The following is a 254,432-nucleotide window of genomic DNA, read 5'->3' as shown; positions in this document are numbered from 1 at the left end:
CCCCAAGCAAGCCTCGTTGTGTCTCTTTTCAAAACACATGATCAGTCTATCTCCACTCTTCTTACCTGAGTTTCTACAATGACCAAACATGCTTCATAACGTTCTATTTATGTACCTCATCTATTGTGTCTCTCCAGCCTTATGAGCTTCACGGGTGAAGGGAATTTGGTCTGCTTTGCTCTGTGTGTGCCCTCCTGGCCTAGAGCAGGACTTGATGCACCATAAATATTTGTTGAATGAACGGAAGAAAAGTCTAGTGGGAGTCAAAAATGTAATTATAAAACTTTCCAAAAAAGGAGAATATGTACACAATGTAGAAAAGATATTATTTCCAGACCTTAGAATTAGGTACAGCTTAATCTTTCTCTTTGTATGAAAGAAAAATAAGTACCCGAATAAAGAACACTGGGAAAATGTTTGTCTTAATTTTCCCTTTAAAATGTATGTCGGAACAAAATACACAAGTAATTGTATCAAATATTATTACTTTTCTAATGATTTTTAAAAAGAGAAATAATGATAGGGAAAATGATGGAAGGAATTAAAGGATTCAAGAGCTGATTTCTCCAGCAAGGAAGAAAAGATAAAGATCTATGGAGACATTTAAGTGTGTGGTATGAAGAAAGGTACAGAAAAAGGTAAAGAACTTTTTTCTAGAGGAAAGAAAACAGAAGTTGGTCCCAATTTTACAGGATAGCTTTGTGGGATTTTACAAAGTCAAAGAGGCAGCAGGGACAACCTGTGGACTGGCTTGACTTGTGACTACTGATGAATACTTAACAGGTGGAAATCCTAAGACTCATAAACTCCATTTCTAACAATCCATCCTACAAAGATAGTAACAGAAGTATATACAGGGGAATGCACAAGGATATTGTTGCAGCAGTGTTTAAAATAGCGGGGGGGTGGGGGAAGAGTCTAACTGTACTTTTCAAGAGAATACAGTACTGCATATTCATACTATGAAATTCCATGCAGCCACTAAAAACACTTGAGTCAGCTTGAAATTCACTAGCCTAGAAAGAGATCTGTGATAGACTGGATCTATAAAAAAAAGCAAGTTGCCTCTAAAATTTAAAGCATGATTCCATTATCATATTTACCTATCTAGAGATACGTGCAGGGAAGACACAGGTGTGACTGAGAGGTCTGAGCAGAGACAGGAACACAGGAATTCCATTTTTATTTTCTATAATTTTTATTTGATGGTTTTAGTAATTTAACATTCCTCATTTTGCTGCCCTCCCACTCTCAACAAAATATTTTTTAAATGTTATGATTGGCTAAGGTTAAAATTAAGAGGACTAAATAGAGACTAAGAACAAATTGAGACTTTCAAAATGGTCTGTATTTGATAATCATCCAATCACCTTTCTTAAAGGACAGGAACTCTGATTTGATTTTTTGAAGCCATTATTAGGAGGATGAAACTACATCAAGGTCACTGAACAAGGGCTATGTTTACCATTCTGTAACTATTGCATTAAAAAGGAAAAATAAAAGCAAAGAGAGAAAAGGAGACTATGAGAAGAAAAGGGAGGGAGAAAGAAAAGTATAATGTTAATAGAACTTAAGGGAAAAGGGCAAAGAGAAAGAAGGGATTTAGACTTGACTGTGTTGTCATTTGCTAAAATTAGCAAGAATTAAGAAGGAAATTAAAAGACACTTACTCCTTGGAAGGAAAGTTATGACCAACCTAGACAGCATATTAAAAAGCAGAGACATTACTTTGTCAACAAAGGTCCGTCTAGTCAAGGTTATGGTTTTTCCAGTGGTCATGTATGGATGTGAGAGTTGGACTGTAAAGAAAGCTGAGAGCTGAAGAATTGATGCTTTTGAACTGTGGTGTTGGAGAAGACTCTTGAGAGTCCCTTGGAATGCAAGGAAATCCAACCAGTGCACCCTAAAGGAGGTCACTCCTGGGTGTTCATTGGAAGGGCTGATGTTGAAGCTGAGACTCCAATACTTTGGCCACCTCATGCGAAGAGCTGACTCATTGGAAAAGACCCTGATGCTGGGAAAGATTGAGGGCATGAGGAGAAGGGGACAACAGAGGATGAGATGGTTGGATGGCATCACTGACTCGATGCACATGAGCTTGGGTGAACTCTGGGAGCTGGTGACCAACAGGGAGGCCTGGCATGCTGCAGTTCATGGGGTTGCAGAGTCGGACATGACTGAGCAACTGAACTGAACTGAAGAAGGAAATATGTGATGATTTCTATCTTCTGAAAATAAAACCATAGTTAGTGATAAATGTCACTAAGCAGACAACAAAATATATGAAAAGGAAATGAAATACTACCCTAGGGACTGTGGTTTCCTAGTCTTGTATTCTATCCAGGCTCAGGTGTATTTTGCCATCCTGTGGCCAAATAACAGTATTGATTTTTATCACATACTACAATATATCTGAAATTAAAATTTCATGAAATTTTATGGAAATTGATATTTTGAAATTTCATGAAAATTTTATGAAAATTTCATGAAATTTCAAAATATCATGAAATTAAAAGACGCTTACTCCTTGGAAGGAAAGTTATGACCAACCTAGATAGCATATTGAAAAGCAGAGACATTACTTTGCCAACAAAGGTTCGTCTAGTCAAGGCTATGGTTTTTCCTGTGGTCATGTATGGATGTGAGAGTTGGACTGTGAAGAAGGCTGAGCACTGAAGGACTGATGCTTTTGAACTGTGGTGTTGGAGAAGACTCTTGAGAGTCCCTTGGACTGCAAGGAGATCCAACCAGTCCATTCTGAAGGAGATCAGCCCTGGGATTGCTTTGGAAGGAATGATGCTAAAGCTGAAACTCCAGTACTTTGGCCACCTCATGCGAAGAGTTGATTCATTGGAAAAGACTCTGATGCTGGGAGGGATTGGGGGCAGGAAGAAAAGGGGACGACAGAAGATGAGATGGCTGGATGGCGTCACTGACTCGATGGACGTGAGTCTGGGTGAACTCCGGGAGTTGGTGATGGACAGGGAGGCCTGGCGTGCTGCGATTCATGGGGTCGCAAAGAGTCGGACACAACTGAGCGACTGATCTGATCTGTGATCTGACAATATGTCTGAAGCCTGAAAACTTATCATTTGAGATTTACTGAGGAATGATGCTAAAGCTGAAACTCCAATACTTTGGCCACCTCATGCGAAGAGTTGACTCATTAGAAAAGACTCTAATGCTGGGAGGGATTGGGGGCAGGAGGAGAAGGGGACGACAGAGGATGAGATGGCTGGATGGCATCACCGACTCAATGGACATGAGTTTGAGTGAACTCCGGGAGTTAGTGATGAACGGGGAGGCCTGGCGTGCTGTGATTCATGGGGTCGCAAAGAGTCGGAGATGACTGACTGAACTGAACTGATAATGGATTCTACACTTCACAAATGAGCAATTATAACTCTTGACTAGAGATTTATATAATGTCTCAGTTTTAAATAATCTGAGTCATTTTAGGAAACGTGATGATCTTCAACTGAAGTGAAAACAGAGAAATCAGTTATTCAAATGATCTATCCTCAAGAACTGGTATCTAGAGTGTAGTATGTGTTTTATCTCAAACCTGGAATTACTTTCTTTTTTGATTCTAATTTTACAGATGGAAAAAACTCACATGTTCAAAGATAGATATGTATTGGCAAACTCAGTTCAGAAGTATGTTCTGATTCCTAATTTTTATTCCACTCCACTGCTTAACATGATCTAGGCAAGGACAAAATAGAATCCATTTAATTTTCAGTGCTATCAATATTATCCTCATCTCTAATCATGGAGGACCTACTTTGTGCCAATCACTTAGATAGAGGGCTTGACATGTACTATCTCTTAGTCCTCCCACAGTTCTCTAAAGTAGAGAATTATTAATTTCACTGCCTGCCATTTTACAGATGAGGTAACTTGTCTATGCCTGGAACAAGGACAAGCATCTTAGTCTATGTAATTACAAAGTTCACGCTCTTGAGTACTGCTATTCCATTATTCCAGTCAATATACATGGCCTCTTCTAATTTATTGTGCAATGACATTGGCACAGACCCAATTTAATTATATTTTCCTGTCTACACAATGGGAGCTATACTATTGGTTCATCAGGTAAAATATAATAGAAAGCCTTCTCCTTCCCAATGTTCTACCACTAAAAAGTCACCCTCCATTCTCTTGTTTTATGAAAGCATTTAAAATATAATTGTAAAGTTAAGACAGAAAGGTTTTGATTAGAAATACTTGCTAGAAAATGACCACTCTTGTCAAATTCTGTAAATGAGTAAATGCTATTTTGAATGGGAAATGGATGATTTTCAACTAATGTAGAAACAGAGAAATCAGTTATTTAAATGATTTAATAAATGCTTTTGATGATGCTTTTTACAGATGCAATTACATTTAATTGGAACAAAGTCTCCAACTTTGAATATGTTACAGTTTCTTCTCCCAGGTGAAGTTTAACACATTATATAATTAACATGTATCTGACAAGCTTAAGGACCAGCACAGGGCTTCCCTGGTAGCTCAGCAGTAACAAATCTGCCTGCTAACACAGGAGACACAGGTTAGATTCCTGGGTCTGGAAGACCCCCTGGAGAGGGAAATTACGACCCACTCCAGTATTCTTGCTGGGAAATCCTATGGACAGAGGAGCCTGGCAGGCTATAGTCCATGGAGCTGCAAAAGAATCAGACACAACTAAACAACGACGACAACAGGGACCAACATTTAATTCAAATCCTTCACATCTTCCTTGATTGATAACTTGTTATTTCTAAGACAGGTGGAAAGAGCTTTGAACTTGGACCTCTAACACTTCATGAGAAAACAGCAATATGTTGGCAAGACACTGCTTAACCCGAGTCTGTTTCCTATCCATAACAAAGCGATAATATTACCTGTCTCATTGGACTATTACAAGTTTTAAAGGAGGTTGCATGTTTTTTAGAGTAAATTCACTATTGCTTCTCAGCTTGGCAGGGAACACAAGATGGCAAATTCCTCATCTTTTTTAAAACCTCCATTTTTTCCGGTTTAAACGTCCTTTCTTTGTGCCTCCTGGCTATCTCCTTACTTTGAGGAACCATCCTAATTTAATGCAGACCCTTGTTCTCAAGAAGGTATTAGAACTATGCCTCTTGATTTCCTCCAAGAAACCCTTGTTAAATCAAATACCAGCCCTCAGTATTTACACATTCCTTGCTTCCATTATGGTCTGAAATCTATAATAATCTTTCTGCCACCTCCCCTCTTATAATCTCTCCTACCTTTACTATCAGAGGAAGGTAGGTTTTGCAGAACTGAAATTGGCCCATCTAGTTTCAGTAATAATTCTCTAAGATATAGTTTGTAGATTAAGATTTAATTTACCTGCTATGATGTATTTTATTAGAAAATTGTTTGTGTAGTTATCCTTCAAACCTCTTTCAAGTTGAAGATACAGGAACAACGAAGTTCGTAGGTAAATCAAAGAAAACCTGGATATTAGAAAGATAAGCAAGCACCTTACTCTTCAGCATTTCTAACTGTCCCAAATCACAGCTGCTCAACTTGCAGCTGAGATCCAAGAATCAGAGAAACAGGAAACCTGTGTAATTAAACAAAATGTTTAATATTATTTACAATACCAGGCCTTGCTGTATGGATAAAGAACCATTTGATTGTAAATGATTCACTGGTCTTATTTTGAATTCTTTAGTGGAAAATTTCATTTAATAATTCCTTTAATTTCATCACATATCCAGTAAGTGTTCAAATTTCCAGTTGTCTTACAAATTGTCATCTTTTATAGTTTATAGTTCTGTGTATTGTGATTGACTGTTAAGTCTCTTAAATGTCTTAAGCCTGAAAGTTCCACTCTCTTTCTGAAATTGTTTGTTGAAGAAGAGACATCATTTATCCCATACCTTCTCAGGGTCTGGATTTTAATGACTGCATTTTTGACACAAATAGTTTTAAATGTCCCTGCATCCTCTGTATTTTTTGTAAATTTTAGTTGGATATAGACGCTTGATCACATTCAGGGTTTATATTTTGGGGCGGTAGGAGTGTGAGTAAGACTACTTTACAGGTGGTAGTATTTTCTTCAAGAAGCACATAATATCTGGGATAAAAAGTTTTTAAAAACTTTTTAAAAAGGACAGGGATGTCCCTGGTGGCCTATTGCTAAGACTCTGCACTCCCAGTGCAGGGGCCTGGGTTTGATCCCTGGTCAGGGAACTAGATCCCACATGCCACAATTAAGAGCCTGAGCCATCAAATAAATAAATACTTAATTTTTTAAAAAAAGAAGGACACAATGTCAGGGTATTTTCCTTTTTATGATGCTGGCAGATGTCAGTGTCTATCTCTTAATTTATTAGAGTTTGGGAAATGGTGATATTTTATGATTCTTTATTCGCTTATTAGCTACTTCTTTAAAGAGAAACATCCTCTTATTTACTGTACTGGTTTCCTGAGGCTTTTGCAATAATCACAAACTTGGTAGCTTAAAAACAACAGAAATTTATTCTCGTAGTTCTGGAGGCCAGAAGTCCAAAACAAAAATGCTGGCAGTGACATACTTCCTCCAGAGGCTCTAAAGGAGAAATCTGTTGTCTCTTCCAACTTCTGTTAGCCGTTGGCATTCCTTGTTGCTGTACTGCTCCAATTTCTTCCACTGTAGTTACATTTCCTCTTCCTCTCCTGTTTGTTCATTTCTCTGTCCCTTATAAAGACATTTGCCAATGAATTTAGGGTGTACCATGGTAATGATCTCATCACAAAATCCTTAATTTAATTATATGTGCAAAGACCCTTTTTCCAAATAAATAAATAAGGATTAGAACGTGAACATATCTTTTGGGAGGCTACCAGTCAAACCAGGACATCTACTATTTGATACTTGGTGTACAGTTCATAGGAAAAGCTGGAAATGCTTGACTATTTTTATTTACCAATCTTCAAGATGATGAATTGTTTCTCTACCATTCTCCAATGGTGACCAATCAGAATTTTCATTTTTTTTAGCAGCATTATAAATTAACAAATATAAATATTCGATGGAGTTCAACTTGCTGCAAGAACAATCTTATTGATACAAGAATTCCAGGGGTTGCTAGCCACAACCAGAAGCTGGGAGGAGTCAGGGAAAGATTCTAACCAGAGTGTCAAATAGGGCACGGCCCTGTTGACAGCTAGATTTTAGACTTAAAGCTTCCAGAACTATGAGGCAATATATTTCTGTTGCTTTAAGTCACTCAGTTTGCGCTATTTTGTTACAACACCTCTAGAGAACTAATATACTTCAGTGCTAGCTGTATGAAAAGATATCCCAGGTTCATTCTGTATTAAGTAGGGCAATACTAAAAGAACTTTCCAGGTGGCTCAGTGGTAAAGTATCTGCCTGCCAATGCAGGAGACACAAGAGACATAGGTTTGATCCCTGGGTCAGGAAGATCCCCTTGGGGAGGAAAAGGCAACCCACTCCAGTATTCTTGCCTGGAAAATCCCATGGACAGAGGAGTCTGGTGGGTTACAGGTCCATGGGGTTGCAGAGTCCAGCAAAACTGAGTACCCACACACTCACATTGCAATAAGGCAATTTGGTTAAAATTAGTATTTTTCTTGCCCCAGTCCTGGAGTCAGAACTATTTTCAAGCAGTTCTGATTCCTCTCAGTGGAAAATGGTACTGTAAGATTATAACTTGGAGCTAGAAGTTATCATGTATACTGGGGTGATCACCAGTGAAGCGTCTAGGCTTTTTCAGAACTATGTATATAAGTTAAAATATACCAAATTTGGATTTTAGTTGCTTAAAAAAAAAAAAAAGACGTTTCCTGCTCTTGACCTAGAATCAGAGTAAGATATTTCTCCAAGGAAAACTCGTCTTGAAGTATCATAATCTAGGTACTAGGTGTACTCATTGCTACTGGCTTGGTTCTTGTTTCTAGGCTTTTTCAGAGCCAGGGAGAAAAATTTAAGACAAAATACCTCATGATATCTCTATTTCAAATTCAGGACTATAGAATTTTCACTCAGCCTCTTCTATCTTAAATCTAAATCTCTCCTATGTTGGGACTCCAGATTCTCAAGAATGATTGGAAGGGCATAATTCAATTCAGTTCAGTTTAGTCACTCAGTCATGTCCAACTCTTTGCGACCCCATGGGCTGCAGCACTCCAAGCTTCCATGTCCGTCATCAACTCCCGGAGCATGCTCAAACTCATGTCTGTCGAGTCAGTGATGCCATCCAACCATCTCACCCTCATTCATCCCCTTCTCCTACCTTCAATCTTTCCCAGCATCAAGGTCTTTTCCAATGAGTCCATTCTTTGCATCAGGTGGCCAAAGTATTGGAGTTTTAGCTTCAGCATCAGTCCTTCCAATGAATATTCAATGATTTCCTTTAGGATGGACTGGTTGGATCTCCTTGCAGTCCAAGGGACTCTCAAGAGTCTTCTCCAGTATCACAGTTCAAAAGCATCAATTCTTTGGCGCTCAGCTTTCTTTATAGTCCAACTCTCACATCCACACGACTACTGGAAAAACCATAGCTTTGACTAGACTGACCTTTGTTGGCAAAGTGACTCTGCTTTTTAATATGCTGTCTAGGTTGGTTATAGCTTTTTTTCCAAGGACCTAGTGTCTTTTAATTTCATGGCTGCAGTCACCATCTGCAGTGATTTTGGAGCCCCCAAAATAGTCTCTCACTGTTTCCCCATCTATTTGCTATGAAGTGATGAGACTAGATGCCATGTTCTTAGTTTTCTGAATGTTGAGTTTTAAGCCAACTTTTTCACTCTTTTTAATTAGAACATCATATAAAGTACTCATTTTCTTTATCTTACACATCACATTAAAAAAAGAATACATATACAACATTACTACCACCAATAAAACTACTAAAAAAAGTGAAAATAATCTTTTGATATGTTTGTCCTTAGAGAATATTCCACTGCAGATATACAATCTAACTACTGTGTTTTTCAAGTCACTTGAAAAAGTTCTTCTCTGTGTGTTAGGGAACATTCTGTTAATAATCTGCTTCATTTTGTTTTCAATTTTGGGATTTTTCTCAAAAGTTAATTTTGTTTTATAAGTAAAGTATTTGTTTCCAGAGTCAAATCTAAATAATTCAGTATATTTGTATAAGCCAGCTTCTATTCCTGTCCTCTATACACTATTTTCTCATTGTTCTTATAGGTAACTTTATTTTTAAAAAATTATGGTTTATCTTTCCCTTTCTAATTTTTAATGTAAGCAAACATATATGTGCATATTTTATGGTTATTTCTTAAAAGGTAGCATACAAAGAATACTTTCCTATTTTCACTCAACACTATATCCCAAAGATCATTCCACAGTGGTACATAGAGATATTCCTCATTTCTTGTCATAGTGCACAGTAATCTACTGCTCATCCAACCAATCTCCTTTTATGCACATGTCGGGTATTTCCATTCTCTCAGTTTACAATTAGTCTCACAATGAATAGTCCTGCATATACATCTTTCCATATTTTTGCCATATAGCTGTGGGTCAGAGTCCTAAAACTAGGACTGTAAATGGGCAAGTTCACAAGTAACTTTGCTATATATAATTGGATATGTGAGTAAGCAACTCGATGAATTCAACCAATAAATTATCATTCACCTTAACTTTTAACTCATGATAGCACATAATTATATTTTGTATTCACCACTTGAAATACTAAAGCTTTGCCAAAGTTTTTGTAGAAAAGTAATCACTGACCATTGGCATCATTATTAAAATCTAATAGTAGTGTTCTACAACTGAGTTAGAGACATTCCACCTATTTGGACATCATTGATACAGCTGTTGTATACTTACCATAATTAATAAATTACTTATTAATAATTAACTAGTAATAATATAATACTAATAATTAGTAATAATAAATTACTTGCCACCAAATACTTATTAAAGCACTTTCTAGTACCTTTGATCTTCCCAACATTCATATGCGGTGGTCTTAGCAATACAGAGAGGCTTAGTTACTGCAGAAGGTCATACAATAATTACAGTCAAGCCTGATTCCACAAAGCCTCTGCTAAACTAATTTAATTCATTTTTGCTAAGTCACCACAGACTACTTTATATTTTGGTATATAGAAACTGCAGTTTAGTTTGCTGTTTTAAGGAACAGAATAACAATATCAAACTATAAGTGAGAAGGGAGGAAGAGAACATGAATAGAAATGATTTCTGTGGTCAGCCAATTTCATATTATACACTGGATCAAAAATTATGTGAAAATCAATATATATATATATATATATTTTTTTTTTTTTTTTTTTGTAAAAGCCTAAAAATTGGGTGAAACCTTCTCTGAAGAAACTCTGCAGGCCAGGAGGGGCATGATATAGCTGAAGTCCTGAAAGGGAAAAATCTGCAACCTAGACTACTCTATGACTCAAAATATTTAAAACAGAAGAATTTAGAATAGAGAGATAAAGAGTTTCTCAGACAAGCAAAAACAAAAAGAATTCAGCAATACTAAATCAACCCTGGGCTTCCCCAGTGGCACTAGTGAGTGGTGAAGAATCCATCTGTCAATGCCAATGCTAGACACATGGGTTTGATCCCTCGGTCAGAAAGATCCCCTGGAGGAGGAAATGGCAACCTACTCCAGCGTTCTTCCCTGGAAAACTCCATGGACAGAGGAACCTGGCAAGCTACAGTCTTGCTACAGGGTTGCAGAGCTGGACACGACTGAGCACACTCACACACACAAACCAACCCTAAGAGAAATAGTGAAAGGTCTTCTTTAAATAGAGACGAAACAAGAATCTATTGGAAAGGGAACAGTCCAATAAAAAAAGGCAAAAATATAAAAACTTTGGTAAAAGTGATTATAACCACAGCCAACAGAAAAGGGTTGTGTTAATCATTCAGCACAAGGCTAAGCATAAACATGTAAAATTAGACATCAAAATCACAAAGTGTGGGGAAGGGGAGCATAAAAATCCAGGTCTTTTAGAATGTGTTTGAACTTATATGATCATCAAGCAAGCAGATATAGTTATGGGTCAACAGACTTGAACATCATGGTAACCACAAATCAAAAACATGCAACAGATTCACACACACACACATTAAACAGAACCCAAGCATACTACTACTACTACTACATCGCTTCAGTCGTGTCCGACTCTGTGCGACCCAATGGACGGCAGCCCACCAGGCTCCCCTCTCCCTGGGATTCTCCAGGCAAGAACACTGGAGTGGGTTGCCATTTCCTTCTCCAATGCATCAAAGTGAAAAGTGAAAGTAAAGTCGCTCAGTTGTGTCCGACCCTCAGCGACCCCGTGGACTGCAGCCTTCCAGGGTCCTCAGTCCATGGGATTTTCCAGGCAAGAGTACTGGAGTGGGGTGCCACTGCCTTCTCCAGAACTCAGGCATACTATACAAGAAAATCACCAGGCTATCAAAAAAGAACAAAAAGAAGAAATGAACAAAGAAGAACATAAACAACTGGTTTATGTTGTTTATGTTGTTATGTTTAACAACTGGTTAAAATGGTTGTAAGCACATACTATCAATAATTACTTTAAATGTCAATAGACTAAATGCTCTGATCAAGAGACAGAGAACGGCATATTGGATTAAACAAGAACCTACAATGTGCTGCCTACAAGAGACTCATTTCAGGGAAAAAACACAAAGACTGAAAATATTGAGATGTAAAAAGATATTTCAAGCACATGGAAACAGAAAGTGGGGGTGGAATCGGTAGCAATACTCATATCAGCAAAAACAGACTTTAAAACAAAGGACATAAAAGAAAGCAGAGAAGGACATTCAGTTCAGTTCAGTTCAGTCGCTCAATCATGTCTGACTCTTTGCAACCCCCATGGACTGCAGCACTTAACCAACAAGGTGGCTATGTGTAAAAACTATAAGACACTGATAAAAGAAACTTAAGATGACTCAGAGAAATGAAAAGATATCCCATGTTATTACATTGAAAGAATTAACACTGTTAAAATGACCATACTACCCAAAGCAATCTACAGATTTAATGCAATCACTATCAAAATACCCAAGATATTTTTCACAGAACTAGAATAAATAATCCTAAAATTTACATGGAATGACAAAAGACCAAAAGAATCCTGACAATACTACAAAGCTAGAGTATCAAAGCAGTATGGTACTGGTACAAAAAACAGACAATGGAACAGAATAGACAGCCCAGAAATAAACCCACACAACTACAGTCAATTAATCTACAAAAAAGAATATGAAAGAACATAACATGGAGAAAAGATAATCTCTTCAACAAGTGGTGCTGGGCAAGCAGAACAGTGATATGTAAATCAATGAAACCGTAACACTCCCTCACACCTTACACAAAAATAAGCTCAAAATGGCTTAAAGGCCTAAATATAAGACATACTGCATAAAACTCATAGAAGAGAACACAGACAAAACATCCTCAAACATAAATAGTAACAATATCTTCTTAGATCAGTCTCCCAAGGCCAAACAAATAACAGCTAAAATAAATAAGACCTAATGAAACTGAAAAGCTTTTACACAGCAATGGAAATCAGAGACAACGTGAAAAGACAACCTACAGAACGGGAGAAAATATTTGCAAACAACGCACTCAACAAGGAGCTAATATTCAAAATATACACACAACTCATATAACCTAATATTGAAAAAAATCCAGTCAAAAAATGGGCAGAAGGCCTAGACATTTGTTCAAAGACATACAGATAGCCAATAGGTACATGAAAAGATGTTCAACATTGCTAATTATTAGACAGTCAGTTCAATCGCTCAGTCATGTCCGACTCTTTGCGACCCCATGGACTGCAGCATGCCAGGCTTCCCTGTCCATCAGCAACTCCTGGAGCTTGCTCAAATTCATGTCCATTGAGTCAGTGATGCCATCCAACCATCTCCTCCTCTGTCATCCCCTTCTCTTCCTGCCTTCAATCTTTCCCAGCATCAGGGTCTTTTCCAATGAATTAGTTCTTCACATTAGATGACCAAAGAAAATACAAAATTATTAGAGAAATGCAAACCAAAACCACTGTGAGGTATCATCTCACACAGGTCAAAATGTCTATCATCAAAGATCTACAAATAAGTGCTGGAGAGGGTGTGGAGAAAGGGAACCCTCTTACACTGTTGGTAGGAATGTAAATTGGTGCAGTGACTATAAAAAACAGTATGGAGGATCCTGACAAAACTAAAAATAGGCTACCATATGACCCAGCAATCCAACTCCTGGATATATACCTAGAAAAGACGAAAACTCTAATTTGAAAAGATACATGCACCCTAATATTCATAGCAGTACTATTTATAAAGCCAAGACATGGAAACAATCCAAGTGCCCACCAACCAATGACTGCCTTCAGAAGATGTGGTATATATTTCTGGTGTGTTCACGTGTGTGTATATTTATCACTGAATATTAGTCAGTCTTAAAAAAGAATGAAATATCACCATTTGCAGCAACATAGATGGATCTAGAGAATATTATACTTAGTAAAGTAAGTGAGACAAAGAAAAGGAAGTATTATATGATATCACTTACATGTGGGATCTCAAAAAAAATCCAAATGAACCTAACAAAACAAAAACGGATTCACAAATATAGAAATCAAACTAGGGCTACCAAGAGAAAAAGGGAGGGTGGAGGGATAAATTAGCAGTATGGAATTAACAGATACAAACTACTACACATACAATTGATAAGCAACAAGGATTTACTGTATAGCACAGGGAACTATATTCAATATCTTATAATAACCTATAATAGAAAAAAATCTGAAAAAAATACACATATATAACTGAATCACTTTGATGTATACCTGAAACTAACACAATATCATAAGTCAACTATACCTCAAATAAAAATTAGGTGAAACCAGAATATTTTAGTAGGACTGAAATATATCAGTGCTTTTCACACCTTGAATGAATGCAGTATATACCTTGAATGAATGCAATAACTATGCAGTATACTTTACAATAAGACTTTCATTAGGATTAGCAAGTTTGAGACACAAGATCTTTCCTCTCAACTTCTGTATCCCACAAAAGAAACCAACACTACTGAACATATATGAGCTGCATGATGCCTATATACATCATTTGCTTTATTTATTCATTTATCATTATTTAAGATATAGGATAAAGGGAAATTACAAAACGATATTTTACTTTAAGCCAGTGAGTAGTCTTCTTAGATTTTCTTCTTCCTTGGTATTGTTGCTTAATAGTCATTTGGACAATAAAACATTTAAATGCTTGGACACACTCAAGTTTGGTGTCACTCTGTTCATGGTATATTAAAATTCAGGTATTGAGTTTTTCCTTTTCTTTCTTGACAGTTACTCAGTGTTAGGCAGATATTAATATTAAAAGAAAGAAATAAGTTTTTATTCTCAAACATAAAATGTTTTGAAGTTAAAAAAAGATTCATTTAGAGGCAAGAGAGCACTACTAGGTTACTATCTAAGTATGTGACTGCTATAAAGTATGAATTCACAAACTGAAAATCCAATATAAGTGTTTCATATATGGTATAAGGAGATGATAAAATTAGAAAAGTTATTTAAACTTTCATATATAAAAAAAAAGTTTCAGTTCAGTTCAGTTCAGTCACTCAGTTGTGTCCAACTCTTTGCGACCCCATAAACTGCAGCACGCCAGGCCTCCCTGTCCATCACCAACTCCTGAGTTCACTCAAACTCACGTCCATCGAGTTGGTGATGCCATCCAACCATCTCATCCTCTGTCCTCCCCTTCTCCTCCTGCCCCCAATCCCTCCCAGCATCAGAGTCTTTTCCAATGAGTCAGCTCTTCGCATGAGGTGGCCAAAATACTGGAGTTTCAGCTTTAGCATCAGTCCTTCCAAAGAACACCCAGGACTGATCTCCTTTAGAATGGACTGGTTGGATCTCCTTGTAATCCAAGGGACTTTCAAGAGTCTTCTCCAACATCACAGTTCAAAAGCATCAGTTTTTCGGCGCTCAGCTTTCTTCATAGTCCAACTCTCACATCCATACATGACCACAGGAAAAACCATAGCCTTGACTAGACGGACCTTTGTTGGCAAAGTAATGTCTCTGCTTCTGAATATGCTATCTAGGTTGGTCATAACTTTCAAAGAAAAAGTTTAGATAAAAGCAACTGAAATATGATGGTAACCCCAGTCTTACATGGGAGGTTTTCTGTTCACAAATTTTCAGTTTTGTGAAGTCGAGAGCTATGACCTCCAAATTACTCAGACTACCATTTTGGTGCAAGATCAGAAAACGTCTTTTTCAGAATTAAACTAGCTGACATATACATATTGTGATTGAAGGCACATTATAGTTAAATGAATATTGTAAACAATTAATTGGAATGGAATCCATGATGGTTTCTTAGATGCTAGTCATGGGAGAGGAGCAGTGGTGAAGGTAAATGTGCCGTGCTCAGTTGCCTTCCACTCTGTGCAGTCACGGACTATAGCCCGCCAGGCTCCTCCGTCTGAGGAACTTTTCAGGCAAGAATGTTAGAGTGGGTTGCCATGTCCTTCTCCAGGGGATCTTCCCAAACAGGGACCAAACGCATCTCCTGCATTGGCAGCAGGATTCTTTACCACTGAGACACTTGGCTAAGTATGAATCAAGGTATTATTGTAATGTAGAGTATGTAAAAGGAGGTTGATGCAGAGCCTCCAGGGAGTCTGAAGGTCCTAAATGGAGGCCTGGACTCAGTTTTCTGCCTTTTTAATCCAGTCACTGTATTCTATTATTTTACAGGTCAGATCCAGTCAGAGAATAACTGTCATCAATTCCTTTAAGGAATAATTCTGTGGCAAATAAATCTCATAAATTCTTCCCCATGCCCCATCTGCAATGATCTTAATTTTAACCGCAGAACACTTATCATTCAAGAACATGAAGCGATAAAGAAAATGAGGTTAAAAGTGAGGGATTCCACAGGCAAACAGCAGTATTATATAAGGCACCAGCAAGTCTTCTTAAAATAGAAAAGGAAAGTGTTGGTTAGTATTAACTTTTCCGACTAAAGGTCACCTGACATTTAAATGAACTACAAATGTAGACAGAATCATAATTTTATATAATGTATAAAGAACACTAAAGGAAATCAACCCTGAATATTCATTGGAAGGACTGACGCTGAAGCTGAAGCTCCAATGCTTTGGCCACCTGATGCGAAGAGCCAATTCATTGCAAAAGACCCTGATGCTGGGAAAGATGGAAGGCAGTAGAAGGGGACATCACCGACTCAATGGACGAGTTTCAGCAAGCTCCGGTAGATGAAGGGTGTGCTGCAATCCATGGGGTTGCAAAGAGTCAGACAACAACTGAGCGGCTGAACAGCATAAAGAACACTATCATTTTCCGTGATTTTTTTTTTTCCTTTTGATGCTCCCAAACAAGCAACTCTGCAGGGAACTGAGAAGCAAGTGATGTTCCTCCAATATGGCTTTAGAGACTATATAACTTTGACATTTTGTTTTGCTTTGCCTTTTGAGGATAAACTCCCTCATTTGTCCAGACTACATTCCGTGTCTCTGGAAATTCCCTATGGACAAAAAAATTAGGTACTGTTAAGTTCCACCTTTTAAAACATAGAACATTCTCTGTTGTGTGAAATGCTGCTATAAAGGCGGGTGATTAGCTTCCGCAGAGTAGGTCAAATGTCTATTGAGCTGCACCCCAAGACAAGAACATTTTCTGCCCGCTCTTTAGCAGCAGCAGGCCCTACCAGTTAGTGGGGGTCAGAGGCCCAATATTTCAGATGTTAATATACCTTTGCCACGTGGAGTCACTGAACTGGGGCAACGTTTTTAAAAACCGGTGGGACTTGTGCAGTCATAATCCCGGTGATCCGTTTCGGGTTGGAGAGGGAGGGGGTGGCTTTTTCCACTGCCTTGAAAAGTCATTTAAAGTACGTGGAGGCCGGACCTTTGGGAAACTTGAAACCCAGAGGCTTCGTGGATGTACCCGCGGAGACAACGCATCTGGCTTCAGGTGTCATTGATTCTGGAATGTGTTAAAGTGGGGAGGGGGGTGGTGTGGCAAGTCAGCTTTCATCCCTTTTAGGAACTCGGTACAATTCTGCAAGCTAAAGACCCAGGCCAGGCGAGAGGTGCCCACGCCTCCGAATGTGGTATCTGAGCTGAGCTCCTCTTCAGAGATGACTCCGCATTTGAACCTCTGCCCACGGTCCGAGCGCGCGCGGGCGACGGGGTGGGGCACGTGACCGACTCTCCTCCGCGGCCAGGCCTAGTAGGGTGACCGCCACAGGCCCTTCCACATCTTCGAGCCCCTCCGGCACCGGACGGCGTATAGACACCCCTCAGGAGGCGGTCCCCCAGCTAGCTCTGGACTCCAGGGTTACCAGCACTCACGCCTTTTCTCCAGCAATGGTTAGCGAGCCCCTATATCCCGAAGCCGGAGAAGGAAATGGCAACCCACTCCAGTATTCTTGCCCGGAAAATCCCACGGACTGAGGCCCCTGGTGGGCTTACAGGCCACAGGGTCGCAAAGATGCGGACACGACTGAACCACCTCACTTTACTTCACTATCCCGAAGCAGCTGCCCGAGACTTCCGCCTGGGTGCCGACCACGTGATCACGCGAGACTTGGGGAGGCGGCGGGTCTTCTTCACAACTTTAAGTCGGCCCCGCCCCTCACGATGCCTTCCACAGGGCTCGACAACGCGGCCTGCGGCGGCCTCCGCCCCGGCGCGCCTGCGCACGCGGCTCTCGCGGTGTTCTCGCGCTCGGCCCCGCCCACCGCTGCCCCCGCCCTTTCCGCCCCTCCCTCCCCCCCTCCGCCCTGTCTCTCGGCGGCGGCGGCGGCGGCGGCGGCTCGCGCAGCTCGTTGGCTCACTATATAAAGGGGAGAAGCGGGCGGACCGGACGGCTGGAGCTGCAGCCGGTGGCGGCGGCGGCGCGGGGAGCGGCGACTGGTGGTGGTTTCCCTCCTTGCCGCGGGGGTGGGGAGCGGGCAACGCCCCCGGGACCCCTGAAGGGTCGTGGCCTTTTTTTTTTTTTTTTTTAAAAGGGCGATTCTCGAGTTTTTTTAGCTCCGGGAGGACTCCCCCTCCCGCCGTCCTCCCCTTCCTCCTCTCGCCGCTCCCCTCTCCTCCGTCAGGATCCGATTTTGTTTGAAAGATTTTCCCCTCAGTTTTGCGGTGGCTTGGGTCACCCTCGAGTGTTCTTTTTTTTTTTCCCCCTTTCTTTTTCGTTTTGTTTTCATCTTGTTTCCTCGGGGTGGCCCCCCCCACTCTTGTTTGTGTTGTGTGTGGAAATGGCGAACTCGGCAAATACAAACACCGTGGTAAGGACGTGGTTCGGTGGCCGGCGGGGGCTTCGTTCAGGCGGCGAGCAACGGCCGGACCGGGCGGGGGCGGGGACGGCGGCGACTCCCCGGCCTCGACTCTCCTCAGCCGCCCGCGCGCGGCCGCCGCTTCCCGCCTCGGGCGGCGCGGGCCGGGGCGGCGGGGCGCGGGGGGTGGTGGGGGGCGGGCGCCGGGGCTCGCGGCGGGGGCGCCGGCGGCGGGGAGGGCGGGGGCGCCGGCCGGGCCTGGGGCCGCCGCGGGGCGGTTGGGCCGGGGCGAGCGCGCGGTCCCGGCCTGGACCCCCCCCCGGCCGCCAGGAGGGGAGGGCAGGAGGGGAGCCGCCGCTTCCCTACCCCCACCTCGCCCGCCCGCCCCCGAACCGGCAGGAGAAGGGGCTCCCCGCGAGCCGCCTCAAAGAAAAACCGGCGTCTGGGGGAGCCGGGCGAGTCCCCCCTCGAGACCCACCGCGATCCACTGTTAACGCGGTGGAAGGCGAATGGCTACTCTGGGGGTTACTCTGAGGTGTTCTGGCGGTTGTGCTTAGGGAGCCTTCACTGGGGCCATTTTATGTATTATTTAAAAAAAAAAAAAAAGACGAAGGTTGAAAAGCACTTATCTCGGTTCCTTCCGAATCGGTAAAATGGCGAAGGGGAAGCAACCCCCACCCCCCCGCACGTCGTATATACCTCCGACTAGCAAAAGCACCAAACAAAACAAAGCCTCCAGTGTCCAAAGTGCCCCGCTTTCGCCTTGAAATCTGCCAACTTGCCACCGTTGGTCCCTTTTTTTTTCCCTTTTTTCCTTGCGATCACGTAGGTTTGCAAAAAGCAGTCACATAAATAACCTTGTCTGTCAGTCACCAACGCAGTGTGATCACGAGTCCACCCCCACTCTTTTTTATTTTTATTTTGACAATAAAACACGTTTCTGCCCGGTCCCAAACGCAGACCAGCCCCGCGGCAGCCCGGCCCCGTACCGTTGACGACTCGGGTCGATCCATCATGGCTGCGGCCGCTTACCCTGCTTTTCAGTCCCTGAGCCTTGTGGTCCTCCTCCCTTTGGCTGCCCTGTTTATATAGAGCCATTGCCGCTCTCTAATATAGACTCTGCCAGGATGGGAAGGTGCTTTTCAGGCCTACGTCACCGCCTCTCCATTTAAACACCAGATCCGGCTTTAAATAGTGAGAGCTGCTGAGAGCGGGGCTGGGAGGTGCGTGCTCCCGAGGCGAGAAGCAGGCGCGTGCAGAGCTCACTTTTATTTCTAGGTCCTTTTCTCTCTACTGTAATTTTGTGCCCAGTCGGGGCGGCCTTCGGAGCCGCAAGTTTTTGTTTGGACGCAGCAGCTGGGATTTGCCGGTCTTTGTTAGGGGAGAATAGACTTGCCGTCTCTTCTTTTTATTTTTGTTTTTAAAAACAATTTTAAGCTCAGATGTCTAGTCGTTTCTGTATTTAAGAAGGTACATGCATTATTGTCAGTTATTTTTTTAAAAAGCTTTATAACCCTAACTGCTAGCTGTAGAGGGTTTGATTTGGTAGTATTTTTTCACCGAGCATTCAGGACATGTTAGAAATACAGCTTCTAATATTTCATCATGTTTTCCTATAATAAATGTTTGAGACACACAGCTTTGCAAAGAAATAGAGAAGTGCCTAAACCTTCGACGTAGGGTCTTGTGTCTACAGTATATTAATTGTTAGGGGAATTGTGAGTAATGTGAAGAGGCTTAGTGCAAACTGGGTATTAAAAAAGTTCTAAGTAGACTTTTTGCTGCATTGGATGTTCATATGGTATCCAGTGTAGAAATTACTCCAGTTTATTTTCCAGTATTGTACTAGGAACTAACACTTTTGAAAGAAATTCTTTGTTACTTAATGACACTAATGGCCCTTTAATTTACGAGTTTGGAATATCTGGTGTTTGAAAACCAGGACAAACCTCAATTACTGTGTATTCCATAAAAAGCAAAAACTGGTTCAAGTAAAGTTTAGCATTTTAAATAATTTGGAAATTGCTTTTTTCAAATATTGCCTATGTACTCGCATACTCTGAAAGATCACAGTAATTTGGGTGCTTTTTAACTCTTGAACAATTTAAAATTCTGGACTTAATGATGAATACACATTTCCCTTTAACTATAGTGCATACGAACACATTAAGTGGTCAGGTTGTGGGTTAATTAAAGCAGAAAAACAAAATATTAAAACAGGATTGTTTCATTAACTAGGGAGTGCCAGAAGAAAGCACATTGTACCAATAAATGTGCAGATATCCAAGCAGAATATTTTTAGGGATGACTAACTTCAGAAACATTACAATTATTTTGCTGAAAAATAAATTTATATTGTCAATATGAGATTTACACTGCCAATTGAAAATTACACTGCATCTTTATAATGCCTTGAATCATTGGTTAAAAAAACTTTATAAATGTATTTTTGTAATTCAGTAGTTGAATCACTATAGATAAAGTAATATCCATAGTCAGGCTTTCCTTGTTTATAGAATCAGAGAGACATTTTAAGGAGATATTGTAGAGATGGCAGAAGTCACTTGAATAATTTTAGTTCACAGAGACAGATGTGGCAAAATAAAAAGAAGTGGAACAGCAAAGGTGAGAACTCAGATACATTGTTATTCTGTTGCGTTGAAAGGGAACAAATGGATTTTAATGGTTGAGGTAAGTTATATAGAGGAACATAACTTGTATTTTTGGCTGGACAAGGACACATAAAGAGGTTTCCCCTGTGATAACAGTATTGCTGATGGAGATGCTAATAAAACTTTTCTATTTGAGGTTTGCTTATAAGAGCAAACCTTTGGTTTTATTGGGTAGCAGTAACTTTTACCTTAAGCAACATATAAAGTGCAAATAATGACAAAGCATTAAAACAAAAAGGCTGTTAATAGCTTTGTGTGATAATGGATAGAATTTATAACAAGGTGGTTCTGGTTTTACACTCTGACAGCAAACTTCCTTTTGTCCAACATGTTAAAAATAGGATATGGGTTGGGCAAATTGTTCTCTTACTTTTTGGTTTTTTAAAAATACTTTATATACTTTTGAAGTGCTTTCACATCTATTCTCATTTTACTTTTTGGCAACCTTCTAAAAGCCCCCCCCCACCCCCGGCCAGTAATGCCAATAATAACAGTTATGATAATAATAGTTTAAAAAATAAGTATCAAGGCTGCTCAGTATTCTGTTCCATAGCGTCATCTGGGGCAGCTCCTTGGTTTTAGTCTCTCAGTCATGTCCGACTCTTTGCGACCCCATAAACCCACCAGGCTCCTCTGTCCATGGGATTTCCCAGACAAGAATGCTGGAGTTGGTTGCCATTTCCTTCTCTGGGCAGTAGTAGGAGAGAAATCCTGGAAAAGAGATCATTGTGCCTTGTTCCTCTGAGACCGAGACCTGTTATTGTGGTTATAGGAAAGGCTTTATGGTATAATTTAAAGGTACAGACTGGGTAACAAAAGCCAAAATCAGGTGATTTTAAATTTGAATACTCATTAACTTGCAAATTACTGCCAGGCAAATAATCACAGAACATAAGACTCTCCGAAGTCTTAAGAGAGAGATGAGATTAGGAGATACAATGGGTTAAACTAAGCAAGGAATAATAAGAACCAGACATAGCAACCAGTAATACTATATTGTTGGGTCCCATTGACTGTTTTGACTATAACAACATAGAAATTATAACTGAAAATAGTGTGGGCTCTTTATGTGTAATGATCTTCTCTGTTAAATATGAATTGTATTAGTCATAAAACTTTTGTTACAATATGCAGTCATCAAGTCATTCAATTTAACTAAGGCAAATGATCTTTTTACAATGACCATTCCTTTAAAGTTACATCTTCTAAAATAAGTTTTAGAGAGTTAGAAAAATGACTATTGTGTTAATTTGTTTTGAATTTGTGAAACATGTTACCTATTTTAATATGTGAAAAACAGTCTTTTTCAACAGTCTTAAATTTTTATTTTCCCTTTAAAGCCTAAATTATATAGATCTGTGATTGAAGATGTTATTAATGATGTGAGAGACATCTTTTTGGATGATGGAGTCGATGAACAAGTTCTGATGGAACTAAAAACTGTGAGTTTGCCTTTTTTTTTTGCCTTTTTAACACTCTTCATTCAAAAACGATACTCCCATTATTTTTTCATATGATGACCATTTGACTTTGTTGCAGGAGGCGGTGTAGTTATGTGAAGGATGCTCGTTTTGAATTCCATTTCTACCATACATTCTTCCTCTGACCTTAGGCAAACCACTTATATTTCAGTTTCTGTATATATCAGATGGGAGTTCATAGTACTGACCTTTTAGGTTTGTTTTGAGGATTTAATGTAATAACTATCTGAAGTGTTTAGCACAGTGCCTGGCAGTAGTATTAGCTATTATTAGTGGGCAGTTTCATTTATGATCTAATAACTTCATATTTATATTCCTGTAAGTTTTTTTTTCTCTCCTTTTTTTTTGTTGTCTCAATGTATGGATATTCTAAAATGTGTATGCTGTAGAGATTGAGCAAGTGCTTGATAAATTTCACATTCTGGAGTCAGATTTTCCGTGTGGGCCAAGTATTTGGTTTATCATATATCCTAGTTTGGGAGCGCCTTTTCTGTCTCTTAGATGTATGTGGATTTAAGCAGAAAAATAGATATTTTTATTTTATGTTTGTGTTTTCTTATTGATCTAATGAGTCATGAAATCAAGGAGTATTTTTACCTTACTGCTCAGAACCGAGGTTCTCAAAATATGGTCCATGGACTTTCCCACAGGCTCTTCCAAGGGGTCAGTGAGGTAGAGCAATGCCCAAGTCTGAATAATCATAGTATGTCTCTCACATTTCCAGTAAAAGTTGTATTACATGAAAAAAGTGACCAGTTAAACTTGAAACTCAAATGAACAAGTGCTATTGCTTGAGATAACTGCTCCATATGCAGCAGAAGTGCATTATGCATGCTTCATATTTTGGTGCACTGACTGTTAAAAATATGCTTACTTTTACAGTTGAGATAAGATCATTGTTGATATTAAGATATTCAGTTGTTTGATATTCTGTAGTGAGATGCGTTAACATCAGCCTATCTGCATACTACACTGAACTCGCATTTTCCAAATGACCAATGCATGATGTTGCAAAATCCTTTCAAAGTTAAAGATAAATGAATGGATTTTAATCTAAGAATATGAAAAGTTAATTAGTATGTGGTTTCACATAGTACATTGCAGCTAACCTTTAAGAAACCATTACTTAAAATACTTCTTCCTTTCCCAGCTACTTAGCTGTGGAAAGACAGATTTTCTTAATATACGTCGATGAAAACAAAGTGAATGCAGAAGCAGATGAGAGAACCCAACTATTTTCCTTTAAGCCATTTCTCACTAAATTTTATTTGGAAGACATGGTTATTTTCATTGAAAGTATTTATGTTAACATATAATGGATACATGTTACTTTTAAATAAGTAAAAGTTTTTTTTTCAATCTTATTTAAAATTTTGTAAAAGCTCATTGAGGGACTTGCTTGGTGGTCCAGTGGCTAAGACTCCATGCTTTCAATGCAAGGGGCCGGGGTTTGATCCCTGGTCAGGGAATTAGGTCCCACATTGGGCAGCAGAGTGTTCACGTGCAGCAACTAAAGAGTGCACATTGCACAACAAGGATGGAATATCTCATGTGCAGCAACTAAGACCCAGTGCAGCTGAGTAAATAAATAATTTTTTATTTTTAAAGCTCATTGAGGTCCTCATTAATTTGTGAAAATGATAAAGGAGCCTGAGACCAAAAAGTTTTAAAACTGCTGGTTTAGAGGCTGGAAATTGAGCTCCTTTAGAGCTCTGTATAAATAAGAAATCACAGTTAGTGAATGCTATGTAGCACTTGTTGTGGTCTTATTTATCCGTTCAACAGAGGTGTGGAGGCTGCAATTTAGCAACTTATAAATTTAAATAAAGCAAATCTCACTTGTATTGTGGTGATGAAATATATCTTAGAATATTGCAGCATCTGTAGGCAGCTTCTGTAGGGTTTTCATTAAGAGTCTGCCCATGTGAGGAAGGGAGAATACAGGTTTGAATGAGACGAGGAAACATTTATTTACCTTAGGAGAAATATGGTGGTTACTGCAAGTGAAGAGTAGGTATCTAAAAATAAAATGAAGGAATGCCAACTCTGAGATATGAGTTGGAAAAATAGCAATGGAAATTGCTCAAACACATAATGTATCTCAGGGATATGAATAAGAGTATAAACTTATTTTGATTCCTTAGTGTTTTTTGGAATGAATATTTTACAAATTATGTTATAACCCTTAAGATGATTGTTGTAGTTCTGTGGCCTTATGTAAAAGATACAGCATTTTTAGGTGTAGAAAATTAGTCCCAAAGCTTTAATTTACCCTTGGTCAAACTACTGGTCAATCCAAGTTATTATCTGCTCTAGCTTTTCAGTCTGAGATTGATATTTTGCTACTGGTCCCAGTTAGAATCAAGGTGTTGTCTTCAAACAGAATGAACTGTCTTTGAGACCAAATAGTTCCACCTACATTTTTAGTACATAGGATTTTACGTATATATGCACACATACTTGCAGATATATGTACGTATATTATAAAAGTAATATATATATCTATGCTCTATAGGTTATGCACTGATTTTTTGTTTAATGCTTAGCTTTATATGACAAAAATTGCCTTATTTAATTTTGAATTCCCAGCCTCTACCACAATGCTTGGTGTATGTGATTGGCATTCAGTAAATATTTAATTAAACAACTTAATAACAAATGTTGCTTCAGAATCTAACTGAAAAAAGTATTTTAATGTTTTTGTTGCTTTTTAAATGGGACATACTCTTCTATTCTGGGTTGTAGCTGAACTTAAATATAAAACTGTTAGACTGAAATGAGTTTGCATTATTTTAATTCTCTGCACTAGATTTCTTCCAGATCTCATTAGAATTTACAGAATGTGCCCTAGTTTTTACAGTTTTGACAGCCAGCATTACCCAGTAGAACTTTCTGTGATGATGCAAATGTTCTATAATTTTTGCTCTCCAGTATAGTAATCACTGGCCACATGTGACTATTAAAGCACTTGAAATATGGTTAGTGGAACTGAAGAACTGAAGTTTATTTAATTACAATTAATTTCACTTTAAATCATCACATGTAGCTACTGTATTGGACCTTATAGGTTTGAATATTCTTGCTAATGAAAACTAACAGTGTTTCATATTCTGTGGTTTATAAAGGACTTTGTCATTAGCTCTGTCCTCTTTCTCACCCTTTTATGGTATTTGACAGACTTTTATCAAAAACTTCCATGCGGCTGTGAAGGATACAGTGGTGTATTAGATTGTAAATTAAGATGAGTAATGAGAGTGCCTGTAATTTGAAGTTTAGCTAGATAATACAGGAAGGGACCTCTTGCGTTAAAAAATTCAACCTGATTCTTGAGGTTATTAACAGTATGGGTCTCCTTTAATGTACAAATTATAGGAGATAGAAAAGACACGTGAAATGTAGTGTTTTTCTTTCTTTTCTAGTTGAAGTGTAGTTGACCTACAACACTATTAGTTCTAGGTCTACAACATAGTGACTCAGGATTTCTATACATTTCAAAATGATCACCACTTGATTTTCATTAAATCTATATTTGAATGTAAATTGTGTTTTAGATTGGTGAATGACTACAGGTGGGAGTCTTCTTCAAAGAAAGTGAAAGAATTATCCTGATTTCTAAACTGTCAGACCCACCCCTGTCCAAGTACTGTGGGAGAGAGAACTTGGACCCTCTTTTTAGCAGAACAAAGTGAGAAGAATTCCTCAGTTGGAAACAAATCTGAAGTAGTTAATCTTCCCCTACATCTGTTTTCTCATCCTTGGCACTGCTGACATTTTGGACGTGTTAATTATTTGCTATAGAAGGCTATTTATTGTTGGAATTTAGCAGCATAACTGATCTCTGCCCACTAGATGACAGTAGCACCCCTTAGTTCTAACAACCAAAAGTACTTCCAGGCATTGCCAGGTGTCCCCCAGGCAGAAGGGGCACAACCACCCCGACTGAGAACCACTATTCTAAATATTCTCTAGTTCTATATAAACACTTGTTGAACAGGGATCTACTGTTCTACGTCTTTTGGCCTTGGGGAAAGCTCTGTTTCCCAACGTCATTTCTACAGAGCCCTAAAATACATTTGTTTTATGTTTTGTCCGGAAGCTAGATGTTTTTGTGAGAGTAGGAGAATCCCTCAGAATTTCTAGCCCAGCGTACTTCCAGGAAGCAGTAGCTCTGATCACAGTTTATAGATCAAAAATAAGACTCAGAGGGAATAAATATCTGATTGTTCAGTTTAGCTAGTGGTAGAGACTTGAACATAAGCCTTTTGTGTCCAGATAAGGAAGGCACCAAAGATGTGACTAGACCTGCTCTGATAGCAGCAGCACAGTTTAAAGATTAGAAATTTGGACCAGAGCTGGACTTGTATGAAGCAAGCAAGGTCCCAGAGTCCAAAACTTAAACTTTATATTTAAAGGACATTTATTCTCAGGTTCCAGTGTTCCTGACTCCATGTCTGGGAAGATTGGAGTCAGATTGCCTGGATTGTACTGTGGTTTTGCTTACTATTAGCTGGTGATCTTGGAAAAGATACCTAACTTCTTGTTCCTCAGTTTCTTTTTCTGTGAAAAGAAGATGATGACAATGTCTGTTGTAAAGAATTTTTGTGAAAAATGAGTTGGTACACATAAAGTACTTATCAGGTGCACATTAAGCTCAGTATTAGTCTAGTAAACGTGATCCTCAAATGCATAACCAAATCATTTTGGGAACAGAAAATGAATTTTCTCCATGTCTAATTTCAGAGACCTGGTGAAGATTGCTAAAGAAGGACTGCCAGAAATAATAGCCTGTTGGGGGAAAAAAGTACTATGAAAATGAGTAGAGAGTTCTTTATATTTTCTAAGCTAGCTGAATAAATAGCAAACAATTCAGTATTCTTGGTAGTCTTCAGGAGTATTAATATGATTATTGTTGCCACAAGAGTATTACATTATTTATAAAATATTTTGACTGATAAAATTATTTAAAAATGAAATTGGAGAGAAACAAACATTCAAGTAATTTTAATTTTTTGTGATATTAGAAGCTTAATGCTAAATATTTGTATGGTATTATTTTTCACAGTACCTAGAACAGTATCTGATACTTAGTAAATACGTATTCTCAGTGACCTGCTACTCCCAACATCCTCTTCCTTTGCTCCCCCCAAAAGCAGCTGGAAGTGCGTGCTTCCGTGTTTGCTTGTCATGACTAGAGGGCATCTTTGACATATAGTAAGCTAGAGGAATGTTGTATTTCCCGTACACTTCCTGTGGTAATATCCTGTAAATAAAGAGTTATTCTGCCTAAAATGTCACATCTTTATCGAGAAACTACCTTAAAAAACAATAGTTTATTTTCCATTATCTTCTTTGAAATTAATATTAAATTTCTGTTAAGTTCTTAGTCGTTTTGTTAGGTCCTGAATAAGACATAAGTCTTTGCCCTGAGGGAGTTCATAGTTTAATAGAGAAGGAAGACTTAGTGCAAAAAGTGTATCAATAGAGATATCTCTAAGATATAGAAGTAGTTAGTGATTTTTTTTTTCCCCCAACTATGACTTTGCCTTTGCATTCTTCAGGGAATTGTGTGCCAGTCATAAAGCAGTAGTTTACAAAGGTTTAGACATGAGATATGTATGCTATATTCAGGGAACTGCAGGTAGTTTGAAAAATAGAGTGCAAGTTATAGTAGTTGGAGAAGTTAGCATAATAACTGCTTGAAGGAGCTGCATCTTTAGAATGAGAAGGATTCTCTGGGGTGCTAGTTAAAAGGCAGAGTTTTGGACTTCTGCCTCAGAAAATCTCACTTGATAGTGGTACATTCTAACATTTAAAAAGAAAAATTTGCATTTACCAAAAAAACCCACCCTAAATTAACAATTGAAAATGCATTAATGGGTTGTAGTCTGCAGTTTTTAAAGTATTGGTTTATACTTTAAAGCGGCAGCTCTTCATTTAGTGTACATAATAACCTGGACAGGTTGTTTGAACAGATTCCTGGCTCTACCTTCAGAGTTGCTGATTTGATGGCGGGGGCGGGCGGGAGGGGGCTTAGAATTGGTCTGTCTTAACAAGTTCCCAGGTGATATTGATGCTGTTAGTCTAGAACCACTGATTTATAGAGGATAAGTTGGAAGGACAAGTTTGCACTAAAATGTTGAGTCTCTAAGGACAAGGATTTTTGTCATATTTGTTCACTCTGTTCTCAATGCCACTAACAGTGTAGCATATGAGAGATACCCAGTAATTATGTGTAGAATGTATGATTTGAAGCAGGGAGCTCAGTTAGCTTATCATTAACACTTTGCAGTAATATTGATGGGAGGAAAGGACTTGAACCTGGGACCATAATAGTAGGGATAGATTGGAATAATGCTTTGGAAGGGAAATCAACAGTGATAATAGGGTGTCAGGGTAGATTCTGACTCAGATCATTGACTTGAGAGGCTAGATGAGAAGTGGTAAATAGCACTTAGCACGTAATGTGTATTCATTAATATTTGCCTTTATCATGGAAACTTCATTGAAGTAAGGGGTCAGGATTACAGTGGGGAGACCAACTGGAGGTGATAAAACTGAAGCTTTAAATTTAGAAAATTATGGTAAAGACTTGTATCTTAAAACATTAATTAATAGTACTTTTTTTCAACCTTGATTTTGGCCTACAAGAAGCAAGGTTTTGTGTTAGAGCAGAGCAAAGTGTCGACAGTTTGGGTGATAGACTTGTTTGGGAGGCTTACTATATAGCCTTACTGCATAATACATTTAGAGTGTATCTTACACTGTATAGTATATTTTATTAAATGTCTAAGCCTATTTTTTATTTTGAAGCCTCACATGAGTTAGACAGTATCGGAAGAACAGATCCTAGGGGAGAAAACAAAGTTTCCATAGAGTCTTGTATACAAAATGATGGGATTAAATTTGATGTGTATGTTTAAGGAAGGTTTGCAACTTTCTTGGGCAATTTTTTATAAGTGCTCTATAGATTGAACATTGAACCTTGTAGAGAGAAAATGTATTTGGGAGACGGATGAAATAGTTGTAAATATTTTCTTACTTTTTTGCCCACTTTTTTTTTTCTCCTTCATCACAGAAATGGGTTAGATGAGAAAATAGAAGTGGTTAAGCAAAAAAGGATTGTCAATCCTTGTCATAATGAAATGAGGGAAGGGAATTTCAAGAAGTGTGGAGGTTTGAGAATACCTTTGAAAGTGCATTAAGAATTCTTTTCCCTTATATAGGATTGGACAGATAGAAAAGTGGATTTTTGTAACTTGAGAACTGCCTTTAATAGTGTTTCTCATAGTTCGAGGAAAGATGGATTTGTGTTTTACATGTTATTTAAAAGGAAAGAAAGATTTCCATAAAGTAGATAATGATTTGATATTAAAAAGGATGATTTTTGATTGCCGAAAAATTACTTATATGAAACTGGTAAATAAGGAATTACTATACAAAGTTTGTTGAAGATAATAGAAAAAATTCTTCAGTAGCAAAATAAGTAGCAAAAATGAGGTTTGATGCTTTAGAAATTGGTTTTCATATTTGTATACACTTGGGTCAGAATTAGAGATTTGCAGGTTTTATGGTTTTATCAGTTTTGAAAATGGAAGAATTTTATAAACAGACAAATAAAGTATGTTTTATCCACATGTCCAGATCGTCCCTCTTACTTAGAAATCTTTAATGTTCTTTGCTTCAGTTATGGGAGAATAAACTAATGCAGTCTAGAGCGGTAGATGGATTTCATTCAGAAGAGCAGCAGCTTTTATTGCAGGTTCAACAGCAACATCAACCCCAGCAGCAGCAGCATCATCACCATCACCACCATCAGCAAGCTCAGCCTCAGCAGACAGTGCCTCAGCAAGCGCAGGCCCAGCAGGTCCTTATTCCTGCTTCACAGCAAGGTGAGACTGGGTAATCCTACTACAGCTTGGAGGTGAAAGCTGTCATTTTCAAAGAAGAGAAATACTCTGCATGTCTCCTTTCTGTTGGCTGAGGGGTTGGATCTGTGTGTGTCTGTATATACGATGTGGGTCCTATTTGTGTAATAATGAAGAGTAATTCACTAACAGAAGCCTAAAATGATATTTAGGTAAGTATATTAATACTTTGAGAAGGCTACGCAATGGTGAATTTCCTAAAATAAGTCAGATCTATAAGTTTGTTTATTAAGAGTTTCATTATTATAGTAGGATCATTATCTTTATGAAACTGATTTGTTCCTTCAAAGATATTTCACCTTAGTTTTTATTAATAAACACTGGAGGATTTTTGTTACTATACTTTGGCAGTCTGAAATTCAAATTCCCATTTATGAGAATTTACTAGATTAGATTTCCTTTAAGTAAAGAGTGGATATATGATATCTTACATGATTTTACATAGGAGAAGGCAATGGCACCCCACTCCAGTACTCTTGCCTGGAAAATCCCATGGACGGAGGAGCCTGGTAGGCTGCAGTCCATGGGGTTGCGAAGAGTCGGACACGACTGAGCGACTTCCCTTTCACTTTTCACTTTCATGCATTGGAGAAGGAAATGGCAGCCCACTCCGGTGTTCTTGCCTGGAGAATCCCAGGGATGGGGGAGCCTGGTGGGCTTCTGTCTATGGGGTAGCACAGAGTCAGACATGACTGAAGCGACTTAGCAGCATAGACTGTGTCCATAGTGTTTTTGTACTGTGCAAATCATTTTAAAGATTTTGTTTCATTGAAGCCTCTTAAAGGCTTTGTGAAATAGCTCTTAAAAATCACAAGTGAGGAAAACCTGGGCCGTGAAAAGTCTTAGAAGCTTTATCCTCTACATGGAGTATTTTCTGTCTTGACAAACAGTTCAGTTGTAAAACTTCTGGGCATTCAATTATGTAAATCAGAGAGGAGAATGAAGGTAAGATGAAAGCTTCAATTTAAGGTAACTGTTTACTCACTTGCCTCACCTGAGAGTTTATATGAGACTGAAAATTGATATTGATGCATATTAGAAATGTTTGTTTTACTGTTTGTATCAAATATGACAATATTTGATTTTATTCTATACCTTATACTAAGTAACTTTGTCCTTTTAATTTTTTTTGATGACTGTTCCTCCTATTGCCTTCAGATCTGGCACTAGGATTTTAGGTCATCATAAATTAAAATTTGATTTTCTTCACTCAGAGGATATTAGGATAATGGAATTATCTGTTTATTCTCTGAAATTCGCGGAATCAAACACCTAATTCCTTTTATATCAGCATAAGTATTGCCATTATTTATGGGTTGTGTTTTTTTTTAAGCTGAAGAAAATAAGATTCTGGAAACTGTCAGATTGGGAGAAAAAGATTTTTAAATGCTAAATTATAACTTTTTGAGTTCACTCTGAATGAGTTAATAACACATTCAGCAGTAATATATTAATAATATGGTCAGTGCTGAGTTGGCAAGACAGTATTAAATTTTCCAATTTAAGAATATACAGAGGGCTTCCTTGGTGGCTCAGTGGTAAAGAATCCACCTGCCAATGCGGGAGCCACGGGTTCAATCCCTGATCTGGAAAGATCCACCACGTGTGGCAGAGCACTGAAGCCCACGCGCCATGACTGTTGAGCCTCTGCTCTAGAGCCTGGGAGCCGCAGCTACTTAGGCCCACACCCCCTAGAGCCCATGCTCCCCAACAGGAAAAGCCACCACAATGAGAGCCTGTGTACTGCAGTTAGAGAGCAACCTCTGCTTACCACAACTGGAGAAAAGTCGGCATAGCAATGAAGACCCAGCATAGCCAAAAATAAACAAATAATATATTTCTGTGCATTTTTTTTAAAAAGTTTTAGGTGTTAGGTATCTCATTGCTTTGTGTTTCCAAGGTCCCTTGTATTTGTAGGTAGTTGTTAACTCAAATATTTTAAACTGTGGTTTACAGTAGAAGGAGGGTATATCATGGCTGTTATTTACCATAGAAGTTTATAACATTCTGAGATAGCAAATATTTGGACAGCATGAAAAAAAATTTCAGTATGGTATAGCCTTCTTATGAAATAGCCTCATCGTCCATTGTCTTTATGTGTGCTTATGTTTTTTATAGCTGCAGCACCACAAGTTATTGTTCCTGATTCTAAGCTGATACAACATATGAATGCATCAAACATGGTAAGACTCAGAACACAGTTCTTTGCTTGGCTCTATTTATTCTAGTCCAGGTTGTGATTATGCTTGAGTATGTTGTGTATTAACATCTTAAAGTTTTATTCAAGACTTGAGAAAAATACCTGTTTTGCTTGGTTTCCTAAGTATTAGATTTAACAGCAAATCTAAAGTTTAGCTTGATACTTAAGACAATTAAGGTTCATAAAATTACATAATTTTCTGTTGAAAATACCAAAAGGATGATGCTTCATGGGAACTATTTTTTGAAAATAGGTTTAGGGGACCTACCAAACATTATGCCAAGTATAGTTATGTTTCAGAAGATCTATTAACTGAAACAGGTTAGGAATGCTAAGAATTATAAATTTTTTTAAATGAAAATAAACTGTTTGAATAAAGATACCTAGTATCTTTAAGATCAGACATTTACAAATTCTGCTCTGATTTAACCATAGCATCGCCTAGTAAGTTTTATTACAGTATATAAATTGCTATACAATATATAAAATGCATTTTAACCGATTGAGTTTATTATATGTAGACTTGATATTTCTAAGGGATAGCCACTGAACTTCATAAGTCCTCAAATTTTCACATTTCACTCAGCACATAAAGTGTATCCCGTCAGATATAATACAGTATAACTATAAAACCGAAACATTAAAATAAAGTTGAATTACCATAATTGTTCCAGTACTTTCTTATAGATGACTTTTCTTTTGTTTAAAATACACAGACTGTTAGTGGTATCTCAGCTCTGGCACTCCATTCTTAAATTCAACCAAATCTTTTTATTAGGTAAGAATTGTTATTTTAAATAACATCTCTTAGTTTAGTGCTATCTATGATATTTTCTTTTCTCATCCAAGTTTTTTTTTTTTTTTTTAATGAAGAAGCAATTAAAAAAAAGTCAGTTTCTATGATTTTGTGAATGATGAGCAGTGAACCTGAAAACTCAATTGTGTTTTATAAGACATATAGGGAGCAGCGCTTAACATACCAGACAAATAACTTCTATCTGTTGCTATATACCAGCCTTAACATATGTATAATTTTACAGAATTTTCCACTTCTGTATGACAGAAATTGGAATTTTTAATTCACAAAAAATTGAGAATCTCTATTTGTACTTCTAGTTCAGGTTGCCAGAGTCAGTTATTTTGGGTAAAAATCACAAAAGTCCACTGCTGTTGATTCTAACACATAGTTTTGTTATTTTTTAAAAAATTTCCTTTCAAGTTCCAGGCACCAAAATTTTCTTTTTAACCTCCACCCTTAAAAATAAACCTCAGATTTTCCTGGTGGTCCGATGGTTGGGAATTTGCCTGCCAGTACAGGGCACACAGGTTTGATCCCTGGTCCAGGATTTCCACACGCCGCTGGGCAGTTAGTTAGCCTTGTGCTCTAGAGCCCGTGAGCCACAACTACTGAAGCCCACACACCCTAGAGCCTGTGTTTTGCAGCAGGAGAAGCCACTGCAGTGAGAAGCCTGCACACTGCAACTAGAGAATAGTCCCCACTCAGCAACTAGAGAAAGCCTGCATGCAGCAGTGAAGAGCCAGTGCAGCCAAAAATAAAATTAAAAAGTTCTCAACAAAAAAGTTTTACAGTACGATCCATATTATAGTTGGTACTATTGAGGCTGTTTCCTAGGGAATAACTTGTATAACTATAAAACAGAAAGTTTGGCAGAATCACTTGTAGTAGGCCCATCTAATTTTGAAGAATTTTTAGTGTTGTGGGAAAGAATTTTGAATTAAAATTGTCTTTAAAAGGACTGGCAAAATTAATGACCCATCTCTGATTAGTTGTGTCTCCTTGATTCTAAAGAACATATGTATTTAAACAGATCATAGGTCAGACTTCAATCAATAAAATGTGTTAGCATTTATATATATTTCAGCATTTTACTTGTTTTCAGTTAGTGTTTGTTCCATGTGTTTCTCATGTTCTAAAATGCAATCAGTATAGGCTCTTGCAAATAAAAGTTTTTTGGATTTTTATATGTTTGCATTACTATTCCTGATTCAGAGATAGCCATTAAAAAGTTTGATTAAAAAAAAAATCTAACAGCTCTTTGTGCATTGGAAATGAACATATTGAAGAGTTACATAATTTCATAAGATATGAAATACTGATAATGTATTTGGTAGAAGGCTGTTTCAGGGAACTTCTAAAACAGGACCTTATATCAAACTAGTTTTGCAGGTTCTCTTTATGAAATTATTGCTGAAATGCATTATTCATGTTATGGCCTTTTCACAAGATCCAGGAACGAACTTTCAGCAGACATTAAAAAGATGGTTTGTGTATGATGTATGTGTGTATACTCAGTTGCTCAGTCGTGTCTGACTCTTTGTGACCCCATGGGCTATATAGCCTACCAGGCTCCTCTGTCCATGGAATGAATTCTCCAGGCATAAAAACGCTGGAGTGGGTAGCCATTTTCCTACTCCTGGGGATCTTCTCAACCCAGAAATTGAACCCACATCTCTTGTGTCTCCTGCACTGGCAGGCAGATTCTTTAGCGCTGAGCCACCTAAGAAGCCCATGTGTATGATACATCACAAGAGATATTTATAGCAACTTGAATGTGCAGAGGTATGCAGGTGGTATTGTGTCATGTGTGCTATAAGGAAAATGGTAGGTCAGTTTGCTAGTAGAGTGAGATCTATTAATCTTAAGTTGTGAATTACAGGCACTTAACATTCCTAAATAATATTTCTCAATACTGAGTGGTTTTTAGTATATTCCTTAAATTTAGATTACCTTTCATTTGCTTATATGGACAAGATTTATTTAAATCTTTCATTTATTTAATAAAATGAAATGCAGAATGCGGCATTTTATAAAGAGAACCTGGCAAGCTGTAGCTGAATTAGGAGGATATAATGGGAATTTCAGGCTTGAGATATAAAGATTACTTAGGGCTGTCAAATGGCAACAAGCATGTTTTCTTGGAGGGCTGTTTCTAGAGCCTAACTTGATAGTTACATCATTAAACTACTTCAGTATAATTTTCCAAGATTTGTTGGCTTCTCGAAGATTAGCATCTCCAGAGCAGTTAATGTTTATTTCTTGAAGTGTTTTCAAATTAAAGTGTTAGTCACTCAGTCCTGTCTGACTCTTTGCAACCCCATGGACTGTAGCCCACCAGGCTTTGTCTGTCCATGGGATTCTCCAGGCAAGAGTACTGGAGTGGGTGGTGAATCCCTTCCCCAGGGGATCTTCCCAAACTCTAGTCTCCTGCAATGCAGGCAGATTCGTGGGCTGTGAAAATTCTAAAGGAATTCTCCCTTGATTCCCTAACCTGTATTGTCCCTGCACTGGCCCCTGGAGGGAGTGGAGGGTGGTGAGTACTCACATAAAAGTGTTTATAAAAATGTGTTCGTTAGATTGTATATACGAGCCTGGTACCTTAAAGAAGGTTGAAGCGTGCTTCATGCTAAGTTGCTTTGGTCATGTCCAACTCTTTGTGACCTCATGGACTGTATGTAGCCCACTGGGCTCCTTTATCCGTGGGATTCTCCAGGCAAAAATACTGGAGTGGATTTCCATGCCCGCCAGCAGGGGATCTTCCCAACTCAGTGATCGAACCCCTGTCTCCTGTGGCTCATGCATTGCAGGCGGATTCTTTACTGCTGAGCCACCAGAAGCCCCAAAAAAGGTTGAAGGAGAGGAGGGGGGGAAACAACTCTTCTGTAGTTTTATAGTTACAGTATAGTGAGATACATGGAAATGGGCTTCCCAGGTTTCACTAGTGGTAAAGGACCTGCCGACTAGTGCAGGAGAATTAAACGAGGGTTTGATCTTTGGGTCTGGAAGATCCCCTGGAAGAGGGCATGGCAACCCCTCCCAATATTCTTGCCTAGAGAATCCCCATGGACAGAGGAGCCTGGCGGGTTACAGAGTTGCAAAGAGTTGGACATGACTGTAGTGACAGCATGCATGTGTTTACGTGGAAATACTTACAGCTCAGGATTTTTCTTTTTTTTTTTAACAAAGAGGAAAAACAGTAAAAACGTGTAATTCTTTTGGAGGAAAGGGGAGAAATCTGTTGAAGTAGTAAATCAAGAATTTATCTTGGATTTAAAAACAGAGTATGTAATTCCATGTATATTTTTGTAGCTTAAAGTCAGAAAATATAACTCCATTTTAAAATGCAGAAATTAATTTTTGTGACTCAAGATTTTTAAGGCATTTTTTATATTACTAAAACTGTTAGTAATATATGTTTAACCTTGATAATGCCAGTGTTGTCACCTTATGCCATAAGTATATTGTCATTTCAGAAATCTTAGTATTCTTAATTTATACCATAGTTAACAGCTCTCTATAAAGAAAATCTTTTATCAGAAGATTGCAATTCTTAGAGATGCCAGCTAAGAATTGCAATCTTTTGATAAAAGATTTTCTTTACAGACTTGTTACTTACGGTATAAATTAAGAATATTAGGATCTCTGAAATGAAGATATACTTTTGCCACTAGTATATTAGTTGACAATAAGGAATTGGGGGTAAGCAAATAGAATAAGAAAGAAATAATGGAATGGATATTTTATTTATCGTACAGCATTATTAGTGTGGGTTAGAGTTCCTTAGCGTACGTTCTCTAGGAGCGGAGAACCTCTTAATTACATTATTCTGCATAATTGCTTGAAATAATTAGGTAAGATATTTAGCTCATTGGTCTTTATTGTACCATTTTATTAATTGGGAGGTAGTCTACTGCCAGAACTTTTCATTTTAGTATATTCTAAATGAAACTTCAAATATGATTAATATATGCCAGAGGTAAACTGAGGTGCTGTTAAGCACATACATAGTTTGATTGTTTTCTTTTCAGAGTGCTGCTGCTACAGCTGCAACCTTGGCACTCCCTGCTGGTGTGACTCCTGTTCAACAGATATTAACAAATTCAGGTAAATAGAAATAACTGAACTGTTACTTACTTAACTCAGAATATGGTACCATCTAGCCTTAGTTTCGGAGAAGGCAGTGGCACCCCACTCCAGTACTCTTGCCTGGAAAATCCCATGGACGGAGGAGCCTGGTAGGCTGCAGTCCATGAGGTCGCTAAGAGTCAGACATGACTGAGCGACTTCACTTTGACTTTTCACTTTCATGCATTGGAGAAGGAAATGGCAACCCACTCCAGTGTTCTTGCCTGGAGAATCCCAGGGACAGGGGAGCCTGGTGGGCTTCTGTCTATGGGGTCGCACAGAGTCGGACACGACAGAAGCGACTTAGCAGCAGCAGCCTTAGTTTTGTCTTCCTTGAAACACAGAAAATTGTAATATTTCTTTTGCCATTTGGCTTACGTTATTAAAATAAGATGATTTGAGGACTATAGCTTATTAAACCATAGACACTGCTGAGGATGCAGTAAAGAAGATGAGAATTGCACTTGAACTTTTGATCTATGAATGAAATACTATTTCTTGAAATAAAGTATGATTATCTAGAATGCTTATTTCACTTGGTCTTTTTTTCTAAATGCATTTAACCTGTGAAATAATTAAAGTTTTACTTAAATTTAAAACCTGCCAAATTAAGCTTAATTTGTTTGAACTAATTTGTGGCATTAAACTAAATCCTATAGTACTTTACTATAAAATAGCAAAATTTATTGCATTCTAATAGTATCTCTCTATAGGCTGGCAAAATTTACTTCTGAGCATAATGTTTGAAGAATTTATTTATCTGGATTTTAAGTATTTTCTTTGTAATATTAATTATGCAATTTCTTGTTATTTTGTTAATTTCTTAATTTTTGAAGAACAAACTTAGGAGCTTATCTTGCTGCATATTTTAATGAAATATAATTGCTTGCTACTTAACTCAAGATTGTGAATTATCTAAAACAATATTTTAGAGGGATTTTGCGTAAGCCAATCATGCAGTGTTATATGGCATTGATAATTGGTTCAGCAAACTCTTACTTTTTTTCATGTTGAAGCTAAGTTAATGCAATGCTTTGGTTCAAGATATTAATGCTTTATTATACTTTTGTTTCTTTAAAGCTTTGAAAATAAACAGCCCCTGAAATATTTGGTCTTACATGACTTATCAAAAATAATTTATGCTTTTAATCAATTTATAACCTGTTAAAACTTTTTTGGAAAACAGCTTTATCAGGAAAATAAAGTATTTTAAGCAATGTATTTCACCATATGTGGAAGTTAGAGAAGGTGAGGATTATAGTTTACTGTGTATAGATGATAGCCCTTAATAATATTGTTAATTTTCTTACTCAACAATTTCTGACATTCACTATGGGCTGTCAGTCACTATAAATTTGTTTTATTTTGAGGTGGTCACTGCTGAAGTGGTAACTTGGAATGCATACTTTTTGCTTTAGGCCAGCTTCTGCAAGTGGTCAGAGCAGCCAATGGTGCCCAGTATATCTTTCAGCCTCAGCAGTCAGTGGTTCTGCAGCAACAGGTTATACCACAAATGCAGCCTGGTGGAGTACAAGCTCCTGTTATACAGCAGGTAAAAATCTTTTAAGTTCTGACCACCATGGGGTTCTTTTGTCTTCTCCGTGCTTCCCTTTCCTTTTTCCACAGCTGTATCTACACATATTCTTAGACTCTTCTCCAATACTACACAACCTGTCATTCTGAATTTCTCCTGTACACCTCATAGCTTAACTTAGATTCAGTATGTTTGACTGAATTGTTATCACTACTAATGGTTTCTCCTCTCCCCCCACCCCCACCTTCCTTTTTATATGTGGCACCACTCTCCATCCAGCCTCCTAAGCTAGTTACTCAGCATTCATTCAACACACATTTACTGGGTGGCTACGTATCAGGGTCTTTGCAAGAGACTAAAGACTTAGGAGCTTAGGAGTGAACAAAGCAGGAACACGTCTAGTTTCATTTTGCTTTTGTATTATCTGGAAAGGGGTACATGGACTCCTCCCTTTTGCTTATCTCTAATATCTAAGGTACCATGAAGTTCTACCAGTTCTTAATAGTTCTTTTTTTCAGACTTCAGTTTAAACATGTTTTCAATCCTTTAATATATTTGAAGCAAGTTTTGTTTTCCCATACTCCGTTTTCATTTTCTTAGTTCATGTTTTCATAATTTCTAACTTAAAATACTGTGTTATCCTCTTGATTTCCCTGCCTCCAGTCTTATGCCCTCTTAAGTTGACTGCCACTCTATTTATAGTCATTGTTCTAAACATATGTAAATCTTTTTTGCTTATTGGAAAACATGTAAATTTCTCAGCATGGGTTGTAAGATCTTTTTTTGTGATCTTGATTTTTTTTTAATCTTTCCTGTTTATTTTTTGCCATGCTTCCAGTTTTTACCTGCTTCAGCTGTTATTTATATCAACGTTGACAGATAACTTGAATCTGCTTGTGTGCCAAGTGTTAAACACTTTTGTGAGGACAAAGATGAAAGAGAAATAGTTATTTTCTTGAGGATCTTGTGTACTGTGAAAAAGAGGTAGAGACAAAAACACATGTTTATATGATAGTATGATGAGGGAGGTTAGGTCAGAGGAGTCGCATTCATCAAACCTGTTCACAGCTTTCCCAGTTTTGCTCTGCTGGTTCTTCTGGGTTTCTCTTGATGCCAGTCTGTATAGAATGCCACCTTTGGCCTTCCTTCTAGCAGTTCTCCCCACTGTCCCCCCGGCAAACAGAGAAAGCCTGGCTAATCTCCCAAAACACAAATACTAGAACCTCTAGTATTACCTACTAGAGAAACTTCCTTGACCAGGTCTTGTCCCCCATAGCTGAGTTTAGTACTCGTTCCTGTCCTCTCATATGCTATATCATATGTCTCTTACACCTTCTGTCTTTTTGAGTTGTTATTGTTTTGTCTATTGCACTTTATCTGTAAACTTGTAAAGAGAAATACTATCTTGTTATTTTTGCTTTCCTTGAACCTAGAGACAAGACATTGCCATTTAGTACTTTTAATTTATAACTGGGTATTCTCTGCTTTTTACTTAGTAACTATAATTATAAATATGTCCATTATAACAGATGTAATTAATGTTTATTAATATGTTCTTTTTGAGCTGCGATTTACTTCAGAACCCTAGAATGCAGAAGCTGGAAGGAACTTTAGAAGTCATCTGACTTGGTGGTTCGCAACTTCGGTTATATGATTAGAATTATCTGGGAAGCCTTAAATAAAATGAATAGATATTATCTCATATCAGTTAAATCAGAATATTAGAAGTAGTGACTTAGGTATCAATATTTTTAAATTACAGGTTGTTATAATTTGTAGCAGGGTTGAGAACCATTGACCTTAAACAATGAAGCGATGTTAAATGACTTGCCTCTGCTACATCTTTATCTGTGATCTTAGAACTGGAACCCAAGGCTTCAGTTTCCAGATCAGTGTTCTTCATAGAGTGAAAGTGTAGCATAGTATTAAGAGCAGAACCAGAAAGCCTAGGTTCATGTTTTGTCTCCTAGTGACTAGATTGCAAGCTTTGCAAGTTATTAAACCTCCATACCTCAAGCAAATTAATAACATATAACTCTTGGCCTGGAATCTGAAATATACATAATAGCAATTACTTGATAAATGTAGCAGTTGTAATTTTTTAAAATCTGTTTTTCTTTAGAAATTTGAATGGTAAAATGAAAATTGAGTGGATCTGTGCACTCAATAAACATTCCTCTTGTGCTTTGGTAGTTTTTACCTGTATATGAGATACGGCCATTTGAGGGTGATTCTTTCCCACTGGGGCCTGTTTCTGTGTATCAAATGATGAATCTGAGCAATTTGATCCTCTGAGTAGTTCCTAATGTGTAGTTTTTCTTTTGTCTTAGGTCTTGGCCCCTCTTCCTGGAGGGATTTCACCACAAACAGGTGTCATCATCCAGCCCCAGCAAATCTTATTTACAGGAAACAAGACTCAAGTCATACCTACAACAGTGGCAGCACCTACACCAGCACAAGCGCAGATAACTGCCACTGGCCAGCAGCAGCCACAGGCCCAGCCTGCTCAACAGCAGGCTCCGCTGGTGTTGCAAGTTGATGGAACTGGGGATACATCATCTGAAGAAGATGAAGATGAAGAAGAAGACTATGATGATGATGAGGAGGAAGACAAAGAGAAAGATGGAGCTGAAGATGGGCAAGTAGAAGAGGTAAGTTTAAGGAAAAGACTCGAAATGAGGACCTGCTCAGTTGTTCTTCCTTCACTTGGTGCCAAATTGATGAATTCTGTTTTTAGAGGCTGTTAGGGTACTATACAATGTAAGATTTTAAATACTAAGATTTTAAATAATTTAAAAATTACTATACAGTGTAAGATTTTAAATAATGTTAAACTATTAATAAGTTTTTTAGATTGTTCTGGATGTATTTATAAAATATTTCTGTAGCTGGTAACAAAAAGCAGACGTATACCAAATTAGGTTTTACTTAGAAATGTGATGACAGTGCAAGTAATTCTAATTCTTTGACTTAATACATTCATCATGATGTGGCTTAAGGGTAAGACATTGGTAGAACCAGGTAAATGTGGTTCATCTTTTCCTTCAGTAATCTAAAACAGCATTTGGGAAGAGAAGACACTTCAGAGTTAAAATGTTCCATATTCCATACCAGTTCCTTAGATAACCTCATCTGCTCTTATTGTCTGTCGGCAGTTTCACAAACCATTTTTTCTTATTCATCTTTTGTTGTGTATTTCTAGAAGTACATAAATATATCTTTGTTTTCCTCAGTGCTCCAGCTTAGGTACTTATAGTCAAGATGGTGTTGGTCTTATCCACAGTTTTCACTGTTATTGCCTCTTGCAACAGCCTAAGATGTGATCTTCTGGTTTATCTTCTTTCTTCTTTTAAATTAAGTAATGTTTTTTAAAGAGTACTATTTTATTAAATATTGAATAGATAAAACAAATAAAAAGTGTTTTATGGTGTAAACAACCCAGTGTCTGCATCTAATTAAAAAAAAAAAATCCCCTTACCAAACATAAAGTCCCCTGAGTGCCCCTCCCTAATCCCCATCTTCTTCCTTCTACCATCAGAGTATCCTTGCTCATGAATTGTGTGTTCGTCACTACCTTGCCTTTATATTTTACCATAAGTATTTATATTCCTAAGGAGCATATTGTTTAGTTTTTCATGCCTGTTTAGAAGTGGAATAATTGTGTATTCTTCTGCAAGTTGATTTTTTTCCCAAGATGGTATTCTTGAGGTTCATCTAAGTTGTTGCATACACCTAAAAGTATTTTCACTGTTAAATGTTAAAAGTTTATCCATTTTTGTGATACATTGGGCATTAGGGTTGTTTCCACTTGTTAACTGTACAGTTATAAAATATTCTGGAATATGTCTTCTAGGGACACATTCAAGTGCTATACCTAAAGATTGAATTGCTGAATCATAAGGCATGCATATCTTCAAGTTACAATAAAATGGCACAATGTTGTACTAATTACACTTCTGGCATTCAGTATATAATGATGCATGCATTGTCTTCACCAATACTTGACATTGTCAGGCTTCTTAATTTTTTTTGCCAGTTTGGTAGGCAGAAAATTTTTCATTTTGATTTAAATTTTTATTTCCTTGATTAATGATGAGCAGCAAAAGGCTTCTGCTACACCACTTTTTTTTTTTTTCAATTTTCTTTTTTGTTATAAACACCATAGCAAATTTTAAAAAGCTCTTTGAAAAGAGAAACATATAGTTCTTGATTTCCTGAGTGTACTTAATGCCTACCTACTCCTTCCCTGTACACAGTGGGATGATCAAAAGAAACAGGATTTTCAGGTGAGGGTGCCGGCGGCCATGGTCATCTGTATTTACTGGGTAGCCTCTTGACTCTTTCATGTATTCTTTGTAGGCAATCAAATCAAATGTGAAAAAATAGCAGTTTTTCTTGCCTAGTTGGCTAAGTTCTATAATATTGGTTAGAAACGGTGATAGTGGTGATAATTGCACATACTAAGTGCAAATTGTACACCTTAGAATGGTTAAAAATGATGAAATTTACCTCAGTAAATTTTTTTACATTTATGTTGGTGATAACTATTTTGAATTACAGAATATATACATATACATGTGTGTAAGTAGGTACAGGCTTAGAGACTTAAAATCTGTTTTTTTCTTTAAATTGGAGTATAGTTGCTTTACAATGTTGTGTTAGTTTCTCCTATACAACAAAGTGAATCAGCTATATATATACACATATCACCTCTGTTTTTGGATTTCCTTCCCATTTAGGTTATCACAGATCATTGAGTCCTGTGCTATATAGTAGGTTGTCATTAGTTATCTGTATTATACATAAGAGTGTATATATGCCAATCCCAATCTGTCCCACCCCTGCCTTCCCCTTTGGATCCATACACTTATTCTCTGTGTCTCTGTTTCTGCTTTGCAGGTAAGTTCATCTGTACCATTTTTCTAGATTTCATAGTTTATATACAGTATTTGTTTTGATTATTTTTCTTTCCATTTTTATTTTGCCCTAGCTTCTCTTTCTTCATTAATTAGAAATTAGAGTTGTATGTTTTATTGTCTGTCACAACTGAGGTCAAGGTTAACTTGATTGGTCATTTTATGTTCTAGCTAGATCTTGGCATTTGATTCTCTTCATTAGTGAGATCAAGATCCCCCCCTTTAAAATGTGGTTGCCTTAGTTATGCTTTAAGCCTCCACCAGTAGACATACTAATTTGTATTCCTAGTCTTTAATGTCAAGACTAGCTAGGCTGCCGACCTTTTTTATATCCTTGTTTTCCTTTTCCAGCTTCACCAGTGTTTTCTTTTTTTTACACAGCTGCTTCTGGTGGTACACATACCATTATCTCATTAAATCTTCATATTTTCCTAGGTCCACTTCTAGACAAATAGTTACTGGAAAGAGTTATCTTCTTGTGCTATTCTGAAAAAATGAAGTAAAGTAACATCTTTTGAGTCATATAAATTATATAGCTTAACTATTTTAATTACTATATTTAATTTCTTGCTGGAATTTCAGTGACACTGGCAGAATCTTAACATAGCCAATTAACAATATGTTCATGGTGTATGTGGATCTGTCTGGCCCTTGGTTCTCAAAGAACTTCAAGGTCACTGTGTTTCTTTTCAGTGAATATTAGAAGGACCTTTTTTTAGTAATACATGAAATATAAATAAATGAACTCTCTTTTTTAATTTTTAGGAACCCCTCAATAGTGAAGATGATGTGAGTGATGAGGAAGGACAGGAACTCTTTGATACAGAAAATGTTGTTGTGTGCCAGTATGATAAGGTAAGGATTTAATCAGTTCTTTACTGTCTGAGCCACCAGGGAAGCCAGTCATCAGGTTACTAACATTTTTGCTATTGTAATTTCTTTCTTAAACCATCCTGTCTGCCGTGTTCAAGCATTTGGTTAGCTGATTGGTGCCTCTTAGAAACTTGAGTATAAACTGTGTGAATGAAAACAGTGTTATACTTTAGTAGATTATTTTAATGGAGTGAGAAATTAATTTGTATAACTATAGTTGAAAAATAAGTTATGCATGAAATCATAAAAAGTATGTTGTTTTCCATTTAGATTGTGTCTCCCAACTTATTAACAAAGTAAAGCCAGTTTATATTGTCTTTTAATATGAATATTAAGTAAGTGGGATAACCCTATTTTCCCTCTGACCTCAACGGCCTCAAAACTTAAAAGGCTTTAATTGAACCTTTCTGTAGCCTTTTGAATGAGGGTAATAAACAAGACTGGTAACTAACAAAAGATACGTTTTTACTGAAAGTTATTTTAAATTATTTAACTTTGCTGTATGCAGTCCATGGGGTCGCAGAGCCATACACAATGTGGGGACTGAACAACAACAAAATTTTGGTAGCAATAGAAAAATTTTAAACTAGGTTCTATGAAAATTAGCTATTGACTCCTTAATTTCTTAATTCTTAAAAAGGATGTTACTTCTCAAGTATTTTTGTTATAGATTTGGCATTGTCGAGATTTTTTTGTTTATTGAAACATTTAATCAGAATTGTTTTCTGGCTATAGCCATTAAATTTATAATCCACAAATTATGCTTCATTTTTATAGTTTAATTTCAACAGAGATCTTTTCCGAGTGTTGAAAACTATGATAGATATAGTTGGGTTTTATTTATAAGCACTTCTCATTCACTAAACGTCTATTTATTAAGTGCCTAATTGTGTCAAGTACTAGAAGTGAAAGTGAAAGTTGCTCAGTCGTGTCTGACTCTTTGTGACCCCATGGACTGTCCATGAAATTCTCCAGGCCAAAATACTGGAGTGGGTAGCCTTTCCTTTTTCCAGGGGATCTTGCCAACCCAGGGATCAATCTATACTCATGCAAAATTTGTGCTCTTTATGCCCTCTTTTACAAATGATGAAAGTCTTAAATTTGTGTTGCTTTTATAAAATGAATATTATAAATAGCCATGTTTATTGCAAACATCTGTAGGAAAAATGTTTAAAAAATGAATCTTATCATTTCCTAATGTAAAGGTAAAATTAAACCAGTTAAGTACCAGTGAAATTATAGAATTAGGTTAGTGAGGTCACTGATTCAGAGTAGCAGGGCATCCACTTTTGTACCTTATGACTACTAAGTTAAGCACTCAATACCTTACACCAAGCACATGATAATACAAGTAATTTCTTGTTATATGCATTTGGAGGAAAAGTATTGAAGTTGAAACAACAGGGGATACCAGTAAATCTTTATTGTCAGGAAGACTCAAGGGACCCTGTTGGCAACCAGATTATCCAGAATGCAGTATCATGATAGCAGGATGTCAGATACATAAGAAATGACCTTTACCTTAGCTTGACTGAGGAATATGCTTCTAAGTATTTTCATATTATAAGAGACTAGTATTCTCCTTTGTACACTTAATATTTTTAATGTTAAAATTGGTTTCTTTTGCTCATGGAGGCAATATTTTAATGTTTTAAAGTAAGAAATTTAAAAGTAACTTTTAAGTAGTTTGTTGTATGGTAAACAGTTTTAAAGTTTACAGAGATCTAATTTTTATTATCAAATGAGTTTTGGAGATTGGAGGGTTTTAGCCAACAGTGTAAGAATGGTGGTGTTCTGAAATGGGCTTGGGTGTAGTTTGAGGCAACTTGAACTTTAGGAGTTTATTTTTGAAGCCTAAATTTCAACAGTGAGTCAATTTTAGCAGCAGTCATACAAAGAATTGATTGTGTTGCCAGTCAGATGAGAGCTTTAAATCTAATAATGAGGCAGAGTTCTCACATAGTGTGGATAGGTAAGGACTGATGGCATCAGGTATTGAGGCATCGGCCTTGTTTGTAGATAGTGTTACTTAATATTTTTGTCATGAGGAAAGTTCAGAGGCCTTTTTCCTTGCACTCAGTCCTGTATACTCCTTTATACAGGACTTAATGTAAGGCCAGTAAATGAATTGTCTTTCAAGTTATATTTTGTGATTTAGTCAAGTAAAAATATTTACTACTTACTACTCAATATGACTTCAGTACTTAGTATATGGAATATTACTTGATGCACATGATACTTTCTATATTTGCTTTTTGCAAGTTGTCTTGCAGCAAACTGCAGTTTCTTTACTTGTCTGTGGAATTCTTTTTTCCTGGCTACTCATTGCTTGTTTATTTAATTCCATATCTTTCAGCTTATAGTTACTTGTTCCGTACTAGAAATAAATTTATATATCCATTTTTAGGATAATTAATACTTTCTCTATAGGAAGTCAAAGAGAAAAGGAGACAGAGATCTTTTTATTCAAAAAATACTTAATAGTGTCTGTGATGTTCCAGGGCACTCACTGTTCTAGGAGCTTGAGATAAGCCAGTGAACAAAACAAAACAGTCCCTGCCATTTGGAAGCTTACTCTAGTTGAGGGAGAAAAGGCTAAAACATAACAAAAAGATAAAACAAATTACAGTTACCTTAATACAACACTGGGGCTAATTGCATGTAACTTAGAGGCAGCCTTCTGTATCTGTGGTTCGTCTGTATATGTATAGTCATCCAACCACAGTCCACTTAATTCTGTGGTATTTATTATTGAAAAATACCTGTGTATAAGTTGATTTGTGCATTTCCAAACCCATATTGTTAAAGGTTCAACTGTAATTAATATGCTATGTTAGAAGTTGATAATTAGTGTGGGTAATTATAGAGTGGGAAAGGAAACAGGATCAAAGGCTTGATGAAAGTTAGCCATGTCGTTATTTGATGGCATACCTGCCTTCTTTGTGTGAGAAGCAGCAAGGAGGCCAGTGTAGCTGGGCTTGGGGGAGCAGTATAGCAGGAGATTAAATCAGGTAAGTGAGGGCAGGCGGTGTGGTGTAGGACTTTGTGAGGACATGGGCTCTCACTCTGAGTGAGAAGCTCTTGGAAGGTTTCAAATATACAAAAGTAGTATCACTTACATTTTAATCTTAAAAAAAAAATTGCTTTGTTGGGAACAGAATATAGAAGAAACAAAGGTTGAAATGTAGAAGAAACAAAGGTTGAAATGAGATGAATAGAGGGAAATCATAGTAATCCACATGAGTGAAAATGGTGATTAAGGCTAGGATGATAGCATTGGAAGTGATGAGAAGCATCTGGATCTTGGATGTTTTGAAGGAAGAGTCAACAGGCTTTCCTGACTCTTGTGTATGTGGAAGAAGATAAAAAAGGGAATCAAGAATGACTCCAGGATTTTTTTTTTTTTAAATGAGGAATTAGTCAAAAGAATGAAGATACCATCAACTGAGATGGGAAAAGCTGCAGATGGAGCAGATTTAGGAGGGGAGAGTGGCTGGTTTGGGACATGTTAGTTTTATATCTGTTAGATGTTCAAATCATCCATCCTAAGGTGTTAAGTGTAATAATCTAAATAGTGTAATTAGACCAGAGTTATAAGACCACTTGGACTTCTCTGGTGGCTCAGTGGTAAAGAATCCACCTGCCAGTACAAGAGACACAAGAGACATGAGTTTGATTCCTGGGTCAGGAAGATCCCCTGGAAAAGGAAATGGCAACCCACTCCAGTACTCTTGCCTGGAAAATCCCATAGACAAAGGAACCTGACAGGCTTCAGTCTAGGGGAAGTCACAAAAGAGTCAGCTACGACTTAGTGACTAAACAACAACAAAATAAGACCACTTAATGTAAGAGGCCCTCTTCTGAATACTGTTTCACTTTATTATACTCTATTTTGCTTTAATAAATGAGAAAAGATAGATATATGGTAAATTTATATATAGCTTAAGTTAGTGATCTTAAGGAAGGGCATGAGAGTGGTTTTCAAATATATGAAGTATTCACTGTTTTTTAGATTAACTTTCCAAAAGGCAGGACTAGGATCAATAAGAAGTTTGGGGTAAGCAGCTTTTAGTAAGGGGTAAAGTATGAAAGACTTGCAAGGGGGCTGTCCCAGGAAGGGATAACTGAATTTGCAATTCTTCACCTTCCACTTTTAATCACACTCAAGCAGACACTAAACAGTGATTTGCCAAGAATACTCATGGAGACTGTTTGCATGGGGATGTTAGACCATGGAGTTTTAGCAGTGGGATAAGAAAATGCCTGTACATAGTGAGAATTTCTGCATTATTATGGAAAACAGCCTGATAAATAGAAAGCGTCTTGGACTGGGGCAAAGGAATCATCTTTTGTCACTTAATTGCGATATGTCATTGATCATCTCATTGAACTTCTCCAGGCTGTAATTTTCTCCTTTTAAAATGAAAGCCTGAAATGGGAGTGATGCTTATGATTGAAGGTAAGGGAGAGAGTGAAGACCTGGAAATCAGTTAAAAAGTATTTTAATATGTCGTATGACAAGAGGCTATTGATGCAGTAACTAGAAACTTATTGGTGGCCTTTTAGAAAACAGTTGCCAGGTGTCCTGAAGACAAGTAAAGTAGAATTATAGATAAAATAATAATTAGAGAAATACTAATATTAGTATGAATTCTTATACTGGGGGGCCACAGTATTTAAAAAGTCAGCAATATGTAAGTTGTTAGTGTATGTGAAGAAGAAGAGAGTAGTTGTAAGCATGATACCAATAATGAGGAAAAAATGTCCTGGTGGTCAGTAGATAGGGAGAATGAAGAAAAGCCTATGGTTAATTAAATCGTATAGACTTAAAAGGAGTTACAGAGAAAAGGCAAAACATAAAAAGTGTTCCAGAAGCATCAGGGAGAACAAAGGGTATTCCTGTTTTAAATATTTGCCTCTAAAGAATTGTATAGGAAATGACACGTATATGCAGACCTGGTAGAGATTAAAATAATTTGCAGAGAAACATTATTAACTACTTTAATGAACCCAAATACTAAGAGCTATAAAATAAATATTAATTATAGACTTTTGAAAAATTCACCTAGCTAATTGGTTTTTTTGAGAGAGAGATTGTATCAAATTATTAAAATGCAATTTGACCACAGTTGTATGAAAATAGAAATCAGATGGAGATTAAACAATATGCTACTGAACTTGAAAATACTTTGAGACAAATGAAAATGGAAATACACCATACTAAACATGTAGAATACAGCAAAAGCAGCTCTAGGAAGGAAGTACATAGAAATGCCTACATCAAGAAACAAGGAAAAATCTCAAACAATCTAACTTTACACCTAAAGGAACAGGAAGAAGCCCAAAGTTAATGGAAGGCTGGAAATAACAAAGATCAGAGGGACTAAATGGAGACTAAAAAGATAATAGAAAAAAAGATCAATGAAACTAAGAGCTGATTATTTGTAGAGATAAACAAATTTGACAAACCTTAGTGAGACTCAAAAAGAGAAAAGAGAGGATTCAAATCAAATGAAAGAGTTAACAACTGATAATAGAAATACAAAGGATCATATGAGACTACTGTGAATAATTATACTTTAACAAATTGGACCATATAGAAGTAGATAAATTCCTAGAAACATAAAACCTTCTAAGACTGAATCATGAAGAAATTAAAAATCTGAACATACTGATTACTAGTAAGGAGATTGAATCAATAATGAAAAACTTCCCAATAAACAAAAGTCTAGGACCAGATGGTTTCACTGGTAAATTCTACCAAACATTTAAGAAAAATTAATACCAATCCTTCTCAAATGGTTCGAAAAAACAGAAGAAGACAAAACATTTTTAAACTCATTTTACAAGACCAACGTTAGTTACCTTGATACCAAAACTAGACCAGGGTGCCATAAGAAAAGAAAATTATAAGCTGGTATCATCCTGATGAGTATAGATGCAGAAGTGCTCAACAAAATATTAGAAAACTAAATTCAGCAATTTATTTAAAAAGATCATATACCATGATCAAGTGGTATTTATTCCAGGGATTCAAGGAAGGCTCACCATCTTCAAATCAGTGTGATATACCATGTTGACAACATGAAGGACAAAAATCATGGGATGGTCTCAGTAGGTGCTGAAAAAGCATTTGACAAAATGTAACATAAAAAGTCTCAACAAAATTGTTGTGGAGGTAATGTACCTCAACTGAATAAAGGTCATATATGACAGACCCACAGGTAACATACTCTGAAAAGCACAGAGCTTTTCTTTTAAGATTAGAAAAGAGACAGGCATGTTCACTCTCACCATTTTTATTCAGCACTGGATGGAAAGTCCTAGTCAGAGCAGTTAGGCAAGAAAAGGAAATAAAACACAAATGAAGAAAGGAAGGAGTAAGACTCATTATTCGCAGGTAACTTGATACTACAAAAAAAATGCTAAAGACTTCACCAACAAACTGTCAGAACTATAAATGAGTTCAGTACAGTTGCAGGATACAGAAATCTGTTGGGTTTCTATGCACTAATAATGAACTATCAGAAAGAGAAAATAAGAAAACAATCCCATTAACAACTGCAGCATAAAGAAAATCTAAACAAAAAACCCTGAATTTATAGATACAGAGAACAGATGGCCAGAGACAGGGTTTGGAGGTTAGGTGAAATGAGCGAAGGTGGTCAAAGACAGAAACTTCAAGTTATAAGTATTCACGGATACAATGCACAGCATGATGACTACAGTTGATGACACTGTGTATTTGAAAGTTAACAAAGAGCTTAAATGTTCTCATCACAGGAAAAAAATTTGTAACTATGCATGGTGATGGATGTTAACAGGCTTAACTGTGGAGATCATTTTGCAGTATACACAGAGATCTAGTCATTACTTTGTACATCTGAAACTGCTATGTTACTTGTCAATTATATCTCAAAAAAGAAAACAGTTTGCAATTGCAATAATTTACATGTTTGGTGTGTGAATGGGTTTTGTTGTTGTTTGTTTCCTCTTTTTATTTTATTTCATGCGTTTTTTACTTATTTATTTAGATACACAGAAGTAAAAACAAATGGAAATTTCATCTCAAGGATGGCATTATGAATCTTAATGGAAGAGATTATATATTTTCCAAAGCCATTGGAGATGCAGAATGGTGAAAAGAGTTGGTTCATTTTCTTTTATAAATAAAACAAAAGAAACTTAAAAAAAAAATTTAAAGTGGACAGTTTGAAACTTGGGACATATACCAACCAAAACTTAACTTCTGCATGTCAGAAAAGTGCAGTAGAAGCAGAGCTACTGGAACAAAGAGACCTTGACAACACAGACACTACTTCTAACTGGCAAGCCATGGAACTGTAGCACCTGGGGTTGTTGGGGTGGGGAGGGTGGGGATTTGTGTAAGAAAACCAGAGTTGTCGATTTTAAATACAGGTACCTGCCACTGGTGATTAGCATGTAAAGCTTTGTTTATATTCCTTCCTCCAACTTGAGTTCAGCCAGAAGATACTTGTTGGAATGAACTGAAGAAACTTCCCTTTTGATAGATTGAACTGAAACTGCTTATTGTACGTGGTTATATTTGGTAAAAATTGCGTGTTGAGCTTTTTACAAAAGGGTAAGAATTATGGTGTTGAATTTTAATTCACTTGTATAAGGAAACAGTTTAGAACTCTTATAGGTCTTAAATATTTTTACTTGCTGTTCTCCCTCAGTAATATATACCTCTTCCTTCCCTGCTTGATGAAACATCTATTTACAAGTTAAAGGAAGTGTATAATCAGTAATTACATTTTGGAGACAAAATTTACCTAGGCGTGGATGTTTATTTTAATTAGGTTTTCAGACTCATTATAAAGACTTGGGTCTTGTCTGAGTTGAGCAGAATTAAAATGACAACTTCAGTTTCCTAACAGAATTGTATTTGTTTCTTTTAGTCCCACACCTTAAAAAGAAACCCCAAGTGGCTCCTCAGGAATGCAGTTTTGTTGCACACAGGTACCATCTAGCTGGAATTATATACATATGAATAGATAATTTTCCTGTTGGGCTGAAGTGTATGCTTATATATATGTTTAGTCTTTAAGCTAAACAAACATTTAGATAACATTCTGTGCATTGATTGATGCATTGGGCAGGTGGTGAGGACCTGGATTTTTATCAAACAGTTTAGTAATTTTAAAAGTTTCTTGTGTTTACTAGTAAAGAATTTTAAAACTCTTATTCTAATTGAACACATTTTTTAAAATGCAACTTTGTAATTTGAGGAAGAAATTTTTGGGGTTAGAGGAGGGTGGGCCACTAAGTACATACTTACCTCTCTTGCACTGGCCCTTCCAGGCCGCTGATAATACAGACATGGGCTCCAGTTTGCACATCGGGAAGACAGCATAGAAATTTGACTTGTATATTAAAAACAGTAGAAATGTAATATGTATATGAAGAATGCATAGCTTTGTATTCTGTAAGGGGCTCTAAAGAACGATGTGGCAGTGCTCTATGTTCAGTGTGAACGAGTTGCTTGGGAGAATTGCAGGAACACGTGTCCTCACCTTTGTTCTTAACACCTAATTCTTTTCATGGTTTATTTTGACAAAATTCACATGTGTTTAACTTGTATATTGATTTTTTTTTAAGTCTTCCACTTTTGTCTTCCTTTTATTTGCCTTTGTGTTTCCAGAAGTAACAGAGAAACACTTTAAAGTACGTTGCAGAGAAAAACTGTGAGCTGTTTTATATTGTTTTTTTTGTTTTTTTTGTTTTTTTTAGCACAAATCTTTAAACTTCTTGAAAAGGCTAATTTTTTTTTTTTTCTTTTGCCTACTTCCCTCCCAAAATACCACCTTGGTCCCTTTAACTTATGTTCTGAACTTTGATATAAATGGTGGTTTCTAGCATGCTAGTAGTTAGATTTATTTCGATGCCATATCTGGTGATACGGTTTTAATTTTTACTATATTAGTTTTTTGGAGGTTTATTTGTTTACCCCACTATGCTCAAAGCACACGCAGGTTTTTTGCTTTGTTTTTTTTGAGCCTGGGAGGAGAGAGGAAGGGAGTAAAATCACAGAAGTCCTGTTGTTCGTTTGTCCTTCAGTATAGTTGCTAGTAGGTTTATATTTACCTGGTGAAGAAGTCAGTGACCTGAACTACCTATAAAAGTTTAGCATTGCTGCAGTGTTGATTGAAACCCTTTGGCTATCTAGTAGTTCTTACGCTACTGAACCTTGGATTACTATATGATACTCAGCTTATATTTTGGACTCTATGTAGACAAAAACATTGTATTCATAATAGAATTGTATACTAGCCTGTTTTTATAACATTGAAATATGAACAACCACTGCTTTCAGTGTGACTTAGTAGGGTTGTTTTGAAGCAGGAAATAACCATTTATATTTGCACCTGTGTATATTGCATATCAATTATAACATACTTGGTAAGCGCTTTTCTTTTACCTGTGAAAATTCTGAAAACTGGTCCAAACAACACTGCATACCAAATTGTGCTCTTATATATCACTGCATTGTGTTCCTTTACAGTCAAATAGCATGTTTTAGTTTTATTATAGTGGCTTGCTGTAAGAATGCCACTTGCTTATCTTTTATTGTACTTGAATTGTTAATCATGCTTTTAACATTTTATTTAACATCATTTCATTAGGTTCCATTAAAAATGTCATTCCTTTGAAAATGCAAGGATTCCCACTTTCAAAATTTTGAAGTAAAGATAACGTTTATTCAAAGAAGGAAAATAGTTCAGACTTGGTATTATGAAATAAGTGAAGGTTTCAGAAAAGGATTTGTTTAGATTTGCACAGATGATGATGGCACCTTTTATTAAAAAACAATCAACAGTGCTAAGGAAAATTTACACAAAAGTACTAGGTTTAAGTGTGAAAATGTGTGCCTTTCAGTGTATGTACTCTTTTTTTTTTTTTTTGGTGGTCATTTGGATAATCAGACCATTTGAATGGCTGAGAGCACATTTAAATTCTGTGGAGTGCCACATTTGGCTAAAACAACTCTAATGTGCAATTAGTTTCTGGACTAAAATGTCTGTTATATGAGGGGGATCTTTATATTGGGCTTTTATATTTTTTTAAATGTTCACATTTCTTTCTATTAAATGCCATCATAGCACCACATTTATATTGTTGCCTCTTAAAATCAAAGCCACCTTGATGATGTTCTTTTTGGCATGCATCAAGATTTGAGCAGTGTGTATAGCGATTAAAATGTGTTCTTGAAGAGCATAGTCTAATAGACTCTGGTTTAGACTGCAAGAACATAAAAATAAAAGTATAATAGCTTTTGTATAAAGATTTTCTTTTGCTATATGAAAATCAAGGATTTGGTTTGCTTTTTTTCTGGCTTTTATGGAGGAATGAAAAGTGTTATCTCCTTCTAAGAGTAATTTTTGATTATCTTATAGCAATAATGTCACCATTCTTTTCAGAAATAAATAAACCTTGTATAAGAAATCAGACATAATTTTCTTGGGAGCTCCCTTTATATCTTAGCTTTTTCTTCCTCTTAAGAAAATTCCTGTATTTTCAGATTATTTCATCTTGAACTTTTTGAGCTTTTGTGCAATGTAATATTTTATTGATCCACCTTTGTACATTTTCATTTTATTTCATACATCTATCTATCTCCCACCTATCCGTCTGAATCGGCTGTTTCAGGTTTTTAATTCATTGGTTAAAAAATAGTTGCTTTATATATTTCCTCATGGGTTTATGTTAAATAGTTTTGCATTTTAATCTATTATGCTATGGAAATTATTCTGAAGTTTGTATTCCCTTTTTAAGTCTGCCTTAGTCTATTTTTTGTCATTTTTTATGGTTTAAGGAAGAACACACAGAACTTGAAATTTTTATTTTGAGGAACAAGAAAAATTGTTTTTTTCTTTTAGGAGAAGAACTACACTGAGTTATTAACTACTATTTCAAGTTAAGTTTCCTTAAATCATCCGGTATGCTTCAGGGCTACAATTTGGGGGGAGGAGCTAATTCTTTTTGCTGTTCTGAGCTACTATTGTCAACTGCTGTTGTACATACTGTTATGTGTAAGGGCGTAAATATATTTATTATGTTTGTAAAATTCATTCTGTACAATTGCAGATCAAGGTTGCTCTTCTGTGATATACGGGATATTATGTTTTAAAGACCATCTTGGAATACAATTAGAGAACTTAGTATTTTGATGTACTAAGACCTATTTTAAGTTTAATATTTTACCTTTGCAAAAACTTTAATTAAAGATGTTATTTAAAAAAAGTAATGCTGCTTGCTTTGCTTACTAGTTTATAAAATTGTTATATAGATAACTGAATAAAACTATAGAGTTGAGAAAGGAAAATGCTTCACATTGTTAATAAGTTCCATTATCAAAAAGAGGTATCATTAAATTCTATACCTTTAATTGGGGTGGGATGTCAGTCTGAATATTAAACTGTTATAAATTCTTAGTACTTTTTAAAAGGAATAGTTGTAATTTCTAGGCACACAGGAATTTAAATTGGGCTAAAGCCACACCAACAAAGTGTAACTAAAAATTGATATAAATAACATATTGTATTAAGTGAGTATTTCTACTCCAAAGAATAGATTACTTAGGATAAAATTATTTGAGAACAACCTTGTTTTTTAATTTCACTGTTTAGCTATATATTTTTATTTTACTTTAGAGTTTGTAAATAGTTGCATAAAAGAATCAGATCATTAAGGCCTGTACTACATATTGAGTATATTTTGTGTTATTTTAGAAAGTATTAAATAATTAGCAAGTATTTTTATTTATAGTTATTTCAAATGAATCATTAAGAAGCTTGCTTTTTTGTAATTTTTTTTATCCTGTTACTATTTTATCTAGGAAACTTGCAAAGTTTAACCATTAAAACAATCATAATAAAGATGCTTTCTTTGTTGCAGCAAATCTTGTATTTTTGCAGTTTAATTCAGGCTCCTACATTGATGACCTTAACCTTTTTGGCCTCAGTTTCTCCATACATAAAATTACAGCAGTATGGTTTTGAGAATTAAGTGAGATAATATACATAAAGATCCTAAAGTGGTGCATTTTGTACCATAGTAGGCGCTCAGATATCCCAGTTATTAACTTCATAATATCCGTGGAGCTGAAAAATACTTTTAAATGGTCAAGAATAGCAAAAGAGAATATGGTCTGAATTGAGAGGCAGTAAAAGATTTGGATACACCAAAACAAATTAAGCCTGGGAGGTTTGAGTTAATGGAGCCGTGCGTCTGTCTGTAGCAGAAAGGGCCTAAGAGGAGAAAAGTGAATGATGGGGTATGGAGAAGAAGAATGAAACACACTGGGAAGTCTGTAAGCTTTGCTTTCCCTTCTTGAATTATATGTCTAAAATAGATTGGATTTTTCCCAAAGCTAAAACTGTAGTAATGTTATAACATTTTAAAAATTATGTAATTTTCCTAAATAGCCCTGGGTTCTGCTCATTTCATTTGTGGAGAAAATAATGAAACACTGTTAATGAAAGACATTGAAAGAATGATTACATCACTCTGACATGAACCTCTCTCCCAGTGCTTGTTGGCAATCCTGTTTATGGAGGCAAATAGCCTTTGTGTCATTGCTCCTACTTCCAGCCAAAGAGGAAGATGCTGTGTAAGTAACTGGTTACTTCTGTTTCTGTCTGAAATGTAAGTTTTCTGAGGCTGAAAGGGAATCAAGCACAGAGCATGTATTAACATACTCATTCAACTCTGTGATCTTCCATAGGCATGGAATTGTGATCAGTGTTATTGGATAAGCCACAGATGAATAAGGTAGTTGCTGTCTTTAAAAGCAGTGAAGTTGGATTGTCTGGGTTCTAATCCTAGTGTGGATTGGATTGACAGCAGTGACTTTGGGCATATTACCAAACTAGACTACCTCATAGGTTTGTTGTGACATAATGCCAGATGACACGATACATACATTGCATTTATTACAGTCCTTGACACGTGTATGTACCCTTGACACCTGTATGTACCCATATGTCTTTGTAAGGCATGATGGTCACAGAAAAGATCTTAAACTGGCCAGGTTACTTATGTGAGTTCTCCTTATCTTCCTATTTAATAGAAAGAGGTCTACCATCTATAATGAGACTTAAGCAGATTAAAGTGAGAGATATGGTGTACTGGGACAACCCAGAGGGATGGTATGGGGAGGGAGGAGGGAGGAGGATTCAGGATGGGGAACACATGTATACCTGTGGCGGATTCATTTTGATATTTGGCAAAACCAATACAATGTTGTAAAGTTTAAAAATAAAATTTAAAAAAAAAGGAATTTTAAATTAAAAAATAAAAAAAGAAGTGAGAGATCTGAGAACTTAATATTAGCAATTATTGAGAGCATTGAACTTGTTAGTGGAAATAGTTCTAGAAACTTATAGTTGTGCTCCTCACATTGGAAATGAATTTTGTGTCCTTGAACCAAGAATGGCCTGGATCTTAGCTTTGAACTTCAGCTTTCTGAAGGTTGTTGTGTTGATACGATACCAGTTACCTCCTGAGCACTTCTTGAAATAGCCTACTTTCTCAAACACAACATGACAGAAACAGAATTCATTCCGATTTCTATTTCCCCACTCCCAAATACACAATGTGAATTAGTGACTACTGTTTTCCCAATCACTTTTTTAAAGCAATAAAAACAATTGGAATAACTAAATCTGCAAAAACAGGTCCTTAAAAATAGCACATGTGCCTGCCTATATACTAGTTTTCTCTTGTTAGCCAAAATTATAAATTATCCCTCAGGGAAGTGCAAGTTACCAAATAATCAAGTTTTCACTCTCTTTACAGTGAACCAACAAATTATCAATTGGAAAATGGGTCACCAGAAATGGCCTTGATCATTGTAGCTTTAAAGACTTACACAGGTAACCTTGCTGTCAACTGTTTTAAATCAGTCCGATCATTACTAGGTGTCTTTTGGGACTCCTGAAAAGTGTCTCTAGCCCTCTTCCTTTTCCTCAGCACATATTGGATTTGATGGCTATTCTTGTTTTTTGTTGTTGTTGTTTTTTTCCCCAGCCATCACTGGGATTTGAAGCTCAATATCATCTAACCTAGTCTTACAAATACTAGGAAATAGCTCTACTGCCTACTAAGTTTTGCTCAAAACAAAATCTACAAGTTGTTCCTTATTCCCTTCCTTTTTCTCTTTTCACAGGTACCAACTGTAAGTCACCCCTAAACCCAACCGGCATCAACCGGTCTGACAAAAGTTACACTTTACCTTCCTACAAAGGGAAGGGGCAAGCTTTCCTTAATCGGATCTCAGCTGTGTCTGTCAGAGTCCCTGGTCTGCCTCTCAGGATGTGGGCTCCTTCCTGTTCTTTTCTTGCTGACCCTGACTTGCAGATTTGTCTCACTAAAGCCCATTTCTTACCCCACATTCATGCACAGGTGCAACTCCACAGGGGGACTCACCTGGTCACATGAGCATACAAGTACAGTTCCTAAGTGAGGCATTTGCAGCTGATTTTTCTCTAGTCCTGCAACACTCTCCCTTCAGATCTTTAGATTCTAATTATCAAGAACATTCCTGTTGCTTCTACCATGCTTTGTTTTAACAGTGACATCTCTTGATTGGTCCTCCTTCCTCATTCCAGATTTGTTCTAACTTACTCTTATTAAGACAGCTGATATTTTTAATATATAATGGACTCTAAGAATGAGTAAGATACTCCAGGGAAAATGCATATGTGTAGCAAGTCAGTTCATCAAAGAAGAAAAGCACATATCATTTAATTGACTCTCTTAATAATTGAAGGAGTACAAAATAAGACAATATTAACAACAAATAATAACAAAATATTAAGTCATTTTTCTACTTACCCAGTGATCAGAAAACAATACTCTGTCATAGTCAGGGTGTGCATAAATGGACCTTACAGTGGATTGCTTGTGGGAGTGCAAAATGGTACTACTTTCTGGTGGACAGAGGGAAGAAACACAAGTGCTTCAAGTCAGGGCGGGGACGGTACCTACTCGTCCCCCTTAACAAAAGCTATCTAAGAAGAGTGTAGTGACCGTGGGGGAGGACAGGCCCCTGGGGGTGGGCTAAGAAGACCCATGTTTGGAATATTAACTTTGTGGTGCCTGTTAGACATCCAGCTTGACATACCAAGAAAGCAAGATAAGGAGACGGAGCCTGGAGCTCAGCAGGGATGCCTGAGCTGAGTAATACCTTTGGGATTTATTAGCATGTGAAGAGCATTTAAAGCCACAGAGATAATCCACCCAAGCAAGAGTGTAAAAAGAGAGGGTCAAGGACCAACCCTGAAGGCACAACCAAGCTAAGTATTGAGAGAAGAATTAGCTAACAGGAATGGCTTCATAATTTATAGAACCCAGTACAAAATGAGAAACGGAGGCCCATTGTTCAAAACATATTAAAAATTTAAAGGTAGTGACTGTGGGACCCTTTGTGAGTGCACTTGTCACATACCCTTGAAGCTGGCCCTGGGAGTCAGTCAGGGAGAATGAGGAAGCAAGGCTAGTGAAGAAGGAAGAAAGGGGAGAGATTGGTATCTTACAACTCAAAGAGCACAGTATTTTAATAAAGGTCGGGTCCTGGTCAGCTTGATGCTTTCAAATTGTGCTGGAGAAGACGCTTGAGGGTCCCTTGGACTGCAAAGACATCAAACCAGCCAATCCTAAAGGAAATCAGCCCTGAATATTCATTGGAAGGACTGGTGCTGAAGCTGAAGCTCCAATATTTTGGCCACCTGATGCGAAGAACTGACTCATTGGAAAAGACCCTGATGCTGGAAGAGATTGAAGGTAAAAGAAGAGGGCAGCAGAGGATGAGATGGTTCGATGGCATCACTGACTCAATGGACATGAATCTGCGCTAGCTTCAGTAGATAGTGAACTAAGGACCTGGCATACTGTTGTCCATAGGGTCACAAAGAGTCAGACACAGCTTGGCGAACACTGCTTTTTGTTGTTCAACAACAAAGCTTAAGCCATTCTTCCCTGGCTATGGTCATTGATTCTGGGGTTCACAGTTCTTACTTGAAATGCTCAGACTCTCCCTTCAGAGTTGAATGAGGAGGTATTAGTTCAACAGCCATCCTGTGACCTTGAGAAGAACTAAGCTTAAGGTAAAGATATGGGGAGGCAGAGCAAAAGACATAAAGAAACAATGTCTTTCATGACCTTATAACTAACTAAGCCTTTTAGTTGATAATTTATTCTGTTTACACCAACCATAAATACTGATTTTATATTTTCTGTTTACATTCTTTTCCTTTAATCTTCCTCACCTCTCTGCCTTTTAGCTGTATACAGTTTTCTGCATTTTACCTTGCTCACTTGCTAGCTTGCTTTAGGCCTGGGTTGTCAGACTGAGACTTGGGCTTCTTGGTGGCTCAGATGGTAAATAAAACGTCTGCAGTGCGGGAGAACAGGGTTTGATCCTTGGGTCGGGAAGATCCCCTGGAGAAGGAAATGGCAACCCACTCCAGTATTCTTACCTGGGGAATCCCATGGACAGAGGAGCCTGGAGGGCTACAGTCCACGGGGTCACAGAGTCGGACATCATGGAGCGACTAACACTTCACTTGTGAGATGGTTTCCCTGCAGACAGAGGAGCCTGTAAGCGTAGCTCCCAGACAGTGGACAGTACTAGAGGCTGAGACAGCTCTGACTTTGGAACCAGATCTGGGGGTGGGGGCTAGCTATACCACTCTCTCTCAGACTCAGATCCCTCATCTATAAAATCTATAGTAAAACCATTGTTATAATGGTTACCTTACACCCTTTTTGTAAAATGTAGTGTAATGTAAAGTGTAGAGTACACATTAGGTCTAATTTTTTTTTCTTTTTAGCCGTGCACTGTGGCTTTCAGAATCTTAGTTCTTTGACTAGGGATCACACCCCGGCCCTGGAGGTGAAAGCACCAAGTCCTAATAATCACTGGACTGCTAGGGAATTCCCTGAAAAATATTTCATTATATTAGCAAAAGGGCCTTAAGTTTCTTTTGGTTTGATCTTAATACTCTACAGTTGAGGCCTTTAAAAACCCAAAAACGAATGCAAACTAACCAACATTGTGCAACTAGTGTAAGGTGTAGCCAGAAAGCCTCCTGATGCCTAGGTGGAATCCTTGAGGCAGGCGGTGGTGGTCCGTGGCAAAGTTTCATTGAATTTAAACAGTATGCTGTGATGTTTTTTAATGCACAGTTGCAGCACAAGAATAGCAATTCTCTTCTTGCACCCGGTCTACTGTACATATTTGTCCTAACTTTTTTTTTTTTTTGCAATACATCTCTGATCCCGTGTAACAGCCTGTCAGCTTGTGTTGGTTTTAAGAACAGGTTCAAAGTGATTGGTGAAAATAACACCATTCAATTTGGAGTCAAGTGGTTACCCTCCTAGCCCACTGTATTTTCTCTGGGTTTATCAGTGAGAAGGTGCTGAAAGCCTTGCTGCCTTTTCAAATAAAAGTCAATTGTATTCTACAACAAGGCAGACTGCGGGGTAGTAAGGGGATACCTGGAGACCACCACAGTGTCTCTGTGGGCTTAATCATGTACCTTTGTGTATGAAATTCTCCTGAGTGTAATTAGAGAAATAGAGTAGAGCTGGCTGTTTTGTTGTCAAGCTTGATTTAAAGGCATAATTTCCATTCCTTGATACTCATTCCTTTATTAAGAGGTCTAAAATATGAAAAAAACTCAATATGAAAATTTTACACATTCCAAGTTTCCCATAGGATAAAGGAAACGAGGGGTTATCTGGGTCATTTTGTTTTCTTAGGCGTAGACTTTGGAGGCCATGTTGACTCATAAAATAGTCACAGTCTAAAAGTAGAGAGTTATATTATTTCCCATGGGAATTTTTAGGTCCTCAAGACTGGGAGACAACAACTCCAGTGACCCTGAGATAACTGCTGCAAGGACGTGAGGGGAGGAGTCAGGTGCTAAAGAAATCTTACAACAAAGGGCAGGTGGTCTAAACATCAAAAGATCATTGTTCATTAAAACCAGCTATCTTAAGGAATGTAATGCTTTTCTATGTTTGGGAAGATGCGAGAGTCTGCCCTCATTGAAATCATGCCTTTCATATGTATCTCACCTACCTGGGGCCAGTGTCCTGCTTTGTTTCATGTCCTGAGTTCCTCAGTGCTCACCATAGGCACTGGCATTTGCCTTACGGCTGCCAGATGGCACATATTGTCTCTTTCCTGGTATTGTGCCCTCCAGACTCAGAAATTTCCTTTGGAGGGTTGGAATCACTGATGTCTGTGACATCCATACTACTGATATGGCAGGAAATATTCCATTTCTCAGCCATCATATTGATCAGAATGTGGGCATTTATTAAAAGCCTCAATAATATTCTATGCGGTTCCTTAGGAGCTGAAGATGAACACTGGACTATACATTCCATTGGGGTTGTTCAGTTGCTCAGTTGTGTCCAACTCTTTGCGACCCCATGGAAGGTAGCACACCAGGCTTCCCTGTCCATCACCAACTCCCAGAGCTTACTCAAACTCACGTCCAATGAGTCAGTGATGATATCCAACCATCTCATCCTCTGTCATCCCCTTCTTCTGCCTTCAGTCTTTCCCAGCATTAGGATCTTTTCTAATGAGTCAGTTCTTAGCATCAGGTGACTAAAGTATTGGAGTTTCAGCTTCAGCATTAGTCCTTTCAATGTATATTCAGGGTTAATTTCCTTTAAGATTGACTGGTCTGATCTCCTTGCTGTCCGAGGAACTCTCAAGAGTCTTCTCCAACACCACAGTTCAAAAGCATCAATTCTTCGGCACTCAGCCTTCTTTATGGTCCAACTCTAACAGCCATACATGACAACTGGAAAAAAACATAGCTTTGACTAGATGGATCTTTGTTGGCAAAGAAATGTCTCTGCTTTTTAACATACTGTCTAGGTTGGTCATAGCTTTTCTTCCAAGGAGCAAGCATCTTTTAATTTCATGGCTGCAGTCACCATCTGCAGTGGTTTTGGAGCCTCAAAAAATAAAGTCTGTTACTGTTTCCATTTTTTTCCACACCTGTTTGCCATTCAGTAATGGGACCAGATGCTATTATCTTTGTTTTTTGAATGTTGAGCTTTAAGTCAGCTTTTTCATTCTCCTCTTTCACTTTCATCAAGAGGCTCTTTAGTTCCTCTTCGGTTTCTGCCAAAAGGGTGATATCATCTGCATATCTGAGGTTATTGATATTTCTCCTGGAAATCTTGATTCTAGTTTGTGCTTCATCCAGCCCAGCATTTCATATGATGTACTGTACACACAAGCTAAATAAGCAAGATGATAACATGCAGCCTTGATGTACTCCTTTCCCGATTTTGAATCATTTCATTGTTCATGTCCGATTCTAACTGTTGCTTCTTGACCTGCATACAGATTTCTCAGGAGGCAGGTAAAGTGGTCTGGTATTCCCATCTCTTGAATTTTCCAGTTTGTTGTGATCCACACAGTCAAAGGCTTTAGTGTCGTCAGTGAAGCAGAAGTAGATGTTTTTCTGGAATTCCCTTGCTTTTTCTATGATCCAGCAGCTGTTGGTAATTTGATCTCTGGTTCCTATGCCTTTTCTAAATCCAGCTTGTACATCTGAAAGTTCTCAGTTCATGGACTGCTAAAGCCTATCTTGAAGGATTTTGAGCATTACATTGCTAGCATATGAAATAGAAACAATTGTGTGATAGTTTGAGCATTCTTTGGCATTGCCCTTCTTTGGAATTGGAATGAAAACTGACCTTTTCCAGTCCTGTAATCAGTGCTGAGTTTTCCAAATTTGCTGGCATATTGATTGCAGCACTTTCACAGCATCATCTTTTAGGATTTGAAATAGCTCAGCTGGAATTCATCAACTCCACTAACTTTGTTCATAGTGATGCTTCCTAAGGCCCACATGACTTCTTATTCCAGGATGTCTGGCTCTAGGTGAGTGATCCCCATCCTGGTTATCTAGGTCATTAAGACCTTTTTTGTCTAGTTCTTCTGTGTATTCTTGCCACCTCTTCTTAATATCTACTGCTTTTGTTAGGTCCATACCATTTCTGTCCTTTATTGAGCCCAACTTTGCATGAAATGTTCCCTTGGTATCTAATTTTCTTGAAGAGATCTCTAGTCTTTCCCATTTTATTGTTTTCCTCTGTTTCTTTGCATTGATCTCTGAGGAAGGCTTTCTTGTCTCTCCTTGTTGTTCTTTGGAACTCTGCATTCGGATGGGTATATCTTTCCTTTTTTCCTTTGCCTTTCACTGCTCTTCTTAGCTCTTTGTAAGGCCTCCTCAGACAACCATTTTGCCTTTTTTCATTTCTTTTCCTTGAGGTTGGTTTTGATCACTGCCTCCTCTACAATGTCACGAACCTCTGTCCGTAGTTCTTCAGACACTCTATCAGATCTAATCCCTTGAATCTGGTTTCCCTTAATTAAGAATGATCTTGTGATGTTCAGACTACCTTCCACTTATTGCAGTCTTCTACGTAACCTGACTCTTCCTCCTCACCTCCTCGGAAAAGTTCCTTCAGGGTCACTTGAAATGCTGTCTTCAGGCCTTGACGTCCTAAAAATACCCACCAAATAAAACATAACTCTAACTTCTAGGTTGTGACTAGTTTTTGAGCTGACACATCGTAGTTGATGCACACTGGGGTTGCTTCCACGTTTTAGTTATTGTCAGTGATGCTTCAGTGAATATGAACGTACAAACATCTCTTTGAGATCCTGCTTTGAATTCTTTTGATTACATATCCAGAAGTGGAACTGTTGCATCATATGATAATTCTGTATTTAATTTTTTGAGGAACTGCCACACTGTTTTCCACACTGCTTTTCCATTTTCTTATCAACAATGCAGATTTCTAATTTCTCCACATTCTTATTAACATTAGTTTTTCTTAAAAAAAATTTATAGTAGTTATCCTAATGGGTGTGAAGTGGTATCTCCTAGTTTTGATTTGCATTTCTCAGTGATTAGTGATGTTGAGCTTTGTGTGCTTATTGGCCATTTGTTTATCTTCTTTGGAGAAATATCTGTTCAGGTCCTTTGCCCATTTCTGAGATGAGTGATTTGTGTTTTCTGTTGTTGTGTTAGGAGTTCTCTGTATTCTAGATGTTAATCTCATATGATTTGCAAGTATTTTCTCTCCGTGCATTGATTTTTTTTTTTTACTGTTGAACTTCCTTTTTGAATACAATTTATCTATTTTTAAAAATTCTGTTGCCTGTGCTTTTGGTGCAGTATTCTTGGATACTGCACCAAAAGCACAGGCAACAGAATTTTTAAAAATAGATAAATTGTATTCAAAAAGTTATTTCTTGGAATATATTTCTTGGCATATTTCTTGGCAGTTATTTCTTGGAATAACTGCCAAATCCAGTCTTGTGAAGATTTTGCCCTTTTTTTTCTTCTTCTAAGAATTTTATAATTTTGGGCCTTAGATCTAGACATTTAAGTTAAATTTTACATGTGTTGAGTCCAGGTTCATTTTTTTGCATGTGGATATAAAGTTTCCTCAGCACCATTTGTTGAAAAGACTGTCCTTTCCCCATTATCCTCAAGATTGTCCATTCCCCATGAATGATCTTGGCACCCTAGTCAAAGTAGTTTGACTATATTTGTGAGGGTTTATTTCTGGACTCTCATATTAGTCTAATAATCCAGACTCTCATATTAGACAAGCATATTTAGGCTATATATTTGCTTTTGTAATTGGTGCCACATTGTTTTAATTATGATAGCTTTGAGGTAAGTTTTAAAATCCTAGAACTCTGAATCTTGAGAGTTTGAAACAAAGTTTCAGGAGCAGGCGGAGGTCCTGTATGTGTTTTGGTTCAGTGGTGTGACAGTGGCTATCTGGGGCAGGGGGCGCATAGTAGCTGCCTGGGTACACTGTTGCTGGGGCAGGGCTGTGGCTTTGCCTCCTTCACTTGGTTACTCACTGAACCTGGTTTTTCAGGCTTTGCACTGATTCAGCAAACTATTCCAATTTATTCTTCTGCTTAAGTTAATCAGAACCTGTTTTTATTGTTCACAACCAAGAACCCTGATGGTGTAGCTCATTTCATCTGGGAATGAGCCACAATGAGTTAACAGGTTAATTAATCATGCCAAGCAGTGTCCTTTGCATGGTTCACCAGCAAGGTTCACACTCAGTTATATATACCTATGCAGTATTCAAACACTTCCACATTTATCCCTTAGTAAGCTGGGGTAAACAAGGTTTGATTCAGCAGAACTGTGGAAACAGAGGTATGTCTTAACCATCTTCCTACGCTTAGTTGTCCGACTTCGTATTAACTCATTCCTCCCATTAGGCATTCAGTATCCCATAACCTCTCCAGGCCAGAATACTGGAGTGGGTAGCCTTTCCTTTCTCCAGGGGCTCTTCCCAACTCAGGGATCAAACCTGGGTCTCCCACATTGCAGGTGGATTCTTTACCAGCCCTCACTGGATACACAAGACAGCAATGTATTATTATTAATGTTATTTATTGTTTAATAGGGCTTCCCAGATGGCTCAGTGGTTTAAGAATCAGCGTGGCCATGCAGGAGACACAGAAGATGTGGGTTCAGTCCCTGGGTCAGGAACATCCCCTGGAGAAGGAAATGGCAACCCACTCCAGTCTTCTTGCCTGGGAAATGCTATGAACAGAGAAACCTGGTGGGCTACCGTCCGTGGGGATCACGAAGAGTTGGAAATGACTGAGCAACTGAGCACAGAAACTTCTGCTCTTTTAATTCTCATAATAGCCCCAAGGATGGTTATTTTTGTGGAAGTAAAATAACTTGCCTAAGATTACATAGTGAAATGGTAATAGTGAAGCTTAGGTCAAAATGGTAGCTAGGCTGAGTTAAAGTCTCTCTGCTCAGTTTGCAGGAAAAAATGGTTTTCACCTTAGCTAAACTCGTTGAGAAGAGGCTGTCGCCTTCCAGTAGCCTGGTCACCTGTTTTTGTTATGAGGTAACATTCTGGGAACACTCTGAATCACCACTGTTTGCATTTATCACTCTAAAAAGGCACTGAAAAGATAGGGAGAGAAATGAATGTACCATCTTGGGCCACGTGGCAAAGCCAGTCTGCAGAGTGGTTCTGTGCTCACTTGAGGATCAGCAAAGTGGTTAGTTGTGGTTTTTCCCCTCTACTAATAGGATCAGATCAGATGAGTTAAAGGAAAAGAATATGGTTTCAGAAAAGAATTTTTTTTGTTTGTTTGTTTACTGGAAGGGAGGGCTGTCTTCACAGCTCACATTGCTTCTCTTCTGGAAGTTTACTCCCAAGTAAGCTCCCTAATGCAATCAGAGCAGTTTCTGCAGCTTTTGAGTGTTTCATTGCAGGGCACAGCAGGTATATGGAAACCCAAAGGCTGATGCCCTGCAGTCATCAAAAAGCCCTACTTTCAGTCTTTAACTGAAGTACTTGAGCATAGGTAGCTCTTCTTGCCTGCAGGTAAAGCTGTTGCATGCAGCCCTCCCAGACACATTTTGCAGCAATGACATCCTCAAGGCAGGGAGCAGTCTGTCCCAGGAGCAAGCAAGATGGTGGCAAACCAGAGAATTTAGATATGACGATAGCGCTGATTAAATTCGGTATGTTTTTATTATTAGTGTGTATTACTTTATTATTTATAATATTATTTATTATTTTATTATTACTGTGTATCAGCAACCCTAAGCAATGTAAATAGTAAAACAACTCCTTGCAAAAAATAATTTTTAGTGTGAGTTCTAATTGACCTAAATATAGCATTATTTTTAAATAACCTATATTATTTTAAAATATAGGTTTAATATATTAAATATTGTGTTAAAAATATAGGTTAAAAAACCTATATTAAATATAGGTGTTAAAAAATGAACCTATATAAAACAACCTAGTGTTGTTTTAATAATATATGTGTTTTCTTCATTTGCATTACATATCTTTTTTAAAGCCATTTTTCTTCATTTCAGGTGAATGAAAAAAGACAGTTAAAAAAATACAAATACTGTATGCTTCCACTGATAGGTGTCCAAAGTGGTCTGATTCATAGTAACTGAAAGTAGAATGGGGGTCCCAGAGGCTGGGGAGGGGAAGTGGGGAGTTGCTTCATTGATAGAGAGTTTCATTTTTGCAAGATGAAAAAGTTCTGGAAATTATTGGCACAAAAAGATGAATATACTTAACTGATAAAGTATATGCTTAAAATTAAGATGGTAAATTTTATATGTTTTTAACCAAAATTTTTAAAAGTATAAATAGCTTTTCATGACCATTGTAAGCAGCATGTAAGTTAATTTGGAAATCTTCCACTTAATACTGCCCCACCCAGACACTTGGAGCACAGTCGGACTTGTTTCAAGAATAAATTCCCCTGCGTCCAGTACCTTCACACTCACTGAAGGCTAAGCTCATGAACTGAACTCTTGTGGTACTATATATTTCTGCATCTAAACAGTAGATTAGAAAGAAACAGTTGGAACACAGTAATTGTAAGCAGAGAAACAAAATTTAGGTTTTTAATTATGTCCTTTGATATGACCGTTGGAAATTTTTATTTATGCTTAAGTACCAAACAGTGGGGCTTCCCAGGTGACTCAGTGGTAAAGAATCCACCTGACATTGCAGGAGACTCAGGAGACGGGGATTCAGTCCCTGGGTTGGGAAGATCCCTTAGAGAAGGAAATGGCAACCCACTCCAGTATTCTTTTCTGGAGAATCCCATGGACGGAGGAGCCTGGTGGGCTACAGTCAGACTTGACTAAGCACACACATATCTATGTGTCAAACAGTGAAACAATACAAACTCTGAAGTGCAACCGTTTTGTTTGGTTAATGCAAATTTTCATCTATAAATGGAATACACTCATTTCATATCATGACCGCTACTGAAAATAATTGTGTCGTCTACGAGAGGAGGAGGTGTTAAAAAATGAAGCACTCTGGGTGTCAGATATTCTAGAAACTGAGCATCAGGATGAGACCCTATTTAATGATTCAGAAACAGTTTATTAAATACAGAAATAGAGGCATGGTGGAATGAGCATGCGCCTCTGAGTTAGTTGGATCTGAATTTGAATTCAGTCTCCACCTTTCCTCAGGGGACTTTGGGTGAGGCATTTAAATCTTTAGTCTGTTCAGGGAGAAGAGCATTACCTCCCATGGAAGGAGGGTTTGCCCTGAACAGAGGAGGAAATGAGGACAAAGCACTTAGCACAGGGGCTGGCACAAGGCAAGCACCACGAGGGCCATGCGTTCCGTTCTAGGGCTGCCATAACAACCCAGCACCAACCAGGCGGCTCAAAATAACAGAAGTTCACTCTCTGATCTGGAAATCAGACATTCGAAGTCACATATCAGCAGGGCCATGTTCCCTCTGAAGGCTCTAAGGGGAGAATCCTTCCTTGCTTCATCAGCTTCTGGTGGCCCAGGTTTTTCTTATAGATAGCTGTGTCCCTTCAACTTCTGCCTCGTTTTCATGGCCGTTTCCTCATCTCCCTGCCTCACTCTGTGAAGACACTCGTCTTTAGGGCGCACTTCAGTAATCCAGGATAATCTCATCTGAAGGTCCTTAATTGTATCTGCAAAGTGCTTTTTCCAAATACAGTCACATTTAGGGAGCCACCATTTATCTTTTGGGAGGTCACCATTCCACCTACTACAGTCAGCTATTAGTATTATTAAATGCTATACACACCTCAGTGTTCATTACAGCACTATTTACAATAGCTGGGGCAGGGAAGGAACCTAAATATCCATCAACAGAGAAATGAATAAGGAAGATGTGGTACATATATACAATGTGATATTACTTAGCCATAAAAAGGAACAAAATTGGGTCATTTGTAGAGACATGGGGGCTTCCCAGGGACACAGTTGGTGAAGAATCCACTTATCAGTGTAGGAGATTCAGGAGATGGGGTTTTGATCCCTGAGTCGGAAAGATCCCCTGAAGAAGAAAATGGCAACTCACTTAAGTATTCTTGCCTGGAAAATTCCCAGGACAGAGGGGCCTGGTGGACTACAGTATATGGGGTTGCAAAGAGTCGGACACAACTGAGCATGCACAGATGCACGTAGAGATGTGAATGAACCTAGAGACTGTAATACAAAGTAAGTCAGAAAAAGAAAAATACTGTATATTAATGCATATATGTGGCATCTATAAAAATGGTATCAGTTCAGTTCAGTTGCTCAGTCGTGTCTGACTCTGCGACCCCGTGAATCACAGCACGCCAGGCCTCCCTGTCCATCACCAACTCCCGGAGTTCACTCAAACTCATGTCCATCGAGTCGGTAATGCCATCCAGCCATCTCATCCTGTGTCGTCCCCTTTTCTTCCTGCCCCCAATCCCTCCCAGCATCAGAGTCTTCCAATGAGTCAACTCTTCGCATGAGGTGGCCAAAATAATGGAGTTTCAGCTTTAGCATCATTCCTTCCAAAGAACACCCAGGGCTGATCTCCTTTAGAATGGACTGGTTGGATCTCCTTGCAGTCCAAGGGACTCTCAAGAGTCTTCTCCAACACCACAGTTCAAAAGCATCAATTTTTCGGCCCTCAGCTTTCTTCACAGTCCAACTCTCGCATCCATACATGACCACTGAAAAACCATAGCCTTGACTAAACGGACCTTTGTTGACAAAGTAGTGTCTCTGCTTTTGAATTTGCTATCTAGGTTGGTCATAACTTTCCTTCCAAGGAGTAAGCGTCTTTTAATTTCCTGGCTGCAGTCACCATCTGCAATGATTTTGGAGCCCAATAAAATAAAGTCTGACACTGTTTCCACTGTTTCCCCATCTATTTCCCATGAAGTGATGGGACTAGATGCCATGATCTTCGTTTTCTGAATGTTGAGCTTTAAGCCCACTTTTTCACTCTCCTCTTTCACTTTGATCAAGAGGCTTTGTAGTTCCTCTTCACTTTCTGCCATAAGGGTGGTGTCATCTGCATATCTGAGGTTATTGATATTTCTCCTGGCAATCTTGATTCCAGCTTGTGCTTCTTCCAGCCCAGCGTTTCTCATGACGTACTCTGCATAGAAGTTAAATAAGCAGGGTGACAGTATACAGCCTTGATGTACTCCTTTTCCTATGTGGAACCAGTCTGTTGTTCCATGTCCAGTTCTAACTGTTGTTTCCTGACTTGCATATAGGTTTAGGTGATCTTATTTGCAAAACAGAAATGGAAACACATACGTAGAGAACAAAGGTATGGATACCAGGGCGGGGGAAGTTGCGGGGGGAGGAATTGGAAGGTTGGGATTGGCATATATTTATATAGTTGCTCTACTCAGTGCTCTGTGCTGACCTAAATGGGAAGGGAATCCAAAGAAGAGGAGATATGTGTATACATGGGCTTCCCTGGTGGCTCAGCTGGTACAGACTCTGCCTGCAATGTGGGAGACCTGGGTTCGATCCCTGGGTTGGGAAGATTCCCCTGGAGAAGGGAAAGGCTACCCACTCCAGTATTCTGGCCTGGAGAATTCCATGGACTGTACAGTCCATGGGGTCACAAAGAGTCGGACACGACTGAGCTACTTTCATTTTCACCTTTGTGTGTATACATACAGCTGATTCACTTTGCTGTACAGCAGAAACGAACACAACATTGTAATGCAGCTCTACTCCAATAAAAACAGATAAATACTGAACATATATTGAGCTCTTCTCCCTAGTCACGTGCCAGGGCAAATTTGGTTCTGTGTCTTCTCTTTTCGCTGTGTGGTCCAGATAATGTAGCAGACTCTGGAAGCTCCTTCATTACAGGGTTTTCTTGCCTCTAGGTCTTGGCAACTGAAAGAAGTTCATGAGTAGGAATGTGAAGAGGCCTTTGTTCTGATGAACTTCTTTTCTTAACATATATATTTTATTGAAGTATAGTTGATTTACTATGTTTCAGGTGCATAGGAAGGTGATTCAGGTACACATACACACATAAATTGTTTTTGGAATTATTTCCCATTATAGGTTATTACAAATATTGACTATACTTCCCTGTGCTGTACAGTAAACCTTTGTTGCTTGTTGGAGGAGGGAGGAGGGTTCAGGATGGGGAACGCGTGTATACCTGTGGCGGATTCATTTCGATATTTGGCAAAACTAATACAATGTTGTAAAGTTTAAAAATAAAATTAAGAAAAAAAAAATCTAGCATTCTGTTCATACTAAGTCAAACAAGTGGAATCAAAATGTCATACATTTTTTAGTTAGGCCAAAATTCATAAATTTTCTGAAATATGTTATGCATATTATCTGTATATATGTATACAAAAGCTTTTCTACTACACTTGATAAAGGCTTGAGAAAGACCATAAAAAAAAAAAAAACAGAGTTGGAGAAACTGGAAAACATAAACTAAATGAAATGGGAGTACTAAATATGAAATCGAAAAAGTGAAACAAGCTAGATAAAAGTAAAAGATCATCATATAGTCCAGTTGTTTTCAAACATGGCTGCTCGTTAGAAACATACCTGGAGCTCTGAAGGAAAAAAAAAGCAATACCTGGCCTGTGTATTTTTAAAAAAATTCTAAGATAATTCTGATATGCATCTGGGTTTTAAAAAATGATTACAGGTATTTTGTATTAAATGGTACTTTGGGTGATATAGAATTTTATTGTTTTTTTGTTGACCAATCATGATACAACAGTATTGAGTAATAGTTACATAATCACAACAGAATTATCTTTTATTTTTTGTCTGGCTATTAATTTGTGAATACTGATAAACATCTCTGATGAACTCTTAACTGAAGCACCCCACTTAAGGGGACTGACAGGGAGGGGTGAGCGTTTGTGTGGAGGGAGATCCTGTTTTCATGCTGGAAGGCTTCAGGAAAAGGAACCGATCCCTGCCAGGTTATAAATATGTTTAAGAATGAGGAGAATTAGATTGAAAAGTCAAGGGATCTGGTCAGGCACTGAACGTAGTGAGATGAGGGCCTTGCCTCTGTGGTCTGATGTTTGCCACCTTTTGCCTAGGGTTTTCTGATGAGCTTTAAAGCCAGTGTGAACCGTTCAGGCTCTGACCTTGGCAGGAAAGGAACTGTTTTATAACCACCCAGGCACAATCACGGAGAAGGCAATGGCAACCCACTCCAGTACTCTTGCCTGGAAAATCCCATGGACGGAGGAGCCTGGTAGGCGGCAGTCCATGGGGTCGCTAAGAGTCGGACACGACTGAGCGACTTCACTTTCACTTTTCACTTTCATGCACTGGAGAAGGAAATAGCAACCTACTCCAGTGTTCTTGCCTGGAGAATCCCAGGGATGGGGGAGCCTGGTGGGCTGCTGTCAATGGGGTCACACAGAGTCGGACACGACTGAAGCGACTTGGCAGCAGCAGCAGAATGGATAAGCCAGCTACTACTTTAGGCATACATTCTTGGTTTGCCTCTCATCTGGGCTTTGGCCGGTAGGAAAGGGGTGTGGGGAAAACGGAGAGAGGGTCACCGTCATTCCACTGCTATTGATGGCCAGACCTGAGGCAAAGGACACCCTCAGGGCAGGTATGGGGTGGGAGAGAAAGTCACCCTTCACTGACCATAAATAAGCCTCGCTCTCTGTTGCTTACTGAGCGGTGAGAGGAAGGGAAAACTGTTGTGACCTCTCACTTAGCATGCAGCTTCTCTGAAGTGGGCCGGGGGAGTGGGGGTGGGATAGACTTGTGGTGGCCATCTCTCGAGCCCAGGTTATAAACAGCACTCCAGGACTATGGGGCCAAATGCCATGACTGTCGCTTGGCGGTTCTTTATTGTTTCATTTGTAAAAGAGGAGTGGAGGCCTTAAAAGTTACTGTGTAAGCACCAACTCATTGTCGGGACTCTTTCAGAATCACATGGTACAAAAACCTGGCTTAAGCAAAAATAGAAATGTAGTGACTCACAGAATTGGGATACCAGGCTTTTGAAGCAAGACTGGAAGTAGAAGCTTGTCTAATGTTATAAAGGCATTCCCTCTACCTTCATCTCGTGGTCCAATTTAACCTTAAATTTTAATCTCATTTTGATCTACCCTTGACAGACTATGTCAAAGGAAGATGGTGGCCACAAGTTGCCCTGTATATAAATTCTTAAAGCTTGTGAGCTAAGAAAGGGATATGTCTCTTAACTTCATATTTTTTAAAATTTAGAGAACTGTACCAGTTGGCCTGGCTTGGACTGTATACCCAATCCTTGGACTAATCACTGTATCTGAAAGAATGCAGGTCCATAATTAACCTGAGTTGGTCACATCTTCACCTCTACCCAGGAGTGTTAGGGGACATGCCATTATTGACAATAAAGACCACGCAGAGCAAGAAAAATGACTTCAAGCAAAAATAGATGTAATTTCTGTCATTCATTCATTTATTCACGCAGTGTATCCAGTTTATTGAGTGTGTACAACATGACAGGCACTGTTAAGTGCTAAAGATTTAACAAGGAACACAACAGACCAAGTCCTTGCCTTCTGGGAGCTCACATCCTAGTTGGGAAAGACATGATTCGTTAAAAAAACTTTTAAATTAATTAATAAATGGACAAGATAATATTGGAAAATAGTAAGTGCAATTGAGATCAAAGAAAGATGATAAAATAGAGTGGCCAGGGGAATGAGTACTGCTCCAGAAAATGGTTGGGGAAGTCCTCTTGGAGGAAGTAATGTTTGAGCTTACCTGTAGAAAATTCCTCAAGAGATAGGAATACCAGACTACCTTACCTGCCTCCTGTGAAACCTGTATGCAGGTCAAGAAGCAACAGTTAGAACCAGACATGGAACAGTAGACTGGTTCAGAGTTGGGAAAGGAGTATGTCAAGGCTGTGTACTGTCACCTGTTTATGTAACTTCTATGCAGGTGGATCAGATGGTAAAGAATCCACCTGCAGTGCAAGAGGTCTGGGTTAGATTGCTGGTTGGCAAGATTCCCTGGAGGAAGGCCTGGCAACCCACTTCAGTATTCTTGCCTGGAGAATCCCATGGACAGAGGAGCCTGGTGGGCTACAGTCCATGGGGTCACAAAGAGTCGGACGTGACTGAGCGACTAAGCACAGCACAGCACATGCAGAGTACATCATGTGAAACACTGGGCTGGATGAAGCACAAGCTGGAATCAAGATTGCAGGGAGAAATATCAATAACCTCAGATATGCAGATGACACCACCCTTATGGCAGAAAGCAAAGAGGAACTAAAGAGCCTCCTAATGAAAGTGAAAGAGGAGAGTGAAAAAGCTGGCTTAAAACTCAACACTCAAAAAATGAAGATCATGGCATCTGGTCCCATCACTTCATGGCAAACAGATGAAGAAACAATGGAACCAGTAAGAGACTTTATTCTCTTGGGCTTCAGAATCACTGTGGACGGTTTACTGCAGCCATGAAATTTAAAAATGCTTGCTCTTTAAAAAAACAATGACAAACCTGGACAGTGTATTAAAAACTAGAGACATTACTTTGCCTACAAAAGTTTGTATAGTCAAAGCTATGGTTTTTCCTGTGGTCATGTACAGATGTGAGAGCTGGACAGTAAAAAAGGCTGAGTGCCAAAGAATTGATGCCTTCAAACTGTGGTGCTGGAGAAGACTCTTGAGAGTCCCTTGGACCGCAAGGAGATCAAACCAGTCCATCCTAAAGGATATCAGTCCTGAATGTTCATTGGAAGGACTGATGTTCAAGCTGAAACTCCAATACTTTGGCCACCTGATGTGAACAGCTGACTCACTGGAAAAGACCCTGATGCTGGGAAAGATTGAAGGCAGGAGGAGAAGGGGATGACAGAGGATGAGGTGGTTGGATGGCATCACCGACTCGATGGACATGAGTTTGAGCAAACTCCGGGAGATGGTGAAGGACAGGGAGCAGGCAGTCCATGGGGTTGCAAAGAGCCAAACACAACTGAGTGACTGAACGACAACAACATTTGAGCTGAAACTTAAAGGATGAAAAGGAAGTAGACCTTGCTAAACTTTGGGGTAAATGAGTTCTAGGAAGAAGAACTATTGATAATATCAACTCTAGTGTCCTTTGGGTGAGAAAGTGTTCTCTGTTTTGTTCATGTGCTTAAAACATTACCCAGCACATAATAGATGCTCAGTATGTTTTGAATGAGAGCAGTGAAGGAAGGCTAGTAGGGCTGGAGTGTGACAAGTGTAAACAAGAAAGGGATTGATGGTCGATGAGGTTGGAGAAAGTACAAAAGGGCTAGAAAGTAGGGTCTGTAGGCCCTGGATTATATTCTGAGTGCAAGGAGAGTCTATTGGAGAGTTTAAAGCAGAGGATAACATGATTTATTTATTTTTAAAGATCAGTATTCCCAAAATAGGGAATGCTGCTGCTGCTGCTAAGTCTCTTCAGTCGAGTCCGAGGCTGTACAACCCCAGAGATGGCAGCCCACCAGGCTCCTCTGTCCACGGGATTCTCCAGGCAAGCACACTGGAGTAGGTTGCCATTTCCTTCTCTGAGAGAGGGAATAATACCTGTCAATATCAGAGCGGCCACAATGCCTCCATCCCTAACACACGCCTGTCATTTGCATAGTCTTATCCATTTCCCTTCCAGTGGAGAACAAGTATTGCTCCCAGTAGTAGGAAGGAAATGTTACTATTTCAAACAAGAAATGGACTGTCTTTAGTTCTTTAAGGGAGATAACAGCAGCAGGTGGCACAATTCATACAATAGGAAGGAGGAGTCTTTATACTGGTTCCTTCTCTGTAAAGACTTTGAAGAGCAAGGCAGCCACTTCTGGGAATGTGCTGTGTTTGGGTTGGAGCTAGGAAAGAGGAAATGGATGACCCTTTCTTTTCTTTATCTTTTTTTGACATTACATTCATTCGGAAATTTTTTTCTTTTTTAAGTTTTTAATAATTTCTTTAAAACTTTGTATTTTGTATTGAAGTATAGTTGGTTGGGCTTCCCAGGTGGCACCAGTGGTGAAGAACCTGCCTACCACGGCAGGAGACGTGAGGGGTGGGTTCCATCCCTGGTCGGCAAGGTCCCCTGGGGGCAGGCATGGCCACCCACTCCAGTACTCTTGCCTGGAGAATCCCCATGGACAGAGGAGCCTGGTGGCCTGCAGTCCATGGGGTCGCAAAGAGTTGGATATGACTGAAGTGATGTACCACACATCCATAGCCAATTGACAATGTTGTGATATTAATAGTTTCAAGTGAACAGCGAAGGGACTTAGCCATCCATATGTATGTATCCTGGGCTTCCCCAGTGGCTCAGTGGTAAAGAATCCACATGCAGTGCAGGAGCCATAAGAGACACAGGTTCGATCCCTGGGTCAGGAAGATGCCCTGGAGGAGAGCATGGCAACCCACTCCAGTATTCTTACCTGGTGAATCTCCATGGACAGACGGGCCTTGTGGGCTACAGTCCATAGGATCACAAAGAGTTGGACACGACTGAAGCGACTTAGCATGCATACATGTATCCATTCTCCCCCAAAATTCCCTCCCACCCAGGCTGCCACATAACACTGAGAAATGTTTGATGTGCTATACAGTAAGGTGACCTTTTACTTTTGAAGCACATTAATGACATTAAAAAGTAGGCTTCAGAAGATTTGAGGTAAGGCGTGCAGAGCAGAACCACTGTGTATAAAAAGTGCCAACAGGTTGTGGAAACTCGGAGGCTGGTTGGGGAAGAAAGAAGAGAAGTGAAGAGGGCTGGTCCTGCACCACGTGGAGGGGGTCCCCAAGGAGGAAAACAGCCGGGAAAAAAATCGCTTATCATTGACAGTTTTTCCAAGTTAATTACGTTCTACTATTTCTGATAGCCATCAGCATGAACCCTAATGCCTAAATGCAATCTCATTTATGTGTTTGAACAACTCATTATTTGATTACTTGAGGATAAATATTGGATTAATTTCATTGGCAAAGTCTGTTGATATTTTGTCTCATAAATTTAACTTACCTATACGTGTATAGCAACAAGTCCTAGAGTCCACCTACCCTCATAGATGGTGATCACACTTTCTGGAATAGTGTTGCTTTGGATTTGACAACAGTTGGACAGAGGAGCTCAGCATGCAGAAAGAAGAAAAGAGGGGTGTGTCAAAGGGATCTACATCACTGAGTTTGGTTCCACCCAAGGAATACAGTCTAATTCTTATGGAAGTTTAGAGAGAGACTGTCCTTTCAGAGTCCAGTGTTCAGTATGTTCAGTGAAAGTTATTAGGCTGCAAAAAGCATTCTTATCTTGTCTGATGTTCTCCTTAAAACAATTCCTGCCTCTTGACTGTTCACAAGGTCACTTGGCCTCAGATTAACTGGATTCCAGTGTCCCACCTATTTTGAGAAAGGAAGCTTGTCTTTAAACCACCTGTGGTGGGGAGGTGAGGTGAGGGGTACAATCTCCCATTCCCCAATTCAACCATCATTATCAGATGTGACAAATAGTCCTAGAGAGTTTTAACTAAAACGAAAGGATGCTCTTATGGGATGCAGTAAAGCCCCTTAATTTGGTGTTTTCTGGTACTGTTGGGGCCATGTTAACATGGATGTGCCTTACTCATGGCCTATATTGCAGACCAAGGCAAAAAGGTACAAAGAACCAAGTTTTAGGCTCACACATTTTCCATCCAGAGCGAGAGGGCCACCTTCTAATTTGTATAAAAGTTCAACATGGGCTAGTGATGGCCTTGACTGTGCTTCCAAGAATCAAGGGAGAGGTCATTTGTCTGTGACTACAGCTGGTGTTCAAGTGGACTAGATTTTGTCTGAGGTCAATGATACTTCCTGAGAGAGCTCCAAGAGGAAAAGAGTCATGCAAATGGAGTTGGAGCTCTAAAGCAGAATTTCACAACTAATGTGTCTTCAGTGTGTTGCACATATGCCTCATGGTTGAACTGCTTAACCCTTGGGGAAGCTGGCCAAGGCGGGGGCAGCTGGAGCCTCTATCTTTGTCACCTCTGGCCAAGAGCAGCCTCATCCATTCAGGTGGTATCCTTGGCAATATGACGATATTCTCAGTGCACCATGATGAGGGCAAGTGTGGGGAGCTCTGCTACAGGCTCTCCCTTGTCAGAGGACCTGGGTTTCACATCTTGAAGGAAATGTCTAATCATCCTCATACTTTGTTATTTGGTTCCCAGAACCACCACAGACTAACATCAGAAAATAAGTGGGGAAATGTCTGCTAAAGACCCTTCTGCTATGACTGGTTTCTAAGCCAGAAATGCAGGAGGATCCTGCAGAATGGGCACAGGTTGATGCACAGGATGAACTCTGGAATACTGGAGAGAATATGAGCTATTTAGCTCAGACTTACGTAGTTGTGACGACTTCTATTTAAAACCGACAACCGCTCTTGCCTGGGTTAGTATCATAAATTGCCCATGATAATCTGAGCTACTGGTGGCATTGTCAAGTTGATTCTCTCCTTGAAATATCTCCCAGACCAGCCTCCTCTGTGTTCTCCTTAACCACGTCACCCCCTTTCTTAAGAGGAAGGCCTTCACATTTGGTTGTGTACTGCACAACACAGTACTATATGCTAAGAGCCTTGATATTCTCCACTGTATATTGGATAGAGGTAAAATTTTATAGTCTGGCATGTAAGGCCTTTTCATGGTCTGGCTTCAGTCTACTTGAATCAGTGAAGATGCTGGTGGGAAACAGATGGCCCACTACAAGGGTTTAACTGAAGAGAATTTAATGATCAAACTATTTACAGAGTGATGGGTGAGGCTGAGGGAACGCAACAGGGATGATGAAACTCTAACCCAGGAGTTAGCCACAGCAAAGCTGTTGCTACCCCTGGGCTGGGCTGAGTGGATAGGGAAAGCAGGGATGGTGGTACTAGACCCTGGAGAGAACTTGGAGCCAAAGAAGAGAGATGGAGAAGTTGGAAGCTGAAACCATTTACCTACCACCACCAGAACAGTCAGGAGACAGGGAGAGAGCTGGAAAGCTGATTCTGATCTGAAGCCAGTGCCCACCCCACCCTCGTTGCTAAACCAACTGGAATCCAGAGGGCAGCAGGGTGTGGGTGATGCCATCCCTAGGGTCAGCGTCTGCAGGGCAGAAAAGGTTGGAGGACGCCTCTGGGAAAATAACCTGCACATTCCTTCCCTCCTCCCAGTGCTCTAAGCCTAAGCGTTAGGCGTCCGGGTTCCTTTTCTTATTGGTTCTGTGGTGGTTCACATCCCTGTGGTGGCTCATGTTTAAGCCTCAGTCTGGAATGCTCTCCTCATCCCCCTCCTGTATTTATACATTTGAAATCCGACTCATCCTTTAATCCCAGCTTACAAATGGCCTTCTTGAAGTCTTCTTAAAGACTTGTCTGATCCTGCTCTGGCAGGATCGTCTAGGCTAGGGATATGAGTGGCTCGCAAAGCCTAAAATGTTTACTCTCTGGCCCTGTGCAGAAGAAAGTTTGACCATGCTTGCTCTCAATCTGCTGCTATCCACCATGGTAGCCATTAGCTGCATGCGGCTAATGCAAACTTGCATGTGGCTGCTGCAACTGAGAATGGAATTTTAGATTTTACTTAATTAAAAAAAATTCTATTTATTATGTATGTATTTCATTTTTGTCTGAGCTGGGTCTTCGTTGCTGTGCGGGCTTTTCTCTAGTTGTAGACAGTGGGGGCTACTCTCGTTGCGGAATGCGGGCTTCTCATTGCGGAGGCTTCTCTGGTTGTGGAGTACAGGCTCTAGGGCACGTGGGCTTAGTTCCCCATGGCATGTGGGATCTTCCCGGACTAGGGATCAAACCTGTGTCTCCTGCATTGACAGATGGATTCTTTACACTAAGCTACCAGAGAAGCTCGAATTAATTCAGTTTTAAGTTATAAAACCAATATGTAATTCAGTTATGGGCAACTTTTAAGTGTTTAGAACACTTTGGGTACGAAAAATCTGTTTATTTTTAACCTGTAAATTTGATGAATGTTGAATACGGATCAAGTATTTCTGAAGAAAATTTAGCTGCAAGTTGCAGTGTGCCATAAGTCCACAGTGACTTTTGAAGACAGTGAGAGAAGAAAAAAGGATGTAAAACATCTTAATATTATTTTGACATGCCAAAATGAAAGTAGTTCATATATATGGGGTTAAAGTGTATTATTAAATGTAATTTTACCTCTTTCTTTTTAAAGTGTGGTTACTGAAAAGTTTACAGTTACATAGTGGTTTGCATTGTGTTTCTACTGGACAGCATTTTTTTTATACTAACATCCAGAAACTCTTTGCAAATGTTTTTATTACAGTGAATATATCTCTCTTCCTCTCTCATTGTAAATTTCTTAAAGACTGAGACATAGTTTTAAAAAAAAAATCTCTGATTTTCATGTGTTGCATGTAATATTCAATAAATGCACAATGAATTGAGCCATTCAAACACTTCTTGGAAGTTGTGGTCAATTCTCTGGGTTTTTGAAAGGGAAATTTAGGCTGAATTTCAGTGATCTTCAGGAGTTTCAGATTTGTAATCCCAAGTGCTTCCTTAGATTTATGCCTCAACAAATGACTTCTTGCAGAGGAAAAGATATATAGTGGAATCTTTTTTTCCTCATACTCATTAAGAAGAATTTATATAAGGCCATCTCTGATTTTTTAACCACAGCAGATGTCTAACTGTATCATAAAGCAGAAAATTGATATATAGTTACACTATACCAGAGATGTACTGTTATAATTGAAGTATGCATTTTAAGGATTCAGCATCATTTAAATATTTCATAGACATTAAGGATAATTCAGTTAAAATCTAACACATATTTATTGAGCATCTACCATGTGTTAGGGATTCTTCTAGGCTCCTGGGATATTACCAACAAATAGAAATCAACAGAATGTCTATTCTTTTGGAATTTATGTTACATTATATTTAGTATAACATGATAAATAAATAAATCCAGCAGTTTGTTAGGAGGTGATGAGCACAATAGAAAAACAGAATAAGATAAGGGAGACTACAATTGTAGCATGGAACAAGTTACAGTTTTAAGTCGGGTTGTCAGGACAGGACTCTGAATAGGTGCCATTTGGGCAAAGGCTGGATGAATGTGAGGGATTTATCCATGGAGCTATCTGGAGTAGCTCCCCAAGAGGTGCTAGTGGTACAGAATCCGCCTGCCAGTGCAGGAGACTCAGGAGACACAGGTTTGATCCCTGGGTTGTGAAGATCCCCTGGAAAAGGAAATGGCAACCCACTCTGGTATTTTTGCCTGGGAAATCCCATGGACAGAGGAGCCTGGCAGGGGTCTCAAAGAGTCAGACATGATTGAGCATGCACACATCTTAGGGGTGAGCATTCCAGACAGTGATGAATCCATGCCAAGAGCCTGGTCAAGGAGCTTTTGGTGTAAGCAAGAAATAGTAGGCAGGCAGAGCAGCTGGAATACAGTTAATAGTGAGGAAAGTCAGAAATGAAAGCAGTGAGGCAGTTGGGGCCAGATCAGAGGGCCTCGGGGACGACTGTAACACTTTTGCTCTGAGAGAACTGGAGAGCGCCTTACTTTGTGCAGAGGAGTGACCAGGTCTAGCCTAAGTTTTAAAACGACAACTCTGTTCTGTTGAGAATATACCGGAGGTTGGCAGATTGCTCTGTAAAGGAGCAGAAAGTAAACATTTTAAGTGACAGCATGTGATATTTATCTTTCTCCTTCTGACTGACTTCAAACTTAGCGTGATAATCTCTAAGTCTATTCATGTTGCTGTAAATGGCATTCTTTCTTTCTTTTTTTTTTTTTTATGGCTGAGTAATAAAAAATGTCAACTCCAGTATTCTTGCTGGGAAAATCCCATGGACAGAGGAGTCTGGAGGACTGTAGTCTGTGGGGTTGCAAAGAGTCAAACGTGACTGAGTACTTGCTGCTGCTGCTACTGCTAAGTCACTTCAGTCGTGTCCGACTCTGTGTGACCCCATAGACGGCAGCCTACCAGGCTCCTCCGTCCCTGGGATTCTCCAGGCAAGAACATTGGAGTGGGTTGCCATTTCCTTCTCCAATGCATGGAAGTGAAAAGTGAAAGTGAAGTCGCTCAGTTGTGTCCGACTCTTAGCGACCCTATGGACTGCAGCCCACCAGGCTCCTCCATCCATGGGATTTTCCAGGCAAGAGTACTGGAGTGGGGTGCCATTGCCTTCTCTGGAGTACTTGCTAATTAATAATATTCTATGTATGTATGTACCACATCTTCTTAAACCAGTCATCTGCTGGTAGGCATTTGAGCTGATTCCTTGTCTTGGCTGTTATAAATAGTGCTGCTGTGAACATTGGAGTGCATGTATCTTTTAGAATTAGTTCAGTTCAGTCACTCAGTCATGTCCGACTCTTTGCTACCCCATGAACCACAGCACACCAGGCCTCCCTGTCCATCACCAACTCCCGGAGTCCATCCAAACCCATGTCCATTGAGTCGGTGATGCCATCCAACCATCTCCTCCTCTGTCGTCCCCTTCTCCTCCTGCCCTCAATCTTTCTCAGCATCAGGGTCTTTTCCAGTGAGTCAGCTCTTCGCATCAGGGGCCAAAGTATTGGAGTTTCAGCTTCAACATCAGTCCTTCCAATTAGAGTTTTAGTCTTTTCTGAATATATGTCCACGAGTGGGATGACTGGGTCATATTGTAGCTTTATTTTCAGATTTTTAAGTAACCTATTAAGGAATTTCTCCCATACTGTTTTCCACAGTAGATGCACCAATTTACATTTTCAGCAAGAGTACACAAGAGTTCCTGGATTTCATATACTTTTTATGTCTCAAAATACTCTTAAACAAATTTTTTTTTAACCAATAGTCTATAGGGAGACCAGAGAGGTACAATGGAGATAATTTAATAATTGAAAGAAGAGAGATGATAATAGTCCAGATGCTAGCAGTGAATGAGTAAGAAGAGGTCATATTTTAAATATATTCTGTAGGTTAAGCCAAAAAGACTTGATGATTTGGATGTGGGGAGGAAAGAAAGAGAAGAATCAAGAACGGCTTTAAGATTTTGGTCTGAGCCCCTTGAAGGATTTGCAATCAACTGAGATGGGAAAGGCTGTAGGTGACATGGCTTTTGTGATAGAAAATGAGGGGGTTAGTTTTGGACACATTGACTTTGAGATGGCTGTTAGATGTCAAGTGGAGTTGGTACAGAGGCAGATGGATATGCACATACAAGTTTGGAGAAAGGTCTGGTCTGGAGATGTACTTTTGGGTATCATTGTATACAGTTAGCATTCAAAATCTTTTGCCCTTATGAGATCACTTAGGGCACAAATGTTGCTAGAAAAGGCAAAAAAAGCCTAGGACTGAATTCCAGGTTATCATGACATTATGAGGTTGATGCATAAAGAGAGAACAGGAAAGGTCTTTGAGAAAGGGCAATTCATGAAGTAGGTGGAAAACCAGGATAATACGGCATCCTAAAAGCAAAGGGGAGAGAAGGCATCAATAGGGAGGAAGGGAGCAGTTGTATCAAGTACCCCATGTAACTGGTCAAGTGACATGGGGACTGAAAACAGGCCATTGGGTTTAGTATCATGGATTCATGAATTACCTTAATGTAATCAATTTCCATGGAGCTATGGGATTGAAGTTCAGTTCAGTTCAGTCACTCAGGAGTGTCCGACTCTTTGTGACCCCATGAAACACAGCATGCAAGGCGTCCCTGTCCATCACCAACTCCCGGAGTTCACCCAAACCCATGTCCATTGAGTTGGTGATGCCATCCAACCATCTCATCCTCTGTCGTCCCCTTCTCCTCCTGCCCTCAATCTTTCCCAGTATCAGGGTCTTTTCAAATGAGTCAGCTCTTTGCATCAGCTGGCCAAAGTATTGGAGTTTCAACTTCAACATCAGTCCTTCCAAAAAACATCCAGGACTGATCTCCTTTAGAATGGACTGGTTGGATCTCCTTGCAGTCCAAGGGACTCTCAAGAGTCTTCTCCAACACTACAGTTCAAAAGCATCAATTCTTCAGTGCTCAGCTTTCTTTATAGTCCAACTCTCACATCCATACAGGACTACTGTAAAAACCATAGGTTTGACTAGATGGACCTTTGTTAGCAAAGTAATGTCCCTGCATTTTAATAGACTGTCTAGGTTGGTCATAACTTTTCTTCCAAGGAGCAAGCGTCTTTTAATTTCATGGCTACAGTCATCATCTGCAGTGATTTTGGAGCCCCCAAAAGTAAAGTCTCTCATTGTTTCCATTGTTTCTCCATCTATTTGCCATAAACTGATGGGACCAGATGCCATGATCTTAGTTTTCAGAATGTTGAGCTTTAAGCCAACTTTTTCACTCCTCTTTCACCTTCATCAAGACGCTCTTTTTTCTCTTCACTTTCTGCCATAAGGGTGGTGTCATCTGCATATCTGAGGTTATTGATATTTCTCACAGCAATCTTGATTCCAGCTTGTGCTTCATCCAGCCCAGTGTTTCTCATGATGTAGTGTGCATACAAGTTAAATAAGCAGAGTGACAATATACAGCCTTGACATACTGTGTTCCCAATTTGGAACCAATCCATTTTTCCATGTCCAGTTCTAACTGTTGCTTCTTGACCTGCACACAGATTTCTCAGGAGGCAAGTCAGCTGGTCTGGTATTCCCATCTCTTTCAGAGTTTTCCACAGTTTGTTGTGATCCACACAGTCAAAGGCTTTAGCGTCATCAATGAAGCAGAAATAGACTTTTTTTCTGGAATTCTCTTGTTTTTTGTATGATTCAGTGGATGTTGGCAATTTGATCTCTGGTTCCTCTGCCTTTTCTAAAACCAGCTTGAACATCTGGAAGTTCTCAGTTCATGTACTGTTGAAGCCTGGCTTGGAGAATTTTGAGCACTACTTTACTAGCGTGTGAGGTGAGTACAACTGTGCAGTAGTTTGAGCACTCTTTGGCATTGCCTTTCTTTGGGATTGGAATGAAAACTGACCTTTTCCAGTCCTGTGGCCACTGCTGAGTTTTCCAAATGTGCTGGCATATTGAGTGCAGCATCCGGTCCCATCATTTCATGGCAAATAGATGGGGAAACAGTGGCTGACTTTATTTTGGGGGGCTATTTTTTGGGGGGCTCCAAAATCACTGCAGATGATGATTGCAGCTGTGAAATTAAAAGACTCTCTTACTCCTTGGAAGGAATGTTATGACCAACCTAGACAACATATTAAAAAGCAGAGACATTACTTTGTCAACAAAGGTCCGTCTAGTCAAGGCTATGGTTTTTCCAGTAGTCATGTATGGATGTGAGAGTTGGACTATAAAGAAAGCTGAGCACTGAAGAATTGATGCTTTTGAACTGTGGTGTTGGAGAAGACTCTTGAGAGTCCCTTGGACTACAAGGAAATCCCATAGGTCCATCCTAAAGGAGACCAGTCTTGGGTGTTCATTGGAAGGACTGATGTTGAAGCTGAAACTCCAATACTTTGGCCAGCTGATGCGAAGAGTTGACTCATTTGAAAAGACCCTGATACTGGGAAAGATTGAGGGCAGGAGGAGAAGGGGATGACAGAGGATGAGATGGTTGGATGGCATCACCAACTCAATGGACATGGGTTTGGGTGAACTCGGGGAGTTGGTGATGGACAGGGAGGCCTGGTGTGCTGTGGTTCATGGGATCACAAAGAGTTGGACACGACTGAGCGACTGAATTGAACTGCACTGAGTGCAGCACTTTCACAACATCATCTTTTAGGATTTGAAATAGCTCAATTGGAATTCCATCACCTCCAGTAGCTTTGTTCATAGTGATGCTTCCTAAGACCCACTTGACTTCACATTCCAGGTTATCTGGCTCTAGGTGAATGATCACACCATCGTGATTATGTGGGTCGTGAAGCTCTTTTTTGTACAGTTCTTCTGTGTATTCTTACCACCTCTTCTTAATATCTTCTGCTTCTGTTAGATCCATACCATTTCTGTCCTTTATTGTGCCCATTTTGCATGAAATGTTCCCTTGGTATCTCTAATTTTCTTGAAGAGATCTCTAGTCTTTCCCATTCTATTGTTTTCCTCTTTGTTTGCATTGATCAATGAGAAGGGCTTTCTTGTCTCTCTTTGTTATTCTTTGGTACTCTGCATTCAGATGTATATATCTTTCCTTTTCTCCTTTGCTTTTCAGTTCTCTTCTTAGCTCTTTGTAAGACCTCCTCAGACAACCATTTTGCCTTTTTGCATTTCTTTTCCTTGAGGATGGTTGTGATAACTGCCTCCCGTACAGTGTTACAAACCCCTGTCCATAGTTCTTCAGTCACTCTCTATCAGATCTAATCCCTTGAATGTGTTTGTCACTCCCACTATATTATCATAAGGGATTTGATTTCGGCATACTTGAATGATCTAGTGATTTTCCCTACTTTCTTCAATTTAAGTGTGAATTTTGCAATAAGGAGTTCATGATCTGAGCCACAGTCAGCTCCCGGTCTTGTTTTTGCTGACTGTATAGAGCTTCTACATCTTTGGCTGCAAAGAATACAATCAATGTGATTTCAGTATTGACCAAAATCTGCTGATAGTATCTGGTGATGTCCATGTGTAGAGTCATCTTGTGTTGTTGGAAGGTGTTTGCTGTGACCAGTGCATTCTCTCAGTAAAACTCTGTTAGCCTTTGCCCTGCTTCATTTTGTAGTCCGAGGCCAAATTTGCCTGTTACTCCAGGTATCTCTTGACTTCCTACTTTTGCATTCCAGTTCCCTCTGATGACAAGGACATCTCTTTTTGCTGTTAGTCCTAGAAGTTCTTAGAAGTCTTCATAGAACCGTTCAACCATTCAACTTCAGCTTCTTTGGCGTTAGTGGTTGGGGCATAGATTTGGATTACTGTGATATTGAATGGTTTGCCTTAGAAACAAAAGAGACCATTCTGTTGTTTTTGAGATTCCATCCAAGTACTGCATTTTGGACTCTTCTGTTGACTGAGAGTTTTTTTTTTCTTTTTTAGTTTTGTTAAAAAAAAATTATTGTGGTATAGTTGATTTGCAGTGTTGTATTTCAGATGTACAGCAAAGTGAATCAGTTATGCATATACATATATCCACTGTTTATTAGATTCTTTTCCCATATAGGCCACTACAGAGTATTGAGTAGAGTCCCCCCATTTAGTAGGCCCTTATTAGTTATCTGTTTTATATTGTGTAGTGTCTATATCAATCCCAACCTTCCAATTTATCCCTCCACCTCTTCCCCCCTGGTAACCACAAGTTTATTTTCTATATGTGTAACTCTACTTCTGTTTGGTAGTTGAGTTCATTCGTAGACCTTTCTTAGATTCCACATATCAGTAATATCATATGATATTTTCTTTCCGTCTGACTTACTTCACTCAGTATAACAATCTCTAGGTCCATCCATGTGGCTGAAAATGGCATTATTTCCTTATTTATATGGCTGAGTAATAGTCCACTGTATATATGTACTACACCTTCTTTATCCTAAATGGATGACTTTTAATAGAACAAACTTAAAATAGCACTTGGAACCTAGTAAGAACCATAACAGAGTTACTGTATACATATACACATACATAGGTATGTGTTAGCTATTAACATAGAAAGTGTTTTTAAAGTTTAGGGTTTAAGAACTCATGTGTTTTCAAAGGGATTAGATGCTTCTGGACACTTCTTCCAACCATTGATTTTGTTGTGGTTGTTATTGACTTAAAAAGTTAAAGAATCCTTCTGCAGAAATGGGGGACAGTAGTAAGTAATTGCTTTAAGAGGCCTTCAAATGAAATTATTAGCCCCTTCATTTCCTTTTCAGCTGAGGAGATGATAAACAGCACCAGCCACACATTTCTTTCTCGTATGTAATCACCACCTTACTCCTGGGCCACGGAAGCCCTGCTACTACCGCATTCTGCACCTTCTCACTCTCTCCGTCAGCAGCCTATGTGATGGTTCTTGAACAGTTTCTGAATATGCCCTGGATGCAGCCTCCAGACCCCTTTCCCCTTTTTTAATGGTGGAATGAGGACCATAGCAATGATCTTTTTATGACCTGGAGAGGGACAGCAAAGAATGAACAGGTTGGAAAGACGGTATTAAGACTAGGATAGGATGGACGCATTGGAGGAGGTTGAGGGTCTTCCACATGGAGGACAGTATGGCTGCAGGTTGAGTGGGTACCAGGGGCACCATTGAGGCTGGATGAAAAAGCAGAAGGAAATGCTTTTATTTCCTCCAACTGTTGCTCCCAGTAGTGGCTCAAGTGCACTAATTAAAATGAAGTAAGTAGCAACTTGGATGTCTGGGAAGACATAAGTGCCAGAGGTGTGTGCTCACTTTTTCCTTTTCTCCAAAGCTGGCCCACAGATGGTGAAAACAGGTATAACGTCAGGCATCTCCCCTTTCATCTGGACCGTGGCACCGACTGGCCAGGGTATCTCATTTCTCCAACATTTGCTGAAGCTATTAATACTTCCCTGGGTTCCTCTTCTGTGAAAGTGCTTAACAAACACTTAGAGAAGTTAGAGAAATACCTGAGAGTAAATTGAGCAGAATGGTTCTAATTTGTTACTAATGAAAAGAACCCTAGGAGTCCCGTATTCCCACAGATCCACAAATCATCTGCCAATGTCTTGTGTGACAATATCTAACTTTGTCCACTCTCATTCCAGAAGTCTTTTCCACGTGGTGTCTGGGGAACTGATGTGGAATGTAGTAAAATTTAAACCTGGGATTTACTTTAAAAAAAAAAAAAAGTAGGGATGAAACTAGTCTTGTTTTTCCCAACCTTTGCTTCATCTATTTAATATGGCCCTTGCTGAGATACTTGAAAAGCCTCCTAGAGAACTGAGGCTCTTTCTCAGTTTCTCATACTTTTTTGTGACTCTCTTTGGGGTTAGTCTTTACATGGCAGGGCCTGTAGTGAAAGAAACCTGGGTCACAGGAATAAATTATAGTCTTTTGTTAAAGTACTTCCCATGTAGTGGGCAGATCTGTAGTGCCATTTTGATTATAAATTTCTCAATGACTAGAATCCTTTATTTATATCACATTACAGTGAATTATTAATACCTCATTGCTTGATTTCCAAATGCCTGAACTATTTCTGTAGTTCACTGTGACATTTAAACACCCCCAAAATGTGCTATGAGGAACTGTGTTGTGTTTTTTTAAGACTGGGTGGTACAGGGATGCGACACAGTTAAACTTTTCATTGTATGCTGTCCAAGAACAAATGTCCATCACCTCCTAATCCCTCTCCATATAAAATACTTCAGTAAATGAAACAGAATATTCCTCAATATTCTCAAATTTCCAAAACAGATTTCAAAATTATACTGAATGGGTGATGAAATTGAAGTGGTTCACACAATCTTGGTTTCCTTACTTTATTCAAAGTTTTACTTTTTACTTACTAAATTCATTACAGATAACAATTAGTTGTTTAATTTTCCTTATGCCACTTTTACAGCAATCCATTTTAAGGGAAACAAAAAGTCTGATTTAATGTAAATAGGTTGTCCAGTAGAATAAATTCTAAAGGGCTTTTACCTTTTTAGTGATTAGCTTATCAGATATTGCTGGAAAGTAAGCACTTTAAAACTCATTGTTTTGTTTTGTCAAATCCTAAAAAGCTAGATTTCATAGTGGTTAGGTTATTGTTCAAGTGACCTTCAGTGTGATATCTGCCTCCTGCCCTTGTAACTCTACAGACATAATAACTCAACTACCTGATAAACTTGGCCATTTTGTACCTTTCGTTAAATGCCACATTTTGATTAATTATCTTAAAGCATAATATTAGTATAATAATTTCCATTTTAATGTTTTTAAAAAGTAAGCATATGATAAAAAAAAGAATTAGCAGTACAGAGGAATACCAGTTGAAAAGTTTTCATCTACAATGGCACCCTACTCCAGTACTCTTGCCTGGAAAATCCCATGGACGGAGGAGCCTGGTAGGCTGCAGTCCATGGGGTCACGAAGAGTCGGACACAACTGAGTGACTTCACTTTCACTTCTCACTTTCACGCATTGGAGAAGGAAATGGCAACCCACTCCAGTGTTCTTGCCTGGAGAGTCCCAGGGACGAGGAGCCTGGTGGGCTGCCGTCTATGGGGTCGCATAGAGTCGGACACGACTGAAGCGACTTAGCAGCAGCACAGTGTATTAGCTTGAGTTGCCATAACAAAATACCACATGTTGGATGGCTTAAACAACAGAAATTTATTTTCTCACAATTCTGGGGGCTAGACATCCAAGACTGAAGCGTGAACAGATCCGTTTTTTGGTGTGGGCTTCTTCCTGGCTTGCAAATGGCCGCCTTCCTGCTGTATCATTGCCATCATGTTTACTGTGTGTACGTGAGAAAGAGAGAGTTGTGGCGCGTCTTATTCTCATGAGGACACCAGTCCGATGGGATTAGGGCCTTACCCTTATGACCACATTTAACACCAGTTACCTCCATAAAGGCCCTATTCCCAAATACACTCATGTTGAAGGTTAGGGCTTCAGCCTGAATTTGGGGGGGTTCAATTCAACTCCTAACAGTACTCAATTCCTAGTCCCAACCCCTAAAGGAAACTGCTTTTAGTCATTTTCTGATTTGATTTCTGCTGAAGGTTATTATTATATTTTTGTTATGCTTAGGTAGCTGATATTTGAACTACAGATATTTAGACAATATATCTTTTGTCTGCACATAAGGGAGGTTAGGAAATTAGTTGTTTTAGCATAATCTCCTAGCTCCCAGCCTTAAAATTTGGAGGCTGGTATTAATTTCAGGCTTTTTAGTTGTTTGACTTTATAACAAACTTCTATTTCTTATTGTGTTCACTGTGGGCGGTCTCTCATCCCTCCCCACTGTGTAACATAGGGAATTAACTCCTTTATCATGTCCTTCTCCTTTACCATTCTCCTCCCCCTCCTGACTTTTGTCAGCAATACCATTACTTTGACTTGTCAAGGTTTGTAGTATTTATAGTCTATTGGGAAATATGAATCATACAATTTGATTTTTAAATATTTATAGAATTATAGCACACAAATATTATCAAGTGTAAAACCAAGAGTGTGTCAAGAGCCATTGAAAAGGAAATTACATTATATCTGAAGTACTACTTCAAGTAAGTTTTCAGATGGGAGATATGGGTAATGTCAGAAAATGACTCTTCTGCAAATGTAAACATTTTTGAAAGATTTTATTCAACTTAAAATTTGATGACAATATCAGCAAGTTGTTAAAACTGGTCCAAATATGCACTTAAGAAGTTAAGTACCTAAATGGCAACCCACTCCAATATTCTTGCATGGAAAATCCCATGGGCAGATGAGCCTGGTGGGCTACAGTCCATGGGGTCACACACAGTCAGGCATGACTGAGCAACTAATATTTTCTCTTTCACTTTCACCTAAAAGCAGTTGTAAGTGTTATAAAACTGCTGGGTTAGATACAAAACTGGTTAACATTCAGTGGGTCCACAAATCATGCAGAAGTTGGTTGAATCTCTGTCAATAAAGATCATCTAGACAAGTTAACCTCTGTCCTTATCAAGTTGCAAATTGCCTTAACAATAGGAAGTCAAGCCCAGCACTGCACTGAAAACACACCAAAAAAAAAAAAAGTTATCTTTTTGCTTAATTCCAAGTTTTGAATAATTTATGACGTAACTAACCTTCCAGGTACTTGCTATATAAACATGTCATTATTTTGCCCTTACACTTGCATGAAAATTCGACTGGGTAAGGCGATGGCACCCCACTCCACCTGGAAAATCCCATGGACGGGGGAGCCTGGTAGGCTGCAGTCCATGGGGTCACGAAGAGTCGGACACGACTGAGCGACTTCACTTTCACTTTTCACTTTCATGCATTGGAGAAGGAAATGGCAACCCACTCCAGTGTTCTTGCCTGGAGAATCCCAGGGACAGGGGAGCCTGGTGGGCTGCCGTCTATGGGGTCGCACAGAGTCGGACACGACTGAATCGACTTAGCAGCAGTATAGGATCCTGGATTTAAAACACTTTTTCCCAAGGCATTGAAAACGTTGCATCACGTCCTCTAGTATATGATGTTGTTAACTTGAATTAAACGTCACTCTGATTGGAGAAGGAGATGGTAACCCACTCCAGTATTCTTGCCTGGAGAATCCCTGGGACAAAGGAGCCTGGTGGGCTGCCGTCTATGGGGTTGCACAGAGTCGGACACAATTGAAGTGACTTAGCAGCAGCAGCAACTACTTGTTAATTTTTTTTATAATACCTGACTTTTTTTTTTTTCCTATATCTTTCTTCATTTATTCTCCAACATTTTAGATCCCTCTTTTACTTCTGGTGTTCTGATACTTTATATGGACTGTTCCACATGTGAGTCTTTTTTATCCATCCCCGTAGTACTAAGGAGACACTGTCAATCTGCTCAAGAAGTTTTCTTCTTCTGTGGCTCTGGTTATTATTACATTTTGTATATTTTCTCTAAAACTATTATACTTATGTTGGACTTTGAGGCTGATCTTCTATATCTTTCAACTTTTGTCAGATATTTCATATCTTTATTTATTTGTTGAACATTCTAGAGTTCTTCTACTTTAGCTCCTAGTCATTCTGTTAAAGCTCTTGCTTCAGCAATCCCATTCTAAATTTGCCAAAACTCCTTCTTGCTTTTGATTAGTAAATTTATCTGATATTATTAATTAGAAATTTAAAAATAATACCGTGTTTCTGAACAGACTTTTCTGGAGAAATGTTCTGTTTGTTCAATTTGGTCTTTGTGTGTGTGTGTGCTATTGATATGCACTTCATTTTTCTCAAATGTCTGGTAATTATTGTGGTTCATTTTTAATTTTTGATTAAAGAAAGAAGATGGTTCATGTCAGCAAATTATGTAGATCTCTCTCCACCTTTCCCTGGCTGGGCACTGATATTGATACCTTTGCATCAATGACCCGGCTTCACTTAACAATGTGAGGGAGGAAGTGGGCAAGTGAGTTCAGTTCTCTGCTTCCTGCCCCCCGCCCCGGACCAGAAACTTAGCCCTATCTACACTGAACATTCACTTTCTTTACAATCAGTTTCTTGATTTCAACCTGGGCAGAACCCTGAATATGTCAGTTGTTCTAACTAAATGGAATGAGAGGGGATGGGAGGGGCCAGGTGAGATGGACTTGCAATTAATTACATAAGTCGCCTCTTAGACCTGTGACTTCCAGACCTGGGGGTCTCTTGGGACTCTGCAGGGAAGCCTGTCCTTCCACTGCTCCAGCCTTATCCTGTGAATGAGTTCTAGGCTGTGACCTTCTGCACCCTAAGTCATCCATCAACTCAAGGCCAGAAATTTTCCATCTTTCGGAGAGTGATCAAAGCCTTGGGTGTGTTGTTGGTACCATTTCTCCTGTTCACAATACAGTTTCGGTTTGATCTCATTTTATATTTTCTCACTATCATTTCAGTGAAATTTGGAAAAGGAAGGTTGATAGATCCCAGGCCTTGTTCACCACTTTGAGTTGGAACTTTATATCTTTTGAAACAATGCATTGCTACCAAGTTTTTCCTGTCTATTTAGGTATTTAGAATGAATGAGAATCAGTCCACTGTGTTATAATTTTTTCTTCAAAGACTTCAAACAGGATTATTTTTTCCCACAGTTATTGTTTTTAATTCTAATGATTCAGTTTTATCTTCTTGCCCTCGCTTTTACTATATTGCCACTATCATGGTGCTACCTTGTAATAGACTCTTCTAATCAGCTGCTTCTGATATGTAGCAGATTATCCATTGAGCAAGAGTCAAACTTTGAGAGATTTTTGAGAAACTCCTTTGAGCAACATGTACAAACCTTAGGGCATGAATTTTGTGACATCTGTGTGACTGACCTGAGGCTATTTGTCTTTATGACTTGGTTCCACATTTAGATAGCTGAAATATTTAGGTAGTTACCAAGTTAAACTAACTCTGACCAGGTCTTGTATTAATAGATGTATTATCTTCATTAAGGGCTAGCCGGGTGGCTTAGGTGGTAAAGAATCTGCCTGTAATGTGGGAGACCCAGGTTTGATCCCTGGGTCAGAAAGATCCCCTGGAGAAGGGAATGGCAACCCACTGCAGTATTCTTGCCTGGAGAAACCCACGGACAGAGCAGCCTGGTGGGCCACAGTCCGTGGGGTCCCGAAGAGTGAGACATGACTGAGTGTCTAACACATAGCGTTTTCATTGCTTACTGAAAGTTGCTCAGTTGTGGCTGACTCTTTGTGACCCCATGGATTGTAGCCTGCCAGGCTCCTCTGTCCATGGAATTCTCCAGACCAGAATACTGGAGTGGGTAGCCATTCCCCTCTTCAGGGGATCTTCCCAACCCAGGAATTGAACCCAGGTCTCCCGCATGGCAGGCAGATTCTTTACCAGCTGAGCCACAGAGCACTATATAAATTCCAAGGGTAAATACCAATCATTTTTTTCTCTTAGATGTCATTGCCTGTCAGTGAATCATAATTTATTTTACCATGAGTAAATTTTTTCACATAAAGACCATTTACAACCAAGATACAATGTTATACTTAAGTTATTCGTAGTCAATAATTTTTTGATATGGATTTATTAGGTAGTTAGAATAGAAAACAGGAGTCTAAAATGGCGGTGGCTAAAAGACAAGGTAGAGAAAAGCCCGTGAAAATAGAACAAAGAAAGGTCAAAGGAAGGTCTGAGGACCGGAGTGAGAACTTCAGATAGAACAAACAGCACTTCTGCTGCTGCTGCTGCTAAGTCACTTCAGTTGTGTCCAACTCTGTGCGACCCCACAGACAGCAGCCCACCAGGCTCCCCCCGTCCCTGGGATTCTCCAGGCAAGAACACTGGAGTGGGTTGCCATTTCCTTCTCCAGTGCATGAAAGTGAAAAGTGAAAGTGAAGTTGCTCAGTCATGTCCAACTCTTCGTGACCGCATGGACTGCAGCCCACCAGGCCCCTCCATCCATGAGATTTTCCAGGTAACAGTACTGGAGTGGAGTGCCATCGCCCTTTCCGACAGCACTCCTGGCTAGCCCAATTTGCATAGGGCAGGCCCAGGGGGAGGGAAAAACATATAAAAAGAGGAGCCAAAGGGCTCTCTCTCTCCCCTACACGCTGGTGCGCTCATCCACTCTTCTTTTTTGTGTCTTTGGGTTGGCATGCCCTCACGCTTTGAGGATGGATTCTCCTGCTATCTTCTAAATAAAATAGAGCTGTAACACTGATTCGTCTAAGAGCTATAACACGTTTGTCCAAGACCCGAGAGCTGTGATGCGCTGAGGGCTTTAATGTCCATCGCTCCAAATCTTTGTTGTGACGAGACAGAACCGAGGAGCACACACTCGCCTGACGATTTATTACCCAATGTTTTCCTGTCTTTAGTTTTAGCTCACAGATTATAAAAGAAATACTTTAGGACTCAGCACACAGGAAGAAAATTTACTTCATGTCACAAATGCAAACTTTAGCAACAAATCTGTAGAAGTTACTTTTTCTAGGAATGTATTATTTCAACTACTCAAGGTAAAACATTATCAGAATGTGATGTTTCAAGATGTCACAGATGAAAAGCACATGTCAAAGGTAACACATTTGTTTAATTTCATTAGTTACAATTAATTTGTGAATAAGTCATGACTTTAGGTGTGTATATCATTTCTACTGAAATGTCTAATCCACATCTCAATGATAATCAGGAATGTGTATGGCTATTGAGAGATTCCAGGTGAGTCAGGGTCACCATCTCTGGGGGCCCATTGGGCCCACCAACCCTGCTCCACAGACTTAACAAAAGATTTTAATTCATGCTGTGGTTTTAATCCATAGTGTGCTTCATGAGCACTGAGAAGCAAATGCTGTCTCTGCTTAGAATGAAATTAAGGGGCTGTCTTGACAGATAACCTGGAGAATACATCTGTGATAAAAATCCTGTCCATATTAAGTAAGGGAGCACTGTTGGGGAATATAGACTTTAATGTCCAGTGGTCAACAAGATTGGAAAAAGCTGACAGTTTCAGAGAGTAGAAACCTGTCTTGATTGTTTTAGTGTTGTATCATATTTCTTTACTTAGCCAATCCCCGAAGACAAGTTAAATGTTTCAAGTGAATTTTCACAGTGAAGTAGTAACTAACCAGCATTTGCAAAAACCACCTTTTATGTTATTTATTCATTATACTGTGTGTATCCGCCTGCTTTTGGCCTGATAATGATAGCTGTGTAGGTCTAGGAATTAGATGAGTGATTCAGAGCCAGCTTGATATGTTGGTCATTTACTAGAATTTCTGGTTCAGATCATAACCAAAAAATGAAACAAAGAAAACATTTCCTGGGTCACATGTCTAGGCTCCAAAGAGAAGGAGATGGCAGTGCTGAAAGATGGGAAAAACAGATTCTGCTTCCTTATTGTTTTTCTCTCTCTTCCTCATGGCAACCTATGTTTTGAGGGGGAGGGTTATCCATGGAGTTTTAAAACTGGAAGAGGCCGTTAAGCTCCTTCATTTCTACAGACTGCAGAGGCCCAGTAAGTTGGCCAAGGTCCAACAGTAAATGGATGTCCAGCCTGCTTTATTAATAAGCAAGTGATCTAGAATGCCCAGCTCATAATTCCCACTTGCCATTTAGAAATACTTTCTAGAATGCATGTTTTTAATGCCAGAAGACTGGCCAAGAAGAGCACTTCTTAGTTTGCTCAGCCACAACAGCTGAAATCTTGCCAGTTTTCCCAGGCAACAGTTGGTTCCCATCAGGTAGATTCTTGTGAAGAGATGATTACGTTTCAGAGTCAGAAAAAAAAAACAAAGCCTTCTCCTCCCCTTCATGTGTCAAAACGGCTGTTCCTTGTATGATGTCCTCTTGGACGTTTCAGTTTCGTGAAAATCAAACTCTCTTGGGTTGTATCAATGAGCGTGAAATTGAACTGAACCAACACGGAGTCAGTTTTATCTTGTGGTCACCAACCAAGTTAATAGCATTTGCCATTTGCTAAATCTTTAGTATGAAATGCTATATAAAAGTGAGAAAGTGCAATGTCAACATGGCTCAGTTGATATGTATTAAGCATTTTACACAGTGTCATCGCTGCACTTAACATCCAGTAAATCTTCCAGGAAGTATGGATTACTGTGATATCACCTGGAATTCAGACACGCCGGTTGCCTCTCTTCCTTCTTGGAGGCAATGATTAGGTTACTGCTAGTCCCTCTCCAGACATGAACATTATCTACAGATTAGATCAGCCACGTGTTGTGTTGATGGTTGGAATGATGCTCAAAAAACCAGCCTAAGTCCTTGTACCACTTACAAAACTGTTTGCTTATACTCTTTTGAGGTTTGGTCCTGCTGCTTTGGGGTTAGATGAGAGTTTTCAAGCAGCTCATAGTCATCCTGCACATTGGGGAGACTCTGCCTCACATCTGGGGGAACCTTTTGGACCCGAATACCAGTGCTGTTCTTTGGAGAAACTCTCTGACCCCGGTATGCCTGAGCCTGGCGTTTACAGATGCCAAACTTGCTGAGCAGCATAAACACATCCCTCTGGAAGGCTTTGGTGAAAATGGCATAGAGGAATGGATTGGCACAGGAGTTAAGTGGGTAGAAGAGGACCAGCAAGATTTTGGAATTGGTAACGGTGATGAGAGGCTTGTTCATAAGGGCCGACAGAGCGTAGAAAGAGATTGGGGCCATGCACATGAAGTCAGTGAAGATCAACACAGCCATCCTTTTGGCAATTCTGGTATCTTTGTCCCCCGGGTTGTAGTGGGGATTTCGGACTGTGATGTAGATCTTCACGTAACAGGCACAGACGATGATAAAGGCAATGATGTTGAGTAACAGAACAAGGATAATGTACGCCAGGGCAAGAGGAGTCTCGGTGTCCATGGGCAGGCAGATGCTGACCTTGGCATAGCTGCTTATTCCCACCAAAGGGAGCAGGGCGAGCAGGAAGCAGCAAACCCAGCCCCCCAGCATGATGACATAGGCGTGCCAGAGGCGGATCTTGCGGTCCAGGCGCATGGCGAAGGTGATGGCGTGCCAGCGCTCCAAGGTGATGACCGTCAGCGTGTACACAGACAGCTCGCTGGCAAAGACGGTGAAGAAGCCAGCTGTGTTGCAGCCAGGGCCTGTCTGCCAGTCAATGGCATGGTTGTAGTACTCAGACTGAGTGTAGAGGTCTACGGAGGCGATGAGGAGCAGATACAACCCCATGCAGAAGTCTGCAAAGGCCAGGTTGCACATGAGGAAGCGTGGGACGGTCAGCTTGTAGTGGCTCGTGAGGAGGATGACCAGGACGAAGACGTTGCCCAGGAGAGCCAGCAGACTCACAAACCACACCACGATTCTCAGGAACTTGTAGCCCATGATGTCCTCACAGGGGTTGAACTCATCCGACTTGGGGGTACACACCATGTCCTCACTGCCCCCACACACGGTATAGTCGTAATGGCTGTCAAAGGCCTGCAGGGTCTCCTCCTGGGGGTTTTTGAGCTGTTGGCCAAAACCGATGATCTCATCTTCTTGCTCCTCAAAGAAGACATAGTAATGAGAGTTGCTGTGGGTATCTTGGAACTTGGAGTTCTCCTTGTACCCAGCACTGCCATCACCCAGATCCTCATATTCCTGGTAGAAGGGACCATTCAAAGCACTTGCGGATTTTCTCTGACGCAGGCCCCGAATACTGCTCTCGTTACACATTAAAGACTGAAGGATTCTGCAAGGCAGTGGATAGAAAGTCACCACTTGTTGGAAACCCACTAATGGTCCCCACCACACTTAGCAAAATGTGCAGACTACATAGTGTGATACACAGGATTCTACAGGATCCGGTCAGGCCTGTCTCTCCTGCACCATTTCCTGTTACTGTCCCTCCCCAAGTATGACCCACTGACGTGCTGTCCTTATTGCTCTTCTGCAACCAGTTCAAGAACAGCAGTGATTTAAAAAAATAAAAAAAATCATGGATACTAGAGCCAGTCTGCCTAGGTTAGGACCTGATTCTACTATTTCCTGGTTATTTCACCTTGGGAAGGTCTGTGAGTATTGGTTTATTATTGTATAGAATGGGAAAGTGAGCGACAACTCAAATTGTCTTTCCTCAGAAGAGCCTTTCTTCCTCTTCTTTAATAAACTGTCTGCCCCTTGTGCTCATTTCCCTCGTAGCACTATCTGAGATCTTACTTGTTTGCCTGTTTCTTTTCTGACTTCCATGCTAGAATGTAAACAAAATGCCAGAAGGCTCTGGTCTGTCCTATTCATTGCTGTGGGTAGGACAGTGCCGGGCACATAACAGGTGCTCAATAAATGTTTACTGAACAGATGAATAAGGGACACTATTGTGCAGGACTGCTTACAGAAGTAAGCTTTAGTGTTTCACTAGCCCACCAGGTTGATCCCAAAGAGATTCTTTAGATGGCTTCAGCTGCTGCACAGATTCGTCTATGGAGTGGTGTTTAAAATCTGCAGCGGACTGCCTGTTCTACCTTGTTTGGAGGTTCATGAGAAATCATTCCTGTCTCTCCTGCATCACTGCCTAAAATCCTCCCCTCCTCTGCTTTGATCCAGAGATACAAGCCTTATTTCTTATCTATAAACACTTTTGGTCTGCAGAGTCATTGTGTCCCATGGACTTCATGTTTCTTACGGACGCTTCCAAATTCTTCTCCACCTGTTTTGCAAACAACATAACTTCTTCCTCATACCCAGATATTAATTCATCTTCCACCAAAACCTTTTGTTACTTAATCCAGACACTGCCACTTACCCTCTGATTTTCTTCTGATTCTTAAAAGCGCAGCAGTGGCTCGGATAAGAAAGGTCAGCCCGTGTGAGGTGAAGGAAACTCAAGGAAAGAGGAAGTTTCCTTAGAGTCCAAGTGTTTCTTGCTATCAATTCCTTCAGGTGTTCCAGGCCTTTGGATGGTAGGGCTGTGACACTGGTATAAGAGATGTCCCTGAGAGGGAGACACAGTGATCAGAGGGTGAGCAACCAGGACCTTTTAGAATTCAGACAGGTCTGAGATTCACAGGGAGATGACTGATTAGCCTTCTACTGAACATGCCCTCTGAGATATTACACACAGCCACTGGTCTAAGGAGGGATAATATGCTTCTAAGTTGATATGCTACCAGGGACTCCCCTTTTAATAAACTTTTAGACGGGAGTATAAGTGCTTTACAGTGCTGTATTAGCTTCTGCTTTACAACAAGGTGAATCAGCTATATGTATACATGAACATATATCCCCTCCTTCTTTAGCTTCCCTCCCACCCACCCCGTCCCCACCCTACCCCTCTAGGGCATCACAGAGCACCGAGCTGAGCTCCCTGTGCTATATGGCAGCTTCCCACTAGCTAGCTATTTTACACATGGTAGTGTATATCAGTTCAGTTCAGTCGCTCAGTCGTGTCCAATTCTTTGTGACCCCATGAACTGCAGCACGCCAGGCCTCCCTGTCCATCACCAACTCCTGGAGCTTACTCAAACTCCCGTCCATCGAGTCGGTAATGCCATCCAACCATCTCATCAACCTCTGTCGTCCCCTTCTCCTCCCGCCTTCAGTCTTTCCCAGCATCAGGGTCTTTTTAAATGAGTCAGTTCTTTTCATCAGGTGGCCAAAGTATTGAAGCTTCAGCTTCAGTCCTTTCAATGAATATTCAGGACTGATTTCCTTTAGGATGGACTAGTTGGATCTCCTTGCAGTCCAAGGGACTCTCAAGAGTCTTCTTCAACACCACAGTTCAAAAGCATTAATTCTTCAGCACTCAGCTTTCTTTATAGTCCAACTCTCACATCTATACAAGACTACTGGAAAACCCATAGCCTTGACTATCCGGACCTCTGTTGGGAAAGTAATGTATATGTGTATATATGTATATATATATCTATATATATGTATATGTGTTCATATGTTTCTGTGCTACTCCTGAGTTCATTCCACTCTCTCCCACCCCTACTGTGTCCACAAGTCTGTTCTCTACATCCACGTCTTTATTCCTGGGACTCTCATGTTTATTGCTTAGAACTCCAGTATCAATAAAAATAATAAATAGTACATCAGACATTTTGTTTTACCCATTGCAACACACACAAACTCTTGGAATCAGAGACAGTTGTCAATTTTACTCTGGAAAACTACACCATATAACTACTAACGGATCTCAGGAGGCAAGAGAATAAATCTGAACAGGCTCAAAGGGCCTGTTGCTCCCAGTCTCTGTGGGGACTAGGGTTTGGGGACTGATAAATTACTTGTTGATCTGGATCAATACCAGTATCATGAAAATCTTCTAATGATACAGAGCTTAGGAGTCATAACCAGTTACATGGTAAATTCATGACAGGTCAATTTCACCATTCTTTACAAGATTCTAAATGTATTCCTGGAAAGAAAACTCTAGTGTTTATATTAACAATCTGAAATGAGACTCAGTAGAAGTAGTGTTAGTCGCTCAGTCATGTCCGACTCTTTGTGACCCCACAAACTGTACCCCACCAGGCTCCTCTGTCCATGGGATTCTGCAGGCAAGAATACTGGACCCAGGGATCAAACCCTGGTCTCCTGCATTGCAGACAGTTTCTTTACCATATGAGCTACAGGGAAGATCTACTGTTTATATTAACAATCTGAAATGAGATTCAAGGTACTTCCAAAAACAGTGGGGGAGATAGTGAAGCTGGGAGAGTGTAGACATTAGTGTTAGTTACTAAGGTAGCATTACTTCGTGGCTTGTAGACATTTTCTGCTCTTTTCTCTGTTCAAGAGTCCAGCTTATGTATCTTGCTCCATCATTTTTACTTGCATTGAATAATGGATTGAATAAACCACAAATATTTAACCTAGTGCCTCTCTTATTTTATATTTTATCAGTGTTCATTACATATTCTTTTTATACTCATATTTTTATATGCCATATAATTAGCACGGAATATTAAACTGATTAGCAAATGAATTCCAATATTTACAGCTTCTTCCTCCACATCACGGTAACTGAACTTTACTGGGATTTACCTTCTCAAGGTTCAAGGCTGCTAGAACTTGCTGCTGTTGTTCCGTTGCTACGTTGTATCTGACTCTTTGTGACCATGGACTTTTGCATGCCGGGCTTCCTTGTCCTTCATGTCTCCAGGAGTTTGCTCAAACTTATGTCCGTTGAATTGGTGATGCTATTGAACCACCTCATCCTCTGTCACCCCCTTTTCCTCCTGCCTTCAATCTTTCCCAACATCAGGGCCTTTTCCAATGAGTTGGCTTTTCGCATCAGGTGGCCAAAATACTGGCGCTTCAGCTTCAGCAACAGTCCTTCCAATAAATATTCAGGGTTGATTTCCTTTGGGAATGATTGGTTTGACCTGTTCCCAGTCCAAGGAACTCTCACAAGTCTTCTGCAGCACTACACTTTGAAAGCGTAAGTTCTCCGGCGCTCAGCCTTCTGTATGGTGCTATTTCTCTTCTCTTCCCTGGTAGCATGTTGGACGTCTTCCAACCTGGGGGGCTCATCTTCTGGGGTCATATCTTTTTTGCCTTTTCACACTGTTCATGGGGTTCTCGAGGCAAGAATATTGGAGTGATTTGCCATTCCCTCCTCGAGGAGGGACCACGTTTTGTCAGAACTCTCCACCATGACGTGTCTGTCTTGGGTGACCCTACAAGGCATGGCTCATAATTTCATTGACCTATGCAAGCCTCTTTGCCACCAGAGAGCTGTGATCCATGAAGGGGAGAACTTGCTACGTGAGTTTTATTAACATGAGATTTGCGTGTTAACTCTATTCACTGTGGAACTGTGATTCTTGGGGGAGGGTATCATGTTTACCATTTTGTTTTATATTTACTTTTTATTTCTGGGACTTCCCTGATGGCCCAGTGGTTAAGAGTCCACCTTGCAATACAGGGGATGCAGGTTCAATCCCCTGTTGGGAAACTGAGATCCCACATGGAAGGGGGCAACTAAGCCCTCCGTTGCAGCTTCTGAGCCCGTGCGTCCCAGAGCCGTGCCCCACCACTAGAGAGTCTGGGCACCACCACAGAAGTTCCTCACGATGCAGCGAAAATCCCATGTGCCACCACTAAGACCTGGCCCAGCTAAATAAATAGTTTTAAAAATTTAAAAATCCATATATTGGCATTTCCCAAACTTCCCTGGGGGGGTAACAATTGCTCTTTGTGCTTGTTGTTTTATGACCTCCAGGTGATTTTTAACCTTTGGAAAACAGGCATATATGAATAACTTCCTAGCCGGTGAAAGAGTTGAGGAATGAAGCACAGCTGTGAGGGAAATGCGGTTGGACTTTGCTCTCCTGCCTGTCCTGTTGACGCATACCTTTCTCTTTTAACTGTGCTGTCTTTGTGGCGTGGCCACCTTTCTGCCTCCAGTTTTCTGGAAGCCACTTATGTGTCTCTTTTCTGTCAGTGAAACAAGAGAGCATCTCTTGGCTCCCTTTCTCTGCTTTGCTGTCTGTTGGATACACTGGTTGTGAGTGTTCATCTGAAGGTGTTTATCCTTCCAAGGAATGTGTCTGCATTTTAAAAGATATTTCTTAAGGAACCACTTTAATAACCGTTCCAGTTACTGCATGACAAAAATACCCCCAAACTAAGTGGTATCAAACCATTTTGTATTATAAGCATAGCTTTTATGGGCCAGGATTTAGAACAGGGTGTGGAGGGGATGGTTTGTGTCTGTTCCTGCTGTCTGGGGCTCAGCTGGGCAGACTCGGTGGTTAGGGTGGCTCAGTGGCTGGGGGCTCCGTCAGACTGCTTCACTTGCATGTTCTGGTGTCAGGGCTGAGACGGCTCAACCCTGCATTCAGCTGAGATTGCAGATGTGGCTTCTCCCAGTGGTTTGAGCTTCTCACAAAATGGTGGCTTACTTATGAGAGAGATCATCTGGAGAGAGGCCATTCCAGGAGCATCGGTAGATTCAAGGGCAGGAGATTCTGAGCCTCATGGCTTGAGCTAATAGCATCTCTTGCTCCTATAGTGGTCTTGTCAGTTACTTGCCTCCAAACCACTCTCCACACGGTAGCCAGGGGAGTCGTCACATATGAGTGAAGCAAGGTCGCGTTCCTGCTCAAAACCTTGCAGTGACTTCCTAACGTACCGTGAATCACGTCTACCCTTCCTCCCATGCTTGCCAGCGCCCTGCAGATCCGTGGCCTTTCTCTCCTCTCCAACCTCGTCTCAAGGGCCAAAGCCATTTGCAGCCCAAACTGGATCCACTTAATACTAGGATCGATCTGGAGCCATCTCCCTCCCCATGGGCAGGGGCCACTCGATGTCTCTCTAAGCATCCATTAAGCCCGCTGCTCCGAGAGTGCCCTGAGATGCTGCACTCTCCTGATGCAAGCCACTTCATGCCTGCTCCTTCAACCTTTCCAGAGTCAAGCAAGGGGAACAGCTGCAGCCCCTCACCCTTTGAGAAACAGTTTCAGTTCCCCTGCAGAGATCTAGAGATCGCAGGGAGGAAGGGGGGAGCTCCCTACACTTCTCAATGGACGCATCGCCTCTTCTCTCAAGATGATGGAATGGTTCTTCCCTTTAAGCCTACTGGCATTTCTTTATTTCCTGCCTACCAACTACCATCTTCCAGGACTTGCATCCTTGTGGATTCTCTCTTGTCCTTGCTCAATATTCATGCCACATACATAGGCTATCATGCATATATACACCTGTGAAAAAGATAGCTACTGGGGACCACTATAAAGCATAGGGAGCTCAGCTTGGTGCTCTGTGATGACCTGGAGGGGTGGGAGAGATTGAAGGTGGGAGGAGAAGGGGATGACAGAGGGTGAGATGGTTGGGTGGCATCACTGACTCAATGGACATGAGTCTGGGTAAACTCTGGGAGTTGGTGATGGACAGGGAGGCCTGGCGTGCTGCAGTCATTGGGGTCACAAAGTGTCAGACAGGACTCAGTGACTGAACTAAACTGAACTGAGGAGGGGTGGGAGAAAGTCCAAGAGGAAGGGGATATATGTGTATATATATACACATAAAAGCCTTTTTAGGCATTGTGTCCAATTTACAAATTATGGCAGAAATAGTGAAAGATGTGACTATGTAAAGTTATACACTGTGTTCCGTAAAATACTGCACAGTATAGCATCAAATAATTTAAAAAGGAACATAAATGGAAAAAAAAATATTCATGCCATGAATATTTACAGTAAAATGCAATTGAGCTAGAGCCCAAATCAGATGTCAGGTCAGCTGTTTATATGTCTGCAGAGTCATGGTTCTTATCACTACCATTTTGGTTTAGGTCTGAATTACATTTCAACAGAGTTTTGCATAGACTTCCTAACTCATCTCCCAGAAAGTGTCTACTAACTCTGCCTTCAGACTTAGGAGAGGATGTTCTTTCTAAAACTTGAATCTCATCCTGTTGCTTTCCAGCCTGAAACCCATGGCCTGCAGATTGAAGTTCAGGCTTCTCTCAGTCTCTGCACTCTCTCCAGTGGGAGTCTCTTCCTGAATCCACATGGCTTAGGGATCTTAGTTCCCCAACTAGGGATTGAACCCGCACTGTTGGAAGTGAACAGGCGGAGTCCTGACCACTGGACAGCCAGATAATTCTCTGTAGTATTTTTTCAAGTAATTTCTTAGAAAAGTGATATATGTAAGATATTTTCTGAATCCTGTATGACTAAAAAATGACTTTTTCCCCCCACTCTTAATGAATGTGGGGGAAAGTGTCAATTGATACTTTACCTGGCTATAAATTTTAGATTGCAAATCACTTTCCTTTAGAATTCTTAAGGCTTTACTTTATTGAATTCCAGTACCTGGTGTCCCTTTTGGCTAAATACGATGCCATTCATATTTTTATTCTTTGGTCATTGACTTGTTTCTACTGTCTGATAGCTTTTATAGCTTTCTTTTCTCTCTCAGCTTTATTAAAATATAATTGACATATAACATATTAAGTTTAAAGTGTACAACATGATTTGAGATATGTATACATTGTGAAATGATTATATGGCCTTCTTTACCCTGGTGTGAGAGTTCATGAAAGTGTGCCTTGATACAGATATAGATATATTTTCATTTATTGTACTGGACCCTGGGGTGAAGGGGGTCCCTCCAATTGGAGACCTGTGCTGTTCACCTGTTTGACAATATTTGGCATTGTTCCCAGGATAGCTTGTGCCTCTCATTTCCTTTGTTTTTTCCCTGGAATTCCTGGCAAGTGGAAAAGGGCTGTCCTGGAACCCCTAGACATTTTCTTATAATTTTCTCCTACTATTTTTATTGAATCTTTTGGTAAAATTCTTGACTATATATATCTTCTATGTCTTCTATTGAATTTTTAAAATTAATTAATTTATAAAGTTTACAGCTTTACTGAGGTAATAATTGACCAATAAAAATAATATATATTTATGGTATACAAAGTGATGTTTTGATATGTGTATACATTGTGAAATGATTACCACAATCAAGCTAATTAACATATCCATCACCTTACATAAATGTAATTTTTTGTGTGTGGTGAGAACACTTTATATCTACTCTCTGAGCAAATTTCAAATATGCTATATAGCATTATTAACTATAGTCATCGTGTGAAATACTAGGCTGGATGAATCACACGATAGAATAAAGATTGCAGGAGAAATGCCAACAACCTCAGATATGCAGATAATAGCACTCTGATGGCAGAAAATGAAGAGGAACTTAAGAGCCTCTTGATGAGAGTCAAGGAGGAGAGTGAAAGAGCTGGCTTGAAACTCAACATTCAAAAAACTAAGATCATGGCATCTGGTCCCATCATTTCATGGCAAATAGAAGGGGAAAAAGTGGAAACTGTGAAAGATTTTTTTTTTCTTGGGCTTTAAAATCACTGTGGATGGTGACTGCAGCCATGAAATTAAAAGATGCTTGCTTCTTGGAAGGAAAGCTATGACAAACCTAGACAGTATATTAAAAAGCAGAGACATTACTTTGCCAACAAAGGTCCGTCTAGTCAAGGCTATGGTTTTTCCGGTAGTTGTGTCGGGATGTGAGAGTTGGACCATAAAGAAGGCTGAGCACCAAAGAATTGACGGTTTCAAATTGTGGTGCTGGACAAGACTCTTGAGAGTCCCTTGGACTGCAAGGAGATCAAACCAGTCAATCCTAAAAACAGTCAACCCTCTTGGGAAGGACTGTTGCTGAAGCAGAAGCTCCAATACTTTGGCCACCTGATGTGAAGAGCCGACTCATTAGAAAAGACCCTGATGCTGGGAAAGATTGAAGGCAAAAGGAGGAGGGGGTGGCAGAGGATGAGATGGTTGGATAGCATCTCAACTCAATGGACATGAGTTTGAGCAAACTCCAGGAGACAGTGGAGGACAGAGGATCCTTGCATGTTACAGTCCATTGAGTCAAAAAGAGTCAGACGCAGTTCAGGGAGTGAACAACAAGGCTGTGCCCGAGACTGTCAGAACTTAGGCTTTGTACTTTTTGACCAGCGTTTTCTTATTTTCCTGTCCCCCAGCCCCTGGGAACCACCACTGTACTCTGTTACTATGAATTCCACTCTTTTAGATTCCACAGGTAAGACAGATCATGTGGTATTTGTCTTTCTGTGCCTGGCTTTGAAGATTTTAATTTTAGCTTGACAAGAGCTGGGGCTCTGCTGGTTCTGTTTCCTGTTACAGTTTTTGCACCCAGACTGGTACTTAGAAGACAGAAGGCTCTGAATATATATTTGTCAAATACATTTTTAAAGTGCTTTCTTGTCTTATCTTCCTTTTTTATAGCATGTTTGAAGAAGCACACGCAGCAGTCAGGAGCAGGGGTTTTAAATTCAGACTATCTGGATTTGCATTGTCATTTCCCCACGGACTAAACTTACTATCAGCCACTGAATTATTTTGTCCCTCAGTTTCCTTGTCTTCTTGAGCAGTGGCTCACAGCGTGCTGTCAATAAATATTAACTATTATTATCATTGTCGTTATAGGGATAAAACATCTTCTCAGATTAACCTCAGGTCACTAATCGTTGCTTTGTAAAATGTTCTTTTCTGTTCTCTGCATGCCTTTTGTTGTTCCGGCTCATCCCTGCCCTTGACCCCTCCTGCACATCCATTTGTTTATCTTGGTTTCCATCTTTGAGGTTAGCATTCTTTGAGTGGTGTTCCTCGTTGTCATATTCATGCTTAAGACTGAGGCACTGAAAATCTGATCTCAGGAGCTTGTCTACCAATAGACTTTGCTTTAGGGCAATTTTGTAGGGAACTGGCCATTCTGCTGTTGAGCCCTAAAATGCCAACATGGAGGTCTTTTTCGTTTTAGAGTTTTTCAACTTCTTCAGAAAAGGTACTTCAAATCTCCAGCTTAGAGAGGAGGTACTTGGCAGCTGGTATTTTGCATAAATAGGGTAGAGGGTTACCAGATTGTTGTTGTTTAGTTGCTCAGTCGTGTCCGACTCATTGTGACCCCATGGACTGCAGCCCACCAGGTAAATCTGTCCATGGAATTTTCCTGGCAAGAATACTGGAGTGGGTTGCTATTCCCACGTCCAGGGCATCTTCCCCACCCAGGGATCAAACCAGTGTCTCCTGCATTGGCAGGTGGATTCTTTACCACTGAGCCACCTGGGAAACCCTCATTTCCAGACAGAGACGTAAAATTAGCCCTTTTGTCTTTAGCCCTGTATATCACTCTTGCTACGTCCAGCACCTCTAAATCCCCCCCCCCCCCCACACCCTTCAGAGGTGCTTCAGGGTGAGACAGTTGCCTCTGAATGTGGCTTCCTGTGGGCACTTTAAGCTTTGCCCTCCTTCTTCTCTGCCTTCCCCCAGAATTCTGTAGCTCTCTAGACCACCCATCTGTCCTCATCTGTCCTCTTTGTCCTTGTGGATGTCTATATATTAAAATTTTCTTTCCCACGTTTCTTAAGGGGATCTCAGGAGGGAGGAAAAATAAAAGCTTCGGTTCAATGCATCATCACTGACTTTTAATCACTCTTCCATTTCTCGTGTAGAAATGAACAGGAGGTGAGAATGAACACGTCTTGAGTGCTGAGCCACGCTGGACAACCTCCAAATCTGGAGTTGATGGGGAAAGAGCCTTAGTCTGTGGAAATCCTCTAACTTACCAAGGCAGGGATCATTTTATTTGAAGCTGTATCTCTTCCCATTTGCCTACATTTTTATTTGACCACTTTGAACCCAGAATTTCCTAGTGGTGTACCTTTTCTCAAATAAACCCTTCAGGGTACAGTTAAAATTTGTAAGTGCTGGTACTGGAGTGAGAAGGATATGGAGAGTAGCTGTCAGCCGGCAAGGGACCTGAATTCCTTTGCAAACGTAGCCATGCAGAGTGAAGTCTACAAGCTGGAGGGCCTTGCTCTCCCCTGTCTGACTCTGGCACTTTCCACAAAGAGCTCATCAAGTGAGGGGCACTGAGTTTCAAGAGAATTTGTCTCTACCCAGTATTTACTCACAAAAAGCATGCAGCTGAGCCAAGCCTGGCAGACAGTTTGAAGTCTAATTGCCTAGGTCATGGGAACCTTCTCAAGTTAAGTGTCTAATGAAAATAACAGGACCTGAGTTTGGAGGGAATGAATCCTGCAGGGTTATGTGCTGGGCAAGAATATCACCAAATTTTAAAGATGCCAGGGGGAAAAAAAAAAAAGCCAACTGATATTTGATGTCACAGCAAGAACAAATTGCTTCTCATTAGCAGTTATGTGCTCTAGCATTGCCAAACATTGGAACAATGTCCATTTTTTGTGTGTGAGATGTTTTGTCATGATCAAATACACAGTTAACCTTTGATGAATTCAATTGCAAGTTAAATAAGCACTAATTGGCTCGCCAGTGTTTCAGCAGCAATTACAAGTCTCTTTTATGTCTGCTTGTAATGAACGTGGGCTTCTCTAAAGGTCAACATGTAGACACAGATTCATTATGAATGTGTAGTCACATCTGTAAATTGGTAGATGGAAATGCATCTAAGAGCAGAAAGAAGGTTAATTGACTGTTTAAAAAGCAGTTTAATTAATTGATTGAAAACAAGGGCTTAGAGGCTTTAAGTTCAAGACAGCCTGTCATTATTTGTTTGAAAGAATTTTAAAATAGCATATGCATTTATTTAATAAGGATCGATTGATTGTTTTCTGTGTCTCAGGTATAGCAGTAAACTAAGCATGCAGAAATTACTGTGCTTCTCCTGCTCATTCTAGGGGGGCGAGAGGAACAATCTTTTTTAAATAAAAGTAAAACACACAGTATGTTAGCTGAGGATGATCAATACCATGGGGAAAAGCAACACAGAGGAGGGGAAGGGAAGAGCCCAGAGGTAGACCACAGTTAGAGAGTGTAGGGAAGGCCTCACTGAGGAGCTGGTTGAGCAAAGGTCTGAAGGAGCTGAGGGAGAAAGCCACACTTTTATCTGGGAAAGAGTATTCCAGGAAGAGAGACCAGTCAGTACAAAGGCCCTGCGGCAACAGTGTCCCTGGGTTGTTTAAACAAGCGGTGAGGCCAGTGTGGCTGGAGCTGAGACAGTGGGACGTGAGAGTGGGACGCATGCGAGAAGTCAGAGACGTTACGGGGAGCAGGTCACATGTGCCTTGTAGGCCATCCAGGGGAGTCTGTCTTCTTATCAGAGAGAGAGCAAAGGCCTTCAGAGGGATGGTACAGTCTAACCTACCTTAAAAGAATCAAACTGACTACGGCTTTGAAAGTAAACCAAAGGGAGCAAAGGGTGGAAACAAGCAGACCAACAATAGACAGGATTGTTCTTGGACCAGAGTGGTAGCCGAGGAGATGCTGAGAGCGGTTGGAGTCTGTACAGATTTAAAGGTAGAACCAATGGTATTTTCTGATGGATTTGGATATGGAGTATGAGAGGAAGGTCAAGAATGAGTCTATTACTAATGGTCTGCAGCTGGAAGAATGGAAGTGCCATTTCCCGAGATGAGGAAAGCTGCAGGTGAGGCAGGTTTGGAGGAATGATCGGCATCTAGTTTTCACAGGTCAAGTTTGAGATGCCTGTTAGACATCCAAGTGGCATGTATGTCAAGTAGGGGGTGTGTTATATAAGTCTGGAATTTGGTGGAGCTGTTTGAATTGGTGATTTCTATTTAGGTATCACAGGCAGTATGCAAAGACATGAGTGGATGAGATAACCAACGATGTGGATAAAGAGATAGAAAGAAGGCCAAAGGTGGAGCCCTGGGGCACTCTGACAACAGGAGATCAGGAAGAAGAGGAAGGACTAGAAAAAGAAACTCAGAAGGAGCAACCAGAGGTGTGGAGAGAAACCAAGGGACGGATGGTGTCTTGGAAGCCAAAAGAACAAAGTATTATAAGGAAGATCAAGTCATCAACCGAGTCAAATGCTTCTGAGACATGAACTAAGAATTGGCCATTTGATTTAGCAACTGTGGAAGTCACTGGTGATCTTGAAAAGAACAGTTTTGGTGAAAACCTAACTGGAGTGAGCTTAACAGGCATTGGGGAGAGGATTTAGAATTCTAGCCAACTCTTTTGCCACATCTTGCTACAAAAGGACACAGAATTAGACATAAACTTGAAGGACATTTTTAAATTATAAGTGTTTCAATATATAATCCTAATAGATAAAGTGTCTTTTAAAAATTAAAAAAAAAAACCCTAAATATAATAACTCTTTAAAGTCACCAAATAATCAGTGTTCTAAAAGAGGCAAGGTAATTGTCTCACTGGAGTCAGGATCCATATTGATTTAAGAACTGCAGCTGACTGATATGTCTCTCAGGCATCCTTTAATCCATAGGCTCAAGAAATATTGTTTTATGATGGGAGAAACAATAGCATGTTTAAATGTTGATGGGAGATAATCCAGTAAAGAGGAAAATGTAGGTGCTATTGGACAGAAGGGCAAGGATTGCTGAAGCAATGCCCTTGGATTGCTGAGAGGGCATGGGGCCCAAGATTAAAAGGTGGCTTAAAATTCAGGAGAGGAGACAGAGGATGTGGACACAGATTCAGGAAGATGGGTAGCTGTGGGACCACGAGGAATTCTCTTCTGGTTGATTTTATTCTAGATGAAATGGAAGTCAAGGTGATCACGTGGGCATGAGAATGGAAGAGAAGGACTAGAGAATGGAGGAGAGGGGAGGAGGCCTGGCGTGTTTATCTGGGGGAGAGGGAGAGTAACTCGGGAAATGGGATGTTATTGCTGTATAGCACTTAGGGTTTACTTGGGGTGAATGACTTAAAGTGAAACTGCTTGCCAAGCTCACCTGCAAAAGTCCAGCCCATAGTAGGTGGGTAATTGGATTTAACCAAGGTAGAGTTTTTCTAGGCAAGGATGACAGAGAGAGAGTCAAGGCTATGAATACTAGTCAGTGCTTATAATGATAGATGATGGAAACTAATCTTCATAAGAAAGAAATGAAGATATGAGAGAGGTGAAAGACAGTGAGGTGTTAATAATGGACGTGAGAAATAGAGTATTTCCTGCCATGGTGGTGGTTTAGTCACTAAGTCATGTCTGACTCTTGCTACCCTATGGACTGTAGCCCACCAGGCTTGTCTGTCCATGGGATTTTCCAGACAAGAATATTGAAGTGGGTTGCCATTTCCTTCTCCACGGGATCTTCTGGACCCAGGAATCAAACCTGGGTCTCCTGCATTGCAGGCGGATTCTTTACTGACTGAGCTAAGACAGAAGCTGTTTCCTGCCATATCAATAAGCAAAGGACGTCACGTGCGTGCATGTAATAAGTCACTTCAGTTGTGTCCGATTCTTTGCGACCCCATGGACTGTAGCCCTCCGGGCCCCTCTGTCCAGGGGACCTTCCAGGAAAGAATAGGAAGTGGGTTGTCATGCTGTCCTCCAGGGGCTCTTCCTGACCCAGGGATCACACCTACGTCTCTTACATCTCCTTCACTGGCAGGTGGGTTCTTTACCACCAGTGCCACCAGGGAAGCCCAAAGGGTGTCACAGTCAGCAGCAGTTGTAGCCACCATGAACGGTGAGCTGGTGAACCCTGCGGGAACACAGAAAGGAAGAATAGCTGCCATCTAGCAGCTATCAGACTGCAGCCACTCCCCACAGTGAGCCCTGAGGAGACCTGGAATGTGAAAATGCAGGACACTGGCCCCAGACAGCTGAGGTGCATGTCAAAGGAGTGATTTCAGTGAGCCTGGACTTGCATCTTTCCACACATAGAAAAGCACTAAATTCCTTAACTTGACATGTCTGATTTCCTTAATTAACAGTAGTCCTTGGTGTTCCCAAAGTTGGTGTCCCCGACTACCTACCCTTTGTTGCAAAACCTCTATATATCCTAGTTCCTCCTCTCACCTCCTCAGAGCAGTTTCTCATAACTGTCTGGGATGCTGTCTCCTAGGTTGCAGTCCTCATTTTGCCCCAAATAAAACTTAACTTGAAGCTCACATGTTGTGAAAAACTGTTTTTCAACAGTCTGTAGCTCCTAATCAGACCAAAGAATTGAAGGAATGACTGTATGAGAAGGAGACACGTGGAAAGACAGCAGGATGTTTGAGACTGAGACTATGAGGGTTTGGAATCTTCGGTAATGCCAGGCCTATGGCCACAGAAGGGGAGTTGAGAGGCAGAGTGGTAAACACGTCTATTGGAGTGACCAAGTGACTCACTCAGAGGCCAAGGCATAGGAAAGAAGATCTGCATGGATACTTGATCTACATCAGCAATTACAAGAGAAGGAGGATAGAAGATTCAGTGCATCAGGAGTTGAGATCCTCAAGCAATGAAGAGATAGGACGACTCTGCAGTTCACCAGTAACAACAAAAAAGATATCTGGGTGGTAATGACTGAGGGCATAAGAATCAAGGTAGGGTTGGAGCTGGATGTAGTCTGGTACTTAGTTGCTGACATTCTGGAGCAGGAGTAATGGAAGGGTTAGGGGACAGGCTCTTGGCTAATATCTCCATTATCTGGAAGACAGTTTTAGATTATAACTGCAGCAGCAGCATAGGTCTGTATGTGCATTTTTGTGAAGCACTTATGTTTATTGTGGACAAGGTTCATTATTTTGCAACATCTAGGGTTTTTAGATGTCCTGAGGTATCCAGTGTATGATACAAAGTAGAAGTAATGAATTAACCAATTTGTAAATACCTTCGTTATAATTGATTTTTTAAAAAAGGCAGCATCTTGGACCTGGAATTATTAAATCGTCACTGAGAAATGTATGTCAGGACTTGTTCATTTAGGTTGGCAGCTGAGGGGCAGAAGGAAGTATAGAGGGAGGGCTGTATGTGGATGTGTTCATATTTATATTCTGGTGATAACCACTGATGTATGTGCATCTCTGGCTGTACCACGGGAATGCATAGTTAAATAATTCAGCAGAAACATACCTCCTTTCTAACACTTTATAGTTTAGGTTGGATAATGAATCCTCTTAGAGGCATTATCCCTTGTGTACTCCGTTGCTTTATGTCTCATTTTTAATTGAACCTTAAGGGGATGTAGTATTTTAATCATAGTTATGCCAATGTTTATCTAGAGGCCTATTGCCATTTTTTGTCTTTGAAATTTTTGTCACCAAGAAAGGCAAGATTACGTTTTTTCCTTCCAGATTGAGTCAGTGTAATGTATTCTTGGTTATCAAAACACTCATAGCTTTGGGATTTTGAAATGGTAAATATTCATGATGTGTGAAACAGCATGATCCATAACTGTGTGATCTTAATTACATAAAAATGGATGCTCAGTTGTGAAAATACACAAATGAGACCTAGAAGACCATGTCCAATGGTAAACTGCTTGTGACTATGAATGACTTTGTTTTTTGCTTCTTGTATTTTTTGGTTTCCTATTATGTACATGTTAATTGTTAAGAAATGTTATCTTAAAAACCTTACGAAAAAGAAAGAATCGAGGTTGAGAATAGATTTTTAAGGAGGAGGAGAAATAATGGTCCAAAGCACAGTGAGGAAGGAGGGCATCTGTTCAACTTCATTTTTAAAACATATAAATATATATATTTTGTTTGTTTGTTTGTTTTTGGCTGCACTGGCTCTTAGGTGAGGCACGTGGGATCTTTGTTGCATCACGCGGGGTCTTTCCCAGCTGGCGTGCGGCCTTCATGCAGGCTTCTCTCTAGTTGTGGTGCACGGGCTTGGTTGCCCTGTGGCATGTGGGAATCTTAGTTCCCTGACCAGGGACTGAACCTGCGTCCCTTGTATCGGAAGGCAGATTCTTAACCACTGGACCACCAGGGAAGTCCCAACTTCATTTTATATAAACTGTTTATGTTTCTATAACGTGAGTCAATAATTAGCATATTTTACAATTAGATATTCTACTCTAAGATCCTTCCAAGCTGCCAGTGCCCACCAGTAAACACCTTTCATCTTCTCACGTGTGGACTGACTTGCAACAAGAATTTGCAAGTTGTTCACGTGCACTGCTTCGCTGCTGTGCTTGTTCGTTTTCAGAAAATGAAGATTTTTCTCATTTTCAATTCAGAAAAAGAAAAGCATTCTTCCTGGAACTTCAATGCCAAGACAAACAACCCAGGAACAGAAATGTACAACGATTCTTGCCCCATCTATTGCTTTGGTTCAAAATTATTGATTATCTATCAAATATTTAAGAATTTTCCACTCTGTGTCTTTCCGTTCGGAAAGACAGACAAAAACCCCTCCTCCCATTGCCTTTATATACTAATGGAGGGAGAAAGAGAGAAAACACGTCAGCAGACGTCTAAGACGTCTAGAAGTTTGGGTGGTGCTAAGTATCACGGAGAAAAAGAAAGCGGGGAACTGGGATGAAGGGTGATGGGCAGCTTCAAATTTAAATGGAGAATTCAGGGAAGACCTCAGTGAGAAGCTTACGTTTAAGGAAAAACTTGAAGGAGGTGGAGGAACAAGCCCGTGGATCTCCCAGGAAGGAGCCTCCTGGGTAGAGAAAACAGCGAGTGCGTAACTGCCAAGGTGAGAACACACCTGGAGGCAGCGGTTCAGTGTGGCTGGAGTGGAGTGTAAGGGAAGACAGAGGACAGGGGGTCACAGATAATGACTCGTAGCTGGGGGGCAAACAGCAATAGGTCTTTGAGGACTTTGTGAGGATTTTTTTTTCCAAGTCAGATATTCAAGAACCAGAGGGTTTTAGGTAGAAATTTAAGAAGAGGATGAAGTGAAGTTCGGAAATTACAACAGGCACATGAATAACCTTATGTGAAAAGGGTTGATCTGATGTTCTAGGAATTGATGATGCTTCTCCGTTAGGGCTGGGTTTGCATCCTAACATCACCGCTTACGGCCAGGTGACCTTGGGGACTCATCTGATTTCTCTGCACCTGAGTTTTTGTTAAATAGGGATAACGACATCTCCTATTGAATAATTAAAAAGACTCAAGGTAATAGACCATCTGTAAAGAACCTAGCACACAGCTGAAGCTCAAAACTGGCCCCTATTATTAGGAAAATGTGTGTCTAAAGATTTAGATGATCATAAATGACCAGTCTTTTCTTAAAGTCTGCATACAAACAAATTGCTTTGTAACTCAGATATCACTGTTATCTTCTTCTCCCTCTTGAGGTTGCATAATTACACTTCATTTAAGCCCCTGGCTTCCATGACCTAGGAAATCTCATGGAGTTCATTGTCTCAGCATTATAGATCCTGCGATGAAAAAACTACCTCCATATTGTAATACTTTGGCCACCTGATGTGAAGAGCTGACTCATTTGAAAAGACTGATGCTGGGAAAGATTGAAGGCAGGAGGAGAAGGGGACGACAGAGGATGAGATGGTTGGATGGCATCACCGACTCAACAGACATGAGTTTGAGCAAGCTCCGGGAGTTGGTGATGGACAGGGAGGCCTGGCGTGCTGCAGTCCATGGGGTCACAAAGAGCCAGACACGGCTGAGCGACTGAACAGCAGCAACCACAACACTGTAATTCAGTGAGGTTGGGGCTCCTCCGCACAGAAACACAGGGAAATGATGGGAACTTACTGCCAGAAGTCAAATGCTGAAGCACAAACATACCCTTCCCAGCAAAGTCCTCTCCTCTGTGCTCCAGCACCCCCAACCCCCGTATAAAATGAGCATCACCATCAGCCTGCACACTGCCTGGGAGAAATGAAAAGTCCACTTTCTTTCAGAGTGTTTCTTTCTTTTAGACTCAGAAGCAGAACATAATTAACAAAATGGATTTCGGAGACTTGGCAGAGAGAGTGTGTCAGAATGAAAACCCTTAACTACCTTATTTCCTTGCACCTGTTTTCCAAGAGGAAAACCTCCAGATGAGTCAAAGATGTAGTATGTGTGCTGTGAGCTCAGTTGCTCAGTCGTCCAACTCTTTGTGACCCCGTGGACTGTAGCCCACCTGGCTCCTCCGTCCGTGGGATTTCCCAGGCAAGAATACTGGAGTGGGTTGCCATTGATTTTAGTACTCATCCCTGTTTACTTGGGAAGAATTGAGTGCCTCATTGTATATACCATAAACTGCTTCTTTATTTATATTTGTTGGTTATTTATTTAAAAATAAATAACCCAGGTTGATTATATAATTACATAATATATAATAATTATATAATAATAATGATATATAATAATCCCAGGTTGATTCACCCCTCCTATCAGTTGACCTGTTGTCAGCATTTTTTAGTTAATTATAAGATCATGAGTAAAACTTGCTACAAAACAGAGTACACATCATTTTTACTTCATCTGTGTGGCCCTATACAGTCTCATTTCTTTTCTTTGATCATACAATTGAGACTTGATATGGGTAAAATCACCAGAAATTATGAAAGAGTAGTTTGGAGAGGTCAGAATCCTTTGGGACTGCTAATATAAAAGAAAATAATTTAAAAATTTAAGATATTCAGCACTGAGACTGGTAGGCACTCACTAAAAAGTAGATTTAGTTAAATGTAAAGTTGCAAAAAAATGTTCTCTTACTTGCTTTTCATTCGAAGATTCATCACTGTTGAAGGGCTCTTGGCTAAAGAGCACTGATTAGTTAATAAAACTGTTCAGAATTTATATGGTTTAGAAATATTTTTCTCATTTTTTCCCGTATAACTTCAAGTGTTATTTACCTAGAATTCAGACTCAGCAAAAATTCTTTTATGTTCTACCAATTTTGATCAAAGTGAAAAGCCCTTAAACAATTGAGCAAAACTGAGTTACAAGAAACAGTTAATGGATTTGTGAATTATTCTTCTTTGGCAATGAGGTCATCCTAGTTTACTTTTTGGCTTGGCACAGATACAAGACTGAATCCCCTAATGTTACTTTTTGGCTTGGCATAGATACAAGACTGAATCCCCTAAAGTAAAATGAGTGATCATTTGAGGACACTGCACTCAACCGTGGCTTCCATTACTTTGAAGAACTTTATTTAAAGTAAACATTTTTTTTTTAATTTTTACTTCTTTATGGAAGGATAATTGCTTTACAGAATTTTGTTGTTTTCTGTCAAACCTCTACTTGATCAAGTGAACATCTTTTGAGGATAATAGTAGCTGGGCTTTTAGTCAATTGAAGAAACCCAAAGATTTGTACCACTTTGAGGATCTTTGCAATAATTCCATCATCCATCTACCAGAGTCATCTCCCTAGTAGGGAAGTGCTCTGAAAATTTCTCAATAGTTGTAAAAAGGAACCTTATCATTAGAGATTTCTGTGACTAAAGTCTTAATCCCCTCTTCTCATATCAATGGCTATGATAGTAAGAGATTCTACTAATCAATAAATATGGATTTGGAGGGAATCAAGGATCCTGTCCAACGGGGTTCTCAAGGCAAGAATCCTAGAGTGGATTGCCTCCTCCAGAGGACCACATTTTGTCAGACCTCTCCACTATGACTGGTCCATCTTGGGTGGTCCTGTACAGCATGGCTCATAGCTTCATTGAGTTATGCAAGCCCCTTCACCATGACAAGGCTGTGACCCATGAAGGGGACTTAATCCTAAAGGAAATCAACCCTGAATATTCATTGGAAGGACTAATGCTGAAGCTCTAATACATCGGCCACCTGATCTGAAGAGCTGACACCCTGATGCTGGGAGAGATTGAAGGCAGGAGGAGAAGGGGACAACAGAGGATGAGATGGTTGGATGGCATCACTGACTCAATGGACATGAGTTTGAGCAAACTCCGGGAGATGATGGAGGAGCCTGGCGTGCTTCAGTCCATGGAGTCACAAAGAACTGGACGCAACTTAGCAACTGAACAACAACAAAGTATCCTGAGTGGCTGACATAACTCCTTTGGTCCAAAGATTCCTAGGGCTGAAGCAGACCATCCTTTTGTTTTTAGCAAGAAGCCAGCACACACACAATTCTAGAAAGGTAATTGTCTACGCTTTCTCTTCAGATTCTCCTGTGACCTTCCCCACAGCTCTCATAGACTGCACAGAATGGCTGCGCAGCAAAGGCCCTCTCCTTTGCTGGGCCCCTGGAGACGAGGCCCCTGGAGACTTAGGATGGCTTTGATTGCTTCCCCAACAACCCAATTCCCTTGCCATAAGTCTGGCTGGGTGCCCAAGCCAGGCATGGCAAGAAATCTGTTTGTCTTTGCAACTCATTTCCCAGCCCAGAGCAGAGCATCCTAGCAGACAAACCTCTGGTCTTCTACGCCTAGGAGATTCCCTTCCTTTCCGAGAGAGCTGCTCCAGAAAGGAAGACAAGGAAAATGAGTCTGATTAGGTCTTTGGGCTTGATTTCCTACCCTAAGCGGGGCAAGTGCCTGCCAAATAGCCAGGAGGTAGGTAGAGAGGAGAGGTCCCAGTGTTGCTGGGACCCAGCTCCCCAGGGCTAATACGGTTGGGGCCAAGGAAACAAGGCCCAGGGCAAGTTGAAGAGGACCACAAAACTGTACTGGACTATGAAAACTATGACTGATGTTCCATGGTAATCCTTCAGTGGGTCACCCTTACCTGCTGAGTGAGGTCACATTCCCACAACATGATTTCAACACAGCACACTTTTCAGACACTGTCCTTTGGCCCAAATTATGTTATTTGGTTGTCATTGCTCTTAGAAAATATCCAGTGTTTTCCTTAGGCTTACCTTTGTTCTTCATCTTATCATTTATGTCTCTGTCTCTTGCCATTTTAGCTCTCATCTGAAGCCCATCTCTAACACCACCTCCTTTAAAAAGGCCTTTGCTGGTCATCCTAACCAGAAATGGGGTCTCAATTCTCCAAATACTTCTTATGATCCTTTTTACATTAAACTCACAGTTACTTATTCACATTTCTCCTGAATTTGATTGTGACCTCATTCAGGGCAGAGACTGTGTCTTATTCTTATAATGTCCATGGGGTTCAGTAGGTGCTCATTAAAATGCCTGCAGAGTAAATGAACACCTTGTGTTGGATTAGCTATCTCTCCTTAAAAAGAAAAGAGAAACAGAAAGAATAAACTAGGAATGACAGAGGACTGGTAGTTTGGACTAAAACTAATTTCATTCTGGTCAAAACTCTTCTCCAGGACCACAACGCAATAATAAATTGAATGGCAAACCACTCATTTTTAAAAAACAGGCCCTTAACAAAAGAAAATAAACAAATGGCTAACAAGTACATGAAAAGATGCTCAACATCATCAGGGAAACACAAAATAAAATCACCATGATATGTTACTTTACACCCACAAGCATGGCTAGAATATAAAAGATTGATAAGACTGTAAACTGGCAAGTAAGAAGCTCATACTTCACTGTTGGGACTAGAAAATGAGACAATCATTTGGAAAACAGTTTGATAGTATTTCCTGTAAAAGTTAAATATACACCTATCCTGTGACCTGACAGTTTCACTCCTAGTTTTTACACCAGAAAAATAAAAAATGTGTGATTGTCTATGGAAGATGGAGCAAGAGAGAACTTTCTGGGAGATGAAAATGTTCTAAGTCTTGACTGAGATAGGGTAATATAGTTTTGCCAAGACTCATCAAACTGTACACTTTGAAAATGTGCGTGTTATAGTGTATGTGAATTATACCTCAATAAAAAAATAATTTTGCCCAGGATCAACCTAAAAAATCATTTATTCTACCTGCCTGTGGACTTCGGGCATGCTGGAAAGAACCCTGCCACAGTTTTCAGCCATCTAATACTATGACCTTGTGAAGAGCGTTACGAGTCAAAAGAAATACATGAAAGGTTTATTTTTCTCTAAACCCAGATGGCACTGCCATTACTCTTAGATTTTCAAATGATTAATCTGATCAGCTACTAGCAACAATAGTTTATTTTTAAAGTTTGTTTTTGTTGATACCCAGAATGCAAGCTCAAGGATATGATCACAGAGATCCTGTCTTCTTGGGAGTTACTTATAATAGTAAGTGGGACAATTATAATACAGTCATTATCAACAGTAAGTTAAATGCTTATTAGAGCGAGTTACGTAATTTAGACCTTGGAGGACTTTGGTTATTTATTATGGAAGGCATTACATTTCAGTGTGTTCTTTCCTTTGGGACTTTAAACACGAAGAGCTCCTCTTAAAGGATAAAAGTGGAAAATGAGATCATATATCGATTAAAAAATCAATGAGTAAAAATGTTATGAAACTAAATTTAAAAGGCTTTTAAGAAACCATTGAGTATTGGAGATAAGATCTCCCTTTAGATGCTGCACCTGTTTTAAGTTAGATTCTTTTTAAAGCAGTGACCTTGAAAAAGGTGGTAAACTAACTGGGCAAATTTGATCATTTTTGTCATCAGAGATGATTGTGTTCATTCACAAATACCTTTATGAGGCATACACATATTCGCATTCTCTTCTCTTTAGATAGAGTTTAAGATTTTTCAGCTTGGGCTTTTATACCAAATCACAGCCAAAATATGGCTATTTGATATTCAGTTATAATTTATCGAATACTTATTGAGTATTTACTGTCTTTTTGATTCATGGGGTCACAAAGAGTCGGACACGACTGAGCGACTGATCTCATCCGATCTGATCTTGAAGTGGGGGGATTATAGAAAGTATGAGACACAGTCAATTTCCTCTAGGATCTTCAAGTCTAGTTATGGCGGAAAGTTACGGGGGAAACAAAGTAATGAAGATTTTGAAAAAAATTTAAGACAAGAGTTAAAATATGTTATAAGACCATGCATGGTTAGTTAAGAGATGCCTTTTAAGACAGATGCTTGGGATTGGAGGAATGAGGCTGAACTCTCATTCATTTCTTACGTTCCTCCTGCGGGCCTGTCAAATGCTGCAGTCTCCATTGTCCTCTCTTGCTATGCTTTTGTTGCATTCTTTTAAAATTTAAGCTAAATACGCATTAAAATAATGCATGGACGTATTTTTATAAAGCAAATTACACTGGAAACTTACCACACACAGCAGACCTTTGGGCAGCTCTTGCCTGCCTTCTGCTTTCTGATGTCCCAGAAGCAACCACTTTCAATTTTCAGTATTCTTTCCATAATTGAAAATATTTCTTGATTTATTGGGTTTTGATTCACCCACTGACTCCCTTTAGCTCTCTTCCTTCACCCACACATACACCGTCCTGACACTTGCCTCTACTCTCCTGAAATACTTCTAGGACATATTTGGTTATGGCCATTACAAGTATATATTTAGTATTATGGCCATTACTTGTCTATATTTAGTATTATGGCTATTACAAGTGTGCACACTGTGATTTCATTTCTTGTGTAAGTTTTTTTGTTTCTTCACAAGATGTCTGTTCCTCCTTTTTAAAAATTTTGCATATCTTGGTTTGAAGGACCTCTTGCTGAGCCTTGTCACATGCTCTAAAGTTTTTTAAAATATCTCTCAGCCCAGTTTTTCATAAAGTCGACCCTGTCCGATAATCTATCAGTCCCTTTTTATTTGTAGGCCTTTCTCTTGGAGCCCTCCTTCACCGCTGATGTAGACAACCTGGTCTCAAAATTCCTAAGACTTCCCTTTAGGTCATCCTGGAATGCCATTTGCCTCTTCCCTGTGTGGACCACTAAATTCCTCATTTTTCTCTTTATTGATCTGTACTCCCAGAAAAGGTGATTGGGAAATCAAGTTGTTGAGACTTTGCACATCTGAGAATGTCTTTATTTTACCTTCACCTTTGACAGATAGTTTGGAAATTACTACTTTTTCTCAAAATTTGAAGGCTATGCTCTGTAGTTTTCTAACTTTCAATGTTATTGCTAAGACTGGATGGCGTTCTGATTCTTCAGCCTTCAGAGGTAACAGGATTTTTCTCTCTGTAAGTTTCTAGTATATTCTCTTTATCACAGCATTTTTTTTTTTTTTTGGTAAGCCTGGCTAAAAGTCTATCACTTTTGTTTATCTTTTCGAGAACCAGCTCTTAGTTTTGTTGACCTTTTCTATTTTTTAAGTCTCTATTTCATTTATTTCTGCTCTGCTCTTTGTGATTTCCTTCCTTCTACTAATTGTGGGTTTTGTCTACGTGTCTTTTTCTAGTTCTTTTAGGTATCAGGCTAGGTTGTTTATTTGAGGTTTTTCTCATTTCCTAAGGTAGGCCTGTATCACTATAAACTTCCCTCTTAAAAAACGCTTTTGATGGGTCCCATAGATTTTGGAACACTGTTTCCTTTTTCACTTGTCTCAGGGTGTCTTTTCCTCTCCTCTTCGATTTCTTCAATGGTCCATTGCCTGGTTAGTAGCGTACTGTTTAGCATCCATGTGTTTGTGTTTTTTCCAGTTTTTTTCTTGTAGTTGATTTCCAGTTTCAAACCATTGTGGATGGAAAAGATGCTTGATATGATTTCAATCCTAAATGTATTGAGACTTCTTTTTTAGCTTAGGCTGTGATCTGTTCTGGAGAACATTCCATGTGCATTTGAAAAGAATGTGTGTTCTGCTCTGTTGGGATGAAAGGTATATGCCTATTTAGTTCACTCTGCTTAAGCAATAACAGCCTTCTTGCTACTCTTTAGACAAGCCAGGTATGTTTTCACCTGGGGGTCTTTGCACTTGTCTAGAATGATTTTTCCTCATATAGTCACATGACTCACTCCATTATGACCTTCTGATCTTTTCCCAATTGTCACTTTTTAAAAAATTAATTAATTTTTAATTGAAGGATAATTACATTACAATACTGTGTTGATTTCTACCAAACATCAACATGAATCAGCCATAGATTCACCCATGTCCCCTCCCTCCCGAACATCTCTCCCGCCTCCCTGCCCATCCCACCCTCTAGGTTGTTACGGAACCCCGGTTCGAGTTCCCTGAGTCATACAGCCAAATTCCCACTGGCTATCTATTTCACATATGGTCGTGTATGTTTCCATGGTACTCTCTCCATGCATCCCATACTCTTCTTCCTCCCCCCACCAGCCATGTCCATAAGTCTGTTCGCAATGTCGGTGTCTCCATTACTGCTCTGCAGATAGGTTCCTCGGTACCATCTTTCTAGATTCCATATGTATGTGTTAGCATATGATATTTGTTTTTCTCTTTCTGCCAACTGTGACTTTCTTAAAGAGGCTTTTCCTGACATTACTTTAAAGTGGTGACCTCCTGGGTTGAAAGTTGGTAATGAAGAATTCTTAGGCTTAGAAAGTTTTCAGTAAATGTTTACTGTACATTTTCAGAGGTTGGTTAGGAAAAGTTTCATTCAACTGATTGGAATGGGTAGGAATGAGAGGAAAAAGAGGGGAAATTCCAGGCAGGTGAGCTGACTAAATGAGTTACAGCCTGAAACCTGAAATTTAGAAATTATTCATATTCTCATAATATTTGAGAGCAAATGATTTAAACAAAGGAGAAAATATGAAGGAGAAATTTCCAGGGCTAACCCTCATTGAAGTACTGGGGCAGGGAGCTCTAGTGCGAGAAATTGGGAGGGAGTTATCAGAGAGGTTAGGGAAGGAAGAGTAGTGATGTTGTCCAGAGTCAGGAAGAAGTGAAGGCAAATATATGAAGTGATTTAGATTTATTTTCCTACTAAAGTTTCACTACTTTTAGCTACCCTGTTTTGACATATAAGAAAATTGAGACTTGGATCTCACCAGTAGTGATGGAGCCAGGAATCAACTCCAGATCTGGCTTCTAATCTGGTTATGTTTTACAACCTGGCCTGCTTATGTCACTTATCTGCAGAGTACATCATGAGGAACGCCGGGCTGGAGGAAGCACAAGCTGGAATCAAGATTGCCAGAGAAATATCAATAACCTCAGATATGCAGATGACACCACCCTTATGGCAGAAAGTGAAGAAGAACTAAAGGGCCTCTTGATGAAAGTGAAAGAGGAGAGTGAAAAAGGTGGCTTAAAGCTCAACAGTCAGAAAACTAAGATCATGGCATCTGGTCCCATCACTTCATGGGAAATAGATGGGAAAACAGTGGAAACAGTGACTGACTTAATTTTCTGGGGCTCCAAAATCACTGCAGATGGTGACTGTAGCCATGAAATTAAAAGACACTTGCTCCTTGGAAGAAAAGCTATGACCAACCTAGATAGCATATTAAAAAGCAAAGACATTACTTTGCCAACAAAGGTCCATCTAGTCAAGGCTATGGTTTTTCCAGTGGTCATATATGGATGTGAGAGTTGGACTGTGAAGAAAGCTGAGCACTGAAGAATTGATTCTTTTGAACTGTGTTGTTGGAAATGACTCTTGAGAGTCCTTTGGACTGTAAGGAGATCAAACCTATCAATCCTAAAGGAAATCAATCTTGAGCATTCATTGGAAGGACTGATGCTGAAGCTGAAACTCCAATACTTTGGCCACCTAATGCAAAGAACTACCTCATTGGAAAAGACCTTGATGCTGGGAAATACTGAAGGCAAGAGGAGAAGAGGGGTGGCAGAGGATGAGATGATTAGATAGCATTAATCTGAGTAGACTCCCAGAGATAGTAAAGGACAGGGGAGCCTCGTATGCTACCGTCCATGGAGTCATAAAGAGTTGGACTTGACTTAGCAACTCAACAACAACAACAACAATTTACCACTTTCAAAGAAGCAGAAATAGACACTCTTCCATACAGGCAACATACTAAATTATCTTTAAAAAGTGACTGCTATTTAAATGCTGTAGCATTTATGGAAGTGTGATTCAAATATTTATTGTGGTAGTTTAGTTGCTAAGTCATGTTTGACTCTTGCAACCCCACGGACCGTAGCCCACCAGGTCTACAGTCCATGGGATTTTCCAGAAAAGAATACTGGAGTGGGTTGCCATTTCCTTCTCCAGGGGATCTTCCTGACCCAGGGATCAAACACTGCTCTCTCACACTGCAGGCGGATTTTTTAGCATCTGAGCCACCAGCAAAGCCCAACCATACATTTAAAAGGATAGGATAAAGACAAGTAATACTTTTTAAAAATATTTCACCAAAAATGTCCTTAAGTATATTTTACTGATTTTGAAAATTGTTGTTTAACCCTTTCTGATACAGCTATTCAGGGTCTGCTTCTGGGTCAGTTTATTTTGGTTTTGGTTTATATTATTGTCAGTTGAAAGTTACCTCACAAAGACAGATGGTTCCAAATGGAATAGGGCAGGCTTGGCTGTACTTACTAAATTAAGATTCTCATCTCTCAATCCTATTCAGTAATCAAATATGTTTTTATTGAAATTCATATTCTCAGATGTCAGTAAGTAGTTTCTGCAAACTAAATCTAAAGATTTTTCATTTTCATATATTATGCATGTGGATTTTACCCATTGCAACTCAATTCAAAAGGTTTTAAAACATGTTAATATTTGATTTCTGATTTTTAAAAATATTTTTATAAGCGATAGTCACTATTTTCATCAGGAAAATTACATAACATGTAAATGTTTCCAAATACCTGCTTCTAAAGACTCTTTCCAAAGCACACATTTCTTTAGAAAAGCAACAAGTTTCCTCATTCATTGGTGAAATATCACCTTTTATCTGAAAGGAACAGTTAAAGGTATCTTTAAAAAATATCTTCAAGGTTAAAAAACAATCACAGAAGAGGGCAATACAATTTTTTCACTTGTCTTTTTGTAAGAAGAAAAATGCATAATACTTTTAAGTACTTTGCCATGAATTATCAATGAACCCCAGTATACGTAAAAGAGATTTTCAGGGTCACTCTGCCCTGTTATATGGAGGCTGTGTGTTAAGAAAGTAAGGCCATAGACCCTTTTAACTGGGGTGCATTCAATCTTAAAGTGAAGTGAAATTGTTAAAAATGAAAGAGTGAGGGTATAAGTCTTCAAGACTGTGGGCCACCCACTGTTGCCTTGGGCTGCACCTACTTGATGGAACCTCTTATTTATAAACGGAAACTTCTCGTCTCTGATGGATCGTCTTCTGCTTCTCCTGAGTGGCTGTGTTCCACTTTGGCAAGGATGGAAAGACTGCTCAAGAATGAAATTCTAAACTAAGACAAAACCAAGGTGATGAAGAAGGTGGCCCTGAGAAAGAGGCTTGTGGGAGGCAGAATCAACAGGACTTGATCATGATTAGATACAGAGGTATCAGTATAAATCAGAGCAAATGCACACATACAACTTTTTCTATGCTGCTTCACAAAAATGTTCACATCTCATCTTTTCTAGTCAGATTTCCCAGATGTGAACCAAGCTATTTGTATTCTTCCTTCTTTCTGCCATGCACTGTGCAACGCACAGTCATTGCTCGGCAAAGACTAAGTATCTTCTGCTTGTTTGTAGACCTTATGCCTGCAAACGTCAGCTGCTCAAAAATGTCTTTTTTTTTCATAAGAGGGCCTTCATGAATGTCCACACCAAGGTGGTATCAGGCATCAGGATGGCACAGTGGAGTGTGGGACCCTCTGAGTCTCAAAGAACAAGGACTTTCTTCTGAACTTTTTTCTGCCCTATATGGCTGGGCAGAAAAGCACTAGCAGAAACCTTTATCCAAGACAACATTCTCTCCCCATAAACATCATCAGCTAATCGTCTTAATGGCCCCCTCCCCCCGCTGCACCAAAAGGCAAATGCTCTTCCATATGTCTTACTCACAGCAAGGTTGGTCCGCTATAGACCCCTGCAAATGCATCTTGGCCGATGACTGTCAGGTATTTATTCTTGTTCAGGTAACTGGAAAGAGAGACACACACACAGAGAATGGATTAGGTGAGGTTAAGCAAATTAATATAAATACCAAGATAAAATGTGAGTGTGGTCTCCTTGGCTATTAACTGTTTCCTAGGAATTTAGACCATGGGGTCACAAAGAGCGACTGAGCGTGCGCGCGCGCGCGCGCGCGCACACACACACACACACACACACACACACACAGGGATTTAGAAAACATCTTCCCTTCTTCTGCCTTAAGCACTCAAAATATTCTAGGTTCCGATTGTGCAAGCTTTAGATGCATTCATCACGGCTGAAGTCTTTGAAAGTGAACGTGCTTATGATCTAGTTTACATATTTTAAAGATTTTATATAAGTTGCCCAATTCCCTATTTACCTGGCCAGTGGTGACTGTGTTTTTTAATCCTCTTCAATACCAACTAAATTAATTTTTGTTTCTCAATACTGATCAATATTTCCATTTACTTTTGCTGCCTGGGCTTATATCAGGTATTAAAGTGAAGGTGGTGAGTGGTGATGGGGACTGGCAGAGATTCAGATCTTTTGTTTGGGGAAAGGTTGCCAGATTGTGCAAGTAAAAATGCAGGATACTAAGATAAACAATGGATAATGTTTTAGTATAAATTGTGTGTATGTGTGTGTGTCAGTTGCTCAGTATAAATAGTTCCCACGTAATTTTTGAAACATTCTTATACTGAAAGTTTATTTGTTGTTCATCTGAAATTCACATTTAATTGGGTGGTCTACATTTTCTCTGGCAATTCTGAGCGGGGGCAGATTATACTGCTAAAATTATAGAATATAGCTTCCGTAGAAGGGGTTTGATGAACACTTTGATTTTTCCATTTTGAAAAACACTTTGGCATTTGAGAGGAAAATATTTTTGAAGCAATTTAAGTCATAAAGTAATCCTGAAAAACAAAATTACCTCTAAATGGATAAAAAGCTTTCAAGTGTTTTGAAACTGGCTTTTTTCTCCTAGCTGTTTTAGAAAACAAAGTTATCTGAAAAGAAACCAAGTATTATATTTATAAGTATATATTTTTATTTCTTTTTAGATCAATGTATCTTTATAGATATATGTACCTTCTTTCTATATATATCTTTATTTCCTTTTAGATTACATATATGTATGTATATAATCTCCTTATTATAAATGATCTCAATTTACACGTGTTTAGAATAATTCACCATATAGACAAGTCGGTTTAGAGTCAGTGAGTAGTCACCTGTTGGTGCAACACGAATACAGCGGATACTCTTGGAGACTCTTTGTTTAGATATAGACAATGCTTCCATTTTTCTGCTTATGGTGCTTGCTCTTCATGATGCAAAATTCTTGAGGATGATGGTTAATAAGAATAATATGACACTGGTATATATAAAATGGATATCCAACAAGGACCTTCTGTATAGCACAGGGAACTCTGCTCAATGTTACTTGGAAGCCTGGATGAGAAGGAATTTGGGGGAGAACGGATACATGTATATGTGTGGCGGAGTCCCTTTGCTGTCCACCTGAACCTATCACAACATTGTTAATTGACTATACACCAACATAAACCGTTAAAAAAAAGAATAGTGTGATGCTAGATAAACTACAGGGACCTACGGTGTGATACAGGGAACTATACTTGGTACAATTATCTTGGGATAACCTATAATGGAAAAGAATCCGAGAAACTATATCTATATATATCTCTGACTGAATCACAGTGCTGTATACCTGAAACCTACCCAACATTACAAATCAACTATACTTCAATTTTTAAAAAAACGAACAGTATGCCATGAACACTTTGAGTCAGAAGGATGCTTTCTCCAGAGCCCGTGCAGAGGAACTTGCCTTCAGTGAACTGGCTGTCCCTCCTTTTCTCTGAATCTCGGAGGGAGACTGAGGACAGGGAGGGTGGCTGTGTCTGTGGCTGAGCTGGGGAGGCAGCGTCTGTCGCAGGCCAGAAGGCAGAACAGGAGCAGCGCTTCTGTGAGCCCCCGGCCCCTCCTGACCCACCGTCGGCTCCCCTCCAGCCCTTTGTCCAGGATGGAACCTGGAAGAAGAGGGGGCAGCCTCAGAGCCACAGAAGGGTCTCCACTGGGGCAGCTGGACGAAGAGTTTTACCAACCACCACCAAGTCTCCCTCTCCTGGATGGGGGATGAGGACTCAACCGAATGACAAACACTGCGGCTCCAAACAGTATTGTCGTTGTTCAATCACTCAGTCGTGTCTGACTCTTTGCAACCTCGTGGACTGCAACACCACACTTCCCTGTCCTTCACTGTCTCCCAGAGTTCCTCAAACTCGTGTCCACTGAGTCGCTGATGCCATCCAGCCATCTCATCCTCTGTTGTCCCCTTCTCCTCCTGCCTTCAATCTTTCCCAGCATCAGGGTCTTTTCCAATGAGTCAGTTCTTCACATCAGCTGGCCAAAGTATTGGAGCTTCAGCTTCAGCATCAGTCCTTCCAATGAACATTCAGGACTGATCTCCTTTAGAATGGACTGGTTGGATCTCCTTGCTGTCCAAAGGACTCTCAACAGTCTTCTCCAACACCACAGGTCAAAAGCATCAATTCTTCAGTGCTCAGCCTTCTTTATGGTCCAACTCTCATATCCACACACGACAACTGGAAAAACCACAGTTTTGACTAGACGGACCTTTGTCGGCCAAGTGATGTCTCTGCTTTTTAATACGTTGTGTGATTTTATACATCTTTTCTCAAATCAAGGTTCAGAACGAAGTTGACCTAAAGTAGCCACCACCTGTTTTCCTCATTGTACTCTTTATTTCCTTCACGGCATTACCACAGTCTGTGATTATCTTGCTTCTTTGTTTACTTTTTCTTTATCTCCCCAATCAGAATGTAAGCTCTCTGTCTTACTCATTGCTATATCACCAATGCCAGGTTCAGTGCCTCTGTAACTATCTCCTGAATGAAGGTATAAAGGATTGAATCAAAAAAGCAATGCACTTTTCCTTCAAAATAATGAGGTGGGCCATGCTAAACTTTCACTGTAAGGAAAAAGTAATAGAGAATCAATCATCATATGATGTGTTGGCCAGTTGACTCCTCAGATGGCAGTGATAAGCAGCCTTGTTTACAAATGCCACAGGGTATGGTCCAGATGTGGCCTCTTCAGGAATGGCTGGATATCAAGCTTCCAGGATACTGTTAAGTCTAAAAATGGAGGGAGGGGGTCAGTTAACCTCATATATGTACAAAGACCCAAATAAGAGGTTACAGCAGCCAGTCTGTGCCTTCTGAATGAATGGCTGTCATGTCTCTCTCAAAGACTTCATTTGAACACCGTTTGACTCTCCTTCAACTCAACGTGTCTACAGAGTTCATGGTCAGTGATAGCTAGAGCAGACAAAAGCCGCCTTGGAGAAACAAGAACTGCAGAGAAGATCTTGAGCAGCATGATCTTGTAAGAAGACAACTAACTCAGCACAAGTGCCACACTGACTCGCACCCCCTTTTGTGTTCTTTGGACCACGCAATTTGCAGATCACATTCTGTTCCCAGACTGCTGGAAATCAAGTAAGGATTGGTGCGTTCATCTCAGTTTTTCCTCCTCATCTCTGACTGCCGCAAGTGAAAATCGGCTTGCTCTAATCAGTAGAAATTATTGTAAAACTAAATAATTGCTTGTCCAATTCTGCAGTGTTTTCATCGGATATTCAATACGCCCCCAAGGATCAGGAGGCTGGTTGATAAGTGCTACAGTTTACCAGAAATGCTGCAGGGGATTTTAAACTGGGAAAGCCAGCCAGAGTCCAGGAGGGGAGCAGCCGGATGAAGAGAGGGTGCAGCCAACTTGAACGGAGATGAACTGAGTCTTGGGGGGAGGCTGCCTTCTCTAAAACCAAGGATTGTTTGTAGACTTCATCCCTTAGAAATAACGAGGGGCTTAAAAATGAAACCCCCACTCTGCCATTGGCAGTTTGGAGGCTGTCTTCTTATCACAGATGATGATAATGCCACGAAGTGTTAACCTTGGGTTCAGATTGCGGATTCTACCTTCCTTCTGAAGCAAAGTGGATGGGGTGGGGAAATACGTTTGCAGAAGCCTTAATATTCAAGAAGTGTGGACTTCCGTCAGCCCCATGTATCATATAATGTTCATGGGGAACATCAGTTTAAATTGAGTCTTTGACCCTGACTTATCCTGATTCCTCTAGAATCCACAATCTGTAAGCCAGCTTGGGTAAGTCAATCACAGATCTTGGCAGGGCTACATGGGTAACCTACTGCAGACGATTATTTCATATGGAGGGTATATCAGTGTGATCAGCTAAACTCTCTCTTCCACAGAAGGATGAATGTAAAAGACGAAAAAGAGTAGAAAGTCTTGGAGTCTGAGGTGAAAATAAAGACTTCTTGAAAGGATTTCTAAATACTGGGAGGGGCTTACTTGAAAAGGACTGGTATCTTCTTTAAAAATAAGCTAGACACTGCACCACGTGTGCATACCATGCCTTTTTACTCTTTGGAGTATGTAGGCCTCTTGGAGAACTTCTTGGAAGAGATTAAGTTCCTCCTAGAAAAGATACATCAGATTTTTTCATATGGGAGTCGGGGACGGTGTGGGGAAGGGGAGGGGAGTTAAGAAGCCCTGTGCTGATTTAAGTGCTGTGTATCTCACAGTTATGGAAGAACAGTATGGTCAGGGAAATGAAGATGGTCAGGAGTGAGTTGCAGAAGACTATCCAACTGATGAACTCAGCACTACAGACACGGCTCACATTAATCCCCATTGGACTCACACTGGGCACATAGCAGCCATTCAGGAAAAACAAGCTGAATAAAATATATGAAGGTCCAGGCGCTGGGTACCTCCTAGTTTGAGGCACCCTCTACATTATGTTTAGATGAGGACATGTCAGAGGGAGAAGCATGACGTTGCAGCAAGGCAAGTTGTGGGTGCCACTAAGCTTTGTTCTCTGGGGTGTTTTAGGATATGTCGCGGCTCCAAGGTAGAATTTCAGCCTGCATTTCCATAATCCCTGTAGGGTACCTGTTTATGTTGTGAGACTCTCATGGGAATACTTCTGTGGGGAACCGTGTTTCCCTCTCACAGCATCAGTTATTTGGAAAATTGAAGATTACCCCTGTCCAGCCCTCAGTGCTCCGTAAAAGTCCTTTTGGTGGCAGAAATCAGGACTGTTGTTCTTCAGTCACTAAGCTGGGTCTGACTCTTGGAGACCACATGGGCTACAGCATGCCAGGCTCCTCTGTCCTCCACTATCTCCTGGAATGGACTCAAATTCATGTCCATTGAGTCAGTGATGCTATCTAATACCTGTCTGTAAACAGTAACAGGTGAGAAAATGCTCAAGGTTTCAATAGGCAGAGGTAAGAGCCAGCCTTGGAGCATATCCTGCAAGCTGTTCAAATACTTACTCCATAAGAAATAATAGCCTGCCTAATCCTATAATCTTTGCTCTCATCATCTTTTCCCAATGCTCCAAGCTGTGGGGTTTTGCTTGTAACAATGTGTGATGCTAATTAGTACATGGATTGTGTTGACTTCTCTGTCCATAACGATTGGTGTTTCAGTACACCCTTAGCCCATCAAAATGGTATTTTTTTCCTGCCCAAATGTTTACTGTCAGTTAGTAGCTTGTTGCTAGAATTTGACGATAGAAAATACTATACAGAGAATGGAAAGTTCTGAGATAAGCAACATATCCTCATGCCTGATGGTGTGGAGGAGGGGAATAGAGGTTGCAAGGACTGGATGTGTGACTTAACTTGAGACTGAGAGCAGTTCAACTTCTGTTGAGCAAGGGATGATGGTATTATTATTAATTTCACATCTGAGTGATGACAGTGTGCTTGGTTCCATGTGAAATCACAGGACCGTGTACTCTCGCACACCAGCCATCACTTTCATGAACTTTTAACTAATTACCCAACTGCTGCTGAGGCATCAGTGCTTATTCTCAATGTGGAATTTGTCCAATTTGGCTGCAATCATGTTCTTCAGTTACACTAAAAAAATAGGTCTTGGTGAGGTCAAATCTGCTAATTTCAGCACATTGACATGAGGCAGAAAATGGGGAATAATCACTGTTTTGGATGAGCCCTTGTTTAAATTAGAAGTTAAAATATTTTACATCAATAAAATCTTTGAACACTAGTAGGGTAATTATAGAATATTGATGTGTTTACATTAGTTTTAAAGCATAATTCGCATTGAGGCTAGCAGCAACAGCTCCATGTTAAAATCACAAAATCAGTACTATTTTGTTATTACTATGGAAACCTGACCTCTGTTTTCTCCATCTACAGCTCAGCCCTTAATTTATCTTCCTCCAGTTCCAGGTCTCTTTATCATGATTACTATTTTGATTTTTACCTTGCATTATTAGGATACCTTTTACTGAAGAGAATAAAGCTAAGAAAAATTTAGTTTCTATCAAGCAGGAATTAAGAACTTAGGGTAGAATGAATAGATGGAACATTTAGTTTTATAACAGGAACAGAGATTAAGTTTAGATTTCAAATACTGATTGGAAAAAAAAAATCTTTGTTTTATTTTATGATTGAATATGAACTTTCAAACCCTTAAATATTTTTATCTAGATACTTCTTATCTTTATCCCATGCTAGCCATTTAATCTTTACAAAGAATTGGGAGAAACAGACTACATATTTCGTGACACAATAGTCATCCTCACTGAATACCTACATCTAGATCAGTTCAGTTCAGTTTAGTCACTCAGTCATGTCCAGTTCTCTGCGACCCCATGGACTGCAGCACGCCAGGCCTCCCTGTCTGTCCATCACCAACTCCCAGAGTTTACCCAAACTCATGTCCATTGAGTCAGTGATGCCATCCAACCATCTCATGCTCTGTCATCCCCTTCTCCTCCTGCCCTCAATCTTTCCCAGAATCAGGGTCTTTTCCAATGAGTCAATTCTTCACATCAGGTGGCCAAAGTATTGGAGTTTCAGCTTCAACATCAATCCTTCCAATGAATATTCAGGACTCCTCTCCTTTAGGATGGACTGATTGGACCTCCTTGCAGTCTGAGGGACTCTCAAGAGTCTTCTCCAGCACCACAGTTCAAAAGCATCAATTCTTCGGTGCTCAGCTTTTTTTTATAGTCCAACTCTCACATCCATACATGACCACTGGAAAAACCATGGCCTTGACTAGACGGACCTTTGTTGGCAAAGTAACGTCTCTGCTTTTTAATATGCTGTCTAGGTTGGTCATAACTTTCCTTGCAAGGAGTAAGTGTCTTTTAATTTCATGGCTGCATCTAGATCAGAGTTTCACAAACTATGACTATGTGGTCACATTCTACTTGCCACCAATTTTTATAAATAAAGTTTTATTGAGACATGGTGACACTCATTTGTTTATGAATTGCCTGTGGCTGCTTTCACGCTACAGAGGCAGAGTTGAATAACTATGACTGAGATCTCATGGCCCACAAAGACCAACCTGTTTTTTATCTGGCCCTTGCCAGAAAAAGTTTGCTTATCTCAGCTCTAGACTTCTAAAAATCAACAAGAAAATGATTTTCAGTTAAGAAATATTTCCCACATTTGTGAAACCCTTCCAAATCTTACATAAAAATGTCAAGAAAGTATGTGAAAATGATGCATTGATTCTTTTCTTTGTTTCAAGGGGTAGTAGTGGCTAGAACAGACTGTAATTCTGGGAATCAGTGAATTAAAATCCACTGTCTTCAACAGAAAAACCCTCTCCCGTCAGCCAAGGCTCTCACAGAGCCCACGATATGGTCTGAGAAGAAACCTGGTAGGAAGGTAGAAACAGTCTCCCTTCATAACCTCTTCATAGATTTAACTTCAGAAGACCCCAGGATGATCTGAAACTTTACTGGCTCTTATATCCTCCATAGCCTGCCTCTTGAATAAACCTTGTTAAGTTCACCTTCCCCCCAACAAGGCAGTCTATCAAAGATTTCTCTTGAGTGTTTTTGTTGTTCAGTCTCTCAGTCATGTCCAACTCTTTGCAATCCCATCGATTGCAGCACACAAGGCTTCCCTGTCCTTCACTATCTCCCAGAGTTTGCTCAAACTCACGTTCATTGATGCCATCCAACCGACTCATTCTCTGTCTTCAGTAACTTTCCCCAACAAGTATTCTGTGGCATGCCAGTCCAGAGAGAGGCTCCTGAACCAAGACCTCCTTAAGAAGCTCTGCATACTGTATCCTCCTACTGTGCATGTGTGTGTGCGTTCAGTTGTGTCCAACTCTGTGACCCCCATGGGCCCACCAGGCTCCTGTATCCATGGAATTTTCCAGGCAAGAATACTAGAGCTGGGTGCCACTTCCTACTCCAGATCCTCCTACTGGATACTAGGAATTCAGATTCTTCTATCAAAAGACCTAAGAAGCCCAGCTGTACATTTTGTTTAACTTTATAAGGTCATAAACAGCTTTTAAGAAGTAAGCCTCATTAATTTATTATGGAAAGAGATTTCAAGGAACATAGTTTGGGAAATGCACTCTTTTACCCCAACCAAATTTATTCTCTTACCACAAAGGCTGGGAAGAAATTGGGATAGAAATTATTGTTCCATTGTTAGTTTTTCCTTTTTTATTCAATACAAAATGTATCTATACTTTTTTGATATTCTGCAACTGACTTTATGTCCAAACTATAAAATAACAGGCTACTGGATTACACCCAGATCCTCTTAGCACAGTAGTCTGCCGATTAAGGAAGATGCACTCTGGAAACCTCCTGAAGTGTCTGTGGAGTTCTCTAAATATGACCAAATGGCCAGTTATGAGCAGGCATGAGATGTTTTGGAGCAAAACAGTGAACATACATGGAGTGATTTTAGTCCCGATTCTTTGAAATTAATAACTTTTGATCATGCCCGCCTCTTCATCAAGGTGTCCCTCACTCAAACCTCATCTAGAAGTAGGTTGAGTGGGTGACCTTGCTGCACTGGTAAAGCCAGACTCTCACTGACAAATACCACTGGTGCTTGGTGTAACTGTTCTGTGAAACTTCCACTGGTTGTATCTTGAGTCTTGAGTGACCTCCTTTCTCCAGCATGAATCCACTTCTCTGCAAGATCTACAGATCTGCAAGATCTTTTCGTTTCTGTGTTTCACGTCTTTAACAGACTAAGAAGGATACATATTATCCTGGGCTATGAAGCAAGTAGCAGCAGCTAGAGGATTTGGGTGTCCAAGCCTTAGAGGTGGCTGGTAAGTCAGCAGCAGTGAATCCCAGCAGAGCACAAGGGGAAGGAATCTTGAACTAGGGGTTCCAGGCCCTGGCTTTGGCCTGGCCACTAGATAGCTCTATCAAATGTAAAAAGCCACATTAAAAAAAAAAAAAAAAAAACCCATGTGTCATTTATATTTTGGGCTGCACTGGGTCTGCGTTGCTGTGTGTGGGCTTTCTCTGGTTGTGGTGAGCGGGGTCTGCTCTCTAGGTGCGCTGTTTGGGCTTCTCACTGTGTGGCTCCTCTTGTTGTGGAGCACGGGCTCTAGGGGGCTGGGGGCTCAGTGGTCATGGCACAGGGCTTAGTTGCTCCATAGAGGCATTTAGGATCTTCCTGGACCTGGGATTGAGCCTGAGTTCCCTGTACTGGCAGGCAGATTCTTAACCACTGAACCACCAGAGAAGTCCAGCTATGGTTCTTGACCTTTGCATAGAGCAAAGGTTGGACTCACCTGAGGGGACTTCTAGATTCCCATGCTCTGGCTACACTCAGACCAACTAAACCAGAATATCTGGTGATAAAATCTAGGTATCAGTGCTTCCAAATCTCTTCAGGTGATTCAAATTGGTAGCCAGTACTGAGAACCTTGCTCTGCAGAACTTAAAAAGTCTGAATTTTATACCCAAATCTCTTGTCAGATATCTGAGAGTGACTGAGGGTGATATCGTCCAATGACTAAACATGGCAAGATAAGGAAGCGAATAACTGAGAGCAGGGATCCTCACAGGAAGTGAAGTCGCTCAGTCGTGTCCCACTCTCTGTGACCCCATGGAGCGTAGCCCACCAGGCTCCTCCATCCATGGGATTTTCCAGGCAATAATACCGGAGTGGGTTGCTATTTCCTTCTCCAGGGGATCTTCCCAACCCAGGGATTGAACCCAGGTCTCCTGAATTGTAGACAGACGTTTCTCAACCATCTGAACCACCAGGGAAGTCTACGGATCCTCATTTTGGGCATTACAATCATTCGTGTATGGAAAAGCAAAAGTTTTAGAAATGAATCACTATATATTCAAGGTTGGTTTCTTCTTGTTCTTATTATCCAGAATTCCAGAAAAGTAATTTGGATTCTGGCAAATTTGGGTTCAGCTGGATATGGTGGATAATTCAGAGCCATGTGACTAGCTCTCATCTCCCTTACTGAAAGGCTCTTCACCATTCCTTTCGAGCGTTTGCTAATGTGGTTCTCTGTTGCCTTAATGCTAACATTGTGATGACCCTGATGTCCCTAACGGTGTGACAGTCTTCTGAAATCTCTATACCTTAAGTATCTACAAACTGACTTAATTATTTTGAGAAGTCCCAGTTCCCCACTTCATTCATAGAAAATTTGAATTGGGAAGATTATTGCCCTAAGGGTCATGGCTTTCTGGGTATAAAGAGGAAAAATATTTGGTTAAACTCAAGCAATATTAAAATTGAATGCTAATAATTTTTTAATGTGATAGCTACAGAAAATCATGCTCAGGTCTCCAAGCAAGGGTTGTTGGGGTTATTTTCAATCTGAAACGCATATTTTGGATTGGGCACCTTTCTCCCCAGGATACTCTGACCCTTGATATTGCTTCCCTCAAGTTGAGGCCACTGGGATGTGTGTTTGGTGTGGGCAGGAAGTACATTGGTCTTGTTCATCTTGATATCGCACAGTTCCAGGATCGTTGAGGGCTTTCCCCGGTGACTCAGCGGTAAAGAATCTGCCTGCAATGTAGGAGCCACAGGATATGTGGGTTTGATCCCTAGGTTGGGAAGATGCCTTGGAGGAGGGCATAGCAACCCACCCCAGTATTCTTGCCAGGAGCATCCCGAGGGCAGAGGAGCCTGGCGGGCTACACTCCATAGAGTCGCAAAGAGTCAGACATGACTGAAGCAACTTAACACGCACACAGGGCTGGAAAAGGTGTTCAGTAAACGTGTTGTAAAACAAATGAAGGATTGTGTGAGATGTGTACATAAAGTTAAGATAGAAGTAGGGTCTCTCCAATATATAAATAAATTTGATGTATAAGTATTCACATTACTCCTTTGAGTCTTTTCAGACTTACCCTGTAATTATGTTTTGGGTTTTTTGGGGGTTTTTTTTGGCCACACCACAGAGCATGTGGGATCTTAGTTCCCCAACCAGGGATTGAACCCACTCTGCCTGCAGTGGAAGGGCGGAATCTTAACCACTGGACTACCAGGGAAGTCCCTGTAATTATATATTCAAACAAATGACTAACATCAACCTGAATGAGCCCACAACTAGACAGTCTAGAGAAAGGTACTAGGATCTTCACTTCACAAATGAAGTACTTGGATTCACTTCACAAATCCAAAAACGTGGTAAAGAGTGAGACCCCACTATAAATAGAACTCAGGGAGTAACACCAAGGTGTAAAGACTTTGAACTTATTAGTATATATTGTATAGGTTATTTCTACCACCTGTTCAAGTGTGGCCAATGGACCAGCAGTATCATATCACCTGGAGGCTTGTTAGAAATGCAGAATCCTGGAGCTCACCGCAGATCTACGTAAATCAGATTCTGCATTTTAATAAGACCCTCCCACCCCAGTGCTCTATATGCTCAGTAAAGTTTGAGAAGCATCATACAGCACAAGAGATCTAGAAACAGAGGTCTTCAGATTTTGCAGCGATCATTTTCCAGAATAAAACAACTATGCATGAAATGTTTAAGGGCGGGGGGATGAAATTACAGAAATGATCCGGCAAATTTTTTTAAACAGCAAACAGAACATATGAAGTTGAAAAAAAATACAATTGTTTAAAAATACTCAATAAACTGTTATAAAACAAATTAAACACCTGGGAGCCTGCCTTGGGGTTCTGTCCTCTGCAGAGGTTTGCATTTGTTTCTGCCAGGAGCCCAGAGGTTCTCCTAGCGTGGTCCCACTCCAGCTGTCATCCAGGTTCCCTGAATTAACCCAGGGGTCTCAGGTTTGCCTCACTTCGCCACCTTCTCACTGACTGAAGTCTCATCTACTGGCACCGTGGATGCTGGCAGCTGTCCAAGGGAACTGCACCTTCTCTACCCACCACTTTGGTTTTAGCTACTGGTGCATTACTTTGTTTCATCTCCCTCTCTTTGGAGCTATGGCATAAAATATAAAACTTTTAAATGTGTGATCTAGTTGTTTCAGAGTAGCAGGGCCCTACAGATTACTTATCCCACCTTACTGTAGAAAGCAGACTCTACAAAAGCTAATTGTCATTTACTAGCTATGGGGTTAAATCACACACCAGTACGGCTGAAGCAGTCTACCAGCTCTTAGACACAAAGCATGCCCTGGCACAGATGCCAGGGACCACAGAGACCTGATAGAAAAGTACAACAAAGATGGAAACCCGTGTCAGTGACTATCTTTTTTGCTTACATCCTATTCTAGGCATCATTCATTTGCAGTGAAGGCAAAATCGGGATATGGCTTTTCAGCTCTTTCTGAATCAATCAAATATAAACTGACACCTTTCCTGAAAACATGTCAGAAAAAAACTAAGTGAAAACCCTCATGGTGTGAATAGCTTTGGATTTAATTAAGACCCTCGTTTACTTCATGGACCTAGTCTGGAGTCCTGCCCTCAAGGCCGCAGGTGCCAAGCTTTGCACGAAGCAGAGCCCAGAACCAAGGACACCTCTGAAGCTGACAAGCCCCTTTGTAACCTTGCCCAAAGCCCCCTGATCATCACGAACAAGCTCCCTGACTCCCAGTTAGGCAAAGATGCCCACTCCAGCAGGCAGCCTATAGCTCCCCAACCAATCACCTCACGCCAACCTTCCAGCAGGAATTTTCTGTCTTGAGGCTATAAAAACTGGCTACTAACCCACGAAAACTGTCAGCTTTCCCTGGTCTGTCAGAGGTCGGCTCACTGTGCTCGCAGTGCCCACTTTATCTTTGCTCTTCTTAATAAACTCACTCCCTTCTGAAATGCTGTCTGAAAATTCTTCTCCAACCTGTGCTAGGACTGCCTCGAAACCTAGTAGATGAATATTTACACACAAACACACACACACTCCTACTAGGTAATTGAAGGTGACTCTATGGTTCTCCATTTAAAGATAAAAGCTTTGAGATTTAGAATTGGAGTCAATGTAAGTGTCCACTAAAAGCTGGCTCTTGCAGAGTTTCTTAACATCATCCCCAAGTCTTGCTCTAACTAACCCTGGGGTTGAGGAATGCTCTGGGGGGACCCATCTCCAGCAGAATTATGACCCACTGAATGGTCCTTCCTGGGGCTGCTGGAGGTGTAGGGGAAAGATAGCGGTTTTCATGGCAACCCTTGACTTACACAGCATCCAGCTTTGTCCCGTTGAAAGCATGTCCTTGGATTGAAGTAAAGCCATTGTTGTATAGCTTCCTATAATCAACAGAGAGAGAAGAAATCAGTGACTTACGAGAGGTAGTACTGGCCCCTGGGTCGGGCTTCATTTTTTCAGTGCCAGAAATGTGCATGAAGTTTCTCAGATCCCATCTACGAGCCCTACGAGAAAACTTTACCATATGTCTTTTTTGGGACATGGAATAATATTTTCTAGTTTGAGTCCTCATCCTCCAGACTTGGCTCCTGTTTCTCAGAAGTAGACTCACTTTGATGAACAAAGATTTGCAATCATTAAAGATTTCTTAATAAACATTCTACATATACTCAAAAAATAGAGTTTTAGGAGTTAACCCAATGTTGAAGATGGAGAAATACGTGCTGTTTTTTAAGAAGAGCACTTTAAAAGACATCATTCATCTGAATGCATAGGTTTCATATTTTAAAATGTTATTTCACATTTATATTCATGTTTTTAATCCTCAGGGCTTACCACAGATTAAATGCTTAATTAAATGGTTGAGAACTGAATTAAACTGACCTTTAAAAACAAATCTAAGAAAGTAGATAGACCTTGGGCTTTGGGGAAATTTTAATGTTTTTAACTTGCTGTTATGTTGCTGCAATTAGTTAATTTATACAGGAATTCTGAGGGCTGGTCCAAAGCATCGTCGCCTGCATTTCCTAGTCAGGTTGTGAGGTGGAGGTGGTCTAACAAAGCCGCACTGATACACAGCTGTCCAGAATCAGGATTTCTGAATTCAAAAGCAGTTCTTCCCACCCACAAAAAGGGCACAAAGCCATGGGAGGTCTGATCCACACAGGGCTGCGGCAGGGCTTCCTGGGAGCTATCCGCTGGAGATGAGAGAAGGCTGTCAGGACCAGTCAGGCACAGCTAGTGGCGATTTAGGGGAAGTCTGGAAACGACTGTAGCCTGCCTCCTGTGAACTCTGGAAACACAGCAAGAAGCGCGCAGGAGACTGCAAATTTAGAATGAGACCTGGGTCTGTCACTTCACAGTAGGTGATCCTGAGAAATTCTCAACCTCAATTATCCTCAGTTTTCCTTGTCTGTCAAAGTATGATCAATTGATACCTCATCAAGAGGTTGCTGGGAGCACAGGGTAGCCAGACATTTAACACAGTGAGGTGTGGACGCTTACAAGACCGTGTTAAAAGGTCTTCCGAGACCTGAGAACTTGGATTTACCTTAGGTAGTTGTGGAGAACTTATCCTGTTTGTTGGTCTGTTTTGTTTGAAACAGTTACACAGTGAATTTAATTCCAGCTCGAAGATGTCCTGGGTAAGGACTGCAATGCACAGGGATGCTCAGCACCGAGCTGGGAAAGGTAAGTAATTTTTATAGGTAAGTTAATTTTTCCTGAACTAGAGTTCTTGAATGAAGATGTGAGAACTCCTAATTTTGGCATTTCTGTTTATCCAGAATTGGTTGAGAGACCTAGGCAATAAAAATGTTCTTTGTTGGAGTTACATTTCAGAAGATTAAATAACAATCTTTATTTGTTTGAGACCTACGTGAGGACACGTAGGTCTCAGAAAGGGAAACAGTGAAGGAAGAAAAACATAGTAAAGAAAGAACCAAAGGTGCAAATTTTCACTGAAACTCTATCCTACCAGGAAGATGGGTACGGATTTTGCTGTTGGACACATACCCTTTTGTGTTTACAGTTTTTTGAGCATCAGCTTCAAAGAAGCAAGGACTTTTGCAGGAACATAGAAATAGTCATCTGAAAAGGTAGTGGGCCAGCCGTGGCATCCCCACTTCTAGATTTCAGGAAAGTTGAGGTTCCCTCATTCAGAGGTTTATCAAATGCCTATCAGGCCCCACACTGGATGCGAGAGAAAGACCAGGCTCCAATGGAGAGGGCTGCTTGTGGTATGAGTCCTTAGAGAAAAACGCCAAAAGGTGGAGGTAACGTTCTGTAAAGAAACTGAGACTGGTGTTTATGTATGATGCGTGGCCAATGGCACAGGGGAAGCTTTTACAGGAGATGCAAATGGCCCTGAGGTTTGGGACCGAGCCGACTACACCCCAGTCTCTGCTGTGTGGTCAAATGAAATGGCTAAGGAGCCTCTTGTTTCTTTAAGAAAGCTCTCCTCCTGTTTGGAGAAGGACGAACTGAAATGCTCCACTCTGAGTAGAGTTCCAGAGGTTGAGATTGCCTCACAGGGTCAAGACTGCTGGCCCAAGACTACTTCGAAACAGTCCTTCAAAGAGTTGTGTGGAGTCTTGGATCAATTTTGCTGGAGGATAATTTGATCAGGTTTGGATACATTGGTGAAGAAGATGCAATGTGACCCAAGAAAGGAAGCTGGATAACAATCCACACCAAACACCCACCGAGCCTGAACGTGAACAGTGGTACTGAGACCAGTCAGGTGGGGATCATTTGATGAGGCCCCAACTTTACTTTGTGGTTAATTTGACCAAAGAAGGGAATTCTTTATGGCTTGGGAAATTAACTTATCTTTTATACCCCTATGAGATCTCCTTCCTGAGAACATTTTGCAAATTTCCCCAGTAAAGCATTTCCTTTTGAGCAACTCAAGAGCAAAACCCATTCAAACTCTGGAAAAAATGATGATATAGAGAAGGACTATGTTTTCTATCCAATATCCCATAGTAGGAGCTTAGTAATAGTGATGACACAGCTAAAGTATGAATGCAAAGCATTAAAAGCCCTTATTAGGAGCACTGTTTTCTACTTCAGGGACCTTGGGACAGTCACTTAAATTTGCTTTAATCCAATTCTTCCTCTGTTCAATTGAGATAATGGATACAGGATATTGTTTTATAAGGTCTGCAGGCCAAATGTGGCCCACTGCCTGCTTTTGTCAATAAAATGTCGTTGGAACATAGCTGCTGTGCTCATTAATCTGTGTATTGTGGATGGCTGCTTTTGCCTTACAATGGCAGAGTTGAACAGCTGCCACCAAGGCCATGTGGTCTGGAAAACCTGAATGGCCATTCACAGATAGAGTGTGCGGACCATTTCTGTAAGAGACTACCCTTTGTCTTGCTGCCTAAACCACTGTGTCAGCTGCAGAGCTCCGCACCATAAGGTGCCACTCTTATTTAACTGTATGTAACCCTTGGCAGACCAAAGAGCAACATACTGTGCGGCAGTGTGGTTCTTGGATGGCCTGTGGGAATATGACAGTGACCCAGATAAAAATTCCAGAGTTGGCAGGAGTGGAACTGGCCATACTCACAGTGTCAAGGTTTCGTTGCACAGGCCCTGAAAAGCATTCGCAGGGATTGAAGTCATGTAAGGGTTGTCTGTAATTTCACTGAAAGAGAGGAACAAAAACACTTGGTGGAAAAAAAACACCTCTGGAGCTGGGCTTTTGCTGTACATATGCACCCAAATATATAACCTGACATGATTCCATTTTATCTCATTTCTTTTTAGGTGTTGTTGACTCTTAGCTGCTGGTGGCTCAGAGCTCCGGTGAGGCCGTGAGAGCTGACCTAGGTGGACATGCACTCAGAGCCCCACCTGTGCAGTGAGCTAGTGAACTTTGTGTGGGGGCTGAAGTTCCTGAAAGTCCTCATGTGCAAAGGGAGGACTCACGTGACAAATACTTTATCCAGAGCAACTCGTTTCCTCAGTGTGTGGAATCCCCAAAAAGGGTTGGTAGAATGGGATCGATGGGTATCATTTCATGATTATTATTAAAGTGTCATTCACTTGAAAAACACTGCCAGGCAGATGTTCCTGGAGACCTTTTCTGTGTTCTAGTTGCTGGAAGATGGGTTATATTTTGAACAGAGCTCTTCTGTACCAAAGGAGCATGCGCTTTTTTTTTTTTCCTAGCAAAATCCCAAGAGTTTGGATCCTATCATCTTATTGATATATTTTGCTGATTCCAAAGTATAAACTCAACCTGTAACTCTCTCTGCATATGTCCTTTGATGCCCGTACAACTAGTAAGACACTTGACTATGTCACGGGTTTTGGAAAAGAGCACTTGTCCCCAATCAGAAGTCCCAGGAAGTGGTTGGAGACCACTCATGACCGCTCCTGGGACCCTCCTCAGACCAAATCCCTTAGGTTTTCTATTCCTCAGCTTCCTCGTTTGTATAGTGTAACAACTATAACTTCCTTTTATGTCTTGTAAGGTGGTTAAAAGGAGCAAACATGATAACACATGGGAAGGTGTTTGAAAAGCTATGTGAAGAATAAAGTGTCCTCAATATCATCAAATTTCCTTCTATTCAGTCACTCCCATCAGCAAACACTCATGCCACAGGTTCTCCTATTTAGGAAAAAAAAAAGAGACCCTTTTCTCCTTATTCCATGTGCTCCAACTACTGAGACATTTTTCTGCTTCTTTTTAATAGTAAAACTTCCCGAAAGAGTTCACCATCTCTAATTCCCCCTTCCGAATCTCTCTTGAGCTCACTCCAAACAGACTTCTCCACCCAGAGAGTCCCACTTTTCAGAATCACAGTCCCCCATATTACTAAACCCAACGGGCATTTCTCAGTCCTTGCCTGACTTCATTCATCAGGGCGATTGTCACAGATGATCGCTGCTTCCTCCTCGAAACAACTGCTTCACTTGGTTCCAACCATCATCTACGGCTGCACCCTAATTCTCATTAGCAACAAGTCAATACTGCCGAATATTGCCTGTGTGCACACTTACAGTATGAAGAACACATCGGTGGAATAGATTTTGGTCAGGTCGGGGAATACTCTAAGTCCAGTGTTGAAAATGCCACTACAGTACATGAAAAAGAAGAAAAAAAGAATAGAAACAAGGTAAGAAAATTAACACATAGGAAGTAGAATAATGTAACAGCTGAATGTGTTCTGACGTCAGACTAGGATCAAATCCTAACTCCTTCGTCAATTATCTGAGAGACCATGGCAAGCTCCAGCCCTTGGATGGGACGATGCTTCTCAAAGTACAGGAATTTACCCAGTCCACCAGCGTCAATACATCTATTCTATTTAGGAAAATCTGGGGATTGTTTGAGCCATGTGGGATTCCTAGAAATAGGAATTCAGGTTACTTTGTGTGTGTGTGTGTGTGTGTGTGTGTGTGTGTGTGTGATTACCTTGTTTTAACTGGAGGGTATGATGCATGTGTCGGGGGAAGGGAGGGTGGAATAAGGGAAGGATGGAACAGGAAGACAATCTAATTACCAACTCCATGCCAGGCTCCCTTTTGCAAACTCTACGTTATATTGTGTTGGTTATTTTACCAAGAATGATACGCCTATGGCAGCCTCTTGAGAATACCACAGCAGCAGTACCATAAAAATATGTTCAGACAAGGAAGGAAATCAGTCAAAGACAATGTCTTCACTTTCCAAAGGTTGTATCATCAGGGCAAAATGTCAAGATAAAAATGTGCATAAAACAGCATGACTATAAAAGCTCAGGCTCCAGATGCCTCCCAGACTTAGTTGGTCTAACTCTGTTGTAGCTACTAGAACACGGGCAGTGGAGTTACGCTTTGTTTGAGAGCCTTGGCGTGCCATGCTAAGAGCTCGTCACTGCCAGTAAACCTTTATAGAACATCTCCAGCAGAGAAAGCTCTGGTGCCCCTTCTAAGGCAAATTCTGACCTGATTCCTAGAGGGGAAGCACATGATTTGAAGAGGAAGCAGGAGCCTGAGGTCTCAAAAAAGCAAATGGGAAGCTCCAAATAACCAAGGAGAGAAGTAACATTCCATAAGGTATATCTGAAGAACGGTAAATAAACCCATTCAATTGCAACAGCGCTTCATATGGAAGAGCAAGGGGCAAGAGCCTGAGAGTTAAGTGGGGACTGTATTGGAAAGGGCTGGAAATGCCATTTTAGGGACTTGGACCAAGATCTCTTTATTCTTCAAAACCCCAAATGAGTCCATCTCCTTTTTGATGTCTCCTGTAATTACCTGGACCCCCAGATAAAGGTAAGTACCTCCCATTTGTCACTTCCCACTATTCTTCTAGGGGAGGAAATTTTCAATTTCATAGATAAATCTTCCTTTAAAAAATGGTAAGCTTCTTTGAAGGCAAGGACAATGTTTTATTATCCAACATGTTCCCCACCAAGCCTTGCACAGACTAGGGAACCTGATGTCTACTAATCAAAGAGTTACTAAAGGACTGAAGCTCAGAGTCCACGCAGGAGCAATTGCCTTGTGCTGTTAAGTTTTTATTGGGCTTCCCTTGTGGCTCAGCAAATTTTTATTACTTCCTAGATACCCCGTCAGTATCCCATCCGTGTCCTCTTCTGTTCCCCTGGCGTCTCCCACCCTTACCTCTTCAACACTGAACTGTTTTCCATTCCCCAAATAAGCCACGTGGTTGCACACTTGTGTGTCTTTATCATGCTATTCCACCCACCCGTATCTCTCTTCTCCCCTTCCTGGGTAACCTCTACTCATCCTTGAAGAGACTTATTTCATGGAATATATTTGGATATATACTTTTATTTAAAGTCCCTAGATGGCAATGAACTAATATGTGAATAGTGATTGTTTCTGGGTATTGGGATGAAGGTTAACTTTTTTTTTCCTGTGTAATGTTTTCACATCCTAATCTTTTACAGCCCATGTGAGCAGGAAAGGAGGCAAGAAAGGAGGGCGCCCAGAGGACCTGAGCGTATGCACACACATCCGCTGAACACGCTTTGTTGAGCAGACAGGCAGTGAAGTACAACAGAGGACGAAAACGTGTGGTCCCCGCTCCCACTGAGACTGCAGTTAGCTCACAAGGTGTCACCCAAGCAGAAAGTGCTGTCCCTCTCTGTTGGGTGCCCCTCCCAACCTCTCAGAGATTAAGTGTCGCCGTTTTTGGTTCGTTTTAGTGTAACAACCACTCTAATATTGCAATACCTGTTCCCTAACAAAATTGACCGGTGGGCTCTCAGAGGGTATATTCATTTAAAGACCATGCGTACATGAGGGCGTTTTCTCTCTCAGGTCTCCTGGGGCGGACTCTGGTCCCAGCACGAGGTGCCGACTTTTGAACAGGTTTTACTTCATTTGGCTGCGCTGGGGCTTAGCTGCAGAGTGCGGGCTTCCTCGAGTTGGGGCGAGCAGGGTCTACCCTCGAGCTATGGTGTGCGGGCCTCTCATTGGGGGGGGTCCTCTTGTTGTGGAGCACGGGCTTAGTTGCCCTGCGACAGGTGGAATCTCCCCGGACCAGGGATTGAACCCACATCCCCTGCATTGGCGGGTGGATTCTCAACCACTGGACCACCAGGGAAGTCCCTTGAATAGGTTTTAAAAATGTGACTCACTTCACCTGACACCTTGCCTGAAGGGAAGAGGTGGGGAGTAAGTCACAGGATGTGGTGTGTCCCAGGCCACCCAACCACTCACAGCTAAAATGACCCAGGTCCACATTATCCCGGGGATATTCCTACATTATAATTCTCTTTTTTTAAAAAAGGGCAGGATGGGATAGGCGTTAATACTTACAGGAACTTTAGAAGGGGGAGCTCTTTTAGGGCGCCAGAGTCTATGTAAGTTAAACTTCTGGTATTCCGAATCTCTCTGTAAAAGTTATAAGAAACATAGTCACTATAATATAGTCATTTCTGTTCTTATGAAAGATAAAACAGTCTTAATCAGGTTTAACAAGGGTTCATGAGAAGAATACATATTTCCTTGGTGCCCAGGGACTTTTTCTGCCAGGAACCAGTCCCACCAACAAAAAGCTACTTTTTGGTTCTCTCAGGGACATAACAGCTGTTCAGCCTTCTTCCATCATTAACTTAGCTTCGATCCATCTAAATTTTGGGGTGACCTTTCTCTTATCCATAGCCTCAGAGACTTTTTTTTCCTTTTAGGTTTAAAAATCTCTCCAGTGGTCTGTTGAGAGCAGATATCTTTACTATTGATAATAACAAGTAACCTGGCCATGGGGAGTGGGGGATTGCATGGATTATATAATGGATAACAGCACAGGAATCGGTCGGTGAGGTTCCTCTGTCCATTGCTATTTCAGAGGCAGTACAGGTAACGAGTATTCTTAATTCACTTGGGTTTATCTTCATATTGTTGTTGTTTAATCGGTAAGTTGTGTCCAGTTCTTTGCGACCCCATGGATTTGGCATGCCAGGCTCCTCCGTCCATGGGATTTTCCAGGCAAGAATACTGGAGTGGGTTACCATTTCCTTCTTCAGGAGAGCTTCCTGACTGAGGGATCAAACCCGCACCTCCAGCGCTGGCAGCGGAATTCTTTACCACTGAGCCACCAGGGAGGCCCTTCTCTTCCCACGTGTGCTTAGTCGCTCAGGTGTGTCTGGCACTTTTGTGATCCCATGGACTGGAGCCTGCCAGGCTCCTCTGTCCATGGGATTTTCCAGGCAAGAACACTGGAGTGGGTTGCTGTTTCCTTCTCCAGGGGATCTTCACAACCCTGGGATCAAACCTGAGTCTCCTGTGTCTTCTGCATTTCAGGTGGATTCTTTACCCACTGAGCCATCGGAGAAGCTGTTTTCCTATACAGTTATTTAAAAACACTTCAGCATGTGTGATAATATCATATAGGTCTATAACTTACCTACTTAGGTTTATATACATGCTATCGAAATGCACAGCTAGCATCAGTGAAATCAGTGCCTGTTAGAAATAGGTTCTCTCTGGTATTAATAGAAGTAAATATATTCAACATGTGTAAATTGGTTAAGAGTTTAAAGGCCCTCCCCAGGCTTACATGAAGAAGGTAAGAAAACTTAGTAAGGCCTACAGTCTGACCCCTTCTGAATGGCACCTGAGGCTTGATTCCTAAAAGGAACCTGAATCTAATGGTTGCTGGTAACAACTGGAAGACAGAATCTGGCCTCTGGGATTTTTTAAAAATAGTTTTGTTGAAGGAAAGTTTCCATAATTTTATGCATTGCAATTTGATACAATTAGATGATTTTTAGTAAACTTGTAGAATTGTGCATTCATCATCACAATTCAGTTTTAGAACATTTCTATCAATGATAAAAGTAATCATATGCATACTTGCAGTCAATTCTCACTCCCTGCCCTCTTCCTAGAAAGCACGGATCTCCTCTCTACTTCTAAAGTTGCCTTACCTGGACATTTCATATAAATGGAATCATAAATACATTGTCTTCTGTGTCTGATTTCTGTCATTTAGCATGGTGTCTGTGAGGCTCATCCGTGTTGTAGCATATATCAGTAATTTGCACCTTCTTATTACCTTTTTATTTTATTACTGAATAATTGGATGGACCTAAGGAAAAAGCAAGAGAGTTCCAGAAAAACTCTATTTCTGCTTTATTGACTATGCCAAAGTCTTTGACTGTGTGGATCACAATAAACTGTGGAAAATTCTGAAAGAGATGGGAATACCAGACCACCTGACCTGCCTCTTGAAAAACCTATATGTAGGTCAGGAAGCAACAGTTAGAACAGGACATGGAACAACAGACTGGTTTCAAATAGGAAAAGGAGTACGTCAAGGCTGTATATTGTCACCCTGATTATTTAACTTATATGCAGAGTACGTCATGAGAAATGCTGGGCTGGAAGAAGCACAAGCTGGAATCAAGATTGCCAGGAGAAACATCAGTAACCTCAGATATGCAGATGACACCACCCTTATGGCAGAAAGTGAAGAGGAAATAAAAAGCCTCTTGATGAAAGTGAAAGTGGAGAGTGAAAAAGTTGGCTTAAAGCTCAACATTCAGAAAATGAAGATCATGGCATCTGGTCCCATCACTTCATGGGAAATAGATGGGGAAACAGTGGAAACAGTGTCAGAGTTTATTTTGGAGGGCTCCAAAATCACTGCAGATGGTGACTGCAGCCATGAAATTAAAAGACGCTTACTCCTTGGAAGGAAAGTTATAACCAACCTAGATAGCATATTGAAAAGCAGAGACATTAGTTTGCCAACAAGGTCCATCTAGTCAAGGCTATGGTTTTTCCAGTGGTCATGTATGGATGTGAGAGTTGGACTGTGAAGAAAGCTGAGCACCGAAGAATTGATGCTTTTGAACTGTGGTGTTGGAGAAGACTCTTGAGAGTCCCTTGGACTACAAGAAGATCCAACCAGTCAATTTTAAAGGAGATCAGCCCTGGGTGTTCTTTGGAAGAACAAAGCTAAAGCTAAAACTTTAGCTAAAGCTGAAACTCCAGTACTTTGGCCACCTCATGCGAAGAGTTCACTCAGTGGAAAAGTCTCTGATGCTGGGAGGGATTGGGGGCAGGATGAAAAGGGGACGACAGAGGATGAGATGGCTGGATGGCATCACTGACTCGATGGATGTGAGTCTGAGTGAACTCCGGGAGTTGATGATGGACAGGGAGGCCTGGTGTGCTGTGATTCATGGGGTCGCAAAGAGTCGGACACGACTGAGTGACTGAACTGAACTGAAGGTGAAATCTTGGCCCTGCCGCTTCTAGCTATGTGACCTTGGGCAAGTTCCTTGACCTCTCTGAGCCATAATTTCCTAATTTGTAAAACAGGGACAGTATTAGTGCCTCTTTCGTAAGACTCTTGTGGAGAGTAAATAATGTCTCTATGAGGTTTCACGTGTGTACAGTAAAGGCTCTATAGGTATTAGTTTTGTTACCGTTTTTCACCTGAGCAGAATGAAAGCTGGAGCAGGCATTGGAGACCTCAGGTTGGGGGCGCTGCAATATTTGTAAAAATTCAAACAAACAAGCAAAAAACCCCACAAGGTGTGACATTTGATGAAGTACAGCAAACATGCAACAGACTCTTGGAAAAGAGAGAGTGGCATTAACTCTCAGAACAGAAACCATCTCCCAGCTCAGTTTACTGTTTCTTGCCGGTGTGACCTTACCAGTCTCGTTTCTTCATTAGCATCATTTTGTCAAGGAAAATAACTTTATTGTTCATTGTGGGAACTTCTTGAAAGACCCATCACCACTTCAACAGTGTATATCCCAAGACACCATCACCTCATCATCTTCCCATTGTGTTAACTAACCCTAAATTATCATGTCATGACCTTTACCCAACCAAGACCCTGCAGGGAGAGACCCACTTTAAACCAGACTGTTTACATTTCGTTCTGACTTGAAACTAAGCGTCCTGTGTCCCTGATACTCCTTCTATGCTGGGTAAATGGACTGCGGGCTGTCCCTCTGCGTGGGCTCCTGGCCGCCCCCGCTGCGCCTCTAAGACCATCAGCTGAGTCAAGATGCTCTTCGTGGGGAGCAATAAACTCCTTGCCAGAGCTTTCCATTTGCGGGGAGGGGTTGAACTGCTGTCAGTCAAATGCAAACTAGTTAGAAGAGTTTGAAAACTCTCCGAGTATGGTTTGCCGTCTGGAAAACTGCTCCATGAGTGACTGTTGTTGAACAAGCGAACTTAAGTGAGTATCCCAAGAGAATGTCACAGCGAAAGGGTATAGCCCAGCTGAATCCACTTTAGAAGCAGCGAGAGAATTAAGGGAAAATAAACACCGCTGTTGGCCACAGCTGATTAAATGAGGCTGGCAACCAACATGGTGGCTGCAAGAGAAGAAAGAGGTGGGAGGGAGGGGGGGAGAGACACAAAAGAGGAGACGGGTTTTTCAGTAAGAATGAAAAAAAAAAAGGAAAAATGGACAGGAGATATCAAAAGAAAACACCAGGCAAAAGAAACCACTTTCTGAGGTAAGTTAACACTTCCTCACGAATGACTTTTTAAAAATTTCTGCTGAGGGAAATATAGACATTGTATGAAATCATTTATATGTGAAATCTAAAAATTGCCAAACTCGGATAGGGGCTGCGATGGGGCTGTGGGCAGGGGACTGGGGAGATACTGGCTAAAGTGTACAAGCTTCCAGCTGTAATAGTAGCAAACTCTGAGAATCCAGTGTACAACATGATGATTATAGCTAATAATACTGTGAGGGCAATGGCACCCCACTCCAGTACTCCTGCCTGGAAAATCCCATGGATGGAGGAGCCTGGAAGGCTGCAGTCCATGGGGTCGCTAAGAGTCAGACATGACTCAGCGACTTCACTTTCACTTTTCACTTTCATGCATTGGAGAAGGAAATGGCAACCCACTCCAGTGTTCTTACCTGGAGAATCCCAGGGACGGGGGAGCCTGGTGGGCTGCCGTCTGTGGGGTCACCCAGAGTCAGACACAACTGAAGTGACTTAGCAGCATATCATTGAAAGTTGCTACTAGAGATCTTAAATGTTCTCAAAAAAGAAATGGTCATTATGTAACGGGGTGGAGGTGTTCCTTCACGCTATGGTGGGAATCATTTTGCAATATGTGAGTATATCAAATCAACGGGCTGTATACCTTAAACTTCCACAGTGTTGTATGGCAATTATACCTCAATAAAGCCAGAAAAAATAAAACCTCAGCTAAAGCAAGGAACGGGTGTGGACTGTCAGTAGTTTAGTTAAATGAAGACAGATGTCAGAAATGAATGCAGCTGGTATAACCTTTAAAAAAAAAAAAAAAAACAAGGGAGGTGTAGGGTAAGTACCAGAAGCGTGTGATGAAAGAAAAAGGGTGAAAAAGAAGTACAAATTTGAGTGAGTTCCAAGAATGCCTGTGAGGGTGAAGTTGAATCTGCAGTTATGGCCCAAGCATGCAGGAGGCTAGATGTGCTTCCAGGAAGCTGGGGAAAGCAAGAGGAGGGCAATCCACATGTAACTGCAGTGCAGTGGGTTGGGATGGAACGGCGCTGCGGGGCGAGTGTCAACAACAGCTGAAGAGGTCAGCGCCTCTGGACCGACAGCCTGGTCCCTGCGTGACGGCACGGAGGAGGGCGGCCTGCCACCTGCTCACCCACCCAGTACGGTCCTGTGAGCAAGAAATACCCCTCAGTTACACAGGGGTTTACACAGTTGAAATTTTGTCTATTTCCTACAGTAATTAGTCTACCCAAACTCATACAATAAGCATGGAGAAAATTGTTAAAATATAAAGCACACAGTTAATAGTGGTCATCTCTGGGAGGTGTTTACAGGCTAGGACTTTGTGATTTTCACTTTTTATTTTATCTTGTTCAAATGAAGAAAAAATATAATAAAAGGCATGCAAAAAAGTCCCACAATTTAAAAGAGCAAAACAAAGCAATATATATTCCATATAAAAAATTTTAACACGCAGTGCCAAATAGTCTGCTTAAATCTTCAAGTATGCTCTTTTACAAAAAGGTAATTTAGCTGTGTCAGGGAAATGTTTGAGGATTTTGAAGCTTATTGATTGGAACAAGGGCCTACCATATAGCTCAGGGAACTCTGTTCAATGTTATGTGGCAGCCTGGGTGGGAGGGGCCTTTGGAGGAGAATGGATACATGTATACGTGTGGCTGAGTCCCTTGCTTTTCACCCGAAACTATCACAACATTGTTTGTTAATCGGCTATACTCCAATACAAAATAAAAAGTTAAAAAGCCTAGTGTTGGAAGATTAAAAGGCAAAAAGACATTGGGTATACTTATTACTCAGAAAGTTTCTACCAGTGAGGGAATGGAAGAACTGACTTAAGTGAAGCAGGTAACATCATCCTTATTTTGCAGACAAAAATGATGGAGACGCTTAGAAAGATGAAGTGACTGATCTCCTGTCACACAGTTAGAGGCAACTCTGGACCTTAAGATAGAAATTCTAACTCCAAATACAGCTCTTTCTTTTTCCTTTTTTTTTTTTTTTTTTTAATGATGTTTAAAGGAAATCATCAACCAGACCTTAAAAGAAATAGAAATGCTCATTACAGATTAATTTTCTTTCATTGGATTTAAAATAAAATGGACATTTAGATGAAAAGTCTAACATTATGCTCAGTATGCAGTGTTTTCACAAGAGAGCAGATTAATAATCTAGCATCACTGCTGCTGCTGCTAAGTCACTTCAGTCGTGTCCAACTCTGTGCGACCCCATAGATGGCAGCCCACCAGGCTCCCCTGTCCCTGGGATTCTCCAGGCAAGAATACTGGAGTGGGTTGACATTTCCTTCTCCAGTGCATGAAAGTGAAAAGTGAAAGTGAAGTAACTCAGTCGTGTCCGACTCTTCGCGACCCCATGGACTGCCGCCTACCAGGCTCCTCCATCCATGGGATTTTCCAGGCAAGAGTACTGGAGTGGGGTGCCATTGCCTTCTCCGAATCAGGTTAGGTTCATTTAACCATATGTCTAGGGCTTCCCTGGTGGCTCAGTGGTAAAGAATCTGCCTGTCAATGCAGGAGATGTGGATTTGATCCCCGGGTCAGGAAGATCCCTTGGAGAAGGAAATGGCAACCCACTCCAGTATTCTTGCCTGGAAAATCCCCCAGACAGAGGAGCCTGGTGGGCTACAGTCCAAGGGGTCGCAGGAGTCAGAAACTACCACCAATCATATGTCTAGACTCTGGGTTTTTCTTCTTCTGAGAAATCTTTGTTAATTCTCACTAAGAGCCAAAACAGGGAAGTTGGCATTATGGCAGGTACTTAGTACACAGTCCAAACCCAAAGAACAAGGGAAATCTGCAAGGTGAGAGAAGGGAGTTCTCAGGTTGGGGAGGGATCAGCCAAAGAAAGGGAAAGGAAGGCTTTAACCCTCCTATGAAGGAACTTTTTCCAACTACTGATATTCTTCCATTGTCATATCCCCGCTCCCCACCTTGATTATTCACTAGGCATTAGTTGCCAGCGTTTGACTGTGATCATCAGCCTTAGAGATATTTGCCCACACCCTAAATACCTCCAGTCCATGAATGAAGAGCAGGCCTGGGGGAAGAATTGAGGGCAACAATAAAGTCGAGTTGGCCTTTCACTTGCAAAGTTAGATGGGCCAAGGGTATTAGGAAAGCTTCAGACTCTCACTCAGCACGGAGACTGAGTTAAAGTAGCTTAGGAGAAGCTGCTCCAGTCAGCAGAGCTGGACTTGAAAGAAATTCAAATACAATGAGAGTCCCTTGGACTGCAAGGGGATCCAACCAGTCCATCCTAAATGAAATCAACCCTGAGTATTCATTGGAAGGACTGATGCTGAAGCTGAAGCTCCAATACTTTGGCCACCTGATGGGAAGAACTGACTCATTGGAAAAGACCCTGATGTTGGGGAAGATTGGAGGCAGGAGGAGAATGGGACGACAGAGGATGAGATGGTTGGATGGCATCATTGACTCAGTGGACGTGAATTTGAGCAAGCTCCAGGAGATAGTGAAGGACGAGGAAGCCTGGTGTGCTGCAGTCCATGGGGTTGCAAAGAGTAGGGCACGACTTAGTGACTGAACAGTATGTAAGATTGTGTTGTTTAAAACAAGGAACTGAATGAGGATATTGGCCAAAAACCTAGTTCTTAGCCAGTCCCAGATCCTTATCAACTTTTACTTAAATTTGATATTCAGGGTTTTTTTTGTTTTGTTTTGTTTTTGTAGTCTGCTTTTAAGTGGTAGTGGGTTTGGAAAAAATTGGAGGCAAGCCTCTCTGACTAAATTTGCTCTCTCTAGTTAACAAGTGTGGAGAGATTCATTAAAATTAAATAATTACCGGACATCTATCAGGGCAACTTTGTTGTGTGCTTTGAGAAGTATAGGGAAGTAGTAACTAATTAACTACTTTAAAAACAAGATGTGAATATATTGGCAAAGCCAGAATTTTGTTAAATACTTTAAACGCTGTACTCTACTGATGCAAAATGGGGACTAAGAATTGGGTAAATTAATTTCGATAAAATTACTTTGTGATAAGCATTTATTAATATTTCCCTAGCCCTAAGATACTGCCTAAACCTCTGGTCATTTTCCCAACCCCTCAGCTGTTGTTTACAATTCAGAAAATTCTTCAAGAGGAAAACGGTCGAATGCTGTGTTGAGGATCTCCTTCTCTCCCCTTAAGTTCTTGCTCCCTTCATAACATTCAATCCCTTTAAACAGATTTTTTTTCTAGTTCCTCTAGTTGTTTTCAGACTGATGGTTGATCTAATACTGTATGCTGGAGACAACTTTCTGGGCCTCAGTATTCTTTTTTTCTCCCTAGATTGCATGTTTATTTATATTTATTGGGATATAGCTGCTTTACAATGTCGTGTTAGTTCCTGCTATACAAGACAGTGGATTGGCTCTGTGTATACATACATCCCCTCCCTCTTGGACTCCTTCCCACCCCTCTAGGTCAACACAGAGCACCGAGCTGAGCTCCCTGGGAAGCTTCCCACTAGCTATATTATGCAGGTATCATACAAAGGAACAAAGTTGAGCCTCAGTGTTCTTGAAGGTAGCACACTGTCATGTACCGGGAAAAAATATTTGAGGCAGATATATATGATGTAAAAAATTTGGCCCTCTTCCTTAGTAAATGTGTGACCTAGGATAACATGTTTATCTCTTCTACATTTATGTTTTTCTTAATTAAATGATACAAATGATAATCTCTACTTCACAGGGTTTTTGAAGGTTAAATAAAGTCCATAAATGTTCAACATAATGTCTAGAACACTATTTATAGATGATAAGTATTTTTGTTCTTAATCAAGAAAAGAGTTAATATTTCACAATACAGGGCTGCTTAAAAGAATATAATGTGATTATTTATATAAAACTTTTTATAGCTTGTAAAGTACCACAGAAATAAAAACAGTGTGAAGTGTATTGATTGATGTTGTGTGGTAGGGTGTGCGCATGCTCAGTTGCTCAGTCCTGTCCGACTCTTGTGACCCCATGGACTGTAGCCTGCCAGGGTCCTCGTCCATGGAGTTCTCCAGGCAAGAATACTGGAGTGGGTTGTCATTTCCTCCTCCAGGGGATCTTCCTGAGTCAGGGATCCAACCTGAGTCTCCTGCACTGGCAGGCGGGTTCCTTACCGCTGAACCGCCTGGAAAGCCCTCTGTGTGTAGGCAGTGTGCTCAATGCTTCCGTGCATCATGTCATTCAGTATTTATAATGAGCATGTTAAGTTGGAACTCTTATTACCATTATTTTACAAATAAGGAAACTGAGGTTAGGAAGGATTATGTGACTTTTCCAAGGTTAGATAATGAGATTGCTGAGACCTAACCACTACGCCACCAGGGAACATCAAGGTTAGATAATGACAGGCAAAGAAACCAGGGTTTTAACCCCACTTTGACCAACTCAAAACCTAGAGTTCTTCACTCCTGTTTTAATCTCACAAAGCTACATTTCTCTTTCCTAACTGAGGGGGAAAATGTTAGCTTTTCAGAAACTTGCACAGAAGCTGGAATCTAGTAGGTAGCCAGTAAATATTTAGACTTACTGATATCCATGCCAATAAAATCTACAACACAGCAGTAATAGAAATGACAATTTAGGAAGAGGACTTCTAATTTTGTCTTTAACTTCTGCCATGGAAGTGAAAATTAGGATGAATTAATATAAACTGAGAGTGAGAACAAGTTAAGAATTTAATCATTAACAGAAATTCTGATCCATGTTCTAGAAAACAGCTCTTATTGCCATCTGCTGCTACTGCTGCTAAGTTACCTCAGTCGTGTCCGACTGTGTGTGACCCCATAGACGGCAGCCCACCAGACTGCCCCATCCCTGGGATTCTCCAGGCAAGAACACTGGAGTGGGTTGCCATTTCCTTCTCCAGTGCATGAAAGTAAAAAGTAAAAGTGAAGTCGCTGGATCCCCAAAATTATCAATCAAAAAAGGGCTGTGGATGTATGTTGCTCCTCAGTTTAACAAAATCTGTTGTATCTTAGCAAATACTTAAATGGAGAGAAACACTTGAGAATTGGTAGTGGAATCTTGTGAGGTTTTACTTAACACCTGATGTGAGAGTGGACTCATTGGAAAAGACCCTGATGCTGGGAAAGATTGAAGGCAGGAAGAGAAGGGGGTGACAAAGGATGAGATGGTTAGATGTCATCACTGACTCAATGGACATGTGAGTTTGAACAAACTGCGGGAGGTGGTAAAGGACAGGGAAGCCTGGTGTGCTGCAGCCCATGGGGTTGCAAAGAGTTGGACACAACTTCGTGACTAAACGACAACAATTTGGATTTTCAGAGACAAATGCCTGATATGTAGAAATACAAAGTTCCTAACTAAAAAAATAAAAAGACAACCCCCCCCCCCCAAAAAAAAAGTGGCTGCAGCCTGGATTTATGCTGCACTTTTCATTGTACTTACATGTGAGTCACTTTACTTAAATTGTAGAAGGAATGTGATTCCAGCTGCTGCAGAGTTGCATCTATTGACAAGTAGCTGAATGTCACAAAAGTAAAAGACAAAGTAGAAAGTTAGTAAGGTCATGAACTGCAAACATACCATTAATTCTGATGTAACTGCTTTGTCAGGGGCATCCCAGGTCATGAAACAGGTACAACCCTCATGATTTCTCCCTAATTATGTTAAAAGTAGTTACGACTACTTTTTTTAGATCCTGTTTTATCTAAAAGTTTACCAATTCATTGGTCTTACTCATTTTTCAGGTTTCATTGAACTGATACTTCCTTTAGAATCTTTCCCCAAATTTCCTGATTAGGTCAAATTTCTCACAGGATAGCCTCATGGCACCACGAACTTCTCCTTCCACTAATTATCACAGTGAAACTTTGCAAGTGCTTGGATGATATTTGATTTATGTTGTCTCATTAGACAGCCAGTTCTCTGAAATGGAGAACTGAGCCTGGTGTCTGATGAACACTGAATGTTGAGTACCTTTCATATTGCTTGTCTTGTAGTAGACTTCCAATAAATATGTAATTAAGTGAATGAATGAGTAAATGAATGAATAGGCTAGTTACTCAAAATAGAAAGTGAAAGACAGCAGAATAGAATACACAAATGAATAAGAAGCGTCTTTAATGGAGTACCTAACAGCATGAGAGTAGAGATGTAGTTTCAAAGATGAGACTTCTTTCATCTTTCAAAGATAGAGACTTCCCTGATGGCTCAGAGGGTCAAGCGTCTCTCTGTGATGCAGGAGACCCGGGTTCGATCCCTGGGTCAGGAAGATCCCTGGGAGAAGGAAATGGCAACCCACTCCAGTACTCTAGCCTGGAAAATCCCATGGACGGAGGAGCCTGGTAGGCTGCAGTCCATGGGGTCGCAAAGAGTCGGACACAACTGAGAGACTTCACTTTCACTTTTCAAAGGTGAAGAAAAAGCTACCATTCTCTATTGGAGCATTCCATGCAGTGGTGGCTGTATACTCTCTCAAGACTTTGCTTTTTTATTTTGATGAGGCTGAAAACTCAAGGTTGGTTTTGAACTTTGTAAAGGAAAGGCAACACAAAGTTCTAAGTACTTTAAAAAAAAAAAAACAAACAACTCATGAAGAATACACAAGGGATGATATTTCAGATAGTCTCCTTAAATTCCATTCCGTAATAAGAATGACTAATGCAGCCAGATTCAAGGACTGCCTGTTCCTGAGAGGCATTTCTATGAGATCTGGGAAAATTAATGATTAATAGACGGTGCCCACCTGTATGTGGAGCCAAGCTTCTCAACCTTGGCCACACAGCTGAACTATCTGGGAGGCTTTTGAAACATGTCTTAAGACTCGGTCCAGAATAATTAATTCAGAGTATATAAGGGATGGTCAAATACTTTTATTTTTAAAAAGGTTCCCAGATGACTCTAAGGTATGTGCATGCGTGCTCAGTCATGTGTGAGTCTGTACAACACTATGGACTGTACCCCAACAGGCTCCTCTGTCCATGGGATTCTCCAGGCAAGAACACTGGGTGGGGAGCCATGCCCTCCTCCAGGGGATCTTCCTGACCCTGGGATCAAACCCATGTCTCCTGCGTCTCCTGCATTGGCAGGACGTTTCTTTACCACTGTGCCACCTGGGAAGCCCCTCTAAGGTACAAGGCAAGGTTAAAAACCCCTGGAGTATAGTTTGAGTTGAATCTGCCAGTAAAATGTTTTCATTAATGCGCTGCTTCTAAGAGGAGTGCTGACTGTTCCATCTGAGCTTTTATCACTGGTGGTGTGAGTATTCTAAGGGTCCTGTCCTTTCCGTCTCGAGTTATCTACTCTCTAGCCAGTAATCCTTTGATTTGTCGGGTCTCCCAAGCCCTTGCCACTTGTGGATAACATTACATAAATTATTTTGATCCAAATGTCATATCTCTGACAGAGAGGAAACCATTGAGGATGTTGAAAAGAATTTATTGTGTAGACATTATGGGGATTTAAGGTGGGTGAAGCTGAGCAATCTGAGGGACAAGCTTAATTACGAAGGTAGCAAACTTGTTTTCTTAACTTTGCATCCTATCCATTGCTCCAGTATTTCTCCTGAATTTCTTAGTTTAGGAGGGGCAAAGCTTTCTAAAGGTTTTAGTCATTCAGCTCGTGTCATAATAAATGAAGTTCCAATTTCTCCAACTGTATGATACCTCCTTAGAGGGCTGCCATAGCTTGGTTGCAAAGACAACACATAGGAACCATTTATTCAGTGGGATAAAAGCAATGATTCCCTAACAGCTTGTCCTGTTTTTATAATCAGGAAAAATCAGATCCAACCTCTTCCTCAAATTTCTTCTTAGCATGTAAGTTGTATGTAATCACTAGGGTAACCATATCGTCTATCATCCAAAATAGGATATTTTTGTGAGTTAAAAAATGGTACTATTAATACTTAAGTCAGCATAATAGGTGGGACAGTGTACTGTTCCAGACAAACCTCCTGCTGACCTCTCTCCTCCCCTGAGATGTGATGGCTCCCTGACTGTTCTCTGTGCTGTGTGCTTAGTCGCTCAGTCGTGTCGGACTCTTTCGACCCCATAGACCGTAGCCTGCCAGGCTCCTCTGTCCATGGGACTTTTTATGTGTGTGTGTATGCTTTCATTCAAGAAATATACATTGAACATTTACTTTATATGTTAGTAAATGGGCACTGAGCTTCTAGGAACTCACAGTAGTGAGAGATACACACTGGTAAATGGGATTAACACGTGGAGTGATAAATTCTCTGATGGGATTCCGGGCATGCTTAATCCGGACTGGAGAATCTCAGCACAGACTCCTTGGAGGAATCTTCCTCAGGACCTTCAGATCTGCCTGGACATCCTGAACATCTCAGTTAACCTTCCTTCTTTTATTGTCCATCATTTTATTTTAAACCTTCTCAAATTTCTAACCCTGCCCATTCTACCCTCAGTATGAGTAGATAATCTTTTTAATAATTTGTAGAAAAGATCAAAACCTTGAGTCGAGAGTTTCTGGAATTCCCCTCCAAGAGGCCTATTAATTTACCTGCCTCTGCCCACCTCATACTACGACTCTCTTATTACAGCACCACAGATGCCCATCTTCCTGCAGGTCAACCCTCTATTTGGATGCCATTCCCTCCTGCCTCCCGAGGGACCTCATACTCTTAAAATAATTGTCTTTCTTCAGTTTTTTTTTAGCCTCTCTGATGCCTTTCCCTGGTCACGTTACTTCTACCTGTTTGTGACTCTCAAGTTTCAATCTCTACCCAAATCTCTCCCCAGTTCCCCTACATACCTGGGATTTCCAGCTCTAAGGTCCTTAGTCTGCTTCAATACCCAAATCCCCTCCTGAATTAACATATTTATTGATTATGTTTTTGCTTCCTGAATTAACATATTTATTTATCATGCTTTTGCTTCCTTGTCTATTTCTTTTCATTTGAATGTAAACTCCACAGGTGCACGGTTCCTTGTCCATTTGTTTCCTGAGGCATCCCAGTCACTTAGACCAGCAGTTGATATATACCAGGGAATGAATAAATATTTCTTGAATGAACTGATGAAAACTGATACCCTGATGTCTACTAGATAGAGCTGCTTGATGCCTCCAAGGCACCTCCAATGCCCTGTGCCCCAAACTGAATTCCTGACGTATCCCCTGCCCCTCCATAGCAGATGCACAGAAAACTTCTCTGCCTTGGCAAACGTGCTCGTCAACCACACACAGGTCCCAGTCAGAAACAGCAATGAAATTCTCCACCTCCAAGTCAACCAACTTTTGTTCTCTTCTCCCTTATTTTTCAAACCTAGCCACTTTTTTTTAAATTACGGCTCAAGCCATCCCCATTCCGTCTGTCATCCGCATTCAGCCTGCCACCCCTCTCGCTGGGCACTGAGTCAACCTCCTCACTAGCTTCCTGCCTCCAATTTGCTCCACTTCCACCCATTTTCCACAGCACAGACAGAGCATGTTTCTAAAACATCTGATCTGTCACTTCCCAGATTTCATATTTTCTAAAACATCTGTTTTAGCATATTTCTAAAACATCTGATCTGTCACTTCCCTGTATATAGTCATCCTGTGGCTTAGTCCTTAGGGGAGATTTCAAACTCCTTAGGGGAGATTTCAAAAGATTCACAAAGCCCTGTCCTCACTTACGTCCCAGTTTTATTCTTCTCTACTGTTCCCACTTTGAGACTAAGCTCCAGCTTCCACAAACTTATTTTTAATTTCATTGACAGCCATTTTTTCTTCTTCTTCGACTTATCTTTCCCTCATCTGTTTTTGTTTTTTGTTTTTTCCCCAGACAATAGAGATCACAAATTAGGCACCATTTCCTCCAGGAAGCCTACCCTGACCACACCCCCTATCGAGGTAACAGACTTCTCACATGAGTTCCTAGGTCACCCTAGAACTGACTCCATCATGGCACTTACTACTCTCTTAGGAAGGAAACTGGAGGTTCCGTGAGTATTGTCATCTATTGTATATGACACATCTAGCAAAGTGCCAGGCGCAAAGTAGGGCTCAATAACTATTTACTGAATGAATGAGTGAATATAGCCAAGTAGAGACACTAATGGCTTCCCTGGTGGCTCAGACGGTAAAGCGTCTGCCTACAAAGCCGGAGACCTGGTTTTAATCCCTGGGTTGGGAAGATCTGGAGAAGGAAATGGCAACCCACTCCAGTATTCTTGCCTGGAAAATCCCATGGATGGAGGAGCCTGGGAGGCTACAGTCCATGGGGTCACAAAGTGTTGGACTTAAGGGCTTCCCTGGTAGCTCAGCTGGTAAAGAATCTGCCTGCAATGCAGGAGACCCTGGTACAATTGCTGGGTTAGGAAGATCTGCAGGAGAAGAGGTAGTCTACCCACTCCAATATTCTTGGGCTTCCCTTGTGGCTCTGACGGTAAAAAAAAAAAATCCATCTGTCAGTGTAGACTCACCAATTTTAACAACTGTACCAGCCTTGTGGGGGAGGTTGATAATGTGGAAGAGTGTGCGTGGCAGGGGGCAGAGAGTATACGGCAACTTTCGGTACCTTCCCCTCAGTTTTGCTGTAAACTTAAAACTGCTCTACAGTGTATTTAAAGAAAGAAAGAAAGAAATCTATAATATAGCCCTGAACTGTAGGAACAAGTCAGAGCTAGAGATAGTCCTTTAAGAATTAGTTGCGTTAGGTAACAGTGAGTCCAAAGGCGAGAGAGAGTTCATTCAAGGGGCAGAGGGCATAGAGCAATTAGGACAAAATAAACAAAGGACTGGTATGTAAGGATCTGAATGAGATAGGAAGCCAGGAAAGGAGACAGGGGGAGGAGTCAGGGTAAGATGTTAAAAAGACGGAGGGAACAACAGCATGAAAACCAAAGAAGACATGCATTTGAAAAAAAGGAAGGGCTGGTAGGAAAAAAACCAAGCTGCAGAGACGTTCAGCTGGGGTGGCTCCTCAGCGTCAGCACTACTGATATTTTGGTCTGGATCATGCTTGGTTGTATGTAGGGTGTCCTACGCCTTATAGGGTATTGAGCAGATCCTTCAACTCAGCCCTCAGATCCTGGTTAGCACCCCTCTCTCCAGCTGTGACAACTAAAAACCACAACTGCCCCTGAAATGACACACGAGACAATAAGTGGTCATGAACTGACTAATTTTAGCCAGAGACCACGCAGGCTGCTCCTGGCGGTGTTGTTACTGGTGTCCCTGGATTATCTGTGCTGCTTGTCAGAATCAATGACTTAAAATAAAAACCTGGCTCATTTCGTACACAGATACACTCGTCAGTGCAACATGGAAGCTCTTTTTCTCCTCACTCTTGAGTGTACAGCAGTTTGGTTTTCTATGATTAAGAATTATTTTTAGTTCTTTTTTTTAAGTGAGAAGTCTGAAATCATTGACTACATTTATGAGAAAATGTTAACATTTGTACTGGTGGTGAAAAGAGAATCAAGAATTGGTAATGAGGATAGATAGATTCGAGAGATATATATTTGTTTTTGGGAGAGATTTCTGGCTAAGGTTTTGCCATGTATCAAAATATATTGACATACGCTAAGAATTAGTAAGTTCTTAACACCCAAAGGTACTTAAATTTGCTTTAGGTTTAAAAAAATCATCTAGGGATTAGGGGGTGGAGATGCAGCAAAATCAAACAAACACCTCGTACATAAACTTCATTTTCATACTGAAAATGTAGACATCATTGCCTTACGTAAGTGCAATATTTAACAGGTGTGTTTCTTGATAGAACTCCATTAGAAAACTCCATATCACAATTGCAAACATCTTTTTATATTAGAAAAATGTGACTTACATCCTGGAAATATTGGGCAGATTTGAGAACGCACGACTGGGAATGGTTTTCAGATGAGTCTCTATAAACTTCCTATAAAAAAAAAAGTGACACAGAGTTCCAAACCATTAGATTTTTCTAGTAACCCGCCCTAATTATACAGAACACATTATTAGATGCATGACAGTCATTACAATATATATTTTATCATACGTCATCAACAAAAATAATACTCGATGAAAAGCAAATAATTTTCTCCCCAAAAAAACAAGAATTAAGAGATTCAAAGGCAGAAAATAAACTTCAGACATTGCCTTCTAATTTGCAGTAAACTGGTGTGCCTTGTATAACATCATAATCTGTTAACAGAAGGGCAACGTAATATATTCATAAGTTTATTAGGACTACTGAATTCTTTGTCAATAAAAAATTCTTGAAATGCCACCAGAGTATTATTAACAGTATACTAAGAGGATTAAAAATAGTGGTATGATTATAACTTTTTGCCCAAGCAAAGCTTTATTCAATCATTACCTTGATCTTATCATGAATTTGCTGCAATTTGGAAATAAATGACTAACAAGGAGCTAATACTTCAGAGGATCATGGTGTCTTAGTTGCATATGCAAACTACTGGGTGTGGCTTTTCTTCCTGTTTGATTTTTGATACTTTTCAGAAGATTGAGACTGGTTTTCCTGTGCAATGAGACACCTTGATGCATTCTAGCGTGTCTCTCCACCTGGACCCTCCACTGTCTACTCCCTTTCTTTGTTATGGAGCTTCCCTGGTGGCTCAGCTGGTAAAGAATCTGCCTGCAATTTGGGAGACCTGGGTTCGGTCCCTGGGTTGGGATGATCCCCTGGAGAAGGGAAAGGCTACCCGCCCCAGTATTCTGGCCTGGAGAATTCCATGGACTGTGTAGTCCAGTCCATGGGGTCACAAAGAGTCGGACACGACTGAATGACTTTCACTTCACTTTTTCTTTGTTATGGCAACCGCTTGAATTCTGTATGGAAAAAGATGTACCTGTTGTCCTAACTCAGTTTGCAAAAAGCCAGTGCACATGCTTATTATCTTCTTCGTGGGTTTGTTTTTGCCATTTGCATGTTGGTAAAGCTTTTTTAAAGCTATTAGACTGAAATTGTGTATTTTTCCTTCTAGGCTGCAGGGTGATTTCTCAATACTTGATTTCCTTGATCTCCGTAGTCTTTGAACTACGAATTTTTGCAGTGATTAAAATGTATTTAGAAATTCTGGTGTCTGGTTCTGTCTGACTGGAGCCTGGAAGTCCCCTACCTCCCTCCTAACAATAAATAAAAAGCTAGACAGACAGAAAAATCGATAACTCTTTTTAGATCTGTGGGGGAGGGGAAGATAGGACAAACCACAGTCCCCAGGACAGGAGAGATAAACAGGAGTCGGCACTTCTCAGAGCAGAGACTCATGAGCAAAAACTGTAGGGGTGGCGGGGGTGGGGGGACCAGTGCCAGGGTACAGATTCATGAAAACCTGAGCTGTGAAATTGCCAGAGGTGCGTGCACACAACTCTGAGAACTGAAAACTCCAGGACAACCTAGTTATAGGTAGACCTTCACCGTTTTGTGAGATTTACCTCCAGGAGTTCCACCAAATATTAAGGAAAAAATCCCTTTGTGCATCTGTCAGAGGAGGGGGAAAAGGAAGCATTTGGAAATTCAGCTGACCCTTGAACACTGGAGGGGATGGTTAGGGGCATCAACTCCCACACTTTAAAACGTCCACGAATAACTTTATTGTTGGCCTTCAGTATGTGTGGTTCTATGCCTGCAGATTCAACCAACCACTGCTGGATCATGTAGGATTGTCGTATTTGTTACAGAAGAAAACCCACAAATGAGGGGACCCAGGCAGTTCAAAGCCATGCTGTTCAAGAGTCAACTGTATATGGGAGCACTCTATTCTTAACAAAGTCTGCCCTCAGGGGAAGCTAGTTATCTACAGCCTGTAGAAGGGAAACAAACTTGAGCTCACTCTGGCTTATTCTGTCCTACCAAGGGGGAGAGGAAATACTGAGAAATGGGAAACTCATGGTCCAGAGGCACAGGCTTAGCAAAAGATCTAATCACGGGACTACAGAGTGGGTTCTCTCCCCTCTCACCACCACCTTACTGACCTGTTTATAGCCATTCTTTTTACCCAGTATGTCCGTCTGTCTATCAAGAAGTAAATCTGTAACTTGCCTAATCAAATCATCAGTAAGGCCAAATTAATTTCTAAAAGGGCCTATTAACTTGAGGGCAGAGAGAGGTGATGTGAATAACAAAAGAGTAGAATGTCAGCCTTTTGCAACATTGGTGATTGGGCATCAAGTGCGATGTGCCTTCATATGAGTCCAGAAATCCAGGGCCTGTAAATTACCTGCACCCCCTCACGGCTCTCCTAATTACACTCTCTCAATTGGACTGATTAAATCCAATTGGTCCAGATCCAAGATTCTAAAGTTATAAAAAAAAAAAAAGAATAACAAGTCATTGCGACTAAAATCTCCCAGTCAAATTGGGCCAAGCCTAAGGAAAACAAAAAGATAAGATACACACCTATTGGGTATCACCTGAAGAGACCCAGTTTTTTGAGCTCAAAGACAGTCTTACTTATAGAGCATGTCCTAAGGCATGGATCTTGAGGGCAAGCTTATCTAAGATTGCACATGCTGCTTGTAGGTCATATGGACCTAATTTGTAACTTGCATTGGCAAAAATTCTGTCTCCAAAAGTAAAGGATCTATGTTTAATTTAAAAAAATTTAAAAGCCCACCAGATGGACTTTGCTGGTGGTCCAGTAACTAACAGTCCATGCTCCCAATGTAGAGGACTTGGGTTTGATTCCTTGTCAGGGAGGGAACTAGATCCCACATGTGGCAATTAAGAGCTCACATCTTGTATCTGAAGAATGCACATGTTGCAGCGAAGCCTGAAGATCTCCTATGTGCCACAGCTAAGACTCTGCACAGCCAAATAAATAAATATTGGAAAAGGAAATTAGAGTAACTATGGTTTCTAAGAAGTTTAATTTGGAGCAGAAATAGCATTTAGATGCAGTTTAAAAGCCTTTGGATTAAAGGTTCAAACAATGTTTATGTTCTTTTCCAATATATGAATTTCTGAAATCTGTAATACACGTTTCTGGGATTCTCTCTTTCTCTTTCACACATGTAAACACACACACAACTACTGAGTTCATTGCAGTTGATAGAGTTCGGAACATACTATCCCAAAACACACTGTGTTGGCATATTGAATATTTTAAGCTGGGGGAATGTGAGAAGCAGGGTGTAGGAAGGATTTTGTGACCCCCTCTATTGCCTCACCCTCTGAAGCAAGTCATAAAACCCTCCTGTGAGAGCTGCCTTCCCAATGCCCAGAGAGAAGCACAGCCTTATGGGGAAGGCAGGGGGATGCTAGGGGATTTGAATGAACAGACTTTGCAGGATTCCCATAGTTTACTAGTCTTAGCCCATACCCCTCCATCCTATCACATTTTCCCACCACTCTTCATCAAAGAGTGGAACACTAGCCTATGATCACTCAGGTTTCATCACTTCTTCAAGTCTCCATTTCTTCGTAAAGCTCCCATGCCATGTAAAACTCATTTTAAACACACCTCTATGCTTTCTTCTTGTTACTCTGTCTTTGGTTACAAAGCCCTAGTTGAGAACCCAGAAGACTAGAAGGAAAATAATTTTTTTTTCTTCACCTAAAGAGTAGAATGTGCTTTAAAAGACAAAATTTTTGAAATGCTCACAAAACAAGATATTCTTCTTGGCCAAATTTCTCACCAAAGAAAACCACCCATATGAATATAATTATAAGAATTACATATCTCAGTGCAACTGTCTTACTAATGATAGAATATGCATGGTGAAAGTAGCTCAGTCATGTCCGACTCTTTGACACCCACGGACTATAGAATCCATGGAATTTTCTAGGCCAGAGTATTAGAATGAGTAGCCTTTCCCTTTTCCAGGGGATCTTCCCAACCTGGGGATTGAAACCAGGTCTCCCGCATTGCAGGTGGATTCTTTACCTGCTGAGCCACAAGTCCTAAGCTATAAGTCTTCACCTAAGATGAAAGTGAATTATCTATTTATTGAATGAACTTAGTTAACAACATGATGATTATAATGCATAAGACTGGTTTCAATAATGTTAAATGAATTAGCAGAAAGGTAGCTGATCATATAAATTGTTGAATTCTATTTGCAGATTGTACATTTTACCTGGATATATTCATAATAGTGTGTACATAATCTGGAAAAATGAACTCATTAATGAATTTAAAAAATATATGTATATATTAACTTTTGGTATAAATTGTCTAGGTCTCCACTCTAAAATTCACCACATGTCTCCTCTTTCTTCCCCAGCTTTTAAAATGTTATTAGCCTGATTTGCACAAAATCATGTAGAAAGAATTTTCTCTCAAAGAATCTATTTCTCTTCTAATAAAGAGCAAATATCATTGGCTAGGACATAACATCTAGCTAATTAAATACTGTAGATATCATATTTATTTACAGAGACTTTGGTCCATTTTTCCCAACAGTTTTAGTATGAACCTCCTGCAGAATAAGTTAGTGTATTGATAATATGTGGATACCTTAGTGACCTCTAGCTCACCCCAGATGTGTGAGCTTCAACCCTTAAGGAGGTTTGATGGTGGTTTTATTAGGGAGTAATTTTGAACAAAGCTAGTGGAGGTGATGGAATTCCAGTTGAGCTATTTCATATCCTGAAAGATGATGCTGATGAAAGTGCTGCACTCAATATGCCAGCAAATTTGGAAAACTCAGCAGTGGCCATAGGACTGGAAAAGGTCAGTTTTCATTCCAATCCCAAAGAAAGGCAATGCCAAAGAATGCTCAAACTATCGCACAATTGCACTCATCTCACACGCTAGTAAAGTAATGCTCAAAATTCTCCAAGCCAGGCTTCAGCAATATGTGAACTGTGAACTTCCAGATGTTCAAGCTGGTTTTAGAAAAGGCAGAGGAACTAGAGATCAAATTGCCAACATCTGCTGGATCATGGAAAAAGCAAGGGAGTTCCAGAAAAACATCTATTTCTGCTTTATTGACTATGCCAAAGCCTTTGATTGTGTGGATCACAATAAACTGTGGAAAATTCTTCCAAGAGATGGGAATACCAGACCACCTGACCTGCCTCTTGAGAAACCTATATGCAGGTCAGGAAGCAACAGTTAGAACTGGACATGGAACAACAGACTGGTTCCAATTAGGAAGAGGAATATGTCAAGGCTGTATATTGTCACCCTGCTTATTTAACTTCTACGCAGACTACATCATGAGAAACGCTGGACTGGAAGAAACACAAGCTGGAATCAAGATTGCAGGGAGAAATATCAATACCTCAGATATGCAGATGACACCACCCTTATGGCAGAAAGTGAAGAGGAACTAAAAAGCCTCTTGATGAAAGTGAAAGAGGAGAGTGAAAAAGTTGGCTTAAAGCTCAACATTCAGAAAACGAAGATCATGGCATCTGGTCCTATCACTTCATGGGAAATAGATGGGGAAACAGTGAAAACAGTGGCAGACTTTATTTTTGGGGGTTCCAAAACCACTGCTGATGGTGATTGCAGCCATGAAATTCAAAGACGCTTACTCCTTGGAAGGAAAGTTATGACCAACCTAGATAGCATATTGAAAAACAGAGACATTACTTTGCCAACAAAAGTCCATCTAGTCAAGGCTATAGTTTTTCCAGTCTATGTATGGATGTGAGAGTTGGACTGTGAAGAAAGCTGAGTGCTGAAGAATGGATGTTTTTCAATTGTGGTGTTGGAGAAGACTCTTGAGAGTCCATTGGACTGCAAGGAGATCCAACCAGTCCATTCTAAAGGAGATCAGTCCTGGGTGTACATTGGAAGGATTGATGCTGAAGCTGACACTCCAGTACTTTGGCCACCTCATGCGAAGAGTTGACTCATTGGAAAAGACTCTGATGTTGGGAGGGATTGGGGGCAGGAGGAGAAGGGGACGACAGAGGATGAGACAGCTGGATGGCATCACCCACTCGATGGACATGAGTTTGAGTCAAATCCGGGAGTTGGTGATGGACAGGAAGGTCTGGCGTGCTGCAATTCATGTGGTCGCAAAGAGTCGGACATGACTGAGTGACTGAACTGAACTGAACTGAATTTTGTAACTAGAGCTAACTGATACATGTTTATCACCAACTTCTTTCTCTTTTTTGTCCCTTCACCTAGGGACATACAGCTGTATATTCTTCCCATTGTCTATATATACAAAAGAAGAGCTTTATTCAAAGAATCTTGTGACACTGTGATATGACCCCTTTAAAAGCAGATGGGAGAGAAAAAAAGCAAATGATTGAAAGGTTGTTGTTGAATCACGCGAAAACACTGGAATTCTTGACCCCGGGAGGAGAAGAATTCAATCCGGGGCCAGAGACAAGGCTTGATCGCTCAGAGCTTTTGTGTAATAAAGTTTTATTAAAGCATAAAGGAGATAGAGAAAGTTTCTGACATAGGCATCGGAAGGGGGCAGAAAGAGTACCCGCTTGCTAGTGTTAGCAAGGAAGTTATATACTCTCCAGTGAATCCAAAGAATGTCTGGAGGTTATAAAGACCTCACCAGACCTACTCCCATAATTTACATTTTAAGATAACAGAATCAGCCAGAAGGTTTAATCCAGAGACTGTCCTCAGGCAGGATACATTATTGTTATATAATCCTAAGGAATATAGAGAAGGAAAAAAAGTTTGTCCTTTCTTCCTCCTTGAGAATTCCAGACCCCTCTCTCCTTGGGGACCCATAGACTCCTTATCAACCTGCCTAGGAAATGACTCTCTCATAATTGTATTTGGCCAAAATATTTTACTTTCAGAATACATTTTAAATATTTTTGGAGAGAAAAATATGTATCTAAGAATATATTCTTTAGACAAAAACATTAGAAAAGCTTCAAGGTGTTACACTATTGTCCAAAGGATTAGCATCAAAATAGTGTTTTATTTTGTAAGAAAACACACCAGCTACTGAAGAGACTCTGCTTTTCTTTTTTTTGCTTTTGATGGTTCAAAATAAGACAATGATTATTCTCTAAAATATAATGAAAAAAACTCAGCTTACTTTATACAAATGGTATCCATATTTACTATTAATGACTAAGGTATCACATATAACTCATTGGGGGAAAAAAGTTTACAGCTGTAGTTTTGTGCCCTAAATGGAGTATGTACATTTAACAGTTAAACAGGTTGGCTTTAGGATATGGAAATTACAAGAGAGAATAAATATTTAAGATGATGATGTAATTTACCTTTCTAAGACTTATTTAACCAAGAATGATCAGTGAGAATGTGACTTGGTCAAATATTTCCTTTGTGCTTTACAAGATTTATATTTCTCAAATATCTGCATTTGGAAGCTGTAATGCAGAAATAGAAATGCATTGGAAATGCCACTGATTGACTTGCAGATTTTTTATTTTTTTGCTGAATAGGATTCAGTTTTAAGTACTCTTGCAATAGCAAGCAATGGAGGAGGGAAATCTGGTTAATGCTACTGAAGACAGCGGATAGTTCTCTATGTTCCTACAAGAACAGTTTGTACAATTAGATTTTTCACAGTGATCTTAAACGATAGGAGGCTCATTTCACTGAAATTTTTATCAACATGTAAATTCAATCAACATTCCAGCATCTTGTGTTTTACAAGGTTTCTGGACTCACACCTACAGAGTTTGTGTGTAGATGTGTACATGTGTGTGGGTTTTTAATAAATGCTTCATGTGCCCCACTACACCCTTTACTTGATAAAGAATGTGAAGTATGAGCAGATGAGCCAGACTGAATCATCTGAGTTGAGAATCCCTGCTGATCTTTGCCTTGGCTGAGCCTGTATTGTCCAGAAACACCAAGCTTCCCACTTGGGTGTCACGTTTTTGGTCTCTTGGCAATCAGGCTGAGAGTATTTTGTGACTCTGCACCAAGAGCTTGTTTATTTAATATCATCATCTGCATTTCTTTCTTTTTTTTTTGGCTATACCATGTGGCTTGTGGGATCTTAGTTCTCCAACATAGGGCTGAACCCCAGCCGTGGCAGTGAAAGTGAGAGCCCTAACCACTGGACTGCCCGGGAATTCCCTCATCATCTGCATTTCAGGGGCTCTTTTTAATTTTTTTTAATTAAAAAATTTTTAGGAGAAAGAGTATCTTTTATTCAGAATTACATTAACTATTTTTAACAGCTTTGTGTAGAGGTAATTGATATATAGGGCTTCCCAGGTGGCGCTAATAGTAAAGGACCCTTATTCCAATGCAGGAGACATAAGATATTGTGGGTTCCATCCCTGGGCTGAGAAGATCCCCTGGAAGAGGGCATGACAACCCACTCCAGTACTCTTGCCTGGAGAATCCCATGGACAGAGGAACCTGGCAGGCTATAGTCCATAGGGTCACAAAGAGTCAGACACGACTGTAGCGACTTCGCATGCACAACAGACATAGAACAAAACTATATGTAGTTAAGGTACATAGTTTGGTGAGTTTAGACATATGGACCCACATGGATTTCATGCACCCATGGAACCACAACAATAAAGGTAATGGACATATCTGTCAGCTTCAAAAGTTTCCTGTCCCCCTTTTTTGATTGTTTTTTCTTTGTTGCACGCACGCACGTATGGGGATGTGTGTGTGTGTGTATGGTAAGAACACTTAACATGTGATCAACCTGCTAAACAAATCTTTAGTTAACAACACATTATTGTTAACCACGGGCACTATGTCATATAGTAGATCCTCTGAAAGCTTATTGTTATTAAAATATCTGTTTCAATCAACTGATAATTTTTTGAGCTATGCCAAGTGTGACCATAAAAAGTATTGAAAAGGACAAAAAGACAGAACTGGTGCAAATAATACAGATACTTATATACTGTGAAGTTGTAGACTATAAACTGGACAATATCAAATGTAACATTTATCACCTGCCCATTGTTTTTATTTTGCTGAGAAGAAATTCCCCTTGGTGAATGTATTTTACCACTGTGAAAGGTCTTTTTTTATTTTTTTTAACTCTGTGATGAGTTGTGAGAGAGTGCAGCAAGCACAGGGATCAAAGTCAGGGATGCAGACCCAAAAGGATTATGCATTGAGATTCCTTAGACAGACTGTGTTTTTAGTATGAAAATTGTAATCTGTACCATGTTCTGTTTTCTGGTTTTGGTGGTAGGTTGGAATCTTAGTCAGTGTTGATGCTTCAATATTTACAAATAGTACAAAAATCCCAGGGGATGCTTACAACACAAGGTGTGACACTCCAACAGCCAGATTCCAAAGGCGCTTGTGAGCCGTCATTTTGTGATAGTTCCCATCGGGGCTTGAATTTTTGTGATCTGAGACTTAGAACCCAAACAATGGCCTCACAGATCTGGCTTATGGAAATTGTTCAGCTTATATCATCTGGGAGAGAGTTTTCTATTCATGATGCTTGTTTTCCAGGTTAAAAAAATACATATTTAATTTGGTTTTATTTCATTACTTGGGATACTTTTGTACTGACATTTTTCAGAGGTATAATTTATGTCTAGTAAGATGCATAAACCTTAAATGTCTACTTAGATACTTAAGGTACACCAGCTTGTCAATGAAAAAAATTAATCAATAGTCTAAGAATGAAATGGAAGATTGTATTTGAGCCAGTCTGAGGATTATAACCCAGGAGACAGTCTCTCAGAGAGCTTTGAGAACTGCTCTGCAGAGGTGAAGGGGGAGGCCAGGATACATATGGTTTTAGTGAAGAGTTACATGCAGTCAAACACACATCTCAGTAGAAAGTTGCTCAGAAGGAAGAGACATCTTAGTTAATAGCTTTTCTAATGGGAAGATGCAAGAATCCAGGCTCATAAAAAATTTCTCCTAAAATACCCACTTATCTGAAGGTCTGTTCTGCCGGTTTTCCCAAAGCACAGAGTGTCTCGTCCTGATCTCCACTGTGAAATCTTTCAAAGTGCACTGGAGGTCAGCGGCTGCTAATAACTTGATTCTTGTAGATCTGGATCGTGGACAACATTCTTTATTTTACAACATTCTTTATTTTTCTTCCCTTTTGGTCTGAATTTCAAACCAAGGTTTGGGAGGCATTTCATGACCAGTTTGTCCCACGGTGCTAGGCATGCTCATCCCTGGATCAGGTGAAGATTTAATTGATAAGCCATTCAGTGCACTGTTACTGGATTAGGCCCTGTTAACGGTAGTCTCTGGACTACCTATTGCTGGACCACCTAGATATCTTACTCATCTGAAAAGTGAAAGAAAGTGTCAGTCACTCAGTCGTGTCCGACTCTTTGCGACCCCATGGACTATAGCCTATCAGGCTCCTCCTTCCATGGGATTTTCCAGGCAAGAATACTGGAGGGGGTTGCCATTTCCTTCTCCAGGGAAAAGGAAACCCAGGGATTGAACCTGGGTCTCTCACATTGTGGGCAGATGCTTTACCATCTAAGCCACCAGGGAAGCCCAACTTATTGGTCTGAAGAATCCAGGAAATTGTTCCCTCTGGTTCCTTCTTCCCATATTTAGAGTTATATTATTACAACAATTGATCTCATAGAATTATATATTTGATGAATCAGGTTTCAAGTTGCCTAATCATCATTAACTTTATCTGAGTCTCGGTCACACATTTGGCAATGTAAGAAATAATAACCTTATAAAATTAGGCAGAACACAAGTAATATGACTAGTAACTTTAACAGGTCATCAGTTAAGTATTTAAGCTGAGGACTTGCCTTAGGCGTGGCCCAGAGTCTCCCCATGTCATACGACTAGTCTGTTGTGCACCAATCACTGTCTTTAAGGGAAGTGATCCGTTGGCAATGTACATAAAGTTCACCAGAGATGCCTACACACACAGGCGAGTGGTGAGTCACTGCGATTCCTTCTAGGATTGCGAAAGGAATGTTATATTCCAAGGAGTTACATGACTGGGGCCAGAAGGAGAAAATTGATTTTACAATTGAGCAGTTATTTCTACCACTGGGAGGTCTGCTTAACGTATAATACAGACACACAGTGCACAAGAGAGGAGGGAAGAGACCAAAGGGCAGAGAAAAATTTAATGTTAAAATGTTTTTGCCTTGCCTTAAAATATTAAAGTGTATTTCATTAAGTATAGGTCAGTATACTTATACTGTACATATATGTACATATATATCCATGGACCCGAACCTGGGTCAAAACATAGAATACCTCTATTATCATCCAAGAAAGTTCTCTTGTGCCCCCTTCCAATCAGTAATCCCACCCCTTTCAGAAGATAACCATGGAATTGCTCTTTGTTGAGATGATACAAATGAACTTTTTATAAAACAGAAACAGACTCACAGAGAACAAACTTGTGGTTGCCAGGGTGGAAGAACAGGGGAAAGGCATAGTTAGGGAGTTGGGATCGATATGCTATTTAAAATGGATAACCAACAAGGACCTACTGTATATCACACGGAACTCTGCTCAATGTTAGGTGGCAGCCTGGATGGGAGTGGAGTTTGGGGGAGCAGGGATACATGTTATCCCCATGGCTAATCCCTCTGCTGTCCACCTGAAACCATCACAGCATTGTTAATTGGCTATACTCCAAATTAAAAAGTTGAAAAAACAAAAACATTGCTCTGTTAACTTCACATAAATGTAATCATACATTAGCCTCCTTTTTTGCTGTCTGGCTTCTTTTGTTAAACATAATGGTTTTGAGATTCATTCACATTGTTGCACATATCATTCTTTTTTATCATTAATTATGAATATGCACCATTTTTTTGTTCATTCTCTGATATTTTTCCAATTTGGGGCTTTTATGGTTAAAGCTTCTATGGACATCCATGTGCAAACTTTTTATGAGCATATACAATCACTGCTCTTAGCTGAATTCCTAGGAATGGGATTTGTGAATCGTAGGCAAATATATACTTAATTATAACAAACACCACTGATTTCAAAAGTGACTGTGCCGTGTTCCCTTTTACCAGTGACAGACGAGAGTTCCAGTTAATTCCATGTCCTCACCAACACCTGGAATTATCCGTCTTTTAAATTTTAGCCAGACTGGTAGATGTGTATGTATATAACAATATTGATTGGTAATTTTAGTTGCTAATAGATTTGGAGAAATGCAAGGTCATATAAAAATGTATATTTGTAAACCCAAGGGTGAAGTTTAACTTTATCTGTCAACCTGACAGGGCCATAGAGTGCCTAGATATTTGGTTAAACATTGTTCTGGGTGTGTCTGTGAGGGTATTTCTGGATGAGGTAAACATTTGAATGAGTAGGTTGAGTAAAGTAGGCTTCCCTCTCCAGTGCGGATGGACCTCATCTAATTCACTGAAGGCTTGAGTAGAAGAAGAAGACCGTATAAGAGAAAAGTCTCTCTGCTTGTCCATCTCCAGTGGCAGGGACTTGGTCTTCCTCTGCCTTTGGATTCGAACGTAACTGGAACTTACACAGAGGCTCTCCTGATTCTCAGGTCTTTGCACTCAGACTGGAAATATACCATCAGCTCTTCTGTGTTCCCAGCCTTCCGGTTTCAGGTCTTAGACTTCTCAGCCTCCATTATCATGTGAGCTTATTGTGAAAAACCCTCCTCTCTCTTTCTATGTCTCTCTCTGTGTATTCTATTTCTCTGAAGGATCCAGACTAATACAAGGATCTAAACTGAAAATGATAAATACCTACATAGCTTTGGACTTCCCTGGCAGCTCAGCTGGTAAAGAATCCACATGCAATGCAGGAGGCCCCAGTTTAATTCCTGGGTTGGGAAATTCCCCTAGAAAAGATATAAGCTACCCACTTCAGTATTCTTAGGCTTCCCTGGTGGCTCAGATGGTAAAGAATCCACCTGAAATGTACGACACCTGGGTTCAATCCCTGGGTTGGGAAGCTCCCCTGGGGGAGGTCATGGCAACCCACTCCAGTATTCTTGCCTGGAAAATCCCTGTGGACAGAGGAGCCCGGCAGGCTACAGTCGATGGGGTTGCAAAGGGGTCAGACATGACTGAGCAACTAAGCACAGCACTACATAGCTCGAACTGTGCCAGGCACTATGAAAGTGCCTTATATTTATTATTACATCATTGTAATAGCTCTGTGAGTTAGGTAATATTATTATCCCCATTTTATATATAATAATCTGAGATACAAGAAAGTTAAATCACTTGCTAAAAGCCACACAGCTGTGCAGTAGGAGAGCAGGGTTTTAATCACAGGCAAAAGGCATCAGATTCTTTGTATACTCTATTGCTGTTCTGCAAAGTATGAAGCAGATGATGATAATAATACTGCCTCATAGGGTTGCCATGAAGATTTCATAAATTATTAGAAACACTCAGAACAGCATTTGGCACGTAGTGAACACTAGATTTGTCTTTTAAAAGACATGAAACATACAAATCAGTTTGCCCGTTTATTAATCGATGATGAGGACTACAGCTGTCACATGACACCAAAGCCCGTTTTTTCATGTGAGCAGACACTATGGGAACCCAGGACAGAGTCAGAAGATTCTTTGAAGAAAACATGAAATCAATCAAAACAAGGAGTTGAAATCATTTTCTTAGGGCTCTCAGGTAAGACAGTGTAACATCACCACTTCTTCCGAGGGAGGGCCTTCTCTATGGGATCACAGCACTTGGTGTTCACTGGCTTCAGTTTCCTTTGACTAGATGGGAAGTCCCATGGATCTCATCTGTGACTCCACTCTTCTCTGTGTTTATGGCTGACCAATTCTCGGCCTGATGGATATTTTCTTCAGCCAGATTGCAGGCGGTCATTCTATTTCCCTTAAGAGATTTTTTCTCTGTTATGATCCATTATGTGTTACTTTCAAATTTTATTCTCTTTTGTTCCTAATTCACCAGGGAGCGTTACAGGGCAGCCTCAATATTATTGGGAATATTTTATCATAGATCCTTGGACTGTTGTTGACTTTGTACGGTTGAATTACTTGGTATGCAAATAACAGAAAAAAGCATAATGATTCCCTTTAACACTCTTCCTCAACCCTCAGGGCACACTTAATGCTTTGAGGAGCACCGCTTAAAACCTATATATTTGTCTAAACCTTGTTACTTTGTGGATGAGTAATCCGAAGAAAGGTCGAATGACTTAACGTTCATAAAATAAAGGAATAGCAGTCCAGTTTCCTGCAAGACTTCCATTATAAAGTATATACACACTTGTTGTGGTTCAGTCACTAAATTATGTCCAACTCTTTGTGACCCCATGGATTGCAGCACATCAGGCTTCCCTGTCCTTCACTCTGTGGTGTCCTGAAACTACATAACCATAGACTCTTTTGTTTGTTGTGAGTGCTTGCCATGTTCCAGGCACCACACATGGTGCAGGGAATGCAGTGATTAAGCAACTCAGATGGAGGTCCTGCCTTCTTGCAGCTAAGACTGGTGAGGGAGCTAGACATGAAAAGATCTATTTATTAATAATAAAGTGAAGTTACTATATTATTATCACTGTAAGTGTGATGAAAGAAGAGCCCAGATCTCTGCAAGTTATGTAAGAAGTCCTCTCTGAGGAGCTGATTTAAGCTGAAACCTGAAGGCTATAATTTGTAACAGAATCTGAAGGATTAAAAGAATAAATGAAGGAAGCAGGGTGATGGACTGGAAGTCAGGGAGTTCTGAATCTTAGCCAAAGAAGGGTGATAATATTATCCACTTTTCTCACTGAGTTATTATGAGGAAAAATGAAAAGTGAATTATATATGGCACAATACTGAGTGAACGTCAGGAATTATAATGTATTCAGTTCAGTTCAGTCACTCAGTCATGTCCGACTCTTTGCGACCCCATGAATCGCAGCACGCCCGGCCTCCCTGTCCATCACCAACTCCCAGAATTCACTCAAACTGATGTCCATCGAGTCAGTGATGCCATCCAGCCATCTCATCCTCTGTCGTCCCCTTCTCCTCCTGCCCCCAATCCCTCCTAGCATCAGAGTCTTTTCCAATGAGTCAACTCTTTGCATGAGGTGGTGCATTATAATGTATCAAGTCTTCTATAAAATGATGCCTGTAAACATAGCTGGCCTTCAGTTTGTACTCCAGATAAAAGCAGCTTGGTGATACCTGTCATCTGTCCAGTGTTTGAAAAGTAGCTTTCCTTAAAAATGCCATTGCAGGCTTTAGCAGAGGATAACATTACCCTTTTTTTTTTTTCTGGTAGTCACACTGCAAACTGGCAGTTCATTAAGTTCACCATCTTTCAATAAAATTTCAAAGTAGCATCAGTGAATTTTATCCAGGGAGAAAAGACTGTTGGCTTAAGAAATTTTTAAACCAGTCAGGACAGTGAGTGAGACATCAAAGAGAGATTATGCATATATTTATCATCTGTATATTCTATTCAGAAATGCTAAAAGCAAGGGTCAAATATTTTTGAAGGAGATGTGTGCAAGTGTATGCATGTGTATGTGTTATGTTCCTGTTGTTAAGGAGAAGAAAAATAATTTTATTTGAAAAATGATAAAAAAAAATTCTTCCCATTCCTAATTTGCATTTCAGGTGTTAGATTTTTGAATGAGTTAATTCTCCTTTCTGTGCTGCGTGCATCTTATCTTAACTGTTATACATGGATTTCAAACTGCATTCTTCCTCCACACCACTTCAGCTGCTCTTATGTAGATCCAAATTTCCATTTTATACATGTTTTTTCCCACCTAAAGAATTTCCTTTAATGTGTTGCTCTTGTTGTTGTTAGTACAGGTCTGCTAGCAATGATTTTGCTCAACTTTTATCAGAAAAAGTCTTTACTCTGACTTCAGTATCAGAAGAAAGATATCTTCACTGGGTATAAAATGATAGGTTACCAGCTTTTTCTTTGTTTCAGTACTTAAGGATGTCATTCTGTTGCATTCCAGCCTGTGTCATTTCTGACAGGAAGTCTGTATATTTATTTTTTCCCCTGGCTATTTTTAAGATACTTTCTTTATCCTTGGTTTTCAGCGGTTCAATTATGATGTGCTCCAGTGTAGCTTTCTTTACGTTAATTCTCCTGCTGCTTCATTAGAAATCCTTGGACTTGTAGGTATAGAGTTTTTATGAAATTTGGAAAACTTTAGGTCATTATTGCTTCAATATATATTTTTTTCTGATCCCTTTCTCTCTCATCTTCTTTTGGAACTCCAATTACATGTCTGTTCAATAACTTGATTTTGTTGTACAAGTCATTGATGCACTCTTTTTTTTTAATATATACATTTCCCCACTCTGTGCTTGATTTTGGATATTTCCTATTGCTAAGTTTTCAAGGTCTTAACATTTTTCATTGTGTAGTCTTCAATGCTATTAAGTCCATCCTGTTGATTTTTCATTGTCGGTATTTTTAACCATAGAATTCCATTTGGGTCTTCTCTGTATCTTCCATTTCTCTCCTCATTATGGTCATGTTTTCTTTTCTTCTCGTGAGGTTGTTTAGAAGACTTATAACTGACACTTTGTCTCACAGCTGGTTAATTCCATCGTCTCTGTCATTACGGGTCTGTTGGTATCAACTGATTTTTCTCTATGCTGTGGATCATATTTCCTGTCCCTGAAGGGAAAAAAAGACTTATCGATGTTCACTGTGATAGTAAAAAGATGGCCACAGAGTTCCCTCCCTTTGAACTTGGGGTGGCCTTGATCGCTTGACCAAAGAATGTGGTGGAAGTGGTGTTCTTGGGGCTCGAGATTGGATTAGAAGTCTTGCAGCTTCTGCCTGGTTGTCTTTGAATATTCTCCTAGAAGGATATTTCATAACTCGTCATGAACGAAGTCCGACTACCCTGAAATGGTCATTCAGAGTGTAGGCGCTCCAGTCCCAGTCCCACCTAAGACCAGCATTCAGCCATCCTCATGAAGTAGCAGACATGCAAGGAAGACACCTTGGGCTCTCCAGCCACACCCATTTGTACTCTGCCATGAGAATGCCTCAGCCACACCTTATCCCAATTTCTGATGTGATTTAGATATCCTGTAATGATTACTTGTTAATTTTGGCCATGACTTATGGCATGTGGGATCCTAGTCTCCTGACCAGAGATAGAATCTGTGCCCGCCTACATTGGAAGCGTGGACTCTTTAACTACCAGACCACCAAGGAAGTTCCTATAATGGCTGTTTTGAGCCTCTAAATTTTAATGCAATAACAGGTAATCAAAATACCCAGTTATAAATTGTGCTGTGAATTTTATGCACATCATGTATTGCTGATAATAGCCACATCTTATCATAAATCTCAACAAGCTAAAATAAATGAAACAGGACTGGTTTAATAAGCAGAATGACAAGTTAAGTTTCATGTCCACAGTTCTCTTTCCCTTTATTATTTCTGTCCTGGTTGCAAAATTATTTGAAAACTTGGGTAATAACAGTTTAATAACGTACAAAGAGGCAATCTAGAAATGATTCTTCAGCATACAGAATTACTAGGGTTTATTTTACCACCTGTGTTCCATCAGTATGATAAGGGAGAGATTTTAGCTGCGTTTTAACTGGGCTGGCCAATCCTAACTCTGTTAATAACTATCTCTGTGACTTTAGATAAATTATAAACTCTCTGAGCCTCAGGTTTTTTTTCACATATGGAGAATAATATTTCTTCTTTGCTTTTTCCCACACCCTGAAAATGAGACACTTGAAGTAGATATTTTACTTTCAGGAAATTACCCTTTAGATCTTGAGCTTCCCTGACTATTCAGAAAATGAAATGAGTTTGGATTTATGTTTTCATCACAACAGTGATGATGGCTCAAAACACAAACTATAACATAAAACAGATAGTGTTTAGCAGTTTTCTTTGAGAATATCTACTTGGAGAAAAGGAAGAGACTGTAATTGTCATTCTTTCTTTCATTAGCCTTAAAAGCATTTAAAATGCATTCAGTCTTTAGACATGTGTCTGGTTTTTCTGTACGTTACCTCAGGATCCTTTATGCATGCTAAACTGAATATTTCAAACTATTCAGACAAAATTTAAAAAAACTATCATATAAATGGCTGCAATTTTCAACTATCTTCCTATTCTTTGGATTACCTATAAAATTGTTCCCTGCTCCCTCACTTCAAACATGAGCAAAATACAAATCTACAGAATAGAGTCATTTGTAACAGCAAACTTTTTGATAGGTAAATAGTTGCAATGTCCAGAGACAAAGGATTGGTTAAATAAATTACAGTACATGCACTAAATGTAATATTATTTTGCCATTAAAATTTATCTAAATGCTGCATAAAAAGAACATGAGAAGATGTTTAAAATGTAATACTAGGTTAAAAATAGCAGTTACAAAAGAGTACATGCATTATGAAACTGTTTTATGAAAAATCACACAAAAAAACTTCTAAATAGATATACAAGAAAATGTTAGAAGTTCTCAAGGAGTGTGATTAGAGATATTTAAATTTTTCTTTTTGTAATCTGTACTCTCTAATTTTTCTACAGAAAACATGTATTTCACTTGTGCTGAAAGAAAAGTTATAAACCGTTTTTTAAAAGTGTGGTTAGGTGGAGCAGGGTTGGATTGTTATTAGTTATGAGTATGCTCTGTAGTTCTAGAAGAGTCATGTTTTCATAAAAATGTCAAAGGCATCGAGGTTGAGGATTGTGGTTCTTTCCACCCAGTTCCTTCATAGAGTAGAATTGCAATGACCAACACAACAGTCATAGTAACGTGTGGCTCCTAAGCCCTTAAAATGCAACCAGTATGAACTGACATGTGCTGGAGGTGTCAAATGCACACTGGATTTTGAAGACTTAATAAGAGTAAAATATTTATAAAACTTATTTTGGTTGCATGTTAAAATTACACATTTTGGATATGTTAATGTAATCAAACATAGGCTTCCTAGGTGGCACAGTGGTTAAGAATCCACCTGACAATGCAAGAGACTCAAGAGACTTGGGTTTGATCCCTGGGTTGGGAAGATCTCCTGGAGATGGAAATGGCAACCCACTCCAGTATTCTTGCCTGGAGAATTCCAACGACAGAGGAGCCTGATGGGCCATAGTCCATGGGGTCACAAAGAGTCAGACATGACTGAACATGCTTGCACACATGACTGACATTAATTTCACCGATTTCTCTTTACTTAGTTTAATGTGATAACTAGAAAATTTTAAATTATGTATGCGGTTTGCATGATAATGTCTCTTGGAGTAAGCTCAGCCTTAACATTCTGTTTCTTTCTGAACCACAAAGGACTTTTCGGAAATTGATTTAAATGCATACGATACTAAAACATAATTGAAAGAGAATAAAACAAATGCAGATTTAAAACATAACTTCTAAAATCTGAAAGAAGATACCCTATTGGTGTTCTATAGAAGCAAGATGTAAATAAATAAGAAACAAATGTAGACAGGATTGCCCTTAAAATTTATCTATTTCTTCAAATTGAAGCTTAATGTTTTTCTTAAACATATACTGATTTTTACCATAACTCAAATTATTGCTCAATTAAAAATAAGTTGTTTTGGTGAATATGATTTGTCAAAATATCAACGTAGTTACCGCCATGCCCACTTTGCTTCCTATGGTTGTAATTCCTCCAACGGCGTGACTGTAGAGACTTACACAGGTGACTTGAGGCCAAGAGTAGACCGGTGGGGTGAAGGGAACCTGTGCTCTTCCAAGTAAAGTGCTGCATATGTCATCAATAGGCCACCTTTCCATCTCCCCTGTCCTTAGTTAGAAAAGTGTGGACAGATTTTCTAAAATTGAGGGCTTATGCAGGGCAAACCTGAATACTCAAATCTACGGAAGAAAAATCTAGGATTTCCTGGTGGTTTTATTCATCATGGCCAACGAGTCAGAGCTTCCTGGTTCCCAAATACACTTCAGCTTTCACAGACAGGTCTAAAGTTTAACGATGCTATAACATGATATGAAAAGGGCAGCAGAACATAATGTGTACCCCTGAAAAAATCTCCAGTGTGATAATGGAAAAATGTCATGGCCAAGAGGTCATATTTGCTCCATGTATATTTTACACAGAAATCATCTCCTATGGACAATTCTCTTGATTAAAACAAAAAAAGACAATAAAGATTGCCTCCTGACAATTTTCTCAATCGAGACAACAATAAAAATGAAACCGCATGATTTTCTATTATGAGTCAAATAGTCTAACTGAATGGGAAGTCCAAATGCTCTGGTATCTGGGAGCTCATATTCATATGGCTGCATTCAGAATGATTTAAAAACACTTCAGTAAAGTCCTTTTTTGAGTGATACCTTCAGATATGGAAAAGCTGGTTTCACAAAACAAAAGATCACTGGAGAAAAGGATTCAGCATTTATTATCTCCTGGCATGATTTTTAAATAATGCTTCTATGTGTTTTAATTCATTGAAAGAGAAAAAGACTAATACCAAAATATTCATCCCATAATTAAAGCGGGATTGACTTTCAATAAAATTCAGAGAAAGAATTTCAGACTTTTAAAAATATATATATTTTGATGTGATAACCTGGAGCTCAATCCTTGAGGTGAAAAATGAATTTAACCAAAAGCAATGTAATTTGTAATTTTTTTTCTTGATTTTAAATGAAGGATCAGTTTTCTGTGGTCTTTTAGCCAACAGACAAAGAGAAAAAAATGAACTTAGCCTATTATGTTTAGATATCAGAGAGCAGGCAGTTGAAAGTTCCCTGTGAAAATAACTTTTTTGTCCCTCAAGGGCTCTTGAGGGTTTAAACAAGAACATTAGTAAACTTGTTTTGCAGAATTTGCATCAGCCATTCTTAACTGCCCTCTTTGCTGCAATCAATATGCTCCAGTAATTATAGGTAATACGTTTCTAGAACCAATAAACACCTTTCCTCAGACGTCAGCGGCTGCTTCTTATGACAAAAAAGGCTTTATATGGACTCTCAACCATGGGGTTGCAAAGAGTCAGAGATGACTAACTCTCACTGAACCCAACGTAATTCCCAGCGTATCCATCCCGTACTGTAGTCCAGAGTCAGTGTTAAGTAAGTACATAACATAAAATTATTTGGAGGATGGTTTTAGTGAATTATTTTTATAGTGCTGAGACTTGGAAATTCCACACAACGCTGGGCAGTCTCAACAGACCGTGTTACAGATAACTGGCAAGGATGCAGAGTCCCTGGTATATTTTTTTAAAAGAAAGGCCAAGTTATTGTTTCACTTTGTTTTCTTTAGAAAAATGTCAAGTGTTTTGATCAACTCATAGGCCATCAGATCAGGTAGGCTAACTTAGAACAGCTTCCAGGAATGGCCATACTCATTTCTCCCACTTAGCATAGTTTGTATTTCCACTAAAGAAACATAAAGAGACTTTGGATGTTTCCTCTTAACACATTTTAAAACCTAAAATCAAATCACATATATTTTATTTTTTCTCCATCATAATTATAAACAATAGCTACTATTCATAGAGTTTTTCTATGTCCTAGGTTCTGTACTAATATAGTGACATGTATTTTCTCGTTTAATTTTTACAATGATATGGTAGGTGTACCACGATGATGTTTATCTCATAGATGAGGAAATTGAAAATTAGAGGGGTTAAGTAATATGTCCAAAGACCTTGATGAAGGATTATAAGACTACACACTCACCCCCCCAACACACACACCTTAACCACTTTCCATATTGCTTCTCTGAATATATTTCATATTTAATATCATCTGTTCATGACTATTACATGTCAGGAGGCTATAAATAGGCAACAAAGGGTGTGGTTTCAAATCAGAATGGCTCCTTGTGTTCTTCCTTCTTCCATATTTCCCTCCTTTTCTTCTTCCTGCCACCTGGTCTGTCTTCCTGTGGTTTGAAATATAATTGAGAGCTATGTAGTATAACATATAACCCTTAAAAGTTTGAGAAAGTTGAGTAAAATAAGGTGAAGAGGAAACAGGGACTAAAAAACTCCCCAAACATTCCTATGGAAAAATTAGTACTTTCTCAAAAATATGGAAATAAAGTTTAAAGGAGAAAAAGTGAGTAGGTTAAGTCTGGAGAAATTACAATGTGCCTTTGTTATGGTTTTTAATTTCTTTAAGCTTATTGGATAATTCAGACTTTCTATTTCTTCTGGTGTCAATTTTGATCAGTTGTATTTTTTTCTAGAAACTTGTCTATTTTATCTAAATTTGAATATTTGGGAATATAAAGTTAATAATATCTTTGAGTGATATGATAATTTTTAAAATATCTGTTAAAAAATAAAAATATCTGTAAGCTTTGCAGTGATATATCCCTTTTCATTTCTGATTCTTTGTTCTTAATAAGCGTTACCAAGGATTTATCAATGTTTCCCACCTTTTTCAAGAATCAACTTTGGGTTTTTAAAAAATCTCTTCAATTAAAAGTTTTAAAGTTGTTGCCTGATAACTCAGTATCTGAATCTCCTGTGCATCCATTTCCATTACTGTTATTTCTCTTGATTTTTATTTAAGTCATCTTTCCTTTTTATTTGGCCAGTTACTTTTAATTGTGTGCAAGATATTGTTGAAAATAATGTTGAAACAACATTATATGAAAATAGTGTTGAAATAATTGAAAGCCTAGGATTATCTTCCTCCCGGGAGGATTAACATTTGCCTTTGGCATGTAGCTGGGGCACTCACAATCCTCAGTTCAGTTCAGTTCAGTCGCTCAGTTGTGTCCGACTCTCTGCGACCCCATGAATTGCAGCACCCCAGGCCTCCCTGTCCATCACCAACTCCCGGAATTCACTCAAACTCATGTCCATCGAGTTGGTGATGCCATCAAGCCATCTCATCCTCTGTCGTCCCCTTCTCCTCCTGCCCCCAATCCCTCCCAGCATCAGAGTCTTTTCCAATGAGTCAACTCTTCGCATGAGGTGGCCAAAGTACTGGAGTTTCAGCTTCAGCATCATTCCTTCCAAAGAAATCCCAGGGCTGATCTCCTTCAGAATGGACTGGTTGGATCTCCTTGCAGTCCAAGGGACTCTCAAGAGTTCTCCAACACCATAGTTCAAAAGCATCAATTCTTCGGGGCTCAGCTTTCTTCACAGTCCAACTCTCACATCCATACATGACCACTGGAAAAACCATAGCCTTGCCTAGACAGACCTTTGTTGGCAAAGTAATGTCTCTGCTTTTGAATAGGCTATCTAGGTTGGTCATAACTTTCCTTCCAAGGAGTAAGTGTCTTTTAATTTCATGGCTGCAATCACCATCTGCAGTGATTTTGAAGTCCCAAAAACTAAACTCTGACACTGTTTCCACTGTTTCCCCATCTATTTCCCATGAAGTGATGGGACCAGATGCCATGATCTTCGTTTTCTGAATGTTGAGCTTTAAGCCAACTTTTTCACTCTCCTCTTTCACTTTCATCAAGAGGCTTTTTAGTTCCTCTTCACTTTCTGCCATAAGGGTGGTGTCATCTGCATATCTGAGGTATTGATATTTTTCCCTGCAATCTTGATTCCAGCTTGTGTTTCTTCCAGTCCAGCGTTTCTCATGATGTACTCTGCATAGAAGTTAAATAAGCAGGGTGACAATATACAGCCTTGACATATTCCTCTTCCTAATTGGAACCAGTCTGTTGTTCCATGTCCAGTTCTAACTGTTGCTTCCTGACCTGCATATAGGTTTCTCAAGAGGCAGGTCAGGTGGTCTGGTATTCCCATCTCTTGGAAGAATTTTCCACAGTTTATTGTGATCCACACAGTCAAAGGCTTTGGCATAGTCAATAAAGCAGAAATAGATGTTTTTCTGGAACTCTCCTGCTTTTTCCATGATCCAGCGAATGTTGGCAATTTGCTCTCTGGTTCCTCTGCCTTTTCTAAAAACAGCTTGAATATGTGGAAGTTCACAGTTCACGTATTGCTGAAGCCTGGCTTGGAGAATTTTGAGCATTACTTTACTAGCGTGTGAGATGAGTGCAATTGTGCGATAGTTTGAGCATTCTTTGGCATTGCCTTTCTTTGGGATTGGAATGAAAACTGACCTTTTCCAGTCCTGTGGCCACTGCTGAGTTTTCCAAACTTGCTGGCATATTGAGTGCAGCACTTTCACAGCATCATCTTTCAGGATTTGAAAGAGCTCAACTGGAATTCCATCACCTCCACTAGCTTTGTTCATAGTGATGCTCTCTAAGGCCTACTTGACTTCACATTCCAGGATGTCTGGCTGTAGGTGAGTAATCACACCATCGTGATTATCTTGGTCGTGAAGCTCTTTTTTGTACAGTTCTTCTGTGTATTCTTGCCACCTCTTCTTAACTCACCTTAATCCAGTTATAGAGCTGAGATGATTTGAAACTATGCTTTAGTCCCAAGTTCTTCCAGCTACTCTTCACATTAAGATGAAGCCCTTGGGAATCCCAACTCCATGTGTGGAGCTTTGTCATGGATTCTTAGTTGACAAAACTTGATTAGAATTTTTTTTTTTAACCATCTACCCCTATGGGGCTGCCAAAATCTGTGCTCACCTTCTTCCGTAATCAACTCTTCCAGAATCGTCACCCACTCCTGGGATTCACCTCTCTAGGTTTCCTTTTCCTCTTCTTTGTTTCCATTCTTTATTACCTTGGTGGCTGTTAGAATTAAAAGAATTGTTCATCCTGCTTTATGAATATTTCTCAGCAGGAGTGATTTACATTATGTGCATGTTTTTGTGAATATTCTCAGAACATTCAGAAAAAAACATAAGCCTTTTATGATTTGTTTCTAATATTTTACCATTGGTTTATGATTTCTTAGTTCATTTTGCCAGTGTGTATTTTTTTTCATGATGTGGAAGATTGATGGTCCAATTTTAGTTCTAGTAATTTTTGTCACTTTCTAACATATACCTTCATATATATAATATATAATATAATTTCTCTATTTCTTTAACCAGTATCTATTAATGCCCCGCTCTGAATGATTCTGTTTGTAGAATGCTTTGTTTCTTTCACCTTCTTGCTTTTCTTTTCTGCTACACTTACTTTGTTTAGTTACATGCTTGATCTTAGATCAGCTGTAAATGTCTACTTTGAAGACCAGGAAACCGGTACACTTACTCTATCTCCATTCTCTTTTCTCTCTAGATCCTGGTTTTTGTTAGTTATATTATTTCTACAAAATAATAATATATTACATTTACAGTCTGTTCTATAATCATATAATCCCTCCAAGTTATTTTAACCTGAGTTCTACATATAAAGTGTCTCTATGCTCACAGCTGGCTCCTTTATTATATGTAATTACATTCATATCTTGACTGACTTAAGTTTGATAATCATTTTTAAAAGCTCATGTAGTTTGTATTTTCCTCAGTTCTTAGTAGACTTTAAAAAGTTACTGCATATATGAACAGTGAGATAAAGTACTTCGTGTGTCTCAGTATATAATTTGGGGGTTCACACTTTATTTCCCTGAGAACTTTTAAGACATGACTTTGTTCTTCCTAGCACTGAACATGGAAAAGTTTGAAGCCAAACTTTAATTCTTTCGCTTTTTTAAAAAATGTAATTTTATTTATTTCAGGGATCTAACCTGTGTATCGTACATTGGCAGGTGATTCTTCACCACTGAGCTAGCAGGGAGGCCCGATTCTCTTGCTTTTAAGGTGAGATCTTTATGTTTCCTCTCTCTGGATATTCTTGTGCTGTTTTCCCTTTGAAATCCATTAACTGTACTAGATTTCCCATGGGTATTTGTAAATATTTATGTCCTCTGCTGGAATACAGTGTCCTTTAATTCTATAGATTCATGTCTCCTTTTATTTCGGGAGGTTTTTTTTTTTTACACATATTGGAATATTTTTGTGTTCCCTTTGATCTGTTCTTGTCTTTCAAAACATGTGTTGCACCTGTTGAATTTCCTTGTGTTCTTTAGCCACGTTTTCCCGTCTACTGTAGTCGGTTTTCTTCTCCAGTTCGTTTTGCTTAGTTTTCTCAAGATGTCTTGAATGCATTTTGAACATTGGCAGCATTGCTGTCCCCATTAAGGCTTTTGTGTTTATGAACGCTTTATTTTTCTTTTTCCCTTCTGTCCCAAGATCTGCCAATTAATTTTTTAAACATGTTAATGTTGTCTTATTCTTTTTTCCTTGAGACTCTGTATCCCATTAAGTAGTATGAGCTCACAGATAACCCTTTAGTCACATGTTCTGTTTGCTCTACAGCAATAAAAATATCTCGGTGGGTGCTCTTTTTATGATTTTTATTTGTTCTATTCTTTTTCTTTTGTTACTTGAATAGGTTTTTGTTTTCTGCATAAATCTCATGCTTTTAGATAAATCCTATCAAATTCTTTCTTGATAAGGCAGGATTTTTCTCTGAATGCGGCAGAATAGTTTATGAGAATATGTGAAAGAACAGAGAGGTGCTCTGCGATAGCAGGAAGATTTTGCAATTCACGTGAACGTCGCACAGTTATGTCCAACTCTTTCCAACCCCAAGCTCCTCTGTCCATGGAATTCTCCAGGCCAGAATACTAGAGTGGGTAGCCACTCCCTTCTTCAGGGGATCTTCCCAGGAATCAAATCGGGGTCTCCTGCATTGCAGGAGGATTCTTTACCAGCTGAGCTACCAGGGAAGCCCCAAAGTTTCCCATCTTTAAGGTCCCAAATAATACAAAAAGATGTGTGTGTGTGTGTGAGACATATAAGTATGTAAATGGGTTGATTTAGCTATAACCTCTCTTCACCCATCCATCCAGTCACCCTGCAGATATTTGTTTTGCGTTTTCCCTGTGTCAGGTACACGCTAGATTTGGGGAATACAGCAGCAAAAGAGAACACAATCCTGCCTCCATGGTGTTTACGTTCTGCGGAGGATGAAGATTGAGAACCGATAGTGCTTATCATTCAGTTTCTCACCTGATCTGCCAAACAGAAAAACTTCTTGAAGAGTCAGCTTGTCTGCAAATGCCTCCATTAATCACAACATCCCCTCCCACCGCAGGGTATCTATGCAGTTTCCAGAGCTCCTTGAGCCCACCCATCTTGTTTTAGGCCTGTCGTGCTCATTGGTGACGACAGTAGTTCTCCTGCTTAGGAGAGCGCTAACCTCTCAGGCTGTGACCCTTGGGAGCCCTCTTGCCTATATTCATAATTGAAGGACATGATGAACTGTAGTTAGATACCCATGAAAATTAAAATGTGATTTTTTTCCCACCCAAGTTCATGGATCCCAATAATGAAACCTAAAAAACATACTTGAAGAGATCTGATGTCCCAAAGGGGAAAACCACAGAGCAAGTGCCTTCCAGTACAGGAGGGGAGAAGAGGAATTCCTCATGCAAGAGAAAGTCTGCAAGGTTTTGGTCCCAAGAGTAGAAACGTCACCTCACCATCTGTTATTACCTTGGGTAGGGGCCAGGAAGAAATCGCTGCTGGGAACAGCTTAGGAGGCTCTGTCCTGAGCAAGGTGGCTCCCGGCTCTAGTAAAGGACCCCTGCGGTCCATTAACCATGGCTTGGACAACAGGTATTTTAGGGGTACGGACTGGAGATTTGAAGGATCTCCCAGAGTGTCTTCTATGGGGAGGTATTGGACCTCTTCATACTGTACATTCTCAGGTTATAAAGGTGTGGAGAGAGAACCACAAAAGAGCAGGAGAAAGGATCAGAGTTCAATTTATTTTAAAGATAAAGAATTTTTGCACATCTAGGTTTTATACACACACACACACACACACACACACACACACATCATTCCCACTATGCACATTTGACTCTCTTCCTTGTCTTAATCCCCAAAGCCGATCAACTGGCCCATCTTGTTGGCTCTGAGTTGGACTGTCTCTCCCATCACTGAGGCTCAGGCTACTGTATTTGTCGGCCCAGTATTCACTCTTGCCACCTCCAAAACATTCTCCACCCTGCAACCAGGGGTGTCGAATTTTCATTCCAAAACACCAATCTCAAAACGGAATATGGCTTACCTTTCCCTTAGAATAAAGTTAACCAAATTCTTAACCTTCTCTGGACAGGCCTGTCTAATTCTCTCAGCCTCATCCTCCTTGACTTTTCCCCTTGCCTCTCTAGACCACAGTTGTGATTGCATTTGCTGCACTCCTGCACCCAGGCCATTGCATATACCATTCTGTCCCTGGCGTTCCTCCATACCAACTCATATGTGGATGGCGCCCCCTAGGGCTGGCGCAGGGCACTACCTGTTCAGCTTTATGCTGTAGCTCTGTTCCTTCTTCCCTTTCACTCCTCCATAGAGATACCTATACATCTAGGTGTCTATATATGTATTATTGAAGTATAGTTGACTTGCAACATTTCAGGTGATACAGTGATTCAATATTTTTACAGATTATATTACATATACAGTTATTATAGAATATTGGCTATATTCCTTGTGTTGCATGGCACATCCTTGCATCTTATTTATTTTATACCTCCCATGGAGATATTTTTATCTGACCCTCTGGCTTAAGTTAATTGCTACGTGTTGTCCCAACAGAAACTGGTACTTTCTTTTCTAAACATAGTACTTTTGTTTGTTATCCCAGTAGACTATAAGGCCCATGAGAATAAATACCATGTGCGCCTTAGGACTACACCTCCTCCCTCTATCCTCCCCTCCACCCCATGCTTTCCCACCTGTCTGTAGCCCACCTGTCAACTCCTTCCCGCTCAGTGCCCACATACAAACCTCACCCACTCATTGCATGGCTGCACTCAGAACCAGTTTAACCTAAAATCTGTGTCAAAATTACTCTTTATTATGCTGTGTGTAGTTTCTCTCCCACCCTTGGAAAATCAAAGGTTGAATTAATTCATGCTACTGGATGACTGTTTCATTTATTCAACTAAAATTCTAAGTTACTCCAAATGGAATCTTACACAAGGTGAAGTGAAAATATTCTCATTACTGAAATACACAAGTTAAGCTGTATGATCATGACATTAAGTCATTAAGACATTGATGCTTTTGAACTGTGGTGTTGGAGAAGACTCTTGAGAGTCCCTTGGACTGCAAAGAGATCCAGCTAGTCCATCCTAAAGGAGATCAGTCCTGAATATTCATTTGAAGGACTGATGCTGAAGCTGAAGCTCCAACACTTTAGCCACCTGATGGGAAGAACTGACTCACTAGAAAAGACCCTGATGCTGGGGAAGATTGAAGGCAGGAGGAGGAGGGGACGACAGAGGGTGAGATGGTTGGATGGCATCACCAACTCAATGGACATGAGTTTGAATAAGTTCTGGGAGTTGGTGATAGACAGGGAGGGCTGGCGTGCTGCAGTCCATGGGGCCGCAAAGAGTTGAACACAGCTGAGCAACTGAACTGAACTGACATTAAGTCATTTATTAAGTCATTTGTTAGGCAGCTTTCATGTACTAACCTCTGTACTAAATAGAGGAGACAAGTAAATGACCCTGAAAAATACATGGGCAAATGGCAAAGACAAATCAGTAATTAAGTAGAGGATATTAACTGCTATTATAGAGCATTGCTGGGCTTCCCTGGTGGCTCAGACAGTAAAGGATCTGCCTGCAATGTGGGAGACCCAGGTTTGATCCCTGAGTCGAGAAGATCCCTGGCAAAGGGAAGGCTACCCACTCCAGTATTCTTCCTGGAGAATTCCATGGACAGAGGAGCCTAGTGGGCTATAGTCCACGGGGTTGCAAAGAGTCAGATACGATTGAATGATTAAACTACTACAGAGCATTGTGCAATATGGAATCTGAGGTGGTCAGGTTCCCCAGAGGAAGTGACACTTGAACTAAGACATTAAAAACAAATAGAAATCTGCCCTCAAGATAAAGACATCCTAGACAGAGGGAACAACCAAGTGCAAAGGCTAAGGGAAAGCTAAAGCTAAGGGAAAGCATAGTCCATTTGAGGAAATGCAATCAGCTCACTATGGCTGGACTCTACATTTCAGGATGGAAAAAGGATGGATATGAAACTGATCCTGGCCAGTCTGTCCCAGTGTTATCCACTTATTTTTCATTTTGCAATTTTTCCTTTCTTACACTAGAGATTCTCCAAAAATTCATGAAAGTTTGAAAATTCCCCAGTGACCCTGAAGGCAATTAAAGAGAAGATCCTGACCTAAGGGTTATGGAAGCCTAAGTAGAGCTTATTTTTATAGATGGTATTTGTAGGTTTCTTTCCAACTTGCACTTTCTTACTTACTTTTGACTTATTCTTTGGCACACAAAGGAATTTGCGTGGGAACTTGGATTTTAACAGGCTCCCAGGTAATCTGAATGCAAGCTGTCCTGGGGGCCACACTTGGAGAAATACCACTCTGGAGTGTCAGGCATGGCTGACCTCGGTTGTAAAGGGGGCAAGTTTCCATCTGTGCTTTCCCTCCCCTCCTTCTGCCTTCCTGGGACCCTCAAGCTGCCCCCGGTTTACTCTGGGGTCCCTCGGGTCATTACCCTAATGCCAGCCCCTTTCCTCCACCATCCAAACTTACCATCCATAGAATTACCAAATGTTAGCAGAACATTTGAGCTGGTGGAAACATGTAACGTGGATAAAAGTGAGGCACTGCCCAAATTCAATTCCTTCCCTAGTTCACCTCTGAAACCCCCAAGTGCATTTGGCATTCCATGGACCGTGGAAGCTGTGTTATGTTTTTTTCCTTCATCCCTTGCTGTTCCCATCTCTTGTGCTATTAAAATTTAAGGAGTGACATCCACGTGCTGGATTTCTAACACATATAACACTGTATCTGTTGTTGTTCAGTCACTAAGTCGTGTCCAACTCTTTGCGACCCCATGGACTACAGCATGCCAGGCTTCCCTGTCCTCCACTATCTCCTGGAGTTTGCTCAACTTAGTGTCTACTGAGTTGGTAATAGTATCTAACCATCTCATCTTCTGCCGCCCTCTTCTCCTTTGCCTTCAATCTTTCCCAGCATCAGGGTCTTTTCCAATGAGTTGGCTCTCTGCATCAGGTTGGCCAAAGAATTGGAGCTTCAGCTCCAGCACTGTAACTGTCTGGATAAAACAAATTGAAATTTTTGCCAGTCTTGAATGCTGTACAACAGAAATTTAATACAAAGTTTTAAATTGACAATAATTACGTCTCCCCCATCCTTTGTTCCCCTTTACCGCAAACCAGAATTTTCTATCATTTCCCTTTCAACTTATCCAGCTTCTTTGCCAGCTTCAGGTTTTCAGAGATATTTTTCTAAAAGAGGCTTTCTAGATGAAGTGCAGAACTTTATGGCAAGAAAACTCAGTGCTTATTTAAAGTTTCTCAAAGGGATTTAGGGCGTTTGCAAAGACCAATTTCAATGCTTCAAAAAATAACATGTGACTTAGAGAGGTTTTAAGTTTATAATCAAACATTGATCTAATCCTTCGACTCAGAACCAGTCCTTTCTGTATTTATACCATATAAACAGATTCTAAGCTCTCTGTCCTCAACACTCAGATCACCAGTCTATGGAATTGAAGTCAAAATTAGGATCAGGTGGAGATTTATTTTTAAGGAACATCTGATCCAAAATAAACTTAAAGCATAAATTCTGTTCTCCCTGACACTCTAGTTTCTCCCTGTCATTACAGTTGGCGAAAACTACCTGTGTGAGGAACCAGGTCCTTGGAAAGCACTTAGGAAATAGTTTTTTGAGCTTGCATTCCACTAACACACCATGACTAATAGCAGCAGGAACTGCGACCAGGTCTCCAAGTCATTCTGTGCCTTCTCCGTGGTGTGGGAAGTCTGCGATGACACAGTGCACTAGCTTAGTTTGGCTGCCAACCCAGATCCTAGTTGATGCAACTGTAGCAATCGGAGTGTGTTAGCGTCTAGGAGCATTAGCGGTTTGGTGCCAAAGTGCAAGCAAACCTTCGGGGCTTACACAAACAAGTCCAGGAGGGTGCTCAGCATAAGAGGAAGAGGAGAAGGAGGAAGTGGCACTCTGGATGGTTTTTTTGTATGTAGGATGTCATTTATCACTCTTTATGTCCCTTGCATGGGGCTTCCCTGGGCTGGCTCAGCGGTAAACAATCTGTCTGCAATGCAGGAGGTGCAGGTTCAGTTCCTGGGTTGGGAAGATCCCCTGGAGAAGAAAATAACAACCCACTCCAGTACTCTTGTCTGGGAAATCCCATAGACAGAGGAGCCAGGCAGGCTTCAGTCCATGGGTCACAAAGCATCAGACACAACGTAGCAACTAAACAACAACATCCCCTAGGTACAACTCCCTGCCATTCTGGACCCTGACACCCAACAGGAAGATAGTTGTTATCTGGCATCATGTGGATCAGCCAGGATACCTCTAAAATCATGGACTGACTGCTCACAGTAAACCTGACCGTTGTCTCTAGTCTTACCCTTAAGCTCACATCATCCAATTTCCTCCTGGGGATACGAACACTCCTGTATGGGCAGACCCTGTAGGGCTTTGAGGAGAACCATCCCTGGCACTGTTTCCACTCCCCTTCAAGCCTGCAAGGCAATGAAAAACAGCCCCTTTTCACAAGAGGGCTGGAGAACCTTGATATAGAACAGATCTCCAAAAGGCTTTTGGACTGAAATAACTGAATCAACAAGATATTTTAAAAGTGTTTATGTATTGCATTTCTCAAGTGAAGATGAATTTTATAGACCCATCTCTCTTGGGTATATCTGTTTAAATCCTAAACTAAGTATCAGTACACATTTTTTTCCACAAATCACTTTATGAGTGGGAAAAATCCCACAAATATCATGACCCAAAAGGTTAACACGTGAAAATCCTTTCATCAAGACCTGGGATTATACTCTATCCCCAAATCAAGCCAAGTAAATATAGATAATGCCAGTCCACTAAACAGTGATTTCTCGGACTCTAAAAAGAGAGTAAATAGCTCTCCTTGAGCCATATGTGTGGTCTGGTATGAAGAGAACTTTGCAGGATGGAATACAAGCTCACTTGCTGTGAAATCCAGGCCAGCCACTCTCCCAGGAAGGCAGTGTGCAGTGTCAACGAGAACTGATGAACAAAGCCCTTGACTCATAACAGTAGAGTGGACTATAAGGAGTGGCTCTAAATTTTCATTAGCTTGAAAAGTCCTAGAGGACAGGGCATGTATGTTCATGTATCACAATGGCACTTATCTAACAAATCCTATATAAACATATGTTCATTAAAAAATTCATATAAATATCTTTACACTCAGGTACATCTGTTAAGATCCTCCTTGCAAGAACAACATAGAAGAAAATCATATTTTCCAGGGGATTTTGCAGAGTCATTGAAACAAACTTTTTTCTAGAAATTACTACATATGGCTAAAAGTTCTAATTATCGTTTCATTTCGTCCATAAATACTATACTATAATTATAAAAATTAGATAAACTAACATAAATGCTGGTTCCCTGAGAAAATAAAATAGACAATTATCTGACAAAATTAATCAGGGAAAAGAAGGGAGACAGCACAATACATAACTGTATTAGGAATGAAAAAGAGGCTACAACTATGAATACTGTACAGGTTTATAAAAATGACTTGAATACTATGAATAGCTTTATCCTCATAATTTTTAAGATGAAACTGATAAGTCTCTAGAAAAAAAAAATGAATGACCAAACACATAAATAGAAAAGCATAAACAGACAATGATTAAATTCCATCTATTTATCTTGTTATTTATCTCTAACCCCACAAAGGTACCAGCCTCCATGGATTTACCAAACCTTCAAGGAACTGATACTCCCTTTCTTGTACAAATCATTCTAGAAAAAAAAGAAGGAAAGGAAGAAAAAGAAGGAAGGGAGCGAGGGAAGAAGAGAAGAAAAGTGGAAGAGAGGAAGGGAGGGGGAGGGAGCGTGTACCAAGTCTTGAAGTTCATATAATCTCGACAGTACAGGAAAGGAAAAGCCCACGCCAGTCATGCTTATTCCCTATCTTTAGCTAATTGGCTGCTTACATTTGGGCCTCTGAATCCTGAGACAATGACAGCAAGCCATAAGGGAGTTGATAAGATTTCTAGTAGCTATGGCAGCGAGGGCTTCCCTGGTGGCTCAGTGATTAAAGAATCTGCCTGCAGTGCAGGAGACCTGAGTTCGATCCCTGGGTCAGGAAGATCCCCTGGAGAAGGAAATGCAACCCACTCCAGTGTTCTTGCCTGGAGCATCCCATGGACAGAGGAGCCTGGTGGGCTATAGACCAGAGGGTCGCAAAGAGTCAGACACGACTAAAGCAACTTAGCACACATATATGCATGACAGTGAGAGCATGGCGGAACCAGCACTTAGTTCCATGAATCAGCAATGCCTGTAACAGCGTCCTTGGCAATGGATTTGTCTGATTTCAGCTTAAATTAATCGGGGTAAGTTCCTATTACCCCTAACCCTATATCTTGACTGAAATACCTTACAATGGGCAGCTACTAAAAAATACAGCAAATATCATATGTAATGGTGAAACTTTAGAAGCATCCTCTTTAAAGTCAAGAAGATAGGATGCTAGTGTTGAACATTGTAATAGAGTTCCTAATCAATGCATTAAGACTAGAAAAAATTAGGAATAAGATGGAAGAAACAAAGTGATTGTATTTATATATTCTTCTATAAGGAAAATCAAGAGTTAAGCAAAGTTAGTGCAAATAAAATTAACATACAATCATCAATAGTATTCTTAAACACCAGAAAAAACTCACTTAGAAAATATAATAACTAAAAGATCTCACGGAAAAATAAAAAGAAAACTACAAGATAGTTAAAAATGGAAGATATGCAAGACCTCAATGGAGAACATCACTAGATTTGAATGAAAGGAAATTAGAGATTTTTTTGGGTACACCAAAATTTAAAGTTACCTCTATAATAAAGGATTGCAAAAATAAAATTAAATGACTAGGCTATAACTTCCTAGTCAATACATATTTTAAGAATTAAATCAAAAGGCAAGTGATGGGCTGGGAAAAGATATTTACTAACTGTATGAAAGTGAAAGTGTTAGTCGCTTAGTCATGTCCGACTCTGTGACCTCATGGACTGTAGCCTTTGGTATACAAACTATATACCAAAGTATTAATACCCAAGATATATAAAGGAGTCCTTGAGGCAATAAAAAAACAAGACAATGAACAATTTATAGAAGAAAAAGTTGAATAAGTATAAAAAATGCTCTCCCTCAGTAGTCATCAGGGCAATGAGAACAAGAAGAATATTCATCAGATTGGCAAATATTTAACATCTGAGGATGTAGTGAGGATATTTGTAAATAAGAATTTTCATGTGTTACTCTTAGAAGTGAATTGCTACAATCATTACAAAAAGAAATTTGACAGTGTCTGATAATGCTGAAGTTTATTACATCTTACAACTCAAAAAATCCCCTTTCCTAGGTGCATACCCCAAAGAAGCTGGTACAAGGCAACAACCCAAGGGTGTTCATTGCAATATTTTTCACAAGAGTCAACTTTTGAAAACAAAAGTCATCAATAAGGAACCATTTCCTTATTGATATTAAATAAGCTTTGATATTCCTTAATATTTAATAATATTTAATATTCCTTATTAAATAAAGCTTTGATTAAGTGACATGATAAAATACTATATAGCCATTAAAATAAACTAGACTACATATATCAATAGTAATTTCTCTTGAAGATATATATGGAGTCAAGAAGGTAAACCATAGAATGATACTAAGAATATGGCACCATTAAATAAAATGCTAAAATACAAAACACAGTCCTATGGTGTTTATGGATATAGCACATGTGATAAAACTGCAATTGTTAACAATTTTCTTGAGGAAGGGTATTTGTTATAGTACTGTGTATATTTATGCATTTTAAATGTTCCATAATAAATAACCTACAATTAATATGCAGAGTGTAGCCAGTATGTGTATGAACAACAGTGGCCCATACAACAAATGATGCCACTGAAAACCATTTTGCCAACTTGATAACTCCAGAAATTTCATTAAAAATTTTTTCCTATATTTGAGACAAGATCATTTGCTTCCTCTTATAAAGTATAAAGAGATAGAAGTATGGTTACACCAAAATTGTTTTAAAAAATCTGAAAATGTGGAAGCTATTAATTACAATCACTCCTCTAAACTAACATTGTAGAGCCTGCCTTTAAAAGTGTGGATATTTTGCCCATGCAATCATATTTAATGGGGCTTAAACTTGATTTTAATTAGTTGTGAACAAAAAAATTATCATCTGAGGGCTGTTTATGAGTAAAATACAATTCCATGTCACTTGGGTAAAATGCTCTTGCTGTCTGGAACAGATGTACCTCTATAATCATTAAAAAAGGAAATCTTAAAGAACAACTAAATAGTGTTCTAATATTTAAAGAGAAAAAATACCTATTATTCCTAGAATAATTGGAGCTTTTAAGAATATATTAAAGTGAATACTTTTAAGCTGGTGCAGCAAATAGAAAATTGATATGAAAAATTAGCAATTCTTCATATTTTAAGAATAATTCATCTCATAAAAATTAAAGACAGTTTCCATTTAACACTTATTTGCTTTATTTTATATATTCATCTTGGTTCAATTTCAATGCATCCATTCTATACTAGAATGAAAAGTGTAAACTACATAAAGTTTGTATTCAAGGTAAAATTTCTACCAAATTTTATGCTTTAGTTATAGAAAATGGTACTGAGTTTCTTGCTTGTCAGACTCAACTAATCAGCAATCAACATAATTACTGAGTACTGACTACTGAAAACAGGGCACTGCATCCAAATCTCTGTCCTAGGACAGAGGAGACCCCCACAAGCTTTCAGAACTGAGTCTGAACACAGGAGTTAAGTGACCTGCCTGAGTCTGATCGATATTACTAGGGCCAATCTCCAAGGAAGTAAACTATTAAACCACCTTACATTTGCAATGATGATGATTTTTTTTTTTTTTTTTTTTGTAGTCACACAGTTTGCAGTGAATGCTAAGTGAAAGTCATAGGTTTGAACCTAAGTGAGCCTATATTCCTACCCTGTTCTGTATATACAGATTTCTTTTTAAATCAGAACACTTCTCATTGATTATTAGGGAAAAAAAACTAAAGATGATTTAGAAATCAAATAATCCAGCCCTGCTGGTTTACAGATAAAAAATGTGAAAATCCATCACCCCTCATTCCTTTTTTTTTTTTTTTTCACTCCTCATTCCTGAAGCGCAGGTCGCACATGGTGATTTCCCTCCAAAGAGCACAGCGTTGAAGGGGAGGGAAAAGCAACTTTAGAGTGGGAAACCTGAAAACCTGAAAAAGGTTAATACCAATAGTGATAGATCCTACTGATACGATAAGAATAGCATTTTCCTTCCAAATACCTGTAATTCCAGTCTAATCATAAGAAAAATATCAAATTCCAGTTGAGGAAAACTCTTCAAAATACCTGACCGCTACTCTTCAAAACTGTCAGGGTCATCAAAAACATGTCAGACTCAAGCGGAGCCTAGGGAAACACGATGACTGTTTTTGTCTGCTTGGCAGACAAAATGCTACAGGCTGGGTGGCTGAAACGGACTGTTTCTCACAGTTTTGGAGACTGGGAAGCACAAGATTGTGGGGCTGAAGATTCAGCTCCCAGCCAGCAGAGGGCAGCTTTCTTGCTTTATCCAGAGAGAGGTCACTCTGCTGTCTCTCCCACTTACTATAAGGGCACTAATCCCACCACAGGGCCCCACCTTAGAGTCCACAATTAAACCTAGTTACCTGGCAAAGACCCCACCTCCAAACACCATCAACTTGGGAGTTCAGGCTTCAATATAAGAATTTGGATGGGGGAGGGGAGAAAAATGCAATCCATAATAATAACAAAACATCATGTGGTGCCTTTTAAAACGTTTTTTAATATGAGCCATTTCAAAAGTCTTTATTGAACTTGTTACAATATTGCTCCTGTTTTACCTTTTGTTTTTTGGGGCTAGAGGCATCTGGGATCTTAGCTCCCTGACCAGAGATTGAACCCATGCTCCCCGCATTTGAAGGCTACGTCTTAACCACTGGACCACCAGGGAAGTCCCTAATGTGGTGTCTCGAATGGCATCCTGGAATAGGAAAAAGTCGTTAGGTAAAAATTAGGGAAATATGGCTAAAGTGTGAACCTGGTCAAGGAGTTAAGATCCTGCATGCCACCTGGCCAGGAAGCCAAACGTAAAACAGAAGCAGTGTTATAACAAATTCAATAAAGGCTTTAAAAATGGTCCATATTTAAAAAAAAAAAAAAAAAAAACACTTAAAAAAAGTGAACCCCAAAGAAGCTAAGCAAGGCAGTACCTAAGTCAAAAAAATGCTGCAGTGAAGCCTGGTTATCCCTCATGCTGTGTGGGCAGGTTATTTTCCCTCTTTAAGCCTTTGCTCATTTGTAAAATGAAGGTGGTAATATCTGTCCTACTTATTTCCCAGTGTTATTATGACATCAGTTGAATTAATACATGCAAAAGCAATTTAATCAAAGGACATGTTATTAAGCATTTCGCTCAAGTCCCATAGCTATTATAGGCACAGGTAGGTCGAATTATTTAGAACTCTTATCTGCTCTTAATCATCCAGCCCTCTTCCCATCACTCCTACCTGATCCCAAATTCGAAAACTTCTGTAGCCCAGCAGTTTCCAGGGCACATTAGTCAGATTATAATCTGTGGCAGTTATAATTTATTTTCCTAATTAGGGCTGCCATCTCAAAAACTGCCAACGCTTGTCTTTAATGTTGGCCTGTGGGACGTGGCGTGCAGACCAACACACCTTGGAAAGCAATTCTGTGAATAAATATTGATTGTAAGTCAGTATTTCTGTATGTGCAGGAAAGCATGTTTTTCTGTTAAGCATAATACTTTACGGGCTTCCCTGGTGGCTCAGTGGTAAAGAATCTGCCTGCCAGTGCAGGAGATGCAGGTTTGATTCCTGGTTTGGAAATATCCCCTGGAAAAGCAAATGGCAACCCACTCCAGTATTCTTGCCTGAGAAATTCATGGACAGAGGTGCCTGGTGGGTTACACTCCATGGAGTCGCAAAGAGTTGGACACGACTTAGCGACTAAACAACAACAATAATACTTTATAGCTGGTTTCCGAAGTGCAGTTTCCAAGACAATATTCTGGGGTACAGAAAAAAAAAATAGAACCTTTACTTATAATTGAAAAACTTCTGGATGTCTGTTTCTGTCTGTCTTATAATTTCCATGGTGTGTTAATATAGTAGTATGTGTCTATGAAACATGCACACAAACACATATATTTTAAAGTGCTGATTGAGACCATGTTCACAAAAATGTTTGGAGACCATATCAGTAGTAGTCAGGAATAACTGAACCACTGGGTAAGAGAATATAAGCTAGATTCTTAGGATTTTTTTCCCTCTTAATACAATAGCAGAGACAAGTAATACATTTTCATCTTTAAGGATGTTTTCAAACTATAGGCTTTGCCACTTACTGAGTATGTGTGTTGCACAAATTATTTAATCTCTCTCTGCCCTGGCTCCCTCATCCTTTAAGTGGGAATCATAACATTCAGATGGTAAAGAATTCCCCTATAATGCAGGAGACCCAGTTTCCATCCCTGGGTTGGGAAGATCCTTTGGAGAAGGGAATGGCAACCCACTCCAGTATTCTTGCCTGGAGAATTCCATGGACAGAGGAGCCTGGCAGGCTACAGTCCTTGGAGTCGCAAAGAGTTGGACATGACTGAGTGACTTTCATTTCACAATAGTACAACCTCATGTTGCATTGGGTTAGCCAAAATGTTCATTCAGGTTTTGCCATACGCTGTTACAGGAAAAAAAAAATGAACTTTTTGGGCAACGAAATAGCTCCACATAGGGGAGGGATGAGGAGAAAACCCTGGTTCAATCAGGATGGCAGCTTGCTTAATCTAAAAGCCAAGGCATTACAAAACCTGCAGACCACACCATTAGCTTCAGCCTTCTCCTTGTTCTTCAGTAAAACTTGAACCTGACTTTCAGAATCTCTGAGACTGAACACATCAGAAACAATGAGGTGCAGGCCACTGCGCCTGAGTGCTATGGAGTGAGCCGCTAGGAACTGCGCGAGCTGTCGCTAGGACCATGCTCGCCAGGAAAGAGTAACTGGAGAGGCACGTACAGTCGGCTCAGTGCCCCTGCTATGGAGCTGTCTTTTGTAAAGAAGTTATGGTTAAAAGCGTGAAGTCACTGGTCTACATGGTTGTTGACGGAAGTTCCGACTAAAGCAGTAGGTAGACTCTGGTGATGATGCTGAAAACGAATTGGTAGGATTTGAAGCGACTCAGCAGCAGCAGCAGCAGTGACTAACTGAATGTGGAAAGTAAAGAAAGGTGGTGATTTGGAATTTCTGGTTAAAGCTAGTAGGTGCAGTACAGTGTGGTCGAAACTGAGATTAAGAATGAAGTACAGATGTTGTGCTGCTCTTCTGGGATGGGGAGTAGGGATGATGGTCAGGAGGTTGGTAAGAAGAGGACGAGTTTTGGCCGAGATGAACTGAACTTGAGGTCACGGCAGGTCATCCAGGTGGGGGTGTCTAGGAGACAACAGGAAAGCGGAAAGTACCAGGAAGAGTTCAGGGTTAACGGTAAACCCGAGCAGTCATTATCATCCAGATGATGGCTGACATGTTAACTTTGATGAGACTTTCCTTTTTCCTTTTTGGTTTATTCAAATTATATTCCTTTACAAGGGTACTTAAATCACTTTCTTATGACTCTCTAAAAGAATGATTCATTGAGCCCATGAATAAGAGAGAACATTCTAACATGTCTTTTAACTGTGGTTCATTGGTGATACAATGAAAGTAAATGGAACTAAAATAAACCAATCAATAGAGGTACATCTTAGGATGAGACTTTGAAATTTTTATAAAATGCAGTAATTCACTGAAGAACATTAAGAGAACAATGTAAGATGAGCAATTTTACAAGGTGGCAAAAATTAACTAATTGTCTGTTACTTTACTGTGATTTTACCAAAGTGACTTTTGGTTAACTCTACTGTATGCTCATTATGTTACTGAACTGCATAATAATATGTTTGCTTTAATATTGCTCAAAAGAAAATATCTTTCACATAAGCCATAATATGCTACTGCCAACATGAACTGCATTTCCTTGCTGAAAAATTGAAGAAAAATTTACTACTTGTCTATTGCACAGCTGCCAGCTAAGTGACATAAGCAAGTCACAGAAAGACAAACACTCGTAAGATTTTCTAAGGAGCCCGGTTGTCTGCAAAAAGAACAAAGGTCAGTATCTCGGTGAAGGTCAACCTTTCATGAGCAAGACTCACAAGACAAGATGGGAGGAGGATCCATTTGTTACAGAAATATCATAATCTATGGAAATATCAACTAGAATAAAAATTAGACTGCGACATTTCAAATTGGCAGTAAAGAGTGAGAAGAGAGCTTTAGGGCAGCAGCAATCACAGAGTTGAGTAAAGGGGTAACGGACAGGATTTTAGCCGATTGAACCTAAGTGGGAGTTGCAAATGTGTAGTCTTCCCTTTAAGAGAGAGAATGGGTTTTTACAATGGGAAAATTAGATAATATTTGTAGATAGTGGTAAAGGACAGAGCATGACAGTAACAGTGAATGTAAAATGTTTACTATTTGCTAGGAATTATTATTAGTCAAGGCTATGGTTTTTCCAAGGGTCATGTATGGATGTGAGAGTTGGACTATGAAGAAAGCTGAGCACCGAAGAATTGATGCTTTTGAACTGCGGTGTTGGAGAAGACTCTTGAGAGTCCCTTGGACTGCAAGGAGATCCAACCAGTCCATTCTGAAGGAGATCAGCCCTGGGATTTCTTTGCAAGGAATGATGCTAAAGCTGAAACTCCAGTACTTTGGCCACCTCATGTGAAGAGTTGACTCATTGGAAAAGACTCTGATGCTGGAAGGGATTGGGGGCAGGAGGAGAAGGGGATGACAGAGGATGAGATGGCTGGATGGCATCACTGACTCGATGAACGTGAGTCTCAGTGAACTCCTGGAGTTGGTGATGGACAGGGAGGCCTGGCGTGCTGTGATTCATGGGGTTGCAAAGAGTTGGACACAACTGAGCAACTGAACTGACTGACTGAACTGAGGAATTATTCTAAGCACTTTACACAGATTTCATGCTATTTTTCACTACACTGAGGTAGGCACTATTATTGTCTCCATTATATAACCCAGGAAACTGAGGCACAGGGAAGTTAGGTAGATTCATTCAGCCAGGTCCCACACAACTGGTGTCAGCGATAGGATTTAAATCCAGCCAGGGACACTACAGTCTGTGGTCTTAACTTCTACACTTTGCTGGAAAGGGGAAGGTGTAGGAAAATAGAGCCCTAATGAATATTCCATATGCAAATATGTGAGTGAATTAAGAATACATATAACTCACTTCAGTTTGGGCCAAGTTCTGCTTCTGCTGCTCTGCTGCTGCTAAGTCGCTTCAGTCATGTCCAACTCTGTGTGACCCCATAGACCGCAGCCCACCAGGCTCCCTCCTCCCTGGGATTCTCCAGGCAAGAATACTGGAGAGGGTTGCCATTTCCTTCTCTAATGCATGCATGTGTGCTAAGGCACTTCAGTTGTGTCCGACTCAGTTCTGCTTCTATGAGTTACCAAAAAATTGTCCCTGTCCAGAGTGTCTGAATTTTGGGTTCATGGATAAAGAACTGTGCTCCCACAATAGCTGAGCATGTCAGGAAAGGAAGGGGAGAAGTGACTGTGGGGGGGTGGTGTGGCCTTGGAAAGGGCTGGGAACACCTGTTCCTTTGTGAAGAGAGAGGGGGGGAAAGGAAGACCAACAAAGCTAGGTCCCAGCCTTTCACTCCCAACTCCCACCAGCAGCTCTGTGCTACTTCCTTATCCAAGGTCAGACAGACACCATACAGGATCACCTTCTTCCCTTTAAGGTCTAGCATGACCTGTCCTTGCTTTTCCTGTATTTTACTTAACCCACTGGAGGGTCAAGGTGATCTTGCACGTGATTCTGCCTCTCCCTTCCAGGTGTTACTAAGAAAATGGAGAAAGACATTGAAAGGGCAGAAGATGCTACTAGAGAGATTCCTTCTAGTTCCAATTTCCCTAGCAGTATTCATTCATTATTTTGTTATGCACTGGGGTTGGGGGGGGAGACACTTTAGAAAACTATTAAAAACTTGGAAGAATGCTTAAGGGACAAGAGAAGCAAAACTGAAAGACTTCATCATGACAACCAAGCCCCCTGCCCCCTGTCCCCAGGACAACAGAGAGAGAAAGAGAGACTGAAGATGAATTATGAAGAGGCTATGAATCAGGGCTTCCCGGGTGGCACTAGTGGTAAAGAATCCACTTGCCAGTGCAGGAGATGGAAGAGACGTGGGTTTGATCCCTGGAGTGGGAAGATACACTGGAGCAGGAAATGGCAATGCACTCCAGTATTCTTACCTGGGAAATTTCATGGTCAGAGGAGCCTGGTGGGCTACAGTGCATGGGATTGCAAAGAGCTGGATAAAACTGAGTACACACACACACACACACACACACACACACACACACACACACACACACACGAACCAGGCTGACAGGGAAGGAAAGAATGGGAGTCTGAGTAGAACCAGTGAATTCTGAAAAGTAAACCTGAACAGCATGCTTTTTTTCCATAAGGTCTTTAGCATCTGTCACCTCCCAAGCCACCACCAGGCTCAGGTCCAAGGAGCCTCATGTCTCTTTGTTCAGCTGACCGGGGCAGGGACAACTCAACTGGAAACGAAAGGGAAAGCCTGAAAATGTTCTTAGTGATCCAAGTTGTCACCTGGACATTTGACATTTTAATCCATAAAAACATCATTGAACACTCTGTTGGAAGCCAGAATATTTCTGGAAGTGCTTGAGGTAGATATGAAGCAAAAAACCCCGAGACTGCATTCCGGTTTACAGCTGATTTCTGGTATGGTAGTACAATGTCTAGCATCTTAATGGTTAAAAAGCCTTCAGTAAGCTGGCCGGAAAGTTTAATACATGTGTGAGATACATTCCAAACACAATCTTCTGGAACACAATCCTATACATTGAGGACTGACCATTTTTTATACTCCCTTTACCAAGGTTACTAAAATTAGTAGCATAACAGAAATTAAAAATAATATATTCTTGTGACTCAACAGCATGGCAACATCTTCAAACCCAAAGCTTAATTTTAGAGTCAGTATTATTTTATTGGGCATTTTCTAGAACCACAGAGGATGAGTTGGCAAACCATCCCATCTGGCAATATTAATGGAGAAATTCTGCTTTTATCTTTATAATTGAAGTAGCTCTGTGCAGTTTAATTATCAATATGAATGGGGGCACAGGTGGTATGTTGATCTAATCTGCTGATGTTGCAAAAGCGAGAGAAATAGCAAACATGTTAGGTAAGAGTCACAAGCGCTTCCCAGGTGGTGCTAGTGGTAAAAAACCTGCCTGCCAATGCAGGAGATGTAAGACTCAGGTTCGATCCCTGGGTTAGGAAGATCCCCTGGAGGAGGGCATGGCCACCCACTCCAGTATTCTTGCCTGGAGAGTCCCTATGGACAGAGGAGCCTGGGATTGCAAAAAGTTGGACATGATTGAAACAACCTAGCACACATGCACGGAAGAGATACAAATATTTTGCTCCTCTTCCATCTTCTCAGTGTATTATCCAAAATGGTAGCAGTTTGGAGGATCATGTTGTGTAGAAAATGGAGAGGAAAAAAATGTATAGCCTAGAAAAGATTTAGTAGGTAGGAGGAGGAAAGTCATTAAATATGAGAGATTATCTCTGATCTGATCTGTGAGACCCAAGTGGACACATCTAAGAACAATGGTGCAAGATTTTCTCCAGTGTAGGAAAGCGTAACAGAATTCTTCAAAAGAAGGTAGTAAATTCTCTTTACCACATGTATTCAAAGGATGAATGTCATGAATCAAATACAGAAGATTCTTACATTGGGCAGAAGATTAAAGTGGATGATCTTTCAGTTCCTCTTTCCAATATTAAAACTCTATAAGTCCATGAAAATCATAATAACTAACTACTCCTTTTTTCCCCAAGCAACACGATATCCTTAAAATTGGATGCCAATGAGAAAATTCAAGTTGATGCTAAGACTCTAGTTGGTCATACAATTGTGCAATCAAGTTTTAAGTGTTCTTGATGGAGCCAGCCAACCTAGGATTGCCCATTTCCTTAGTCATGGAGATGTACTTTTGGAAACCAAAATCTGTAGCGGGCAAAAATCAGTCCAAACCATGTGGCTTTCCAATAGGGTATGATTACAAAAGAAGCCAAAATTATTTTAGCCCAGAACGGGGAAAGTCAGCAGAATTCATTATCCTTATAAAACACATTCTTTGATCCTTCTTTCCACCATACTGCATGCACTGTTTCTTGGGCTATCTGGTGGTCACTGAGGTCAAGATAATGTTGTATAGCTCTCATTTCCATTATACTGGCTTTAGAGAGACTGAGTGCCAAGATTAGCCATTCCAGCTTCTTTTCAGAATAGTTACAATTTAAGAAATGCAAGTTTTTCATTGTTGGAAATCAATTTGAGTTCTTTAGAAAGTCATACTAGCTTCTTGATTTTTATAAGTAATAATTCAAGGTGTTGTCCCCTTGTCCTAGGTCAGAGCAAAGATTCTGTATCCTCTTTTTAAACTACTTATTAATCTTTGTGACCATCAGTATCAAATGGGCACTGGGACAGTTCACAGTGGTATAAGCACAAATCACCTGGCTTTCAAGGTTCCCCTCTAAAGCTCAACAACACTGCTTCTAAGTCCCATCCAGAGGAGAGCGACCTGTGAATGGCTTCCCAAGCAGGTAACACTACTTCATGAGACAGTCGAGACAGGCAGCCTCATAAGAAAAATGTAAGTAAACATGAAAGATTGCCTGCATCTAAAATACCTTCAAATGGCTCTTCTGGCAACATTGCTTTCGGAGAGGCAGGACGAAGGCAGCAGGATTGTATGTCAGCTCAGTCCAGTCTCTCACTAGTGTCCGACTCTCTGCGACTGCATGAATCACAGCACGCCAGGCCTCCCTGTCCACCACCAACTCCCAGAGTTCACTCAAACTCATGTCCATGGAGTCGGTGATGCCACCCAACCATCTCATCCTCTGTCGTCCCCTTCTCCTCCTGCCCTCAATCTTTCCCAACATCAGGGTCTTTTCCAGTGAGTCAGTTCATCGCATCACATGGCCAAAGTATTGGAGTTTCAGCTTCAGCATCAGTCCTTCCAATGAACACTCAGGACTGATTTCCTTTAGGTTGGACTGGTTGGATCTCCTTGCCATCCAAGGGACTCTCAAGAGTCTTCTCCAACAACACAGTTCAAAAGCATCAATTCTTCAGGGCTCAGCTTTCTTCACAGTCCAACTCTCACATCCATACATGACTACAGGAAAAACCATAGCCTTGACTAGACGGACCTTTGTTGGCAAAGTAATATCTCTGCTTTTGAATATGCTATCTAGGTTGGTCATAACTTTCCTTCCAAGGAGTAAGCGTCTTTTAATTTCACGGCTGCAATCACCATCTGCAGTGATTTTGGAGCCCCAAAACATAAAGTCTGACACTGTTTCCCCATCTATTTGCCATGAAGTGATGGGACCAGATGCCATGATCTTAGTTTTCTGAATGTTGAGTTTTAAGCCAACTTTTCACTCTCCTCTTTAGTTTTCATCAAGAAGCTCTTTAGTTCTTCTTCACTTTCTGCCATAAGGGTGTTGTCATCTGCATATCTGAGCTTATTGATATTTCTCCCGGCAATCTTGATTGTATGTACACCTGGATTGTATGTACTATGTACTACCTGGGAATTGAGAGGCAGGGAGATGGTCAGTGTTAACCATTAGCCTTCCCTGCCTTACAGAAACCAGACAATAGTTTAACCATGACAATCTTAATGATAACATTATCTGGGTTTGTATATTGTCCACTTGTTCCCTAAACACCTACATCTGTTATTTCATTTGAACTTTGTAATAACAATGTTAGATAGTTAACATAGGTATTAGTTATTGTTATCGTTATTACCATCTATTTTTCATAGACAAAAACTACAGGGCTTAAATGACCATTTGAGAGTTAAGGTGCTAGTTATGGGCACACTAGGTCTCTCTGTCTCTGGGTGACAAAGCAGTGTGCTGGAGCAATCATAGGACTAAAGCCTGCTTAATCCCAGCTCCATTTATTATCTATATGACCTCAGAAAAATCCTTTGCATTTTTGAAGCTTTGCTTTCCATAAATATTTTTTAAAATATAAGCTAAAGAGGTACATAGTAATAGGAAGGAACAAATTGCTAAAGCGCTCTGTAAGGTATCCCTGTGAGATGGTATTACTCTTCTTATTCCCAAAGGAAGTACAGAGCAAGGGGCTTCATTTTAAATCCCAGGGCCATTCCTTTCTAACCGTATGACCTTGCCTGAGTTCCTGAACCCAATAAACCTCAGTTTCCTCATCTGTAAAGTGGGAACAATAAAACCTGACTCTTCACCCCCATGTCAGTCCCATGCATGTCTGTGCTAAGTCGCTTTAGTCATATCCAACTCTTTGTGACTCTGTGGACTGTAGCCCGCCAGGCTTCTCTGTCCACGGGATTCTCCAGGCAAGAAGACTGGAGTGGGTTGCCATGCCCTCCTCCAGGGGATCTTCCTGACCCAGGGATTGAACTCGTATTTCCTGCGGCTCCTGCACTGGCAGGCGGATTCTTCACTGCTGAGTCACTGGGAAAGCCCAATGCCCTGTGAGTCAGGGTTAAATGACATTAAGTACAGGAGACAGAAGTGACTAAAAGGATGGTAATAGTATAATAATAATGATGACAGTGACGATGAGGATAACAGTAATGCCTGCTTTACAGCTGAAGAAACTGAGACTCAGTAGTTCGCTGGTTTTGGCTCAGAGTGCCCACAGAGCAGAGCAGTGCGAGACCTGGTAAACCAGGGTGAAGGGCTGTGTTTGATCTGGGAGAAATGGAATTGGTGAGTGGACACTGGAGGAGAAGAAATTTTCTTTTTCTCTCGATCCGACCACTTCCACCCTCCCCAGTTCACAGGGTCTATACCTCTAGGATTTGAGGAAACAGGAGCCACGGAGACCCAAGGAGGAACTGGCATGAGACTTCCCCTCCTCAATTGCTCTGGGAACCCCAAGAAAACTTAGGCAAGAGACAGGATTCCCAGAGGTGCCACTGCTTAAACCCCAGGTCTTCTCATTTACTAGAATGATACTTCTTCTCCCTGAGGAGCAGATCTGAATTTGTGGGCGATTTCTGGCCCCTTCTGTTACTGGAAGGAAATTTCTGAGATGAAACCTGCTTGTCTCTCAGTGCTCCCTCTGTTGGTTGGCTGAAAGTTTACTGCAACAGAGCAATATGATTCAGAAAATGTTGCAATAAACACTCTGTAGTCAGTTACTTAGGCCAAAGGACACTGTTTCCCAAAATAAAGAACAATCATGGGAATGTGCAGCATTGAATTGCATCATAATATATTCAAAAGCAGTTCAAGTCTCCCAGGAAAGAGGGAACACACTGGAGAAGCAAAGAAATCTAAGTATCCAAACAAGGCTGTGGGGGTTATGTTGGGACTTAGGGACTTAACTGAAAGTTTGATAGAAAAGAGCAAGAGCTCTTGATTTAGTTCCTACTGATGCATTTATTTGAATTTCTGTCTCAACAGAACACCACAGGGTTGCAATTCTGCAAAATTTATTTTATTTATAAGTGACTGCACCTGGTTTCGAGACACAAGATAGGAAAACTGGATCAAAATCATGCAAGGTCAACAGAAAAGAACTTTTTTGACTTACAAAAATACACAGAAACTCCAGAAAATCATCTATCCTTCTTTAGAAAAACCAGAGCTAGTTTCATCTACATGAGAAAAGGGAAAAGGAAAAGTTTAAGATTGATAAGTAGGTAATTCAGCCCAACAAGCATCTCATACATCCAGGTATTGGAGACAGAAGCACGGTAAACTCCTTAACGGGTCCACTGGTTCTCTGCAAAGTGGGGGGTGTGCTGAGCCACCATAGTGCAGAAAGGTAACACACTAGCTTTTCCTTTTCTCTTTCTCACACATATGCCTTGGCATCATTTGTGTTTTACAAACATGTATAATGTACAATGATTAATTCAGTACTTTAGCATGGAATTTATAAGTAAATGTGTATATTACGAGGACGCATTCCAAAATTTAGTCGTAAGAGTACGTGATGAATTGCAGCTAGAGATTATGTCTGGATAATTTGCCCAATTCTAAACTTTACAAGGCAGAGCAGGCGTGCACTCATAATAAATGTAATCATTTCCCTTGGCATCAGCCTGAGAAAACTATTTCAGAAATATGGATTGTGTGCTTAGTACTCTGCTAGGCACAGAAGGGACTCCTATCAATAGAAGGTCTAAGCCACAGGGGTTCAGCCTGGGCCTTAACGCTTGTCTCTCGGTCTTCTTGAGGAGCCCATTCCATTGCTGGACAGCTGTTATCTTCAGGGAATTCCTTCTTACATGGTATCTAAGTCTGATAGATGACAATTTAATTCGGAAGTAAATTTTTACGGGTCTAAGTTTTGCCTACAAGGGCAAACCTGGATAGCTTTGAAATATCTAAAAATAGCTCAGGTCTGGCCGTATTTTCCTCTCCCCCAGGGCCCTATTTGGGTTCTTTCAACTTTAAAATATAGCCTAGGATATGGAGAAGGCAATGGCACCCCACTCCAGTGCTCCTGCCTGGAAAATCCCACGGACGGAGGAGCCTGGTGGGCTGCAGTCCGTGGGGTCGCAAAGAGTTGGACACGACTGATTGACTTCACTTTCACGCATTGGAGAAGGAAATGGTAACCCACTCCAGTGTTCTTGCCTAGAGAATCCCAGGGACGGGGGAGCCTGGTGGGCTGCCGTCTCTGGGGTCACACAGAGTCGGACACGACTGAGGCAACTTAGCAGCAGCAGCAGCAGCAGCAGCTTAGGGTATGGTCTGCCTTTTCAGATGGCAGTCACCTGAATTTGGTCATTTGTCAATTCCCTTTTAAAATGCATTTAGCACGACTTGTGCTAAACACAGGGAGGCTATCATTTCTCTTGATTTGAATGCCCTATAGTATCCGTACAACTAATACTAATATTTTTAGAAATTTCATCTGCCTCTTGGCTCTTTTTATGGTTAACTACAGCTCTGGGAGGTTTTTACCATGAAATCTGGGCTAGGAATAAAACCATCCTGTAACTGTATAATTTATTATTTAGAGCTGATTATAGGGTTTATATTTATCTCGATTATTTCATCCAGCATATTTTGATTTATGGCATAGCCTACAGGATTATTTATATTCTTCTCATTCAACAGATATTGATTAAGCGCCCATTAAGTGCTGGTCCCTGTTTGGGGTTGTGGAGTCAAAAGAAGAATTAAGTCACAGTCTCCCTTCTTGAGCATTTCATGTTCCAGTCAGGAAACGGCACATAAGCTCTTTCATCAGGCAACGTTAGCACCTATAACAGAAGTTTAGGTGTTAACATGGCTACTCTGGTGGCTCAGTGGTAAAGAATCTGTCTGCAATGTAGGAGGCACAGATTCAAACCCTGGGTTGGGAAGGTCCCCTGAGTAGGAAATGGCACCCTACTCCAGGATCTTGCCTGGGAAATCCCATAGACAGAGGAGCCTAGTGTGCTACTGTACGTGGGGTTGCAAAAGAGTTGGACATGATTTAGTGACTAAACAATAAATAACAGAAGTGCATGTAAAGTACAATGAACGTGTAAAGAAGGAAGAGATTTAAACACTTGCTAACATTTTAATATTGATTTATGACTAGGGATCTCTTCAAGAAAATCAGAGATACCAAAGGAACATTTCATGCAAAGATGGGCTCGATAAAGGACAGAAATGGTATGGACTTAACAGAAGCAGAAGATATTAAGAAGAGGTGGCAAGAATACCCAGAAGAACTGTACAAAAAAGATCTTCATGACCCAGATAATCACGATGGTGTGATCACTGACCTAGAGCCAGACATCCTGGAATGTGAAGTCAAGTAGGCCTTAGAAAGCATCACTACGAACAAAGCTAGTGGAGGTGATGGAATTCCAGTTGAGCTATTCCAAATCCTGAAAGATGATGCTGTGAAAGTGCTGCACTCAATATGCCAGCAAATCTAGAATACTCAGCAGTGGCCACAGGACTGGAAAAGGTCAGTTTTCATTCCAATCCCAAAGAAAGGCAATGCCAAAGAATGATCAAACTACCACACAATTGCACTCATCTCACACGCTAATAAAGTAATGCTCAAAATTCTCCAAGCCAGGCTTCAGCAATATGTGAACCGTGATCTTCCTGATGTTCAAGCTGGTTTTAGAAAAGGCATAGGAACCAGAGGTCAAATTACCAACATCCGCTGGATCATCATAAAAGCAAGAGAGTTCCAAAAAAACATCTATTTCTGCTTGATTGACTATGCCAAAGCCTTTGACTGTGTGGATCACAATAAACCTGTGGAAAATTCTGAAAGAGATGGGAATACCAGACCACCTGACCTGCCTCTTGAGAAATCTGTATACAGGTCAGGAAGCAACAGTTAGAACTGGACATGGAACAACAGACTGGTTCCAAATAGGAAAAGGAGTTCATCAAGGCTGTATATTGTCACCCTGTTTATTTAACTTACATGCAGAGTACATCATGAGAAACGCTGGACTGGAAGAAACACAAGCTGGAATCAAGATTGCCGGGAGAAATATCAATAACCTCAGATATGCAGATGACATCACCCTTATGGCAGAAAGTGAAGAGGAACTCAAAAGCCTCTTGATGAAAGTGAAAGTGGAGAGTGAAAAGGTTGGCTTAAAGCTCAACATTCAGAAAACTAAGATCATGGCATCCAGTCCCACCACTTCATGGGAAATAGATGGGGAAACAGTGGAAATAGTGTCAGACTTTATTTTTCTGGGCTCCAAAATCACTACAGATGGTGACTGCAGTCATGAAATTAAAAGACACTTACTCCTTGGAAGGAAAGTTATGACCAACCTAGATAGCCTATTCAAAAGCAGAGACATTACTTTGCCAACAAAGGTTCATCTAGTCAAGGCTATGGTTTTTCCTGTGGTCATGTATGGATGTGAGAGTTGGACTGTGAAGAAGGCTGAGCGCCAAAGAATTGATGCTTTTGAACTGTGGTGTTGGAGAAGACTCTTGAGAGTCCCTCGGACTGCAAGGAGATCCAACCAGTCCATTCTGAAGGAGATCAGCCCTGGGATTTCTTTGGAAGGAATGATGCTAAAGCTGAAACTCCAGTACTTTGGCCACCTCATGCGAAGAGTTGACTCATTGGAAAAGACTCTGATGCTGGGAGGGATTGTGGGCAGGAGGAGAAGGGGACGACAGAGGATGAGATGGCTGGATGGCATCACTGACTCGATGGATGTGAGTCTGAGTGAACTCCTGGAGTTGGTGATGGACAGGGAGGCCTGGCGTGCTGCGATTCATGAGGTCGCAAAGAGTCAGACACGACGGAGTGACTGATCTGATCTGATCTGATCTGATGACTAGCTTACATATCTTATTTAATTCTCAAATAAATTCTGATGGATAATAGGATTAGTAAATAATCCTCAATTTACAGAAGAACCAGAGGCTCAGAGCAATTAAATGACCCAGCAAATAAGTATCTTTTCCCTTTATTTAGAAAAGCAGGACGAAACAGTCCTATTTTTCTGTTGAACACTTGTTTTCGAAGGTCCTCCAGGTAGTCCACACAGAACCCTCAGAGACTGATGACTGCATCTCTTCAGCAGCCTCTGAACTTGTCGATGTGAATTAATTTAAAGCAACATCTCCACCAATACGTCAGTTGAATTTGGTCTGCAAAGCTCCTTTCAAACTTGGCAGTCTGTGAGCCTCCCTCCAGCTCCTGTTTGTCATCTGTTGTTCCCATGTCCTCTGACCACTTGCTTATCCTCTAATTCCTCTTCCTTTACTATAAACACGGTTTGTAAATGTCTCCGTCGTGCTGAGTTTTATTTTCAATTCCCAGACTTTTCTCCCTCCTCTTCTCCAGTATCTGACATTAAACTCTGGACAGGGTGGTAGGGTTAAGAATAAAAATGAAGCAAAATCCTTGGACCTGTCATCATTAATTGCTTTCAAAAATTGGCCTGGCCTTACGAAATTTGTTTCTTTATTTCCCCTTTGAAAACAAACCTAGGTTATTGAACGTCTGGGCTGGAATTTCTGCTGAAGAAAAATATTCAGAGGCTCTTGAAGTGTGTCCAAGTTCTCAAGTCTTTTTTGTAAGTAGGTAAAACCACTTGTCTGAAAAAAAGAATTCTTTTCCCTGCTCAAGTGTTTTCATGTCGTGTGCACTGGTGAGCAAGATGTGAGTTAACATGTGAGGACAGAAAGGGACAGGTTAAAAGGGTGGTCTCTTTTGTACTCGACTGAGCAGTGTAATGGAAAGAGGAGTTTATAGATCTTTTAATGTAGCATAATGACATTATAAGAGAAAATACTGATTTTTAAAAGCCACGTATGAATTCGCAAATGATTGAATTGATTTTCTCTCTCTCTTGATTGAGAGAGAGAAAAATTAGGACTTGTTCAATCTGTGTTTTAACCTTCTTCTTCATGAATGTCACTACTGTATAAAAATTTTTAAAGTTTTTCCTGTTTCAGGCCTCTGTCTTAAAACTGCCACCAGTCTTGTCTTTCCGGCATCAATATAGAATCTAACACAGTAACGATCATAACAGGCTCAGGTCAGGGATATTTTACTGGATGCCTCTTATGTGCATCCTCTTCTATTTTGGACTCAAATGAGAAGCCTTCTAATTGGACATGGAATCTGGCTTTCTAAGGGGACATCGAGGAAGCCAGATGCTGCGCCTGTAACTGCAGAGGAGTGATTTTGATCAGTGGGAACCAAGAGGTAGGAGGGCGTAGGTAAGGGCCTTCTTACAAGCTGCTCTAAAGCCTGGGTTTCCTGCAGGGCTTGTCCACAGATTCCCTATATGGCTGTGCAGATGCGCTGACCTGCAGGGTTCTTCCTGGCTCATTGCAAAGGAAGCTGTTCAGAACATCCCAGCAGTACATTGCTTCCCAGCCATCACTGCCTGCCTTCTCTGATTGCTCACTCTCACATCAGCAAGTAACCTCTGTCTCAGAGTTGATAAAGGACAAGACAGCTATTAGTTTACAATATCAATGATATTTTCCAGGGAATCCAGGACAAGATGGCTATTAGTTAAAAATATCAATTAACTAGCACGCTCAAGTTCATTTCAATTTAGGATAATTATATGAACCTGCAAGCCACTAGATTAGATATTATGAGGGAAGCACAGCTGACCAAAATCCAATTGCTGACCTTAGGCGCTAATAGTCTAGAAAAGAAGATAAAATAATTGCATGGACACCATAGCTATGAAGAGGAATTTGCGAGAGTTGCCTTCTCAGTCTGGATCTATGGGTCACTCGTTCAAGAACAACATTTACTCTTTCTGGGCCTTGGTTGTCTTAGCTATAAAATCCAGGGTTGCCTTAGGTAACCTCGAAGTCTTTTTCCACATCTAAAATCCTGTGACTTTATAAATTTGACAGGTGCACTTTCTGAATCCAAATGCTGTGGGAACCGAGGGCTTTAGAGATTTGGGAAACATTTGTGAAGAATGAGGCATTTGAGCTTGTGGGATTTGTTAGGATTTTGATAGGCACTTACGGGGCAAATGAGCATTTCAGGCAGGAGGAGAATACACAAAAGCAAAAGTATAACGTGCATGCAGGAGAGTATGGCTACTTGACTTGGGCTGAAGCAAGGGGTAAGTGAATACCTAAATCAAAGACAGTGGTGAAGTGGCCAATGGAAGAGCTCAACAGTCGAGTTGAGTGTGGGCTTTATCCCATATTCATTGACTCAACGTATCTATAGAACACTTGCCATGTGCCAGAGAGAGAGCAAGGTGCTGAGAACACAGAAATAAGACAGAGTTCCTGGCCTTAAGAGGGTGATGATCAGAGGGCAGGAGAATGGGGAGCACTGGCGAAAGCAGTGTGTGAAATTCTGTAACATAAACCGGGACTGCAGAGCACGAAAGTGTGAAACGTGTCAGAAGTACAGGCACATTGAAGAGGCAGAAGAGTCAGTGATGATGGGAGATGGAAGATAGCGAGAAAGAGTGAAGGGTGACTAGCTCTGCTGAAAGGAAAAGGCATTTGCTTTGGATGTTCAGTTTAAGGTCCTTCCAGACAACCAGGCAGAGACGTCTAAAAAGTAGAAAAAATTTTGGTCCTGTGATGAGGTTAAAATGTTGGAGCAAGAGACTGAAGTATGAGTGTGTTCTTTGAATAACTCATGGCTCTGGGAGGGACTGTCAAGGAAGAAGATAGGAAAGATCAAGGAGAAGACCTTAAGGAATGCCCATGCTTGGGGGTCGGAAGTAAGAGGAGTGAGTCCAGAAGACAGAGTTGGGACTTCCATGGTGGTCCAGTGGCAAAGACCCTGTGCTCTCAACACAGGGGGATTGGGTTCAATCCCTGGTGGGGGAACTAAATGCCACATGCTGAAATTAAGACTTCACAGGCCAGTTAAGACCTGGTGCAGCCAAACGAATAAATAACAAATAGAATAAATCAATAAAAAAGAAGGCAAGAGTCAGACTATTAGAGACATTGGACAACCAGCATAAAGGACGTCAAGGGAAGAAAGAATGTAAAAGATTCCCCAAGACTGGTGATCAGCTATATCAAAATCATTTGAAACATATATTAAAATATGGACTTTGGTGTATGGATGGATCTTCAAGAAACTGTTAACAGTGTTTGCCTTAGGGAACTTAAGATGAAGGATGGAAAATGATTTACATGTTAGCATTTACCCATTAGTATTATTTAAATTTTTACCACAGGCATCTTTTACCCAACTGAACAAATATATTGAAACATACATTTCCAACTTCTACCTCAGACCTCCTAGGGAAGAATTTTCAGGAATGGGGCCTGGGAACCAATATTTTTAATAAGCTCTCCTGGCAATTTTAACCATAGTCAAATTTGGAAACCCCAAGCATCTACATGCAATGCAGGAGACCTGGGTTCAATCCCTGGGTTGGGAAGATCCCCTGGAGAAGGAAATGGCAACCCACTCCAGTATTCTTGCCTGGAAAATCCCATGGACAGAGGAGCCTGGTGGGCTACAGTCCACGGGGTAGCAAAGAGCTGGATACGACTGAGCAACTTCACTTCTTTCACTTTCAAAGCAGCTTCCCAGGTGGCATTAGTGGTAAAGAACCTGTCTGCCAGTGCAGAAGATATAAGAGACGTGGGTTCAATCCCTGGGTCAGGAAGATCCCCTGGAGGAGGGCAAGGCAACCCATGCCAGTAATCCATAGGGTCACAAAGAGTCGGACACGACTGAAGTGACTTAGCACACAAAAGAGATAGCTTGTAACAGAGCTTCCAGTTCTTAGAATAAATGTATTATGGGTAAAAAGGAAAGGAGGGAGCAATAAATTCAAGGACCAGAAATCATCCAGAAGATAAAGGCTGAAAAGAAGCCCTGATATCCATAGGACAGCAAGTTTTGGTAGAAGAATGGGGCAGAAGTAAGCTGGAAAGGGGGTGAGGAATAAACAGAGGATGAACAGACAGTGGTAGTGAGGAATGTGGGAGTGAAGGGAAGATTCTAGAACCTGAGAGGTAACTACACCCAGCGAAAAGGTTAGCATTAGAAATTTAACCTAATCAAGGTACTGGCTTGTCAGTTACTGGGAGACCAGAGAGGGCTTCCAGAGCTGAGCACCTGGTGGAGAAATCTCAGCTCAGGGTGAGCTCTGGTGTCCGTGAAACGCTGTGGGATGCACGGTTTTATGTTTTTAATTTTTGAAAATGCGGGATGCAGCCTAAGACTTGAAGTAGAATTCAGTTCAGTGCAGTTCAGTCGCTCAGTCGTGTCCGACTCTTTGTGACCCTGTGGACAGCAGCACGCCAGGCCTCCCTGTCTATCACCAACTCCCAGAGTCCACTCAAACTCATGTCCATTGAGTCAGTGATGCCATCCAACCATCTCATCCTCTGTCGTCCCCTTCTCCCACCTTCAGTCTTTCTTAGCATCGGGGTCTTTTCAAATGAGTCAGCTGTTCGCATCAGGTGGCCAAAGTATTGAAGTAGAATTCAAACATAATTAATAAAAGAGGATTGAACTGGAATTGAAGTACTCAGATAGAAATGATGAAGTACAGGTGTCACGGGGACAGCAGGAGGTAAGAGAATTGGCCAGAAGTCACAAATGCTGGCATCGGGTGTCCGAGTGAACGGGAAGCTGTCTCTTGGGGGGACCAGCATTGGTTTGGAAATGACATACGGGAAGCACCAAGACTGCTTTGCCTGGCTTTTTTTTTTTTTTTTAATTGAAGTATAGTTAATTTACAATGTTGCGTTATTTTCGGGTATACAATAAAGTGACTCAGTAACACACATATACATATATTCTTTTTCAGACTCTTCGCTATTATAGATATACAAGGTACTGAATATAGTTCCCTGTGCCATACAGTAGGTCCTTGTTGTCTGTTTATTTTATATATAGTATTATGTAACTGTTGGTCCTCAAATCCCACTTTATCTCTCCCTCCCCTTCCCCCTCTGGTAACCATAAGTTTATTTTCTGAGGTTTTGAATCAATTTCTGTTTTGTAAATAAGTTCATTCGTATGACTTTTTAGATTCCACACAGAGTGATATCATGTGATATTTGTCCTTTTCTCTCTGACTGATTTCACTTAGTATGATAACCTCTAGGTATATCCGTGTTGCTGCAAATGCATTGCCTGGCTTTTTAAAAAATTAATTTATTTTTTAAATTGGAGGCTAATTACTTTACAGTATTGTAGTGGTTTTTGCCATACATTGACATGAATCAGCCATGGGTGTACATGTGTCCCCAGTGCTGAACCCCCCTGCCACCTCCCTCCCCACCCCATCCCTCAGGGTCATCCCAGTGCACCAGCCCTGAGCACCCTGTCTCATGCATCGAACCTGGACTGGTGATGTGTTTCACATATGGTAATAATATACATGTTTCAATACGATTCTCTCAAATCATCCCACCCTCGCCTTCTCCCACAGAGTCCGAAAGTCTGGCTTTTAAGAGAACTCACAGACGCAGGAAGGGGAGGGGAGTAGTACTGCACAGAAGAATAGACAGAATGCTATCTCCGGAGGGTGCGAAGTACCAAGACAGAGGAGGCCTGAGCAAGTTCATATGCAGAGGAAAAAAAACTTGAGTGAAAAAAGAAAGGTCTGCAGTGTCAGAATGATGGGAGAAATGCATTTGCTCTTAGTCAAAAGGCCAAGAAGCAATTGCTGGGGGAAATAAAAGGCTGATAATGGAATTCCCAGAAAGACACTGAAAATTTTCAAGTATCTTTGGAAATAACTGTGTTATTTCCTATGATGTGGTAGTTCCTATAATATGCTGGTCTTTGTGCAAGGTGCTCTGGCATCATTAATCAAGAGGACATTCGCCAGCATCTCTGAGATTGTATAGTCCAGTCTAGAAGATGCGGACAAGGCAATATACAAGTAAAATGGAGTGACAGAATGAGGAAACACACATTGCTGAATTAGGTCTATGTAATCTAGACTTGCGGAGAAGGCAATGGCACCCCACTCCAGTACTTTTGCCTAGAAAATCCCATGGACGGAGGAGCCTGGTAGGCTGCAGTCCATGGGGTCACTAGAGTCGGACACGACTGAGCGACTTCACTTTCACTTTTCACTTTCATGCATTGGAGAAGGAAATGGCAATCCACTCCAGAGTTCTTGCCTGGAGAATCCCAGGGACGGGAAGCCTGGTGGGCTGCCATCTATGGGTCGCACAGAGTCAGACATGACTGAAGCAACTTAGCAGCAGCAATGTAGACTTGAGAAAAGTCTAGAAACTAATGCCTAATTTATATCGTAAAGTTGATAGCATAGGATCTATGTCTGTTTTCCTTAGGACACTGTCTCCATCACCCTATGTATATAGCCCCTGAGATAATAAAATATCTGTAGAATGCATAACGTAGAAATTGAAAGATTGAGAATGCCTGGAAGTCTACATAATCCAAAAAAGCCTTCTCACTGTAACCACCTATAAATTCTGGGTAATACATAACAATTCTTTCAATGAATAGATAAACTCCCCTGGTATCAAGAGAGAGTGGCACACAGAATGGGAAGCCTCATGAGTGCCCTAGAAACAGGAAAGTGACAGTGGGGAAAGAATGGCCAGACTCAGTAACGTGCAAGCTTGACTTTTAATGCTGACCCTGTCATAAGAACAGACCTTGGCACAAGTGAAGGGCACAGTTAGAATTAAGATGCTGCTATGATATTAATATTAGCAATGTAAGAAGGCTAGACACTTAGTAAAAAATGTGAGTCAGAAAAGATCTGCCCATTGGCCGGAGTTTGTATATCCCCTGTACACATTCTAGATTAAAAATACTCCTGAGAAGCTGGAATGCACCTACCCACAGATGTAGGTGTTTGAGTTAGCATTCGAACAGCTGCCTGGTTGAGGTGTCACCCAAGCAGTGAAAGTAACACAAAATATGGGCCCAAGTGATGAAATCCCTGCCACTTCTGAGACAGACCAATGCAGAGCTCCTGATAAAATGTGTCCAGCTCACAGCCCAGGCTGCACAAGACTCTCAGTGACAGCTCTCCTGAAGGTCAGCTTATGATCCAAAATTTAAAAATAAGGGTATAATTCGCCACGAAAGAGCTAGGAGACCCAACAGTTAGCAAATTGAGACCCCAAGAATTTCAGAAAATGGAGCAATCTCATAGTGTCAATAAAATAAGTTTGTTTAAAATAATTCAAAACATAAGGATGTAACCCAAACCACGAAAAGAATAGAGCAACATTAGAAAGAACAGATGCCTGTAATATAACAGACATGAAAAATATATGTAATAATACTAAATGGATTAAACAGGAAAGTAGTCAGAAGAAAAGTGAAATAGAAGACAAAGCTATGAAAAATAGACAAGACGTGGCACAAACAGATATCATGCTGGGAAATATTAAACAGAAGTTAAGACAGAAGAATGGAAGATGGATGATCCGACTTACATCCAAGAGGGCTGACAGAAGAAAAATAAGAAAATGAGGAGAGACAGTATTAAAGAGAGAATGACTGAGAACTCTAATTTAAAATAGGACGAGTTCAAAACAGATAAATAAAAGTTAAATAAGAGCTACGTACATTCTAGTAAAACTGTTGACCATTAAATACAACAAGAACTTAAAAGCAAACAGAAGTCACAGATTTTAAAAATTGTGAAAAGAATGACAATAGACTGATGGCAGATTTCTAACACCAACAGTAGAAGGCAGAAGACAATAGAATTATATCTTGACCTATAGGGAGGGAGGGAGGAAAAGATAGGCTAATGGTAGGGCTTTGACTGTTTCTATTGCATTTTATTTATTTAAAATATAAAATATAAAGGAAAGAGCTGAAGCAAATAAGGTCAAATGTTCAGTTCAGTTCAGTCATTCAGTCCTGTCTGACTCTTTGCGACTGCATGAATCGCAACACGCCAGGCCTCCCTGTCCATCACCAACTCCCAGAGTTCACCCAGACTCATGTCCATCGAGTCAGTGATGCCATCCAGCCATTTCATCCTCTGTCGTCCCCTTCTCCTCCTGCCCCTAGTCCCTCCCAGCGTGAGAGTCTTTTCAAATGAGTCAACTCTTTGCATTAGGTGGCCAAAGTATTGGAGTTTCAGCTTTAGCATCAGTCCTTCCAATGAACACCCAGGACTGATCTCCTTCAGAATGGACTGGTTGGATCTCCTTGCAATCCAAGGGACTCTCAAGAGTCTTCTCCAACACCACAGTTCAAAAGCATCAATTCTTCGGCTCCCAGCTTTCTTCACAGTCCAAATCTCACATCCATACATGACTACTGGGAAAACCATAGCTTTGACTAGATGGACCTTTTTTGGCAAAGTAATGTCTCTGCTTTTGAATATGCTATCTAGGTTGGTCATAACTTTCCTTCCAAGGAGTAAGTGTCTTCTAATTTCATGGCTGCAGTCACCATCTGCAGTGATTTTGGAGCCCAGAAAACTAAACTCTGACACTGTTTCCACTGTTTCCCCATCTATCTCCCATGAAGTGATGGGACCAGATGCCATGATCTTTGTTTTCTGAATGTTGAGCTTTAAGCCAACTTTTTCACTCTCCTCTTTCACTTTCATCAAGAGGCTTTTTAGTTCCTCTTCACTTTCTACCATAAGGGTGATGTCATCTGCATATCTGAGGTTATTGATATTTCTCCCGGCAATCTTGATTCCAGCTTGTGCTTCTTCCAGCCCAGCATTTCTCATGATGTACTCTGCATAGAAGTTAAATAAGCAGGGTGACAATATACAGCCTTGACACACACCTTTTCCTAATTGGAACCAGTCTGTTGTTTCATGTCCAGTTCTAACTGTTGCTTCCTGACCTGCATATAGGTTTCTCAAGAGGCAGATCAGGTGGTCTGGTATTCCCATCTCTTTCAGAATTTTCCACAGTTTATTGTTGGGGCGGGGGCCGAGAGGAGCTACCCCATGTCCAAGGAGCGGTGGCTGCACGGGCACAGGAGGGCCGAGAGGAGCTACTTCATGTTCAAGGTCAGGAGGGGCAGCTGTGAGGAGATACCCCTCTTCCAAGGTCAAATGTTAACTTCTGGTTCCAAATAGGAAAAGGAATACATCAAGACTATATATTGTCACCCTGTTTATTTAACTTATAAGCAGAGTACATCATGAGAAACGCTGGACTGGAAGAAACACAAGCTGGAATCAAGATTGCCGGGAGAAATATCAATAACCTCAGATATGCAGACGCCACCACCCTTATGGCAGAAAGTGAAGAGGAACTAAAAAGCCTCTTGATGAAAGTGAAAGAGGAGAGTGAAAAGGTTGGCTTAAAGCTCAACATTCAGAAAACGAAGATCATGGCATCCGGTCCCATCACTTCATGGGAGATAGATGGGGAACAGTGGAAACAGTGTCAGACTTTATTTTTCTGGGCTCCAAAATCACTGCAGATGGTGACTGCAGCCATGAAATTAAGACGCTTACTCCTTGGAAGGAAAGTTATGACCAACCTAGATAGCCTATTCAAAAGCAGAGACATTACTTTGCCAACAAAGGTCCATCTAGTTAAAGCTATGGTTTTTCCTGTGGTCATGTATGGATGTGAGAGTTGGACTGTGAAGAAGGCTGAGTGCCAAAGAACTGATGCTTTTGAACCGTAGTGTTGGAGAAGACTCTTGAGAGTCCCTTGGACTGCAAGGAGATCCAACCAGTCCATTCTGAAGGAGATCAGCCCTGGGATTTCTTTGCAAGGAATGATGCTAAAGCTGAAACTCCAGTACTTTGGCCACCTGATGCGAAGAGTTGACTCATTGGAAAAGACTCTGATGCTGGGAGGGATTGGGGGCAGGAGGAGAAGGGGACGACAGAGGATGAGATGGCTGGATGGCATCACTGACTCGATGGACATGAGTCTGGGTGAACTCTGGGAGTTGGTGATGGACAGGGAGGCCTGGCGTGCTGCGATTCATGGGGTCGAAAAGAGTCGGACACAACTGAGCGACTGAACTGAACTGAACTGAATCTTGATAATAATACATAGCTATTTGGATTGCTATTTTTTGTCCTTTTATATAGACATTATAATTTTAAAAAGTAAAGGATGAGTAAGAGTTAATCAGAAGAAAATCAAGAGTGGAGATAAAGAATGTTCCAGTAAGAAGTAATAGCCTGTGCAAAAATGCCCAGCAGAGTGCATACAAATTCTAGAATATAAAAATAATGAAAAGTGGTTGAAATAACAGAAGTGACTGAAATGGAGGAAACTCTCAAGAGATCTGCCTGAAAAGAGAAGAGGGCCAGATCACACAGGTTTCACAAACCATGTAAAGAGTCTGAAATTTCCCCTGAGAGAACTGGAAGGCAATGATGTATTTTAAACAGGGAACAGAGACCCCACCCATCGTACATTTTAGATTTACCACTCTGACTGCTGTGTTTAATAAAGACAGAAGAATCTCCATTTATAATGTTCAGGTGGAAAACACGGTGGTGGTGTGAATTTGCATGGCAATAACACAAATGAAATGGAACAGATCCAAGAGATGTTTATATTGGTAATGATTGTGGATTTGATATCAGGGATGTGGGAAAAGACAGTATCAAAGATACTATTATACGGAGTCTGTTTTGAGCATCTGGGTAAATGGTGATCCACTCACTGAAATAAGCAGAGTGTTTTGGCTAAGAAGATAATGAGGTCACTTTTGGAAATACTAAATGTTAGGACTCAGTAGGATATCTAACAGGTATTTAGATGATACCAATCTAAGGCTCAGAAAATAGACCCAGCCCAAAGATCTGAAATTGCAATTCATTAGCTTGCTTCTTGAAAGAAAAGCTATAAAAAACCTAGGTAGCATATTAAAATGCAGAGAAATAACTTTGCCGAGAAAGTATAGTCAAAGCTATGGTTTTCTCAGTAGTCACGTAAGGATGTGAGAGCTGGACCATAAAGAGAGCTGAGCACTGAAGAATCAATGCTTTTGAACTGTGGTGTTGGAGAAGACTCTTGAGAGTCCCTTGGACTGCAAGGAGATCCAACCAGTCCATCCTATAGGAAATCAGTCCTGAACATTCATTGGATGGACTGATGCTGAAGCTGAAGCTCCAGTACTTTGGCCACCTGATGCGAAGAACTGACTCATTTGAAAAGATCCTGATGCTGGGAAAGATGGAAGGCAGGAGGAGAAGGGGATGGCAGAAGATGAGATGGTTGGATGGCATCACTGACTCAATGGACATGAATTTGAGGAAACTCCAAAGGACAGGGAAGCCTGGTGTGCTGCAGTTTATGGGGTCGAAAAGAGACAAACCTGAGTTATCGACTGAACAAGCATCTCATTCGGTATGCGAATTGGAGTGGACCAGATAGGGGAAGTGAAATCAATGTGTCATTATTACTTTATAGCACCACATGCCCACTTGATGACAAGTTAATCACGTTGAGCCCTTTCTTCCTAGAAGGACCAGTGGTTTATTGTCAAAAGAGTGGATATTATTGGTCACTGTTCACCTTTCCTGCCTCTAGAGCCTCAGCCAGCACCAGTATCAGAGAGATTTCAAAGTGTCTGATCCACAGGCATAGAATCTCATACCACAGAGCATCTGACCACGAGACCCGCTTCAGAGAGAAGGAGATAGGGGGGTGAGCCCATGTCACGGATCCACTGGCCATATCAAGCATCATATCATCTAGAAATAATTGATTTTACAGAACAATGGAATAGCTTTCCCAAGGCACAACTGAAGTGTCCACTGGTAGGCAACCCTCTGCCATGATGGAGCACCATTGTGCAGCGTGCATATTAGGATACTGTGTCCCATTAGGATACTGTGCCCCCCAACTGGTTCAACACCTCAGTATCTGCCCTCATTGTGCAACAGCAGCCTGACCTTCAGGGATGATCAGAGAGCCACTCTGAGGCACCGGGCAAGCAGAGTGCAAAGTGGAGGAATCCAAGGGCGATGTCATCATTGACAAATGCTACCAAACGCTCAGCCCAGGGAAGGCTCTAAAAATGTCCACTGAATTTCGCAACCGAGGCTGTTAGTGACTTTGGCAAAGAAATTTTTCAGTTGAGTGATGGGGGCAGAAGCCAGATTGCACTAAGCTAAAGAGTGAATGGGACGTAGAAGTATCAAGAGAGCGACTTGAGAAAACTCTGACTGCTCTGCTCTGAAGGGAAGGAGACCAGGAAGTAAGAGTGACAGATGGACTAAGACGTAGGAACTATAGAGGAATGTTTTTTAGGAGACAGAGACTCAAGTGTGTTTAGATAGCAGTGGAAAGAATTTGGGAGACCAAGAGAGAGGGGAAAAGTCTAGGATGAAGAGACCAGCGGGCAAAGGAAACAGGAGGAAACATTCCTCTTCCATTGTTGTAATAGTGGAGGAGGTAAGGATGAATGTGGATGCTTTTAAAGGAAGGACTTGCTGTTGCTTTGTTTTTGTAGTTTAATTCCCCCAACATCCCTGTATGATACATCTGTGTTCCTGAATATTTGATAAGCATGGATGTGGTGGTGGTGGTTTAGTCACTAAGTCATGTCCGACTCTTGCAAGCCCGTGGGCTGTAGCCCTCCAGGCTCCTCTGTCCCTGGGATTCTCCAGGCAAGAACACTGGAGTGGGTTGCCATTCCCTTCTCCATTTGATAAGCATAACCCCCTGTATTCTTACTCCGCTGAAGAATAAAGATCGTCCTTGAGAAATGAAGAGCCCCCTGTACACTTGAACAGTTACTTCCCTGGTCTTCCCACCAGTTCTTCAAGGGAGGACAGAACCATTCCTTGGCTTTCATTTCACAGATACACACAGTGAGACACAGAAAGATTAGGTGCCTTGCTGAAACGTTCACGACTCACTGGAGGTCTCCTGACTTTTGATCTCCCTTTCTGTTGACCACTCTGACTGTACAGCCCTGTTCCATAGTCTTACAAGCATTTCCTTACTGCATGGACACCTCCATCCTCTACTCTTCACGAAGACTTTTAGCTGACACAACTTTAACCACGATATTCTCCCCTCCCTACTTCGTTGCTATTGACATTGAAGATATTGGATACAGTATACAAAAAAAGCATAGCCCCTCCAAGTCCTTTTATTTATGTATTTATTTATTTTTTGGTCATGAGATATACACTTTCTATAAAGTGCTGTTTCCAAAGAGTAAAAGGGGGGACTTCCATGGTGGTCCAGGGGTTAACAATCCACCTTGCAGTGCAGGGGTACAGGTTCGATCACTGACTGGGGAGATAAGACCCCATATGCTGCAGACCAACTGAGCCTGTGCGTTGTATGCTGCAGCTGGGACCGGATGCAGCCAAATACATAAATATAACAACAACAAGCAAGTAAAATGAACCGGAACTTCCACTGTCACATGGAACAGAATCAGACCAAAACCTTAATGGATTCTCCCATGCTTCGTAGAGCACATTTCAGAACTTCTGGCTTTGTTGTTTTACATTCCAGGGACTGAGGATGGTTTTGAAATGGCAACTTGGTTATGGTACATAAGAAGGCCAGCCAAGCATTAAATGGGGCATCTGGAGAGTCTGGAAATAATAACAGTTCGTTTTAGCCAAACTCTGACACAGAACAGATAAATCTTTGTTAGAGATTTACAAGCCGTACTGGGACAGAGACCCTCCCAGCTAGAATTGTGGTCACTTTACCCTCCTCACAGTAACTCCTAGGGGATTAAAAGCTCTGGAAGAAGATACGAAATCTTGTAAATCTGGAGACTGCCCCTTTTGCACAGTGTGCATGTGGTTTTGCTCTTCTTAATAAAGCTGCACAGCCCTCAAGCTGAACAGCTGGTGGATGGTCCCCGCATGGAAGCTTGCCCTTCCCGAGTCAATATCATGCCCATATCGAGGGTTAAATCAGGCCAGATCTCACAGCCTCTCGGACCCACTACTGCTGCGGTGAAAACAGATAATGTGTGATCCAGGCTTTACTCTGGTTTACCAGGTATTACACATGCATGCCGGGGAAGGCAATGGCACCCCACTCCAGTACTCTTGCCTGGAGAATCCCATGGACAGAGGAGCCTGGTGGGCTACAGTCCATGGGGTTGCTAAGAGTCGGACACAACTGAGCGACTTCACTTTCACTTTTCACTTTCATGCATTGGAGAAGAAAGTGGCAACCCACTCCAGTGTTCTTGCCTGGAGAATCCCAGGGACAGAGGAGTCTGTTGGGTTGCCGTCTATGGGGTTGCACAAAGTCGGACATGACTGAAGCGACTTAGCAGCAGCAGCAGCATGCATGCCACCAGCATGACCTCACGTGATCCTCACAGTCACTCCATGATGTGCATGGGGCTAGCATGCCTTGCTAGCTTGTGCGTCAAGTGAGTTGAACAAATAGTCCCCCTCACCAGTGAGTTGGTGGAGAGCTAGGATTATTTATGTATTTATGCCTATGCTGGGTCTTCATCACTGCCTGTGGGCTTTCTCTAGTTGCGGCAAGCGGGAGCTATTCTCTAGTTGCAGTGCACAGGCTTCAAACTGCGGAGGCTTCTCCTGTTGCAGAGCAAGGGATCTAGGCACGTGTGCTCAACAGTCGTGGTGCACAGGCTTAGTTGCCCAGCAGCACGTGGGATCTTAGTTCCCAGACCAGGGATTGAACCCATGTCTCCCACACTGGCGGCAGATTTCCAACTGCTGGACCACCGGGGGAATCCCTGGAGAGCTAGGATTTGACCACACATCTTCTGCCTCCAAGTCCAGAGTGGGTTGGGAAGAAACAGCTGAGAAGTAAACTCTGATAAACATAAGAGGAAGAATAATTTTCTTCTCTCATATAACCTTTTTTATTCTCATCAAGTTTTCTTTCTTGGCATATCGGTTAAATGTTTAATGGAGGTAGAGAATATGATTATAAGAAACACCATTACAAATGGGATATTGTTTGAGTTCTGCAGTTTCCCTATAACAAAGAAAAGTCCTTAGCATAAATCCTGGCTCTTAAAAGAATGAGAGTTATGGATAATGGCTCATGCATTGCTATTAAGTCACCTCTTTGTCCAAGTGTGGACTGAGATCACCACAAGATCCGGAAGGGACAGGAACATGGTGTTCCTCACCCAACTGGCTAGAAATAGTCTTACTCATGGGATGGGTATTCTTAAGACCTTTTGACATGGGAAAGTAGTTCTGAAGCTCTAAGTCTCTGAGAATAAGTATGAATGTTTTTGGTGCTCGGATCATTATATCTAAGGTGCAAGGCATTTGGACAAAAGTGGGGGTGCTCTTTATACCAGTGCATTAAGGTAAATCCATCCCCAGAGACAGCGAGCAAATTAATGGTTGGCAGGGGCTATGGAGAGAGCAGGAATAGGGGTTGATCAGTACAGATCACCTTGAGAGATGAGAGTTTGGAACTAGCGGTGATGGCTGTAGACATTATGAATGCACTAAATACCACTAAATGGTGCACTGTATGAATTTCACATCAATGAAGGCAGGTGGAGGGAGGGGAGGGAATGGAAAAGGACCAGATGTAGGACATTAACCTCAGAATAGTAGAGACAGCCTTGGATTTAGAGTTAGGAGACCTGCGTTTGAATACCCTTTTTCACTTATACTTGTTGTGACATAAAAGATAAGAGAGGTGACATTTCTTAAGTCTCTGATTCCTCATCTAAAGTGGAGTCAAACAACTACCTCACACGGCTACCATGAGTCCTAAACAAGATACAGGATGTGAAAACTCATAGTTTCGGGCTGGACACGGAGCTGACACACAGAACATCATGTAACACGAGAAAACAATGTAACAGCGATGGGCTTTTTAAGGCAGGACAGAAAACCCACTGATTTCATATGATATCTCAAACTGTTACAACATGTAACTTGGATTAATAAACCATAGTGGATAAAAATGTTGACTATTTTCAGAAGTCTTCGCTGAAGGACTAGATGTTTTTGAAACTTAAGTTTTCTGGCATCGAGGCATTAATTTAACCCTAAAAATAACTGTAATGGCCAATTCTTCACTCTAGTGCTGTGTTTGAATTATATTGAGTTACTGTATCTCATCAATTTAAGATGCACATTAAAAAGAAAACTTTATTATCTCTGAAACCAGGAGTCCACTGATCAAAAGAGAGGCTGGATCACCCTAAGGAAATTTCTACAGTGCCACCCTATAGGTGATTCTCAACAACCAGTGGACAAGGTGACTCCTTCTATGGATGCCAACCAGTGCCGATGCAAAGGACATGAGTGAAACGTGCATGGTGATAGGGATTAAAGCCAAAGAAGGGCTCCTTCTCATCAAAGCTAGTCAAGATACCGCCTCTGTCACTGCCTGACCTGCCGACAGCAGAGCCTTATGCTGTACCATTAATAAGGCAAATTTGCTCAGAAAACAGCCAGCCATTTGCTGGCAGTTTGGTTGCATTGGACCCTTTCCCTGCTGTAGAAAGTAGTGATTCATTTAAAAAAGAATCTTTATGTTGGATTTGGGTTTGCCTTCCCTGACCTCAATGCCTCCACCAGGGCCACTATTGAAGGGCTTCTAAAATTCTCATACAGTTCATCTACCACTATGAACTCCTGCACAATGTTGAACAAGCAACTAGTACAACACTGCAACACAACATTCAACCAAGAGACACATTTCATGGCTGAGAAGGCACAACAAAGAGAGCACGACCGCCACCCACTAATTCTACCCTGTAACTCATCAGGCAGAAGCAGACTGCCTAATAAAATGAGGGGCTGGGCCATTAAAGGCTCAGCTAGGTGAGGCACAGGAGAGCCTGGCGTGCTGCAGTCCATGGGGTTGCAGAGTCGGACACAACAGAGCGACTGAACCACAAGGTTGCAACTCGGAGGCTAAGTCCTGCATGGTTGAGGATCTGACCTAGTGAAGTACACACACGCTGAACCAACAGCTGCTGTATGCTATCGTGCTCTTTAAAGCTAGAATACCTGGATCTGAAGAGCTAGGGCTGTTGGTAGGATTGGCCCTTCTCACCATCACCATAGTGACCTACTTCCAGAATTGGAACTTCTCAATTCCTTCCAGATTAGAGGTCCTCGTTCCTGGATGGACAGATGACTTCCATCACGTCAAACACAGTGTTCCTGATGCTAGTCATTTGGGCTCCTCATCCCAGTGGATAAATAAGAAAATAAAGGATTTTCTCTACTGATGGGAATAATAGAACTGTGAGAAGCTAGGTGGCTGCTACGCACTACATTAGCAGCTGCAAGGAGTATGGACTTTCACTGGGACATATCGTGGTTCTTCTGTGGCCAGTGATAATTGTGAATGAGAAAAGGCGGTGACTGTAGCTGATAAGGGCAAGGCAACTAAGGGTTTAGAACCTTTGGAGGTGCAAGTCTGAGTCTTTCCACCAGCCCTTCACCCCAGCCAGTCTTGCCCTTTCTCTCTAAGGGTGAGAGAAATCTAGAACTGGAGTTGCAGAGAGATGATAACTATCAATTATAAACTTGGGATCAAACACAACAGAGGAGACTTCCACTCGTGTCAGAAACCCTCTTGCATTGTTTTTGTAAAGACTGCATCTTGAAGGGAGTTCAGTGACTGGTTGGACTTGTATCTCCCTCTCTCTCAGGAAAGAAGTAAGAGTATCTTATTTGAACAAAACTGAAGATCACATGTTTTAGTCTGGGAGCAGGATATAATGGGAAGCTCTCAGTGGCGCAGAGTGAACTTGCAGGAGACCTCTTATACATCACTTGAGATCCTCTCAGCCTCCTTTTCTAGCGATGCTGCAGCCAAGAGTTCATGCAGAAGTCAACTAGCTTCCCCCAGGTACACCGTGACACTAACGCATCTCAGCTCTGTGTCACACTCCTCTTGCCTTCCACCCAGGGGCTTTTCTGTTAATATAATATCTGGAAACCCTTTTATCATCCATGCACAAGAAACCCAGAAGCTTGGTGAGTTAAACACCCTGACCTATGGGGGATTTTTTTTTCCCTTGTAATTTGGAAGGGGTTTAAAAATCCTTACTAGCTTCCTATCATTCAGAAAACAAAACATAATAATATTATATACATGTTTGTGTATATAGGCTTCTCTGGTGGCTCAGCAGTAAAGAATCTGCCTGGCAATGCAGGAAATACAGGCTAGATCCCTGGGTTGGGAAGATCCCCTGGAGAGAGCAATGGATAAAGGAAAGGATAGCTTTTAAAAATCTTTTTTCTCTCTTTTTAACCATCTGACTCTCAAATTCAAGCAATCTGCTTCTTTTGAAAAACCTTAAGCAAATAATTTAGGCTTTCCAGGGGGCACCAGTGGTAAAGAACCCACCTGCCAATGCAGGAGAAATAAGAGACATGGGTTCAATCCCCGGGTTGGGAAGATCCCCTGGAGGAGGGCACAGCAACCCACTCTAGTATTCTGGCCTGGGAAATCCCATGGACAGAGGAGCCTGGCGGGCTACAGTCCATGGGGTCACAAAAGAGTCAGACACAACTTAGCGACTAAACAACAAATGTGTGTACAGTGTATATGTAATAATGACATATAATATACCTAAGTACAACAGTGATCTGCCCCTCTGTAATTGCTCTGGTCTCATTTCCTACAACCCACTCTCCTTCAGCCACATTTTCCTCCTTGCTACTTCTTAAACCTCCTATGCATGTTCTTCTCACATCCCCCCCGACTGTGCTGCTGCTAAGTCACTTCAGTCATGTCCGACTCTGTGCGACCCCATAGATGGCAGCCCACTAGGCTCCCCCATCCCTGGGATTCTCCAGGCAAGAACACTGGAGTGGGTTGCCATTTCCTTCTCCAATGCATGAAAGTGAAAAGTGAAAGTGAAGTCGTTCAGTCGTGTCCGACTCTAGCGACCCCATGGACTGCAGCCTACCAGGCTCCTCCGTCCATGGGACTCTCAAGGCAAGAGTACTGGAGTGGGGTGCCATTGCCTTCTCCGCCCTGACTCTGGGTCTCTGCATGTATTCAGAATCTTTCCTCCCCTAGATATCAGCTTGGTTTAAGTTATTTTTTTCTTTTTTGGATCCTTCTGGTCTTTACCTAAATGTCACCTTCTCAGTGAGGCCTTGTCTAACCATTTAAAATGTAACTTCCAGCACTGCTTCTCCCTCTTCCTTAATTTTTCTCCATTACACTAATCGCCACCTGACATTCTATGTGTTTTCCTTATTTATTCATTAACTTGTTTTTGATGACTACTTTTCCTGCTAGAATGTAAGATCAAGGGGGTCATTTATTATATATCTCCAATGCCTAGAATGGTACTTACATATAAAAAGTGATTGGTGAAAAAAGAAAGAAAGGGAGAATAACTAACTAGAACAAATGCCATTTATCCAGAAGTAAGATTTCTGGCTATCTCAAATCTCTGGAGCGTGGCCATGAAGCCAGAAATAACTGAAAAGGATGTTGAGAGGAAAACCGAACGGCAACCCAGCCCACTGAGGACTTTGCTGCCGGAAAGCCCCCCAGTTACCCTCTCCCTTTAAAGTCTGTGTATTCGCATGTCTACCTCCTTTCCCCAGAGTTAGCCTTCTAGTTTTTCAGCTCACAAAAAGACTGAAATAACAAAATATAAGTAGCACCTGGCAATAAGAAGAGGCAATTTCAATCCCCTAACTGGAGTTGAGTAATCATGATAACACTCGGGTGTGGGTAAAATTAAGCTAATGCTTGCAAAATGTAAGCCAAGAGCTTCGTGTATCATATAAACACAGGGATTGTGTTTTTGAAAGAAAAAATTGGGACACAGTGAGTTCTTTCCAGGTGCAAAATGGGTGTGGGGAGTTTAGTTAGGATGATGATGAAATATTTGAATTTCTGGACTATTCTGATGGTAAAAAAAATCTAGGGCATATTTACATGTCACTACATGTAAGACAGTAACATTTATAAGATGCTTGAAAAATCACAAATGCCTGCTTGTAATTTTAAGAAGAGAATTGTTTTGAACATTTCTGGAACACCCTAAATGTCCTTAAAGATTCATACAAAAATGAAGCAAAGTAAGTAGTCTGACATCTAAATGGAACCTTTTAAAATCCAATGTGTAGCTTTGAACAAATGGGACCACTTTGTTCATACTTGAAATTCTCTTCAATGACTTTTTTAATTGCAGTAAAGAAAGGCCAAAGATGAAAGAAACACACTAACCAGCTTCAGTGAAAATGGAAACAGGGTCAGTGTGGAAGATTTAATGTCAGATATGAGGCCTAGACTCTTGTAAAATCTGGTTTTAAACTATTGAAGAATAACCACATTCAGTGAACTTCTAGCCTATTCAAAGGACAGGCTAAGTGGGAGGCATCAGAAAGTAACCATAATAATGTATTTTGGAGAAATATATCACCCCCGAATGTCAGTAAGTTTTTAAAAAATATATATTTCAGCATTGTTTGCAGTAAAATATTTATAACAAAAAGAGTTATAGTTAACACAAAACGTATACTTAGGGTCACACAAAAATCCCAAATTATGCCCAAATATAATTTCTTTGGTGATTTGGCTATTTGTCTTATTTGAACTCAGCCTGTTGGAACGCATAAGAGATTGCTCTTGCAATTCCAATTTAAAATGTTTTATTGAGTAATTTATTTCAACCTGTGATTTAAGTTGAAAAGAAAGTTATTTTTTGTACTGAGTTTACTTGTCAGTGCCTCCTGTGAGCCAGTAACTGTTCTCAGCATTTTATATACATTGCAGGGGAAAACTGTGCTTCAGGGGCAAATTATACATTGATTCAGAGCACATTCTTCTAAGATTTCGAGTGTGATTCAACCAGAGTTATTTTACAGCTCTGTAGGTTGTAGATAGCTGACAACAGTGCAAAATAATTTTGTCTGTAGACACACAAATTCTGTCTGTTAGAGCTTTACTTGACTCTACAAAGGAAGTTAGTTTTGACAACAAAAGTGGGAGAGGGGAACTGCCTCCCTCTTCTTACCCCCAGCAGCCAGGACATTAGCAGGTCACCTCTGCCAGACAATCAGATGCTCTCATATAGGATACCACTCTCTGGCTGGCGATTCAAAGAGGCAGGGACGATTGAGAGATGACTGGTGGTGGCACATGGAGAGTGTAGTGGCTATATAGCCGGGGGCCCGGCACTACAGACATCCTGTAGTTGCGACTGTGGTCTTGTCCATGGAGTGGTTCCCAGCAGATGGTTGGCGGTGGCTCCGACTTCCTGCCTGCCATGTGCCTTGGCCTATTTTCAGAGCCTGATTCTACAATGATTCTGTAAATTATATGTAATTCTTTCAAAACATTTCTTTTCTCCTTAAGCTAGACAGAGTGGGTTTTCAGTTACTTACCAATGAAAACCTTGAGTGTACCCACGCACAGAGAATAACAGAGAATAAATCGCGGAGCCTGGAGGTGTGGGGTGACGCTGCCTTTATAAGACACGTAGTATTGATCCTTGCTTGGGTGCCGAAGCAGAGGGTTTTGCTTTAGGTTGGGAACCAAATGTTATTCAAGTTATGACCACTAATTGGGACTAAAATAATTGTGCAGTGTAGACTTAATCCACATGTCCCTGGGGGTAGAACAGGTGTGACGCGAAGATATTCAAGATTATTTTGGGTGGAGTGTCCACGTGGCATTAAATAGTGAATCACACAGGGAGAAAGCGATTCCCTTTCCATTGTCTTTCAGTCCTGATATCAAGAAGGACACTATGGTGGATTGCTATCTCTTTGCTATTTCTTGAACACCTATTACTCTTCCTTTATAACAAAGAAAAAGCCGCCCAAGGCTCACAGCATTCACAGACAATAGTACTGAGCTAGAATAGAATTACATTTTGTTTTTGCGGTGTTCAGTTTTCTGGTTACCCATTGTTTGGAGCAAGTCATGCAAATTTCCAGTTATATTCACAGCATAAGCCTTCTAAACAGATTTCTTTTAGTTAAAGAGGTGAATCAGTCTAAAAATATTGAGTAAATCACATCACAAGTAGAGCACAGATAAGGCAGCACACTTGAAGACGGTGAGTTACGGTCTTCCTTTTAGAAAACACCAGGATAGACCACTAATTGGAGCCACAGATCCAGAATCCAAATGACTTAAAAACTGAAGCAAAATTCAGAATTCAGAAACACAAGGTCCTCCAGAACCCTGACTGAAGGCTGACAAGTACGTGATAGACAAACCGTTATGCCACTGAAGCGCTGGACTCTGGAAGGCAAAAGATAGAGGGGGTGGAGGCAGTGATTGTCCCCATCACAAAACGAAAAGCAGGTGGGTCAACAGGGCAAGGCAAAGTAAAGCAGCATTTTCCTGAGGAAAAATCCACACAAACCCAGAACAGACATCTAACCCCATCCACCTCCTCATCCAGAGAAGGGACGGTCTCACATCAACATTTAAATTCTGAATTTTATTCTGCTTGTTTCATTTAAGTTAAGGAACTTCATTTAAGTCAGTTGGAAGAAACAAGTTTTTCAAACCACTTGTACATCAAAGGTTCTAGAATGTTCCACCGGGGAGTAGGCATGTCAGCTGTCCATCACTAGTCACCTAGTGAGAACCACTGTTATAAAGGGAGGGTACGGTGCCCACTGGGGCAGGGGTGAAGTGGAAGAAACGATTTCGAACCACTGCTTCAGTGACAACACAGATGGTATAACTTCCGTCCAGACCACCCGGCAGGTGTGTGGATGATGAGGAAAGAGGCCATGTCTTCAGCACCATGCTATGTGGATAGAAAGCAGCTTCAGGAAAAACCGCTCTTGACACCAGGATAATTTGCAACATGACTAAGCAGTGATTAAACAGCATCTACGTTTGAAAATAGGGGTTACCACCAGATTGGGTTTTTAATGACAAGGATCTGGTCTGTTCCACCAGGGAAAGCCTTCTATGATAAAACTTGGATGTGGTCTTTCTTTTCCACCCTCCCTCCCATCTCCTGTCTCTTCCTTTCCTTCCCCTTTCTTCCCTTATTTTCTGTTCTTCCTAACTCCCTATTTTCTGAGTGACTGCATATTTCTCAGGCCAACAGCCCCCAAGGTTATGTGTGGCTTACTGGACATCTCAAACTTCCAGACTTCTTTCTCCAAAGCCTCATGACCATACTGAGTAGAAAGAGCTGGCGGGGTGAGACCCACTTTCCACCGCCAACGGGGCCCCAGGGCGTAGCTCTGTGGTGTACCTGGTACCACCGCTTACCAGCTGTGTGACACCGAGCCAACTGCTTCATCTCTCTTGTACCTCAGGGTTCTCATCTACACAATGAGAGTAATAAAATCACCTGCTCTACTGGATTTTGTGAGGATTCAGTGAATTAGTTGGCATAAAGGACTGGACTGAGAACTGCCCATAAAGTACCATACTGTAATAGGCACTCTGCGAGTGTTAAGTTTTGCATATTTGACTTCTCTTATAAGCTTGCCTTTCACAAAAGAGTTCTACTGCCCCCCAAAGATTTAAAAATCATTTTGCTGCTTTTGCCCAGGGTTGCGGTCACCGTTTACATTAGCATGCCATTCACCCCATACTTTTCATCCATTTTCTCTTCTCCATCTCATGATAACGTCAATCTTCAGAAGAGCGCCCCTCCTGCCCTGCTTCCCGCTGTCTTCCCATCGTTTTTAAGGTCAGACTCTCCCTACCACTGTCTCTATCTAGGGAGTCAGTGGATTCAGACAGACTGGTCTCATTGCAGACTATTCTTATCACAACACAGGCATCAGAAGGAACCTGATGGAACCCTCGCTTCTAACCTGAAGGAAACGTGTGTCCTCCCACGTAAATTATCTCACCTAATTTCACAGTTAGCCACAGAAGGGGAAAGAGACATGTCTTCCAACTCTGATTCCATTGCTCCTTCTCTGACATTACCTTTCTCCTCATCGTTCAGAGGAAATCAAACAGGATGACTCCCACTTCCCTTCCGTGGCCAGAGCCACCCTGCTCTTCAATGACTCTTGAAACCCTGCTCCCTTAAAAGAAGTCTCTGAAGCCATGAAGCCTCTGGTCTCCATTCCCCCCAACACACGGTGGACAATCTGAGACCAGCGTATCTGTTTGTTCATTCATTCACCTAACAAGTTTTGTTTTTGTTTTTGAGCATTAAAGTAGTTCTACAGTTAAATGGGGCTTCCCTGGTGTCTCAGTGGTCAAGAGTCCTCTTGCCAAGCAGGAGATGGGGGTTTGATCCCTGGGTCAGGAAGATCCCCTGGAGAAGGAAATGCCAACCCACTGCAGTATTCTGGTCTGGGAAATCCCTTGGAGAGAGGAGCCTGGTGGGCTATAGTCCATGGGGTCACAAAAGACTCAGACGTGACTTAGTGACTAAACAACAATAACAAGGGCTGAAAGACAGGGTCCCTGGGTTAGACGAGTTCATTTTCTTCTAATACAGGCACTCAAAGAGATAATGAGTTACAGAAAACCTGTGTGTTGGGGTGAGGCTGGGGTTCACACGCAGGATGCTGTCAGGGCTCAGTGAGCTCACAAAGCTCACTGAGCCTAGGAGTCATTGGCCAGGAGAGGCTTCCCGAAGGGAGTTAACTCCCAATCTGGACCTTGGAGTAGGAATCAGCCAGATGAGGAAAAGGGAAAAGTCGCTTTAGGCAGAGGGACTAGAATGCGGAAGGAAAGGCAAAAGCAGCTTGCGGGAGCATAGAACTTGAGGGAAAGTTCCAGAAATTCTGTTCAGTAGCAGAAACTCTACCCCTGAAGTGTGACAGACTATGAGCCATGAGGTCTGAAAAACTGGACTAGGTCTCAAAGGATCTTGTAGGCTGTACAAAAGAACTTTATCACGGGAGCTGCAAGGAGTCAATACAAGGGTTCCATCAAAACATCAAGATGCTAAGAACAGCTTTTCTTCTGGGGTGGCAGCATGGGCAATGAAGCAATACTTGGAGGCTGCACAGAAGTACATACTTGTGCTGAGACGTTCATAACCTACTGCTAATTGCTGGAGGGAATTTTAAGCACAACTTCGCTATTGCTTTCCATTTATCTACTTGTGCTTACTGACCTTAACTGGTTTTAACCAGTTAAGTAAATAGGAAAACAAGATTGTCTTTACTATTCTTTCTTAGCATTCTGTTTCTGATCACCCAAAAAAGTCTTCTCTTGATTACAATCATCCTCTCAATTGTCATTGACTTAAATGAGTGTTAAGGAACAATGGGCTTTCCTTGTGGCTCAGATAGTAAAGAAGTGAAGTGAAGTAGCTCAGTCGTGTCTGACTCTTTGCAACCCTGTGGACTGTAGCATACTAGGCTCCTCCGTCCATGGGATTCTCCAGGTAAGAATACTGGAGTAAAGAATCTGCCTGCAATGCAGGAGATCCAGCTTTGAGCCTTGGGTCGGGAAGATCCCTTGGAGAAGGAAATGGCAACCCATTCCAGTATTCTGGCCCGGAGAATTCCGTGGTCAAAGAGCCTGAAGAGCCACAGTCCATGGGGTCCCAAAGAGTCAGACATGACTGAGCGACAAACACTTTTACACACAAAGCTTATTTAACATTAAACTTCTAATTTGGTAACATTTAACATGCAGATAAAAATATATTATTTGAAATTTCATCTCTTTTTATCTCTACCGTGCTTATCCAAAAGGAGATTTCTGGATGTGCTACATAAGTGGGTGTGGCTCCCCAGGCGGCTCAGTAGTAAAGAATCTGCCTGCCAATGCAGGAGACCTGGGTTTGGTCCCTGGGTTGAGAAGATCCCCTGGAGAAGGAAATGGCAACCCACTCCAATATTCCTGCCTGGAAAATTCCATGGACAGAGGAGCCTGGCAGGCTACAGTCCATGAGGTTGCAAAAGAGCTGGACACGACTTAGTGACCAAACAGCAACAAGAAGCGTGTAGTTCATCATTGAGTAAGTAACGCATATACTTCATACAAAGTATAAAGGGTATTCCATACGGAAGGTGTTACATCTGTAGATTCAACTAACCCTGGATTGCATATACTCAAGGGTAGGGTAGAGGGCATTCCAGAAAGTTCCAAAAAGCATAACTTGAATATCCCCCACACTGGCAACTACTGACACAGCATTTACATTGTTTTTAACATTATTTACATAACATTTAGACTGTATTAGGTTTTACAAGTAATCTAGAGGTGTTCTAAAGTGTACAGGAGGATGTGCATAGGTGATATGCCAATACTCCACTTGAATATCCTTGGATTTTAGTATATATGGGGGTCCTGGAGCCATTGGCCATGGATGCTGAAAGACGATTGTAGTTTAAAAAGAGCCCTGATTAAATTCCATCCACTATTTGATGAATCAAGAAACCTACTAAGATAACTTCTCATCTAGAAAGACTATAAAAATTGAAACACTTTTTTTTTTTTTTTGGCAGTTTTTCATCACCCAAAATAAGATCAAAAAGATCAGTTCTTGAGTTGTCAGCAAGCTCGTTTACATTTTAAGTAAAATTGAGATTCTGGCTCAGGCAAAGTGCAGAAAAACAACTCTCTTAGAAAGGAAAACTGTCACTTTTCATCTTGTACTAAAGTTTTGTTAACTTTTTCTGCGTTGTGAATAACTGGGGTATCATCAGTCCCACGTTTGGTGAATGGAGTGTTTACTCACTACACACACAGACACACACAGACACACAGACACACACACACACACACACCCTCTGGCCTGTTCTCAAGCTCTTTTTACGCACTTCCAGCCTCCTTCCCCAGCTGCCTGGGACCCTGGGTTCCCCCTGTCCTCCCCAGGTACTCACAGGGTCTGCGTGCTGGGGGGTAAGCTAGGGATGCTCTGGATGTCCTTGCAGGTGACTCTGAAGTCGTCCTCCTGGCGGCATTCGCAGGGCGGAGACGGACACCTCTCCCCACCGAGGCTGCTGGGCAGGACCAGAAACAGCGCCAGCCGCAGGAGGGGCGTCGGCCGCATCGTCCTCCGGGCCCCAGGCTACCTCTGCGTGCTCGGCGATCGCCTCCCTCTCATCCCTCTGCGCCTCGGGCTCCTCGGGGCCAGGAGAGACGGCGCGGGGCGGGAGGGAGGAGGGCTCGATGGGGCTGTGACTTCAGCACCAAGCCGGAGGCTGGAGAGGGCGCCGAAGAGGCACTTAAGGGCTCCGTCGCCCTGGCAACCCTGCGCCCAAACCAGCTCCCCGGCTTCGCTCTCCGCGCCCCCAGCCTCGTCTGTTCCCTGCCTCCCTCTGCCCTCCAACCTGCCCCCACGCGCTCTTCGCCTCGCCTTCCTCCAAAAAGCCTGGTTTGGATTTTCCCTCCTTTGCTGGTCCCTAAACCCAACTGGCCACCCCATTTTCCCGTGTGGGGCGCGGTCCCCAGGGAACTGCCTCTCCGGATCCACGCGCACGCACCCTCTCTAAACTGACAAAGTTCCAGTGGAACGGACTGTCCTTCTGGGGAGGACCCGGGTCCCGCAGAACTTCAGCTCTCCCTGGCCCAGGGCGCCTCTGCCCGAGGGTCCGAGGCAGGCACGCGTGGCCGGCCAGCCCGCGATGCGGCCGGGGCGCGCCTCTCGCGCAGGATCCTCGCGGGTCCCGCGGGGCGCGCGCCGACACTCGCGCAGATCGCAGCGCGGGCTGGCTGGGCGGCCCGGCTCTCAGCGCGGCGCACGGCCCGGCAGGCGATGGACTCTGGCGCCATCTGGTGTGCAGACCCGGGGAGGAAGGAAACTGTTCAGTCCAGTTCAGCCGCTCAGTCGTGTCCCACTCACTCTTTCCCACCCCATGGACCGCAGCACGCCAGGCCTCCCTGTCCATCACCAACTCCCAGGGCTTGCTCAAACTCATGTCCATCGAGTTGGTGATGCCATCCAACCATCTCATCCTCTGTCGTCCCCTTCTCCTCCCGCCTTAAATCTTTCCCAGCATCAGGGGCTTCTCCAATGAGTCAGTCCTTCACATCAGGTGGCCAAAGTATTGCAGTTTCGGCTTAAGCATCAGTCCTTCCAGCGAATATTTAGGACTGATTTCCTTTAGGATGGACTGGTTGGATCTCCTTGCTGTCCAAGGGACTCTCAAGAGTCGTTTCCAACACCACAGTTCAAAAGCATCAATTCTTCCGTGCTCAGCTTTCTTTATGGTCCAACTCTCACATCCATACATGACTACTGGAAAAACCATAGCTTTGACTAGACGGACCTTTGTTGGCAAAGTAATGTCTTTGCTTTTTAATGTGCTCTCTAGGTTGCTCATAGCTTTTCTTCCAAGGAGGAACGTCTCATCCCTTATCATCCCCTTCTCCCCCTGCCTTTCCCAGCATCAGGGTCTTTTCCAATGAGTCACTTCTCATCAGGTGGCCAAAGTATGGCAGTTTCAGTTTCAGCATCAGTGCCTGTGGCTTAAACAGAACTCGGAATCCAGTGCTGTGATGCTGGAGTTGAGTCCCACCTGATAAATTCTTGTCTGCCCAGGAGTATTATCAACCCCATGGATCCCCCCAGAAGATGGGAAGAAAAAGAAGACTCAAGGGGAAAACTATTGTCTATTCATCATTCTTCATGCAGTAACCAACAAGATAATTCAAAATAGAAAGTGGATTATGCCTGTTTCTCTCTTAAAAGTTTTCCTGTTGCTTACTAATTATTCTTGAGGTAAAGGGAATATCATCTCACATATTACATGCTTCCACTTATATGAACTTCTGGGATGGGGGAGAAGCTATGGTAAAGAAAATCAGAACTATGGTTAGGGAGATTGGAAAAAGACAGGAGAGAACTTATGGGGATTATAGAAATTTTCTATATCTTGACTGGACATAGGTGGATGCATACATTTTACAAAATTCACTGAACTGTGAAGTTTAAGTATGTGCATTTCAATTTTTGTAATGACTTTATTCGTATTCCACCCAAACTGGAAACCACCCAAATGTCCTTCCACTAGGTAATGTATAAACAAAGAATGATATTAATACATCCATATGATGGAACATTATTTCACAATCAAAAGGAGAAATAAAAATTTTTTCAGAGAAAATTAGATTTAAATTCTACAGACTGATCAATAAAGTCCTGCTTTGTGATTAGTTACTCAGTTGTCTCCAGCTCTGTGTGACCCCATAGACTGTAGCCCGCCAGTCTCCTCTGTCCATGAGGCTTCTCCAGGCAGGAATACTGGAGTGGGGTGCCATGTCCTTCTCTAAAAGTCCTGCTATGCTGCTGCTAAGTCGCTTCAGTCGTGTCCGACTCTGTGCGACCCCATAGACGGCAGCCCACCAGGCTCCCCCGTCCCTGGGATTCTCCAGGCAAGAGTACTGGAGTGGGGTGCCATTTCCTTCTCCAATGTATGAAAGTAGAAAGTGAAAGGGAAGTCGCTCAGTCATGTCCGACTCCCAGCGACCCCATGGACTGCCTACCAGGCTCCTCCGTCCATGGGATTTTCCAGGCAAGAGTACTGGAGTGGGGTGACATTGCCTTCTCCAAACCATCAGTTCAGTTCAGTTGCTCAGTCATGTCTGACTCTTTGTGACCCCATGGACTGCAGCATGTCAGGCTTCCCTGTCCATCACCAATTTCCGGAGTTTACCCAAATTCATGTCCATCCAGTTGGTGATGCCATCCAACCATCTCACCCTCTGTTGTCCCCTTTTCCTCCTGCCCTCAATCTTTTCCAGCATCAGGGTCTTTCCTAGTAAGCCAGGTGGCCAGAGTATTGGAGCTTCAGCTTCAGCATCAGTCCTTCCAATGAATATTTAGAACTTATTTCCTTTGCAATTGACTGGTTGGATCTCCTTGCAGTCCAAGGGACTCTCAAGAGTCTTCTCCAACACCACAGTTCAGAAGCATCAGTACTTTGGCACTGTTCTTTCTTTATGGTCCAACTCTCACATCCATACATGACCACTGGAAAAATCATAGCTTTGACTAGACGGACCTCTGTTGGCAAAGTAATGTCTCTGGTATTTAATATGCTGACAAGGTTGATCATAGCTTTTTTCCCAAGGAACAAGTAACTGAATTTCATGGCTGCAGTCACCATCTGCAGTGATTTTGGAGCCCAAGAATATAAAGTCTTGTCACTGTTTTCATTATTTCCCCATCTATTTGCCATGAAGTGATGGAACTGGATGCCCTAATCTTGTTTTTTTTAATGCTGAGTTTTAAACCATTGTTTTTCACTCTCATCTTTCACTTTCATCAAGAGACTCTTTAGTTCTTTGCTTTCTGCCATAAGGGTGGTGTCTGCATATCTGAGGTTATTGATATTTCTCCTGGCAATCTTGATTCCAGCTTGTGCTTCCTCCAGCCCAGCGTTTCTCATGATGTACTCTGCATGTTAGTTAAATAAGCAGGGTGACAATATACAGCCTTGATGTACTCCTTTTCCTATTTGGAACCATTCTGTTGTTCCACATCTGGTTCTAACTATTGCTTCATAACCTGCATAAAGATTTCTCAGGAGGCAGGTCAGGTGGTCTGGTATTCCCATCTCTTTCAGAATTTTCCAGTTTGTTGTGATTCACACAGTCAAAGGCTTTGGCATAGTCAATCAAGCAGAAATAGATGTTTTTCTGGAACTCTCTTGCTTTTTCTATGATCCAACGGATGTTGGCAATTTGATCTCTGGTTCATCTGCCTTTTCTAAATCCAGCTTAAACATCTGGAAGTTCTTGGTCCATGTACTATTGAAGACTAGATTGGAGGATTTTAAGCATTAATTTGCTAGTTTGTGAAATGAGTGCAATTGTGCAGTAGTTTGAACATTCTTTGGCATTGTCTTTCTTTGGAATTGGCATGAAAACTGACCTTTTCCAGTCCTATGGCCACTGCTGAGTTTTCCAAATTTGCTGGCATATTGAGTGCAGCACTTTCACAGCATCATCTTTTAGAATTTGAAATGGCTCAGCTGGAATTCCATCACTCTCACTAGCTTTGTTTGTAGTGATGCCCACTTGACTTCGCATTCCAGGATGTCTGGCTCTAGGTGAGTGATCACACCATCGTGGTTATCTGGGTCATGAAGATCTTTTTGTATAGTTCTTCTGTGTATTCTTGCCACCTCTTCTTAATATATCCTGCTTCTCTTAGGTCCATACCATTTCTGTCCTTTATTGTGCCCATCTTTGCATGTAATGTTCCCTTGGTATTTCTAATTTTCTTGAAGAGATCTCTAGTCTTTCCCAGTCTATTGTTTTCCTCTGTTTCTTTGCACTGATTACTGAGGAAGGCTTTCTTATCTCTCTTTTCTATTCTTTGGAATGCTGCATTCAGATGGGTATATCTTTTTCCCCTTTGCCTTTTGCTTTTACTCTTTTGCAGCTATTAGTAAGGCCTCCTCAGACAACCATTTTGCCTTTTTGCATTGCTTTTCTTGGGGAATATCCGGATCATTGCCTCCTGTACAATGACATGAACCTCTGTCCATAGTTCTTCAGGCACTCTGTCTTTCAGATATAACCCCTTGAATCTATATCTCACTTCCACAGTATAATCGTAAGGGATTTGATTTAGGTCATACCTGAATGGTCTAGTGGTTTTCCCTACTTTCTTAAATTTCAGTCTGGATTTGGCAATAAGGAGTTCATGATCTGAGCTATAGTCAGCTCCTGGTCTTGTTTTTGCTAACTATATAGAGCTTCTCCATCTTTGGCTACAAATAATATAATCAGTCTGATTTTGGTATTGACCATCTGGTGATGTCCATGTTTAGAGTCTTCTCTTGTGTTGTTGGAAGAGGGTGTTTGCTATGACCAGTGCATTCTCTTGGCAAAACTCTATTAGTCTTTGCCCTGCTTCATTCTGTACTCCAAGGCCAAACCTGCCTGTTACTGCAGGTATCTCTTGACTTCCTACTTTTACATTCCAGTCTCCTATATGAAAAGGACATCTTTTTTGGTTATTGTTTCCAGAAGGTCTTATAAGTCTTCATAGAACCTTCAACTTCAGCTTCTTCAGTGTTCCTGGTTGGGTCATAGACTTGGATTACTGTGATATTGAATGGTTTGCTTTGGAAACGAACAGAGATCATTCTGTCATTTTTGAGATTGCACCCAAGTACTGCATTTCAGACTCTCTTGTTGACTATGATGGCTACTCCATTTCTTCTAAGGAATTCTTGCCCACAGCAGTAGATATAATGGTCATCTGAATTAAATTCACCCATTCCAGCCCATTTTAGTTCACTGATTCCTTAAATGTTGATGTTCACTCTTGCCATCTCCTGTTTGACCACTTCCCATTTGCCTTGATTCATGGACCTAACATTCCAGGTTCCTATGTAATATTGTTCTTTACAGTATCATCTGTACAGCATTGGACTTTACTTCTATCACCAGTCACATCCACAACTGGGCGTTGTTTTTGCTTTGGCTCAGCCCCTTCATTCTTTCTGGAGTTATTTCTCCACTGATCTCCAGTAGCATATTGGGCACCTACTGACCTGGGGAGTTCATTTTTGAGTGTCCTATCTTTTTGCCTCTTCATACTGTAAAGAACCATCTGCTGCTGCTGCTGCTGCTAAGTCACTCCAGTAGTGTCCAACTCTGTGCGACCCCATAGACAGCAGCCCACCAGTCTCCCCTGTCCCTAGGATTCTCCAGGCAAAAACACTGGAGTAGGTTGCCATTTCCTTCTCCAATGCATGAAAATGAAAGTGAAAGTGAAGTTGCTCAGTCATGACCGAATCCCAGCGACCCCATGGACTGCAGCCTACCAGGCTCCTCCGTCCATGGGATTTTCCAGGCAAGAGTACTGGAGTGGGGTGCCATTGCCTTCTCCAAAAGACCCATCTCGTACATGTTTTAGACTCTGTGGGCCATGTTGGATCTTTGTCACGTCTTCTCTTCCTTCTTCCTTTTTATAGAACACCCTCTAAAAATGTGAAAAGCATTCTTAGGTTGTAGGCTATATGGCAACAGGCCTTGGACAGGGTTTGACCTAGAAGCCGAGTTTGCTGGCTTTCCTTGTTTTCCCTGTTTTTCAAGAGCTGGCCCTTATTATCACTTGCTGGACCTGGAATGAGACAAGTTTATTATCACCTCTAGTCCTTTGTCATTGTTGAACTCTGCCTGGAGCAATCTGTCCTCAGATCTTCTGTCTTGGTTTAAATATCACCTCCTTAGAAACTTTTCCCTGAAAATCCTGTCTCAAGTAATGATCCTCCTATCATAATTCCTCACCAAAGCACTTATCTCTGGCTACTATTATGACTAGTTTACTCATTTATTCCTGTCTTTTGCTGCTCTCCCATCACCATCCAAATATAAGCACCATGAAAGCAGGAACCTTGCTGATTTTTGTTTTTTATTTTTTGGCCACTGTATCCCTAACACTAGGAACAATGCCTAATGCAGAGTTAGGAAATAATAATGTTAAATGAATGAACAGTCAGTTCAGTCACTCAGTCGTGTCCGACTCTTTGTGACCCCATGGACTGCAGCACGCCAGGCCTCCCTGTCCATCACCAACTCCCGGAGCTTACTTAGACTCATGTCCATTGAGTCGGTGATGCCATCCAACCATCTCATCCTCTGTTGTCTGCTTCTCCTCCTGCCTTCGATCTTTTCCAGCATCAGGATCTTTTCCAATGAGTCAGTTCTTCGCATCAGGTGGCCAAAGTATTGGAGTTTCATCTTTAGCATCAGTCCTTCCAGCGTATATTCAGGACTGATTAAATTCCTTTAGAATGGACTGATTGGCTCTCCTTGCAGTCCAAGGGACTCTCAAGAGTCTTCTCTAACACCACAGTTCAAAAGCATCAGTTCTTTGGCACTCAACTTTCTTTATAGTCCAACTCTCACATCCATACATGAGCACTGGAAAAACCATAGCCTTGACCAGACGGACCTTTGTTGGCAAAGTAATGTCTCTGCTTTTGAATATGCTGGCTAGGTTGGTCATAGCTTTTCTTCCAAGAAGCAAGCATCTTTGAATTTCATGGCTGCAGTCACCATCTGCAGTGATTCTGGAGTCAAAAAACTAGTTTCTCACTGTTTCCTTTGTTTCCCCTTCTATTTGCCATGAAATGGTGGGACTGGATGCTATGATCTTAGTTTTCTGAATTTTGAGTTTTAAGCCAACTTTTTCACTCTCGTCCTTCACTTTCATCAACAGGCTCTTTAGTTCTTCTTTGCTTTCTGCCATAAGGGTGGTGTCATCTGCATATCTGAAGTTAATATTTCTTCCAGGAATCTTGATTCCAGCTTGTGCTTCTTCTAGCCTGACATGATGTACTCTGCATGTAAGAATTCCCTGTAGCTCAAGCGGTAAAGAATCTGCCTGTGACATAGGAGACAAGGGTTCAATCCCTAGGTTAGGAAGTTCCTCTGGAGAAGGGAATGGCAACCCACTCCAGTATTCTTGCCTGGAGCCCCATGGACAGAGAAGTCTGGCGGGCTATAGTCCGTGGGATCGCAGACGCAAAGAGTCGCTCAGAATTGGACTAAG

The 254,432-nt window shown here is 40.6% G+C and overlaps 2 protein-coding genes, 1 long non-coding RNA gene and 1 other non-coding gene across 4 annotated transcripts; 2 read left to right on the top strand and 2 right to left on the bottom strand.

The window, feature by feature from the left end:
• Positions 1–6,472: 6,472 nt before the first annotated feature.
• Positions 6,473–17,713, bottom strand: LOC113899191. The gene is made up of 2 exons (XR_003512861.1): positions 16,781–17,713; positions 6,473–6,694 (listed from the first exon to the last, which is right to left on the bottom strand). It is a non-coding gene; the product is annotated as an uncharacterized LOC113899191 (long non-coding RNA).
• Positions 17,714–17,842: 129 nt separating this feature from the next.
• GTF2A1 (general transcription factor IIA subunit 1) lies at positions 17,843–56,098 on the top strand. Its single transcript, XM_027552585.1, has 9 exons — positions 17,843–18,316; positions 22,317–22,418; positions 30,142–30,346; positions 32,501–32,565; positions 37,410–37,485; positions 38,925–39,058; positions 41,371–41,691; positions 44,722–44,811; positions 51,864–56,098. The coding sequence occupies exons 1-9, from the start codon at positions 18,287–18,289 to the stop codon at positions 51,969–51,971; spliced, it is 1,131 nt and encodes a 376-aa protein (XP_027408386.1). The 5' UTR covers positions 17,843–18,286; the 3' UTR covers positions 51,972–56,098.
• LOC113900546 lies at positions 31,513–31,656 on the top strand. Its single transcript, XR_003513184.1, has one exon. It is a non-coding gene; the product is annotated as a small nucleolar RNA SNORA79 (small nucleolar RNA).
• Positions 56,099–96,945: 40,847 nt separating the features above from the next.
• TSHR (thyroid stimulating hormone receptor) lies at positions 96,946–247,102 on the bottom strand. The gene is made up of 10 exons (XM_027552584.1): positions 246,799–247,102; positions 167,554–167,625; positions 161,208–161,282; positions 150,607–150,681; positions 147,835–147,909; positions 146,396–146,473; positions 143,133–143,201; positions 129,547–129,624; positions 101,425–101,613; positions 96,946–100,374 (listed from the first exon to the last, which is right to left on the bottom strand). The coding sequence occupies exons 1-10, from the start codon at positions 246,966–246,968 to the stop codon at positions 98,964–98,966; spliced, it is 2,292 nt and encodes a 763-aa protein (XP_027408385.1). The 5' UTR covers positions 246,969–247,102; the 3' UTR covers positions 96,946–98,963.
• Between the last annotated feature and the right edge of the window lie 7,330 nt (positions 247,103–254,432).

Source organism: Bos indicus x Bos taurus, chromosome 10 (genome assembly GCF_003369695.1).
Source record: "Bos indicus x Bos taurus breed Angus x Brahman F1 hybrid chromosome 10, Bos_hybrid_MaternalHap_v2.0, whole genome shotgun sequence".
Classification (NCBI taxonomy): Eukaryota; Metazoa; Chordata; class Mammalia; order Artiodactyla; family Bovidae; genus Bos; species Bos indicus x Bos taurus.
The sequence above is the reverse complement of the archived record's forward strand: the minus strand, read 5'-3'. Positions and strand labels throughout refer to the sequence as shown.

Excerpts from the sequence above, each read along its gene's own strand:
- GTF2A1 (XM_027552585.1), top strand. The coding sequence starts at position 18,287 with ATGGCGAACTCGGCAAATACAAACACCGTG. Across the intron at positions 18,317-22,316 it reads CGGCAAATACAAACACCGTG|CCTAAATTATATAGATCTGT; the intron begins GTAAGGACGTGG and ends TTCCCTTTAAAG. Across the intron at positions 44,812-51,863 it reads TTGTGTGCCAGTATGATAAG|ATACACAGAAGTAAAAACAA; the intron begins GTAAGGATTTAA and ends TTATTTATTTAG.
- TSHR (XM_027552584.1), bottom strand. The coding sequence starts at position 246,968 with ATGCGGCCGACGCCCCTCCTGCGGCTGGCGCTGTTTCTGGTCCTGCCC. Across the intron at positions 143,202-146,395 it reads TGCAACGAAACCTTGACACT|GAAGCTATACAACAATGGCT; the intron begins GTGAGTATGGCC and ends TGTTGATTATAG. Across the intron at positions 100,375-101,424 it reads AATCAGAAGAAAATCAGAGG|AATCCTTCAGTCTTTAATGT; the intron begins GTAAGTGGCAGT and ends ACTGCCTTGCAG.